The sequence below is a fragment of the Emys orbicularis genome, chromosome 6 (assembly GCF_028017835.1).
Source record: "Emys orbicularis isolate rEmyOrb1 chromosome 6, rEmyOrb1.hap1, whole genome shotgun sequence".
Taxonomy (NCBI): domain Eukaryota; kingdom Metazoa; phylum Chordata; order Testudines; family Emydidae; genus Emys; species Emys orbicularis.
The window spans coordinates 78,462,429-78,750,786 of NC_088688.1; the positions used below are offsets into that span (position 1 = coordinate 78,462,429).

General features: G+C 41.5%; 1 protein-coding gene across 1 annotated transcript; it reads right to left on the reverse strand.

Annotated features, from left to right (window-relative positions):
• Nucleotides 1-115,807: 115,807 nt before the first annotated feature.
• Nucleotides 115,808-231,397, reverse strand: ZNF608 (zinc finger protein 608). Its single transcript, XM_065406742.1, has 8 exons — nucleotides 230,510-231,397; nucleotides 175,602-175,857; nucleotides 124,026-124,113; nucleotides 121,077-123,528; nucleotides 118,960-119,377; nucleotides 118,245-118,417; nucleotides 117,155-117,308; nucleotides 115,808-115,893 (listed from the first exon to the last, which is right to left on the reverse strand). The coding sequence occupies exons 1-8, from the start codon at nucleotides 231,395-231,397 to the stop codon at nucleotides 115,808-115,810; spliced, it is 4,515 nt and encodes a 1,504-aa protein (XP_065262814.1).
• Between the last annotated feature and the right edge of the window lie 56,961 nt (nucleotides 231,398-288,358).

A 288,358-nucleotide genomic window follows, 5' to 3' on the forward strand; every position in this document is an offset into this window, starting at 1 on the left:
GCAAATTGAGAGATGAGGAAAGCCACAGAAAGAAACAAGCAGTGGTGGGGTTAACAGGGGTGCCCTGTTTTATGAATAAAGACAAAGGATTGGTCTGGTATATCTTGGAGTACAAAGAGACACACTGAATCCTTCACCTAGGAGACAAAGTGGCAACAGCCTGTCTCATGAAAGAAGGGTCACAGTCAGCCTGGCTGTAAAAATGCTGCAAGGATTTTGGGTGAGTAACACTTCATTAGACATGAGAATATCTTGTTAATTAAATTTAGGCTCTAGAATGCATGTTATGATTCTATTTGTATGTAACCATTTCTTTCCGACACTACTTCTGGCTACTACTTGAATCTCTATGCTCTGTAAAATAAACTTAGACTTGGTTTCACAATAAACATATCTAAGTACTGTGTGTTAAGTGGAGCAGTGATCTGAAATGAAACCAGTAACCTGGGGTGCACTGTTTCTTTGGAAGCAGTGGATTGGTGAATACTGCAGGCATCCAGTGGACCTGGGATTGTACACTCCAGGGAGACAGTCAGAGGGCTCTAAGGTTGGAGTGTGCCTATCGCTAACCTATAGAATGACAGCAGGGCCTGCAAGACCTAAAGGGGAGTGCTTGTGTTGTCCATGGCCAATGGAGTTAAGGAGATGACCCCTGACTTCCTCATGCTAAGGATAGGTGGTAGTGAAGTGCCTCACAACCCTGGTGCCCCTGGGAAGCATTACAGATATCTATGATCATGAGCTAAGTTCTCCTTGTACTTTGCCACGGTCCAGATTTATGGATACCACTTTATTCTATCTTCCCACTGAAAGCAGAAAGGACCGGAAAAATATGCAATGACAAACCTTGGTCACACTATTAGTCCTTCACTGATTGTGCTGTCCTAGACAAACTAATAATACAAAATGGCTCATTGGGTCTTCCTGATTTCCAGAATCTGAAGCTTCCCATCTAGAACCTTACTGAGCATTTACTCCTTGGACTTATATGGTACGTCTGTGCTTCAGCTGAAAATGTAATTTCCAGCTTGGGCAGGTATTCATGCGCTAGCTTGGATCCAGCTAGTGTACTAAAAATAGTAGTGTAGCAGTGGCATCATGGGCAGGGGGTTGAGCTAGCTGCCTAAGTACAATCCTGTCTGAGAGCCCAGGTACATACTCGGACAGCTAGCCTAAGCCACAGCTATACTGCTACTTTCAGCATGTTTGCTTGATCAAGGCTAGTGCAGTGAATATATGTCTACCAAGCTGAAAATTACACCTCTAGCTGCAGTGTAGACATTCCTACAGAGTCCTTCAACAATTCAGACCTTAATGGGAACATAACTAAAACATTATTTCTCTTCTTTTATTAAAGTTATCCTAGCGTTTCCTTTAAAAGTTTTTTTTATAAGGTCTGAGAAGGAGCATACTAGGTTCAAGTCTCAGTGTGTGCCATGTACCTTATCCTCTCTTACTGCAATATTTGGCTGTATCACTGTATTTCCCACTCCTTTGTAATTGTATCTCATGATCCTCCACTTTAAGGCAACCTGGGGTTTGACAGTTTCCTAATGTGATGTTTTAAGCTCTTGTTATAGCTACTTTCATATAGCAAATTGTGGTGTCCCGTTTTTCTGTATCTTTCTTGTCCTGGTTTTCACTTCAGTGGGAAGGTTAAACAAGCAGAGATTCTCTTATTGCATTTTTAGGCTCTTATTTTCAGTTCTCTAGAGAAGATGATTAACAGAGCAGCCATTGAGAGCTTTCAGTTAGAATGCTGGTAGTTTTTTCAGGTATAAGTTATGACAACATTGAAATACATTTTCATTCTTGGGAAGTAGTCTGAACACTAGCTTCTATATACCCCATTCTAAAACTTGGGAGGAAGTCTGGTGCCTTTCTAATGTTGTTTAGCTGTCTCATGAAAAGTCTGTTAATTATCCTCCAAGTCCTACTATGCCAGATGGATCAGAGGATCCCATTTTCTAGGCAGATTAATCAGATATCTGGTATCTTACTTAGAGATTTTGGGCCTCATTCTGCTGGAAATATAAATATATTGGGTGGAGAGCAATCAGCCCTTTTCAGAGACTATAAGGCTGTTACTGCATCATCCGTACATTCTTTTTCTAAACACTACAAAACTCAGTTGCTGTTGTCTTTGGATTCAATTTCAGGCAACAGATATATCAATCAGTTGTCAATACCTTAAAGAAGATATGTATAAATTAAAGAAATAGTTGAATATATTAGGGCTTAAACTTTCAAAAGTGACTTACAATTTTGGGTGCTCAAATTGAGACACCTTAAGGTGGTTGCTCAGTACTGAAAAGTTAAGGTGCCTAAAATCACTAGTCACTTCCAGAAAATTTGGTGGGGGAGGGGGGATTATCCCTTCTATTTAATAGTGACTTTTTAAGTCTAAATTAATTGATTACCCTTTACCATACCTATGCTAAATTTAGCTTCATTGATAGTTTATACAGTAATTGATTTTGATTGAACCACCGTCACTTATTTATTTCCTTTGTTTTTAATGACTTTTTTGGCATTTATTCACTTTCTATTACCGTGTAGTGAATGAGATTGTTTGTAGAGCTCCTGCCTCATTGTTGCAGAAGATGAAAAGTTTGTAGTGAATGATGCAGGAGATGCAGGAAGAGGGCTGGGAAAGGAAGGTCTCATGGCTAAGGCAGTTGAACAACTTCCTGGATGATTGGATTCTACCCCTGTTTCTGCCACAGAGTTCCTATATGATGCTAGGCAACTTACTTAAAGCAAAATTTTCATAAGTGGCTATTGCAAGTTCCTCATTTTCTAGGGTCCGGGCTTGAGACCTTTGGGGTCTGACTTGCAGAAGAGCTGAGAACTCATAACAGCATTTGAAGTCAAAGGGAGCTGTGTTTGGAACTTACAGAATGCTATAAACCAAAGCTAAATAATCTGAAAAATCAGGTCTGATAGATCCTAAATTGGGAATACAAAATTAGTGGGCACACCTAACAATTTTGGTCTTAATTTCTGTGTCTCAGTTCTGTAAAATGGAGACAATAATACCCCCTCATCTCACATAGGTGTTGTGAAAATAAGGTCATTAATATTTGTGAAGCACCCAGATACTATAGTAATGAGTGCTACAGAAAAGCCCATGAGTAAATGAATAATTCTGTATTCACAGTAGGGTTTGAATAGTGTGTAATTCAGGGTCAGACCCTGAACAATGAAGAAAAAATATACTGAAATAACAAAATATTAAAATCCTGAATAGCTGTTCATACGGTGAGCACCATACACCCTGTGCATTGAATGAGAAAGGTATCCTGTGGAAAAAATAGCATGTAATTAGAGACTATCATAGTGCGTACATATAAGAGGATCCAGTATGTTTGGTTTTGCTCCTCTGTTTTTGTTCAAGTCAGCACAAGAGGGTAATGGGGCAAAAATGGCATCTATACAATGATTATATTTGTTTCTTCTGTTCCTAATGGTAATAACTGTTCTAGTTATGGTTTTAAATAAATAATAATATATGGAGATATCCTAGAACTGGAAAGGACCTCAAAGGGTCACTGAATCCAGCCCCCTGCCTTCACTAGGCAGGACCAAGTACTGATTTTGCCCCAGATTCCTAAGTGGTCCCCTCAAGGATTGAACTCACAACCCTGGGTTTAACAGGCCAACGCTCAAACCACTGACCTATCCCTCCCCCCAAGTTTTCTTTAAGTGTTTGCCTGTGAATGACAATCTCTTCAGCAAATATGCCAAATGGAGGGCTTTTTTTTGTTTAAAAAAAAAATTCTGCTTCCATTCAGCCAGATCAGGCAGGATTTAGCCCTAAATCCCAACTGTAGTCCAGAACAATGAATCCCTACTAGGAGAAATCAAGATTACAGGTTAGAAAACTAACTCTGCCTTTTGTTAGATATGAAATTTAGGGTAGAATTTAATGGGAGTCACTTTATCAACCTGTAATTTGGTAGTGAACAGTGTCAGGAAGAAATCTGTTTCACCTGCTTCACCCTCCACACCTGTCTTGTCATATACTGGCAAGCCCTTTGGGATTTGAGCAAAAAATCACCTTTATTATACAGTTTCCCTTGTAAAATCTTATACAGCTTCCCTGAGCAAAGGCATGAGGCAGATGTGGATTATTTCTTTTGCCATCTGCCTTGGTATAACTTTTCATAGCCATGGAGGATGGGAACAGTTGTTTAAGTTGACCTCTATTAGACTTTTAGAGCATTTGCTTAAAGCAGCTATCATTAAAATTCTTTGTAATTTTTTTTGTAGATGTAAGATCTTGACCTTGGGTTCTCCTATCATTCTAGGTGTTTGATCCCTTCTAAACCTACCATTTTATGAAGCTTCAATAGTTACCCATAACATGCTGTTCCTTAATTAGCCGAGAGCACTTTCTGGACTGAAATTTGGGACTGATATATTTTAGTAGAAACATTTCATCAAAAGCACATCTGTGTCATGTAATTTTCACAAAGTGCCACCGGGAATTTTTTTTCAATTATCGCATACAAATAATGGCTGACGCTCTTTTTTAACAGCAAGTGAAAGTACATAGGGTATTTTTGAGAGAATATGCTTTCTCTATTGGAAATCCAAAAAAAGGCCACAGAAACAGAACAAAGCATTAGTTTCAGTGAGATTCTTGGTAATGATAAATTCACCATTTTCCCCCTAACAGGATATCATACCCCTTATGATGGCACTGCCTGTGTTTTTCTAGAACAAATTTATTTACTATGTACATCTTCCTTATTTCTTAGGATAGTATAAGTAAAAGGCTATGACTGCATGAGAGATTTCAAGTTTCCAGGAAATAAACCTCCCCTCATACTGTAATTCCTCTTCTACAATAGCATATGAAGAATTTTACTTTTCTTTATTTACAAACCTTTATTCTGGCATTGTCATTTACAGGCCTTTACTCATAGACTCTTTATATCTCTTTAATATGTACAGTATTATTACATACATTTTTGTAGCCCAAACAATGTTATGTTATTACCAGACCCTAAATATATATTTTGTAAGGCATCCTCTGGGTATGATTGGAAATAACTCTTGACTTTAGTTTTCTGTTGTCTTGTCTCTGTAACACAGCTATTTTTCTTCTCCGCTGATATAAAGTTAAGGGGGGATTCTAATTTTACTTTGCTGGTGTATAAATGTGTCATTTCATACAACTAGCTGTTTTTCTTTGTTGTTACCTCTTTCTCTCTGTTTTAGCCTGAGGCTCCCCTTTTTATTTGATCAGTATAGTTTATATCATATTCCAGGCAGCATTTCTTCCCAAGAGAAAAACAGGATTTCAAATTGCTACTCATGATTCCTGAGGCGAACTGAAAGGGTGACGACTGAATTAATGTTTCCTTTACTGTTTTGGGGACTTATTGGTTTTATTTCCATTAGCTTATGGATACATTCTTTTTCTATCTTTAATAATGTTCTTATCTGACTATTGACAATTTTTTCTCTGTTGTTTACAGCGCACTACAATACAAATTTAAGCAGAAAATTAATCAGTTGGATTATTTAGTGACAAAAGAAAGGAGTTCAAAAAATTCACAAAGATTAGAAATATTCCTTCTTTGGTAAGAAAGTTATATAGCTTGGTTTTCAGAATATATATACTTATCCAGTAACCCCAGAACTATTCTGCAGGAAATAGGTGTGCTGCTATAGGTATTTTAACATTCTAATATCTCTAAATGATGTATTTGGCTGGTTAATATGGCTCACAACAACACAATGCAGCAGCCACACTTGATAACATAGTTAGGAGAGTCTTCATTATAACAACTAATCCTATTTCTATAAGTGTGTCTAGAGTGTGGTTTTAAAGTTCACTTAGTGCCATTATTACAAATATTCATGTTTTATTTTTTTTCTTCCCCATTGAACACAAATGGATTTATTGGTCCATGTCCATAATACCTTCCACTCAAAAATCTCAAAGCACCTTAGAAGAGTTGATGAATTGAGCATCATAATACACTATTTTGCAGATCAAGAAATTGAGGTACAGAGAGGTTACATGATTTTATTCTAAAGAAAATCTCAGATCACCTGACTCCCAATCTTGTGCTTTTACCACAAAGACCATGATTCTTTAATAATTATTAGATATCTAACACTTTTCTCTATTACACAACAAACGAACAATTCCACCCAATCGCAGGCCAAAAAACACTGAACATCAGTCTTTCACAAATGACATTGACATCCTTATTGATGTCCAAACCACACATATTCATTGATACCATGTTTGTCATTTCTATGCTGGCTGGCTATTCTCTTTCAAACACTTATTCACTTTCTGATGCCTCTCTGGAAAGGTTTTTCATGTAAGCCCTGACCCAAAGAAAGATCAATAGAAAATCAACAAAAGCAGTAATGCGGAAATTCAGATCCTGATACTTTTTCTTTGTTATGTTGTGGGATGATGTATTTTCTTTTTCTTATTGGCTAATAAGGCTATTGTTTATGGATAGCACAGAACAAATTATTTACACCAAACAGTTCATTCAGTGTATTTCACCCTTATTCCTGTTCATAAATAGACTGTGATTTAACTTAAATGTCTGTTCATAGTTGTTTGACAGCTGCTTAATATGAATAAGTTTCTGCCTATGGATTGCTCTTAAATTATGCTTGACACTTATCTGAGGTTAAATCCTGGCTCCATTGAAATCAATGGCAAAATTCCCATAATAATAATTTTTGTGTTTTCTGACTAAATGAATGCATTTATAGTAAAGAGGTGAAAGGCATGATCAACTCATTTGATCTCTGAATATCTCAGGGTGGGTGGGGGCAGTTTGCATAACTTGGAGGGGATAGGGTAATTATTATAGAAGTTTAAATCTGTTATTTTATGAGCCACTTGAGTTTAGTTTGACTGATAAGTTGTTGCTTAAAAAACTATGCTATTTGCAATATTATAGGCTATGGTTAATATTCTTTCAACACATTGACACAAAGTAATTGTGTGGCATGGTCATACATGGTTCCTGTAGAATTTTGTCTTGCTTATTTAGCTGCCTCTGTAACAAGGCTCTGGCCAGGGGTTTTGTGAATCCTTAGCTGTGAAGGGCACGGTCCAGTTGTCTTGTTTAACTATGTCCACATCAGGGTGGCCTGGCCTGGGCTTTTGGGAATACAATCTGTCTCCATGGTGCTGTACTGTTATGAACCAGAGTTCAACAATATTTCATATATCTACCAAGTTAATTTACTGAATTTCCTGGTCTCCAGTTTTCTGTAACTTAACAATATTGTCAGTCATTGTCAGAGAAAAATTAGTAATTGTGGTACACAGGTATGTATTTTCCACTACGTTGGAAGGCTGTATGTCTGCAATTGCCACCAAATCAGAGGTCTGGTCAAGCTGACTGGGGAACAAATCCATCCCCATAGTGCCGTGTTGTTGTTGTTAAGTGGTGGCCCATATAGAACATTTCATATATAACATACCATGGTCAGTGTCTGAATGTCCTGGCATCTACTTTTGTGTCATCTACCACAGTTCACCATAGTTGCTGCTGTGCAGTAATTACGGGATTCATGCATGTGCATGGCCCCACTTATGTAGGGTATGTCAGGAGCCCCACAACAGCCTCCTTATCTAACCAGGGGAACAATTCAATAAGTCCATCATTGGTTGTGTTAGTTAAACATTTTTCTCTTTGTAACTGTCCTTGTTGATCATCAATACGCACAATGAGCAACAAAGGTATCGGCCAAGGGAGAAATGGGTCTGTCAAAAACACATTTAGGCACTATGCAAATACCAGGAGAGACTCATAAAATGGGCATCAACAGCATAGCTTTGTCCTCACAACCTGTACTTTTACTGGATGTAGACCACAGCAATCTGCTGCTCCCATCAGAAGCCATTTTTATTTACGGTAATCACAAAATGAGTGTTGGCAACAGTTCAGACATTTATTTTCTGTGAACTTATATATAAACAAAGTTCCTTCATCCAAATGTTAATGAAAATTGAACACAGAAAGGGTGTGAATGTGGCACATGGTTTCTGATTTGTCAGAATGGCTATTACAGCTGTTGAAGACTTCATCTTCATCTTTGTCCATTGTCTCACATATACCTTCCTCATTAATGTTATCTGTGTCATTATGACTTCAGAAGCAAGGAACTACATAGCTGCATTGTACTAAGACAAGGATCATTGCATCAACTTTTTCCCCTTGACTCCACAATAAGACAATGTCAGAGTAACAGCCGCCAGCATCTCCTGGCCTTCCTGGTTGTAATTCTATTGAATATCAATGGCAAAAGCATTTTGCAGCTGACTGTTTTTCCTCTGACACTACAGTATGTAAAACTTTACCTTGGGATGCACAGCAAAGCTGAGAAAAGTGCTGGTGCAGCCAAAATAGTGCTGTATAATGGTGTTGTGGCATTAAGGGATCTATTGTTTTGTATCATAGTGCACCTTATAATAGGAGATGTGTTGCTTTATAGTATAAACCTACTTCAAAACATATTTAAAAGCACAACATTGATTTTCTGCACTCTACGCTCTTAAATACTGTTGTACTCTGTGAAAATGTATTCTTTGTTCTTCATGGGATATGGAGCCTTTCACTTTTAGGCGAGCTTTTCACTTCTGGGAGGCAACATAGTCTATTGGCTAGAATATAAAACTGAGAACCATGAACTCCTGAATTTCAATCTGTGTTTGGCCACTGACTCACTGTGTGATCTTGGAAAGTCACTTTACCTCTCTGCTTCTTCACCTGTTGAATAGGAAATAATAATGCCCACTTACCTACCTCCTGGGAAGCATTGTGAGGATTAATTGGCTGATGTTCCTACTGTAGTATAAAAATGTAAAGCCCTATTTAAGCACTAAGCATTATTGTTAGGGTGAATTTCTAGATCAGCCCATTATATAGCAAAGCCCCTCATCATGACATTCTGATCTGGATCTGGATTTCAAACCAGCCCTACAAAGTTTGGGGTTCCTGAGATCCAGCACTCCAGTTCTCTTCAGTAGTGACTAGAGTTGACTCTTTCACATACACCATGGGAGTGGTAAGAGAAAGCCAGAGAATCTATAACTTTTTTGGTTTGCTTTGTTTTTAGTTTTCTGATTGGGAAGCATCCTACCAGATTTTTGGCTGTACTGATTGTACATGCCTCTCAGCATCAAGGAACATTTCTCTATCATGAGGGAAATGATGGTTGATGTGGCCAAGCACTTGATGGAGCCTTTTGTGACTGGCAAATACCAAGTACTGTATTGTCTATCTCCACTTTGTCCTGCCTCCTGAAATTGGAAAATCCAGTTGAGGAGTGTTCATCCAGCTAAGGACACAGACTCCTTATGTCAAGAAACATAGTTGATGATTACGTTGCTCTTATTTGGAGAGAGATGATGTCAATGTGGCACTTGGACTTCTTTGAAAGATGAGTTGTGTTCACAAAGAATGTTTGTGTATAGGGGGAAAATGGGCTCCTTAAGAATATTTAAAAGCTCTCCAAGGAAGGTTTAAGAAATCCTGTCAGAAATAGGCAAATCACCCTAATCTTCCATTCAGTATGGTGGCAGAATTTGTACAAAGTGCTTCTGCAAGTCTCTGAGAACATCATTGTTCATGTTTATCTATTGCAGCAGCTTTCCCTGTCTAGGAGTAAGTGTACTTAAATCTTCCTATTAAATTGTTAGCTAAAGAAGTCTGGTTTTGGCACAGCAATGGCGCCTTGCCATCTGACAATACATCCTCCTGACCAAACTCTAAAGTGGTAGACACCTGTTTTTCAATAGAATTAGGTATCTGATTTAGTGTGGATACTTTTTTATATTTAGTTTTCTAGCATTCATAGCTGTTCAGAAGATGTTATTTACATTTCGGCTTTTCCTAAGACATCTTAAAAAAAATAGCATACTTCTGGAGCCCTCTTGATTGCAAATTATAAAAATTAAGACTGTCAAATGTCATTCCAGTGTATATTTTATTGCCATGGCAACATACAGGTAACTGGGTAGGTTAAGCTACAAATTATGTATTCGGCTATTAAAAGACCTCAATGAAATAAAGTCACTTAATCAAGCTTATCATTGCCTGTGCTATGTAATCAAGACAACCCTATTAAAGTCAAAACACTGGATGTTTCTCTGTTGTCTTTGTTCAAACAATGTCCTGTATACTGTATTGTATCAAACACAGCCAATCAATGCACATTACTCATTTTGCAACCATGATAAAAAAAATAGCCAGCTTTCTTCTGCAAATACTCCTCATTGCAATTTTTTGCAGCATAATTTATAGTATGTTGAAGCTTACTCTGTTCAGATACATTCTCTCTCTTCAAATTGCTCTCCAAATGCACACATTTTAAGCAACAACAAAAACAGATGCACTGAAAAAGTATGCTCCTGGGTTTTCTAACACAGAATTATATACATGGAATACCATTTTAAGCCATGGCTGTTGCCAAGCAAAACTGCATTATATCAAAAGCCCACAGAACAAGGGCAGAAATAAAAAGTCTTTTTAGATTAATTTAGAAGCTATACCAGGATAATATAAAATCTTTATTCGGGGAAAAAAACAGCAGAACACTCACTTGGATTTGTTCTCCCAGGGTGACATTAGAGATTTACCTGGGTAAATCCCATTAATGCCAATACAACACCTTTCATGTTGAAGCATCCCAAAGTGCTCTACAGACTGTGTATAGGGATCACATAGCTTACTCCAGAAATAGAACCACCACAGGGTGGAATTCTGCAGTCTCATAAGAGCAATGGTTGCAGCAATTTTGCACCAATATTACACAGCAAGAAATTAAAAATTGTTGACCCAAAAGCAGTTGCTGATGGAATTTAGAGAGGCAGTGTATTAGCCAAGTGGAATCTAGCCAGGATACAGTAAACTGTTCAGTAAGAACTCAGGAGCTCAGGTGGTTGGAAGGAAGACACAGCACTTTTATTTAATGAATAAGCATCCACTCTAGTTAGGCTTCTGGGAACATCTAGTTTCTACAGGACTGGCTCATAGGCTTAACACTAGAGCTATATTTTATTAGCATAAGCATGCCACACTAACATTATAACATCTAATTAACAAAGTAACTTTCTAGGTAGTAATATGATCCCTATCCTGACACACAGGTGCTAACTACCCTACAGTTGCAAAGTGTGCCATGGGTCTTAGAATGACTACAAGTTCTGCCTCACTCAGAGGACTACAGCAGTAGTAGTGTTCCTCTCAAGCACCCACGCCCCGATCCAGCAAACACATGTTTAACCTTGGGAGTACAGTGGAATTCTCAGAGTTATGAACACCTTGGGAATGATGGTTGTTTGTAACTCTGAACGCAACTGTTAACCTGAAACTCAGAGTAAATAGCCAGCTACAATTCTGGTTTCAGCAGCAGGATCTTTTTACCACTCAAGGTCTATCACCTGGAGTTAGATAAAAGTTGGTGTGCCTCCCACCTCACTTGTGTAGCGTAGTGGACAAAAGAGATAGAAAGAGGATTTTTCCAAAACAACAACAACAGATTTATTTAAGGGAAGTAACAACAGGAACAGGGAAAAATCATGAACTATAACCAAATAACAAGTGAGTTGTTTAACAGAGGTGAATATAAAACTCAGGCCCCAACTAACCCAAACCTTGGCAACAGCTAAACAAAATAGAACAAACGAATACCCCAAGATACTTTACTGTCTCTAGGGGTACGTCTTCACTCAAGGGGGGGGTCGATTTAAGATACGCAAATTCAGCTACGCGAATAGCGTAGCTGAATTCGACGTATCGCAGCCGACTTACCCTGCTGTAGGGACGGCGGCAAAATTGACCTCTGCGGCTTCCCGTCGACGGCGCTTACTCCCACCTTCGCTGGTGGAGTAAGAGCGTCGATTCGGGGATTGATTGTCGCGTCCCGACGGGACGCGATAAATCGATCCCCGAGAGGTCGATTTCTACCCACCGATTCAGGCGGGTAGTGTAGACCTAGCCTAGGTTTTCTTAACCGGCAGGAATGAGGTTAAGATGCATTTGTCTTCACAGGTAATCCACGGGCTCATAGGATCTGAAGTAATGGAACCTGAAGGTGAGAGCCCTCAAGATTCTGGCAACTGGTCCCAAAGGTAAGATGTTGGAACTCAGGAACACCACGATATTTAAAGTAAGTGACTAGCTGTTAACAGTCTTTAATGTCTTTACAGCTGCTGGTGATCTTGATCTGAGCCAGTGGTCTTGATCCAAAGATCCGATGCCGTGCAAAAAGACTGCACCTTGACTCATAGGCGCTGACTCTGTGGGTGCTCCGGGGCTGGAGCACTCACAGAAAAAAATTGGTGGGTGCTCAGCACCCACCGGCAGCTCCCTGCCCCACCCCGCCCCCCCGCTCCAGCTTACCTCCGCCTTCGCCTCCTCCGCGAGCGCACCACCGCGTCCTGCTTCTCCCCCCTCCCTCCCAGCACTTGTGCCGTGAAACAGCTGATTCGCAGGGCAGGGAGAGAGGGGGGATGAGGGGGGGAATGCGGCACGCTGGGGGAAGAGGCGGGACTGGGGTGGGGAACTGAGGAAGGGAGGTGGCAGAGTTAGGGAGGGGACTTTGGGGATGGGGTTGGAATGGGGGCGGGGCCAGGGGAGGGGAAAGGGTGGAGTCGGGGTGAGGAAAGGGGTGGGGGGCGTGGGCACCCACCGTCGCCGGAGAAAGTTGGCACCTATCCCTTGACTGTCTCTATAACGGACAGCCCCCGAGCAATGGGTGCTCAGACTAATTTAATTTTTATTAAAGATGCACATGCCAAAGTTCTGAGGTATGTAGCTCTACAGGAACCAGTTGGAACTAATTGCAAATGTCCGTTGGCTTCTTTCCTGCCAAAGTTCGTAAAGAAGCTTCCCCAATATGGAGTCTGAGTTATCCTTTGCCTCAGACGCTGTGATGGACACCTAAACTCCATTTTGGAAAATGGGGTAACCTGTCTAACATGTACTAATAACAGTAAATGTAATAACAAACAGCTAAAAGTGCTTAGAACATTGTGAGAAACATCATAAGGACTATATTGAGCATGAAATGAAAAAAAACATGCAACACAATGTTATGGTTGTTCTTTCAAAAGTTTACAAATGAACAATGAATTAATACAGCTTGGAAACTTTACTATGCAGAAGAAAAATGCTGTTTTTAACCATCTTAATTTAAATGAAACAAGCACAGAAACAGTTTCCTTACCTTGTCACATCTTTTTTTAAACGGTCCCTTTATTTTTTTTAGTAGTTTACATTTAACACAATACTGTACTGTATTTGCTGCTTTTTGTTGTTGTTGTTTTTTGTTTTAGTCTCTGATGCTGCCTGATTGCGTACTTCTGGTTCCAAATGAGGTATGTGGTTGATCAGGCACTTCATAACTCTGGTGTTCGGAACTCCGAGGTTCTACTTTATAGGGACTACTCATGCTTAAATTTCAGCATGTGCGTAAATGCTTTGCTGATGAGGGCCTAAATTGGAGCATTAATTTAAGCCATACTTACAGAGAAGCATGCCACCTACAGGTTTATCAGCATCCTGTTCTACAGCACCTGGATTTTCCTTGGAAACCTTCCATCTAATTAAGAGTCAGACCCAAGACAGATTAGCTTGTAAAATCTTGGTAGTTTAAGGTGGACTGACTGCATACAAATAGGCAAAAGGGTTTTGTGCCAGGAAAACTAAGGAAAAACAGACACACACACTGATTTTTTTTCAAAATTAGCTATTTTTTCCCACTGAATTTTCATTCACATTGAGGTAAATTATTAGGGGGTAATTCCAATTTATTCACCTTTATCAGACATGTACAATTTTGTCACTATTTTCATGTTATTGGAATAGCCTTCAATCCTGCCCTGCACTGACTTCAGTGAGAATAGGATAGGCGCATAGTACATCAAATATCTTTCAACAACATATTTTTACAAAATCATCTACCAACATGAATAATTTTACAATATTTATACATGAACAGTAAATATTTCACATTTGTTTTCCTCTACTGAAGTGAATGAAGGACTAGTAATTAACCTTGGCTTCCCAGACTGATCCTAGCCAAGTTAATGCATCTGTTGTCATTAGCGGTCACAATGGGTATGTCTACACTGCAGCTGGGAATAAGCCTCCCACCTTGGGTCCACAGACTCATGCTTGCAAGGCTCATGCTAGTGCTCTAAAACGAACTGTGTAGATGGAGCTTTGGAACTATTACTTGGGACGGAGCTCAGGGTCTCAAGTTCCCCCACCCCTAACTTCAGAGCCTGAGCTCCAGCCCACACAGCTCATAGGCGCCGACTCTGTGGGTGCTCCAGGGCTGGAGCGCCAATGGAAAAAAATAGTGGGTGCTCAGCACCCACCAGCCACGGCTATTTGGCAACGCTCCCTAATTAGCTGATCAGGGCACTTCCAAACAGCTGATTGGAGGCACTGCCAAACAGCTGTTTGTTGGCTGGGTGGGGTCAGGGTGGTGAGCAGGGAGCGGGTGGGGGCCTCGGGAGGGGCGGAGCGAGGGCAGGGCCTTGGGGAAGAGGGTAGAGTGAGGGCGGGCCTCAGGGGAGGGGGTGTCGTGGGGGCAGGGCCTCAGGGCAGAGCAGGGGGTGGAGCAATCCCCTGGGTAAAGAAAAACTCAATGCCTATGACACAGTTATTTTTAAAAAGCTTACATGAGCCTCACCAGCACAAGTCTGTGGCCCAGGACTGGGAGGCTCACTCCCAGATGCAGTGTAGATTTACGCTATCAGCTCTCATCCCAGTGCAACACTATGGGAGACATCCCAACTACACTTTTTAAACCGAGAATGGACATTGTGTACCTGCGTGAGGTGGTGGGCCACAGCGAGCTGAACAGTCATACAGTGCTGGCTCCTTCTCCTTGAGTCCAGTATTTACAGAGGCAGAGGGGGACCAAGAGGCAGGGAAGCATGTATGGAAGAAGGAGAGCAGGGGGACAGTAGATATGGGAGAGGAAGCTGAAATGATGATTAGAGAGAGAGTGTGTAATTATCTTTTTCTTACTGTAAAGGCAACTGAAATACATTAAATACTTTTCTAACGTTACTTTTCCATGTAAGAAAGTTCTATAGTTGCACAATTGTAAACAGGAAGGGAAGAGGTATTTGTGACACTCTCTCTCAGTTCATACTATGAAAAAGTCTGAAAACCCCTGAATCATGAGGTAAATCTTTAATCATTCAATAATAGACAATCTGACTTCCTCTACAATACACTTAGGCCACATCTATGCTATGAGAGTGATTTCCAGCTTCCATAGACATACTTGTGCTACCACAGCAACACTAGTATTTTTAATGAGCTAGTTCAGATGAGAGCTAGCACACATATGTCTATGGGACCTGGGAATCACATGCCTAACTTGCAGTGTAGACACAGCCTTATACATAGAATACAAGGGTTGGAAGGGACCTCAGGAGGTCATCTAGTCCTTTCCCCTGCTCAAAGCAGGACCAATCCCCAGAGAGATTTTTGCCCCAAATGGCCCCCTCAAGGATTGAATTCACAACCCTGGGTTTAGCAGGCTAATGCTCAAACCACTGAGCTATCCCTCCCCCCACAACAGGTGGAGGAACTTTTTGAGACAATCCAGAAAGGAATTTCTGGTACTAGAATTCATAGAAGATTTATGTATTTCATTAAACAGAGAATCAGCTTTATGCAGTATGACTATGATTAACAGTGCCATTTAAACTTTAGTGGTCATCTTCCATCCATGATCACTGCAAGAGCCATCCTACCAATATAGCTCTCGGGGCTCTGCTTGATATGCCTATACCAACATAGCCTAGTCTCTCTCATCTTGCCTTTAACTGGAGCAACCTGCTTTGGGCCCCTTATAACCTCATTTCATTTCCTGTCATAGTGTATCCAACCATTCACTATCTCAACATCTTCATTTCCATGGTGGAGACTATTGCGTAGCCTAATCACTATTTAATGATTTAGCCACAGTGGAACAGTCATTGCAGGAGGCAGTAGAGGGGGAAGGCACTCTGTAGTCCAGGGGTTAGGGCACACACACACCCCCCCAGGAGGTAGGAGACCCTAGGTCCTGATGTCCTGATTTTATAGGGACAGTCCCGATTTTTGGAGCTTTTTCTTACACAGGCACCTATTATCCCCCACCCACTGTCCCAGTTTTTCACACTTGCTATCTGGTCACCCTACCCTGGGTCCAGTCCCCTGCTTTAATCATGCCTTCATTATTTAATACACAATGGAACAGCTGCACCAGGAGAGACTGAGGAAGCCTCCACATCAGAATGTCCCAAAGATCAGTGGTTAGAGCACTCTTGGCAGGTAGGTGGCCCCCTGTTCAAATCCTTTCTTGCCCCTTCAGCAGAGTGGGGAACTGAACCTGGGTCTCCCACATCCCAGGTTCTCTAAACACTGGGCGAAAAATTATAAGGTGGGCCACACCCCCGCCTGGTGCTGCCATTTTGTGTGGAGAGAGGCAGGTGCCTAATCATTCCTGAAAGAAACATCTGAGACATTTCAGCCTCCTGACTCCAGGCGGCGGCTTCCCATTTGTGGATCGCTAAGCAGAGGTAGTCATCTCCCTGCAGGCCCGATTTGAGTGCCTATCTCTGAGGGAATTGTGGGGCATACTACATATCCCTTTCCTCAGCGTTTCCCACTGGCTAGTTTATCTGGCTCCCTTCCTTGTGTGCTGGCTTTTGTTAATCATATTCTTAGATGCTTATCTCTTCCCATTCATTGTATAGGCAGCCCAAGTGCCTAACTCAACTTTGTGGATCACTGCGGTATTCCTGTGATTTTTCTAGGTCTTTAAAAGTTAGGCTTTTTTTTCAACTCTGACAGTCATGGCACTTAAGTCCCTTCATGGATCCTATCCTAAGCCTCTAGAGCTGTCACTCTCATCTTTCTCCACAACTTTAAGTGCCTTTCTTTTCTCCCTCCACCTAGTACCTCTGTTCACATGCTACATTGTCTGAGGGTTGGCAAAAGAGACCTCAGTCCTTTTTTACTTCCATGGCTGGGCAGATGGGTATATATTTGTGTGGCTTCTATGACCTGATATTGGGTCACTGCAGGGAGGCAATAAGCTGATTAAAGAGTGGGGGCTTCAAGGGTGCTTCTAGCTGCATTTTGCAGCTCCAATAGCAGTAAGAGCTTGCTGACGTTAGGGTGACTATTTGGCATTCATGGAATACCAAGCTTTGGAGACATTGGGGTGAGATTTTATGCCCATAAATAAAACTCTTTGTTTGGATGCACACACTGAGCTCTTATTACTTTCAGGAGAGACCTCTCATGTGCATCTGTACTCAGAATTTGGCTCCCAGAATGTCTGCTGTGACTTTATAATAAATCACTTGTTCGGCTTCTTTTAAAAATACATCTTTTTTTCCCCTCTACTGGTCCTGTGCTGGAGATGAGCAAGGCAAAACAGAGTTATGGAAAGAGAAAAGGGAGCTTGGAAGGGAGCCGTACTCGGAATATAAATTCCATCTGAACTCAGTATGTCCTGGAAAGGCCTGTGATTCATGGGTGACAATAATATAATCCCATGAATTACATATTTTCCAAAAATGCATATCTATAATTAATTTGCCAATTACACACCATTAATTTATCTCCCCTTCCCTGGTAGCCCCCTCCAGTGAATTAACCATAGTAATCCTAGTTAATGAATTGGGAAACATGAATGATCCTAATAACCATAGGCCACCTTAGTTTTCCCCTTTTGTCGAAAATTGTATGGAAGCTCAATAATTGTATTTGCAATGTGATGGCTACCTACAGAAACAAAAATGAATCATAATCTGGCTCTAAAGCAACTTCATAATTTGACTTTATAGGCAGCTTATTAAATATTAAATAGGACAGAAATATTAAATAGGACACTTCAGTGGACTCTAGAAAGTTTCTTACCATGTTAATCAGTAAGCTCTCTGACAAAGTCTTTAAAATGTTTCTCTGCAGCCTCACTGATCAAAAGCAGATGGCTGTCATTAGGCATTTTAAATCTGACTCTACTACAGTGCAGTACAAGAGCTCAGACCTTGGTTCTTTGTGTATCTATGTTTATGACCATGACCTCTTCACTACTTAATCTAAATCTGTAGTCCCCTGTAGGCTTATGATACCATATTGCTGATGTACACAAATACACAGTGTATATGTTTACAAAAGAGCTGTTCCAAATACACACTGTCAGGGACTTATCCATGGCAATTGAATCTCAGCTGAATGATGTGCATAGTATTCTATTTCATACTAAATTAGATCTTCACCAACTACAGTGTTATTCTTGCTATTTCTGTAAACAATGCTAAACCCAGCTAAATCCAGAAAATTACATATCTGAGACTGAATCTGAGCAGAATGTTCTCAATCCACTAACATACAAACACCATCAGAGATAAAGTATGACACCTCATTCACTGTAATTAGAGCTCATTAGAACCTGCCTTGATTCTAACAAAGGTGAATCCAAAGCTCTTATTTGACAGGTTAATGAGGATCTGAAATGAATAGTATTGCTAATGAGAATTTGAAATTAATCAGTTATTATTATTAACAACTCCAAAAAAATAAAATACTAAAAATTAGATTATATAGGATAATTTACAAAAATGGGAACAGTCAAAGTGAAATGTTAAAGTAACAGACCATTTTCAGGCCAAAAACATTGACTATATTTTTAATAGAGAGAATTCAGACATTTGTAAATAAGAGGAATTTTCCTCATCCATTCAGAGGTTTCCTTCTATTTAAAATTTATAGAAAAGATATCTCAAAAAAATGCTGTGACAAGAAATAAATGTAAGATAAATAAAAAGCTTTTTACTTTACTGCGAGGGGAAACTATGATAAATAAATAGAACCTGATTCTGCACCCCTGGTGAGTGAGGTTTACAGGATTGGGCCCCTAAACAACAGTAATGTCTGCTCTATTAGTTATTAAGCTCTAATTTAAGAACCCACTCTGCTTTTCCTTCACTTCAGCCTTTCTCATTGGTCCAAGCTATTCAGAAACATGGACTGCAAACTGTGAAGATTGCTGCAGTGCTGATTCGAAATTTAATCCTTTGGTAAGCAGAGAATTGGGGAGAAGCATTGCACGTTTAACAAAGGCTGTTGTTTTGAATAACACATCTTCAAATCTTTTAAAGAGTTGCCTCCTCTGGAAACATTGTGCTGGAAAGGAGACAGCTGAGAGAAGAGAATAGCATATGCTGGTCTGATAATACGCTCCTGATTCAGTATGTGATTTTTATCACCTTCCTTCCTTCCTCTGCCTGCACATATGGTGGATTTGAATCAGGTGGGTTTAGCTACTCTAGAAGGCAAAATAACCCTTCCTAGCAATTTGTCTGAGTTTAGAATTGATCAGTAACAATTTATTCTCCGTTTTTTGGTAAAGTGGAGTAGCCAACTGACCTCTCTGTGCTATTTAATTTGTGATATATCCCTATCGTGTCAGCTCTTATTCATCTCCTTCCTGCTCTAAATAGTCCTACTCTTTTAAAAACCTCCTCCAATGGCCATTTTCTGTATCTATAATCATTTTCATTGCCCTGTACTATATCATCTGATATTTTCCCATTTGAGATGGATTGGCAATAAAATATTGTATTCAAAGTGAGAGCATTCCAGTGATTTGCTTTATAAAATGACATTATAACATTATTAGTGCTATAGTCTGTACTGTGCCTAAAACAATCTTAACATTTTGTTTTCTTTTTGGCTAGTGCAGCATATGGACAAGATATTTTTATTGAATTACTGACTGTGATAAATTGGACTTCTTGCTGAGTGGTTTCCCATTAATTTACATGGGTATTTTAAACAGTTCTTTCCAATTTACAAATATCTGAGATTCCATTTTATTGCCTACTGTTCTTAGGGTGTTAAGAAATCCCTCACTATCCTCTTTAATCAGAAGTAATCAAAAAATGTTGTCATTTTTGCCAGTGTTCACCCCTGTCCTACATCATTAATAAATGTAGCACATAACACATGTCCTAGTACAAATTCTTGGGGCAACCCGCTATTATCCTCATTCCATGTTGAAAATTTACCATTTATTTCATAGACTCATAGACTTTAAGGTCAGAAGGGACCATTGTGGTCATCTAGTCTGACCTCCTGCATGATGCAGGCCACAAAAGCTGACCCACCCACTTTCCCTTAACTCAGCTGTTGAAGTCTCCAGATCGTGATTTAAAGACTTCAAGTCGCAGAGAATCCTCCAGCTTGCGACCCCTGCCCTATGCTGCAGAGGAAGGCGAAAAACCTCCAGGGCCTCTGCCAATCTACCCTGGAGGAAAATTCCTTCCCGACCCCAAATATGGCGATCAGTAGAACCCCGAGCATACAGGCAAGAATCTCCAGCCGGACCCTCATTTTACCAGCGATGGCACGTTATTGCCTAATTGACTAAAATCACGTTATCCCATCAAACCATTCCCTCCATGAACTTATCTAGCCTAATTTTGAAGCCAGGGAGGTCTTTTGCCCCCACCGTTTCCCTCAGAAGGCTGTTCGAAAATTTCACCCCTCTGACGGTTAGAAACCTTCGTCTAATTTCAAGCCTAAACTTCCCCACGGCCAGTTTATATCCATTTGTTCTCGTGTCCACATTAGTACTGAGCTGAAATAATTCCTCTCCCTCCCTGGTATTTATCCCTCTGATATATTTAAAGAGAGCAATCATATCCCCCCTCAGCCTTCTTTTGGTTAGGCTAAACAAACCGAGCTCCTCCAGTCTCCTTTCATAGGAAAGGTTTTCCATTCCTCGGATCATCCTAGTGGCCCTTCTCTGTACCCGTTCCAGTTTGAGTTCGTCCTTTTTAAACATAGGAGACCAGAACTGCACACAGTACTCCAAATGAGGTCTCACCAGCGCCTTGTATAACGGAAGCAGCACCTCCTTGTCCCTACTAGAAATACCTCGCCTAATGCATCCCAAGATCGCATTAGCTTTTTTCACAGCCACGTCACATTGCCGACTCATAGTCATCCTGCGATCAACCAGGACTCCGAGGTCCTTCTCCTCCTCCGTCACTTCCAACCTATGCGTCCCCAGCTTATAACTAAAATTCTTGTTAGTCATCCCTAAATGCATCACCTTACACTTCTCACTATTAAATCTCATCCTATTATTATTACTCCAATTTACAAGGTCATCCAAGTCTCCCTGCAGAATATCCCGATCCTTCTCCGAATTGGCAATACCTCCCAACTTTGTGTCATCCGCAAACTTTATCAGCCCACTCCTACATTCGGTTCCGAGGTCAGTAATAAATAGATTAAATAAAATCGGACCCAAAACCGAACCTTGAGGAACCCCACTGGTGACCTCCCTCCAACCTGACAGTTCACCTTTCAGTACTACCCGCTGCAGTCTACCCTTTAACCAGTTCTTTATCCACCTCTGGATTTTCATATCGATCCCCATTTTTTCCAATTTAACCAATAATTCCTCATGCGGTACAGTATCAAATGCTTTACTAAAATCGAGGTATATTAGATCCACCGCATTTCCTTTATCTAGAAGGTCTGTTACTTTCTCAAAGAAGGAGATCAGGTTGGTTTGGCACGATCTGCCTTTCGTAAACCCATGTTGTAATTTGTCCCAATTGCCATTCGCCTCAAGGTCCTTAACTACTTTCTCCTTCAAAAATTTTTCCAAGACCTTGCATACTACAGATGTTAAACTAACAGGCCTGTAGTTACCCGGGTCACTTTTTTTCCCCTTCTTGAAAATAGGAACCACATTAGCTATTTTCCAGTCCAACGGTACCACCCCCGAGTTTACAGATTCATTAAAAATTATCATTAAGGGGCTTGCAATTTCTTGTGCCAGTTCCTTCAGTATTCTAGGATGAAGATCATCCGGTCCGCCTGATTTAGTCCCGTTTAGCTGGTCAAGTTTGGCTTCCACCTCTGATGCTGTAATGTCAATCCCCCCTCCTTTATTCCCCTCTGTCCTGCTCACTCTATTTCTAAGCCCTTCATTAGCCTTATTAAAGACCGATGCAAAATATTCATTTAGATATTGTGCCATGCCTAGATTATCCTTAATCTCCACTCCATCTACTCTTCGTTTTCTACTCTGGGCCAGTGTCTGATCCATGGCAGTACTTTGTCTCTCACCCCATTACTACTTAGTTTCCTTAAGTGCCTGATGTGATGCACATAATCAAATGATTTTTTAAAGTTCAAATACATATATGCCAGTTTTCCTTTATCTACTATTCAGTTGAGTCCCAGGTGTCATCAAAGCTTATGGGCCATCACCTATCAAGTGTCCATTCTTTAGCAAGGAAAAGGGGCAGGAACAAACAGATCAGCAGCTTAGCAAACAATTTAGCAAATTTCTCTCCCCCACCCCCCCACTCCCCCAGTCTCCTTGCTCTCAGATGAAAAGAACTTTATCTAGGGGTTGCTCTCAGGGAAAGGCATTTCAAAGGGTAACTGAACTATAAAAGTGAAGGAAAAAACACCCTAAATTATCTCTCCCTATCCATCTTTTTCTTTTCCACCTAACACAACAAAGGAATCCAGCTCTTTAACTTTGGGAGGGATCCTGACCTGAAGATCGGTCTGTAATTCAGTTGGAAGCAAGTGGTAAGAATTTTACCTTAAAACAAGCCCAGTTTGTAAAGTTTTAGTACTAGGAAGAATTTTATCTTTATATTTCTTGTAACCATCTCTGACTTTAATGCTTTTAATACTTGTACTCACTTAAAACCTGTCTCTGTAGTTAAATAATTTTTTTTGTTCTTTAATCAAAATTAATCTGGTGTTGTGAACTGTGTGGGTAACTCCATTTAAGGTGGCAAGGTACTGTTTATTGTTCCTTTACAAGGACTGTGTGTCTATCAACTTACAATTGTTATCTGAACTGTCCAGGAGAGGGCTGGACAGTGCAGTACAGAATATACATTTTGGGAGAAGTGTCTTGGAGTCACCCTGCATGTGGTAACCAAGGCTGGTAACCAAGGCTGGCAGAAGCCAGAGTGTGATTGCAGTGTGCTGGCAGGCTGCAGTTATGCACAGACATTGAGGATGTGACTTGCATGCTGGAAGGCTGTTTGTGAATGACCCAGGTGGGAGCTACCGCAGGAAGGCATCCAAGGTTGCAAGGAAGCCACGACAGCCCCTCACTTGTCTGGATTGCACCCCAAAAGGTCATTGGCAGTCTAACAGGTTAGCCTCACAGAATGAAATCTTGGCCGCATTGAAATCAGTGGTAAAACTCTCGTTGATTTCACTGGGGAATTTTCACACACAGAGGATTTCACACACAGACCTTGCTCTAGGGAGAAGGTAGCTGAATAAAGAATTCATATGTCTGAAATCAGCTTTAGGCAACTGTCTCAGAGAGGGAAGACCCTCCTAAGTAGGGGAAACAGCCTCCATAACTACTGAGCAAGGGAGCTTCCACAACCTCTACTGCTGTTAGATAACTTGGGCTTAATCCCATAAGAATGAAACATATAAAAATGTTTGCAAAATACAGGTCATTTGGTTTTTCTTTTATTTTTGCTTCCTGAAATTTTTGTCACACTTTGATCAGCTTCTAACATATTTCCACAAATCAATACAACAGACAACATTTTAAACATCCCTCTGAGTATTTTCTGAGGCAGAAACACACAAATTAATGCCTGCACAGCAAGGGTTCTGTGTATTGCACATAACTGAGTCTGCTGTTGGCCTCCCTCCAATGATCTTTTGAAACCAGTTATAAGAAATAAGAAATCTAATGGGATATGAAAAGCTGGGCCCTCCCCTTCCATATAGAACTATAAGTGAAACAACAACACAAGAAACTGGCAGTTGGCTCTTAAGGTGTCACACAAGCAAGTGAAGCATTACCAGAGAACTCGTTCACTGAACCTAACTGACACAAACAACAACAAACCAAAATTAGTCAAAGCATATGCCTAGGGCAATCTATTGCTGTTTTTTATTTATGTTTTTCTAAAGCATCCTTCTCTTTAGGTTTCTCTGATGGGTTCGGTGATACAAAAATCCTGCTGTAACTAAATGCTATATTCTGAGGGCACAATCGATAACGATACAGTACACTTTTTTTTTTTTTAATCTTCCACTGTGATTGCACAAACACTACTTTTCCCTCATGGCCCTTTCACTGGGTTTCTGTATTAGAAGCAAAAAAGATAATGGACTTTCCAAGGAATGAGTTTGGTGAATAGGAGGAGGAGGAAATTTTTCTGCTGCCAATGTCACATCTTCCTCTGCTTTATGATCTATTCCTTTTTCATCTAAAAATCTTCAGAGGCTTATTAAAACATTTATATTTTCTCCCTTTGTTAGTCTCTCTCTTCTTTCCCTCAAAAGTCCTCTCTTTTCATTTCTGCAGAATTTTTTCCCCTATTTCCCTATTTATTTGATATCTCTTCTATAACCTTCCAGCCCACAACGCTTCATCAATTTTTTCTCTTGCAGTTTCTTACTTACCCATCTCTCTCACATGAACCATATTTGCTACGTTTTTCCAAACAGCATAGAAGCCAATAACAGGACGTATTGCCCAAATTGTGGTCTCAAGTCATGTTTACACTATGGGCACTACAGCAGTGTGGCTATGGCACTATAGGTATGCCATTGTAACATTGTAATGTAGAAACAGACTACAGCGATAGAAGGGGTTTTTCCATTGCTGTGGGAACACCACCTCCCCAAGCAACAGTAGCTAGGCTAACAGAAGTATTCTTCTGTTGACCTAATTGCATCTACACCATGGGTTAGGTCAGTATAGCTACAGTATTTGGGGGTGTGCATTTTTCATACCTCTGAGTGCTGTAGCTTTGTCAACCTAAGACTATGCATATGGCATGTAGAGACCTACACTGCACGCCCCCATAGCCTGGATATAAATAGCAGTGTAGACAGTGAGGCTCTGCTTAGGTGAGTTTATACTCTATATGGCTCTCTACACAGCAGTCCTTCTTCGCCTGTCTATACTGCTGTTCATAGGTGCTGACTCTGTGGGTGCTCCAGAGCATCCTCTGGGTAGAGAGGAAGTCAGCGCTTATACTGCTGTTTTTAGCAGTGTAGTGTCCCACTGCCGGAGCCTTCCCCTGCCATAGCGAAAGGCTCCAGCAGCAGGGAAAGGATCTGGAAGCAGGGAGACAGCAGGGAAAGACTCTGGCTGCTCGTGGCTGCCAGAGCCTTTCCCTTCTGTCTCACCCACTTGCCAGAGCCTTTCACTGCCATATGTAACCGCACTCCTCAGTGTTGATGCAGACTGCTTTTCACTGCAGCATGTAGCTACAGATACCCTACATACTGCCACCAGTGTAGACAAGACCTAAGTTTAAATCTCAGGTCCCAGGATAAGTCCAGAGGAAGTCCATGAATTTCTGCTACCAATTTCCATTTTACATTGGTGAAACAGAATTTGGTTCCTTGAAGTAGAGCCAAGGGGAGAATTTGGCTAGTATATGTAGTGACATATTCACAGCATAAACCAATTACCACATCTAGTATAGAAAATTGTTTTTAAGCAATAAAAAAGCATTAACAGCTCCATAGGAGCAATTTCAGTGCCTTCTGTGAGTGCACATTAAGAGTAAAGCACAAATCTCATTTCAGTCCAAATGAGTTCATTGACATGATACCAGATCTGGAGGTGGAAGAATTTAGAAGACTTTGGCCCTCTCTGTGCTAAGGAAATGATGATGTAAGTACACCAGTGCAAACACCCAGCGGCAGATCTTCAGCTAGTGTAAATTATCATCACTCCATTCACCTCAATGGAATTTGACACTTTACACCAGTAGAGGATTGCCCACCAATGTTAATGTAGTGAATGCACCAGCATAGAGCAGGGTTTACTCCTTACTCCACCGTATTGGATTAAGCTGCACTAGTCTAGTGTAAGACCAGTTAAAAACATCTGCATTAGGGGTTTACACCAATATTAGCCCACTGTGAATTCACTTAATGTAGGTCCAGATTTTTCCCTCAGTGCAACATCCATTGAAGAACAATGGGAGTAGTATGATCTTAAATGGGAGCATCATTTGGCACCGAAGCCTCAGACTAATCCAATGAAAGGGTCTTGTCTGTCATTTGTGGTGGAAGTACCAGATATGAACTCTTATCTTTCCCCTCCCCTTTATAAAAGGCATCCTGGAGGGTGGGAGGTACGAGAGAGAGTCTCAAGGAAAGATTTAACATAATACAACCTGCAAAGAATATCTGTAAATCCTCTGATTCCACTTAGGTTGTTTCATTTGGAAATCATTGTTTCTCATGCAGACTGCATGTCAATTACTGAAGGTATGCATCTGGCTTTAGAATCTGCCTTATTTATTACACTTATTATGGCATGGATATGGAGGACACTAACCATAATATGTGAAATCAGATTCTTTCACTGCTGCATTACAAATCTCATTGGAAGCAATGAATTTGCTTTATTTAGACCTATTCCACATTAACAGGTAGGGGAATATAGATTTTTTCATCCTTATAAACAAGAAAGACTTGTTAGTGATTTACCTCTGATGTTTATGGATTTCTTTTTAGCGCATACAGTATACGGCAAATTGTTTTTAGGCAATAAACAATAATTGTATTTTAGGATACAGAGGTGTTACTGCCATATTATATTCAGAACTCTGGTAAATGTCTCTGATCTATTTTTCTTGTGCAGACATAAAAATACAAAGACAAACAATGCTCCTAGGCTACCTTTCTCTCTCTCTCTCTCTCTATTTTGTGATCCGTGGTACTTACTAAAATGTGCTAAATATAAATATGCCACAAATGAATGTCTGCAATTATGCCAGTTGCTACCCTTCAAGGACTCAGTGAAAAGAGAGAGGGTTTTAATCTAAAGCAGCTTTACAAGGCAACAGAGCTAAAAGTTAATTAGAAATTAATTCCATATTCTGCGTAAATTATTTATGTTAAATCATGTGTAACTGTATAAATAATATACATTTAAACTGACTATTGTAAACATAAAATAATTAACAATAAAGGGAAAATATTATTCAGTAATAGAATCCTTTTGCCAAGTCCAATTTAATTTTCTCACTCATAACGCTAAATGATAATCTTACATTTGTACTTTATATGCAAGTCACAACAGTTCTGTTCATATCTATACTCTCTCTCTCTCTCTCTCTTGCATATATTCAGGCTATTTGCAAAATTCCCATTGTCTGAGGCTGTATAACAAAAAACATACATTACAGTCAGTTCAGTGTATTTTTTTTTCAAAATTAATGCAACTTAATTCTGTTAGAAAATGAACTGAGGTGTAAAGTAGGCAAAATTTAGGAACAAATCCTCAAGATTCTCCTTGCTTGAGGTTCTCAGAATCTAACCCAAATGCTGAAAATAGATGTCACACAACACTATTATATTTTGGTAACCATTCTTTTCTGATCAGGCTATTGATGCTTGTATAATGCTATATGAACAGTTTGTATTAAATACATTCTAATGAAGAGCCTGTGCCTAATATGTAGATACCTGAGAACTCCTCTCACAAAACATTAATTGATTTTTTTTTTCATTCATGTCTGGCAGCAACAAATACTGAGCAGCTTTCGCTTTGTTAGTGTAGGTGTTGTTAATGCACTTTCCGCATCCATTTAAATGCAAATCCTCTTGCAAATAATCACTTGGAGGGGAAAAGAAAAAAATATGCTCAGCTGAAGACAAAGCTGGAGGGATAATAGAAAGCATGAATAGTGTGCACAACAAAACAAAAACTTTGGATCTCCAAATGAAAAACACATTAACTATGGCATAGAAAAATTTTCAGTAGATTATTACAGTATAGTTGCATGCAAACATGATTCCCAAAAGGTGAAACAAAATGAATTAATTTTAATGATATAGCTATATGAATGTGCTTGTGTGTGTGTAATACACTACTGGTATTCATGTTGGACCCATAAACTACACCCAAAATATTGGCTTCATCAAACATTTGTTCTTACACAATGAATTGAAAGCTTTGGAATCATTTCACTCATTCGTATTACTGTATGGTTATATAATGCTTTGGGGATGGCATTTTTCAGGAGAATAGGAAATGAACTGGGACTCAATAAACATAATTACACTTGAGAACAACAACCCTGAGCCAACACACTCTGGGGAGATTTAGTACTATGCTCATGGCAAAATTTACACCCTTCTCAAGGCACATTTATGTGGAAAAGCACTCTAGAAAGTAAAAACAAAACAAAAAAATGTTCCCATCTCACTATAATATGCAAAAAAGTAGCCCTACTGGCTCAGATTCTGAAATAAAATAGCCTATCTGACATGTAGTGTGTTACCATGGTTATATAAAGCACTTTAATTTTGCTGTATTGCAAATTTCATGGTTACCATTTGATAGTCCCAACATAAAAACAAAATTTACAAGAATTATTTAAGACATGCAATGGAAGAGATACAACACTATTTAGGCAGCATTATTCAGTATGCACACCAGTTTGTGGAGGCATCATGTTTCTTGAAGACAGTGATTGGCTGGGAATTGATTTCCTTGGCTACTCAGAAACCTGAGAGCCAAAGAAAATTAATCAATGTATTTTGTGATGATATGCCTAGATTGTGCTTTGAGGGCACAGCCATTCACTAGGAGCAATGGGGAATTGCATCACCTCAAATGCAGCTTGAGGAGTGATTTTTGCCTTTAAAATGGCATGAGTTTCTCCCCTGTTATGCCTGCCCGTTCCCTAGACCTCAGAAACTGTGTTTCTCCTGGCCCTTGTATATCTGCAAATATCGTGTGAGCAAAACCATTACATCTCACATTTGCATAATTTGAAAAAAAAATGGTACAGATTGCCAGTGGGAGAGCCGGAGCATGGAGAGAGCTCCAGAAAGGGGGATGTAAAGAAGGCAGGTGTGAGAGAGGGAAATCTGGGGTGGGCTGGGAGCAGCACTAATTCAGAGAAATGAAGAAAAGAGGGAGAAGTGATTCATTGTGGGCGGGGAGAAGCCAGAACTCATTGGAGTGTCTGTCTGTGTGTTTGGGGGAGAGGTGTATAGAGAGAGCTGATTGAAGGAGTTGTTGCTCCTCCCTGCCAGGAGAGTGCAAGAGGCTCTCACACTCCCTAGTACATGCATCACTCTCTCTCTCTCTCTCTCCAGCCCCAGCATTTTACTCTGACCTACCCATGCATCCCCTGTTCCGGTTGGATTTCTAGGGAAGAAGCTAGCCCTTCACCCCTCAAAGGCCTGGCTGGATCAGAAGCTCTTCTCCCTCCCCCATCCTTCACAGACCTGAAGAGGGTGGTAGCTCCAGTGGAAACTTCTTTCCTCCACACAGGCCTGGGAGGGTAGATACCTAAACAGGTTTCTCGCCCTCCTCCAAGCCCTGAGGTTACAGGGGTAGAGAGGAAAGGGGGGGGGGGGGGAGGAGCAGTGAAGACCCACCCATTTTTACACAGGAGGGAAGGAGGAAGAGGTGTGGGAAAGAACCCAAGCAGCTCATGGCTGATCCTGAAAAGCAGACAATCAGATGGGGAGTTCCCCATAGCCTAACCGTTTTCCACCACAGCAGGATGTGGAAAAAACCATATTCTATGGGGAACACCCATATAAGGTGACCACCTTTTCGAAAGGCAAAAGCAGGACACATGTAGGAGCCCTGCTGCCCTCTGTGGCCCTGCCCCCTGCTCCTCCTCTTCCCCAGAGGGCCCCACCCCCAGCCAGGCTGGAAGCTGGACCTGGGCCATGGTAAGTGCAGCCCAGGGAGCCTGGACTTCTGTGGGGAGCCCTGGACCCTCCACTTGCTCTGAGCGGGAGGCTAGGGGAGGGGCTGAGAGAAGCCCCCAGCCTGTGTCCCTGCCCCCTGAGGCACACCAACCAGGGCAGGTAATGTGTCTGGGGCTCTCCACAGCAGCCTGGACTCTCTGGGCAGCTCTTCCTGCCCGGCTTCAGCTTCATGGCAAGGTGGGGCTAAGGCCCACCTCAGTCCCTACCCCACCCCCACCAGGAAGAGACTGGCACTGCCCCTGAGTCTCGGGCAGGCAGAGAGTGGTGCCACAGGGAAGCCAGGACCAATGCTGTCCCGGAATCATTCAACCAGGGACTGGGACTTGAACTTTGCATTTCAAGACTGACCTGCCCAATCTGGAATGGGTGGTCACCCTACATCCATAGAGTTGGCATGCCTGCTCTTGTGTGGGGTGCACAAGGGACAGTCACACTCTGGCCATGTTGGTAGTTATTTATTTTCATTCACATAGGTAGCAATAGTACTTCTTTTCACTTCCTGCCTCATCATGTCTATTGCCTTGACTTTTTGCTGTTCTTCTAGATCAGATGAGTAATAATAAACATAATTAGAGCTAAGCGAATAATTTGCAATGAATAATTTATCAGATTAATTTAGCCTCTTTCTGCTTGTGGAATATCTGTGAGCAGATCGTGATTTATTTTAATGTATTCATTATTCTAATTTATTCCAAAATGTACACTGTGAAGTTTGCTGTGTGTATTCAATACTGAAAATTCCATCTGTATTGCCCAACTGTGATCAATCAGATAAATCACATGATATTGATTCTGTCCCCTGATTGGATGACCACTTGGGCACAAGTGAATACTTGCACGTGCTAATTAAAATTCAGTTTTGTTACAGGACTATGCCCACTGCCTACGTAAGAACCTTACCTACTTTCTAAGGTTGGTTTAACAGTTTTGGCCCCATCCACTGTGAACTGAAGCAGCCTGAATGATTTTAAACCACACTTTAAATTGCTTCAGGTAACAGTTTTAGTCCTACTGTACACAAGGCCTCAAGTGAATTATAGCAGCTGACCTCTGTGCAAGCTGTGTGAAGTTAATCCAGACTCACACACACACAAACAACCCAAACTATTTTACTGCCAGAACTCCAGCAGCTTACTTCACATTCTGTAACAGCATATACTCTACTGACTGATCTCACAGGCATGGGATTTGCAGGTTACAGCTGTATGGTGGCCTAAAAGGGACACTGTAAACAGCTGCAATGTTATAGGTCAAAGGATATATGGTAAAGAAAGCGCACCAAAGGAAAAACAGGAAGGTTTGTCTAGGACCTGAACTTTCCCACACCCTCTGTAGCAATATTTTGCCAGGTGTAGGAGGTGTGGTTTTCTGTTCTGACACAACCAAATGAGTTAAACAAATTCCTCCAGGGTCACTAACAAAAGTTTGCAAACAAATTGCCATTATCTCATTTTGGCTCAGGATGATTATGAAAAGTCAGAGCTACCAGAATGTTTCTATATTTCAGTCAGTTGCTTCAGGTGTCTGAGAGCAGTATCAGTCAGAGAACTAGAAAAACCTAGTGATCCTGGAACATAAATATCACACTTATGCAGCGCTCCACTGCTTCATTGCTTTATTGGACCTTTTTCCAGTGACTTTATGTATTGGGTGAGCTTGGTACAAGAATTCTTTAAATGATTTTAAAGAAACTGTTTGCCTACAGGCAGGAGGGAGAGGTAGTCCAAGCGCTCACAGCTTCAATTAAACATTCTTCTTTAGTGGCCCTGGGTGTGGCCTGAACACCATAAACACGGCTTTATTTAATACTACTCTACTAATTACATTTTCTTTTTTACATCAGGGTGACATTTTGAGTTGGCTGCTTGGTACTCTTTAACTAGATTTTTATATTTTTAAAAATGAGCTAGCTGGCCCATAAAATACGTGCCTCTCAGCTGTGATGTCAGTCAGATGAATTACAAGGATTTCCTTGTTCACTCTTGGAGTTATGGCATTTTTTTAATATTCTATTAATCAGTTACTTAAATATCAGCTCTTACTTTTTTTGGAAAGTAAGTTTCTTTAAAATATATTAACAGAATAAAAAATAACTATGGCTGCATTTTTTTTCAATGGCAAATGTGCGTACTTCTTACATCATAGTCCTTCCAATAGTGCCAATAAAATTTCACAACCATAACCACTCAGATTATCAAATTGCAATTCACACTGTGTTACAGTTTCCCTTTAATATGTTTTTATCCATCCTCTCCTCCATTTTTTCACTGATCCAGGGACAGTGTTAACACACATCAAAAGGGATATATTACATTCTGTATTGAACAGATGGCAGATAGAGGTGTGTGAGAGTAAAACAGACTATAGCTTGGGGGGGGGAGTGCTCACTGATATTAGCTGTGCTAACAGTTCTTGGGTTCCATTATGTGTTTGTGTTCTTGTGAATGCTGCTTTATGAGAATTCTATAGTTCAGCAGCTCATTGAGTTGTAAAGTGCCTAAAATGAATTCCTCCTTTTCACCTGGATGCTAAAATTAAAAGGTGATTGTTGTAGTTCAAATGTAATTTTGCTTTCATCAGCTTCACCTGCTCTCACCTTGATGATTCTTGCAATACATGCACAGACTAAAATATTTCAAAGGGAAATCTTTCTTGCTGCTTTGAGTAGAACTTCGTTTCTCAACCAATAACTGTTCTCCCGTGCCCCAAGCACTTTGTGGTTTTCCTTGTGCTAACATGGCCCACAATTCACACAGAAACTTGAAGGATTATGAAATCAGTTTTGAGGCAATCTCTATGATCTATGATAGTATTTGCCGCCATTCTGTCTTTGTTAAATTGCATGAGCAAAAGAAGCAACTACTATAATCATAACAAATAAATAGACGCAACTTGAAATGTGAAAAGTAAGGGAGGGATTGAGAAACTCACAATACTTTTAAATATATCCATATTATACTGTACATCTTATTTTACATCTTAGCCTTAAATACTGCAACCCTATTAATTTATATGCAGTGTTGTTGTAGCCACATTGGTCCCAGGATATTAGAGAGACAAAGTTGGTGAAATAATATCTTTTATTGGACCCACTTCTGTTGATAAGTGAGAGAAGCTTTTGAGCTTACACAGAGCTCCTGAAGAAGAGATCTCTGTAAGCTAGAAAGCTTGTCTCTCGCACCAACAAAGTTGGTCCAAGAAGATATTACCTCACCCACCTTGTCACCATATTACTTGGCATACAAAAGTTGCAAAAGGTTTTCTGTTATTCTTAGTTAGTGATGAGAGGAAATCATAGCTCCTTTTTAAACTAATAGCTAATTGTGATACAATTCATGAAGACAGAAGAGAATTGTATTAGTAGTTGTCGATTGTCTGCAGGAATATAATAACGCCACAATTATCTGGTAATTACATGGTAATGTTAGCATGAGTTGTCATGTAATTACCAGTGTAGTTACCCTGCTGTTAACATGAAATTATGTGCATTATTTTACTTTGCCCCATGGCACCATTGTACTGCTGTATCATTTTCATGGGGAAAATGTCATAAGTAAATTTGTGGCTCTGAGAATTCAAACTAAAATAAAGATCTTTAGTCCTTTCATTTTCTAGGAGTAAGCACAACAGAATTTAATTTCCTTTAGATCTTATTCTGACCACACCCATCACAAACATCTACAGTTGGCAGATGCAAAGGTAATCTGGAAAAAAAGGAATATAGGTGTTGCAATGTTAGGTCCCGATCCTCCAATTAGATCAGTGTGACCAGACCTGTGTGTGTGTGTGCAATCCCATTGACTTCAGGGGAATTCTGCATGGACAAAAGAATCTGCATGCATGGATCTGAATGCAGAATCAGGTCCTTATATCAGACTGTCACAGACCCAGTTGAGTTCCCCCTTCTGGGCACTCTCAGGCTATGTGCTTTAAGCTTACTGACGCACAGTCCAGGCACTGCCTCTGGCTCTGGGTTTCTTCTTCTTTCCCAGAGCTCCAACCTTGTGGGTACTCTGGTTTACAGTTTACCACTCCAGGGATATGTGAAAGTTGAAGCACATAAAAAACACTTTGCAAAAGTTTCCAAAACCAAATCACTTTTTACTTTAGACAGCAAGAGAAAGATACATATCTAGGCAAAACAATTGTCATAACTATAAAGGGAAGGGTAACAGCTCTCCTGTGTACAATACTATAAAATCCCTCCTGGCCATAGACTCCAAAATCCTTTTACCTGTAAAGGGTTAAGAAGCTCAGGTAACCTGGCTGACACCTGACCGAAAGGACCAATAAGGGGACAAGATACTTTCAAATCTTGGGGGGGGGGAGGCTTTTGTTTGTGCTCTTTGTTTTGGTGGGAGTTCGCTCTTGGGACTGAGAGGGACCAGACATCAATCCATGCTCTCCAAGTCTTTCTGAACAAGTCTCTCATATTTCAAACTTGTAAGTAAACAGCCAGGCAAGGCGTGTTAGTTTTATCTTTGTTTTCTCAACTTGTAAATGTACCTTTTACTAGGGTGTTTACCTCTGTTTGCTGTAACTGTTTGCTGTAACTTTGAACCTAAGGCTAGAGGGGGGTCCTCTGGGCTCTTTAAGTTTGATTACCCTGTAAAGTTATTTTCCATCCCGATTTTACAGAGATGATTTTTACCTTTTTCTTTAATTAAAAGCCTTATTTTTAAGAACCTGATTGATTGTCCTTGTTTTTAGATCCAAGGGGGTTGGATCTTGATCCCCCAGGAGTTGGTGGGAGAAAGGAGGGGGGATGGTTAATTTCTCCTTGTTCTAAGATCCAAGGGGTTTGGATCTGTATTCACCAGGGAATTGGTGAAGAGTCTCTCAAGGCTACCCAGGGAAGGGAATTAGCACATTGGGAGTGGTGGCAGCGGACCAAATCTAAGCTGGTAGTTAAGCTTAGAAGTTTTCATGCAGGCCCCCACATCTGTACCCTAAAGTTCACATCTGTACCCAATTGTCACATAGACCATCAGTCCATCTTGTCCAGTATCCTGTCTCTGGCAGTTGCTACTACTTATACCTCAGAGGAAAGACAAAATCCCTCATAATGCACCTCCTTATTGTGCAATGCTGTACATAACAAAAGATAAACATACCCACTAATGAATTTGTTTTCATAGCTTATGATCTACCCACTTGTGGTAAACCACACAGAAGACTAATACTTCAGGTTAAACAATTTTCCTTCTAATATGCTGCACAGCAATAAAACCTCCCTTGATTTCCAACTAGTATTTTCAACATATTCACTCTGTTATTTTAGTGATCATTCCCTGTGTGCAATGACCTAGAAATGGCATTTAGTACCTTTGCATTGACTTTCATCTTCTCCCTTTCCACTTAATTTTGTTCCTCTTTATTTTGAGTTTCCTTGACATTTACATGTCAAAATCTCAAACTGTACAGAATATTTTATCTAAAAAGGTAAGTAGTGTTAACTTGTAAGTCAATAAGCCATTTTCTTATGGATGGGATAGGAGCCTATGACACATTCAGCTAGAATCTAATGTGCTTTAGAATATAAACCTATAGTGTGAATATAACATTCAAGATAATGAAATCTGCCTGCTACTCTAGCTGAGATTAGAGAAGATAGATTTAAATGCTAGCTTCTGTCATTCTTTCCTTTTTTAAAAAGGCTCTGTCTATACCCTATAATAAAGATAATCTTATAATCCCACTTGGAAAATGTAATATACTTCATGGGATAAATAATGTATTAATTGTTATTACTATTATTAAGATTTTATTTATCATTGATATTGTGGTGGGATCTAGTTGCCTCAATCAAGTTGAGGCCCAATTGTGCTCTACAAATATAATACATGACAGTCCCTGTCCTAAAAATTGCTTTAGCAAGCAACCCTTGAGATCAAAGAGGCATCTGGACAATAAGTTTAGGGATATCTTTGTATTTTTGGTTTGGTTGAGGCAGAAATCACTCATCTTCACCTCACTGTTGTTTTGGCCTCATCTGCCAGCACATCTCACTCACTGACATTTTGTAATGGAAAGAGATATTGGGGGATGCTTGTGATAATAGATATTGTGAAAGAGAATAATAATATATGAGTACTAAAAGGATTTCAGCAGAATGATGCAGCCTCGAAAATTCAATGCCTAAAATGAGATACATGTGAAAACTATACTGAATGGTTGAGTGTTGAGTGTATCTTTGGCAGTTGTATATATCACTAGCCATGCAAAGCATTTTATAATGATTCTATTCAAATTTGTATAACCATAGATGTCAACAGACCTTAACTAGTTTGGATAATTTAATCCTTTTTGCTCCATTGTCAAGAACTCTGTTCATACCTGTGTGCTATTTGTTTAGAAAATTAATCTAATCAGGGTCTTCGAATATCTGTTCAAGTATGCTCAACTTTTGCTTATTTCAGCCTATTTGAAATGTTTCATTGTACATTTATATAAACCTTAACATTTAACTTTCCTACTTCTCAAAAACAAATGAATGTTGAAACAAAAATAACGGGTCAAATTATGCTCTCAAAGGTTACTGGGGTTACTCCAGATTTACATTGGTGGCAGGGCAACAGTTGGTCCAAAATCTTTTCTTCAGATTCCACCCACTTGTTCAATTATTGTTGGCAACAAAAGTACAGTAATGTAAACTTCAAAACTTCATAATAAGACTTCCCACTAGCATGGAGAAGGAAATCAAACTAGCATTATTTGGTCTTAAAATACAGTCAGATCTTACATATACAGATGCTACATTTTCTGTAGGCTTGATCATTTAATCTTTAATTTCTGCACCCACACAGCTATATCTGGTTGATTTTGCTACACATAAAACAGCAACTCATGTGTTAGGCAATGATACAAATACCTCTTATAAGGTTAAGACTTACTGTATGGATTTTTTTTTTTATGGCTGAAAAAATCTCATTTTTAATGTTTCTATTTGTAAAAATATTGCTAAACTTGGCCTGAAACCACTTGGTTAAAGGGTGAAATCTTGTTTTTTTATTTGAATTGCTATTATCATACATAGTTTTCTTTTTTTAAATGACAAAAGGTTTTAAACTTTTATCCTGAAAACTTCACTTTACTACGTTCCCCATCAATGTAGTATCTAAACTCTCTACAGCCATGAATGAATGTATCCTCGCAATTCCCTGGAGAGCTATAAAGTATTAATATCCCTACAGAGGGGGAAGTGAGGCAGATTAAGTGAGTCACCCAATGACACACAGGAAATCTGTGTCAAGATGAGACCAAATCACAGATGTCTTGAGACCCCTTTCAGTGCCTTACCCACAGGCCCATTCTTTCACTCCACTTATGCTTTTGTACTAAATACAAAACATATTCTTCCATGTGTTCCCTGCAGGTAAAGCATTCTTCCTCCCTTTTCCAGAGAATCCAGACACCATTGTCTCATTTTGCTGGAAGACAGCTTTTACTTGTATTTGGAGCACCTCTGCTTTCCTTCCCTCCATCTCCCTCCAGGGGTGGGGAATGAGTCATGGGGGCAAAGGGATTAGTGAAATATTGCAGGGGCTGAGCTTTGTTTCTGCCCCCACTTTGGCTGCACTTCCCTCTGCCCCCACCCAGCTCCAGTTACTGCCTCCCCATAGGCTGACTGTTTGGGAGCTGAGAGCCAATCAGGTTCTGGCCAGGGCCTCCCCAGCAGTTGGGTGGGGGCAGGGCACACCTCCGCCAATGGGGAGACAATAACTGCAAGGATATGGGATGGGGCGGGGGGAACAAAGGCGAGAGTGGGATGCAGAGGGACTGGAGGGGCCAGGGAGCAGGTAGGATCCATGGTGATCACTCTCCCGCCTATCCCTCTGCCCCCAACAATTATTCAAAGTGCATTCCTATCAGCTCTGTCTCCTTCCCACACTTAACAGCTACAATGTAAAGCATTTATGGATGCTCATGTAGGCCTCAACTCAGGAAAGTATTTAAGCACCTGCTTAAATCAATCTATATTCATTAAAGCAATTAAGCACATGCTTAACTTTAGTCAATGGGATTAAGCAGATGTCTAAAGCACACAATTTAGTGTTTTGCTGAATAAGGACTGACTGCTGAATCAGGGTGCCAAGCAAGTTTCTCAATTCACTGAGCATTCTGAACCTTGCAGTGTTGCAAAGGGAACTTCATGATGTGACAGCTACTGTTCAGAGACAGTTAACTTTTACCCATTGGACTGTTCCATTTTAAGATTACACTGCGGGAGAAATAATTTCTTGATTCTCTCGCTCACTGGCAGTGGTAACTAATGCATTCAAAGACACCCTATGGCTACCTTTTTTATAACAGATTTAAAACATTTTTATTAAAGCTAATGTTAAAATTATAGAATATTAAAATTATAGGTTGCTGGCATCCCACTTGCACACCACCTCGAAAGCCCTTCCCTCGTCCAGTTTCCATCTCAGGTTTTCCACATACTGGCAGCAGATGGCATCCTTCAGGGTCATCGCCAGCATAGTTCTAGCTCTCAGAGTGATGACTGTGTGCTCCGTATTCTTCACCTCTGGCACCAGGACTCTCAGCTCCTGACATTCCTTGCATCATGTACAGTGGCAGCCGATACGCTTCTCCAGTCGTCGTGTAGCGCTGAGGGCATGAGTCCAGAGGAAGCAAAGTTCCCCCCATATCTTCAAAATTCACCTTCCACGTAGCCACTCATGTAGATGGTGACATTTTGGTTGGAGGGTCCTGGCGATTCACTTTCTAATTATATCCTGCATAGCAGTTTCCGTGATGTTTCTCACCATGGTGTACGGGCACGTCAGAAGGCAGAAGACGTGAGTGTGATCACCACAACATCACACAGATCACCCATTCGAGGAACATTGGCACTGCCCTGCCTGTGCGAGATGTATACCAATTCATTTCTGGCCCTCTGGGGAAGAAACATCCACTTCTTTACTAGCTGCCGGATGTTGTCCGCCCTGTTAAGAGGTACCTTTGCCACGGCAGATCCCCTCAGGACGAATGAGATATGGGGGATCAGGAAGGTGTTCAAGGCGTTGATCTTCTGCCATGGTGCTAGTAGGGAGGAGTCGATCCTGGCCACATCTCGAAGGATCCCCGCGATGGTATCGTCAGATGTGGATGTGGAATCAGCATTTTCCACCATAACTCTGTTTCATCTGAAAATTTTCAACCAGCTCTAATCTCACTAAAAAAAAAAAAAAAAAAAAAAAAAAAAAAAAACAGCTTTATGTCAGTGAAGAAGAAGCATAAAATCCCCTTTGGGAAGCTATTGAAAGTTTCTGTGTTTTTTTTAAAAGGTGCAAGCATTATGTGTTTGTGGGGGGGGGTCGTCTATGTCTTGATGTGTTGCTGTTACTTAGCAATAAGGGAGAAACTCCACTTTGCTACCTACTGGGAGATTATATATTTTCTGAGAGTTGTAGCAATTCTTAAGTCACTCATTTATGATGGTCACATCCTTTCCTTGTTGCTGTTGCTGCTAAAAATGAGAAAGAGAAATGAAATCACAGAATCTACACAGAACCCTTTAAACTCGTCTCAGACTGCAGCAGTAGTTTTTTTTCCAAGCATCTTAATTATACTTTTCAAAGACTGGATTCTTTCTGAAATTTATTATATAATGTTACTTTAAAAGACCCTTTGAAAAACTTATCTGTTGGCCAAAAGGCTTCTCTTTTCTGGTTCTAGTGGAATGGTCTGACTTCATCAGGAACTTCTCTAAGAACTACAGCTAGTAAACAGAACCCTAATTACATGTTAACAGCGAATAAAATTGTTCTGACTAGTATAATAGTGATTGTTATATGTTGTTGCAGCCTTGTTTGTGCTGTAGTTTTGTAGTTGCTCTCTACATATCTGCTGCTGGGGTCCCTGGCTACATTTGCAAGTAACTAGTTATTCGCAAAGGTGTTAGTTACCTTTGTTCAGTTATCTCTGCTGATATTAATTGCAATCCCCATTTACACACTCTCCACCTCATTGTCATCATCAAACTATTGTCAAAAAGTGATGTTATATGAAAGGCAGAGAATCCTTTCTGTTTCTCTCCTGAATCTTTTTCTTATAGATACTGAGAACTGTGCATTGGTTTAGTGATCAGCAATGTGCAAACATCAGTTTTGAATTTGTTTTGGCTCAGCTAAGCACCAAGGCCTAGATTCGCAAATGGCACTTAGGTTTCATTGCAAAGCCTAACTTCAGGTGCCCTGCCTCCCAATGGAGTCCACAGCTCTGAGTTAGACTCCCTATAGCCTAGGGATAGCTGGGCACCTCAGAATGAGATTCACAGACATCAGCATGCTAGGCAGGAAGCTACCTAAGCTAGCCAGTAGGAAATGTCAAGGCAAGGTATTTGTATGAAATACTAAAATATTCATTGGGACAGAAAGAGCGAGAGAATGACACTATAGTCCATGATTAGGGCACTCATCTGGGAGACCCAGGTTCCAATCTCTGCACCAATTGATATTTAAGTATTTTATACAGCAAGTGAGACACCCACCCCAGAATACCCAGTAGCCCAGTGGTTAAGTCACTCAGTTGAGAGACTTAGGTTCAACTCAGGCAAAGTAGGGACAGGGTATCTCTAATCCTGATCGAGTGCTCTAATCTCGGGTTTATGATGGGGACACTGTCACTTGTTATATGCAAGACCTTATCCAGCAGGTGTCCTCTTAGGTGCCACTGAGAACACCTGTTGGACTGGGCCTCACAAATGAGATAGGCCTGGGAACACCTAGTTAGAGGATCTCCAGGTTTAGATGCTGAGCTGCTTGGCTATGTCAGAATTTAGAAGCTTTGCACACACCCACCAGCAGAAATCTAGGTGCCTAGGTAACTTTATCCATGGAAATAGGCTCCTAGGGAATTTAGGTACCTACAGGTTTAGCCAGCAACTGAGCAGGGGTTTTAAGGATCTAAATTTTTTACTTAGATGCCTAAAGCAGCAGTTAAGTAGCTAAATCCCTTTATGGATCTAGCCCCAAATAAATGTTTATCTAGGATTGATTTAAAAACCATCCAAATCTCTTGATTCTGGAAAATTGGACTGGAAATCTCACAGGAATAGGCTCTCTTGTGAGATTTCTATCTATGATATTCCTAGGGTGCCCATCATTATAGTATCTTTGGTAGGAGATAGGGCATTCTTGGGCACTGGTTCAAAAATGTGGAACTTAATACCTTTAAAAATCTGGCCTTGAGATACCTGAAGATTCAGATAGATGCCTTATGAGATTTTCAAATGCATCCAAGTACCTAACTTCCATCTAATTCCCAGCATGGGCCCCCTTTAACCTGTCTTGCTGAGCCAGACTCTTAAGCCTCCTCTAACACACACACAGGCAGGGCCACACACTGCTGCAGAAAGACACAGACACTGAGATCAGCTCTGGGAAGACTCATCTTAAGGGACTTGCCCCAGAACTCAGATGTTCACCTCCCTTGGAGTGCAGAACAAAAGGTATATTGTTTTGCGCTGTAGAGAAATCTATACAATGTTAGCTCATAGATTCGCCCCCTCCCTCAATGTAGAGGAAGATATGCACACGTTTCCCCCCCACACACACACACACACACTGCCAGTTAGAAATTACAGAAACTAGGTTTAATAATAAACAAAACAAATTTTATTAACTATAAAAGGAAGATTTTAATTGATTAACGGGGTAGCAAACAGAACAAAGCAGATTACTGAGCAAATAAAACAAACCTCGCAAACTAAGCTTGATTCACTAAAGAAACAGGTTACAAAATGTAATTTCTCACCCTAAATGTTGAATTAGGCAGGATGTAGCATTTCTGTAGCTCAGAGTTCTTCTTATTTCTTCTTAAAGATTAGACCCCCGTCTCAGTCTGGACTCCACCCCTGCCTTTCTCTTCAGGTTAGTCTCTTTTGTCCCTTCCAGCCATGCCAAACCCATGAATAAAAACACAGAAATTGGGCTTGTTTTTGGCTGAATTGGCTTGTGAGTTGCTTGTTGGCTAGTTTTTGGCTGTAGCTTGTTGCTTGTTTGGCTTGTAGCTTCTTTTATTTTATTATCAGCTCCCAGCAAGCAGGGGCGAGGAGGGGAGAGAGTCAGGGGTGCACAGTGGGACCACCACAGTCCCAGACTGCACGCTGGGGGTATCTAGTCACTTAGAGTGTTGGAGTTCTTAGGTATTGGCTTGTTTTGGCCTTGTTTTGAAATGGGATTAGCTTGATTTTTGGCTTACTGTGAAAGTCAGGGTGCTTATTTACTGTGTGAAAGTTGGCAACTGTGGTCCCTTCAGGTTCTTTCAGCAGTCCTTCTTCTTGGGTAGTCCATGGAGGAGAGACCTGTTTGCCTTCCTCCCCACCCTTAAATAAGATTTACATAAGGCGGGAATCCTTTGTTTCCCAAACTTGAGACTCCCCCCCCCCTTTCCTTTTAGTGGAAAGTTACAAGAAGTCCAAGATAATGTTTAGTATCAGGTGACAAGACCACCTGACCTATTAGTGTCACAGTTACCTCCCAGGATGCCTCCCAGGAGGGAGAGAGATTAGTATCTTCACAGTCTTGTTGTTTCTTCCTAATGGCCCATCAAATGTGATGGCCTATCGTCTGATGGTGTCTTCCCAATATACACCCAGTTGTAATTGTTACATAGTCCATATTCCTAACTTTAGATACAGAAATGCTACATGCATACTAATTGGATAATCAAATTCAGTAAATCATAACCTTTCCAATGATATCTTACATGAGCCATCTTGCATAAAGTATATCTCAGTTATGTCATATCCATATCATAAGCATATTTTCATAAAGAATATGGAGTGTAAGTCAGAGTTGGTACAAGAGATCTCAGAGTGACTGATAAAACTGTGTGCCATGCCTGTGTTTCTCCAGCAGTGAGGCTGGAAGTGAGATTCAACATTAGAGACAGAAATTGCATTTCTATCTTTGCTGTTCTTTTCTCTTCCTTCTAGTGTGTGTTTGTCTTGTTTTGTCTTTTAGAAAATGGAATTGGAGTGTAACAGCAGCAGCAGCTCATCTCAACTAACTTCAGTCTTCTCCAAAGAGGACATCTTTAATATCATCTAAAAGAATGTCAAATGTGTGTTGGGATGGGGGATGAGGGGTCTTTCCTTCTAAAAACTCCTCAGCTAAAGGGAAAGGCAAAAGGAATGTTGTTAAAATGAAAGCCAAACTTAAAACTTTATATTTCAAAAGATTTAACTGTTTTTCCTTCTTTTCTGTATCTTTAATAAAAGATTACAATATTTTTAATTAGTTATTTGCAAAGGTACTAAGCAGGCTGAGGTTTTGGTACACCAAACCCTGAATTTGGTTTAAAACTGTTTAGTGTTGGACACTTTCAGGCCCCTGTTAACACCTTTGACTCTTTGAGCCTATATATTCCATCTAAATTAATACAACACACATCATTAAAAATTCCTATCAAAATAAAACCATCATTTGCAAAAGGATGGAGAAGGAACCTCAATTAATAATTATTAAGTGTATCACAGTATGCAACACTGAATGACACTTATGGCACGTCTTCACTTGCAACATGGCAGCACTTTAATGTGGCTTGTGTAGTCACGGCATAGCTATAAAAAAAGCGCTATAAAAAAACCCCCACCTCCACAAGGGGAGTAGCTGGGAGCGCTGCTGGTGCACTGTCTACACTGGCACTTTACAGTGCTGAAACTTGCAGTGCTCAGGGGGGTGTTTTTTCCCCACCTGGAGCGAGAAAGTTGCAGCACTATAAAGTGCCAGTGTAAACAAGCCCTTAGATAGGCAGAAGAACTGTAGGAAGATAGAATTTGATGTTTTAAGTGAAAGGCACTTATCTGGCCTCCCAAATATTGATAGCAGATCCAGATATTCTAGGTCCTTTCACCATACAGCTACAGAACTAGTGTTTTATAAAACTACAACTTTTGCTGAAACAGTTACTAGCCGTTCTGCTTCCTCGGCCTGTCTCCTTTCATTTTCTGACTGGACCTTCTTTGAATTCTGAAAGTGCCATAAACTAAAATGAAATTGTAATATTAATGATCTTCTGAACTGTGATATAGAGTACCCACTTCTTATTCAGCAGAATAATCTGGAACAAGAAATAATTTTAAGTAAAACTGATGATCTAAGTAAGAGAAGAGCACCATATTTGAGTATTATTGATTTTTCTTCCTTAGTCATGTCAGTGAGGCAATCTTGATCACAGTGACCACTGACAGTAAATAATTTCCAGCAAGGCACTCAATTTTTAGTTCCTGCTTCTCGCAAAAATTCAACAAATCAGGTGGAAATAAGTGGCACATCAAGTTAGCAGCAGTAGCAGTGGTGTGTGATTGGAGAACTACATTTTGGGGCAATTTTTTTATCATTATTACTGTAATGTAACCAATAACTGGAATCACAAAAGAAAATGATACAGTAGTGTGAAAAGGTCACTGCTGCCTTTTTAGACCATTCAGGATTTGAGAACAGAATTAAAGTAAAGCTACAATAAACTATTTACCCCATCGGGAAACACATGCAAACAAACTTTTAACCAGCTGCTAGGTTGGTTCACTATACTTCAGAAGCCTAGCCATAACCAACTAAGTGATCAAGGGAACCAGTGGAGCTACTGAAACGCAAGACCCTATTTAGAAAATAATTTCAGTGTACTAATCTCATTCTGAACAAGATTTCAGGGGGGTAGAAAATGATCTTGCAGCTGGACACGGAAAATACATTAGGGAGAGTGAAAAATGCAGAAAGAGGAGGAAGCAGGGAATCAGCATGACAGCAGTAACCCATATTTGATCTCTGGGGACAGGGGAATCCTGAAAACTTTTCATGGCTCCTGAGGCTCACTGCTATTTGCCCCACTTTTGGCTCTGGATTACCCATCCTATGTCCCAAAACGGACCAAATGCAGGAATTAGTTCACGAGGTCTGGGCTAGAAGAGAGAGGGGAAAATTGGAGAAATCCTCAAGTTTCTCCAAACCCATACAGGAAAATTATGGGCCATAATAAGATTAAGGGGGTGAACACATGATCCCTTTTTGTACTTCACTGCAATTCTTCTAGGGTATTCCTGACTTGATACAGGTCACTTTCCATCCCCGATATAAATAATTACTGGCATCATTATCATTACTTTAGCTAAGTTCACATCATATCACTATTTTGATATAATGTCAGCATGGTGGGAAACAAAGTGAACATTTCTTTTAGTGGATGTTTGCCTTAAATTCTTGCCAGTTTTGCCAAACAGTTTAAATTGCCTCTGGCTTCACTGTGATTACCTCTGTAACAGTGATAGTACAGATTAAGTCAGCAGACAACACTCACAATTTGTAAACCTTGCTGTGCCTAACACGGGAATAAAGCATATAATTTTATATTGAAGCAAATATAAATTACAAATTCAGCCTGAGATTTAGCTGAATGATTAACTTTTTCCTGGTATAATGGGGTGGCTGCCTCCTGAGCATTCCTTGTAGCCTGGTGTGGCTCGATGGAACCCTGCCTCCGTTTCCCCCTCTCTCAGGTTCCTGAAAGACTCCATCACAAGTTCTCTTGAATCTAATATTGCCCCTACCCAGGGCCAGTTTATTGTCTCACAGTGCAAAAAGTCCTTGAAAGCCCCAGATACAGTCCATCTATCCCAAACACTGTGCACGTAGTCCATCATCCTGAAACAAATTCCAACAATACGCCTCAATACCAACAATACCCCAGCTCCAGCATCTTCTGTAAACACCTGGGCTTTCCTTCAGTCTCCACCTTTTCTTTTATCGCAATAACCACCTCTCACCCTTCCAGCTGGCGACCTACCTGGGTTCTTCCTGGCTTCCAATCCTCTGCCAAGGAAAGGTCAGCAAGCTAACCCCTTCACTGGTCTCCTAACCTTCAGTCCTCTTCAGCCTCCTAGCCCTGGCTCTCCAGCTCAGGAAGGTATGCAGGCTAGCCCCTCCACTGGTCTCCCAGCCTTTCTGGTTTCTTTCCCAGCTCCTGCCTCTTGAACAAGACAATGGCCAAAGAGGGAGGGGTTGGGAGTAGCATTCCCTTGGGCCTTCCTCTGGCTCTGGAGTCTACACCTTCCTGCTTTATATCTCTCTAGGGTGACCAGATGTCCCGATTTTATAGGGACAGTCCCGATTTTGGGGTCTTTTTCTTATATAAGCTCCTATTACCTCCCACCCACCCCCGGCCTGATTTTTCACATTTGCTGTCGGGTCACCCTATAACTCTCTCTCTCAATCTCTCTCCTTTCCTCAGCCTTCCACAGGGAACTCCTGCAGGTCCTTCTGGGCACCTCCTTCCCAGTCACAGCTGTCTTCCTCTCATTTATCAACCCCAGATGCTGCCTCACCTTCTTAATCAGGTCAAACTGAGATGCACCTGTGCTGGCACAGAGCGGCTACACCCACTTCACCTAAAGGCGCCAGCCATCGTGTGACAAAGTATCTAGCCTGTGATATACTGCAAAGCTCTCTGTCTGCCAAGTCCTGTATGTGGGATACTGACCCCAAAATTAAGGAAATGGCAACAAAATAAATAAAAGCCAAAATCTACAACAATGACTTAATGGGCATTGAAACAAATGACATGGCATGAACATGTCAGGGACTTTTCCTTTGTAATATAGCATTTCTGATCTCAGTGATTTACAGTAACAAATACTAGGAAGAGACAAACTCTATGCAGTGGAAATAAATTCTAGGTCTTTATACTGGATATCTCAAGAATAAAGGACAGCTGAGAATGACATTCAATGACACAATCAATAGACTGGCTCCTCTTTATATTTCTTGTAACTGTTGTCTAACTGCTTGCTTAGGCTTTCCCTCTGGCCTTAACTGCATGCTGAGATTTCACCTGTGAACGCTGCTCTGTTAATTTTAATAGTAAACAACAAACTGCCCCCAAAATACTTCTTCTCCTTTTCTCTCTATTCTATCAAAACTGAGCCAATGTCTCCATGATGTGCTGCCTGACTTAGGTACAACCCCCTATCAAAGCTGGTACAGACACTAAGTAAAAATTCAGAGGTTTTTTAACTGGCAAGGTCTGCCAAGAAGTACCAGCACTAACTATTATAAGCAATCACATACATTTATCTGGTACAGAATTGTGATAAATACGCCTGTGTGTGCATGCGCGCACAAACACACACACACACACACACACACACGCCTTGTGGGATAAGAGGTCTTCCTGGTTTAACAGCAAGTTTTGCAGAATTTGTTTTCAATTTTTTTTTTAATTTATTTTTAGGTTACCTGAAGGCCTTAAGAATTAATGTTGCACCACTAAGGTCCTTCAACTTGGTCTAATATGAATCAAGAACAGATCTTTCTATCCACTGGGTAACATTTACATTTATTCCTTTGTATGGCATATAGGGGCATTAATCATTCTAGCAGCCTCTCTACCTCATAAGAGATGTGGGGAAATGATAATGTTTTATGTTAGTAATTAATCCTGTGGCAGATGTGTAGTTTCCAAGACTACTGCCATTAGAATATTGACAGGCTTTGGAACAAATATTCAGGCACTGGGTTAGTAATGATTTTAATATAATATTCAGTTACTCATAAACAAGTAACATTCAGACCTTAAGTTTTACATAAGTGTGGTTATTTGTAAAGGCTTTCACGGAGAATTACGTGATGAGATTTTTGTATTTGTAATCTTGCTGTTGAATAAACTGCACATAATTAACATACCAGCTGGAAGTGTATAATTCCTTAATTCTTCTCCATTCTGTAATAGTCACTGTTTGTAAAGTGAGGAAGGTAATTCATAATGAAACTAAAGGTCATTCAGGGGAAACAAATAATACCAAGCAAGCAGTCTACACCTTTAAAGATTTATTTTTAAAATTATGCTCTCATACATTCCTGCTAAAATGGCCTCTTTAATTGTATTCGTGGCAAAGTGACAAATTCAACTATACATGATGACAAGATTAGAAAACAGTTTTCTATAACAATATGTAGCGTCTTAAGGTTTTGTAAAGTGCATACTAGCCTTGAATTGTGAATATGCAGGGCTGCTACATTCCCACGTGTCTGGATTCCACTGTCAACTTGTTCTTTAGTTGTTGGCGCATTAGTCCTTGCTCTGTCGATAGGTGCATGTGATGGGGAGCCCAAGGTATTCAAAGGATATGCTCCATATAGTTCCAGTTGATTAGCCTTTTTTAAAACAATTGTAATCTTTGTAAAATACACAAGTGTATTGGTAGCTAGGCTTCTTCATAATTCTGTATGATATAGGACTGTACCACTGACATGGTCAGGCATCCTTTGGAATTGGAAAAACATATTCTACCTTAAGCATGGGCCAAGTCTTGATCTTCTTTTCTGTGGGAGCAATAAACATATTCATGCATTACTCCTGTGTCTAGTGGCACCACACCAGCCTGGCAAGTGCTGAGGATGGTCAAGCTAATTCAGAAGGGACACAGACTTTAAGTGCAGCAGCGCCATAATGTGGACTGTCACAACTGCTGGTGGGAGCAACCCTATCCATATCCTGACCCTGCTTCATCTGACAGGGCATCCCATAAAGGCTACTATAGTGGGGGGGTGAGAAGCAAACTTTGGAGGACCTATGGGCCAGATGTGTGGAAAGAGGATGGGCGTCAACGCTGTTCCATCTGAGGGGCAGGGCTGTCCTTAGGCAAACACAGCATATGTGGCTGCGTAGGGCACCCGAAAATTTGGGGCACCACCCTCGCTGGCTGCGGCGCGGACTCCGCTCTGGCCCGTCCCCCGTGCTGGTCTGGCAGGCTTCTCCCCGACCCAACCCTGTGGCCCCGCCCCTCCACCCACTCACTCCTCAGACAGCCGGCTGAGGGCTCGGGCAGGGCCTCACGGGGCCAGGAGTGAAAGTTTGCATGTGAGTAAGCAGGGGGAGCAGGGCCAGGTTGGGGGGGATGCGCAAGGCTGGGAACAGAGTGGGGGGGATACCCAGAGGCTGGGAAGAAAGGGGGGGAGCTGAGCTCAGGTGTAGAGCCAGGCACAGGACTTTGAGGAGTGCTGGGGAGCCGAGGAGGAACCGGCTGGGGATGGCTGGGGGGAGCCGGGCTGGGAAGGGAAAAGAGCGGAGGGGTGTCTTTGTCTGGCTCAGTGAGCAAGCAGCGAACGCGCTAGGGCCTCCTGGGGAGCAGGCTGGTGGCCCCGGGGGAGAGCAGCCGTTCTGAGCAGCCCCACACTGTACCTGCACCTCTCCCCTCTTCTGCCCACGTACCCTGCCTTGCGGGCAATTCCCTGCAATCTTTCTCCTACTCTCCTTTTCACTCCACCTCCCTCTCCCTTTTGGACCGTCACTTTTTCTTCCCCTCCCCTCCCCAACAGGGATCATCATCAGCAGGCTGGTAGGAGGGAGCGGCACACCCACAACCTGGCTGGGGATGAGGGAAAGTTAAAGGAAAATAAAAGAAGGTGGCGTTTGCTTTTCCTGTCTATTCACAATATTCCGGTGTCAACAGGAGGAAACTGACACTAAAACAAAAGGAGAACTGGGATGTATCTGGAGCAGAAAAGCAGCAATCGGCTGCAGAATGCAAGGGAAGGAGCGACCTTTAGCTGGGGAGGAAGATGGACTCGCACTTGACAAGGCTGGAGTAGCTGAAAACTTTTATTTAGGGAAAAGGGACATGATTGTTTTTCTTGTGGATCCAAGTATCTCCAGGGCTGTCTCTCAAGCTGGCAGCATTTTGAATGAGGGAGAGTTCTAAACAGTGCAGCGTCGAGTGGGATTTTAAAGGTCCCTTCAAGAATGCAGCACCTTCTTCCTCACCCATGGGAAAGACCTTTAAAAACTGCCTTAAATAATCCAAAACAAGAGCCACTGTTCAAATGAGACTTGGCTGGTTATGGCTTCAGCCCCACTATTGAAGCATTGTTGAAACTGCATGCTGAGTTATACGCAGTACAATCCCACTGAGCCAGGTGTGGCAACCAGGGCAGAATTGGTGCCTGAATGTAATTCCTTTTCTTATTAAACTGCACATCCCAAGCACCTCTTTACTTTTCAGGATTAGAGGGAAATGCTCTGTTTTAGGTTTCAGAGTAGCAGCCGTGTTAGTCTGTATCCGCAAAAAGAACAGGAGTACTTGTGGCACCTTAGACACTAACAAATTTATTAGAGCATAAGCTTTCGTGGGCTACAGCCCAAAGGCCATTTGGGAGTTGATGGCCCAGAGCAGTGGCAGGCAAGGGCCTGGATGAGGGTTGGACTCAGCCATTGGTATCAGCTATTTCTTTTTTGTCATTCAAATAGATTTTGGGGCATAGCTGACATCCCAGCCATCATGTAAAATGCTTCCCTGTGGCCTTTTGACATGCACACAGAAGTATCTCACTGCCAAGTCCCTATCCGGGGAGGGGAGGGGAGGGGAGGGAAAGGGGAAGGCTGCAGGGTGATCTCCCACCTCTATGTAGCCAGTGGCCTATGCTTGCCATGCTGCCATGCTGGAGCCTCCACATTTATTTATTGACAACATTTGCAGAATTTTAAAATATTGTGCACAGAATTTAATTTTTTGGTGCTGAATTCCCTCAGGAATATGGGGTGCTGGGCAGTGGGGGGGGGGGGAGAGATCGCTGAGCATAGGGATCTGTGGTGGAGATCTCTGGGTGAGGGGCTACTGGGCATGGGGGTTGCTGGGCATAAGGGGGTCGGAGGTACTGGGCGGGGCGGGGGGTGGCGGCGCACGCTGGCAGCACAGGGTTGGGGGCACAGGTGGGAGGGAAGTGCAGAGGTTAGGGGTGAAGGCAGCACAATTAAAATGTTTTTAATAAAGTGCATGTGGCAAGTTTTCCAATACTGTAAGCTTATGTTTGTGTTGCTAAGAGCAAGTCGGGCATGGGGGCACCAGTTTAATAATACTGCGTAGGGCCCCATAAATCCTAAGGATGGTCCTGGTGAGCGCTTTACACCAATATTCCACATGAGGATGGATTACAAGCTGTCAGGAACAATATCCCTGATGAGGCCACAGCACGCCTGGTGGCTGAGCTTTGTGACTTTGTCCTCACCCACAACCATTTCAGATTTGGGGACAACTTATACCTTCAAGTCAGTGGCACTACTATGGGTACCCGCATGGCCCCACAGTATGCCAACATTTTTATGGCTGACTTAGAACAACGCTTCCTCAGCTCTCGTCCCCTAGCTCCCCTCCTCTACTTGCGCTACATTGATGACATCTTCATCATATGGACCCACGGAAAGGAGGCCCTTGAAGATTTCCACCTGGATTTCAACAATTTCCACCCCACCATCAACCTCAGCCTGAACCAGTCCACACAAGAGATCCACTTCCTGGACCCTACAGTGCAAATAAGTGATGGTCACATAAACACCACCCTATACCGGAAACCTACTGCCCGCTATACTTACCTACATGCCTCCAGCTTCCATCCAGGACACATCACACGATCCATTGTCTACAGCCAAGCCCTAAGATACAACCGAATTTGCTCCAATCCCTCAGACAGAGACAAACACCTACAAGATCTTTATCAAGCATTCTTAAAACTACAATACCCACCTGGGGAAGTGAGGAAACAGACTGACAGAGCGAGACAGGTACCCAGAAATCACCTACTACAGGACAGGCCCAACAAGGAAAATAACACAACACCACTGGCCATCACATACAGCCCCCAGCTAAAACCTCTCCAGCACATCATCAACGCTCTACAACCTATCCTGGAAAACAATCCCTCACTCTCACAGACCTTGGGAGGCAGGCCAGTCCTCGCTTAAAGACAACCCCCCCAAACTGAAGCAAATACTCACCAGCAACTACACACCACACCACAGAAACACCGAACCAGGAACCAATCCCTGTAGCAAACTTCGTTGCCAACTCTGTCCCCATATCAACTCTAGCGACACCGTCAGAAGACCCAACCACATCAGCCACACCATCAAGGGCTCATTCACCTGCACGTCTACTAATGTGATATATGCCACCATGTGCCAGCAATGCCCCTCTGTCATGTACATTGGCCAAACCAGACCGTCTCTAAGTAAAAGAATAAATGGATACAAATCGGACATCAGGAATGGTAACATACAAAAGCCAGTAGGTGAACACTTCAACCTCCCTGGACATTCTCTAACAGATTTTAAAGTAACTATTCTTGAACAAAAAAACTGCAGAAACAGACTTCAAAGAGAAACAGCGGAACTGAAATTCATTTGCAAATTTAACACCATTAATCTGGGCTTGAATAGGGACTGGGAGTGGCTGGCTCATTACAAAAGCAGCTTTGCCTCTCCTGGAATTGACACCTCCTCATCTATTATTGGGAGTGGACTACATCCACCCTGATCGAATTGGCCCTGTCAACGCTGGTTCTCCACTTGTGAGGTAACTCCCTTCTCTTGTCATTATATAATGCCTGCATCTGTAACTTTCACTCCATGCATCTGAAGAAGTTGGGAAAAGTTGGCGCCTATGGCAGCATCTGTATTGGTTCTCCCTTCAGGATTACCTCTTTCCTTGGGGACTGCAGATATGAGCTGCAAAAGAGACCAGAGTCAGCTATTGGTTCTATTTGTGCAAAGCTCTCATTAACCTCTATGGAAACTCTATGCATGGGACAAGGGAGGCCTATGTCCCTAAGTATTGTTCAGTGGGCTTAAGATTTGTTTTTTTTAAACATATCTTGATGTTAACTAAGTAATTAAGTAAATCCAATTATTCATGCATGGATATCAGTGACATCATAGCAAAATTTTCAGAAGGCTTCAAAACCCATTGCTAATTTTGAGCACTAAGCAGCTGACTTTCCAGTGATCTGCCTCACACTATTCCCCCCTGCTTTTGTTGGTTGTGTCATCGTACATGCATTTTGGTTTTATCACATTCAGTAATAATCCGCATTCCTCACTAACTGTTTTATACAGAGTCCACTGCACTTGGACTTGGTCTGAATCAATTAGAATTATACAACTTCTATCCAGGTGAAAGAGGAGACTCCCCCCTCACCCCGCAATGAACTTTGAAATAAAATGAAAACTATTGTGCTTGATACCGCCAAAGCACACATTCTGAAAAGTCAATGTTGGATAACACCATGGTTAACTGAGAAGGTGTTTGAGCTGGCAATAAAGTAATTCAGAGTGAAAGAGAATGGCTTGGAGATGGAGAGAATATAAGGAACTGAGCAGATAGTATGGAACTTGAGAATTATAAAGAGAGTAATAATATAAAAAGTATTTTCATAGTGGTGAGACTTCTCACTCACGAAAAGATTTTCCCTGCAATCAAACATAATAAAAGATCAAGATGCCAGAGTCCTCACTGAGGGGATGATATTAAATGCAGATGGAGAGATTACTGTGCCAATCTGTATGCCTCAGTAAAGCCAGTCATATAACAGGACAACAGAAAAGAAAGTACAAAGCCCAAGCCATCAATCCTGCAAGAAAAAGTGGTAAATGCTATTATGAAAATGAAACCTGGAAAAGCACCAGGGGAAGAGAATGTGTCTGCAGAACTTAAAAAAGCGATTGATGAGCATGATGCTGATCTTAAGTGGAAAATTTGTAATGATGTATGGATAACTAGAAATTGGCTGGAGGACTGTACAAAGAGAATATTTCTGTCCTTACCGAAGAAGGGAGACACAACGGAGTTTAGTATAGACTCTGCATATGAGCAAAGTTCTGCTCTACATCATCCAGGATTGCATGGAACAAAGGATAGAAGCAGAACTACCTCCCCAATAAGTTGGTTTGTTAGAAGAGCCAAGGCACGTGTGACCAAATCACAAATATCCAACCATCCATTGATCATGTGCTTCATTGACTACTCAGAATCATTTGATACCTTCCCACACGTCTGTCTTTGGTGGATAATGGCAGACATGGGGGTTCCAAAGCATCTCATTGAACTTATCGTAAGTCTTGACCACCAACAACCTTCACATTATTTAGGATAAAATGTGAGATCAAAGTGAACCTTGTTATTTATGGTTCCCATCATGGAGAAATTTGCCTCATTAACCTGATAAGATGCAAAGGAACAGGGTAGATAATAATTGCATTGTTTATAACAAAGAACTTCTCTTTTCACATTTTAATCAGAAAAAATTGGCAACCAGCTACTCACAGATTCACTGATATTAATGACAGAATTCAGCCTTTTCAAACATTTCTGACATGTTTATTAAAATTCTTTTCATCATTTTAATAGCTAAAATATTCCCTATAGTTAATTAAGTTGCAAGCAGCAGCATAAAGTAGCATATTGAACTCATCTATTGTTGCAGACTGGGGGAAAGAATGAAAATATGTAATCAAACTACAGTTTGTATAAACTAAAGATAATCATACATTAACAAAAGACATATTGTTGTATATAATGTGTACACATACTAATATAATCATTGGTTAACTTTTTTGCTCAATTAAAATTCCTCAGTTCAACATTTATTGAAACCATTCTGAACTCATCCCTTTTATTTTAGTGTATGTGGGATCCTAAAGGATCTAACTGCCAACTAATATCTGACCCTGTGCACAAAAGAGGAGAGTGGTAAGAACTTCCTTTGCTGCATTCCCCTGTGAATGAGGCAAATATCAGAGGAGAAGAAGGGAACAAGGCCTGCTGTTGTGGGCATGTATTCCGGAGTGTATCCCTGAAACATAAAGCTTCCTCAAGCTCCCTTTGGGGGTGGGGAGGCTCCACAGTATCCCCAATCTAGGCCTGTATGTAATGGGCACCATCTGGCCCGAAGTACAGGTGAAATGGAGCATTTACAAGATGCACCCGCCCCTCTCAAATTACACGTGTGAGTTGTTCCATTGGTTAGTAGTTGTATGGCATGGTTTTTCTTCTCTGGGTCAGAGTGCAACCACTTTTTGCATGAGCACTTGGGTGTGCCAATGTAAATGCTGTTTTTTCCAAAATTCATGCAAGTGTCTCTGAAATTCTTTTTCTACAAATATTTGTGGACATACAACTCAATTGCATGAATGCGCATGAAAAGGAAAACAAATGGAGTGGAACATGGCCAGAGTTAAATCATTTAAACAACTTGAGTGAATACTCACAGAACATGTTTTTCAGTATTTGCTCAAGGGTGTTATTGAGTGGTACCAGGGTGCATTGCTGCTCTTCATCCGCTTTAGAGCAATCTCAGAATTACATTGAAGTATGACCCGCACACCTGATTTTCAAAGAGAACATATTATTTACTGAGAGTCAGATTCTGCTTGGCCGTTATGAAGAGGCCCAGTAGGTGTAGAGAGTGTAGGAGCCCTTCCTCTCCTTGTCTCGCCTGCATAAAGGCTAGACTGGAGACCACAGGAGCTGAGCCATCCCTGCTTCCATGGTGGAGCATGGAACTCCAAAGGGGTCCTGGATAGTTAGACAGAAGGCAAGGCCATGGCTCCGCCGACTCTAATGTGATAGGTTCTGACTGATCTGGGAAGGAATAAGCTACCTCCCACAAAAGGTGTAAGGGCAGGCACCCATACAGTCTGTGTGCCCTGGGGCTCCAGTAGACACACTGTCTCCTGGTCAGTGCTTAATTTGTACTGAAAGGTACCGGGGCTCAAGAAATTGTTTTACTTTCATAATTGACGCGGCAAGTCCAGAGGTGCCGAGACTATGAACTGCCAAGCCTAGAGGTGCCGGGGCTGAGCACTGCTCCTAGTGTTGTCCCTGAGGCTGTGCAGCTCCACACAGCCCCTTATTGTGGGATGTGCCTAACACCGCGTTTCTCAAATGCAGCTACCACGGCCGCATGCGGCCACCAGAGGCTTTTCTTGTGGCCACAGCCCCCTGGGCAGTGATGGGGGAGGGAAGCAGTGGCCCCTCCCGGGGCTGCCAGCAGTGGTTGGGCTCTGCCCTCCTCTGGAGCCACAAATGCCAGAGGAGCAGGCAGCTGGTGAGTTCCCCACCTTCCCAGGAATGGTGGAGCTCAAGCTTCCAGCTTCAGCCCTGGGGTGGCAGGCACCAACCCCCAGCAGCAGCACTTCAGGTGCCATCTCCCAGCCGGGGGGCTTTTAGCTCCAGCCCCAGGCTCCCCCACACACCCATTGCCTGTGGCCCCCCACTGCCTCCCTACACACTTCTCCATCCACAGCTTAATTTGTCCCCTGGCTTGCTAGGGCTGTGTAAGTCTGCTGTGAAATGCGATATTTGTATGTTTTGTTTTCCCTAAAGTTAATAAAGTATTTTAGGAAAAATTGTCAGAGCGGCCACCAGCAAGAATTGGTGCCCGCACTCTAAGGCCACCAAAAAATTTCTTGTGAGAACCCCTGGCCTAGCATGTATGATCATGCCTCAGTGGTCAGTTACCGATTACTAGGATAATATGTGCAGTAGCTCCTTTTCAAAACCCAATTTCTTGTCCCGTTTTTAGGTTTGTTTGGGTTTTTAATGCCCAAACCTCACAATGTGGGATAACAGACTACAAAAAATACAGTCTACAAAAGTAACAGCAACACAAGAAATCACGTGAAACCACATAACATATTTGTATTTTGTTATACTTTCTCTGACAAAATAGCTTATAAAATGTAATAGTTTAAAAAACATCATTCATTGGCAGAAATCTAGTCTTTTATACTAAGCTTTAGCCTGGAGGGAATTTTTAAAGACAAGTTACTACCCCTTTAAAAATAGTGTTTACAAAGAAAGGCACTATAATAATGGAATAATGTAACAGGATACATATTAGCCAGTTCAGCTTTAGAAATATTTGAAATATATAAATCTTTCAAGCACATACTGATATAACATATTTCTAAATAATGTCCTAGTGTACAACAAAGGGTGGTTTAAAGCTAACTGCATGGCATAGTTTATTTGGAATTTAGTCTGAGATTGCTACAATGCACTTTTGCCTATCCCAGGAAAGTTGCATATGCTGTCCATATTACGAACTGTAAGCATATACCACACCTGAGCTTACCCTAAGAACCATACAACACAATATGTTGCTTCTTATTGGCAGTTTTTTTTAGGAGGCGATGAACTGGTGTAATTTCTGTAAATTGATTTAATGTTCTTTTAAAATGTGCTTTGTGTAGTGTTTGTTTATGATCTCTCACTAGCATACACTGCACATCCTTTAGTAGCACCTTCCAAAGAAAAAATGTTGGGTTCTAGAGCACCTCAGGATGTAAAATGGAGCCAAGGCCCCCTTATTCCAGGAGTGTTAAGACAAAGAGCTACCTAAGATATTTCATATTACATTGATTTCAGATTTGCTGTTTGTGGAGATCCCTGTTAGCCACTAAAATCTGAATTAAATAAACTGTTACTGAAAATTAGCTTTCGCTATGTTCTTGAGCTTCTATCTGACCTCACTAAAATACGTGGGGTCAGGCACAGCATTGAATCAAAGTGACTGCCTCTTCACTAAGACTTTTAGGAAAATCTCCCAAGCAGCAATGGGAGGGGTAGTATAGTCCAGCAGCCTGCTTTTTTATCATTGTGTTATCTAATATTGGTTACAACACATGCTTTTCAGTTCCTATCAAGCTAAGCTAATTTCAAACCAATGACTTTCAGGTGACCCTTGCCTGACCTATTGTATCATCCACTCCCTGTTTTCAGATGTTTTGAAGACTGTGATTACATGTGAGAGTAAAATATTAGGTCTTAGTGCTTTAACAACAACAAATCTAATTAAAAACACTAACATAAAATGGCAATCCCTGGAGGATTATATCATTTATGATCAAGCTGCAGAATCTGTTTATCACAATGAGAACTGTGCTTTAGGAGCAATACTAATATAATATTAATGTAGAGTAGCCTTTATCCAGCTAATACACACCTGTTAATGTAAGCGGGGGAATGGTCCCGCTATTGTGGGGAACTTTCCTGGCTTCTGCACTACCCCGGTGAAGTGGGCTAGCGAAAGGATTTTAGTCCTCACTCCCACTCCCTTTACCCAGAGGCCTCCCTGCCCTTGAGGGCTCCCTTCCACTCTTCTGTCTGGCAGAGTCCTCGTAACCCCAACAAGGCTGGGCCCAGGATTCCGGGGGGGCTCGATCCCCAACCCTGCTGTGGTCACCTAGGACAGGGGCTAGGGTGTCCCCACTCCGGGGTACCCTCTCTGCACTGGGCACCTCCCTGACCCACTGATTATTCCATACAATTTAAAGCAAATACAAGTTGTTTAATTAACAATTAATCTAAAGAAAAGAATAAGGAAAAATGGGAAAGGTTAAAGGAAAATACATCACCCCGCTCTGTGGCAGGGAACATCACAAACAGTGTCTCTGGACATCAGGGCACTTCACAGTCTGTTCCTTGTAGGTCCCAGGTTTCCTTCTCAGGCCCTGGCTGTGCTGCAGGTATGCTGCGGGTTGGACACTTGCAATGGTGGTGGCCACACACCTCCGGGCTTTGAGTGGTGGGATCCTTCTTCCCAGCGTCAGCCCCCCGTCAGGTTAAGGTCCCCCTCCCAGTCTGACCTGCAAGGACCCTTGGCTAGGGGTGTCTTTCTGTGCTGGGCCCTTTGCCCAAGGTCCCCCTTTGGCTGGCCCCACTTGCTCACCACACCTGGCTGTGTGGCTGCAGCTCTGCTCCCAGCACAGGATCTGCTCTCCCTGGGCTGCGTCTCTGGCTCTGTGGCTGCAGCTCTGCTCCCGGCACAGGATCTGCTCTCCCTGGGCTGCGTCTCTGACTCTGTGGCGGCGGCTCTGGCCCCTCTGGATCTGGCACAACTCTGCTCTCCAGCTCAGCTTGGGCCCCTGCTTTCTCCTTAGCTCAGCCCCACTCAGTCTGACCCAGCCAATTCCAACTCACACAGAGGACGGGACCCATCCTGGCCTCCTGTCATGCTGATTAGCCTGCCCGCCCTGTTAATCAGGCTGATCTGGAGCATTGGCCTCTCGCCATTGTTCCTGGGGACTGTCAGTCTCAAGGTCCTGATTTCCCATCGACCCCTCCCCCTTTAGTGCTGGGAGCTAGCCAACCAAAACACCCCCACTGAATGTTAGTAAGGGGCAACAGTCCCCTTACATTAACATTAAAAGAAGTTAAATATGCTCATTGATTAGGGAATACATTCTTTACAGTGTAATAGTGTAATTTCCTTCATCTCCAACTTTATAGTTTCCAAATGCATCTGACTCAATTAGAAAGGAATTTCATATAGCAAATAAAAACATCAACTTTATACCTGATACAAATGCTTAAAATATGTCATTTGGGCCCTGATCCAAATCCCTTTGAAGTTAATGGAAGGACTTCCATTTACGCGAGTGGGCTTTGAATCAGGATCTTGAAGGACTAGACAAAAAAAAAATGATAGAAAAAAGGGTTAAGGCAAAAAGGTAGATAAGAAAAGATGAAAGAAGGAAGAAGTGTTAAACTCTCTCAATTTCATACCACTTACTGTGACTCCATCAGGACCTTTAACCAATTAAACTAATTAAAAGTAAGAGTTTCTCTTGATCATGAGCCATTAAATGACAGAAAGAATCTGTGAATGCTGACCAAGAGTTTCAATAAAGTTCAGCTTCTAAATCCAGTTGTCTAATACTCAAAAGTGTTTAGCACTCAGATGCTCCCGTTGACTTTAGTCAGTAACATGTATGAGGTGCCTATTAGCTTCTAGGACTGTACCAAGGAGTGCAATGCTGAAGAACTATAAGAAGTCACAACTGCAAAGAAGAGTTAAACACTTTTTCAAATGTTATACCATTCTTTAGTTGAGTCTCTTTTTACTGATCACTTTCTCCTTCCAACTATTATCATTTAAATACATTTTAAATGGTTCTTCAATAGCAATAGTTATAGTAGCATTTCATTTTCTCATCAGCTTTCTTCCCTTCTTCACTACATACTAAGACACCTATTACATTAAACTTCACTCATTTTTTTTAAGCCCCACAATTTGAAATGTCAAAGAATATGTGCTCCACATGGAGAATAAACTGTGTAATGAATCTGAAAATAAAACTTTTAATTACAACTGGCCTTTTTGAATATAGTACTAGTAGGAGACATCTTACTAAGACTAGGATGCCTTTTGTGATGCTGGTTGGGTAGGGGCATTACTAAATGTAAGAGGTTGTAAGTAAGTGCTAATCTATGTAAAAACTGGTAACAAAATTAGATTAATGGTTAGGCCACTATTTTCAAAGCAAAGTATATTTAGCAGCATGAATACATTTGTATGGCCCTTTCTGAAATGCCTCCATGTAGAAAGCTTGGTGATCGCCTGTCTTGGTGCCTTTCCAAATACGTGATTTGTACACATCTATCAATTTATGCTCAAAACTTAGGCTTCTGCAAAACATATGTGACCAACTGTGTGCATCTAACCTTGACATTCTGACCCATTAAAATGTATTCACTCCTCATTGCAGTTCCAATTTCAAAGTTTTAATTAGTTTCCTAGATACTTCTCTCTTTCCCAGTTCTCTGACTGCTATGTACCAATTCTATCTCTGGGCTCCATGTAGGAGTAGGATTTTATATTTGTATTAGAGGTTATAATGATTGACGGTTATAATAATATAGTATGTATTAAATGTATTAATGTATGATTTGATTTCATCCTGCCAGCCTCCCTTTTTGATTTCAAGGCAGGAATAGACCAGAATAGTCCTTATGGCTGATTATGGTCACCTTTTGTTTTAGGATAAGATTTCATTACAGTATTTGCTGTAAGGTCTTGCTTCTTGTATGCATTGCAAACTAAGGTGTAAGGTTCTTGTGTAAGGTTTTTGTAATCCCTTTAGTAACCATATAATCCTTTCCAAAATGTTATCTTATCTGAAGATCTCTGTAAAAGACTGTTTATGTGAATGAGGAATGTATGCATCAGGAAAAGATATGGTTTGAAGGCCATTGTTATAGGGAGATGGTCAAGGAAGAAGGAGTGAAGAGACTTAACGACACCAGAGAACCATCAACGCGCATCCATAATGAAGGAAGGGCAGATTGACAACCCTGAGGTGGAGGCTAGCACCCCTAAAGACAAGACAATTGATTAAATTGAAACCAGGACAGGATGACCCTCTCCGGGGTGTTTTGGAATCTTAACATCAAAAGGTAACACCAATTAAGGAGTAACCGATCACAAACTGACACAGCAAAATCTATAGACTTCAACAGAGAAAAAAGACTACAAGAATAGGGTGCTTGGCCATGGGACTTTGGGTTCATTTTGCCACAACTCCAGGAGCATCGGATCGCGACCGACAGAGCCCGGACCAATCTGGCTGGCCACTAGATTGATCCAGACTCTGGACTGGCAACTATAAACATCAATTGGCAGGACTGTGTGCATGGTGTGTGTGTGTGTGTGTGACTGAAAAGCATATGCTAACTGCTGTATTCTCAATAAATGCGACGTATTGCTTTTTTCCCTGAAAAAGATCCCATGTGCTTCTTATAAGCATAACATGCAGATATTTAAATTTTTGTATCTTGACTGTGATTTTTTCTTGAGCTCTTTCAAAATATGTTGAAGAATTTTCATCCTGCATTATAAATAATAAAATACACCCAACCGTGTATGTACACCCAGCTGTAATTTGATTTCAAGCTTCTTTGAGGGGTAACTCCCTCAAAACTGTACTCCCATGATTTATCATGTCTAAGCTCATGAAACTCATTAATAGACCTAGGATTATATTGTTTTATATGCTGTGTACATGCAAGACTGAATTAATTGGGCAAATCAGGATTTTGCTTAAATGGTACTTAAGCAGTTACAAAGATTTAATAATTAGATACATTGCTTTATTTAGTGTGATTTCTTAGTTGGCTAGATTAACCTATCACTCTATGTCTTTGCTTGCAGAGAAATCATTTGACAGGGTGGAATGGAAATATTATTTCAGATTTTGAAACAGTTCAATTTTTGTCCATCCTTTATTAAGGGCTTGATTCAAAGTAATCAAAGTCAATGGAAAGACTCTTATTTGGATCAGATCCTAAATGAGCTGATTTGTTTTACTGCAGCGTATCTGCTAAAACTATCTGTAATGGTAAAATAACTCTGAGCAATAAAGTTGGCACATGGAACATAATAGAACTGTGTATTGTCTCCTTGGGTCTCTATTATGGCTATTGCAATAAAATTGAATCCAGCTATCAAAGGAGAGTAACATAAAAAGATGTATTAAGTAGATGACATATTGTTACTAATGAATGATCCAGGGTAATCTGTCAAAGATTTGATGAAAATTGTAGAAGATTTTGGACCACTCTAAGGCTACAAAATAAACTGGACCAAAAGTAAGATGTTCTCATTCTCATAGTATTGCCTCAGTGCAATAATGAATGCATATAAATGTTGTTAGCTCCACAAGAGAATGATGTATGTATATACTGTTCAGTAAAAGACTGCAAAATATTTTATCAAACAAATATATCTACTTTTCACAAAAACTTACCTATGTGCAGGAACTATAGATATATTTATGGGAGAAAACTCAAATAATAAAAATGGTAGTAGAACTGTGAATTTATTAAGTTCTTGCTATGTTACCCTTAATATTTTCATATTCACATTCTAAAGCAATAAATAATATTGTATGAATATTCTTACTGGATTGTAAGAAACCCTAGTAGACGTTAAAAGCTGCTAGATATTCGGTGCCTGGATCCTGTGATTATTGGTATGGTATAAGAACCTGAAAAAAACCTGCATCTTATAATTCAGCGGACCTGGGCTCCCATTTTGAAAATATATTACTTAACACTAGGTAAAGGGTACATATCATATTAACAGTGTGCAAAAATGAAAATACAATAAGATGAGAGACAGCAGAATCACAATGAGCTTATACTTTTTCTATATTACCATTATCTGTAAGGGCTTCACAAATAGATCAAAACTTGGGCCTGGTCTACACTACAAAGTTAGGTCAACATAAGTCATCTTGCATCGACCTAGTTGTGCAAGTGTCTACATTCAAATTTGTCTTCTGCCGATGTAAGCACCCCACTATGGTGACACAGTAACACCACCTTCTCAAATGGAGTTAAGCCATGGTAAAGGTACTGTGATCAGTGCAGTGCAAGTGTAGTTACTGCGCAACCTATATTGACCCTAAAAAAACAAGGTGGGTGAGGTAATACCTTTTACTGGATCATCTTCTCTTGGTGGGAGACACAAGGTTTCAAGCTGAGGGCTGGTCTACACTGGGAATTTACATGGGCAGAGCTACATCTCTCAGGAGTGAAAAATACACACCCGGAGAGACATAGCTATGCCAACCTAACCCCCGGTGTAGACAGTACTAGGTTAACAGAAGAATTCTCAGGGACGTGAATTATCTACTCTGATGGGAAAACCCCCAGTGTAATGTATATACTGAGGTCCTACAGCTGCGCTGCTGTAAGAGTTTAAGTGTAGACATACCCTTACATAGAGCTCTTCTTCAGGTCTGGGAAGTGTCATGGCTAAATATAAGGTGGAACAGATTGTTTTGCATAAGTAGTTAACATATCTAAAAGAACCATTTAAGGTGAAATGGCCAGTTAACACCTCTCCAGTCATATGAGAGAAATCGTGGAAGCATGACTCACCATATGAATACTACACAACACCCCGACATCATCAATTTATCAAGACTGCCCCTACCCAGAGCGGAATTATCTGTACTCTCCAAGGGACAGAATTTCTGCCCCACCACAGAACCTGACACTATATTAATATGTGGAGATCTAAAAGAATTCTTCCACTGACTTCCCCTCAAATAATTTTTTCACAACAATGATACATCACCCACATTTACCATGTCCCCACAGACAATCACAAGAAAAAAGAATCATCTGACTGGATACCCCACAATGGACAATACTATACTTTTGATCATTGCACTGATTGCTTCAGGAAAAAAATTGACTGTGAAATCCTTAACAAACATCACTTCCACCACAGTCTCTCTAACACCAAGAGGACATCTATACATTCCCTGAAATCCAACCACAATCCAGTAGTGATCAATCCAGCAAAGGGGGCACCATCACAGTCCTCATCCAAGACTATGTTAACAAGGCCAACTGACAACTCTCCAACACCACCTACTATAAAGCTCAAAGAAGACCCCATGCCACAATTTAACCTGGAATTTAAGGATATCATCTTCTTCCCCAAACAACTCCAAGAGAAACTCTCCATCTCATCCCACATGAACCCACCCCAGATACCTTCTACATGCTTCTCAAAATACACAAACCAAGGAACATATCTATCTATGCAACTCTTAATGAGGAAATAGTAGGACTCATAGAAACCATCCTCAAACCACTCTGTATCCACAAAAACAATGACGAGTCCGGTGGCACCTTAGAGACTAACAGATTTGTTTGGGCATAAGCTTTTGTGGGTAAAAAACCCACTTCTTCAGATGCAAGGAGTGAAAATTACAGATTATTATACTGACACATGAAGAGAAGGGACTTACCTAACAAGCTGAGAACCAGTGTTGACAGGGCCAATTCAGTCAGGGTGGATGTAGTCCACTCCCAATAATTGATGAGGAGATGTCAATGCCAGGAGAGGGAAAGTTGCTTTTGTAGTGAGCCAGCCACTCCCAGTCCCTATTCAAGCCCAAACTAATGGTGTTAAATTTGCAAATTAATTTTAGTTCTGCAGTTTTTCTTTGAAGCCTGTTTTTGAAGTTTTTTTGTTCAAGAATAGTTACTTTTAAATCTGTTATAGAATGTCCAGGGAGATTGAAGTGTTCTACTGGCTTTTGTATGTTACTATTCCTGATGTCCGATTTGTGTCCATTTATCCTTTTACGTAGAGACTGTCTGGTTTGGCCAATGTACATGACAGAGGGGCATTGCTGGCACATGATGGCATATATCACATTAGTAGATGTGCAGGTGAATGAGTCCCTGATGGTGTGGCTGATGTGGTTGGGTCCTCTGATGGTGTCGCTAGAATAGATATGGGAACAGAGTAGGGACTCTCAGGATTGTCTACAATATAGAGACTACACAGGCTTAGCTACTTCAGGATAGCTATGCTGGCATAACCCCACAGCATAGGCACAGTCTACACTGATAGAAGGGGTTTTTCCATCAGTGCAGGAACATCACCTCCCTGAAGCATTCTTCCATCAACATAGCTGCATCTATACCAAGGGTTAGGTCGACATAGCTATGGAGCTCAGGTGACCAATGTACACCTTCACCAATGTAACTACATCAGCCTAACTTTTAAGTCTACACCAAACATCAGTCCCAAACATTTGGCTCTGTGAGTGAACTTGTACATGACCCCAGTGGTCTGTGGCTCTTTAGATGGGTTTCTAAGGGCATGCATCCCAAACTAGGGATTTCGTCAGCTTCATGTCAAAGGAGAACACATTTTTTTCAAAGCAGTTTTAAAATGTTTTCACCCAGTCCACACCGGCTACTAAAGTTTAAGCACAGTTTCTTTATTCAGTTTGAATCCCAGGGCAGGCAGGCTTTTCCCCTGCCCGTTCCCTGTTTCCCAACCCAGCTTCCGAAAGTCCCTCACCAGCACATACAATGGAGATATCACACCATGCTTGTTTGAGTTTCTGACAACTTTGAAAAAGTCATAGACAGACACTTTTATTTTCCTGATCAATGATACTGTACCTCAGAACAAGCCGTGCTGCACTATGAGCTGATCTGTGCCATAAAAATGCATGCATGATATATATATTTATTTATATTCTGAGCACAGAGGATGAAATAATTCTGCACCATGTCCCATTTTTGTGGTCTTAAGGCATACTGTTGTTTTGCAAGCAAAACAGTAGATCTTTCATTTGCCAGTGACATTCCACAAAGTGTTTATAATTCAGTGTTAGCTTATCAGCCGTCCAATCTCCCACTCTAGGGAATGTGTCAACCATCAAAAGGAGTGGAGGAGGTGAGCTGAATGCTAATGGCTTCCATTTCATCAGACTCACTTTCTTAAGGGCATTTAATCAATGAGGACAAGCAGTAGGCAGATTTTTAAATAAATGTGTCACTTTAGGTTAATCCACAGTATTTGTTTATGCGATTCCCCAAATATGTTCCTCTGCTGCTCAACTGAATTTATAATCTGTAAATCAAAACATGTTACAAGTAGATTTAAACTACCTCCCCCCCGAGCAATAATTTTATTTGACCTACTAGTATCTAAAACATCCAGAAGCTTCAGGTCCAAGGGTGTTTAATGTCAATGAGGCATACGTAGAATGGTTTCAAGCAAACTCTTTCCCAAGTGAGTAACATTGTTTTCTGGCCAGCTTATTTTTAAGAGACAATTTTTAATTTAAAAAAGATATCAAAACATTAACCAGATGTTGAAATACTGTAAGCATTGCATATAAGTGTAATTTATTATATATTATTTAAGAATTAAGGTAACTGTGTGATAGCACAATGTACCAAACTAAAATGCTTTGTTCTTTTGACACTACAAACACACTTGCCTACATATACATATGTATTTTTATATACGTATATGGGCAATGTTTGGAGACAAGTTAATTGTCTCCAAATTAAAATATATGATTTGTTTTGCCTTCTGGCTAATAAATATATTAATTAGAGGCTATCATGGTGAGAATGTAATTTATGCAAAGCTGATTATAAAACAAAGTTTCTTTTGTCATGTATAAGTATATACAGGACTTTGTTTACTCCATGGGAAGCGGGACCTAAATTAACTGCAGGTGCTGTTACTCTGATGTAGCTGTACTGGTGTTGCACTGAGGAAAACCACTGTACCAGTGACTTACGCTTGTTTACACTAGAGATTTGCACTGGGGTGCAAATATTACACTGGGGTGCAATATTGGTGTAGCAATTTCTGCTATCCAGATCAGTGTGTGTGACACAGCAAAGAGCACTTATGAAAGGCTGCTTGTGTTACCTAATATAAACCATTTGAGCGAAGGCAACCAACCAGAATATAGCTATCCCGCTCATGTGAAAAGTTCTTATTGATTGCTGAGAGTGCTTCACACAGAGAGAACAGTAACCAAAATACCCTGCATATACTATATATAAAACCAACAAAAATAGACGATTTTAGGATATGTTCACAGGTACACTATGGAGCATTGTTAGGGTTGTAAGGTCGACTTCTGGTGCAATCCTTCAGGGCCAGAATTGCTCTGTTTCAGAGCTATTCAGCACATGAATACACAAGTCATAGGTGAACCTATAAACATACATAATGGGTGCTTTCAAATGTATATTCATGTGCTAATTTGCAGTACAATTCAGCTCTTTCCAGTTCAAGGACAAATTAAATTATTCTTGTGCAGCCTGTTGGTAATTAGCTTCCTGAAACGGCAATCTATTTTTTTCCTCCTAATATGCAGGAGTCTTTGAAAATAGTAGGTAAAACCTCCATAGTCCCTTTAAGAAGGGTCTTTAATATGGATCTCAAAAGTCACGTAAATCAAACCATTTTGTAAACTATGTCTCAACCTTTTTAAACATATCTCCATGTTAGCTTTAACATCATTATGTCCCATTGTGATGAAAATGGACTTTCTGTATCCTGTGATAATGAAAATAGCCACTTTATGCAGTTTCTGCCTGCAATTATCCAGGCTTTTCTCAGACTCTAGAGAAATCTAAGCTAATTGCTTTGGGACTTTTGCTACATTTCCATAAATTCTTTGTTAATTTTTTATGAGAAACTGTTATTTCAGTTGGCCTTAAAGTTCCCATTGTATTCAATAATGTAAAGAAGTCATTATGAAAACATAACCAATTCACCAGTGCTTCCATCAAAGCTGCACTCTTTTATCTACATGTATTCTCAGGTGAGGCTGAATGTGACTCATCCAAACCCTTCAATGTCTCTTTTTTATTGTGATGCAAGCTTTTCTTCATCTGAGCTTACTCAAAGCAAATCTAAAAGTGGTTCTATGTGGTGCTCGACCTTGTCATTATAAGACATGAAATGAGTTTGCTTTATCTGACAGTTTGCTTTGGAATTGCTTTTATACCTACTCATCAAGCCAAAGACAAAGAACTCAGTTTTAAATGACATGGTAGAAACAACAATGAGGCACATTTCCCAGGGAATGCTCTGCAACTTGTGATGTTGTATTTGATTTATTGATTGTTTCAAACTGAAAGCCAGAGTTTCCATGGACTCTGAACAACAACAAAAATGAATCTGAATCCATTTTAGAGTATTTTGTTTTATTTTGTTTGCTTTTTTCAGAAGATTTGTAATACAAACCAAGGACCCAATCCTTCAAGGTGCTGAGTACTTCTGGGAGATGCCATTTACTTTATATTGCAGGATCGGACAGGACACTTCTGTAGGTATTTCTATGTCATGTTTCTTTCAAAAGTACAACAGTAATTAATCTGTTTTTTTCTAGTCTTTTACTATTAAATTATTAATATGTAAACTCCCATCAGACAATAAGAAATGCTTTATTTTGAAAGGGTTTAATAGTGATATGCCGTTTGTCGTAAACCCCTGCAATATGAACAGCTTTGAATATCAATAAACTGGCTGCAATCAATCAAGCACTTCCCTTTAAAACAATTTATGAATTAGAAAATGAGAACTGTCTAGGTCATTTTACTATGCAAATAGCTGTCAATATCTTCCTCTGAGAGGTGCAGTATAGCAGGTTTTGAATGAATTCCAAGGACAAGATCTTCTATTGGCATCAATCAGCATATTTCCATTGACTTTAATGGCGCTATGGCAATCTACATGAGCCATAGATCTGGGTCTTACTAAGTCTATAAGTGATCTGTGGACTGCTCTGATATCATTGGGACTCTATTTTAAAAATCCCCAGGCCAACAACTGTACTTGGCCTCCCTCCCCAGCAGTCCCAAAAGACAACAAATTATGACAACAACAAAAAATTTAAAAAAACAACCCAACCATAGGCATACAATATATATTAAAAATAAGATAATTATTCTCCCATTAAAACAGAATCCCTGCATCTTTCATACAGTATCACAGATATTCATCTCCATATAGAGCTTTTTATTCTGATCACAAAATATTGGCCTTTGGTAATATATCTACCCTCTCCAACCTTTAAGCAATGTCTGCAATTAGTAAATGCAAGAGCTACTTATCCAATGATTGTTTTCCTGCAAGCTGCAATAGTAGAAAACTACACTTTTAAGATCTAAAGAGGGTTTTTAAAAAACAGGGGGGAAAGAGTGTTCTCGCCAATTAGGTAATATGATTTATGAATCCCTAAAACACATTTTCAGCTGATATTAATATTAGCTTTTCTAATTTAGCATTGAATCATTTAGTAGCTTCTCTTCCCCCAAAGCACTGTCAATTTATGAGTTGCTGAAAGGACCAAGATATTCCTATTAGCTGTGAGCAAACCTCAAAAGGCTTGAAGGTTTGACTCAGAGAAGCACTCAAAAAATCCCAATGCTTATCTTAAGCTTTTCTGAACCTCTTTGGTCTAGAAATGAGATTGGAAATCATGTGTGATCAGGCCTCTCTTATGCACATTCTAGTTCTTCCTAATTTTGATGGGCAAGAAATACCAAAAGTACAACATTTTTTGTGGTATTTTGGTGCCTCAGATTGGTTTTCTGAGCAAAGTCAGGAAGCATAAGGTCATGGAGAAATTAAAAAAAATATATGTTAACCAGAATTTTCTAGAACTTCAAAAAAAGTGTAATGCTGGGCCTGGTTTCAGTTTAATGAAAAGACTCAGGTTTCCTTTTGTTTTATTGTTACTTGTTTTCCTATCCTGATTACTGTTCATTTACGGCCCTACTTTGACACCCTTCTCAGGATCAGTATTACCTTACTCCCCAAGGAATCCCACTGAAGTTAATGGAGCGTTTATTTGCAGAGTATAGCATTATTCAGCATGTGTGAGGGCGGCAGAATCTGGTCCCTGAAATGAGATGCACTCCTTTTTGCTCTAATTGCCATCTGCATTACAGACAGGAATAGATTCAGGATCTCTATGAGATAGTGACTGCATTAGCTTTGCTTTCCTAAAATTTCCCACCATTGCCGGTGCAGTTCCACTATTGGTAACAAGGGCAGAAGCAATATTGTAGACTGGATGCTATTGTTTTAACTACAAAGTTGTTTAACTCTGGACTGGAAAAGTCTATAGTAGATATGACTGCATTATCTCAATAACTGAAAACATCATATCAGCACTTTATCCCTGGTGGGAAAATGATGACTCTACAGCTGGGCCAAGTTTCTCCTACATCATGTCTTCCCTTCAAAATCTGTTTCAAATGGTAAACTCAGCTTAATTTGTGGGAAAGGTGAAGTGGAGTTCTTGGACAGGGATATGAAATTCATGGCAATAGGCCTGGACTGTCATATATGAGGCAGGACCTTTGAACTCATATCAGGGATCAGAAGTAAGTCATGTGGAGTGAGAAAATGGACTGAATAGTTATCTACAGGTTCTGGGGGCAATGAGATTTGAGGGGATGGAATTGTATTTAGGAGGTGCTGAAGGAGAGGGGTGGAAATTGAATTTGGTGTAAGAGGTGAGGGATGTGAAATGCTGGCAGCCAGGATACCCATGTAGGGAAGATTTGTGTGTGTGTGTAGGATTTATGGTAGGAACAAGTGTGGGGGTTGGCAGGTACTGAAAAAGGAATCAGAAGGTGCAAGGGTAAGGTGTGTGTGAAAGTCTTCATGTCTGGGTTAAGTACTAACACCCATTTTTTCTAATATGAACACTGCTTAAAATAACATATGAAAGTTGACTTTGAACTTCTGGGAACTTACTGAATGGTTTGATTATGCTTGCGGAAGCAATCAGTTCTGTTTTGTTTGCTTTGTAAGTGATAATTGCAGAAGGCTTTATCACTATTAGCCTCCTTACCTTAATGAAAAATTCTATTCATACCCCTTCACATCCACCAGACCAGGTTTGTTTTACCAATCCATATGCTCACAACTACACAAATGGGCTAAATAAATCCTACTCAGTTTAAAGATGCTGATGAGAGAGCGTTCTATACGAGTTCTAAAGCAAAGTGGGATGTTCATTTGCATTTCAATGCTTTTCCAGCTTCTAGGTATTTCATAGCCAATCTTGTGATTTTGGGGAGTCTGACTCATGATTTTCCAATGGTGAGGGTGGCAACACTGAGAAGTTAAGGATTATTATTTAGCATTTACATTACAGTAGGTTTGGGGTGGGGGTGGGAATCAGAATTGGGACCCCTGTGTGCCGGGTGCAGCACGACACCTAATGCCTTGTCTTGATCTTACAAACCAAGATACATGGAACGTAGGCTGGGTGGGGAGAAGTCTATGTAACTCATGCAGTTGTTGATATATGTGTGACCTCAAATATTACCAACCTTCCTCCCCCCAAAAACAAACAATCAAACAAAACACCCACCCCCGAAGAGACCCACAGTCTGGAAAGCATTTGTTCCTCAGACTGTTGAAAAGACTCACAGCAGAAAGAAGGCTCCCAGCTTCTTAAACTACTGTCTGAGCTCTAGGAACAAAATAAAATGTTTGTGTAGGCTACTGAATGCACTCTGTTCTTTTTCCTTTTCTTTGCTACAATATCTAACTCAAGTAAGCTAGAGCTAGACAAATAATTCCCTGAACTTTTCAAAGGAATAAATGCACCTACATACACAAATAATAATAAAAAAGGCAGACTTGGATTTTCTGCTCAAGATCAGAATCACAGGTGTTTGGATGCAGTTCCTTTGAACATAAATCCAGAAGCTTCTTCAGGGAATACATGTCAAAGAAGAGCATTTGGGCTATTCTTTGAATGGTTAGCGGGCCCTAAACCTGACCACCAAAATAAATGCAAAAAGACCTTTTATTTCCTGAAGGTTCATTCTTTCCTGATTGGCTAAGTGCATGGAAAAATCCCTTGCCACACACAGAGTACCTACTGTTCTATAAGTGTAGTGTTATCACATTCCAAATCTGTTAGTGCTCTGGGAAGACAACTGGGTCACTGAAAGCTATTGGGAAGATAAACGTCATGTGCCGTAAAAAAAAAGAAAGAAAACAGACAGTGAAGGTTTGACTATTAAAGTTCATTACGCATTATGCAGGTCTTTACTTCGAGAGAGAATCTCACAGAAAAGCTAAGTTACAATAACAATGCATAACATTGCTTTATATGGTGCTTCTTTTGTGAATACCCTGTGGCTAGTGCATTTGAGTCCCAGACTACATAGAAATGAAGTGCATGTGTATCAGCTTGTTCTTCATTGCTCACGTTCTTCTTTGTGTTGACTAGAAATTTTCAGTACTACCATGCAAGAGGGTGCTTTACTCAAAGATACTCCGTTATGTTAAACAGACAGTATTGTCATTACTTAGCTGCCATGGTCGACCGTGGATGCAGCCCTGTTGATTTTATTAAAGGGGCTGTCAGGATCTATAATTCACACATCATTAACCACTTCATTAAGACTACAGCTGCCCCGTGAGCCCTAAACTTGTAGCCGTTTCAAGACAATACAAGTAAATGCTCACTAGCTGAGACATGCAGGTATATCCAGTGACTTGTTCACTCCATAGTTTAAAGGAAGTACTGTTTTCTAGGAAATGCTTTTCCAAACTATTGAGCTTAAATGTGTAAAACATGTTCACTTGAAATTGATTTGATTTAAGTTAAAAGCATTACTTTGCAATGAGGTGTGCACTCTCACATCATCAATCAAAACAAAAAGGCAATAACAAACCTAAATGTACAATTATTTAAGTATTTTCATATGTCTTAGACTTTCTTTTCTGCAATATGAAGCAGTCTGTACCACTGAAACATGATGAAGGTGAATTCTAAAGGACACAAACAATTATACTCCTTTAAAAAGAATTTTAGATGAAGTATGACTTATACAGAAATATTTTCTTTCTCCCATATCTGCTTCTTTTCCCAAAATTCCTGCTCCTATTTTCACCTATTATTTCATGTTTTTTTCCTCTTTTCCCCTCTATACATCTTTTCCTAGTGTCTTCTAAGCAAGACATGAACCCCATAACATTTGTGTTCAGATTGAGTTTTGAACTCACAATATTTGCATGAAATTGAAAGAAAGCAAAATTGCTTTTTACCCCCTTCTCCAATTATTTAAGGTCTGGTTATGAAACCTTTGCATCAGTGAGCCCTGACAGGAAAAGATCCTCTGACTTTAAGGGGGCTCTTGGTAGGAATGAGTGCCCATCATTATGAATAATGGTTCCATAATCAGGCGTAATTTTTATGAAGTAACTGTATATCTTATGATTAATGTCAAATGACATATTAAAACATAACCAGACACTGGCTTTTGGGTTAAACCTCTTTATTTCTGATTCTCGCAAATATAAACCTGAACCAAACATACTACTGGACAAAATACTGCTTCGTCACTGTTAGCATCCTATTTAGCTTCAGAGGCTCTTTGGTTTTCAAAATGGCCCTTATAAAATTATTCTAGCTTTATTGTTTTGAACACAATGTCTTACCATTGATTCACTATGGTTTTGGGAACCATTACTGTAGAATAGTGCAGTGTTTCAGTGGTTCTATAAGGGTGTCCATGCCCTTACTCCCTGTGACGTTGTGCAGTCTATATGGTTTTATAAAAACATGATAACAAGTGAATATAATGTAACTGGGATAGTTTTATAAAAATTTGATAATAAGTGACTATAATGCAAATGGGATATGCTTCGTGCAAAAGGTCTCTTGTAAGGTATCATTACAAAGCTCATAATCTACTGAGTGTGATCATCCTATTTGTAGAAATGTACCACTCTTGTATCTAAAACTAGAAATATAAAACATAACTCTGAGGGCCTATTGTAATTATGTAAAGTGTGGGCCATTAATGATGGTTTGGAATCTTGATGACTCCCATTAACAGGACCATTATCCGCAGATGACTGTGTTGTTTACCTGTGAGTCTTCCTGTATATGTGTGTGCTGGCAAGTGAGTAATGAAGTCTTGCAGTGACATGTGATCATGTCACCTGAACTGGAATCCATCTTTAACCTGGTGCTTTTCCAGTGAGGGGGGTGGAAACCCAGAGGGACAAAGGGTTCCTGCCTTATGCAAAAGATATATAAAGGGGTGGAACAGAACAAAGGGGAGAGAGGAGCCATCATGAAGAATCCCCTAGCTACCGCCTGAGCTGGAACAAGAGCTGTACCAGGGGAAAGAATTGTGCCCAGGCCTGGAAGGTGTCCAGTCTGAGAAAAACTTACTGAAGCATCTCTGAGGGTGAGATTATCTGTATTCAGTTTGATTAGACATAGATTTGCGCATTTTATTTTATTTTGCTTGGTGACTTACTTTGTTCTGTCTGTTACTACTTGGAATCACTTAAATCCTACTGTCTGTATTTAATAAAATCACTTTTTATTTAGTAATTTACTCAGAGTATGTATTAATACCTGGGGGAGCAAACAACTGTGCATATCTCTCTATCAGTGTTATAGAGGGCGAACAATTTATGAGTTTGCCCTGCATAAGCTTTATGCAGGGTAAAACGGATTTATCTGGGTTTAAACCCCATTGGGAGATGGGCATCTGAGTGCTAAAGACAAGCACATTTCTGGGAGCTGTTTTCAGGTAAACTTGCAGCTTTGGGACAAGTGATTCAGACCCTGGGTCTGTGTTAGAGCAGACTGGAGTGTCTGACTCAGCAAGACAGGGTGCTGGAGTCCTGAGCTGGCAGGGAAAACAGGAGCAGAGGTAGTCTTTGCACATTAGGTGGCAGCTCCCAAGGGGGTTTCTGTGATCTAACCCGTCACACTCCCATCTATCGCTTTGTCTGCACTACAAATACAGGTATGGTTGTGTCTCCACCTTGTAATAACATGGTTTGATTTTGCTTGTGTAGATCAGACTAACTCATGTTACAATCATTATTAGTATTAATTATTATTATTTGTATTACCATAGTGCCTAGGAGCCCTAGTGATGGACCAGGACTCCACTGTGCTATAATAAAAGTAATATATTACAACACAGACTGTAGACATGGTCTGAAACTAGTTTACTGTCTGCTCCACAGTATTCTTCATATCCAGCCTTGGCAACCTCATTGTCCCTTCTTTGTGAACTTTCACAGATGGGGGTTGCTCTGTCTTTTGTGCTGCCCCATCTGTGTGAACCTCTCTCCTTCTTTGGAGTTAGAGAGTCACTTCCCCCCATTAAATGTTACCTGGGAGTCACTTTCTCTGCAAAGTGTTTTATGATACTCTGTTTGAAGGATGCTAAATAAAATGAATAGTACTGTACTGTATTCTTTTATATTAACCTAGGAGCACCATGAAAAGTGTAATTGATTGATGTTATGCCAAAAGTCCATTTGAATTGTGCTAAGTTAATTCATTGTAGCTTTGCTGGCAATTTGAATAGTATATTTGTTATCATAAAGCAGGTCTCTGGTAGTAAATGTACTATCAGCAAAGATACGGTATATTCCTTTGAGCTAAGAAGAGAATCTCTCTATTGACATTTTGGTAGCAAAGTAAGTCAAAATTTTATTTTAAAAAGGTGTTTTTTTTCCTTTTCTGCATTTACCTAGAGATATGTTCAGATGTACAGATAGCTATCTTCTCAATCATGTTAGATTCTTTCAAGGTTAAATCCCAAGTCTCCATGGGAATGTATTATTCTCTCTGTTAGAAAATGTCAGTCTTTAGCAGAATGCTCTAATCAGGAAAAAATCTTTTCTGACAGCACAATGCTGATAACTAGTTTCGCTGGGGGTGGCAGTTTGCATATAGGTTGCCAATTACAATATATTTTTCCTATGATTCATTGGATGGTGGTGCTAAAAATTGTGGTTGGTGCAAAGATATTATTAACCTTCATTTACTACTGCAGTTTTCCAGCCTTTGTCCTGTACAATCACATTTTAAACAACACAGGACAACGCTGGCCTTTGTGAAAGAGAAATGAATGAAGAACTCCGTGTTTTTTTCTATAATCACCTTTTGGTGAGTATTTGTGTTCTCGACAGTAAACGTGCTGGTCATAAAGGGAACTGGACAGTCATGTACAAACTGAGTGGATTGTCATTGTGCAACCAGTTAGAGGCCAGTGACCTGTCAGTTACCCCATCCTTGAGGAAGAGTGTTCTTGTCTAGAAGTGAAACACTAGGTGTTTCTATCCTGGACAGAATGGTGGCTTTTGCTTACATTCCTGTTTTTTTCTGGGAAATTAGCCTGACTTGTCCATGTTCATTTCATTTACAAAACTTGTGCTTCAAACTGTGAACTCTAAAAGAAAGGACAAACCAATCTGAGCAAATGGGGTTCCTACACATCACAGCACAGTTAACACATACTGTTTAAGTTCAAAATTTACTCCCTTCCTTTATTCACAAGCTAACAAAAAATTAATATAAATTCCAGCCCAACCATTTTCCTCAGGTTTGGTTGTTATTTTGTTTCCCCCTTTAGGATGTTCAGGTCCAGAACCTAAAAGTCAAAAGGATGATATCCATGGTGAATTAATGAGCTACACCTGCCACATGAAATGAGCAGAGCTTAATTACATATATCTGCAGGGTACCAACACCAGCTACCTGGGTGGGTCAACAGTAAAATATTCATTAAAAATCCATTCTGTTTTCTGACTGGCCGTACTGAAGATCCTGCAACCCTTACTACATCTCTAACAGCCTCATATTCATATTGGAAAAAAAAGGAAAGACAAAATGAATACCTCTGGAACTCAGAAGATTTATTATCTCCGTGGACATTAAAATTTCTGAGTACAATTAGCCTCAGTAAGTCCAACTCCATAGCAGTGAGGAAATGCAGTAACTCATGTAGGGACTTTGTAATGCATTGGGGTTATCAGTACATAAAAAATAGTCCCCGTCTCATGTTATCCTGTGACTCATATCCACAATGAACATACTTTATTTGATCCAAGTTATGGATGGAAGACCTGCTGAACTTAATATATAATGGAAATAGCACCAACATATCTCCATTATCATATCCCACTGGTTCATGACAAACAGAATATCTGTCTGGCAGCACTTGTAGTATTAGAGGTCCAGTAGTATTATACAATAAGGTTTCTGGTTTCAGAGTGGTAGCCGTATTAGTCTGTATCAGCAAAAAGAATGAGGAGTACTTGTGGCACTTTAGAGACTAACAAATTTATTTGGGCATAAGCTTTCGTGGGCTAAAAGCCACTTCATCAGATGCATGCAGTGGAATATACAGAAGGAAGATATATATAGAGAGAGAACATGAAAAAATTCCTTCACAAAAAAGGGCCCCATTCTCAGGTAAATCATAAATAGTGGATCCTTGTAGTAGCCTAACCTTCTGAGAAATAGTTACAGGCAAATGTAGGAACTGAGGGACCCAAAATCTCACAATGCTTATGCCCAGCAGGTACAATTAATCCTTCCCTGTCCTTATCTATTACACAGGAATTGAGGGATCCAAAATCTCAAAACACTTACTCACAGCAACTTAACATTTCAAAAGCACTAATGGGACCCAGGCGTCTACATCTCATTTTCAAAAGTGACCTAGGAACACATGAAAATTTTCACTTTATGAAAATTTTACTCAGCCTCTATAGTACCATGCACAGCTGACCGAAGGGTGACAACTCTGTCTTGTAGCACCTTTCAAGTTTTCCAATTTTTTCCCCTCATTGGTGGCAGATTGACTACACCTTTTCTAAACTCAATCTGGATTCCTTTTTGTGAACCTGGTGCATTATAAGTTTTGGGGTGAAGTTGATGATGGTGATGCCTTGGTGATCCATGTGTAATAATTGTTTGGGATGTGTTTCTTTCTTTCTGTGTGTATATTATAATGTATACTATATAGTATTTTATAACACTGTTCATATGTTTTAAATGTGATTTTATGGTGAATAGAGGTGATTTTTATGTCTCTCCTTCTCTCTCCACCCCAGACCCAAAACCTTTTCCAATAAAACTTTCATGGAAACCAATATGTCTCATCAAAAATATTCTGACCAGCTCTAGTAGAGTCTCGGCTAGTCACATATGCTAGTCAACATCCAGACACAATGTGAGTAAAAGATAGAGGGTCAGATCCTCACTGCCTCTTGAGTCCACTTTGTTCCACTCCAGCACTTCAAAGGGACTTAAAACTTCTAAGGCAGCAACTGAAGATTCTCCTAATGCAGGGAAAATCTTCAGATGGTGTGGGGCTGGCATATTTCCTCTGCTTCACCTTCAATCCCAAAGCAGAGGGGACACTGGTTGGGGATGTATCAGTCATGGGGCAGGAACACACTATGCACAGACGGTCTTGATTACTGGATCATTTCCTTTTGGTGGCAGATACCAGTCCTCAGGTTAGAGTATCCCTGAAGGTCAGAGTGGCGGAAACCATTCTTGGGTGCATAGATTGCAGGTCTTTTGCACTTGGATTCTAATACATTGTGGCCCAAATTTGGATTTGTGAGTATACAGAATTTGCATATGCACAATGTATGCATGAATACCGATCAGAGATTTACATATGCATAATGCACTGCACACACATGTATATATCTGAAAATAGTTTGGAGTACTCACTTTTTAAAATGTTGTCCTCTATCATAAGACCGACCTTACTGGGTCATACCAATGGTCCACCTGGCTCCGTATCCTGTCTTCCAACAGTGGCTAATGCCAGGTGCTTCAGAGGGAATGAACAGAACAGGCAATCACACAGTGATCCATCCCCTGTCATCCACTCCCATCTTCTAGCAAGTCAGAGGCTAGGGACCCCAGTGCAGGGAGTTACATCCCTCACCATCTTGGCTATGAACCATTGATGGACCTATCCTTCATGAACTTATCTAATTGTTTTTTAACCCAGTTATACTTTTGGCCTTCACAACATCCCCTGGTAACGAGTTCCACTGTGCTTTGCATGAAGAAGTACTTCCTTTTGTTTGTTTTAAACCTGCTGCATATTAATTTCATTGAGTGACCCCTGATTCTTGTGTTATGTGAAGGGGTAAATAACACTTCCTTATTTACTTTCTCCACACCAGTCATGATTTTATAGACCTCTATCATATCCCTCCTTAGTCGTCTCTTTTCCAAGCTGAAAAGTCCCAGCATTATTAAATTCTCCTCATATGGAAGCTGTTCCATACCCCTAATCATTTTTGTTGCCCTTTTCTGAACCTTTTCAAATTTCAATACACATATTTTTGAGATGGGGTGACCACATCTGCACGCAGTATTCAAGAGGTGGGCGTACCATGGATTTATATAGAGGCAATATGATATTTTCTGTCTTATTATCTATCCCTTTCTTAATGATTCCCAACGTTCTGTTTGCTTTTTTGACTGCCGCTGCAAATTGAGTGGATGTTTTCAGAGAACTATCCACAATGACTCCAAGATCTCTTTCTTGGGTGGTAACAGCTAATTTAGATCCCATCTTTTTGTATATATAGTTGGGATTAAGTTTTCCAATGCCCATTACTTTGCATTTATCAACCTTAACTTGTGGCTTAACCTTATTGGAGTGCGATTAAATATTAAAATTTCTAATTAATAACAAAAAATGCTGAGCAAAACTCCATATAATACTAGGTAGACTTTAGAGAAGGGAAGTTGCCATTGGCTTAAAAAGTGTTTTTTTGTCTTGGAAGTAATGTCAAGGCAACTAATCCAATATGATGATAATAAAGAAAGCTGATAATGTATTGTAGCAGAGTGCTGTATGGACTTATCAAACCAAGTATGCCTTGTAAATTGTGTAGAAAGTGATCATTTCAGAATTATGTAAGCATTTCTTTTTATCAGGAGGTGATCTACATCTCTAAGGCTGTAATATGTCTGCAAAAGAACTTCAGGGCAGACTTTTAAAGGTATTTAAGCATTGCTGCACTCAGTGTTTCAATGCCTAACTGACTTAGGAGCTAGTCTTGTCTTCAAAAGTGACTTAGGTCCAGATCCTCAAACGAATTTAGGCACCTAACTTCCACTGATTTAAAATGGGAGTTAGGCCTTGGCTACACTTGCAGATGTACAGCGCTGTGAGTTAAACCTGACTTCGTGCAGCTGAGTAGGGAAAGCGCTGCAGTCTGTTCACACTGACAGCTGCCCAGCGCACTGTCGTGGCCACATTTGTGGCAATTGCAGCGCTATTGGGAGCAGTGCATTATGGGCAGCTATCCCACAGAGCACCTTTTCCCATTCTGGCACCGTGGGTTGTGGGAAGGGGGCGTGGGTGCGGGGGATTCTGGGTCCTGTCCCAATGCCCCGTGATGCATCGCTTCGCATCCCAGAAATCCCTTTGTTTCCGTCCACCTTTGGCGCCATCTTTCAACGGTTTCTGTGCAGCGCGATCTGTCTGCGGGAAATGGAGTCCGAACTGCTGAGGCGTATGCTGACGAGTCTCGCCAGCACGTCACGTTTGGCTGTCGAACTATTCCTTAAGATCCAAAGTGACAGTGAGAGTGAGGGTGAGGAGTCCGACGATGCTATCGAGCCGCATAACGCGTACGACACGAAATTGCTTGTGGCATTCACGGACATGCTCAGCACCATGGAATGCCGCTTTTGGGCTCGGGAAACAAGCACCGAGTGGTGGGATCACATCGTCATGGAAGTCTGGGATGACGAGCAGTGGCTGCAGAACTTTTGGATGAGAAAAGCCACTTTCATGGGACTGTGTGAGGAGCTTGCCCCCACCCTGCGGCGCAAGGACATGAGATTGAGAGCTGCCCTGCCAGTGGAGAAGCAGATGTTGTGATGGGCTGGATCACAGAAACCCCCTTGGGAGCTGCCACCTGATGTGCAAAGACTACCTCTGCTCCTGTTTTCCCTGCCAGCTCAGGACTCCAGCACCCTGTCTTGCTGAGCCAGACACTCCCGTCTACTCCAACACAGACCCAGGGTCTGAATCACTTGTCCCAGAGCTGCAAGTTTACCTGAAAACAGCTCACAGAAGTGTGCTTGTCTTTAGCACTCAGACGCCCAACTCCCAATGGGGTCTAAAACCAGATAAATCCGTTTTACCCTGCATAAAGCTTATGCAGAGTAAACTCATAAATTGTTCGCCCTCTATAACACCGATAGAGAGATATGCACAGTTGTTTGCTCCCCCAGGTATTAATACATACTCTGAGTAAATTACTAAATAAAAAGTGATTTTATTAAATACAGACAGTAGGATTTAAGTGGTTCCAAGTAGTAACAGACAGAACAAAGTAAGTCACCAAGTAAAATAAAATAAAATGCGCAAATCTATGTCTAATCAAACTAAATACAGATAAGTTCCTCACCAGTTCCAGAATGCTCCCTTTTACAGGCTAATCTCCTTTTAGCCTGGGTCCAGCAATCACTCACACCCCCTGTAGTTACTGTCGTTTGTTCCAGTTCCCTTCAAGTATCCTGGGGGGGTGGAGAGGCTCCTTCCTTAGCCAGCTGAAGACAAAATGGAGGGGTCTCCCACGGGTTTAAGTAGATTCTCTCTTGTGGGTGGAGACCCCCCTCCTCCCTCCTATGCAAAGTCCAGCTCCAAGATGGAGTTCTGGAGTCACCTGGGCAAGTCACATGCCCCTGCATGACTCAGTCTTTACAGGCCGAAGCCATTGTCCACATGGTATCTTGCATGTCTCCAGGAAGACTTCTTATGTGGATTGGAGCATTCCAAGATGCATTGTTCCCCAAGTGTTTCCTGATCAGGTACTTAACCTGGCAAATTCCTTCCTAAAGAAGCTGACCAAATGCCTCACAAAGCTTACTTAGGCCTGGTCCACACTAACCCCCCACTTCGAACTAAGATACGCAACTTCGGCTATGTTATTAACATAGCTGAAGTCGAAGTACCTTAGTTCGAACTTACCGCGGGTCCAGACGCGGCAGGCAGGCTCCCCCGTTGACTCCGCGTACTCCTCTTGCGGAGCAGGAGTACCGGCGTCGACGGCGAGCACTTCCGGGATCGATTTATCACATCTAGACAAAACGCGATAAATCGATCCCAGAAGATCGATTGCTTACCGCCGGACCCAGAGGTAAGTATAGACGTACCCTTAGAAACCAAGCAAGCATACAGCCCATATTCTTAACCTCAAGTAGAAAATGATATATATGTACAAATAGGATGAATAGATATAGTAGACCATAACCTTTACAGAGATATCTTACATGGCACAGGCAGCACAAAACATATTCCAGTTATATCATACATACATTTATAAACACCCCCCCATAAAGCCTTATGGGGTACGCTGTCACAGGTGGCTATTGCAATCTGGAAACTGGCAACTCCAGACAACTACCGGTCGGTCACAAACAAGTTTGGAGTGGGAAAGTCGACCGTTGGAATCGTGTTGATGCAAGTTTGCAAGGCCATTAATCGCATCCTACTCAGAAGAACCGTGACTCTGGATAACGTGCAGGAAATAGTGTATGGCTTTGCACAAATGGGGTTTCCTAACTGTGGAGGGGCGATAGATGGAACGCACATTCCTATTCTGGCACCACCCCACCTAGGATCCGAGTACGTTAATCGGAAGGGGTATTTCTCTGTGGTTCTCCAGGCGCTTGTGGATCACCGTGGGCATTTCATTGACATTAACACAGGCTGGCCTGGAAAGGTGCATGACGCACGCATCTTTCGGAACACTTGGCTGTTCAGGAAGATGCAGGCTGGGACTTTTTCCCCAGAGCAGAAGATCACGGTAGGGGATGTTGAAATGCTCATTGTGATCCTTGGAGATCCCGCTTACCCATTAATGCCGTGGCTCATGAAACCCTACAAAGGGAGCCTTGACAGCAGCAAGGAACGGTTCAACTACAGGCTGAGCCGGTGCCAAATGACTGTGGAGTGTGCCTGTGGCCGTTTAAAGGGCCGCTGGCGATCTCTGTATGGGAAGCTGGACTTGGCCAAAAACAGCATCCCCGCGGTTATATCCGCATGCTGTGCCCTCCATAATATTTGTGAAGGGAAGGGTGAAAGCTTCACTCAGGCATGGACCTCCGAGGTTCAACACCTGGAGGCTGAATATGCACAGCCAGAGAGCAGGGCTATTACAGGGGCCCAGCGCAGGGCTGCAAGGATTAGGGATGCCTTGAGGGAGCAATTTGAGGCTGGAAACCAGCAGTGATATCTGGTGCCCTGCACGGGAGTGAAGTGCTGTAGTTCCAATCTTTAGAAATCAGTGTCTGCTAAGCAGACAAGCAGACTTGCAGTGCCTGTTTATTTCCTGGGCTAAGGAGTCTTTTACTTTATGCAATAATAAAGAACGTTTTCAAAGCCAAAGAATCCATTTATTGAAAAGAAACAAGGGGGTGGAGTGGGGAACAGTACAATCACAGATTCGCGTATGTCCTGTCTGGTGTGCTGTGCAGTGAGTGCTGCCCTTCAGGACAGCTATACTGCATGGTGATGGGGGTTGAGTGCAGAGGGTAAGGGTCGTGGTTTTCAGGGCTGGGTGGTGAAGATACTGGTGTTGGAGGCAGCAGGTGGCGTGAAGAACACGGAAGTTGGGGAAAGTGGGTTGGAGGTGACAGTGGGGCACAACGGAAAGAGTTTTGGGACAAGGGCTGTAGGGGGGGGTGGCGTTTGCATTTGCGGTACTGCTCCTCTTTCTGCATGGCTACCATCTCCTGGATAGCATCTGCTTGGCGCTCCAGGATGCTTATGAGCCTATCAGTGCTTTGCTGCCGGTGCGCAGTACTTTGCCGCCGGTGCGCTGTGTTTTCCTGGCAGATCCTGCTTTCTCTCTCCCTCCAGTTCTGTGCTTTCTCATTCTCTTTAATAGATTGCCGCATCACTTCTTGCAGCATGTCTTCTTTGCTTTTTCGCGGTCTCTTCCTGAGTCTTTGCAGTCTCTGAGCAGGCGATAAGAGGGACGGCTGAGGTCTCAAGGTTGATGCAGCTGTATAGGCAAAATGCAACATTTAACAGAGGCAGCATTGTTTATACCAGACAGAGTAATGATTCCCCCCGCACTTAAGGAGTAGAAAACACACAGGGTCTACACAATAGCATAATTTTCCGGTCTGAAACAGAGCACACATATCTCACGGGAGCCTCAAAATGGTGAGTAAGGGGGACTGATTGTTTCAGGGCTGCACTGTCCTCTGGGTTTCTGTGCCTTGGGGAGAGCCAACAGCTTCAGGGGGCACCTACACTGAACACTGTCCCAACATTTTCCACAGGAGTTCGTCCTGGACGATATCTCGCTGCTGAGCGTGACCTGGGAAGCAAGGGAGGGTCTTCTACTGCAATGCGGCTTCCGCCCTGGCCCATATGCAGGTTGCCTGTGTGCAGCAATGGTCTCCCCGCCGCTCGCGACACAGTGGCGCGGACACGTTAGCCTGGCTGGGACAAGGACCACGGTGGCTCTTCCGATAAACCTGCGCAAGCGCATTGCACACGTTCTGGATGAGACATTCGAGGAGATTACCGAGGCCGATTACCGCGATGTGATAAACCACATCAATGCACTATTCCGCATCTAGGTATGCATGTCTAACCTTCCTCTCCCAAAGAGCCCACACCGAAAAAATTCCTCCCCCCAAAAAAACCGCTTACCGGGAACCTGCTCTTCCGTTTGTCCTCCACCAAGTACCGGCCGCTGCGACTGGCTACCTTCCTCCTGGCTCGAGAAGAGCTCCTGGCTGCATGGCTCCAGGGATTCCGGGGTATCTCCATCCGGCCCACCACCATCACTCCCGTTTTCCTCCTCCTCCTCCTCTCCCCCCCCCACACCGGCTCTGAAGTGTCCATGGTGGTGCTCAGAGTGGAGGTGTGGTTAACCCCAAGTATCGCATCCAGCTCTTTGTAGAATCGGCAGGTCGCGGGGGGAGCACCCGAGCGGCCGTTTGCATCGCGGGCTTTGCGGTAGGCACTCCGCAGCTCCTTCACTTTAATCCTGCACTGCAGAGCGTCCCGGTCATGGCCTCTTTCCATCATGTCCTTTGATACCTTCCCGAAGGTATCGTAATTCCTACGGCTGGAGCGCAGCTGGGACTGGACAGCTTCCTCCCCCCAAACACTGATGAGGTCCAGCAGCTCGCCATTGCTCCATGCTGGGGCTCGCTTGGCGCGTGGAGGCATGGTCACCTGGAAAGATTCACTGATAGCACTCCAAGCCATGCCAGGCTGAGCAAACAGGAAGGGGATTTTTAAAATTCCCAGGGAATGTAAAGGGTGGGTCACATGGTTGGTTACCTGAGGCCAGGGCAGTAGAGTTTGAACTGATGACCAGAGTGGCTAGAACAGGCATTGTGGGATACTGCCAAATAATTCTGGAGGCCATTCACAGCGCATTGGGCGGCCACACTGGCGCCGCAGCGCTGCAGCGGCAGCGCAATACTCGCTATTCCTCTCGGAGAGGTGGAGTACATGCAGCGCTGCAACCACGGAGATACAGCGCTGCAAATGCCTTGCCAGTGTGGACAGGGAGTGAGTTACAGCGCTGTAACTCGCAAATGTAGCCAAGGCCTTAGACTCCTAAATACCTTTGAGGATTTGGGCCCAAGTGCCATGGACTTTCAATGAGACTTAGGCTCATAATTGCCTCATTGAAAAGCCAGTGGCCAATGGGACCAGAATGTGGGTCCTTCTCCCTCCATTTCCACATGTTCCACCACTGAATGAAAGGAGAAGCACTGCTAAATAATCTCAGGAACCTCTGAAGAGCTTTGCTTAGATTTCTGCACAATACAGTCTCTCAAATATGATAAGAAATTACTTCTTAGCAAGGTCTTTAAGATACTGAAAGAAATGTATCTTGTATTCCATTAGTTTAATTATGACACAGTTAAACAGACTCTAAGGATTTCAGTCCTGTAAACATTTGCCCACAAGAGACATGTAAACCCTGGCAGTAGCTCTTAATCACATTCCTCAGTCAGGTGTCAAACAGAGCCAAGGCACAAACACACATGCAAGTTTTGTTTAGAGTACCTCAGAAAACCAGCCAAGTGGCAAATTTGGACATCTGTGCTAGACTGTGGCCGTACTGTTTTTTCAGTCTAATCTGTCAAGATAACCATTTCCCCATTCTCTTAAACAAACACAGACTTCCTTGTTTAAACACCATAACAGGTCTAACACAACACACAGCTTTTAATCATTCTGTGTTAAGTACACTAGTGAGAGACTGAGAAAGGAATGAAAATATCTTAAATGTAAACTGGCTGATTTTGCTCCATTGTAAATCACTGGGAATAGAGGAGACAAACCTAAAATTCTAGATGGACTGTAAATAATCTTTGTAAGAGAAAAAGGACTTTAAAAATTGGTGTCTGAGAAGACATCAGCTTTTTTATGTCTTCTAACTGGAAGAGCAACTGAACTCAGTTCAACTCCCAAAGAATAATTAAAGTAATGAGTGTGGTTTTCTCATTTTTCATTCAGTAAAGAGTATCTTTTCCTATAGTTTTAGTAGAAGATTCCTTACAAGCATAAGAAAAAAAGAATGGTGATACTGGATCAGACCAGTGATTCCTCTAGTGCTGACAGTGGTCAATGCTAGATGCTTCAGAGGGAATGAACAGAACAGGGCAATTTCAAGTAATCCATAGCAGTAGGAGGTTTAGGGACTCCCAGTGCATGGGGTTGCATCCCTGACCATCTTGGCCTCTAGCCATTGATGGACCTATCATCCATGACCTTATCTAGTTCCTTTTTGAGCCCAGTATTACTTTTGGCCTTCACAGCATCCTATGGCAGTAAGTTCCACAGGTTGTGCATCGTGTGAAAAAAATACTTCCTTTTGTTTTAAACCTGCTGCCTATTAATTTAATCAGGTGAACTCTAATGTGATGCTGTATGATTGAAACATGACCATTTATGTAATTAATATTGCCACTGTTAGACAATTGCAACAAATCTTGTACAAAGTAGATCATGGTAGGTATCAATGGAAAAGTTAGAATCTATCAAATATGATTATCCTGTTTGTATGCATGTATCATCTTTGTATCTAAAGTTATGAATATTGACGACGTACCAGTATTTCAAATGTGTTTGCTCCTGGGATAACACCCACAAGGTAGTTTACATCCAGTCTAGCCAGCACATTGTGGATTGACCATTCAAGTTGATGACACATTAAAGAACATAATGAGCTATAGAAGAAGCTTGCCCCTGCCCAGTGAGTCTTCCTGTGGATGCTTTAGCCAGAATATGGGTAATGGCTGCTCCTATGAGTCATCAAACCATGCAAGGGCATGTGACTAGTTCATGTGACCCTGGACTCCATCTTGTGTCTGTAATTTTCCACAAACTAAGACTGAGAGCATTCCCTCCACATGGGAGAAGGTATAAAAGACTCTGGAAGCATCTCTATTTTACCTCTTTCCTGCTCTGATCTTTGGACTATGAACTTATACTAAAAGGAGCATTCCAACCAATGGACTGAGGACCTTCCAATCTTTTGGATATTACCAGAGATTTTACAAGCCAGTGGACTGTATATCGCTGATACAAACCTGTTTCAAGAACTTTGCAAGGATTGTATGTATATGATTTTTTTTAACCATTTTAATGCTCTTCACATTCTCTTCTCTTATAAATAAACCTTTAGATATTAGATACTAAAGTATTGTCAACAGCATAATTATGGGTAAGATCCGAGTTATATATTCACCTGGCTATGTGGCTGATCTCTTGGGATTAGAAGGACTCTTTGTTTAAATTGGTTTTAAATAACCACTCATCATTAAGTCTAGTGTCTGAGTGGTAAAACAAGGCCTGGGGTGCCTTAAGAGATTGTAGTTTGGACTTCTTGTTAACCAGTGTGGTAAGACAGAAGTTTACTTTTGATTCTGGCTTTGTATATCTAATAATAGAATAACCACCAGTTTGGGATAAGTATTTCTCAGCAGTTCATCCTGAATTTGGCATCCTCAGCTGTGACCCACTGAGGCACAGTGAGACCTAGTACTTGTATTATTTGGAAAGGGTAAATAACATTCCCCAATTCACCTTCTCCTTACCATTTATGATTTCATAGACCTTTATCGTATCCCCCCTTTGTCGTCTCTTGTCTAAACTGAACAGTCCCAGTATTTTTAATCTCTCATCATATCGAAGCTGTTCCATACCCCTAATAATTTGTGTTGGCCTTCTCTGGATCTTTTCTAACTGTGATATGTCTTCTTTGAGATAGGGTGACCACAGCTTTCAGCTTCCAAGACAACTGGGTCTGAGCAGCGGCCAGACACACTCTTTAGTTCTGACCTCTCAGGCCACTCCCAGAGTGAAGACACCCTGTCTGACACCCCCTTCTTGGGATGTGGAACCCTGCAGTCCAGGTGTCCTAAACCCTAAGACCTATACTGAACCCCCAAAATCTCCCAAGTAGTTTATGCATGTTCCCCCAGAGCTCTACTCTCAGGGACACTTCCATTTAGATTTTAACTCTTTAGAGACCATGTGACAGCTAAAGCAAAGAAACTTCTTAAACATATACACACACTTTACTCTTAGTCCTTGTCTTCATGGTGAATCAGTGCACAGCAAACCAGGGTGTGAATTTATAGTGCACCAGCTTGCTGCTCACTAATTTGCTGTGTGTACCCTGTTATGTGCAATAAAAGTCCCAGAGTGCAGCTTAGCACCCACATGGCGAATTAGTGTGTGGCAAGCTGGACTGCTGTAGATCCACAACCTGGCTTGACACACACTAACTCACCATATAGACAAGACATGCAAATCTATGCAAAACCAACAAACACCTATATACTGTCCTCCTGAATCTATGCTCACCTTCTCTGTGAGTGCTCAGGCCTAGCCTATGTGTGAAGCAGATAGGCCTCTCCTCTCCTTTTCTTCCTGCAGTCCTCCTGCTTCCTGGCAATGTTTAGCCAGTCAGAGACAGCAGGTCTGGTTTCAAATCCCATGTCAGGTGACTAATGTCCCAGACACCTGGAGAGAAACTGAGAGAACCAGCTTCCTTTAGCCTGGCCCTTCTTCTTTAGCACGTCCATGGTTCTCATAGGGAAGATTTGTTCAAAGTTGATGAGTCCTTGATGTTGCTAACATTTAAGATCTGATACCTAAGCACCCCTCCTCCTAATAGAAAAGTAAGATGCAGTCCAACACAACAGTTACAGTTTATGGGAAGGACATAATTAAGGTTACACTCAAAATGGAGGCTGAACTACAATATGTCCCAGGAAATCTGTAAGGGTGCTCAGTACACATTGCCAGATGTCCAGTGTGGTGGACTCAGGATCATCCAAAATGTCCATTTTTGTTGTACCTCACAGGTGGCAACAGCAACCCTACTTGGGTGTTGGGACTGAAAAGTGGGCTGGGAAGCAGCTCATTACTGGCAATGAGGCCAGTGGTTAGTCATGGCGGGCAGGAGCAAACAGATCAGAACAAGATGGATAAAGAACTGAACTCTGGCTAGGGGATCTGAGGAAGCAGCAGGCCAGTACTGAGGAAAGCCCACCTTTGTACTACTGGACTGGATTGCCCTTAGTAGCTGAGTGACGAACTGTTGCTTATCTTTAGCTTGTAATCAAAAGTAATCTTGCCTGAGGTATTGCAAATATTATTTCTAGCAGCCCTTGTAAAGAAAACCTATCTGTTGCTGAAGTGTGTGAGCATTCTTGGGGACCCATCAAGGGCTAAAGCTTGAAGAGCCCACTGCTGGAAGCACTGAAGGCTACACCCAGAATATTACCAAACAACACCTAGAGATTGGTGTACCACAACACCAGTAGCAACACCCTGCAGTGAGGTCAGTTACATTATAGAGAGCCTGGGTTGCCTCTTCTGCCCTCATGTTGGCTTTCTTAATTTGAGCTCCCATTGTGTTTCCTGTTTTGTGAACAGAGGCAACAGTGCCAGCCCTGAAAATGATGAGAGGATTGGCTTTGTTGGCCCTAAAGGCCAGGCTGGGTGGCTGTAGTTAGGACCAAATGAATATGCTGTTATTTTTTAAAAGAAAAAACATCATGACCCACTTTACTTTCTAGTCATCAGTTATATTTTGAAAGTTTTCTTTACAGTGAACTGGGCTTTTCCTTTAATAAAACACTTGGGCCTTGAAATTTAAAATGGCCCAATACTGGGGGGAACCTCAGTCTGGGGAAGAGCAACCTGGGAAAAAATAAAATAGGGTAACCATCAACACTAATTATATCAACTCCTTTCTATTGTTCAATATGCCAAGTAATCTCAACTACTGTCTGTCTGTCTGTGTAGAAGGTCCAATAATACAAATGTTGGGGTGCAGGGATCATTATTTCTAATCTAAAGGGTAATGAGATTTTAGAGAAAATTCACTCTTTAGGAGCTGCAGACCTCTGGATATTGGCGTGTTTTTCAGGCTTTGGCTACATGTCATCAAAGCAAATTCTATAGGCTGGGAGAAAAAAATTAAATAAATATAATTCTTATACTTTCCTCTTTTAAACAGAATGAATCACAACATATATGTTCCAATGTTACCCCATGTGTACCCAGGTCCTTTCTGGCTGTGACTCTATTAATTACATAAAGCTATATAGTTTAGCATATCTTTAAAAAATATACTGTATTTGCAATTTCCCTACCCATCTTTGGGTCTTTTATAGACCCCATCATCATAGTGTCTTCCAAAATAAATTAGATCTGTACTGAGAAGTCTCTGGGGGATTTCATTGAGTCTTCTGTTGTTCTTTCTTCCTTGGTTCTAGAAGCTCTGATTGGGGCATATATATTTATACAGCATTTCAAAATGCCTTTTAATCATTTGTAATGAATCTTGTGCATTGCAAAAACCAGGTTCAGATTGGCTTCAATACTTGTCCCCATATATTGGGCAATGAGCGGTTTAGTTAACAATTTTATAAACTACAAATACTGAGATGGTTTATTAGCCACAGTTTGGAGGAATTACAATTTTGGGAATGGGTTAGAGATTCCAGAATCCAGAAATTAGTAAAGATTGAGGTTATAGGATTAAAGGATTTCGTCACAAAGAGAATATTGTCCAGGAGATTTAAATGTCAGCCATTTATTAGGGAGAATAGATGTGGCCATCCCCAGCATTTATAATAAAGGAAGCTTTGTTAAAGTTATGTTTAAAGGGGTTATGCTGAGGAGGAGTTCAGGGGAAGAGAAAATGGATGAGATGATTCTGCAACCAAAAATGGACAGGGACAGAGGCAGGAGGCATCAGACCAGACCAAGCAGGCATGAAGGTAGGATCATGAGGAAGTATGACTAAGAAGGAATGAGATTGCGGAGAACTTGGAAGCTAATTTTCTGGGAAATATCCAGAAAAACAGAAAGTTGTCTGAGGGCATAAAAAGGCAATTTTGACTTCAATGGGAATTGGATTGGGACCATTCTACATGGCCATTCATTAGAATTAAACAACTTCTTACTTTTTACAAGATAGGAAAAAGGAGATGAGTTCAGGGAGAGACATTATTCTTTACATAACTAAAAACAAACAAACAAAAATCATCGTTAGAACCAAATCTTCACCTTAAGCTCCTTAGTGCTGTGTATACTGGCTCAGTGCTGAACTGACCAATCATGGCTGGGTTGAAAGGAGCACAGAAGGATTCCCTGCACAGTTCGTGTTTGGAACCTATGAAGAGCTGAGGCAAATAAGTACAGTGGGGGTGGAAAGCTAAGGCAAGTAAGTTCTTCAGTTCCTAGGTAGCTCACTGCAAGTCTGATCAGAGGCTACTGCATACCTAAGGCTGCAGCAGGAATCCTCATGGAGCTATCTGGAAGAGGAAGGCAGGAAACCCAAGCTGGGAATTATAAATATTTTTTTAATGTACTTACCTGCTCAAAGGCAACTGAGGGTCTGATGGTGCCACTCTGTCCTTTCCCCAGTGTTCTTTTATATTTGTTTCCATTCTAATTGAGTTTGTATATGGTGTATACCATCACATGGTATCTTAGTGCCTTCCAATGCATTAAGCAATGTGACTAGCATCTGTCATGTGTGGTTCTTGCTCTACTTTGGTTCCCCAGGGGGCAGAGAGAGAGAGAGAGAGAGAGAGTGTGTGTGTGTGTGTGTGTACCAGGATGAAGAAGTGCTTTGACCTTATACCTTAAGATCTTTGTCTTGATGGGCACTGTCCCTTACCAGAGCCCCTTTAAAACAACATATTTCCAGTGCACTAAAACACAAAATGTAACAGAATGTTCATTTGATAAACTCCATAGATTTGATACCTGGATACATTTTCTGTGAAGCAAACTAAATGTCTCGTAAAACAACTGAACCTTATAATGAATATTTGTTGAAGGAAGAGTAGATTGTGTAGAAGAAAACTATTGTGAAAGCATAAGGTTATTTCTTGACTGTATTTCTAGTGTAGTACATTTCTCCTCTTATTGAGAGGCATGACAGTTCCATCTTTAAGCACTGCTTACCAGTCTACAGAGTGTAAATTTGTGCCAGGCCTTGCCAGGGCTGAGCCCCGCAGGGCACCTCTAGGCTTGCTGTATCAGTTATGAATATAAGAAAATTGTTTAAGCCCCAGCAGCTAATTGCTTGAGCCCCAACACCTCCTTCATTACAAATTAAGCACTGTTGGTAAGACAAAAGTCAAGGAAAGGGTTGCAATGCTTTTGGGGTTTTTTGAGAAATGTCAGCTGAAGATATGGGCATATGATACTGATTCAAGTGACATGCTGGCAGGATCAATATAGTTTTCTGAATACTTAGTTTATCAGAGTCGTAAATAATTAATTCAAAACAGGTCCTTTTAAAAGACAATTTGCTAAGCCATCAAGTGAAACAGCTACAACACACCAGTTAAATCTTTAGTGAGGGGCATGATAGAAAGAGATTTATTTTATTAATTGTTAAATAAAAAATACAGTAACAAAATCATTTTTCAGTTCATTTGCATAATTCTCTTTGCAAATATTTGTGACTATGGAAAACAAAGGAGGACTAAGAGTTGTTTTTTTTCCAAAAATAGTTATTTGTTTTTTAAAAAGAAAAGAGATATTTCCTATCTAAAAAAAGATGGTAAATTAATGTATTACTCATTTCACAATGATTTACATATTGTTCAATAATTAATGTGCTGCTTGTGCTAAAGTGGTAATATAGAGAAAAACGGATTCAAAGGCAATTAGTAGCATTAGTTGAAAGTTTTGCTTTGGGGACTTTTATTATTTAGAAGCTATCTTTTATCATTAATTTAAACTAGATAACTTAGGTTTAAGCTAATGCTGCTGCAGCTGGGCCCTGAATTTCAAACTGCAATCTATTCTTTTAACCAGTTTTACAAATCACATATAATAATTCCAAAATGGTCGTGTGCACTCAAGGTACGCTCTGGGTGTTCACACATTTTTAACCTCACCCCACCTCGCTATTGTAACTAAGATATAAAGGAAGAATGCAAAGCCTTGGCATTGTCTCACATGTCAATCCAAGGAAGAGGCAAAGGTTAAGACTGAGGAAAATGAGACAGACTACCCTGTGTGGGCAAGAGAAAGATGTGCTGTTCTGTGGGGACCAACTCCCCTCACATAAATGGAAGAAAGGCCCATGAATGAGATCATTTTTACTTCCTTTGCTCACATGCTAATGGGGGCATTCTTTCCTTTAGTTAAAGCAGGTCATCCATGCACCAGGGTTCAGTGCTGCATTGTACAGTGTTTCCGAACTCCTGGTGACTGTGCTGTGACTCAGGTCTGAAGTACGTGACACAAGCATGCTTTTCCTTGCTTTGCAGTGACTGTATAAGGGCCTGGTAGACAGAACCCGCCTTTTGTTTCCAGTGAAATCTTAAGTTAAAACTTGGCAACCAATGTGGTAGATAGCAAACATGGTAAGTGGATTTGATTTTAAAACAGAATACTTCTCCAGGGCTTATTAAAATGGTATTTGTGTGTGCTCTGGCCTCACTGATAGCAAATCAAATTTTAATGGGGAGTAGTTCTGGCTTTCAGGAGTGCCAGCTGTTGCATACCAGCCCCAGTGATAAGATTTCACAGCGACATTCTTTCTGTTTGTCTATCTTATTAAAAGGCAAAGTCAGCTCTGCCATAAGTGGGAGCAACTCCTGTTAAGTTTATGGGAATGGCACCAGGCCTGAATTTGATTCATTTGGCCAAATTCATCACTCCCATAGGCCTCGTCTACACTTAAAAGTTAGTCAGCTATATGTTCAGGGGTGTGAAAAAAATCTACAACCATGACAAAAATAACTATGCTGACCTAACCCCCAGTGTAGATGCAGCTATGGCAATGGAAGGATGCTTTTTTCAGCATAGCTATCATCACTTGGGGAAGTGGTTTCCCTTCAGTGATGAACCCACTATTTTCCCCCTCCCCACATCGGTGTAGGCTGCATCTACACTACAGAATTACGCTGGCATAGCTATGGTGACGTAGCTATGCTGCTATAGTCTCGGTAGTGTAGACATACCCTTACACCAGTGTATTTGTATTGACTTACCTGCCATTACTCAGGATTTGAACTGATTAAGTGAGGGCAGAGCCTCTGGCACTGTGAGTGTAAATCTGTGTAATTTACATGCTTGGAGGACAGATGGGATGGGTGGGGTTGTAATAGAAAGGGGTAAGAAAGTACAAAATAAAGTAGGACAATTTACAGTTTTATCCTACATCTTCTTACAACTTCCTTCTGGTCATATCTCCTTCTACAACCCCCCTCTTCCACCTTCTCACTGTGTGTGATACATTAACATAGTCATTTTAATTTCATTAACGTAAGGGTCTGCACGGGTAGCAGGTGTGCCTGAAGGGAGATTAGAGTGGATGCAAAAAACATACAACCACCAGTCCCAAGGAGCCCTTCATTCACACCAAACTGAGCAATGCTAACTGGGGAGAGGGAGACTTGTCAGGGTAATGTGCTGGAGACTTAGACCACGTCTACTTTAGGATAAAAGGTGTATTTTAACATAGATTAACTAACCCATGCTAACATCCTTATTGTAGACAAGGCAATAATAGTTTTAACATCTCGAGGTAAACCCTAAGTGGGGAGCCTAGGGCTCACCTTGAAAAGCTATAACTTCCTTTGTCTACAATAGGCTTTTAACAGGTTAGTTAACTAATGTGTGTTAAAAACACACCTTTTGGTCTAGCGAGACAAGGCCCTATTGCAAAGCTGGCCTCCCCCGATGGAATCCCCAATAGCAATTGCAAGTTACACAGTACCTGCTCTCAAATGGAGGTGATCCCTTATTCTACTGCAGCAGTCCCTGCTGGCTAAGGGGGATCATTACACCAATGGTGATGGATCCAGTCCATTGAATCAAATTCTACCCTGGCAGAAGTGTGACTCCAACTGAAGCCTGTGGAACCTGGGTTTGTTTGTACTGGGGCTTACTTTAGTCCATTGATTTATATGAATGTTCTTCCACATCTAAAAAAATTGTATCTGGTAATGAGATTCTTTAATCCCCACCAATACAACACCAAAAAAAAATCCATCAGCCTCCACATGAGTGAAAAAGTAAATTACTACAACATGTGCCTCTTGAAAATGTAACTTGAAATTCAGCTGTGTGAAAATATCCAAAACATGATGACAGTTTAGAAATAAACTATGCAGACTTACACACAAATCTGAAAATAGTATTTTTAAAAGTACTGAAATATCCCTAACCATGAAATTAAATCTAACCTTAAGCTTTTTAATGAGACTTCATTCAAGCAAACTTGCCTCAGATATAATTTTCTCCTCATTTTCAAAAGAAGCCTTTACAGACACAGTATCATATAACAAAAACAGTGTGAGAGACTTAAATCCTGGTGAAATGAATACATTAGTCAGGCTAGGTCAGGTTTAGCAATAACACTGTCAAGGACAGCCTGTGCTTGTCTTATTTTTCTCATTGTCCAGATTTGCTTGAAGTTGTCTTGTATTAATAGTACTGATATCTATACAAACGGGATAAGACATTACACAGGAGTCTTATTAGGATCTCTGAAATGTATAAATCCAAAGGTAAATATTCAGCTGCATGGCTAAATTATTACATGTGACTTTTGGAATTTTTATTAGTTAATGGACCAAATTCTGGTGAGTGCCTTTAGACAGACATGATTTCTTGCCACACAGGAGGAACACATGCTACAAATGCAGCACTAATGTGAACCAGGATGAAACCAGCTATGTGCACACATGCACAAGACTCTCCTGTGATCTATTCCTCCTAGGAATAGGGAAAATTTGCATGGGGAAAAAAATATTGCTAGGCGACAGAATCTGTGTATAAAGATGCAGACCATCCTCCCAAATTTTATGCCACAGGCAGTCATGTTCTTCCACATTTCCTGTAATTAAGTGAAACTTGTGTTTTTTTAAGAATGTCACCATAGGGTTGGCCAGCATCCACTCAGTGTTTGTCTACACTGTAATGTAAGCAGCGGCGGCACCAGGCACCAGCGCTGCAAGCATGTTCCTGGGGCGGCAAGCCGCGGGGGGCGCCCTTCCGGTCCCTGTGAGGGCGGCAGTCAGGCAGCCTTCGGCGGCATGCCTGCGGGAGGTCCGCCGGTCCTGTGGATTCGGCGGCAATTTGGCAGCAGGTACGCTGAAGCTACGGGACCGGCGGACCTCCCACAGGCATGCCGCCGAATCCGCGGGACTGGGGACCTCCTGCAGGCATGCCGCCGAAGGCAGCCTGCCTGCCGTGCTTGGGGCAGCAAAAAAGCTAGAGCCGCCCCTGAATGTAAGTGCAGGGTTAGTGGGACTTGAGTCAGCTGACCCTGGGTTAGAAAACCCAGAGCTTGAGCATTTACACTCATTGTTAACCCTATCTTAAGAATTTTCTACCCAAACCTGGGGCTCTGGTGGCTACACTACAGTAAACAGATTCGAGTCAAACCAGCCATATCCCAGACTCCCTACTGCCCTCCCGAAATGTGGCCACTCCAGTGGAAAAATTGACTGTCCACCCTGCACAACACAGGAAGTTTGAACAGCCCACCAACACATCCTGCTGAGCAGTCATTTTGGTCTGTGCACTCTCAGCTACTGGAGCCAGCAACCTAGAGGAGGTGCCTTTTGAAGAACTCTTGCTTGTGCTTTCACTCCTGTATCAAGAAATGGGCAGAGCTTCCATGAACCACTGATGGCCATTTCAGTGGCATTTTCTGACCCACCAAAGGCACCTGACAGAGTTTATGAAGGAGCAGAGGGAGGAATAAGAGTACACAGGCATGGCTGGCTTGAACTGGCTAATGCTGCTCAAGACAATCGGTATAGCCTCTGATGCCCCCTATGTAGGCCAACACTTCCGATGCAGGGTCACAAGCAGACTGGTGGGATCACATCATCATACGGTCCTGGAATGGGTCCAGAACTTTTGCATGAAGAAAGTTAAATTTCTGGAGCTTTGTGTGCAGCTTGCCCCGACCCTCCAGCCGTAAAGATACACACATGAAGGCGCCATTGCTGGTCCAAAAATGGGTTGCTATAACAGTTTGGAAGCTCGCTACCGCAGACTGCTACGGGTCCATTGCCAAGCAGTTTGGTGTTGGAAAGTTGACTGTTGGTAAAGTGGTGGCAGAGGTTTCTGAGGCAATCAAGCATGTGATTTACCCCAAGTGGTGGGCACAAAAGAAATTCCTGAAGGCTGGCTTTGAGAGAATGAAGTTTTTGAACTGTGTTAGGTCATTGATAGGACTCGTGCCCATAGTTTGCCCTACTTAAGGAGCACATGAGAACTTAAACCACAAAGGGTATTAACTCCATTGCTATGAAGGCCCTCCTGGACCACAGAGACCGATTTATGAATATCAGTGTGAGTTGCATGATGCCAGGTTTTTTCACTGATTGGAAGTCTACATTCACGGACAGGCTGGGTCACTATTCCCACCAAAAGACATTGTCATAAATGGAGTTACAGTCCCCACCATCAATCTGGGGGGCCCTGTGTACTCCCTTTTGCCTTGTTTTATGAAACTGTACCCTGATCTATGAGGCCCTGGCAATAAATTGTATAATTACACTCACAGCACGTGTGGAATGGTTGTTGAATGTGTTTTTGGCAGCTTGAAATCCAGCTGGTGATGTATACAGACCTATTTGGATGCCAATGTCATCAAAGCTGTGTGCATTAATGTGGCTTGCTATGCTATTCACAATCTCTGTGAAGCTGGAGGTGAGCCATTTCCCCCTGAATGGACCTATGACAGTGAGGGGCTGGTGAATCGGAACATTCAGCCAGAAAGTGCACCTACCATGGCTGGAGCTGGATGCACCTGGCATCAGAAGACAGGGATGCCTTGCACATTATGGACTTGCATGACCCAGTGGAAGAGGGGGGATAATACTTTGGAGAATGTGCTTGTGGGGTTGGTGATGGGGCTCATTGATTGTGGGGGTTTTCAGTGTCTGGGCAGGGTTGGGGAATAGATTGCCATGCAATGTACTTATGAATGACGTGACCACTTGTGAATGGGGTGGGAGAGGGTTAGAGTGATTTAGGGTATGGACTGATGTAACTAAATGTAGAGAGGAATAGTGTTTGCTTACTAATTCCTAATTGTCTCTGGCCCATCTGTTTACCTTTATTATTTTAAATATACATTGTATGATGCGATGCAGTGATAGCAATAAACTTTCTTGATTAAAATAAAAAGCTTTATTTATAAACATGTATTACAAAAGTACAACATTCACCCATTGCTAGGCAGGCGCCCTGCCATTGCCAAAACACCAGTAACAACAGAACCTTACAGAAAAATAAATAAATACATAAATGAAAAGGTGCATGAACAAGTGCAAATAGTGAAATCATGTGCAGGACAGAAACCCCCAACTGTTGCACGTCCCCTGCCCCACCTCCTCCATTCTCTTCTTTCCCCATTTGATGAGCTTTTGATGCTGAGGCAGGCCGGTGCAGGCATCCACAGAGGAGGGGGGTCAGTATGGAGGTTTTCAAGGGGCAAAGTTGCCCTGCCTAGCTGCTCATGGGCCCTAATTGTATGGGCCATCCAGCCATGGAATTTTCCAGGCTATTGCTGACAACATCACAGGGTACTGTGCAGGGGACTCAGGCCATGATGTGGATGATGCAGCAGGAGCTGGTACTCTAGTCGCCATTAGTGATATAAGCCACTCAAACAGTTCTTTCTGCTGACTCCATTCTCTTCCCTCAGCAGCTGTTCCTGTTCCAGGAACTGTGAAGCAAGTGCCTCTCCCGTGCTGAAACCCTGTCCTCAAGCTATGCAGCCAGGCTGAACCTTTCCTTTTGGCTGCAAACATGCCTTTCCTCTAGCCTTAAATCCCTCTGTCTTTGATACTGGATGTGCTTGTTGGCCTTATTCAGAACCTCAACCATAAGTTCATCCTTGGAAACACTTCCTCTTGGAACAGTCCATGAAGGTACGTTGGCCCAGGCTTTTGGGGGGGGGGGGGGCTGTGGAGGTGCTGTAGAGGCTGAGGGGCCTGGAATAGGATGAGACACAGACTGCTATTGTCTCAAATAGCTCATGGCAAGAGCACTGAAAAAATCCTTGTGGAATTTCAAGGGCATAAAATGATACTTCAGTATATTGTGAGAGGGATGCTTCAGTCCACAGAAGCTACTTGGACAAAGCCTGGTTAATTGAAGTGAAAGCAGTGCAGAGACAATGGTAAGTTAAAAATTCAGAGCTGTTTTTTGATTTCTAAAAACTGCAGAACTACGTGGTGGCGGAGTGTCATCAGGGACTGTGCTACAAAAACTTTTTTCTATCATTTCAGGACTTCCACATTTTAGAGGACATAACAAAGGATGCCCCAGTGGCAAAGGGAGATGTTATTCCAAACTGACGGTGAGAAACCAACAGTGTATGCAACCAAAGTATTCAAATGTGTAGTTACTGAACAGCGCATCTATGAGTGGAATGGACTGGTCAGCTACCGACGTAGCCCTGGAAAATACGCCCTTCCCCGAATCAACAGAATGGTGCATTAGCTGCCTCATGGCTTAGACTGTTATGGCTGCATGCAAACACTCAGAACTCCACAGCCTTCCTCCTCCACTGTCCCCTCCAGCACATTTCTCGACAAAATTTCAAAGCCCAGTCATATTTGGGACGAATGATTTTGTCACCTTTGGACTACATGGATTACCTCTAATTGAAATGGACTAGATTTGTAAATAAAACACATTTCCACCTTCCTCCCATCCCACAGTTTGCGGTTTCCAAGCATCCCAATAGACCATTGAGTGGCTACAGAGTGGCATATTTACAAGCATGGCAATATAAGGTTATTATTTTTAAGAAACAGGAATGGCCCTAGCAAAAATCTGCACCTTTCCAGTCAAAATTCACTTTCAAGGCAATTTTTACTGTTTGCATTTCCTGGTCGGCATTTTGAACTCCACATGGTGCGGGAGGAAGCCCAGTCACTGGCATACCATCTGCCTTTTTGGATAAACGCTGCTAGTCAGGGCTTTTAATAACTTTTGCATTGGTTCATAGAGCAGGAATCCCACCCATTACTGTATCAAAAACCATTAAAATGGAGTCAGAAACTTACCAGGTTCCATGGTGGGTTGTTCCTTAGGGAAGGATCAAACAGCTCCTCAGAGTATGGCCCCAGGATGTGCTTCTTCTGAGCTTGCTCCAAAGTGTCCTCTGGGACCCCTTTAAATAACTGTCACTTCATTGTCCTCACTTGGGACCTGCTGCTGGATTATGGGGCCAGCAAGTCACCATCCTGAACTGACCAGGTTATCGTGCACCACCATCAGCTTCATGCTCAGTACAGTGCCCAGAACTTGGTCAAACTCCTCATAAAATGGGTATGATGTCGGGAAGCTGCCTGAGGTGTGGTTCTGGTCCCTGGTTTTCCTGTACTCAGTCTTAATCCACTCCCTGCACTGATCACTGGTCTGGAAAATTTGCAACTTGATCATTCCTGATAGTAGACACAAGAAGTAATTCTTCCGCTCTACTCTGCGCTGATTAGGCCTCAGCTGGAGTATTGTGTCCAGTACTGAGCGCCACATTTCAGGAAGGACGTGGACAAATTAGAGAAAGTTCAAAGAAGAGCAACAAAAATGATTAAAGGTCTAGAAAACATGACCTATGAGGGAAGACTGAAAAAATTGGGTTTGTTTAGTCTGGAAAAGAAAAGACTAAGAGGGGACATGAGAACAGTTTTCAAGTACATAAAAGGTTGTTACAAGGAGAAGGGAGGTAAATTGTTCTTGTTAACCTCTGAGGATAGGACAAGCAGCAATGAGTTTAAATTGCAGCAAAGGGGGATTCAGTTGGACATTAGGAAAAACTTCCTAACTGTCAGAGTGGTTAAGCACTAGAAAAAATGGACTAGGGAGGTTGTGAAATCACTATCATTGGAGATTTTTAAGAGCAGGTTAGACAAACACCTTTTAGGAATGGTCTAGATAATACTTAGTCCTGCCATGAGTTCAGGGGACTGAACTAGATGACCTCTCAAGGTCTATTCCAAGGCTATTATTCTATGATTTTATATATATATATATATATATATATATAATCATTATGTGATCTTATATATACAGTAGAACTTCAGTGTTATGAACACCTCGGGAATGGAGGTTGTTCATAACTCTGAAATGTTCATAACTCTGAACAAAAAGTTATGGTTGTTCTTTCAAAAATTTACAAATGAACATTTACTTCATACAGCTTTTAAACTTTAGTATGCAGAAGAAAAATGCCACTTTCCCTTTTTTTTAGTAGTTTATGTTTAAAACTACTGTACTGTATTTGCTTTTTTTAAAATTTTTATTTATTTATTTTAAATTTTTTTGGTCTCTGACGCCGTCTGATTGTGTACATCCAGTTCCAAATGCGGTAAATGGTTGACTGGTCAATTCATAGTATATATAAAACAAGATATGGTTTCTATTAATATTTTTTGTTATTGGAAGTTAATTTTGCTCTTAAAAGTATATGTGCATGTACTAATTCGTGGTATATGTGTGTATTTTCAGATTTTTTTCATGTCTGATCTCTTTTCTTTTGTTTTTTTTCATTGCAAGGTCAGAAGCTGTAAGCACATTTTTCTGTTCCTGATTAGGTAGGGGTGGCATTTTGCCTAATTCAAGGATGTATTCCTTTACACTTTGAAAGCAGATTATTAGTTGCCAAACTCTTATCAAAGTCAGTGGGAGTTGTATGACTAAAACCTTGTGCTACTCTTTGAAAATATATTCTTCTTCTTCTTTACTGACGGGGCTAACCGGTTTGATGTCACAGCCTGCCATAGCTTCTGAGCTGCTGTGCAATGCACCAGTTTCAAAATTGCATACCCCGTATTTGGAGCAGTACCTGAAATGCTGTTTGTCATATCCACCAATTACATTGCCTTTCATTCAACATCAATCAAAATGGTTAATTTGATAGCCAAGAATCTGATCCTGCTGAGCGCTCTCTGAGCCTGCAAAATGCCTCCTCAGTTCCCATTGACTTCAGTTGGAGCTGGGAACTCCTTACCTTGCAGAAGGTGCTGGTCACATCATAGGATTGAGCATTAGAATCTAAGGCCAAGATTATGGTTGTGAAGGAGGAGATGTCAGAGAGATTCTCATGGTCATGCTAATATCTCCAGCCTTGGCAGAAGCAGACTGTTTACAGTATCCTTAAACATCTTCCTTGTGTTAGAGTAACATCAGCTCAATATTTTGAATAACTCAAACCAAAATGAAAGTGTAAAAAAGAGATCTTCAACAACATGGCAAAGAGGATGGCAGAAATGGGTTAGACCAAAGCGCTGGGACCAGACTTTGGAAAAGTTTAGATACAAGCTTAGTTGCTGAGTGCCAGCTCTAGTTAGAAGGTTTTGTTATATCTTGCTAATTAAATTGAATTGAAGTAACTCTCTTATGCCCATGCACTTTCAAGCAAGGGTTGGATATTTCTCTCCTCTCTGTTTTAACTGAAGGATCAAACCAGAAGAACAAATAACTTGTGCCTAAAATTAGATAAATTAACAAAATGGCCCATGTCAATGGGAGCTGTGAGAGTTCAGCATCACTTATGTAGCAGGTCACTTATTTAGGTGCTTTAATATGAACGTAAGTGCATAGAATCATAGAATATTAGGGTTGGAAGAGACCTCAGGAGGTCATCTAGTGCAATCCCCTGCTCAAAGCAGGACCAACACCAACTAAATGATCCCAGCCAGGGCTTTGTCAAGCCAGGCCTTAAAAACCTCTAAGGATGGAGATTCCACCACCTCCCTAGGTAACCCATTCCAGTGCTTCACCACCCTCCTAGTGAAATAGTGTTTCCTAATATCCAACCTAGACCTCTTGCATTACAACTTGAGACCATTGCTTCTTGTTCTGTCATCTGCCACCACTGAGAACAGCCGAGCTCCATCCTCTTTGGAACCCCCCTTCAGGTAGTTGAAAGCAGCTATCAAATCCCCCCTCACTCTTCTCTTCTGCAGACTAAATAACCCCAGTTCCCTCAGCCTCTCTCATAAGTCATGTGCCCCAGCCCCCTAGTCATTTTCGTTGCATAGCTTTAGGCCCCTACATTTGAAAATATGGGCCTAAATTTCTGGATTGATCTCTTATATGCCATGATTCAGTTTATATCAGATTTTTGCAGCACAATTTTAAAATCCTAAAAAGAGATGTTTAGTGTAAAATCCACTGGCACAGCCTCAATTACAGCTATGTAAACTCAGCAGTGTAATACAGATATGTTCTCCAGCTGATGTTTCTTAACACTGAATGGACCTGTGCATAAAAGGAAAAAAAGATCCCAGCAGCCTCACCAACCTCATCTGAACATTAGATTATTCACGTTCCCAACTAATCAATAATTGTTATAATTAAAATTGATAGCTGCAAAGAACATGATAAAAGGCTGCTGCCAGAATACTGATTGTGTATTTGGCTTGAAAAGATAGGTAGTAGTGTGAAACACTTATTTTCCAATTTGCTTTTAGCTGTGTGCAAATTGCTTTAGCTGTATACAGCTGATTTAGACCTTGCCTGGAGGTACACTAGATTAATTGGGAGCCACACATTCATTGCTTACAGAATAGACATGGTAATGGGTGAAATTTGTTAGTGCCAGTTATAAAATAACTATGTAATTCTGTTTTTTTAAGTTGTCCTTTCATTATTCTTTCAGGATGGGGGGAAAAAAACAATTAGAACCTTTCAGACAATTGAGATTGCTTTCAAGTCTTTATGTAAAACCCAATGTGACTTTGGTCAATATTTTATGCAAGCAAACATTAGTGTGAATATGGTATTGATTTTTTTTCAAAAACGAAAAGCACTTCAGTGTACATAAGAGGGATTTTTTTGTCCTTGTTGTGACTGAACTTTAGATAATGAAACCATTATGTTGTAACTACCATTGTCTTTTGAAAATAACTCTTTGTTCTCTTTTGTATCTTAACTACCTTATTATTAAACAGTAGACAAATTCATCATTGCTTGTGGGCAACCGAAAGTTTTTTTAAAAAGTATAGTTGTAGATTTTCTTAAATGCAGTCTCTCCCTTATCCGTGTGTATATGTAACAAAGACACCTAAATCCCACAGCAAAATACATTTGCAATATGCACGACTGAAACCCCAGGGAATATGTGAGCCATTTTAATTGGAAGGCACTTTACATTATGGAGCCCCAGAACAAACATGTAAGGCTAAATTTGCATATATGCTTGCCTGAATGGCACCTGCAAAATTTGCGTCTGTACCAGCTGCAGCCACGTAATCCAATTTTACATGCAAAATATTAAATTGTGTCAAACTGGGCACACAGTTACCTCTCTCTATAATAGGCTGATCCAAAATTATGGATCAAAATGTCCTGAACTCTGGGGGATTTAGGAGTCAAAAACCAGATTTTCACCTAATGACCCAACTTTATTCCCCTTGTTATTCACATGTGCACACTAAAAGTATATTAATAGCACTGATTATATTAGTTCAAAGCAACAGAGAGTCCTGTGGCACCTTTAAGACTAACAGATGTATTGGAGCGTAAGCTTCGTCGGATGCATGCATCCGACGAAGCTTACGCTCCAATACATCTGTTAGTCTTAAAGGTGCCACAGGACTCTCTGTTGCTTTTTACAGATCCAGACTAACATGGCTACCCCTCTGATACTATCTTAGTTCAGTGAGCCAAATTCATATCTAAGGGCATGTCTACACTTACAGCTAAATTGTCACTGCTGCAATCGATGCAGCAGTGTCGATTTAGCACAGGGGTCAGCAACCTTTCAGAAGTGGTGTCCGGAGTCTCCATTTATTCACTCTAATTTAAGGTTTCGTGTGCCAGTAATACATTTTAACGTTTTTAGAAGGTCTCTTTCCATAAGTCTATAATATATAACTAAACTATTGTTGTATGTAAAGTAAATAAGGTTTATAAAATGTTTAAGAAGCTTCATTTAAAATTAAATTAAAATGCAGAGCCTCCCAGACCGGTGGCCAGGACCCGGGCAGTGTGAGTGCCACTGAAAATCAGCTCGTGTGCTGCCTTCGGCACACGTGCCATAGGTTGCCTACCCCTGATTTAGCAGGTATGGTGAAGACCCGCTAAGTCGATGGCAGAGCAATCTCCTGTTGACTTCTGTACTCCAGCTCCCCGAGAAGCGTAAGGTAAGTTGGCAGGAGAGCATCTCCGTTAACACAGCGTGGTGTAGACACGGCGACAAGTCAACCTAAGTAACTGAAGTAGCGTAACTTAGGTCGACTTACAGCTTTAGTGTAGACCAGCCCTTAGTTACACCAGTGTAATCCCATCTTTCTTAAAGGAGTTTTTCCTACTATAATAAACCGCAGAGTTTGACCTATTATTTTCAGTGACTTCCAACTGATTATGTTAACTCCTGCTGAACCTTCCTTACCCTTTGGAGCAATGAATTACTACTCCAAACATTGGATTAGGTCCTTAGCTGACATAAATGGAACTATGGCCATTTACACAAGCTGAGGATCCAACAAACAAATACCTGTCTCTGATAAAGAAAACCGTAGAACTAGGCAACTCATTTTGAAGCGGGATGATTCTGAATTAGCATAGCAGAAACTGGAGGCAAGAATAAGCATCAAATTAATATGTTACAATAAACGGAGGGGAGAGGCCTATCACGCCATTGATTGCTAAGCAATCTTTTCATTGGGGAGTTCTGTTTAAAAATCAATGGCATGATATGGCCCAGCATTACTTAAAGATTTACTCATTTAGGTTCAGCTGCAGGAGAGACAGGCAGGGCAAGGATACAAAAAGCCTCCCTCCTCCACCCCCGTGCAATGAATAAGTACAGCCACAATCCCTGCTTTCACCCCCTCCCCCCGAGCCCAGGATCTGCTATATCCTACTGCACCCTGGGAAACAAAGCACCCAAAAGGGAGCAGAGAGGAGGTAGGGCCAAGCCCCCATAACCAGCTGGTTAAGAAGCAGGTTAACCAGAATGCTGTATTCTCTTAGTGAGCTGCCCCTAGAGCAGTGAGGTTTCACGATGCTCTCAGTGTGATCCAGTACCTAAAAGGCACAACTGAGCCCACAGAGCATGATCCAGCTCCCATGAAAGTCAATTACAAAACTTCTCTGATTTTCAGTGCTCCATACAAAAAGGAAATAATTTGGCCCCAAAAGATACTTCTACCCTTAGTAAGATGATCTTTTTGTAGCTGGGCATGCTAACCATCAAATCCAAGTAAACCATAGTATCTAGACCAGTGGTTCTCAAACTTTTTTTTCGTGGACCACTTGAAAATTGCTGAGGGTCTCAGTGGACCCTTAAAGATCTTTCCAAATGTTGTTTGTACTGTTAGCTAACTATCGTAAAGCACTTTGGATAAAAGCACTATATAGAAAAAAAAACGTAATTAACTTTTTTTGTTCTACAAATAAAAGCACACAGCTCATATTTTAATATCAGTAGTCTTACCTTTCTAATGAGATGGATGTGTCCTCTCTCCTCTGCCGCGGTAGCCCTCAAGCTGGGGCTGGGAAGGAAGGGGGTCTTTCCCCTGCCACAGCAGCCCCCGAGCTGGGGCTGGGAAGGAGGGCCGTCTCTCCTTGGCAGCCGCAGCCCTGAAGCTGGGGCAAGTTGCCTCTTTCTCTGGCCGCCGCAGCCCTGCACATCCCAAATTCGCCCCACCCCCTCTTCTCATCACACTGCCCCCTCCCAACTACCCCTTATTTCCCCCCAAGGCCACCATCTTACCTTACATGTGCGTCTTCTCCAGGGTCCAGGCACCTAATTAGTGGAGCCCCGTCTACGCGACTCCACTAATTAGGTGGGTGGCCCTTCATTCTCTTGTGTGCAGCCACCCAGGCGTGCACCTTATAGGGAACTATCTGTGGACCACCTGAATGGAGCTCGCGGACCAATGGTGGTCCACGGACCACAGTTTGAGAACCTCTGATCTAGACACCTACATACAGTATCACACTAGTGAGAGGTGGAAAATAAGCAGAAAACTCTGAATTTATACAGCAGCTCCTTAACAGTTGGGCAGATTTTTCAACCAGAGAATTCCAGGACGTTTTTATACAGCACTTCATGTTTATTATCCAAGCAGAGTTTTATTTAAAGTACATAAAGACAAAATCACTTTTCCCCCTTTACACTTAGCTAATGCTACTCAAGGAAGTGTGTTGCTGAAGAATATAACCTGCAGTGAATTTATAGAGATTAGCAATACATACATCCTTCTATTAGAAAGGTAGCCTGAAAATAGACCCATGCTAAAAGAATCCGTACAACTCTGCTCACAAATCAAAAAAGAAAAGCAGAAATCACTTACTGTATATTTCACAAAAACAATGTTTAAAACTTTCCCCCCCCCAGGATTTAGATTGGCTTTCAAAGAGTCTTTATTTCCTTATGTTTAACTGGAATTGCTATGCCATTTACTTTCATGAACAAATAATGTAACACTACACTGGAAAAAATAAATAAGCACTATTCTAGCATCAGCAAACTCAAATAATGGAAATCATATAATTAAGGTACCATGTTATATAATTCAAAATGCTTGGAAATGGTGTTGAAAGGACTATATACATGAATCCACTGATATAGAACTGCATGTATTAGCTCGGTGTTTAAAGGTTCATTCACCTGTAATAAAAACTGCTTCTGAAAGTCCGCAATGCACATTTATATAGTAGTATGGTGGAAATAAGTTTTCTGAGTGATTAACACCTTTAGTCTGTAAGTAATAATTATCTTTGCTAAATCCTAAAGATTGCTAATGTATCAGAACATTTAAGAAGTTTCAGAGTTGCCACTGATGTTGAAAGAATAACTTAGCGCATTCTGCATAAAAATTACTAACAACCATCATGAGGATTTTAATGGGGTCTAGCATCCCATCACTGCACATGTTAATGGCTTTCTGTGCGCATCAATGGTCCTTAAAGAGTCAAATAAGAAAGTGAAACATTCACTATCTTTGTAGTTTTTCCATAATGAAGCAGATTCAACTTGTAAAGATTGTATACACAAAAAGGGGTCATTTGCTGCTCTCACTGGGGCCAATGAGAGTTGCAAAGTGAATCAAGGGAATGGTCCAAAGTTGGAATGAGCAATTAGTGCACGAACAGGTAATAGGGTACCCCATTTTCCCAAAGCTTAGTGAAAATACGTATCTGCAATATTTTTCATTTCCTGTATTGAAAGAAAATGAAAAAGGATGAAGTAAAAGTACAATGAAATGCATAGGCTTTCTCGATGTTAAACTAACACAGATAGTTTACTGTACTTACCTAGAGTCGTACCTCTCTGCTGTCTGATGCAGTCATCTTAGGTTGCTGGTTAACAAGTAACAGAAACATAGAAAGGCTCCAACAAACAAAACAAAACAAACAAACAAAAACTATGTTAACTTAGAATTACAGCTGTTCTAGTGCATTTCGTAGCAATGGAGACACTAAAATCAAAGAAATATAGTCAAGGCGACATTAACATCCAATCCAACCTCAGTTCATATGCTTTGCCACCTAGACATCATGCTATCCAAATACAGGCAGTCCTCAATTGTATGATATTCGAGTTACGACGAACAGCACTTATGACGTTTATAAATTGACATCCTGTTTCGACTTTCTGCCGTCGGTTTCGACTTTACGATGCTCGAGCCGACATTATTCCTATGGGAAAATCAAGTTACGACACTTCGACTTAAGACGTGATTTTCAGGAACCAATTGTGTTGTAAGTCCGAGGACTGCCTGTATACCCAGATTCTCCTCCAATCTACATTTCCTTTCGATTCCACTATACAACAACCCTCAGCATTCAAACAATTCCTCCAGATCACGTGCAGCTGCACAACCATAATTCTTATCTCAGCAAGATATTATGCCTTACCAACACACATCTTTACTTAAAAAGATGGGTTATTAATACTTATGGAAATCCAAGGTAGGAGTTCAGGTTGTACATTTGAATGAAATTTTGAGGAATCTAGCAAATGCTGACCTATCTAAAGAGAAATTATCAGGTATGGGGAAAATGTAGTTAAGAGTTATTGCATCAGATTGGTTAATACAGAATGCTGAGTTTACCAAGGGATGAAATTGGGGCAAATTGAGAACAGCCTTCTTTTTGTAAAAACTAAAGAAAGATGGATCACAGATCAATAAATCATGACTAAGTCTCCAATTCTCCTGGCCAAGAAAACAAAGACTAAATGATACTCCTTTAAAATTCCAGTACAGAAGTGATTTCGTCCCCAAGTTTTGAAGGGGGCAAGGCAGATTCAACAAGTCTTTTAACCTTTTTTTTTTTTTTTTTTGGAAGTATCGAGGCCTCATAAAGAAGTAGTTAGTAATTGTTCTATTCAATATATTCATAAACATATTGTGTTATCTAGTGAAAAGATAAAAGCATGAGTTATTTTAAAAATCATTCGTATAGTGCTATAAATGTGCAGAGTGCTACATAAACATAAAGTGAGACATGTTCCCTGTCCCAAAGATCTGAGCCTAAAGACAAATACACACAGCACGATACAGAACATCAGTGCAGGGAAAGGAGAGTGAGGAGACCAAGGAAGATGGAATCCTGGAAGAAAGGAGTTTTAAAGGAAAGAGAGGAGACTTAGTGGCCAGTTAACAGGAAACTGGTTCAGGCGTAAAGGCCATTGGAATAAACGCTGTGCAGCCAAGATGGCAATGAAAACAAGAGATGGGTAGAGCAAGGTGATAAGACAAAGCAGAGAGAGAGAGAGAGAGAGAGAAAGGAGGAATTGGGGGAAAATCTATGCCTGGTTGAAATACTCTAGAGTCTTGAAGATGATGATAGGAAACTTAAATTTGATGCAGTAGAAGACAGGAAATCAATGAAAAATGTGGGAGACATGCGGTCAGTGTGGCAGAAGAGGAAGTTATGGATAGCTTGGAAAGCAGAGGTAACAATAGGAGAGGCCAGAAAGGAGAAAGTTGAAGTAATCAAAGGGAGAAATAACCAAGCATACATATACAGTTTTAGCAGTGAGGATAGTGAGAAAAGGGTGGGTTTTGGTAAATATTAAAGAGGAAGAAGCTGGAGGACTTATTGTCTGAAGATGGGAGTAGGAGAGAAGAGGGGGAAAAAAGGTGAAGATTACACCGAGATTTTGAGTCAGGCAGATGAAAAGCAGTAGACATCAATAGTGATAGAGAAAAGACAGGAAGGAGAGGAATAATGAAGGCAAGCAGTTAGATTCTCTGCTACACCCAGTTTCCATTGGGTGCACCTGAAGTAGGGAGTCATGAAAGAGGTCTGTGCTGCTCCCCAATCGTGGGTCTAGTACTATGCCATTCCCATCCCTGGCATATTTTAACACAGATTCAGGGTGGCCCTAATTTATAGTGTCTGGCTATGGTCCCCAGGGGCTGATATGCCACCTAGGAATTTCCAGAGTAGTGATTCTCCAGGCTTATCTTCAACCAAACCACTATATCAAGTACCTGGAGGGACTGGCATAGAACCAGCTATACTAGTTCTAAGGATTCCCCGACACAAGGCAGAATTTCCAATAAATTGGTTCTGCTGGCTTTACAGTCCCTTTGTACTGGTGGGACCAGCAAAAAAGGGACCAGATGAAAGAAGGGAATCTGGTCTCATATATACATTTTTTTAAGTGTTGATTTCGAGATGACAGTAGGACCTCCAACAGGAGACAGATGAGAGATGTTCTGGAGGTGTAGAAGGTAGGGAGATACATATGGTAACCTCACACAAAGATGTTGTAGTTGAAAATAGGTTAGTTAAAAAAAGTTGAAAAGGTTAAAGTAGGTTGAAACAAGAGGAAATTCTCACTTCAGCAGCTAGGGAGCAGGTATTGTTTCCCCAAGCCAGCGAGAGGAGGGAGTTTCTCTAGCAGAGGAGGGAGAGCGTCCCATAATTTAATCTCTGGTTGAAACCCTGGGAATGGATGTTAGCAGAAGAGTCTCCATTTAGAAAAAAGAGGGGAACCAAGGATGGAAGTCTGTGGTCCTTCAACAGATTGACGGAAAGGCTAAGAGACAATAAAGAATTAGAGTTAGATGCTGAAATTGTCAGTACATCTGTAGTGGTACTAATAGCACCTCTTCTGGGACTTTCTGTGCCTTTGTGGACTCTCCCACAGAGCACCTGGGAGCACGAAGAAACAAATTGGGAAGCCTTGGCTTATTGCTTTACTCCCTCCACAGGTTCATGAAGAGGTTGCCAGGTCCAAGCATGTACTGGGATGCAAATCATACCGAAGAGCAAAGGCAGCACCTACTTCTGGGTACATCAGTCACCCTGGAGGAAGATGGAGATGGAATAGAGCAAGTGCTTGTTGCTGCTGGAGCGAGCAGAGCGGGATGCATTTCACTAGAGGCAACAAGGGCAGGACTATCCCTGTATCTGTACACCACACTGCCTGAGATGCCACTCTGCAGCATCAGGGGAGTCATGTTAGACTAGCTCACAGGGCTCGGGCTGCAGGGCTGTTTCATTGCTGTGTAGACTTCTGGGTCCAGGGTGCAGCCCAGGCTCTGGGACCCTCCTACCTTGCAGGGTCCTAGAGCCCGGGCTCCAGCCTGAGCCCAGAAGTCTACACTGCAATTAAATAGCCCCTTAGCCCAAGTCAGCTGGCACAGGCCAGCCGGGGGGGGGGGGGGGGGGGAGGGGTTTCTTTGCTGTGTAGACATAGCCTGAGAGATAAAGCCCCCGGTGAGGAGATGGCTTAGCAGGGAGGGCCAACTTCTCTTGCATTCAGACAGGTTCTGGGCTGGTGAGTGTTTCCCCCACATTATCTCCTCTCTTCATTAATTCTTTGGAATCTCAGCCTTCACATAGCTGAGACAGAAGTGTATATTGTGCCTGACTGTTGATGCTTGGCAGCATGGCCACTTCCTGGCTTTGGAAGATGTCAGCCATGCTGTACTCCACTCCTTCTAGCGGTTCACAGTTGCAAAGCATGCAAGATGTTAGTCCCTCAAAGTGTTAAAGCCAAAGGAAGGCCACAGAGAAGGAAGAACAGATTAATCGTCAGTGGAGGGAAAAAAATGAATGACTTTGGCTGCTAGCCTCTCTTACAGCCTAAAGACTATAATGAAACCCTGTCATTAATCATCTTTTAAACAGCTGCTTACCCTATATCAATCAGTGTAATTCATTCTGGTTACTTACGGACACTCATTCTTAAGTCACGCTAAATCAGAATCACCAATAGTGTGAATGTATGAGATCTATTTTGCTGTAGAAGAGTTAAAGGCGAAGGCTGCAAATCAATGGCACATTTCAATACAAAACCAATTGAAATTTTAATGTAGAAGTAATACAACACTTATTCAAGTGATCAAGAATTCTGTATTTGAAGGACACCGCCCTCCCCAAGGAACCCTTTTCCCCCCATTTCTCGATTAAGTTAATTTGAACTATGTCAGCACTACAAGCTTTCCACATGCGTTTAGGACCAGACGATAAGAGCAGCCCAAAGATGAATAATGTGTAGTAAAATCAATAAACCTTATTACTAGCCACTAAGGGGGGTGATTTTATGTCCATAAAAGTAAAACAATTATAGCAACATTAATGGCAGATTCATCAAAGTAATATAACAAATTCAAGTATGCTTCTCTGTTGGGAATTTTTAATCCACCCTTGTGCATTTAGTATCCACTAAGCAAGAAAAATGGTACCCACTTCATATACAAGCTCTGACCTCTGGCAGTGCAAGTTGTCATCAGAATAAAGAATGAGAGTTCAAACACCCCTGTATTTGCTGATGAATGTTTCAGTGGTATGCAATCAAGGATAAAGTTGACACCCAAAATAACCTGGCTAACCATCTGTTTCTTTCATGCATTAATTAGTGTCCTTTTATTATCATCTTGTATGCTACTTACTGAGGTGGAACAAAACTATCGGACAATCATAGAATCATGGAATTGGAAGGGATCTCGAGAGATCATCTAGTCCAATCCCCTGAATTCATGTATTATCTAAGTATTATCTAGACCATTCGTGACAGCTGTTTGTCTAATCTGCTCTTAAAAATCTCCAGTGATGGAGATTCCACAACCTCCCTAGGCAATTTATTCCAGTGCTTAACCTCTCTGTCAGGAAGTTTTTCCTAATGTCCAACCTAAACCTCCGTTGCTGCAATTTAAGCCCATTGCTTCTTGTTAATGCAATAACATGTACAACATGTTCTTGGGTAGTATGGGTAGGAACATTTAAAATAAAGGTGGGCTAGTTCTGTCCACAGGTACACACAATCAACTCCACACAGTGGGGCTGCACAGGTTAAATCCAAGGCAAAGTTTGGCTAGTGTTTCTAGTGCACACAGGCAGTCATTTCTCAGCTGAAGGTATTAGTGGCTTAAGTATCAGAAAGATCACTCATGGGTACTAGGGATCTGATCCAAAGCCTACTGAAGTCAATGGAAAGACCTCCTTTAACTGCAGTTTTGGCTCAGGCCCTATGTGCCCAAAAGGAAGAAGGGGTAAGGTGAAAATGGAACAGGCTGGGCATGGAGGGTGTGGATTCATGCTTCACTTTATTCAAGGATAGCATAGCTGCCAAACTGGTGAGTACTGCCTGGGAACCAAGCCAAAAGTCCTTCTGGGGACACTGGCAGCTGTATAGTGCCTCCAGAGTCTGTCAAACATACCTATTGGTAACTAGGACACAATCTCTCTCTAAGCTGGGCAGAGGAAAGCAAGGTGAGACAGACGCCAAAAAGTACAAAAACAACTTTTTTTTTTTATTCTGATTGCCAAATTATTTAAGGCAGGTATAAAAATGAAAGCATTCAATATACATTTTACATAAAATAAACTAGATTACAGCATAAAACAAGTAACCAGGCAATGGCATTAAAGTCTCTCTTCTAAAACTGGATAATTGTAAACATTAAAAAAAAGACTGCAGGACTATTCAAGTAATAGAACAATCACAGATGTCTTCTGGTATGCAGGCTATTGGGTTATTTGCCATTCAAGATTATCAAAAAAAGACATTTCATTATTCACAGATACTCATTATTTCCCCATTTAAAATCTATACATTATGTACAACACAGTTTTTGTGGTACTGGCAACCCCATGCCTTCCAAATGTATATTTTTCACAATACACAATTACAATGAAACAGTGAGTACAGTAACATTTTACACTGATGCATCTTAACAGGAGCCACCAAATAGACATCTAAATTGTACCAAAGTGTCATCATCACAGTTAGCCTCTCTGAGGGCTTGTGGGCAATATTAGAAGGGTATGCAAGGATCAGGCACACTGATACATAATATTATTTATTTACAATTAAAAAGCAAAAAGAAAAGAAAAACGGTCTTTTGTGGTTAACATTTTTCTAAACAAGACAAATACATTTTTCCTTTATTGTGTGGTTTGCAACTTAGCAGCAGACCCTGTGTGCGAGCCTGGTTACCGATACAAAAAAAGTAAAGAATATATATATATTTATATATATATATACGCGCATATATATATATATATATAAAAAAAACAGAAGTCTAATTACAGCAACATTTGTTACTCTGTGATAAAATCTGCAATTTACAAAAATGAAATGACTGGTTTTTGCCTGCCATTAAGGCATTTCAAAATAACACCATGGAACTGATGTCTGTAATAAAGCGCTTCCTCATGTGATCCAGTCACATGACAATGTACATTTCCAAACTCCTCATTCTCTAAAAAAAAAAAAAAAAAAAAAAGAGGTTTTAGTATGATATCCTTTTCCATCATTTAACTCTGAACTCTTGAAATGCACAAAAACTATGAAACTAAACACATCTAATTAGTATTGCCAACCCCAGCCCCTTGCTCCAAATCATGAGATTTTAATAAATTGAGAGGGGGAGAGGAATAGTGTGTCTCTTCTAGTTTCTGAACCTTTAGGGTGCACTCGGGTCACGTGCTCAGGCATTTCTCTGCAACACTGAGTGCTAAAAACTTGCTTTTTATTCAGATGAAAGCTGAGATTCTCATGTAATCACTTGCCTCTGTGGGGCTGCGACTTTAAGAAAAACAGCATATATCACGGGACTTGTGATAAAATCATGGAAGTTGTTAATTTTACTGCATAAGATTTATCCTGGAGGTGTTGGTGGAGACTCCCCTGTTAAGGCAGAGTTGAGCTTTTCACTTAAGACAGAATTTTTATTATATATAAGGTTTTCATTTCCTTTAGAGGTTGAAAAGTAAATTCTATTTAAAAGCAAGTAAATAGTTTAAAGGCAAATACATTTGATTCCTAGGTAACTTTAAAATAATATAATCTTTAATGTACCTTCTAAAAATATTTTATTTCCAATAAAAGTATCTGCAAATCAGGAAGCCAGATATACTTGTACTTATACATAAGAGCAGAAGTTTACTCAACTTTAGATGGATCTACTCCAAAATTAATCCCTTACTTGCCTTTTATGAAAACATTTTGAATCCTAATTATATACTTCATAATAGATTGTTTTACTTTAATAGTACCAAGAGGTAAAGGATAGTCTCTGAAAATCTCAGACGACAGGCAGTCTATTTCATTGATTAATTATCTACATTATGATTATAGTATAAGCGTCAAAGACAAGTGTCTTGTTAGGAAGAATAGAGCTACAATTAACTAAAAAAACCCTATAACCCCTCCCCTCTCAATAAAAGCTGCTGTCTATAGGGATGCAGACCTCTAGTCTTAGAAACCTATAATTTGCTTCCTCCCTCCCTATTAAGATGTCTATGTAAGTATAATTCAAGGTTTACAAGATATTTACCTTCTTTGTGCAGGAAACATACCAGATGCAGATGCCTGAGCAGCCACCTGCTGAGTGGCAACAAGGGCAGCAGAGGTCAACCCTGAAGGAAAGAAGAAACAAAAGACTGTGGATATACTTCTGGATTTTATGGTGTTCAGAGAGACAAGTATAGTCGTCAGTGCAAAAACCATACTTAGCAGCCAATCACTTTTTGCAGGATGCATATATCAAATATTTCGGGCAAGAGGGGTAAGACAATTTGCCTGGTCTGATCAATGTGCCTTAATAGAATGTACTGAATTCTCCTTAATAGGCATTTTACAAGAAAATATGGCATTCTACCTTATTGTGTTTCTTTCCAAGCACTACACTGCATGGTGCTAAACGGTTTATATGAATTCCTGAATAGGAAGCTCAGTCGAAATAATGGGTACCAGGAAACAACAAGAATCAAAAGTCACAGTGAATTACAGAAACGAATACTAGGCTGCTTGGAATACAATACTTCCATAGTAAACTTATTTTTAAATTTCTCCCACTGAATGAGCATAATGCATCCCATAAGGCGTATGGAATCACTGAATCAAATTTAGAAATATTTAAGACTTTTGCATAGGAAAATGACTCTAAGGCACTGAGAGAACACAATGAATTAATGTCATTTTAGCTACAAACTGTACTAGTGTGTACTTCACTGCAGGGAGGAAATCTTTTAATTCTGCTAGAACAGTGTCAGAAAAGGAAGAAAAACTGGTGTAAATCAAGGGGAAATTAATAATCTTTCATGCATCTCTTCTTGTGGTTCTTTTTCCTTGACTGCAACAATATGTGCTGTATTCACCTAAATAAAAACAGATCATGTGCTATTTGAGAAGCTGTAGCTGTGACAATCTCAAGGTTGACTGCAGGGTCTCTGCTGTACATAAAATTGGTTCAAAATTAAAAGCTTTCTCTTTGCCATGCTCTCTCCATTGTTTACACAAGACTAATTGTGTAAAAAGGTTTATTTTTTTACCTCTTTTGGGTCTTTCTAATCAGTTACTGTCAGTTTTTATTATGGTTGAAAATACTCATGTGAATGATATCCTAGCTGACAAGTAAAAATTTAATAATTTACTGGCAATCAGTGGTGAGTTCTAAAACAGTATTACTCAAGCATGAAGCTGTAGTTATAGTGTAATTTGGTGTTACCAGCTTAGTCCTTGCTGCGTGTTTTCAAGCTTTCTCCCTAGATGTAAACTATTTTTTCTGGTTTCCGTAAAACACGGGTTTCTATTAAAATAGCTTCACATCATACTTGTAACATCAATTAAACAACTTTAAAAGACACGTAGATCCTACAGTCAGAAGCCACAGCTCACCTTGAAATGGGTCATATTGCCCGGGTATAAGTGGGTAGCCCATTCCAACGTGTGTGTGGTGGTGTGTATGAAGGTGCCGCTGGCTAAAGGGGGAGTGACGATCTCGCTCCCTCTCTGCTTCCCGCTCACGCTCAGCTGTAGATTTTTCCACAGGCTGACAATAAAAAGGTAAAAGAAATTGTATATAATATTTTTTAAATTGAGAATATCACAACCAATACACTGACTCTGTGTATTTAGTAATGGACATTTAAACACAAATTATGAGACTGATTCTCCAGTACACTGGAGTGGATTTGCCTTGCTCCCCAGAATACAAAGCTGCCCTAAAACTGGTGTAGCCATACTCTCAGGATAAAGGAATCCTCAGGCATCACATAGCAGCCACAAACCACCTCTTCTCCCACCAAATCTTCAGGGGGGGATGGCCTAGGCTCCCTTATGCCAGGCTGGTTCCCGGCTGCTCTAACAGCCTATTTGAGCTGGTGGCAGCTGGTGTAAATCAGTCCTTGGATTTCTTTCATTTGCACTGGGAACTGAACCAACTCTCAGGATCAGAGAGCTATTTCAAAACTATCTTTAGGGTCAGCAACTTGCTTTCATCAATTAAAACTTTTACCCTCTTATCTGAAGGCAAAGTAACACTGTTTACTCTGACATGGAAGTCTCCAAAACAGGATTTTAGTAATTTGCTATTCAGAAGATAACAGCTCTGCAGCAAATATATTGAAGGGATATTATCAAATCCCATAGTTCAACTTTTTAATCTCATTATCTGTTTTCAAACAGGAGCTTCTTGGTAAACTGTAATAAAGCATACCATGTACCAAAAGCTATCTATGAATCTGGATTTCCATATGAATCTACTACTTCTATTAGAAAGTATATTAGCAAGAAACCTGTTATACTTGTCACTTCCAGTATATGCCAGGGAAGCACCCTGATTTTAAATTACTTTTGGTTTAAATGCTGATATAAAAAACATCTTGAATTCATAGCTTGACTATGCACATTTTTGGATGATGTTCTCTGCCCTTTCTCTACCCAACCCCAAATGTATTGCTGTTCAAGAACAACAGATAAGCCTTACGGCAGGGGACTTGCTGCGGTACTGGTTGGCATGCTGCTGGAGCAAATCCAGTGCTTTAGATTCAGTGGTTGATTTTGCGTTGATGCTAGGGCTGGTATTGACTTTCTCCGCCTCTTCTCTCCCTGACATCTTCCCATAAACAGGATAATGAAATCCTGGCGAGAGATAGGCCCCTGCAGATAAACAATAAATGCCACGTCAAGTTACTGTTTTTACATTTGGTTATACCAATGTAGGGTGGAGAGATTCCTATACAGGGGATTACATCAAAAATGGATCATGTGACTATAAAATTGTATCTTTGTTCTTCCATTTTTTCAGCTAATTCACCCTGATGAATGGAGGTTATAAAGAGGGTTGAGCTTACAGACATTTCAGACATTTATGGGTCCTCTTAAGTGAAAGGAATAGTAACTATAATGGTTCTGACAGTAAGTGCTTAGAATATTTTTATAGGCAATAAACTATCTGTCAGTCTAACAGCAACAGCAGCCTGTCAGGGGTTGTGGAAACTGTAGCTGGGAACTCTGACAGTTCATAAAAGGAACATCTTGTATTAAATCAGTTTAATCTGCAGAACTTTCCCTAGCATAAGAACAAGCAAAACAAATGTCATTTGTGAAGCTGCTAACAGCCAATATTAAAATGTAGGTTTTACTGCACTGTTAGCGTGTAAATCTTTACTAGTGTACAATGCCAGTTACAGAACACGTACCAGGATAGCTGTGCATTAGAACAGGAGAGACTGCACGGTATGCAGGATGGTTGGGATCATACATCTGTGGGTAAGGATAAGCGTGCAAGTACTGTATATATGACTGATGCTGACTCATTGGTGAGGAAACGGCCACTCTAGCACCCCGAGAGTCCTTCCAATTTACAGGAGTCTTTCGATCATCGGTTTTGATCTTGCTCTCCTCCAATGACTGGGAATCAGAACGCTTGACCTCTTTCGGTTCCTCTTTAATGCTTGTTAATGAGACAGGGAGGTTGGATATGGAACCTTCCTTATTAGGTGTTTTTCGAGGGCTGTCTTCTTTTAGTTTTTTCTCCCGATCAAGTTCTTCTGATTTTTGCTGATCAAGGTATTTGGGCTGGTAGACATAATGATGCCATGTTCTTGAATCTGCGTCCTGATATGAGGGAGAAATACATTTTGTTCTAAATGCACATTATGAAAAAAGATAGTTATTGATATTTGTCATACTTCTGTAGATGTCTTTTTTTATAGAAGTGTTAACAACACACCCAGATTATGTATATTATAGGACAGACATGCTTCTTATAGGTTCACTATACTTTTAAGCTCAAACTCCAGCCAACATTACAATGTAATAGCAATAAACGTCTATCATAATCTGATTGAATTATTTCATTTTATATCCTTTCCCATGCCTTTAACTTGTTTAATCACAAATTACATACATATTAGGTGTTAAAATTATGTGATCATACTATATATATATTTTGATTAATGGCCATAGAGAGATTTTCTTATCTGTGAACTACAACATTGCTAATGCTATGTCAAAGGACTTCGATAACCTGGAACGATGAACCTGAAAAATGGATCTTGCTGGAAAGGTGCTTACCTTGGCCTTGATCCTGCCAACATTTGTATACTTGAGTAACTCTATGCATTACAGTCCCACTCAACTCAGTGGGACTGTTCACATGGGTAAAGTTATAAAATCACTGTTCACAGGATTGAGGTCAGGGTTTGAGAAATGTGTGTAGAATATGTCTAACTATTATAAAACAGTTTATAAACATGTTAAAGAGTGGGTATGTGGTTTCTTTGCAGGGTTACATAAAACAGCACTATCTTTACTGAATAACAAAAGAACATTATTTTTTATGAGATGTACAAGGGCTAATTACTATTATTTTACTTTAATGGTCAATGTTCACAGCATAAGAAATAGTAATAGGTAAACTGGATTAGCTTTGGTTCAGATACTCATCATTGTCCATAGAAATCTTCTCCTATCCAGACTTGAACTATCCCACTTTCCTTCTCATTCCATGACCCTCAGCCTTACTTTGAAAGATGGCTTATTAAGATGAAATCTGGGATGTGTCAAATGCCAGAGCATGAGGATATTCAGTGTGGGAGCATTGGATCACAGCAAAGAAACAATAACATGTCTTGGCGTATGGATTGGAAGGCTGTCTAAGATGTGGGAAGGCCAGGAGGAGCCAGAGTGGTAAAACCATCATTGACTTCAGTGGGGCCAGGATTTTACCCATTGTGTGGGTCCACAGAGGTCAGGAGCTTACTGAGGACAGATAGGGAAGGATGTCCCCTTAACAATTTTGAAAAGGTCACGCTGGATTAGGATAAAGAGTTGAGCATTAAAGAATCTGCTCGCCCTTCTTTAGTAAATGTCAGCTGTCATTAAAAAACAAAACAAAACCAAAAAAAACCCCAAGCCATTTTTCAAATCTACTTTGCACTTCATTCATAGTGAAAGGTGCTATTTCTTGAAATTTCACTCTGCTGCACTAAGCAGAATGACTGAAATTTACATTTAAGAGTTTTAATTTTACTTGTTTCTATATGAAAACATGAATTCTGATAATTAAGATTAAAATTTTTCTAATTAATTTCTTAAACCTGGATTCTGTCACCTCTACTCATGCTCGGTTTCCCCTCTTTCAAAAGCCCCACTGAAAGCAATAGATCTACTCAAGGAATAAGGTACTACTCAACGTCAGAAAGGGTGGCAGAATTTGGCCCTTTAGGTAAGATAGAAAAATACAACAAAATCGTGTCAGTAAAACCTTAAGAATAATTCAAGATTATCCGTGTTCAAGTTCCAGTGGCCTCACCTGTTTAAATCTTGTGGTAGGATCTACTCCTGTCTGTTTCATTGAGTCCATAACAGATTTCATTTCCACAGCCTCCTTTATAAGCTGATGGTTTTCCATTTGTTTGGCTTTGAAGCTATCAGACTGAAGCTGCTGCTGGTGATTGGAAAGAATCTGTGATTTGCTTGTCTCTTCAGCTTTGCTGGGGACTGATAACCCTATTTTAGTGTTATTTTTGCTTGTCTCTGGAACTGAAGGAGCCTTTGAGATAGTAGCAGAGGGGATATTTTTCTGCTTGTTGTCATCCTTTCCTAGTTCCTTCAGTGAAGGTTCGCTCTTCCTTTCACAGTCTCTCCCAGTTTGTGCCATTTTCTGCTCTGCCAGTCTCTGGTCCTCATAATATTTTTCATACTGCTGCCTATAGGCAGGGTTAGAGGCCATTAAGGACTTTTGGTCCATGTAAAGCCCATAGGCATACTGTCCATAATAAAGTGACTGGGCAAGTGCAGGATGTCTCTGAGTTATTACTGACTGATGCTGAGGCTGTAAATTAGTGGAATTAGTATCATTTTTCTTGGAATCTGATGCTTCTGTCTTGTCTTTCTTTTCAGCCTCTTCCTCGGCCTCCTTTTTGATCTTCAGTCCCTGTGAGGTACTGCTGTTCCCAGCTGCAGGGGTGCTGACTTGTCCAGAGTGCATGTAACTTGGAGAATAATAAGGATCGTAGCCATGGTAATAGGGAGAATGGGACTCTTTTACTTGTGATGATTGTGCTGTGATTGAAGAATGTCCTTTTACAACACTTTCCTTATTAGAAATAATATCTGAAGGAGAGCTGGCCTTTGACCTCATGTCCTCTGACCTGCTGTCAGAACCACCATCATCTGCAGCATCAGAAATATCAGAGTAAGCTGGGCTGTTGGTTTTAGCAGCTGCACTATCTGCACCATTTTGTGTCAACACATGCAGTGGCGCCAAAGAAGATTGTCCATTCACCAAAGTGCTGCATTCCATTCTGGAGGCACTCCCTATAGAAGGGCTGGGTGCATTGTCTGTGAAAGTGTAAACCTTATCCGCTTCAGCTTTAATACTTGCCATCCTGCTCTCTTGAGACTCTGACAGTCCATTAGCTAACACTTCATTCTTGTTGAGATGGTCCTTTAAAAAATGTCCAGATAAATCTTTCCCAGACCCTTTTGAATCCTCTAGCTTTCCCAGCTTAGAATCCATTTTAGGACTTCCAGTCTCTTTGCTTTCTTTGTCCTTCAGCTTTCTCTTCTCCTTTTTCTTTTTGTCTTTGAGTGATGTGAGAGCTGGGTTTACAGTGCTTGGCTCTCCCATAATTGTGGGCTTTGGTTGAATAGGTTTTAACGGAGGGCTCTTTGGTGTAGCCTGAACAACAGTGGTTGTGAGTGAGGGCAATCCTGGTATTGTCCCTGTAGTGGTCGTTGTAAAGGCTGTAGTGGGTATAGCTATTAATTGGGGAGGAGTAGGAGCTGGAGCTGGGGCAATGGGCCTGGCTGTTTTAAGTTTTGACAGATTTTTATCCACTTTGCAAGTATTGGCTTTTTTGCCCTTGTCTTTATCTCCCACATTTTTCTTGTCTACTAATCCTTCAGCTTCCAGTTTGGGCATTTCAGAGGCCAAACTGCCATCTGCTACTGAGCAATTGTCCAGCGTGGCTGCCATATTAGAAATTACAGGAAGGCTGTTCAATTCACTGTTTGGGCCCTTCTTTTTACCAGAATTCTTGCCAGTTTTAGAACTGATGACTGAAGTTGGGCCATTATTGGTCAAGTCCCTTTTCCCCTTGGGTGTCCCAGGGGTATTAAGAGGGCAAGGAGATGTTGGTGCTTTTAGCTGATCAAAACTTGATATACTTGTGCTTGGCTCACTGCATTCAAGTGCCACATTACTTAATGCTTCCTCACAGTCTGAAATTTTATCTTCACTGTCAGGCTCAAACTCCAGTTTGTTTTCTGGATCTAAATGTGCATGAGCCTGGTGGTAACGCAGTCCATTAATGTGCTTGTACTTTTTGTTGCAATTGGGGTGAGGGCAATCAATCAATACTGGAGAAGAGCAGCCTTGGTCCAAAAAAGTAGTCTCAAGTTTCCCCTGTGGGGTGGTTGGAGTGCTTCTAGAATTGGTGCGAATGCGCTTTCCAGATTTATTGTCCTCTGAACTGGAGTTCAAGTCTAGCTCCATTGGAGGCTTATTTTTCCTCTTATTCGTGGATGAGGGGCTGGCTTTGACATCGTCCACTGCACAATTTGGGGGTGTCCTGCGTCCACTTGAATTAAGGCTGCCTCGCCTCCCCTTCCCATTGGCACCACCCCTGTTCTTGTTCTGCAGTCCTCTTGACTCTGTAAAGCTAACATCATTTCCAGGTGCAGCTGCAGCAGACCTTGCTCGCTTTCCTCTCCCCCGACCTCCTCGCATTTCCAGGTCACTTGTTGGCGATTCACAAAACCTAAGTTAAGAGCAGATATTAGAACAGAGACTAAAACATCACCACCAGACACCATCAGCTATTTCAACCATTAACTGATATTTCAAATATCAGAACGACACGGCTTCATGTAACAGAATCTGCAATGCTGTTAGAGGAAAGGTGCTCTTTCAAATAGGAACATCATGAAAGAAAAAACATTTGCTTCAGGAATATTACTGACAAAGAGAAAAAAAGTATTTCTTAGTATCCAAGAAAATATTTTAAAATAAACTCAATTTCAGTTTAATTTCAGAGATATTTTTTCAGTAACATAACAATTAGGAAATACAAATTGCCAGCTCAACGTCTGCATTTTGTAGTGTGTAAGAGAATTACTCATTCCTCTTCTGAATGGTTTCAATTATATACAGTTGTTCTTTATTAATCTCTGTACAGTTTCTTGCCAAAGATTTTGGGGGGGGGGGGAGGAGGAGGGGAAAGAGTAGAGAAAAAACAGTCCCAGAATGACTGCCTACCTGGGAGGGGCCCAATCATGCTTTGTACAATCCAGCAGGGTCCCGACATAAGTCTTGTTCCGCCATGTAACATTTACCACTAGGACACCTGTAGGAGGAAGAGAAACAAAATATTATCACAGTTACAACAACTTTAAAAAAAAAAAAAAAAAAACGAACAGAGCCCCATTCTTATTTGCTTTCAAAAGCTGTGGTCTACACTCTTCCTCTTTTCTGGTTTCAGTGACCTCAAGTTAAAACCCACAGGAAAGAGTGTGTGCGCGCGTGTGTGATCAAGATACAGCTGACAGAAGGAAATGGTTTTTGCCATGTCCTGCTGTAAAACGGCAACATTCACCTCTTAATTTTGCTATTACTGCACATAATTGCTTTCATTTGGCAGGCAGCCAGCATAAACTGAGCACCAGTTACCAGTGCTTAAATCAGTAGGTGACTCAGAAGAATGTGCTTTGTTTTCAACAATACTATAGTAGTGATATTATTTATTTGAAATTACCAATATCCAAATCACCACACACACAAGTTTTGTTAGATAGGGATATCTACAAACCCTCCATATTATTTGCATTCTCTTTCTCATTGTGAGCCTTCCATTAACCTGGCCTCCAACCTAAATTGAGGCATTTAGGAAGACAAATAATAATAATAAAAAAAAACCAATGTGCTGTTTCAATGTTAATGTCTTCATCATTTAAAGCTTTGCTTTAAAAATACTTCTGTTAACATTTAAATAAATCTGCACAATAAATGCAGGCTTAAAATTTTGTTTTATCTGAAAAATCAATGTATTATTAAGTATGCACTGTAGGGGCTTCTTTTAAAAAAAATTAATGGAGGGTGTCATTCAAACCCATTCAGATTTCTCTCAAACACTTTTTCACAGAGACAATTTATAATCATGTTTGTGGACTAGTCAACATAATTACCCCTTTAATTCATTAGATACTGTAGATAAACATAAGGTAATATTCTGAATCAGTTATCATTTCTCTTTAGAATGCATGCTGAAAAGATTAATTTCACCTAGGCAGAAGAAGAGGCATGGTGCAAAATGTTAGCAGATTCACAGAAATTCATTCTAAAGAACTAATATTTTAACTAAAACTACACACACAAATCTTATGGTTTGTATTTCTCTACACTCTCCTTGTTCTAGCTAGCTCTAGCTTTCCTACAATGGAAAGAATAATGGCACTGTGCCAAATACGTTTCTAGCCTGTCTGCTTGCTTTGTGTTACCAGAGTGATTTCTAATTTTACACTAAAACTATCCCACTCTGCAGCACCAATGTAAAGTAAACATGTAACCTCCAGCTTATTTCCTTAGGGCCCTTTTAACAGCAGGAAAATATTTGAAGTGCTGTTAGCTAAAGTACTAGGGAAGAAGGGATTTCCTTGAAAATTCTCAATAGCAGATTTGAAAATGGTTCCCCATATGGTTTTAAGTTGCTATTATTATAAGTTGACAGTAGAATACCATATATTGTGGTAACATGGTCTAAAAGACAAAAAATAAATCACTCTTCAACCAAGGTTAAAAACAGGCTCCCAGGGTATAAAAAGATCAGGCTAAAATTCCTATTTCGACAATCAGTTAAATTAAATTTATTTTTTATCATCTATGCTTTGATATTAACAAAATGGAATAGCTGGGGACATACATTTTATCCCAACCCCCTTAAAATAAAAAAACAAACACCTGACAAAGCTAAGGGGGTGTGTGTGTGTGTATGTGATGTTTTTCTCATCATTTGCTCTCTAGGGCATCGTGTGTGGTGTCAGAGACCTTTCCAGCTGCTTAAAATTCTTCAGCATGTCAGCTATATTTACAGCACTGGAATATATTTGTATTGCCAGAAGGTTACTGCATTTTAGCTTTAGATGCAATAGGCTGAATCACTGTGTTTCAAAGTCTCTGATGTAGCACAAATGTATAATTAAAATTGCTTGAAAGGAAACATGAAAGAAACAACAAACCCTCCATTCTTAGAGTAATAAAATTAAAACCAGGAAAAGTCTGCACAGACACTTAACATTTGTCTGCAGTGAAAGGCTTTTGTTATTGCATTCCCCTAAGGGTTTCACGTTTCTAGCAAAAGCAGGCTTTGGATTGGCCAACTCCTGCTGCGAACATTACTATCTGATTGGCTGGGCTAAGCACTGCAGCACAGACCACAAAAAGCAAGTGCCTCAGATAAATGAGCTTCAAAGGGGAAAAATGATGCAACACCACAGAACAGAGCAGTGAGTAAGTGAGAGGGTGACTGACTGAGTGAGAGAGACTGTATATGCAGAAACTGTTTTATCGGGCAGGAATAATCCCAACAATGAGAGAGGCTTGCCTAATACTTCTTGACTCTGTAAATCAAACACTGGTTTGTTTGCACTAACTAGGCTTGTCAATGTGACGAAAAGGTTACTGTCTGCTAAACTGCGTTGTGTTTATACACTGAGACTCATGTCATTGAACTGTTTAAGATAGCATTCAAACCTATTCAAAACTGTAAGAACTAAATTTGCTCACAGGAAAACAGGATTAAGGAAAGGATTATTTAAAAAAAAGTAATTAATCATTAATCATCTGTGGCACTGTTTAAGGCAGGGTAAGATTTTATAAATAATGGCCTAAATAAAGCTGATACCTCCAAATAGTAAACCATTCCAATCTGTTATCATTTATAGAAGCTTTAGTTGAGTGGTCAATAAAACCAGAGCAATATTATATTGTGATTGATAAAAAACAAATAAATGAGGTAGTGTCATCTTCAAGAAGGAGGAGGGGAGAGAGTAGTTATACCCTTTGAGGAATCTCATCCATCTACAATGCTCCTCTGCATAGGAGCTTTATAGTTGCAGACTGATATTCCTCTATAAAAATATCTATTTATAACTGTGTCTGTAAAAATTGAGCAAACATATCCAGAGTTGCTTTCATATAAATCCCGGTGTGGATTGCTCTCATATAGGGAAGTGTACATTCAGACCATATATGCCACTAGAGCCAAATGAGAATGGCAAGTTTTGGCTTTGGGAAAATAAATGGTATAGCATTTTACTCAAGTGCTGAAATCATTTAATGTTTTGTGATCCCTGGACCTACCCAAGTGAATGGGCAAAAACTTAAAAGAAGGAAGAAAGTGCCAGTGAAGACATATGATGAAAATTAATGATTTTCACTGGAAAATTTGGTTTCTGCAAACTAGAAGCTCCAAACTAAATGTCAACTCTAAATTTCTGAACAATGGGGATACATTAAAATACTATTTCAGTGGTAATGTTAATGCTTTCATCTAATTTTGTTCTAACGACCATAACCCTGAGAGTGGAAATCATAGATCTTTCCCATCTTTAAAATTCTATTATGCTATCTAGCCCATCTCTCTCTGCTACTACAGAATTGTTCCCTAAAGTACATTTTCAGTATGTTGTCCAGTCTTGTTCTAAATGTACAAAGCAACTGGGCTTCTACGTCTTCTCTTGGGAGATTATGCCAAAGCATTAGAACTCTCTCTGTATTTTCCTAATATTCTGTCTAAATTTAACCTTAGTTAAATTCATTTTGTTACTTCTTGGTAAAACCACATGTATCATCCTAAATGATTCTTCTTCCTCTTTGGTGTTTATATACTTGTATACCATTATATTTCCCTATACTTAATAATGTTAAATATATATAGTTTTTATATTGTGTATATATAGAGTATATGTATGTTACATGTTAAAAAAAAAAAAAAGCACAGAGACAGGCATCAGAAGTAGGCACAAGCACAGAATAATTGAAATCAATAAGTAATTCAATAATTCTTAGAAGACATTCAAATGACCTTCCAGTATAAGAAAGTCAATACTGTATATTTAAAATAAAAATGTGTCAAGCAAATAGGAATAAGTTCTTTCCTTATAAATCAGTTCTACTAACATCCTACTCATTTTTGTTGGTCATTTCTAAGGCATCAATCCTTAACTTTAAGCATGTGTATAGTCCCACTTCAATGGGACTGCTCACATGCTTAAGTTAACGATGTGCTTATGTTTTTTTGCTGGAATTGGGTCTAAAGTTCCTTTTAATTTGACAATATCTTTTTGGTAACAACATGCCCAGAATGAAACAGAATGATCTAGGTCACCTCTGAGACATATCTGTAGAAAGGAAGCCTTCGCTCTCTACTCTTTTAAGAAAGGTTATGGAAGAGGATGAATTCTCATTCCTTCATGTACAGAATACAGAATCTCTTTAGCCACAGGGAAGTCCTCTAAGAATGTGCAGTGAAGGAAGCACTTTTAATCAACTAAAATTATAACAGACATGGTTTGAGTGAACAGAAACATGGGATTTTAGGAATGCCTCATAAGGAGACATACAACTGGAAGGCCCACTGCAGCAGAGCTCTGGAAGATGAACATGGATGTGATCAAAACACTGGATAGCTAGAAAAAAAATGACTTGTTGACTCTAGTTAAGATGTATTATAATTGGCTCCTTTAGTCCAAATCTTTATCCTGGCACACAACTCAAGTAACAGAGCTACATAACCGGGAATTCGCTGGGGATTGAGGGGGAAGGGATCTTCTTGCCAGGTTTCAGAAGCATTACATGGCCAGTAACCTCTAATCTTGCTGCATCTGAATCCACATGGAGCGTACCTGCAGATCCACTGGCCCTTCCCTGATCTCACCCACAAAACTTCCCCGTATGCTGAGAGCCCATGTGCTTTAGTGTTTACAGACTCTTGTGTGGTTCTTCACATCCTGACAGATGCTGCTTCCTGTTCAGAAGAAACTCAATTAACAGAGATGAAAAAAATGTCTGTGTGCACATCTCATGAGTCATAGCACTACTACAAATTATGCCACTCTGTGAATGCTTTCGCTAGGTATTATCAGAGAAATGGTTTGGCCTGTCTGGGAATTGTGGATGGAAAGCTAGTGAAGACAAACTCTTAGAGGTGTGTCACAGTATCTCACCTTAGGTGTGTTCCAAGGTATAGGAAACAGCTGTAAAAAATGGTTACCTACCTTTCCATAACTGTTGTTCTTCAAGATGTGTTGCACATGTCCATTTCATTTTAGGTATGTGCATGCCTCGTGCACAGTTGTCGGAGATTTATCCCCCAGCAGTACCTGTCGGGACAGCATGAGTGTCCTCTGGTGCCTTGCATCATTGCAAGCAGATATAAAGGGCCCTGCTGCCCCTGAACCCACTCAGTTCCTTACCTACCAGAAATACTCCGATAGAGAGGGGAAGGAGGACAGGTTGTGGAATGGACACGTGCAACAGTATCTTTTAAGAACCACAGTTACAGAAAGGTAGGTAACTGTTTATAGTTCTTCGAGTGATAAGCACATGTCCACTCCACTGTAGATGACTCACAAGCAGTTCGAACTGAAGATGGGCGTGAAGTCTATTTGAACAGGGATTGCAGCACCACCTGTCCAAATCTGGCATCATATCTAGATTAATGTGAGATGTCATAGTGAAAGGACATGGACTGATGTATGGACTGATGACCAGGTTACCACCCAACAAATGTCCAGTATGGGTACACAAGCCAGAAAGGCTATGGAAGTTGCCTGTGACCTGACTGAGTGAGCCACTTTGGCTGATATTGCCCCTCAGGGTAATCAGTAGCTTAAATGCATACAGCTGGAAATCCAGGAAGAGATCCTCTGGGTGAATACTGCATGGCTCTTTACTCTTCTGAAACAGCAACAAAGAGCTGAGACAAAGACTTAAAAGGCCTAGTCCGATCAAAGTAAAAAAACCAAGGTTCTTCTAACATATGAAGTATGGAACTTTTCTTTATTCAAATGAAGCTTTGGAAAGAAAGTCAGTAAATAAACTGCTTGATTAATGTGAAAATCGGAAATCATTTAATTTTGGGTGAGGTCGAAGGAAAATGGTGTCCCTAAAGAAAATTGTATAGGGAGGCTCCTGTACTCTCCTAACTGAGGTTATAGCAAACAAGAAAGCCACCTTCATAGACAGGTGCAACAGAGAACAAGTCACTAGTGGCTCAAAGGGTGAACCCGTCAACCTTCGTAGAACTAAATTTAAACTCCAATGTGGAGGGTATAATCTGAGCAAACATTTTAGAAATCTGAGGGACACTGGGGTTTGAAAAAATTGATCAGTTATACACGGGAGGGTAGAAGGTTGAGTTAGTTCCATTAGAGTCCGTTTGGTGGCTAAGTGCTAACCCTTGTTTCAGAAACAAAAAATAGTCCAAGATATAGCAAACTGGAGCCTGAGCTGAAGGGATGCTTCTTAAAAAGGAACAAATGGACAATCTCTTCCATTTAGCACGATAAGGAGACCCAGCTGAAAGCTTCCTATTATTTAGAAGAACTTTCTGCATCGCCTTAGAGAAAAACTCATTCTGAGGTTGTCAGCCATGAAACTTCCACACTGTCAGGAGGAGGTCCTGAATTTGTAATGAAGGAGACAGCTGTGGAGCTCTGACGGATAGGGCTAGTAGAGTTGAAAACTAATGCTGATGGGGCCATGCTGGGACTATTAGAATAAGGTAAGCAGAATATTTCTTGACTTTGGACATGACTTTGGGAAGGAGTGGAACTGGAGAGAAAGCATACAGCAGACCTTGTGACCAGGGTAGGAGGAAAGCATCGGTCAGTGAACCTGGGCTGTGATCCCCTTGCGAACAAAAAAGATAACATTTTTGTTTGCTATTGTTGCAAACAGGTCCACTTGGGAACTTCCTCACCACTGGAAAATGGATGTGAACACATCTGGATGAAGAGACCACTTGTGGTGACCTGTGAATGACCTGATCAGGTGGTCTGCCAGAGTATTTTGAACTCTCAGAAGGTAAACAGCTCTCAGGTTGATGGGATTGGTGATGCATAAATTGCAGAGGAAGACCACCTCCTGGCATAACTTTATCAAAGGGATGCCCCTTGTTTGTTTACACTGATCATGACCACTATGTTGTCTACAAATTTTGCCCCTTGATATGTGGAAAGAACTCCACACAAGTTAAACAGGTGGCCCAAAGCTCCCTTGATATTCATATGTAGACACAGATCCTGAGGCGACCAAAGGCCATGAGTCTGAAGGGGACTGAAGGGAGCCCCCAACCTAGATCTGATGCATCTGTGACTAGAGTGAGTGACTGTTCTTGAGGGTAAAAGGTATCTCCCTCACAAAAATGTGCAGGTTCTAACCACCAGTCTTGGCAGGATAAGACTTGTGCAGGTACTTGAACCACCATGTCCATATGATGATGGGCCAGTGAATACACCAAGGCCAGCCAACCATGTCGTTCTCTGGGTTGTAGACTGGCATGCTACACCACACAAGTGCATGCCACTACCATGTGTCCTAGAATGTTGAGACAATTCCAAACTAAAGTGACAGGGTGCACTTTTAGATCTACAGCAGTGACCTGCACTGTTTGGAACCTCTGTTCTGGTAGCAAAGCCCCGGCCTTTGTAGATCCAGAGCTGCCCTAATGAATTCTATTCTTTGAAAGGCATAAGGATAGATTTCTTTGTATTGATTAGGAGCCCCAGAGAGTGTCAAAAGTGGACTGAATAGTGGCTAGGGTTGAATAGTACCAGAGACCTGGCGCAGCCTCTTAGTAGCCAGTCATCCAAGTAGGGGAACACATGGACACCCAACTTTTGCAGGAATGCCACTACTACAGCCATGCATTTTGTGAATAGGCTAGGGCAGGAATCGGCAACCTTTGGCACGTGGCCCGTCAGGGAAATCCGCTGGCAGGCCGGGACGGTTTGTTTACCTGCAGCGTACAGAGGTTCGGTCAGTCGCAGCTCCCATTGGCCGTGGTTCGCCGTTCCAGGCCAATGGGGGCTGCGGGAAGCGGCGTGGGCCGAGGGATGTGTTGGCCGCCGCTTCCCGCTGAAAGGCAATACTGCAGATTGGTTGTGGAATCTGTTGATCACGAATCTGAGAAACTTTCTGTTAATCTCCATGTGAGAAGAAGCACCCCTTTAAGTTAAGAGCAACGTACCAGTCCCCAGGATCTAAAGAAGGGGTAATAGACACTAGAGCAGGGGTAGGCAACCTATGGCACTCGTGCCAAAGGCGGCACGTGAGTGGATTTTCAGTGGCACTCACACTGCCCGGGTCCTGGCCACCAGTCCGGGGGGCTCTGCATTTTAATTTAATTTTAAATGAAGCTTCTTAAACATTTTAAAAACCTTATTTACTTTACATACAACAATAGTTTAGTTATATATTATAGACTTATAGAAAAAGACCTTCTAAAAACGTTAAAATGTATTACTGGCACACAAAACCTTAAATTAGAGTGAATAAATGAAGACTCAGCACACCACTTCTGAAAGGTTGCTGACCTCAGCACTAGAGTAATCATACAGCCTTTTGTTTTCCTTGTTTAGCTGCCTTAGATCTAAAATAGGCCTCAGAGCGCCCCTCCCCCCCCCCCACGCTTTGCCTTCAGAATTAGGAAGTAACAGGAATAAAATCCCTTCCACTGAATGACATGGGAGCTTCTTGTATGGCCCCCATGAGGAGGCGAGACTGGATCTCCTGATGTAGGATGCTCTCATGAGAGTGATCCCTGAAAAAAGACAGGGAAGGAGGTAGAAAGGGGGGACAGAAATAAATTGAAGCGTGTATTCCAGTTCCACCGTGCTTAAGACTCACTGACCCATGGCAATGCGGGTCAGAACACTTAGGAAGTGGGATAGACAATTGGCAAAAATTGGGGTGGGAAGAGATGGTTCTCTGGTGAGTGGTAGACTGCTCTCAATCAACAGGTCAAAATGATTGTTTATAGAGGACCCAGTTTGCCTATAAGAACTGGTAGCTGCAGAAGAGGAGGAAGGAGGAGGATGCCTCTTGTAACTTCTGCTCCTTTTTTTGGACAGGTCTTGGGAATGCGGCATGAAGGACTGAAACCATTGGGACTCCTGTGGGAGCAACAGCTTTCTTTTTGTTGCTGGTGTATAGATCTCCAGAGACTTAAGGGTCTCCCTTGAATCCTTAAGACTATGAAGCCTCTCATTGGTCTTATTGGAAAAGAGCAAGGGACCGTCAAATGGGAGGGCTTGGATGGTTTGTTGCTTCTCTGGGGGAAGACCTGATGACTGCAGCCAAGATGAACATCACATAATGATGGCGAAAGCCATAGCTCGAGCCACAGAGTCCGCTGCATCCAGGCTTGCTTGCAATGATGTTTTGGAAATTAATTTCCCCATCTCCCCCATAGCACTGAACTCCTGCTTTGCCTCATCAGGGGGCTTGTCTTTGAACGTCACGATACTATCCTACAGGCTGAAATCGTAAAGACCCAGCAGAGACTCTGGGTTCAGGATCCTCAACTATAAAATTCCTCTGGAATAAAGCTTTCCGCTTTATCAAATGGGTCCCCCTTGTTTGTTTACACAGACCATTGCTGCCATTGTCTATGAATACCAACAAACGTTGCCCCTTGATATGCGGAAGGAACTCCACCCAAGCTAAACAGATGGTTCAATGCTCCCTTGATATTTATATGGAGACATAGATCCTGAGGCAACCAAGGTCTAGCTTTTTTGCTTCTTTTCTTTTCAGGGTAGAGGCCTGGTATCTCCGCCTCTCCTTCTGTTAGCAGCAGCAACCACCAGGGACCCTGGATGAGGTTGGTTATAGAAGTGCTCAAATCCCTTTTCCATCCTTTTAGCAGTGGGAGGCAGGGAAGATGGGGTTTGCCATAAAACCTTGACAGGTTCCAGCTTAGCCTCATTAATAGGGACAGCTAACCTAAACAGTCCTGCAGAGGCTAAAATGTCCATGGGCCTGAATGACCTTTGCTGCACCTCATATGGGTGGAAATACAGAGCTACAGCCACCTCCTCAACGAGTCTTGATGAGCTACTTGCTGTCTGGTCTACATGCGCCTTTCACAGATACCACTCATTGGATACCAAATAGCAGGCCTGAAATTCATTGGCTACTGAATATAAATCTAGATAAATCTAGATAAGGTATGTAACACAATTTTGGTGGGGGAAAAGTCTATGTTATTTCAGCAGTGATTTAAAAACAAAATCAGTAAAAGTAAATATCATAGCAGTGCTATATATGCTAAGCATTACAATACATATACACTAAATTCTTTCTTAGTGTTAACTACACTGTATACAACTCAGGAGACCAGTTGTGACATTAGTAAAAGAGAGAAAGCATAAATACTGTCTACACTGTTCACCACAAGGATCTCAACTGGGCACTGGGGATCGCCAAGGTAATGGTGGCAGTAGGGAGGGAGTAATTCTTCTCCCCCAGACTGTAGATTAGGAATGGGGCCACCTCAAGCCTAATGCTCTGAGTAGCTTCAGAAACCCTTGCAGTCACCCCAACAACCCTGCAATGGAAAGGACTAGACCGGGGTAGGCAACCTATGGCACGTGTGCCGAAGGTGGCACGTGAGCTGATTTTCAGTGGCACTCACACTGCCCGGGTCCTGGCCACCGGTCCGGGGGGCTCTGCGTTTTAATTTAATTTTAAATGAAGCTTCTTAAACATTTTAAAAACCTTATTTACTTTACATACAACAATAGTTTAGTTATATATACACCTCTACCCCATATAACGCTGTCCTCGGGAGCCAAATTTTTTTACCGCGTTATAGGTGAAACCGCGTTATATTGAACTTGCTTTGATCCACCGGAGTGCGCAGCCCTGCCCCCCCCCCCCCGGAGCGCTGCTTTACCGCGTTATATCCGAATTCATGTTATATCGGGTCGCGTTATATCGGGGTAGAAGTGTATTATAGACTTATAGAAAGAGACCTTCTAAAAACGTTAAAATGTATTACTGGCATGCGAAACCTTAAATTAGAGTGAATAAATGAAGACTCAGCACACCACTTCTGAAAGGTTGCCGACCCCTGGACTAGACAATACACCTCTACCCCGATATAACGCGACCTGATATAACACGAATTTGGATATAACGTGGTAAAGCAGTGCTGGGGGGTGGGGGGGGGCCCGCGGGCTGCGCACTCTGTCGGACCAAAGCAAGTTCGATATAATGCAGTTTCACCTATAACGCGGTAAAGATTTTTTGGCTCCCGAGGACAGTGTTATATCGGGGTAGAGGTGTACATGTAAGGTTACGAGAATACATTATTTGCTTTCATAGTTCTGTTAATAAATCATAATAAACTTAAGCCAAGATTTGTTGATGCCAGTGCTCAAAACTTTGAAAATGAGGTCACTTATTTAGGTTCAGAGTTAACAATTTAGGAGCCTAACTTTAGGCCCCAATTATTGAAAATCATGACTTTATAAAATATGTCATACTTTCAAAGCACTGCACAAGTAGCCACTAAATCAATTATAATAGGAGAGCAATTAAATGCTCACCGGGGATATAGATCACAGCAACTTGGGGCGGAGGGATAGCTCAGTGGTTTGAGCATTGGCCAGTTAAACCCAGGGTTGTGAATTCAATTCTTGAGAGGGCCATTTAGGGAACTGGGGTAAAAATCTGTCTGGGGATTGGTCCTGCTTTGAGCAGGGGGTTGGACTACATGGCCTCCTGAGGTCCCTTCCAACCCTGATATTCTATGATTCTAACTACCAGAGAAATGCTAGTTTACTTATGAGATCAACTCTACCTATCTTCCGAAATAACTCAAGGGCTGGATTATAGGGCCAAATTCTCTGCTGGTGTGAATGGGTGCAGCATTGATGCCACTAGTGCTGTTTACTTCGGCAGAGAATTTGGCCAGTAAAATGAAGTCAGGAGGTTTACACAAATATCTTCCAAATGATCTTCCAAAGGTGAGAACCATTTTTTTCAATCAAATGCCTAAACATGGGTTAAGTGGAGTTCTACTTGCTTAAAATATCTATCTGAATGATAATCAAGCCTAATTGCTTTGGCATGCTGGTGTACCATGGAGACTTTTCCACTTTCAGATAGTTTTTGCTCACTCGAAGCCACAGAGAAAAACTCCCAGACAGCAAGTACTGCACTTCTTTTTTTGTCATTGTGTCCCAAACAAAGTCAAATAGGAGAGACTTTTATACCAAAGCTTTTCTGATTTAGCAGCTCTTGACTGTCGAGAGACCAATCGCAGGACTTCGAAATGGCATATCACCACATTGTCACTTGACGCACACACACACAATCATACAAAATCAATTCTGAATATCTTCACTATCGGTGAATTTGTAAATGTGTACACAAATCAAATTCAAATTGGTATTTGGCCCCTCTCTGATGAATATACATAACACAGATACACCTAAGATAGCCCAAATTATGGCAAACTGTCAGCCATGAAATAAATTGCTGCCCAAGGATTAAACTAGCTTTATTCTACACTTGTGACCATCAAGTAAGTTCCGCTCATACCTATTTGATTTCAAGTGTCAAAAAGTATGGGAAGGAGAGGAGAAGGAAAAGCCATAATTTAGGTTTCAGAGTAGCAGCCGTGTTAGTCTGTATCCGCAAAAATAACAGGAGTACTTGTGGCACCTTAGAGACTAACAAATTTATTAGAGCATAAGCATCCGAAGAAGTGGGTTGTAGCCCACGAAAGCTTATGCTCTAATAAATTTGTTAGTCTCTAAGGTGCCACAAGTACTCCTGTTATTTTTCCATAATTTAGGAGACTAAGACTCATATATGGTCTGAACTTTTTATTGTCACTCATTTCGGAGGACCAGTATAACTCCTGTGCTCTATAACAGTCAACCCAGACTGGTATTAAAATTTTTATACCACAGCATCATCCATCATATAACCCTCCATCTATCCATCCATGTACAACAAAAACAAAAACCCTTAAACATTTTCATATTATACTTTCAAAGCTAATTGTACACTATTTTTTTCCTGTTCCATGACTTCCAAGTATTTTTTCAATAGCCTAAAAGCCACAGGAAATGCTTATAAACTACACTGAAGAGTGAATTTGTGTTATAGTGATCCAGAAACTTATATTTTTCACTAGTTTTATCATGTAATACACGTAACACCACTTAAGAATCTCACCAGCTACAGCAGGTACATATGTTGCAGAAATCAAGATCAACAAGTTTGGAACTGTAATGATTGTCAGGTGACAGAAAATGCAAGATGGGGGATTTCCCCCCCCAGAGAGCCCTACTGCTGGGTCTAATGTTTGAAGAGTCACTTTACTCACATCCTGTAATCAAACCATCTGGAACACAGATCTGTGATTAGTCACCCTGAACATTGGGCTTTATCTGAACAAATGTACAGCAATGGAGCAGAGGAGATAGGGCAGCATTAACAAAGAGAACCGTAATGAAACACTTTATGCCTTAGTGCGCTGCTGCTACAGTCATAAACCTTTGAAACACATCACTCTAGTGTTAATGTACTACTTTATGAAAGCACAGTGATCTTAAAGATTAAAGGTCTGAAGAAGGACTAAACATTTCTGGTTTAGATAGTGTTGCCCTGTCGATGGCTAGGGTAGATTGGCATTACTCTATCCACATTAATTTATAGCCTCATCAACAAGGTACCAGACTCAATTCATTTTCATGTGATTTCCAGTAGGTTTTAAATAATGTCAGTTTACATTTGCCAGGTGTTTAATCCAAATACTGTGCCTTTTTTATTTCTCCCTTAACTATGAAGTCATCACCACAAGTTACTTAAAACAACAAGCATCTTGACTTGAAATGATTTGTTATTCATTTGGCTAGTTGCAACATTTACACAACAAAGATTATTTCTTGTAGCTATTGTTTCTGGCCATCAAGAAGACAACCTTTTTATGCCATGTAAAAAAAAACTCACAAAAAACTAAAGATTTCTCCCAAAGCGCACAGAACAAGCATTGAAAACCATAACTGAAGAAAGCCCGTTTCCCCATGGGCCCGCATGCTTTAATTCACAAAAGAACACACAGCCACTTCCATCACTGTCACATCCCCTGCAGCCTTTGTTCTGAAGCCTGATGAGCTGTATTGATTTGGGAAAATCGTTGAGCTTCTTGGAAAACTAGACTCTAGCTTATTCACCACCATCTATTTCTTTCTCATGAAGACAGTTGGTCAATATTCAGTTGACTGGTCAGCCAAAAGAAGCTCTTGCTGCTTTTCTTTTTCTTGCCTCCCTAGTAACATTATCCTTTCCCAGCTCTAGAATAAAATACAACAGCATGTTAGAAAGGCTTGTTGCTAAGGGTGATATGAAATGGTAATGTCTGTGTGCACAAAGCATCCACCTAAATGCTAATGTTAGTGTAGTTTTAGAAGCTAGTACAGTGTAAAAGCCAAGCCCTAGTATACCTTATCGACTTTTCTGTATTATATTTTCACTGTAGGTTTCCGTTAAATAATTTTTAAAATATGCCTTGCTTAAAGTATAAGTGAACTCTATTATTCTATTTCCACCATCTACATGTGAGTAGATAATTAGGAACTTCTGCATTATCAGTTAATTAAGGGCAAAATCCTGCATTCTTTTCTTAGGCAGCAAAAGACTTAATGAAGAGTGAGAGTTACCCGCAACAGGCACTGCAGATTGGCCCAAAATGACTGGTAGACTTAATGCAAACTGAATAACTCCACGAAAATATGAGCCACTTGGAAGAATGGTTTCCAAAACTATGAAGCCACAGCCACCAACATAGATAGTTCTTTCTTCTGTCAAACTGACCTGAAAATGGTTAGATCTTCCCAGAATTAGGAAAGATTTTGATCAATTGCTGCTACGCTCTTGCATTTGTTTACAAACATTAGTCCGCCCTTTGCATAGTTTACAGGGAAAAGTGCAATTAACATCACTGTAAACTAACTACTATTATCTGACCTCCAGAGTACAACTTGAGATTTATTGTTTTTAATCTCTATCTTTTCCTTGGTCAGAGCAACTGACCCACTTCACTGTTCTTCTAAAGTTTGAAAACAAAGCTGCAGACATAAGGTTTCGGTGCCAACTGAAATATAGTTAGTTGAAAAATCTTTTAATATCTGCATATTCTGAACAGGATCAAATCTGTTTCAGAAAAAAAGTTAATTATTTTTTCTCCAGCAGTACTTTTTGTTCTTTAACTACAGTAATCACAATTTGTTATTCATATTCTCTAACATTAAAAAAAAGTCATATGGTAACAATTTTGATATAGAAAAGGAAACGCTCTTTTGTAATCTCCCAAATATACCACTCGTTTCTCAAGGAGAGTTATTTTGGTCAACGGCTTTCCACACGATGTTATTGCTTTGTGGAACACATGGCCAGTCTTCTGCATTATAGTACAGAGGAAAGAAAAAAAATCCACTGTCTTTGCTTATACTCCCAGCACCACATGTCACTTGAGATAAGCAACAGAATGCAAGGCCTTTCAACTCATCTGTCACACTCACTTCCTGCAGTCTATATTAATTACAGGAGCTCTTCAGCTAGTTACTCCTCCCTCAAACTCTTTCACCTTAAAAACCAAGTAAACAGAAAAGCAAAACAAGATTAGAGGAAAAATAGCAATAGTGTTTAAATCAAAATAATGTAAGACACACACTGTCAGGCACTCAGGAGTCCTTTAACAATTCTGCCTCCTTCCTATTCTCTCTCAGATGTCAGATCACAATAGTGCTGTTTTCAGCAGTAAACTATTAAGAAACAGCTGAAGAAATAGGGAAGCTCATTATTTAAAAAAAAATTGCCAAAAGAGCTCATAGTAATAAATAAATAAACAAATAGCTAGCTAGCATTAACACACATCAACAGAACTTTATTTTCTGGCTCTAAGTTGTGCCTCTGTAGGAAAAACGCACTGGAAGTGTAAATGCAAAAAAACACCAAACAACAATAAACCTTCAAGTGTCATCAGTGATTAGTCCCCTATTGCTATCTATGGTGATAAAGGGTTGCCATGTGTGAACACTGGCACAATTATTTGTCGAAAGTGTGGAACAATTAATGAAACATAAGCCAGCAGGGAACAGGAGTGAAGGAAGCGGAGTTTGGGGGGGGAAGACAGGAGTAAGGATACAAACAAACAAAACCCCCACAAAAACCAAATCTGTGGACTGCAGATACCAAAATACAGTGGGAACAGGCTGACAGTTCAGCTCAACCTCAAAAAGCTGCTGCTGATCCATGTATCTCGTTGGGACCAAAAAACAGAGCCTGATATAAATTATGATGCTTTATTTAAAGTCAAAACGTTTATTTGCTTTTGTGCCAGCTTTGGAGCCTTTTCATCTCTAGATACCAGGCCCGAGAGAACACATTCTGTAGCTCTGTTTGCAGCCAGCTGTGGCTTCACTAAATCATAAAGCCTCCTAACAAGCCATTCTTTACAAAGGCCAACAGCAGTTACTAGACATGATCACTTCTCTATTATTTCACTCACTGGAATTTAAAACAGCAGCTGAAAATACTGAAAGTCACTGAACTGCATTCTACCAGCGTGTGTGTCTGCATTAAGTTTCACATATCGTTTAAAGGCTTCATTGTCCTCAGTCTGGGGAAAGGGTAAGTAATGGGGAAAAACACCTGACCCAGATGCTCTCAAGACAAACGGGGATAGAGTTTGTATGGGATTTCTTTTACATGAGTCTCTAAGGAGTTCCTATTACAGTTAATAAAAGACCAGTTCCCTATTTTTATTTGTCATGAGGCTTTGGCCCACATCTTACATGTCTGTGTGGGTGAAATCTTTCAAGCGCTTCAGGCAGTAACATCACATAATGAAATGTCACAGTAAAATAACCAAAGCTAGGAAATGATGAACTCTAGCTAAGAACAGTCAACAATAAAATGTACACTAGAATTACCTTAATAATTTCCAGTTACAATGGTTCCAGTATTACAATGATTCACAGTGTTAGCCTCCTAACACTGCGAATCATTGTAACTGGAAATTATTAAGGTTACTCATCTTCCAGTTTGCTGTTTTACTCCCCCAACACCACTCCCCCACACCCTCTTCAGATTTATTAATTCAGATTAGTACAAGATAAACATCTCTCACCAAGAACCTACTAAGCTTGATCTGTTCCATCTCCTGGACTATCTAGAAAAAGGGGAGTGGGAGGCTTGTGAATTTGAGGACATCCCTTATGTAAAATTCCTTACAACCACCAGCTCAGTTTGGAATTTGAAGCAGTTATTGCAAGCCTAATGATGCAACAGCCAGCAGTTGAACACCACACAAAAGCTTTGCCTGAAATCTATTTCTCCACGTTCTAGACTACCAAAAAAAAAAAAAAAAAACAAGCAAACAAACAACTAAAAAAAAACACACCCACACAAACTAAATATTACGGACTACCATGAATCCAGTAACCAAGGTCTCAAGAAGGGCTCTAGGAAAAAATAAAGATAGTTAAATGCTAAATAATCTTTACAGTTCCCCTCTGACAAACCAGTTTTTCTAGAAAATAATAGTGGTTTTCTTGCCACCCTCCCCTGCTGTCCACATTCCAAAATTCTTGTCTTTTAGTAGGGGAAAAGAAGCCCAACACACTTACAAGTATTTCAATAACATGCTTAGAGACCAGCTCTTTTCTGTAAACAAGCCTAATGAAGTGTGACTAATAGTGTTCTCCTTGAGCAGAGGAAAGGCAAAAAGGGCCTTTGTTAGCATTTACTGAAGCAAAGTAGGCATTTTGCTGGGGCAGAACAAAAGTTAGCTAGTTATTGACTGACCAACCTCAGTAGGTGTCATAATCCAGTTCAACTTTTTTCTTTAAATTACCCCACAAGTGGGTGAAACTGGTACTCTCTGATTAACCAGTTGGCTTATCCCAGTTGTTCATCAATATTGATGGAATGCAGTGGGAAGCTACCAGAAAAACGATTTCCCCTTAGTGATCAGTACACTTCGAGGTAGCTATCTCTTCTTTTGACTGTGATTGCATGGACAGTTTTCTTAACACTCCCCTTTGTGCAGAGTATCCCAATTTCTCCATTTATTAGTAAGAGACAGGCTAGCTTTCCTTGACCTGTTGTGATCCATACAGCTACTACAGTCTTACTCTGCTTGTAAAGCTGATCCACCTTTGACTTTCATAGATTTAGAAACAAAACTGTGTTAGACACTGAGCACAGGACAATCATACCCAAAATTTCAGCAGAATTTTATAGTTTATGTGTTAGTAGCCCTAATATAATCAGCTGAAAAACTCCACAGACCATGTGAGCTGGGAAGCTTTGCCCAGATGACCCTACATTTCTCTCGCTCTCTCTCCTGTGAAAATGTCACTGACACTATGATAGAAGCATGTTTCAGCATTAATGAAAACTTGCCTGTCTTCAGCAAGAGCAGAAAGAGGCTGAACTCTCAGCCATGACTTAATTCTCACCTTGGTCAGACAAACAAAGTCAAGATAAAACTTGCCTTACTTGAGAATCTATGCACAAATTTCTGTATAAATTATTGGCTGAACTTTGGCCTCATCTGAAACACTGGCCCCTCAGGCTGATAAGCTATGACCCCAGGTGGCACATCAAGTCCTCTCAGTTGAGGCAGGAACATTATTGCTTTGCACAGGGGACTGCAGCGTGAGAGCCAATCAATCAAGCTCCTTGACAGTTTTTACAGCCTCCTAACGTTAGGCCTAAGTCAAACTCCACAGCTCCGATTGTTCACATTATTATCTTTTTTTCTCTGCTCGGATGAAGTTAGGGCAAGTCCAAGGCTTCAATGAGAAAGAAGGCTATTATGAGCAGCTCAGAGTTTATTGACTCTGATCTGTGGAACAATGGCCAGGAAAGTAACACATTCTTAATTGCTAATAATAGTCAGTAAAAATAATCTCTTAGATACATCCTCTCATGAAGGGATGGTAATATAAACAGTCAGACATTTCTTCTGATAAGTCTCCATTTATTACACAGCACATTCCATACACTAACCATGCACACAAATAAAGACTATAAGCTTTCAATCAGCTACACTGACTTGCTATAAAAATACTGAATGTTTAACAGAATATACCTAACACACCAAAAAAAAACCCTGTAGAGACTAAAAATAGAATATGACTAAAAAAGCAAATGCATGTCACATTATGCTAGGTAAACAACAGACAAAAGGATATTTTTTTCTGTTAAGACTTGTGCATTTTAAGTTCGATTCTATCCTTTGCTCAAAATGATGTGGGAAAAAACAGTTTAGGAATGATTTGATGGTGTTGTTATTTCCTTCTAACATTCTTCATGAAGGTCTAGATGTCTTTTTCAGATTAAACACTTTCAACTCTTATATGGAAGTAACTGAATTTGTAGTTTAAGCACATTATGCACTAATATTCATTATTTTTGAGTACCAGTCTGTCACTCTAGCTGTATGTACAAATCTTATTACCAACAGGCTGTAGTCATGATGCACCACAGTTAAAACCTGTATGTGACCCCCTTTTCTGTAAGGATTTCAGTCTTCCTTTACAAAACTCTAATTTCTAATGCTGGGGAGGATTCATCTGTAAATGAAAAATTGGAAATATACTTTCTTTTCTTCTCATCAAATTTAGAGCTGGAACTCCAAAAATAATAATAAAAAAGGGTTGTTCTGGTACGAATGGAACTCTTGATCATAAGGACAGAAATCAGATGAAGTAATTCTATGAATCAATTCTGCTGGATGCTGAAGAAATAGAAGAAACAGAATGGCTCATTTTTATCTTAACTGTAGCATTAGATGATTCTACCGTAAAATCTCCAGACTTTAGGAAAGGATTATGTCATTTTAAATTCTAAAATAGAACTTGATAGCAGTACATGAATATTTACTTACTTTCTTAAACCTGAATACCAGTACAAAGCCACTGAAGGACATTTCATCCACGTATGTTAGGGTACTGACTTCAAAATGTGAATGGAACCAGTAAACTACTCAGTGAGCTTTCTGGAGAGGTGCTAGTTGAGAGAACAGCAGTTTCTTTCTGCTAACTCCTCTCGATACAGCAGCTTGCCCTTTCAGCTGTCATTCAGCCCAACAGAGCTTCTCATACAAAACAAGAGAATATTGCGTACTTGTTTCAAATTAAGGATTCCCCCCTTTCATCTTGCCTAATTTACACCCTGAAGAATGAAAAGAATTCATATTGTATAATACATCCAATAATGTGTTTTCAGACAGTGCCAAACACAGAATTTAACAATTATTTAGAAAAACATCCGAATAAACTGACCACGGTCAATGAAGCCCTAGCCTTTTTAAAAGAAGCATAACAGAAATCGGAATAAGGAAGGCCTTTCTAATTACTGATGTAATTATTGTAAATATAAACAGTTTTTACGTTTATACCTATTCTGTTATTCTGTCCCAAAACAACAACTAAATGCCCCATGATAGATCACGTTTCTAGTCCTTTAAGACTAAACTCCATCTTCTTACTTTTATATACATTTTAAAAGATACTGGAAATCAGCAGTTAGGTGGAGTAGAGACTGAACAGCTCTCTCATCACTAGAGTGGCTGAGGCACATTGGAGGCAGAGTGAAGAGGCTTGCAGTGGTGTAGCCTTAACTGTATTTGTTCTGAAGGTATATAGTGGATTCCAGTTTCCAGCACTGTCAATCACTATTCACAAGTACTACATTCATTATGATGTTGTTTTGCGTGTGTGTGTTTTTAAAGAGAAATAAGAGTGTTAAAAAAAAAAACCACACATCAAGAAGGAAGCTTCTCTTATCAATTTTCAGCTGAGGGATAAAGCATTCAATGTGAGTGCTATGTTTTAATGGATGCTCCATAAAGCGAGTAACATACAAGTTAGAGGAATGAGAACATTTTTGCTGATCTTTCCAAAATAAAAACCTATTTTAGTTTAACAAAACAAAAAGACTGTTGAGGTGCATTTGTCTCTCACCTGATGTATATGCACTAAGTACAGCCCACAACCCACCTACCCACAGCAGCTCCAGACAGTTAGCCTCACCCACAGCTCCTTGCAATTTAATGAACAGTCATATCCAACAAATCTCTTTCCAACAGCCTGACAGTAGTTATTCTCTTAGACTCTGGGCCCAAAAGAGAGATTTGTCATTGCTTAAATAAATTTTACAGATGTAATAGATAAAGGCAATAAAGAAAACAGGGCTTTTATAAAACAAAGTCGACAGAGCAGAAAGCTATTCCTCTATAATGTGCATGTCTGTGTGTGTGTGCGCACACGTGTGCTTGTGTGTACCAAAGGAAAATAGACAATGAAGGTTAGGAAGCATGAAATGACAGCATTCTTTGCCTTTCAGGGAACGTAAATTTTATTTGCAGAATGTAAATCTTGAAGCCATGGTTTTCAATCTGCATGTGTGATCACCAGAAATTGATTTCAAGGAGATTTTAAAGTATGTAACTTATTGTTCAGAGATGCAAATCCCATCCAACACATTCATTACTGTAAAACAGAAAAATCTAGGTGACATTTGAGGACTCTGTTTACATATTGCAGTTTTTCAGGCACACACAGGTTATCAAGCTTTCAGTTTAAATTAAGCCTGTCTACACTAAGGGACAAAATGTATATGTTCAGTCAGGTTTAAGTCAGTTTAATTCTGCTAAAGGATAATACAGTTAAATTCAACCAGCTTTAGAACACATTTTTAAAAACACTATTTAAACATGGTTATGCCCCATCCACAATGACCAGCAGAACATAGTTTAAAACTGCTTCAGCAAACATGGTAGTACACCCTAGTGAGGATGAGACCCTGAAGTGCTATTGGAAATGTGTAAATATAGCTCTTGTCTTCAACATGTGACTTCTGAGTCTCCACAGTGACATTCTTAGTACAAACTGTAATGTAAAAAAATATATTTTTTTTGATACTTCAAAGTTTACTACTAATCCCAGAAGCTAGAAGAAGGAATTAACTTCAGAAATCCAAAACAATGTGTTCCTTTAACATAGTAGGTCTGCCTGGTATTAAATATCTCTGATGCTAATTGCTGCTTCTTCCAACAGGAGAAAAAAAAAAAAAATCTACTCTGGAACACAGATGAGCTTCTTGATTTGCCTGCACTTAAAACACAAAGAAAACGGGTTCATTTTGATCTCTATAATTTTTACAAAGCAATACAAAACTTTGTAGTACATGCTGAGTGTTTTGTTTCACTTCCTTGTCACATAAATTGACAAAAAGAGTTTTCTTCCCCGAAATTCTTTCTCCAAACTAACTCAATTTTACACTAAAAAGCAGGGCCGGCTCCAGGCACCAGCTTAACAAGCAGGTGCTTGTGGCGGCCAAGGGAGGGGGCGGCAGGTCCCTCACTCCCTCTAGGAGCGAAGGACCTGCCGCTGAACTGCCGCCGCCGATCACGGCTTTTTTTTTTTCTTTTCCCCAATTGCAGCCGCCGATCGCGATCGCGGCTTTTTTTTTTGTGCTTGGGGCCGCAGAAATGCTGGAGCCGGCCCTGCTAAAAAGTACCTTTGCTGAATACATAAAAAACTGAAATCAACAGCCCTCAAAGACTAAATTCTCATTTCCATTCCCCATTCTCAAAGATTTTTAAAGTATGGTGAGTTAGTATCTACACTTCTTCTTATACTTGGCCATATTTCTGAATGAATTTCTGAATTAATAGTAGTTCAGTCTAATTATCTTTAAAAGACTGAAATCATGTTTTTTAAACTGACTAAGTTTAGGAAGATCATGCCAGCACAATCTCTATTTCTAGACAACTGTTTGGAATCCTGAAAGTTCTGCCTATATTTTCAATTTTTGAGATTCTAGGATAGGAGCATAAGAAAAAAAAAGTATTGTTATATGTTTGGGTAGGTACAAGGAATGGTAAACACTTCAGACAGATTAATTATATGTCTTTATTGCATGTTTTATTGTCATTTAAGTTTTCCCTGACCACACGAGGAAAGCTGCTTTTGACAAACCATGATTTGTTCCCTCACGGCAAATCCCATGATGCATTCATTTTCTGACCTCTCTCCAAATATAAAATTGCAGCTCACTCCCTACATGATCATCTTTGTCAGAACAACTTCCACTCAGACAGCAGCTAATCCACTGCAGCTAATGGTTTCTGTCAGGAAGGAAGCCAAGGAGATGATGCCATCATTATGCTATATAGAATCTTCCACATATCTCCTGGGTAGCTCTCCTTTCATCGAACGCAGGGTGATAGATCAAGCGCATAAGGAAACTATTTTTCTTAACAATAAAATGAGCAAACATTTCTCCCTACTTGTCAATATATTTACACATGGTAGCTAATCGCAAGAAGAGCATTTTGCACCCCTCTCCTTCATCTTGGTCCTCCTATTATGGCTGCCAAAAAATCCTAAAGCGATATGCCTATCATGTCTACCTTGCCTTATAGAAAGCAGCCTCTGTGAGTGTTTCAGCAAACAAGACCCCTTAGGTGGCTTTTCTGAAGCTACAGAAGCATAGAAGAAGAAGAAGAATTAGCCAGTAAGAAAATACAGTAACTTGTTTTCTCTGTAATTTAGTTGCTTAGGAAGGATGGTGATCCTGGGCAACTGGTATGTAGAGACAAGAAGCCTTCAAACCAATAGGTGGTAGGTGGTTTTCTCAGGCATGTAGCCTTCAAGGTAGTGCAGAATGTCTCCATCCCAAATTTTAGTGATTTCACTGATTTTACCATTTCAAGTGCAATATTGAGCCTTGCTAACCCACTCTAATAATTTTGGGAATCACAAAACAGTAGGAGTCTCATTCTCGGGATACCATTCTTTAGGAGAACAATGAGGAGCCCGGGGGCACCTTAAAGACTAACAGATTTATTTGGGCTCTGTTAGTCTTTAAGGTGCCACCGGACTCCTTGTTGTTTTTGTGGATACAGACTAACACAGCTACCCCTCTCATTCTTTAAGAGAAGAATGTGAGAAATGGCCACTTTTGCTGCAGGAGGGAATTCAGAGACCTCCACATGTCTTTTGCTTTGCACAGAAAGAGCCAGCTTGTTTGTAGCAATTTCCTGAAAAGCCTGGAGTCTCTGAAAAGGAATACGGTCATTCTCAGCTCTAACAAAGTCATCCCATTGGCCAGATCTAGGGGCTTTGAGAGTCATAACAGAGTTTCCTGCATTAGAGGCCCTGATTCCAAGAGGACTTGATACAGTCAACAGTGGGCTGTGTTACTGAGGTTACTGATGGCAAAGACATTTGACAGAACCCTCCAAATTCCTTTGGATTTCAGACATCCATTCAATAGCTGCTATGACATGCGTTGAAAATTGACCTGCCCCAAACTCAACATTTTTTCTAACTGTACCGCCCTCTCTTTCCCGTCTAGTGGATGCATTAGAAGCATAGTTGAATCCAAGGGTAAGTCAGGCTGTCATTACTTGAGGATCTCTTTTCTTCGGGGCTTTTGGATTAATAAATTATTCATATTCTAAAAGGAAACACTTCTAGAGGGATTTGGGGTTTCTGTACTGACTCTGAGCAAATTTGCCCTTTCCGTTGACAGAGATTCTGAAGAGAGAAAGAAATAGAATCCTTTACAGTGAGGCCTGGTCTACACTACGAGTTTAGGTCGACTTTAGCTGCGTTAAGTCGACTTAAGCCTGGACACGTTTACACGACGAAGCCCTTTCTTTCGACTTAAAGGGCCCTTTAAACCGGTTTCTTTACACCACCTCGACGAGGGGATTAGCGATAAAATCGGCCTTATGGGGGTCGGAATTGGGTAGTGAGGACGGAATTCGACATTAGTGGCCTCCGGGAGCTATCCCACAGTGCTTCATTGTGACCGCTCTGGACAGCACTCTCATCTCAGATGCACTGGCCAGGTAGACAGGAAAAGCCCCGCGAACGTTTGAATTTCATTTCCTGTTTGCTCAGTGTGGAGAGCACAGGTGACCATGCAGAGCTCATCAGCACAGGTAACCGTGATGGAGTCCCAGTCCCAGTCTCAGGATCGCAAAAGAGCTCCAGCCTGGACCGAACGGGAGGTACGGGATCTGATCGCCATCTGGGGAGATGAAGCAGTGCTGGCCGAACTCCGAAACAGTAAAAGAAATGGCAAAACATTAGAAAAGATCTCCAAGGCCATGAAGGACAGAGGCCATAACAGGGACGCACAGCAGTGCCGCGTGAAAATTAAGGAGCTAAGGCAAGCCTACAACAAAGCCAGAGACGCAAACGGAAGGTCCGGGGCTGAGCCGCAAACATGCCGCTACTACGAGGAGCTGCATGCCATTCTAGGGGGTGCAGCCACCAGTAGCCCAAGCGTGTGCTATGAGTCCCTCACTGGAGACAGGGAAGCGGGTTCGGCGGACGAGGAAGATGAGGATGGAGAGAACATCATAGATAGCTCACAGCAGCAAGGAAGCGGAGAAACCAGTTTCCCCAACAGCCAGGATATGTTTGTCACCCTGGACCTGGTACCAGTAACCCCCGAACTCACCCAAGACCCTGTGGGCACACAGGGGACCTCTGGTGAGTGTACCTTTGTAAATATTACACATGGTTTAAAAACAAGCGTGTTTAATGATTGAAATGGGGCGATTTTATTAAGGGGACATTCAGAGGTGCCCCTTCCTGCTCTGCTGAACAGAAATATTCCCCGCTGCTAACCACGCGGTGGGGGGGAGGGGTGAAGTGACCATCCCAGAGAATTGGGTGTGTGGGGGAGGGGAGTTAGTTGGGTTTGTGCTGCATGTTAAACCTGAAACCGCAGCCCCTCCTTTTACATTGCAAACCCATTTTAAATGGCCAACCCAACGGGTGCTTGGTATGGTTAATGAGAGCAGTACTGTTTTAAACCATCCCCACTTGTTAACAAGGTTAAAAAAGCCCAAAGACTGTGTCTTACCATGGCTGCCTGCAAGCTGAAATCTGTGGCCTGGCACTGCGTGAGTGATCTCTCACACCAAACCGGCAGTCCCTCAATATAAGAGGAAAAATGCGACCTTGTAACGAAAGCACATGTGCTGTGTGATGTGAACAGCAAAATCTAACGTGAAAGAGTGTACCCATTGTTCTCAAAAATGTATCTTTTTTAAACAACTCTCCCTTCTCCTCCACCAGCTGCAAATGTTTCTCCTTCGCAGAGGCTAGTGAATATTCGAAGAAGGAAGCGAAGGACACGTGACGAAATGTTCACTGAACTACAGACTGCCTCCCACGCTGACAGAGCACAGCAGAATGCGTGGAGGCAGTCAATGACTGATTTTAAAAAAGCCCAATATGAGCGAGAGGAGAGGTGGCGGGCTGAAGAGCAGAGTTTGCGTGCTGAAACGCGGGCTGAAGAGGAGAAGTGGCGTCAGCTTGTACTCAGAAAGCAAGAGTCGATGCTCCGGCTGCTGGAGCATCAAAGTGATATGCTCCTGCGTATGGTTGAGCTGCAGGAAAGGCAGCAGGAGCAGAGACCGCCGCTACAGCCCCTCTGTAACCAACAGCAGGAGCAGAGACCGCCGCTACAGCCCCTCTGTCAGCAGGAGCAGAGACCGCCGCTACAGCCCCTCTGTAACCAACAGCAGGAGCAGAGACCGCCGCTACAGCCCCTCTGTAACCACCAGCCCTCCTCCCCAAGTCCCATTGCCTCCTCACCCAGACGCCCAAGAACACGGTGGGGGGGCCTCCGGCCACCCAATCACTCCACCCTAGATGATTTCCACAGCAATAAGTTTTAAAGTTTTAAAGTGCAGTGTGTCCTTTTCCTTCCCTCCTCCCCCACCCATCCCGGGCTACCTTTGCAATTATCCCCCTAGTTGTGTGCTCAATTAATAAAGAATGCATGAATGTGAAGTAACAATGACTTTATTGCCTCTGCAAGTGGTGCTTGAAGAGGGGAGGGTAGGGGAGGTTGGGGTGCTTGGTTTACAGGGTAGTAGAGTTAACCGGGTGCGTGGGGGGGGGCTGCGATTTCATCAAGGAGAAACAAACAGAAGTTTCACACCATATCCTGCCCAGTCACAAAACTAGTTTTCAAAGCCTCTCTGATGCGCACCGCGCCCTGCTGTGCTGCTCTAACCGACCTGGTGTCTGGCTGCGCGTAATCAGCGGCCAGGCGATTTGCCTCTACCTCCCACCCCGCCATAAATGTCTCCCCCTTACTCTCACAGATATTGTGGAGCGCACAGCAAGTAGCAATAACAATGGGGATATTCTTTTCGCTGAGGTCACAGCGAGTCAGTAAGCTGCGCCAGCGCGCTTTTAAACGCCCAAATGCACATTCCACCACCATTCGGCACTTGCTCAGCCTGTAGTTGAACAGGTCCTGACTCCTGTCCAGGCTGCCTGTGTATGGCTTCATGAGCCATGGCATTAAGGGGTAGGCTGGGTCCCCAAGGATCACGATAGGCATTTCAACATCCCCAATGGTTATTTTCTGGTCCGGGAAGAAAGTCCCTTCCTCCAGCTTTCGAAACAGAAGAGAGTGCCTGAAGACGCGAGCATCATGTACCCTTCCCGGCCAGCCCACGTTGATGTCGGTGAAACGTCCCTTGTGATCCACCAGGGCTTGCAGCAGCATTGAAAAGTACCCCTTGCGGTTTATGTACTCGGTGGCTTGGTGCGCCGGTGCCAAGATAGGGATATGGGTTCCGTCTATCGCCCCACCACAGTTTGGGAATCCCATTGCAGCAAAGCCATCCACTATGTCCTGCACGTTTCCCAGAGTCACTACCCTTGATATCACCAGGCCTCTCATTGCCCTGGCAACTTGGATCACAGCAGCCCCCACAGTAGATTTGCCCACTCCAAATTGATTCCCGACTGACCGGTAGCTGTCTGGCGTTGCAAGCTTCCACAGGGCTATTGCCACTCGCTTCTCAACTGTGAGGGCTGCTCTCATCTTGGTATTCTGGCGCTTCAGGGCAGGGGAAAGCAAGTCACAAAGTTCCATGAAAGTGCCCTTACGCATGCGAAAGTTTCGCAGCCACTGGGCATCGTCCCAGACCTGCAACACGATGCGGTCCCACCAGTCTGTGCTTGTTTCCCGGGCCCAGAATCGGCGTTCCATGGCATGAACCTGCCCCAGTAACACCATGATTTCCACATTGCTGGGGCCTGTGCCTTGTGAGAGGTCCATGTCAATTTCCTCATCACTATCGTCGCCGCGCTGCAATCGCCTCCTCCTCCTCAGCTGGTCCTCCTGGTTTTGCTTTGGCATGTCCAGGCTCTGCATATACTCCAGGACAATGCGCGTGGTGTTCATAGTGCTCATAATTGCCGCGGTGATCTGAGCGGGCTCCATGATCCCAGTGCTAGCTATGGCGTCTGGTCTGAAAAAAGGCGCGAAACTAGTATCTAAAGACCAGGGGAAGAAGGAAGGGAGGGAGGGAGGGAGGGAGGGAGGGGCGGGCGACTGACGACATGGCGTACAGGTACAGGGAATTAAAATCAAGAAAGGTGGCTGTGCATCAGGGAGAAATACAAACAACTGTCACACAGAATGCCCCCCCCCCCAGAGATTGAACTCCTAAGACTGGGTTTAGCGGGCCGTTGATTTGACGGAGGGAGGGGGGAAGGAAATGAATAAAACACAAATCTATTTTTTACATCTTAAGACGACAGTGCAGCATGACTGATAGCCCTCGGCATTTTCTGGGTGCTTGGCAGCCAATACTTGGCAGCAAATAGTATACTACGACTGGTAACCATCATTGTCCAACGAGGACGGTTAAAGGCAAGGGGTTGCTGCTGTGTAGCAATGTAGCCCCACGTGTGCCAGCCACATGTCTGCCAGCACCCAGATCGCCCTCGGCCTTTTCTGGGTGCTTAGCAGACAATACTTGGCAGCAAATAGTATACTACGACTGGTAACCATCATTGTCCAACGAGGACGGTTAAAGGCAAGGGGTTGCTGCTGTACAGTAGCCAGAAGGCTCGGTAAAGGCGCTCAGGCTACAATAATCTATGAGCATTTCAGGCAACCTCTAAATTTACTTGCTTTCAGACCTGAGGAAAGCTCTTCTTTCAGATCTGCTGAGCACCCAGATTGCCCTCGGCCTCTTCTGGATGCTCAGCAGACAATACTGACAGGACGGTTACCAGTCGTAATAAACTATCTACTGCCAAAAGGCAAGGGGCTGGTGCAATGCAGCCCTACGGCTGCCAGCCCCACAGCTACCAGCATCCCGAGCGCCGATGAAGGCTACTACTCATGCTGCACCGTCTACCGCCAAAAGGCAGTAATCTGCTGCTGCTGTTTAGCAATGCAGTCCCACGTTTGCCGGCACCCGGAAGACATATGGTGACGGTGAGCTGAGCTGAGCGGGCTCCATGCTTGGCGTGGTATGTTGTCTGCACAGGTAACCCAGGTAAAAAGGCGCGAATCTATTGTCTGCCGTTGCTGTGACGGCGGGGGAGGTGCGTGACGCAATGTACCCAGAACCCCCCGCGGCACTGCTTTGCATCATTCGGACATTGCGATCTCAACCCATAATTCCAATGGGCGCCGGAGACTCCGGGAACTGTGGGATAGGTACCCATAGGCAGCCATAGTGCAATGCGCCGGAAGTCGACGCTAGCCTCGGTACTGTGGACGCGGTCCGCCGACTTCATGCACTTAGAGCATTTTATGTGGGGACACACACAGTCGGCTGCATAAAACCGGCTTCTATAAATCCGGCTTCTATAAATCCGACCTAATTTTGTAGTGTAGACAAGCCCTGAGTTTGCATCTAAGTTTCTTGGGGTGGCAGAGGAAGCAAATATGCACGGAGCCCACTCCCTGGCCAGCTGTGGATCAGTTTCAGGATGGGAGATTATGTGGTGTACCAACCCATAAAGTCATGTGAACAATTTAAACCTGACTAACCCAGACAATGGACATCAGTGGCCCAGGGCTGTCATACTTTATGAATAAAGGAATTCTTCTTGTCATTAATTCTTGGTGCTTAGATACCAAAGTTCTTCATGCCTCAGAAATACTACAGATTTACAGACAGACTAATGCTGGTTTTTAAGGTACCTGGAAGGATGTTTGCCTCATGATTTGCATTTGGGATAGGTCTGCCAGAAATGACTACTCAGTATAGCTATATGTGCTGCTTCTTTGATCCTGATAGTGGATGTAATAAATGACTGCAGAAGGAACCAAAGGATTCCATGATGAAAAGGAAGAGTTTTGCTGCACTGAGCATGTTTCATTCCTCTCTCTCTCCATGGTGCTGGAACTTGGAGAAAGTAATACTAAGAGAAAACAAGATGGTGACTGAGACCCACCATGAGCTGCCTTGACATGAGACAGGAAATAACTGGGAAGGAACAAGAGGCATGGAAAGAGCTGGAGTACATAAAAACCTCATCATATGATTGACTGCCACTTGCCTTACTGATGTAGAGAGATAACACCTATTGGCCTCAGTAAAACATACTAGGTTACGTCTGAGAGACCTTGGAGGGAAATGTTTTCTCTGGTCCAATCAAGACTCAAAATGCAGCCAACACAACTAAAAGAACAGACAAACACCAATAAATACTTACTACTGGTGCTTTCCAAAAATATCCAGTTGGAGATAGTCTGACGAGCTAAAGGAGAACAATAAATTACACTCATCCTGCCAAATGAAAACTAACAGCCATCTTCACTGAGCCTAGATTAGTATTATTTATGTGCTTTGCTCAGAATCAGCAGTTCATTTCTTAGATATTAATATGGGCTGCCATGTTTACAGCTCTGCCTTCTTCTACCATTTATAACATAACTCGAAAAGGTTATTTTACTTTATTGAGAAGGGTGGATAACTGGGGAAGAGTCCTTCAAAATTTATGAGACACGTACTAACTTGATGCTGGCATGAAAGATGATGGCCCGATCAGGGGCCAGGCGCAGCATTCTAGTAGAATTACCAGCACCCTCTCCCTTCCCAACAGCCATAGGGAAAGGACAGCTGGGCTGTTCATCAGTGTGTTGCCCACAGAAAGCGGGGTCTTATTTTACCTATCAGCCACTGGCTAGTAGAGTAGATATTCTGACTGGTAGGTATCTAGTATAATTTTCATGCTCTGACTTTTAGCAGTCTTTACACCTAGCCTTTAAGTATTACACTGCTCTACAGCCAAAATGCTTCTGAAATAAATGTAGTCAAACTTTATTAATTCTGGGTCACTGAGAACAAAAATGATGCTTTAAATTGTTGATTGGCTCTAGTTTTCAAGATATGCTATTGGGTCAGTATATACGACCCTTGACTTGGGAATGGCGGAGGATAAGTGAGTTATAAAGGGAAGGGATCTCAATTTAAACCAGAAATGACTAAAATACATCTTTGACTGGATCTATGAATAAATCTATGACTGGGTTTGGACAGTACTTGCTTTTTAGGCAAAACAATGACTGATGCAATCTGAAGCTGGTATTGCATCATACATGATATGAATTGCATCATATTATTCCTAGAAGGCATGGATGATGCAATCATAACGAAGCTTACATCACTCTGCTTAACAAATTGCCCTATATCAGCTCTAGAAATCATACAGTGTCGTGCTCTCTTATTTGTCAGTGTTTGATTTTGCAAAGGGACACATTTCTGTTTAGCCAAAGTGAGCAGAGATGCCTCGTACTTGTGTGAACAGTGCAGATAACTTCTGCTATGTTTGTGGTGAAGTGACTTTTGCATCACAAAAGCGCAGTATAACCACTATGGTTAAGAAAGCCTATCACCTTTATTTTGGCTGCAAAATTGGAGATCAGGACAAGAGGTGGGCCCCACACATATGCTGCAACACTTGTGCAACAAATCTTCGCCAGTGGTTGAACAGGAAGAGGAAATCTATGCCTTTTGCAGTGCCAATGATTTGGAGAGAGCCAACAGATCAAACCAGCAATTGTTACTTCTGCATGGAGCCTCCAGTTGGGAAAGGTGTGTCAAAGAAGAAAAAGTGGACTGTGCATTATCCAAACATTCCATCAGCTATACGCCCAGTACCCCACGGAGAAGGACTGCCGGTTCCTGATGCACCAGAATCATTCTCACTTGAGTCAGACGAGGAAGAGGATGAAACTTCTGGTCCTGAACCATCAATGTCACAGGACCCACATTTTCTCCCATCCTCCTCCTCTGAACCACACCTCATAACACAAGGTGAACTGAATGACCTTGTCAGGGATTTGGAACTACCCAAGAGTAAGGCAGAGCTGTTGGGCTCCAGACTACAGCAGTGGAATCTCCTGGCAGGTGATGTTAGGGTTTCCATGTTCTGTGACCGTCAAAAGGACCTTGTCCCATTCTTCTTCATGGAAGGTGATCTTGTAGCCTGCAACAACATCGATGGTGTGATGGCAGCCCTCAACATCGTTCACGATCCAGATGAGTGGAGACTGTTCATTGATTCATCGAAGACGAGTCTTAAAGCTGTTTTACTGCATAATGGCAATGTTTTGCCATCAATTCCAGTTGGTCATGCAGTCCATATGAAGGAAACCTATGACAACATGAAACAACTTTTGAAGTGCATAATCTATGACCAACATCAGTGGCAGCTTTGTGGCGATTTGAAGGTTGTTGCTCTCTTGCTTGGTCTGAAGACTGGATACACAAAGTACTGCTGTTTTCTCTGCGAATGGGATAGTCGTGCAAGAGATTCCCACTACATCAAGAAAGATTGGCCACTCCGACACTCATTGGAGCCTGGGAGGAAAAGTGTTCAGCATCCACCACTTGTTGAATCAAGGAAGATTTTGTTACCACCCTTACACATCAAGCTGGGTCTGATGAAGAACTTTGTCAAGGCCATTGACAAAACACAAGCAGCTTTCAAGTACCTCCGTGGAAAATTTCCAAGGTTAAGTGAAGCTAAGATAAAGGAAGGTGTCTTTGTTGGTCCTCAGATTCGTGAACTTCTTCGAGATGATGCATTTGACCATGCACTGCGTGGCAAGGAAAAGACGGCATGGAAAGCCTTCCAGTTAGTGGCAATAAATTTTCTCGGAAACAACAAGGCAGACAACTACAGGTTGTTGGTGGAAAACCTCCTCAAGGCATACAAAAGCCTTGGTTGCAACATGTCACTAAAGATACATTTTTTGCACTCTCATCTAGATTTTTTTCCACCGAACTGCGGAGCAGTGAGCGACAAGCACGGCGAGCGATTTCACCAGGACATTGCAACAATGGAGAAACGCTATCAGGGCAAATGGAGCCCATCAATGCTTGCAGACTATTGCTGGACAGTGACAAGAGATGCTCCATTTAATGAATACAAGAGACAAGCCAAGAAGCGCCGAGTAGATACTGAATAGGACTAAATTATGTACATAATAGTTTTTTGCCTTTTGTTTCATAATAAATTTTATTTATATAACCCTTTTGCTGATTTTTAAAGTCTTACATAAACAGGACAGGTGAAATATTATCATGTAAAGCAACCATAAACACATGAAAAGACCTAGGTTTACAATTTATGATTAAAACTCTACTATCTACACAATATACATAGACATAAAATGTAAAAACTTAAATATCTTAGAAACAGTAGCCAATCAGTTGTTTTAATTGTCATATTTGAATTCAGCACATCAAAATACATAATAAATAGCACATTTTATCTCTGAAGCAGACGACTTCTCAAAAATTGTAGACCAGTGTTATAAGCCACACTTGTCACACCCTCTAGGAGGGTTACTGAATGTCAGGCCAACAGCAGACTAGTATTCAGCAAAACAACATGCTTATACCTAACATAAAACAGATCACTCCATTTGGATTCTGCTGGGGTTTACAGAAGAAGAGGGAAGTGATGGAGAAAAGCACACATTACATCTTTTAGATTTTTTTTTGGTAAGCACACTGGACAAAATGCTGGCCCTCAGAAAGAAGTCACCATGGCAAATAGTGTGGGGCCAAAGTCGAGTAAACACATTTATTACCTTCTATCAGTGTGACTAATGTAAGAATGAGAAATCCTTTGTTGTAATTTGTGGTCCACATTAATCTATTAAGAATTTTTAGCCATATCTTTCCCATTCTATTTAATTCACAATAGTGTCATTCTTACATGCATGCAACCTCCCCTCCATCAATGTTGTTTTAAATGTGACTAGTTTTAGGTCTAAAAAAAATAATAATTAAGGATTACGTACTAACTTCACAGCAATTCCTTGTATGACAAAGGAAAGTGGAATAAACCAACTTCAGTTTATCACAGGGCCTTCTTAGTTCAGAAAATTCATCTAGATCTAAATGAACTTTATTTTTGTTTATTGCAGTCACATGGTAATGAATGCTTTGCAAAAGAAATCTATGAAAAGCAGATTTACAACTTCACATTTTAACATGCACTTTAAATATTGTGATAATTCTTGATACTCTTCTACCACTGTACTTTCCTTCATCTTGTTTGATTACAGAAGACAAGGGTCTAAACAGATCATGGGGCAATATGATGATTAATTAATTAAGCCCTACTAGAGGCAGGGAGATTTATTAGTCACCTCTCCACTAAAGTATGTTTCCTGCAGGTGTGCATCTCTGGCTGAGCCTGAGTACAACTTCTGTCTTCACCATAATCACCCCATATTAGAACTGCAGTTAACCCTTTTTGACTGAGTTTATCAAAGAGCTTTTCCTTTAAAGGACTGAAGGGGAAAGACTGTTGGCTTTACTGCACTGCTTAACCACAAAACCCTCTTGTGAGGTCTTCAAAAATAACAATTCAGCAAAAAGTGAGAGTGTTGCAGCCACTGAGTCAGCCCCTATAAGCCCTTTTCTAAAAGGCAGCTTTCAATGAATCCGTTTTCAATGTTTTTTCAGTTATTCTTATATAGAAACTTCCCTCCCACACCCGCTTTCTCTTTGGAAATTTGGTAACCATAGTTTCTGTATCCTGCTGAGACTTGATATGTAGAGCTGTATTCTACCTGCTATTAAGCTGCTGATAGCAGTGTTTCTGTTGCAATTTATGAGAAATGTCAGTTGAAGGCAGAGAGTATTGTACACACTATATTTTCCCAGCTGGATACCTCCGTGAATGGAAAGCAAAAACATGAGTACACATGCACTGTAGATTTGAGGGGGGAAACGAACAAAAATGCTGCAGGTTAGATCTGCTGGGTGGTCTAAACCCACCATAGGGTAAACACATGAATGGGAAGATGCAACTAAGATTATCAAGAAACAGTGGAGACATCCAACACATTGATGCAAAATCACCTCTTCTAGGATCCATAATCACCCCCCATCCTTTCACACATTCAGCTTATCTGTTTGAATTTACAACATAAATTTGTTTGTCTGGCTGACCTAATCTTCAGGGTTTTGTTTAACGTTTTAGTATGAAGACAGACATTTTAATCCTAAATGCAGGAATCTGTTTCCATATTAATCTCACTTTTTTATAAAACGAGTACTGAGTTGCTAGACCCAGGAAACATGACCACTTTTCTATTCCCCCTTCAAGATCAATTTTGCCTACTTTCATTTTGTCAATCTGTTTGCTAACAAAAATATTTTAGCCTTTCCTGGCAAACAAATATCCCCTGTAAAAGCTCTTGGTTTCCTCATCACACAAAGGAGGCAGTTGAAGGTAATAGTCCTGACAGCACAGTGAGATGGAAGCCCAATTCAACAAAGACTGGATGAAGAAATAATGAGTCAATGTCTGTTATATCTGTCTTCTGAAAATATGGACCTATAATCTTTTCCCCCATAAGTATTGGGGATTACAGTAGAAAACACTGACAAATGATTATTATCTAAACATTGTCAATCTGAACCAGATTCAAAGTTCTGTGGTCCAGGTTTTGCCTCTCCAGAGATTATTATATTAGACTAAATGTTTTAAGGCAAATGAATTGATCAAGTTCCGTGGTTTGTGCTTACTGTACAGTCCACAATATATGAAAACATTCAGTTGTCTGAGAGAAAACTACTCCAGATGTGAAACTTTATAGTAAAGGAGAGACAGATGATTACAATAGCAGAATCATTTACTTAAAAACACTTGTGTGCCTTACCAAAAAGCTGTCAATTCCTACCACAAGTAACTGGCTCCAAATTTGCAATTAGTCTTTGTCAGTTCCCAAATCACCCTCTCTATCAGAAACACAAAACTGAAATAATGAAAGTCCAAAAGCTGCTAAACTTAAAATGCTCATAGCCAAACTGAGGATAGAGCCAATTACCATTTAAATAACAATATGAAACCCTTTGAAGGAAGGGCCTTCTGATCTCAAAGATTCAAATGCTGAACGGTGAGAATCTGCATGCTTTAGATTTCCAGGGGAAAAACTATAGAAAGGAACTATAACCCAAGCTGTCTGTCATATGCTAAATTCCTAGCATATTTTAGTGTTGAAACGTAGGGCTCTTGGCTTGTTCTTAATGGCAATTTCATTGTCAATACCCTAGTTATCAAATGTTTATTGCTTTTTAAACAGGTTTTGGGAGGAGGGGAATTAGCAAATATTAAGGGTGAATAAAGTTAGATTCATTAACATCTTCTTGCTCACCCCAAAGTTTCATGAGGGACTCACTCTTGCTTTTTGTGCCAATTTTACACATTTAATGTTTTGTTTTATTTCATATTCATAAAATACGGATGGTCAAATAGAATTACAAGTTTATGGCAGAAACAATGCTCCCAATCCTTTTGAGGAGGAGGAGAATCAAACAATAAAACTGTGATGTACTGTAGCTCTGAATACTGTCATTTTTGTATTTCTTTTCTGAAAAAAAACATGAACAGTTGATGCCCTTGAAAACTACTCTAGCCTTTGACAGCTTATGGAGTTTGCTGATGTCATGCCTGGTAATTGACACAATGCAAGGTCTGCATGGCACATTGCTACAACATTTGTTTTACAAGTGCACATTTCACAGGAAACCAAGGATTAATTTTCCCAAGACTTACAGACATACACTTCCAAAAAGAGAAAAATAAAACTGTTACATATCCATACAAATCAAAAGTCATAGAATGGTGGCAGGCAGCCAACCAAACTATTTCAGGTCTGCTTTCCCATCTGCTTGGCCTGTTAACTATTGTAAAATACAAGCAAATTGCTTTTTCTCCAACTAATTCTCAGAAGGACTCCTTAGAAAGCAGATTTCATGATACAACTTTAATAAAACAGGATGCCTTATGATGATCAATAAACCTTCTAGCACTGAATAGGTTAGGAAAACCATCTCAACAATGAATAGCAAGAAAAACTGTTCCCTTCCTCCGTCATTAAAAAGGCATTGTGCCAAGAAGCTACCGCAGACCAGGAAACAGTTTTATCTTGATCCCTCTGCTAGCAAACTGAAAGTTATTATCAATTCATAGTAAATTACGGCACCAATATACATTATTTAATTTACTACAAGTTTTTAATTTATAGATTAAAAATAAAGTCTTGCATAGCTGTAGGCAACTTAGCACTGCACCAATATACAGTAATTAATTTACTACAGGTTCTTAATTCATAGATTAAAAAATAATTTGCCTAGAAGCATTTTCAACAGCTGCCCATAAATCAGCCCCTTCTGCTTGTAAAGTTGAACTCTAGAGTTATTGTGTCTATTGTGCATTTTAAGGTTCAAAGCAAGAATTATTATTGCATTCATTTATAGCCAAGAATGTATCCCAGCAATGAAATTTACTCTTCAAGGCTGACCCAAGCTTTACCATTGGACTGACTAAACAAATTAATTGCTCAATAATATGCTATCTCCCTTTTCTAAAGACCATTTTTGGTGAGTATATCTAGGATTATGACCAATGGTATGTAATAGCACAAATTCTAAAAATGTAAACACTTGCTATCTACAAACAATGCCAAATTGTGAATAATGGAGTATGAACAAACCTCCCAGGATACAGTTGGGTTCTAAAAAGTGTTTGAATTATAGGGTTATAAAATGAGTTTGTGGAAATGGGGGACAGAAAATGCACTGTAGACTAAAGCAAAGGTATTATTTGCAGAATGCCCCTATGTGAAATATGCAAGGTATAAATAATGTCGCCAACACAAGGTGATAGTTCTGTCGCCTCTCCCTACCCAGGAACTGAATTTTCCCCTCTTTCTGTGTGAGGTTTTGTTATTAGACACAAGCTAAGTGTGTTTTCATAATATACCATCAAGTCAGAATAGTCCTTATACAACTTCTCCGTGTCCTTCAGAATGAGGACTCTGGTACAGCAAATTCAGTAAACATTTCAGTCTTGCCTAGCTACATTAATCCAATGCAACTAGACTGACGATTAAGGAGCAGGGAAACAATTACACTGTGTGCTACTGCCAAGGATGCAAAACTCTAAATCTCCTTGAAGCCGAAAACAAATTAGCAGTTTTCCTTGTATCAAGCTGTCTGTCCAAATGGAGGCTGCTTTTCACAACGACATTACTAACTGTGCTCCTCTCAGATAACGCTTTAGGGATACAAAAACATTTTCTCTAGCTTATTTCCTGTCATTTCTTGTCTAGACCAACAGAACAGTTTGTAACCCAATCATCACCTTCACCCCTGGAGCAACACCAGGCTGGGAATTCCTACCTCCTCTGAAAAAGCCCCCCACTTAGTTTCTACTAATCTAATAAGGACACTTGGTCGGGCAGAATTAAGATAAGAATGAAGAAATGGGTTAACTTAGCTTCCTGTTTCATAAAAATACACCATCAATGGAAAAATCCAGACCTCTGAGAGTAATCATTTGTCACCTTTTACTTTAATCTCTATCTCAAGAAGAGACTGTCTACCTATTATTGTGGGAAAACCTCCGGGCTGAAATCAGGAAATAAATGACTGAAATGTTTCACTAACTCATTTCTGTTGTTAATAGAGAAGAGTTAGCAGTAAGATAGCACAGTCATTCAAAACATGGGTTAGACGTCATGCTGGAGCCCACTGCTTCATCATGCTGGAGCTCACTGCTTCTCTAGTCAGCAGTTTGAAACATATCTCAGTTTAACAAAACAGAACCTTCGTCTGCCGGGGAAAGAAAAAGTTAAAGATACCAACTGGAGCAGCTCCTCAGATGGAATAATAGGCCTCTGAAACACTACTGTCAAGTGAGATATGAGAGTTTTGCTGCAGATGTCCATAGTAAATTTGTGAATGGGCTAGTTTGTTGGAAAGTGCCCCGTGCAGTGTGGAAGGCTCATATTGGATTGGGAAAAGCAGGGTGGGGATGCTTTCGGACTTGTGGTGGTGGCGGCGTTTGTGCGGAGAACTATTTTGCTCTCTTTGGCTTTTTCCACACTGGAACGAATTAAGGACCAGTGTTTCAGCTTTGTTCCAGTTAATATGGTTTCGAACAAATCTTGGCTAGCCAGCATGGTTTCAAAGAAACTGGTGAAAAACGTATTGAAAAACCATGATGTTTATCTCCCATCTTAACTAGCTTCTTGCTACAAAAGAAGTGAAGCCCAGTTGCATAGTTGTCAACTTTCAGCAAGTTTAGCAAGGGACAGTTACCCAAATAAGTTACATTTCTGAGGCTGTGACTGGAAAGTTCAGCGATTGGAAGGTTACATGGCCATTTTGATGTGCTTACAAACATTAAATTCTAATAGTCACAACACTCCTGGGAGGCTGGGTGGATCCCCTTTATACACTAAAGAAAAAACAGGCAAAGAGAGGTTTAAGCAAATACTTCCAAGCTTGGATGTACACAGTTAAGTATGCAGGTCTATATTTTAGCACCAAGTCAATGGAAGCTTCTGGTTCTCAACATCTCAGTATTTAGATGCCTAACATCAAGGACCCAAGTTTGGAAATACTGACCTATGTGATAAGTCTTTTGTTCTCAGCATCATGTAGCACACTGCCCATGGTGTCTCTTACTCTACTGATTTGCCCCTTCTTATGCTCATATGCAGGCAGAGGAAGGTTGTAGAGGCTCCAGTGCCACCAGCAGTAGCTTGGGCACAAATGCTCCCTGCAGATGTGAACTGATCTGGAGTTTTCATTAAAAAAATGCAAGGGCCCAGATCCATGATTCTTCTAGACTCCAGAGACCAGTCCTGGAAAATAATTTGTGAACCAACTTGTGAACTTTATGAAAAAAATCAATGACAAGCTTTCAAACCTCCCAAGGAAAAGAGTTTGGAAAACACACTCGTTTAATTAAATCTGAGATTCTCCTTTATATTTCTAGGTCCTCCAAATGGAGGTTGCACAGATGCACTGAAAAGGCTAGCTCTATTTGAATGGAAGCTCCCTTTACACAAAAGCATATGAACAAGTCTGGCGGTAAAGTCAATCTCAGCAAGGGAAAGCAAGCAGTAAACCCTAATAAAACATTGTCCTATCTAAGGGCAGAAATTTTAAAGTAAAATTTTAAGCACCAGATTAATTGAAGATTTTTCTGGAATTGTCTTTGCTTGTAACCATTGTTTCAATGTTAAGCACAAGATACGGAATCACTATCTATTGACAATTAGCTTCAGCTCAGTTTTATGAATGGAGATCTTCATGCTACTGATAAAGTCTCCCTTTTTTGTACAGCTTGACCTACTTCTGCTGAAATGGAAACAAACAAAATACATCCTAAGCTGCTTTTGAATTAGTCAAACCACTTAAATACAGAAAAACATAATGCAATGCATTCTGTCATTATCTCTCTCTGACCTTCCCTGAAAAGCGACTATTTAGCAAATAAGTCACACACATTAAAAAGAATGGCAGCTACAAACTGTATGGGAAAAGAGATTTTAAAAATACTTTTTTTCCCTTTATTAAAAAATGGAAACATGAGGACAACTTCCTCATTTCTGTATTTACATTCACTTAAAAAAAATCTATATGAGATTCAAAAGTCTGCATCAAGGTAAAAGTTAAAAGAAAATACAAACAAACCCTCTGAGTTTTGATGTAAATAAAAAATCTTCAAAGCTGGTTAATGCTTTTTTAGAACAAAGGATTAGAAAGAATTTTAGTCATACTGGAAAGAACTGTGGATTAATCAGATTTTATGTTGTGTTTTTTTTCACAAATCTAGAGGAGTTTAGGACAACAGACTTGATGAACCTTGACTGAAGTTTCCATTGCAACGTTAATTTTATGAGTAAAATTGTAGGATGGGTTGCTTGTGACAGTAGGGGACAGGGCTCAACAGCCCTGGGGCTCACTTCCAGTGTATGTCTTTTGTTTGTAAAGGTCATGCTTCAGGGTTTCAGCCAGCCACTGGCTGGGCTCAGGAAGGGATTCCACCCTCTTATCCCTCAGGTAATCTGGGAAAGTTATTTTTATCTCCTTCTGAAGCATCACGGATGGCCACAGCTGGAGATGAGACATGGGTGGGGTGGGTCGGGCTTTGAGGCGGCACCCGAGTATTCTCCCTCTCTCTCTCTCAGGTGCTTGGCTGGCTGGTTTCTGCTCACATGCTCAGGATCTAATTAGGTGGGGTGAGGAAGGAATTTCCCCCCAGGTCATATTGACAGTGACCTTGGGAGTTTTTCACCTTCCTCTGCAGTGTATGGGTATGGGTCACTTGCCAGGATTGTCTGGGTATATCTCACTGAGTCATTCCTCTGCTATTGTAGGGGCAACTAGGGGTCCCTTCCACTTCTCTGCCTGTGTCACTTAATGCTCTAGTCTCCTGTGGGCTGTAATACTTTGGTCTCATTTCAGTTGTTGGGTTTAGTGTGCAGGTGCAGGGTGATGTTGGTGTCCTGCGATATACAGGAGGTGAGACTGGATGATCTAATGGTCCTTCTGGCCTTAAACTCTATGACTGACTAATAAAACTAGACCCAGTTTTTCAATCCAAATCAAAGCAAGCCGTTTCCCTTGATATTTTCTTCAGTTGATATTCTTTCTTTCTCCTCCCCATTCGCCTTTTTCACACTCCCTCTTTCAGAACAAAAACATAATCTGAAGGCCAAAGATTCATCATTATTTTAAAATTCTGAACGGAGTTGTCCCTCGTGGTCTTTGGATATTCTTTTGTCAGCAGCAGCGGCTCCTGCCAAGTAGCAGTTACTACCAGATTCATTATTAATATGCCCTAAAGCTTAAAAAAAATTCAGTAGCTAGTTGCCGCGAATTCTAAAATATTAGGGGCCAAACTCTGTTCACTTCACCGCATGCAAAGCAGTCGCTATCCTGACAGCAGGTTTTGGCTACGTGGCAACAACAACAACAACAACAACAAAAAAGGGGGGGGGGAGGAGAAAAGAACAACAAAAGGAAAAGTTCCTATTCTCTAGTGCAGAGGTTCTTAAACTGTGGTCCACGGACCACCAATGGGCCACGAGTTCCATTCAGGTGGTCCACGGATAGTTCCCTCTAAGGTGCACACCTGGGCGGCTGCACACAAGAAAATGAAGGGCCACCCACCTAATTAGTGAAGGCGCACAAGCGGGGCTCCACTAATTAGATGCCTGGACCCTGGAGAAGACGCACATGTAAGGTAAGATGGTGGCCTTGGGGGGGAAATAGGGGGTAGTTGGGAGGGGGCAGTGGGGTGAGAAGAGGGAGTGGGGGAAATTTGGGACGTGCAGGGCTGCGGTGGCCAGAAAAAAAGGCGATTTTCCACAGCTCCAGGTCTGTGGCTGCTGGGGAGAGACGACTCTCCTTCCCAGCCTCATCTCTGTAGCTGCTGTGGTAGGGGAGACCCCCCTCCTTCCCAGCCCCAGCTCGAGGGCTGCCGCGGCAGGAGAGAGGGCACATCCATCACATTAGAAAGGTAAGACTACTGATATTAAAATATGAGTTGTGCACTTTTATTTGTAGAACAAACAAACAAAAATGTATGAAGGTTTTTTTTTATATGGTGCTTTTATCCAAAGTGCTTTACAATAGTTAGCTAACGGTACAAACAACATTTGGAAAGATCATTAAGTGATCTACCGAGACCCTCAGCAATTTTCAAGTGGTCCGCAAAAAAAAAAAAAAAAAGTTTGAGAACCACTGTCTGTATGATCTACATACTAATTCATATTAGTGTAGACGTACACCTCAAGCAATAAGGGGAACCAAATTTGTTTCTCCCTCCCCCATTGCCTACTGTAACCCAACACCGACAGCATAACATGCATTTCAGAAGAGATTAAACATTCCTAAAGGTAGCCGAGATAGTTGAAACACTTGCAAAAAATACTGTATAGTAGTGGTGATAATAAGTAATTTTTAAAGAAGTTGTTTAATCTCTGTAACAAGTTAGGTGCATATGGTACTTCAGCTATGTTTCATTCCTCTCTTTGATGATATTCATTAGTTTAAAAAATACCCCTGCACGTTAAAAATATATTCTTGCTTTGCAGTCACTCTGCCCTGATGGCCTGCTATAAGCATGAGTAGAACATGCAGTGAGTACTTTATAATGAAATGGTGTCAGTCGTAAAAAACTGCTGCTGTGTGATTTTGCTTTAGAATACTGACTGGCTTCTTGGTCTTAAAGGAACTGCTGTGTTCATAACCTCATTGGTGGAGCAGGCTCAGTTTCATGCTCAAATAGCTCCAAGCCAATGTTTCCAATCTCAATCATCCTCCTTCCTCTTTCTAGGCACCCTCCCCACCCCCATATGTTTGTTTGAACAAGGAATAATTTTCTATGTATGTATGAGCAGAGCAGGGAGTCTTGCATTGCAGCAGTCTTGCAAGAAGCAGGTTTTTAATGTAACTATTGTCTGCAATTTGCTAGCTTTTCACATTCTGTGCCTTGGGTTATACCCATTTAGCTGCACTTAATCTTTTCACTGAGCTGTGAAAAGTGGCATTTGCTGGTTCCCTTTAAAGAAGCTGGCCTTTACTGCCCTTGCTAAATAAGACACCTTAGATATTCTTGGTCAGCTATTTCAAATACAGTCAGTAAAAACTGCGGCTATGCTCTGCTTAGCGTTACATCTGCATCAGTCAATATGAATCATATGAATATGAATCAGTATGGATACACAACCTGCATATAAAACAATGTCATATGGATTTCTTTCTCTAGTATAAATTGGCTGAAGGAGAATGAGAATGCTAATGAGAAGCAATATTTTGAAGTTGAATTTAATGTATTTTGCAATAATGTGGCTATGCACGTTTCTTAAATACTTTTCCCTTAAAGGTGACTAGTCAAGTTTAAAAAAAAAAAAAAAAAGCCACTGCACTTGTGTGCGGTTGGGTTTTTGGGGAGGTGTGGGAGTGAGGAGGGATTTTTTTTTTTTTAATATAGCACAAGAAGAAAGCATGAAAGGTTTTTTCCTTTTAAAAAATTTTTCATTAGGTATTCAGGTCTTGTCTAACATGTACAATCGTATAGAAACTAGAAAAATAGCCGTGTGATGATATTACAAGACTCAACAGACTGAAACCTGGGCAACCGAGAGGAGAAAGGAATTTTAACTGGCTGCTTAAAATTTGTATTGACTTTTTTGTTTTTAACACTAATTTAATTTTAATGACTAGGTATTTTAGAAAAGGACATCTTTGTTAGAGACTCAACACCCATAATGAAATTATGAGAGGTCAAAATACACAGTTCTGGTACACACAGAAGGGCACTTCCTGCTACTTCAGGGAAAACCAACTTGACATTTCAGCCATTTCTATGGTTAAAAAAACTCAAGCAGAAAAAACAAATTTAGAAAGGGAATTTTAAAGAAAAATATACACCACCACACATAAGAAAAAAGGGCACAAACACAGTTTTTAAAAAATGGAGGTCATCTTTAACAAAGAAAGAAAGAGAAGGGGAAAAAAAGTAATTTAAGGAAAACCATGCATTTTTATAACAACCCATCAAGTGGTTCAGCTTGGAAAACATTGTACTATGTTACTGAAACACCTTAAACTATGCTGTTAATTCAATTTATTTACACCCATGATGTGCACTAATTTTTAGTCAATAACAAATACCAGCAGTGGGGGCAATGCTAATGACCGCATTAACCAGATGTCACACAACAGAAACCAATTTTGGCTTTATAAATGGCCAGGATGGCTCTCAATTTTGGCAGGCAAAGTTATATCATCACACACGGGCTCTACAGTTAGTCCTGTTTCAAATCTCTGGTGGGGGAATTAAATTGCTGGCCATATGCGGTGTGGCCAAAGTGTACGGCACCACCACTATTCTCTGCTTCCTAGGCAATATTGTCTCATTCTTTCCATTTGTTTGTATCCATCCGTTGTCTGTCTTATATTTAGATTGTAAACTCTTAGGGACAAGGACTGTCTTTTTGTTCTGTGTTTGTACAGCACCTGGCACAATGGGATCCTGGTCCAATGCTGTGGCTTTTAGGCGCTACAATAATACATATAATAAATAACAAAATTATCCCTCTCTAACAGATCTTCCAGGCTTTGCCTTTAAACATCAGAACACTCCACATCTATCTCCCACTGAATTAATAATTTTATACTGAAAATTGGGAATAAGCATCACAGTACTGATGAGGAAGAGCAAGGAAAGCTTGGGGTATTCAGTAACTTGGCATTGTGCATCACTGAGAAATGACTGCAGTTAAAGAGACACTGTACTGGGCTATCTTGATTATCACTTCAAAAGTTTTTTCTCTTACTTAATTGGCCTCTCAGAGTTGGTAAGACAACTCCCACCTTTTCATGCTCTCTGTATGTGTATATATATATCTCCTCAATATATGTTCCATTCTATGCATCCGAAGAAGTGGGCTGTAGCCCACGAAAGCTTATGCTCAAATAAATTTGTTAGTCTCTAAGGTGCCACAAATACTCCTGTTCTTTTCACTGTTGACTTAATTGCCCTTCTGGTCTATTGTTCTTACATGGAACACCTAAGCAGGGCCGTCCCTACCCATACGCAAAGTATGCACCTTCATAGGGCACGAGGAAATTTAGGGCACCAAATTTCCTGGTGCCCTACGCAGTTGCGTGCTGCTCCAGCCTCTGCTCTGCCTCTTCCACATGGCCTCTGCCCCAGCCCCGCCTCTTCCCACCCCTGGTCCGCCCCAGCCCTGCCCCCACTCCACCCTTTCCCCAAAGCCCCTGCCCCTGTTCCACGTCTTCCTGCCCCTGCTCCACCCCCACTCCAGCCAGCCCTTCCCTGAGGACTGCAGGAGGCGTCGGGCTCCCTGCACTCACCAGCGGCAGGAAGTAGAGCAACCCTACCCCAGCCTGCTCTGCTCCCCTGGCCGGCGAGGAGCCAGGGGAGCAGAGCAGGCTGGGGGCGGGTCACTCCACTTGGGGGCCAGCCCCTCCCCCACCCCACCCCCAGAGGCCTGGGACCAGCTCCCCCCCTGCATGGGGGCCTGGGGCCCCACACAGCCCCACCCGCGCGGGGGGGCGGGGCTGTGTAGGGCACCAAAATGGCTAGGGACGGCCCTGCACCTAAGATTCCTCTAACAAAGAGATCAGAGAAACAAAAACTTATTTTTCTTTATTGTTTGCATTTGATTACTTGGGCATACGACAGTACTTTCAGTATCGTGAGTTTCACTGTTCCACTGTAGTCAAGTTTCCTCTGTATTTGTGAGTTTTTCACATGTGGGTCTTGCACACAGAAAATAAGAGAAAACAATTTTTGGAAATTGCTAAGGGGATTCAGGGGCAGGTAAACAACTTTTACATTATATATATATTTCAACTGAATAGATTTCAAATTGATTGTGTCCCTTTAAATACGGTTGTAAAACCAAAGCCATGTGGGAACGGAATTCTCAATCTCAGTTCTGTATAGTAACTGTATTTTCAAAACTGTACCTACAATCAAAAGAGTTGGATGGGGAAGTTGGAAAAGCCTTCTATAATAGATTTGGGAATGCCTATGTGTGAATGAAGGTGTTTTCTTTTGTTTTCTTATGTGCTCTTCTGCAAAGTTATGGCAGAACTGGCTGCAGAATAAACATGGAAAAATATTTAGCCCAATTCCCTATTCGCAGACCCCATTTCATCTCTAATAAGAACCAACATAATGAAATAAAAACAAACCTCAGATTCCTAGGGTTTAAATTTGAGAACAAATCTCAATTATAAAGAGAGCATGCCAACGCTGACAACAGAACTCTTTTCAAAAATACAATTCATTTCTCCATTATTTATTATATAATGACCAAAACAAATTGTACCCAAATTCCACAAAGAGGAAGACTGTCAATCCAGCAATGTGAGAACTTGAACACCACATGTCGACAGCTTGTTCTGTACACAAAGGCAGCAAGGTGACTGATGGTTGTTTCCTGATCCATTTTCAGGCAAACAAGTAATCATCAGTATAAGTACTTCTCACAGCAAAGGGCTGACTCCACTACTAGATGCAGGACCAAAAGCAGGACATAACCCAGGGCAACTGACTGTGAGAAACAAAATAATAAAAACAACCTCTAAGCAGTTTAGAAAGTTGGTAAGTGGTTTTCCCTTTCTCTAGATGATTTTTATTTCCTCCAAGCAGTATGAACCAAGAAGCCCACTGCCTTTTTGCACTCTTTAGAAGCATTTTAACAGAAGTCAATTAAAGCTTTCAAGGTTAACCTTATTTCCAAATTTAAAAATACGCCCTCTTAACAGTTGTTTCCAAGAGAAAATGTCCAATGTTAGATACAAACAAAACAAAACCACATTGCTGTTTATCAGTGATTCTTAATGTTCCTATAATTGTAGTTTATAGTATTATAGTATCAAATATCCACATCAGCGGCCAAGTTTCAGGTTGACTTGCCTATAAATTATTCCTCATACCACTACTAGAAAGTAGCCCCACCAGTTCCTCCTCTTTTCTTTTTCCTCCACAACAATTAAAAACACATTGAAAACATTCCAAGTCCCAGCCAAACAATGAGATTATGCAGATGGGAACAGTAAATGCCTACAGTACACATGTGTGCAAACTGAACACCCTTAGACCACTTAAGAAATACCCATATGATAATCATCATTTGGTAAAAATTATATTTGGTGAAATCACAGCCACATTTAGTTACAAAGCCCCATTATAAAATGTGACAGATTTCAATTGTCTGCTTCCCACATCCTAAAATTGAAACAGTCAGAGGAAAAAAATGTCTTATGTATGAAATCTTCTTATCAGACTGACTGGATTGATTGGCCTGGGATAAATTAAAAATAGGATAATAACTCTCTCTTTGTATCAGCCACAATATTGCTTGAAATCCGATGTGGTTTTTTGCTTTGGACTGGCTACCCTAAAAACTAGACTAATAAAACCACAGCCGTCTTATGACCTAGACAAAGAACAAATGCAGTAGTACATGCAGAATGTGACATTTTGTGTAATGATCCTAAAAGGGAACCAGTTATTTCAAATATTAGCCATCTTCAAAATATTAATTCCGAAGTATACTTCCCCTTGTCTAGAAAAGTATGTATTAGACTTAGCAAAGAACTCCAAATAAAATATCAACTCATCTCCTTTACCAACTGTAACTGTTCTCATTATAGCTGTAACCGCCACATCCTCTCTGTATTTGCATTCCCACAGCTAGTGTTTGAAAGCTCCTCAGCGAGCACATTTGGTTCATAGTTCCCACATGCAGAAGGATGTAGGATGTGCAGACATCCTACAAGCACATGCTGATCATTAAACAACTCATTTTACCAAATGGCTAGATCACACACAAAATTATTCAAATTTCTCATAATTTCTGACCTTTGCCAAGTTCTTACATCTTAGTCTGTTACAACTCTTTCATCGTGCCCTGAAAAAGCCACATTGTAGGTTTTTATTTTTTGTAATGGGCTTTGAAGCAAAGGGGAAAGAAAGATGAAAAAACATAAGAGGCCAGGGCGACAAAAGAAACCCAAAATTCAACTGTGCATTATAAACAATGGACCAGAGTCTGATCTCAGTTATACTGGTGAAAATTCAGAATAACTTCATTGACTTCAGTGGAGTTCCTCTAGATTTAAAGCAGTAGTGCAAAAGGTCAGGCTTTGACCTAATTAAAAGTCAAAATCATAACTAGAGAAAATAGATACCTGATAATAAATCCAACGTTAAAATTAAATAAAAGGCCCATGTGCACCCTGCATTCATAAAAGGATTATGACAAATTTCAGCACACATGGAGTCATGCAAACTATAATATAGACCTTCTATGAAAATGTGAAATTTGAGCAAATTTGAAAACGGCTAAATACATGCGTGCACCTGTGCTCCAAATGTCAAAACTAAAATATAAAGGAAAGTTAATCATCTGTAGGCAATTTTTCATAATACACTGTTGTGCTGGTACACTGTTTTGGGAAAGGGTAAGAGAATAACCAAACATCCAGATATAGTAATCATATATTCCATTAAGCAGGGTCTGATTTTCTTTTCTTTTTTTTTTCCCTAGAGCAAACCATACAAATTATCTTACTCCTTTCACGCAATTTAGGCTCAAGCTACACTACCATTGTTGAGTTGCTAGTATTATATAGGGCATAACATTATTATTAATTATCATTATTCTAGCAGTATCCACAATCTGTTAGGCACTAACATGAAGATACAGCCTCTGCCCTGGAGAATTTACATGTAAGAGCCTGATTCTCTACTTCCTTGCACTGCATGTAGTCATTTACCCCTGCAACCCTACCACATAATATCCGTAAACCCATATTAAGATTCATAGGCATTCAAAACTATTTCACAATTTCATTGCTTCCTCAATTGTTTTAGAAGAGTGTTTTATGCAGGATGAAGAGAGGTTAATGATATTTGGGCATTAATTTTTAATAAACAACAAGTGCTTTAAACTGGTAGAGCACTGAGAGAATGCAGATGGAATGTCATCCTTGCAAGTGTGCTTGAACTTTATAAAATACCATATTTCTGGCCCTAGACCTTTAACAAGGAGGGCTTCTTAAAGTCAGTGGGGGTCAGAAGTTTAGTTTATTCAGCAAGAATAACACTATTAAGAGCTACTGCTCTTTCATGTCACCACAGTTAACACCCACACATTTCAACACTGGTTAATGCAGACCAGTAAAGGGAAGATTGGAGCTGCTAAGGACAGCCATCTCTGCTGGAATATTCTAAAACAGAATTTATACTGTGCTTTACAAACAATCTAAAAGGATCAATCTGCCTTATGAATCTGTTGTAGACATACACAGAGAGAAAGATGGATGGATGAGAGCATATAAAAGCAGGTAAATCTGACTCGCTATATTGATTTTTCAGAGGACACTGTAGAGCACTTTAGTGAGGTCTTATATATCATTGCAAAGGACCAAATGCCATTGTGCATATATCTCAAGGATGTCAGGATATATTCTCAACTGACGCACTGTTGTATTCTTTCATTATGTACTTTTATAAATAATCTGGTTTTCATTGCAGAGGAAGTTAAACCACTACAGACTGAATACACCTCAAAACAAACAGGAGACAATACTCACAATAGGATCTTTTAGTAGCTTTTAGCCATAATTTGGGAAATACCTTATTATTAGTTATTATATCAAAACTTGCAATGGTTTGAAGTACACATACAGTATTTCTATACAGAAGCTTCCCGACTTACGCAAGCATTCCGTTCCAGAACGCCTTGCGCAAGTCAAATTTTGTGTAAGTCGGGAACATATCTCCGACAATTACCGCCCCCCCCCCAAAAAAAAGCTTACAGAACTTTTTCCATAAGTCGGGTTTGCGTAACCCAGGGAGCGTCTGTAATTAACAACAGGAAGCTCAAATTTTAATAATGAGCTTTTAGAAATCAAAATGGAAAAATCTGCATATCGCAGCATAATCCTCTCTCTATTTACTTTATTCTAAATCACCAGCCAATCAACATCTCATATTCCCCAAAGCTCTACAGCACTCCTATATGACCAAGTGCCATCTAAGGATATTGGAGAAATCAGACTGGGTTAGCTAGCACTTCTGCAACCAATGGAACATTCCTTTTAAAACAAAAATATTTTCTCCTTAAAACATGTTTCAAACAAGCAAAATGCAAATAATTGATAACATAACATAGGAATAATTTTAATACAGGTCTTTGGAATAGCTTTTATTATATAAACATGCAGTATTGATCAAGGTGCCTGGGTGCCAGAATTGCTCCGTTTTATAGTTTTCACTTGTACCACTCATAGGAGCACACTCATAATATACATACCCCTCAAGAAAGACACATAATAAAACTCTATTTTGCTAATGATTTCTTAATATTATGATTAACTACATCATTAATTGAATATTCAGTCTTATACAAAGTCAGTTAACACAACTGGGGAGGGATAGCTCACTGGTTTGAGCATTGGCCTGCTAAACCCAGGGTTGTGAGTTCAATCCTTGAGGGGGCCACTTAGGGATCTGGGGCAAAATCAGTACTTGGTCCTGCTAGTGAAGGCAGGGGGCTGGACTTGATGACCTTTCAAGGTCCCTTCCAGTTCTAGGAGATGGGATATCTCCACTAATTTATTTTATTTTTTTTTTAACACTTTAACAATAATGTTTTTAAGGATATGAACAGGCTCAGGGCATGGCTACACTGGAAACTTCAAAGCGCTGTCGCGGGAACACTCCCGCAGCAGCGTTTTGAAGTGCGAGTGTGGTCGTGCACATGGTAATCCACCTCCACAAGGGGATTAGCTCCCAGCGCTCAGAGCCTGTTTACACTAGTGCCTTTAAAGCGCTCAGACTTGCTGCGCTCGGGAGGATGATTTTTCACCCCCCTGAGCCAGCAAGTTAGAGCGCTATAAAATGTAAGTCTAGACAAGCCCTCAGTAACATTTATAAAACTGTGACAGACACTGCAGGTGATGGGAGTTGAATAGTCTTGAACCACCTCAGACAGGTACCACAGGGTAAGTCCCCTAATATACCTATCTAATATACAAGCCTAATGAAAAAAACAAAACAAACAAACACAATTTACCTTCTTCGGTTTCATGCCACACAATCCCTTCCAAGTTCACACTGGTCCCAGGCTCACAGGGTCCAAGGCATTCGGGTTCTGTTACTACTCCAACCTCGCAAGTATTTACACCCACTGAACGAGTCCGTACCAAAAGCTGTTCAACTGGTGCAGCAATATTGGATGAAGAGGAGGAAAAGTAGGAAGGCAGAATCTGAGGCGTGATACTGCTGGAAATCGGAGGTGGAGGTGCAGGCACTGTAAACAGGGGGTCAACCTGAAAACAACAGACAAACTTACTATAATGGTGCTGAGAGATTTTTTTTTTTTTTAAACCAGTTTGCTTAGAATTGTATCAACTTTAGAGTACATAGGTATTTAGTATATCATAGGATGATTTCAGTCTTGCACTCTCCATTTTTTTTTACACGGATCCCACATGCTGCATATGAAAAAATTATAGAAAATCTGTCTTGCTAAACAAGACAAAACACTAAAGTTCTAAAAGAATATTCCCTGCAGCCTTAGACTACTAGAATGAAATAAAAAAAGAATTAAAGCCACTGTTTTTCTTGCCTCTGGCAGAAGACTGATTTGTGGATGGAAATTAGTTTTGCAAAATGGGAACAGCATTTTTCTTCCTTAAGAAAAACATTTATGAAGACAGTACAAAGACATAGAAATGCCATGTTCTTCTGTACACCATACAGCACTGATGTACATTGAACAACTCAAATGCCCTATGCCATGAAACATGATCTCTTGTCATTCAAGCTTTTAAAACACATTAGGCTCATCCAGCTGATAACACTCGGACACAATTCTATCTACTATCTACGCACTTACAATGTCAGAGATTATGACTTTTTAAACAATCACAACTATCCCGCTAATTTATAAGGCTTATCAACACATACATTTTAGAAGAATAAAATTAGTTAGACAGTTACGCTATATGCGGATTTAAAAACAGCACCACATTTTTGCAGTTAATTATACCTGTGCAACAGGAGATTTTTCTGCATGTGGGGCTTGATCCTGCAAGGTGCTGAGCATTTTGGTCTAACCTAGCAAAGTCCTTAGTCATGTGATAGGAATTTGTTTTAGTTTTCCATTCTGCATGCTCAGTCATATATTCACCCTTAAGCATTTCAGAAGCTCAGTACTTTACTATGGACATAATGTTCTCTTCGTCACATAAAAACGGAAATAAAAGAGGAGGAAATGAGCTCCCAGTTAAACAGCTGAACCAGGCATCCTGTCAGCTTTTTGTTTATGTCAATTAAACAATCCTGTATACAGTTGTACATTAAAAGGATAAACTAATGTTCATTTGGTACATCTGAGCCAAGACTCAGCCAAGAAACACTTCACCCATTTGAATGTTAAAAGTTTCTGCTTTCAAACCTGTAATAAAATTTCTTTACCTCTATGTTCCTTTACTGTTCTGCATCCCTGATAATAAAGGCATTTAGAAGTTACATCCCTATATGTTTTGATTTATGTTTTATGTAAATGCAGCTTAAAGCAGATCAAAGTTAACATTGATGGTTACTCTTTTAAAGCCAAGTTGACAAATGTACAGAGAGGGAGGGAGATTACAGAGCACATGCTAATATCTATATTCTTTATATCCCAGAATTTTCATGATGAGAAAAATCTAATGAAAATATGAAATGACAAAAAACTTCTCAAAATTGTAATTTGTTCCACTCTAACAACAAAGACAGCCAATTTCTCGTTTAAGCACCATTCATACAATTGAAAATTGACACTCTCTAGCTATGCACACAACTCTGAATATATATGTAAGGACTGAAATTATTTCCTTAAAAATCACTTATTCTTCATCTTAATTGTTCATAAACAAATAGGAAGGAAATTATGATTGCAAGGGCACGAACAAGATGAAATGTAAAGATAACTGGTTGGATTCTCATCTCAGTTACACTGGGGTAAGTGATGTAATTGAGATCAGATTCTTGTCCAACATACTTATGACATTAGGACTAACAGCATTTCTGAGCTAAAAATAATGGACCAAACTTCCAAAAAGCACAGTCTAAATTTTTACCCACAATTCTGCATGAATAAATTTTTTGCATGTAATTGCATTTCTCAACATGTGTTAGTTATGTATATGTAAAATGCATTTGCAGGTACAAGCAGGATATGTAATGGTCTGACCTACATGCACAAAAGCAATTTGCACACACTTTTTTTTTTTTTTTTTTTTTTAATATTATACACTATTTAGTTTCTTGCAGTAATGGTTTAAAAATTAATTTTGTTTCATACAAGATAACACTACACATGGAGAAAAAAAAATCAAAGAATGCAAATATTACAGCAATTTGTAAAACTGAAGGCCTGATTCTCCATTTCATTACGCCATGTTTACACCAGGGTGAGTCTACTGACTTGGATGGAGTTATTGTGGCATAAAAATGATGTGATACAGTACAGAATCAGAGCCTAGCATCCTTACACTTATCTTTCTGCCATCAAAGTTGCAGAGGTAGGCAATAATAAAAGAAAGCTTTGCAGCATGGTCTGAAGCAGGCAGCTGAAATACCAGCTGACTCCCCAACAGCTGATCATTGCAAGATTTCCCTGAACTAAATATGAAATAAAAGAATACCTATGTATGAACAGCATTCAAAAGACACTGATTCTGTGCTACACAGATCCTGACAGTAGCTTGCCAGCAGAGAATTCCCTGGTGGTGGGGAACTACTAGCTGAGATAGAGCACATGGAACTGGCTCCTGTCATGGCAACCCTTGCCATCCGAGTGTAGCTCTGCATGGTAAATCTCCACTCCTAGTATAAGATGCCTTAGGGATCATATTCCATTGACATAAAGTAGAGGAGCTCCTAAGATGCTCTAACTCACGCTGGCACAGAACCAGGAAGTCATAACTGGCACAGACAAGCCTCTACTTATTTCCCTCCTAAGCTGTGTGCTGCAGAGGAGAATTTGAGCCCTGTGCCTTTATAAAATTGAAAAAATGCTAAATGAATTGCCATACTGATGATTTGCAGCTGGGAAAATTCCTGTGTCATAGATGACATCATTCTTCTATAGGATGTACTCATCACAAAGAGAGGAGAAACACTAAATATTTGCTTCTGCAGAGCTAGAAAAAAAAGGACATATTTTAAATGGACAAAGACAATATGGCAGACTTTGTAATACTTTGGAAATGGGAAAAACAAATAATTGAAAGGGGGAAAAGTGCATATTTGATACTGTACCCCTTTAGCTATTGTTATAAATAGTTTTATTCAGTTCTAGTTTCTCTCCACTTACTAATAAATATTTAGATTTTATTGTTACAAATACAATACAGCCATAAGGAACCAGGAGGGGGGAAAAGCTGCAATGTGAATATTACAGTAAAAGGGAAAAGATTGCTCTGTGGAATTAATATACAAAAAAATCATTAGTAGAGAGAAAGATTTTACTGTCCTTCTGAGTTTGTGCCTGAAGTGAACATTTCCTCACTCATAATAAAAGTTGTGTGTAGCTTCAATAGTGCTCCAGTTTCCAATATTTTAAAATTATTTTAAAAGATTGCTTGATAATCATAAAGTGATAGTTCTCAGTGATCATTGTGGTGTCACAAGGGTTTTTTTATGAATGCTCAAAAGGGAACTGATGTAATCTATTAGAGTTAAAAAGAGAGAGGCAGGAAGGCCGCCATCTTCAGTGGAAAAAAGGCACATAAGTTTAACATCTGGTGGTGGCAGTCTGTCAACCTGAGGAAAGTTAATGTCAAGAACAGACGCTCTGCCGTTTCTCATTGTTATTTTTGCATGATTATTCCCAGGTGCTGGTACATGCTGAGCAGTAGCCTTGCTATTTATCACACAAGAGATTCCAAGGGGCGGGGGGAGTTGAAACACAGGAAGGTTATTTACACAGATCGTAGCTCTTAATGTAAATAATCAAAGGGCTTAAAAAAAAAAATCTACAGAAATATTGAAGCAATATTTTCTACATTCACCTTATTTCAAGGGCTTTTGAGAGCTGATTAATAATGAAGGCTACAAAACTGGAGTGTTGTTTGTGGCAGCTTTCCATTGCAGAAAGTTTGATTGTATCAAGCAGTGGTGATTCTCAGGACTAGAAAGCTGACTGCAAATGAAGAATGTCTGCCAATGAAGGGATAGTAAGTGCTCCAGTGAGCACATCTCCATCTGAAGATGACAAAAAGATGGCTGCACTATGGATGCATTGGTGACTGTATTTGGGTGGGAGAGTTTTAAGAGAGAAGAAATGTCATCTTAAGTGGAAACATGTGAGGATCTTAATGTATGCAGATTTCCTTCAATTTCTCATTAGTTTTATTTTAGATACTGAAATTAAGCTCTGTGCATGACAGCCAGTCTTTCTGATGCAGTCACTAATCTCTAAAAGTACAGTCTTGGAACTTCAAAATCCTGCCTCTCCTACAGGTGGGTTTCCTGCCCTGCAGGGTGGATTCCATTGAACAACACTGAGTTCCTGTAAAAAAAGATAAGGCCTTCTGTCCTGTAGGAAGGAAGCATGTCTCCAAGGGCCTCACTACACCTGTGGAAAACCCATGCTGATGAAAAACATGATAAGGCCTTCTGTCCTGTAGGAAGGAAGCATGTCTCCAAGGGCCTCACTACACCTGTGGAAAACCCATGCTGTACTGTACACAAACCTATGGATCCTGGGGTTGTGGTGACTGAAAAGTGATTTAGAATTTTGTTCTAATAAAAACGTTCTGACCTTTTCAGAGACTGTAAATAGATTACTTTAAATTATTAAATATGTCTTTGCTGTTACCTGGATATTTAGTTTATTTATTTAAACGTATTAAATATTTTTTTAAAGTATCTTGCTGAAACTCTAGATGTTCTTGACACAAATTGCAAAAGCACAATAAATTATTAGCAGCCATAAAATAGCCAACAAACCTTCAACTATCAGCCCTGGTCCAGCAAAACACATAAGCAGGTTCATACTATAAGTATTTAAATAGTCTCACTGAAGTCATGACAACCGTCTTGCTGAATTAGGATCCACAGATCATGGTCCCCCCCCCCCCCCCTTTTGAAAAAAGCTGAGTGAATAGATGTCCCTTGGAGAATGCTCTGAAGATCAACAGAACTGAACTATTTCGGACCAAGGTAGAGAAGCAGGTTCCAAGCTGAAAGCCCTTTACGGAGAACACTCTGCCACCAAACCTCCTCTTCTAAATCATAATGAATCTAGCTTGAGCACTTCTAGTGATAACTGCGGCAGCATGGCGGGGGGAAAGAGACAATTTTTTCAGGCAGGAAAGGTTCCAAGACATTTTATGGGTCATTTTATGGCATGCCTGGAAATGAAAGCATCACCCTTCCCAAAACACACCCTTCATTTAAAAAAAAAAAAAAAAGGCCCGTAAGGAGGACTGCAATGTACAAGAAAATGCCAACTATTAATACTGGCAGCGGCATTCACCTTTTTTTATGGATTTATGAGCTCACGTTTAATGAAACCACTGCTTCTCAAGTAGGGCTGGGGGAGCTCGAAAAATCTGTCCTTCAAGCAAGTCCTCCTTTTCTCCAAGTGGCTTTCCAAGATTCCAAGGCCAAGCAGAGATTAACTTGGTTTTACTTTAAAGTATGCCTGTCCTCCCTCAACGGAGCCCTGAAACAACAATGGCCCCAGAAGGCCTGATTCTAATCCCATTTACGGCGTGTAAATCAGGAACTATTCTATTGAAATTAATGGAATTAAATTATGGGAAAACAAGTGTGAGAGGAGAAACTGACCGAGAATTTATAGATACAGATCTAAAAACCATTGCTCTCCTTATTCTCCCACTTCTTCACAGAAGAATAATCTCAGGCTCATCTGAAAAATCTCAATTTAATTTCAGTTCACATATCTCATACTTAAATAACTATCAGCCTTGTAACTCTCAATAATCCACCCAAACTAACTGGTCTGACACAATAGCTCAACAGAATTGGGTACCAAATAACCAAATGTAAAGTGCAGCTGCTTTTTCAATCATTTTGAAAGCTTTGGTCACTACTCAACTGCAGTGCTATCTAAAGACAATATAAAACAAACCAATATTCTTCTCAACATTGAGAAAAATGTCAGTGCAGCATGAAATATGAAATACTTAGGATGGAAGAATCCCATGCACTGCTACAGACTAGGGACCGAGCGGCTAGGCAGCAGTTCTGCAGAAAAGGACCTAGGGGTTACAGTGGACCAGAAGCTGGATATGAGTCAACAGTGTGCCCTTGTTGCCAAGAAGGCTAATGGTATTTTGGGCTGTATAAGTAGGAGCATTGCCAGCAGATCTAGGGACGTGAGCATTCCCCTCTATTCGGCACTGGTGAGACCTCATCTGCAGTTTTGGGCCCCACACTATATGAAGGATGTGGAAAATTGGAAAGAGTCCAGCGGAGGGCAACAAAAATGATTAGGGAGCTGGAGTGCATGGTTTATGAGGAGAGGCTGAGGGAACTGGGATTATTTAGTCTGCAGAAGAGAAGAATGAGGGGGGATTTGATAGCTGCTTTCAGTTACCTGAAAGGGGGTTCCAAAGAGGATGGATCTAGACCAGGGGTCAGCAACCTTTCAGAAGTGGTGTGCCAAGTCTTCATTTATTCACTCTAATTTAAGGTTTTGCGTGCCAATAATACATTTTAACCTTTTTAGAAGGTCTCTTTCTATAAGTCTATAATATAACTAAACTATTGTTGTATGTAAAGTAAATAAGGTTTTTAAAATGTTTAAGAAACTTCATTTAAAATTAAATTAAAATGCAGAGCTCCCCGGCCTGGTGGCCAAGGCCCAGGCAGTGTGAGTGCCACTGAAAATCAGTTCGCGTGCCGCCTTCGTGCCATAGGTTGCCTACCCCTGATCTAGACTGTTATCAGTGGTACCAGATGACAAAACAAGGAGTAATGGTATCAAGTTGCAGTGGGGAGGTTTAGGTTGGATATTAGGAAAAACCTTTTCACTAGGAGGGTGGTGAAACACTGGAATGGCTTACCTAGGGAGGTGGTGGAATCTCCTTCCTTAGAGGTTTTTAAGGTCAGGCTTAACAAAGCCCTGGCTGGGATGATTTAGTTGGGGATTAGGTCCTGCTTTGAGCCGGGGGTTGGATTAGATGACCTCCTGAGGTCCCTTCCAACCCTGATATTCTATGATTCTATGTATGGGAAATATAAAGAAATCTTTTGTAAGCAACATATGCTGCTTAAAATCCTCAGTGCTGTACAAGTTTGATATTGTACAAAAAGGGTCAATTTCCCCTATCTTAAAGATTTACTGTAACAGTCCAACAGCTGGGTTATAGTTCCTCCCAGGTGGCAAATAGATACAATACACAAAAGTATTTTGATGATAACATATCCTCATATACATATAAGGCTCTAACTGTCTCTCAGATTTGAGATGAACACTTCAAAAGTTGTTCCATAGAAACTGGACTGAAACCACAGGAAACCAACTATGTTAATGATAATTCACAACACTAACTAAAACCTTTCAATAAATTCTAATGCAGAAATGAACTTGAATAATAGATGCTAATCTACAACACTGCAAGACCTGTAGAGAAGATCTTGGGGGTGGGGGGTGGGGGGGGGGAGAGATGAAGAAAGAAAAGAAAAATTAACAGGCAATGGTAAAAAAATCCTCTTCTTTCTTTGATCTTCTATACAAGTCCAGATGCTTGGGCTTCCCAAAGCAGCTCACTCCTTTTTAGGATGGGACAGATTAGCATTTGACAGCTGCCTGCAATATTCTGCTGCCAAAGACTGCATCTGCAGAAGCCTGTTTGTCAACTCCAATGTTTGGCAGAGGCATGGGATGATGGCCAGATGGCCACCTTGCCAATTTCTAATAAAGATACTTCTCCTGTCCCAACCAAAGAAAATCCCGTTGATTGGGATGAGTATCTCTTAAAAGTCTCTGTCACAAGCTTTCTCCACGGTAACATAAGCTTTCCTGATCCACTTCAAAATAGTCACCTCAGGCTGCCTGACTCTTCTTTAGACCTTAGTACAAAATAAACAGTCTCTGAAACTCCCTAAATCTAAGGGTATGTCTTCACTACCAACGTTAAAGCACTGCCGCAGCAGCGCTTTAACATGGCTACGTAGTCACGGCACCAGCGCTGGGAGAGCCATAAAAAAAAAAAATCCACCCCCACCAGGGGACTGGCTCCCAGCACCAGTGCACTGTCTACACTGCCACTTTACAGCGCTGAAACTTGCATCGCTCGGAGGGTGTGTGTGTGTTTTTTCACACCCCTGAGCGAGAAAGTTTCAGCGCTGTGAAGTGCCAGTGTAGACAAGCCCTCTGTAGATTCACAGCACTCTAGAGACAGCAAGACAATGAGTCTACCTTTCTTTTTACTGTTTGGGTTTGGGTGTATAAAATAAACTCCCGTTTCATATGGAAGTCTGATGATATCTTGAGTCTGAATTATGGAGAGTTCTAAGCACAAGCTTGTCCCAGTGAAGGATCAGTTATGGTTCTTTGCCAGAAGGTGCCTGGAGTTCTGTAATCACTCCAGATAAGCATTCCACAACAAGGAAAATAAATGTACATAGATATTTTCCTCAGAAGTCTGAAGGAGGAGCCTTCAGGATGCTAATCGCCAAGTTCAAGTGCCATTCAGGGACCAGGCAATGCACTACTAGATTCAGTTTATGGAAAGTCTTCAGAAAGCTGGAATAAATCAGGGTCCCTGCCTATGGAAATGCTGCTGTCCAGCCACTGAAAGCTGCTACTGCTGATGATTGAACCTTGAAGCAGCTGGTACTTAACTCCATGTCCAGCCTAGCTTGTAAAAACTCCAGATCTCTGGTACTGTGACATGGAGTGAATACGTCCTTGCTCTGTCACATTACCAAGATAAGGTTTTCCAATCTCAGGTACATATGTGAAGATGATGGCACCATGATAGTAATAACCTTACCTGATAAGCTTGTCTTCTTCAGGTTTTCACTCTCAATATCCAGGGTTACAGAGCAAATCACCAGAGATCTTCAAGGCAAATAGGCCGTTGGCACACTAGTTCTCTTACTGGAAGTCAAATCCAGCTAGTCACTGACATGATTGCTGTATCCTGGGACATAGGTCTCTTCAGCCAGTACAGAGCCAGTGAAGATGCTCTATGACTCAGTAATCTCTCATAGATTCATAGACTTTAAGGCCATAAGGAACCATTATGATCATCTAGTGACCTCCTGAATATTGCAGGCCACAGAACCTCACCCACCCACTCCTATAATAGACCCCCTAACCTCTGGCTGAGTTACTGAAGTCCTCAAATCATGATTTAAAAAGACTTCAAGTTACAGAAAATCCACAATTTACACTAGTTTAAACCTACAATGACCTGCGCCCCGTGCCACAGAGGAAGGCGATCCTCCCCGCCCTCACATCCACCCCACCCCGGGTGTCTGCCAATCTGATCCAGGGGGAAATTCCTTTCCAACCCCAAATATGGCTATCAGTTAGACCCTGAGCATGTGGGCAAGACCCACCAGCCAGACACCTGGGAAAGAATTCTCTGCAGTCACTCAGAGCCCTTCCCATTAGCAGCTGATGGAGATATTTGCTGCTAGCAGTAGCAGATTGCCTACAATGGCATGTAGCCAGTCTCATCATACCATCTCTCTACAGGATCCTTTACTGGGGTAATGATGTAAGTGAGGCTGAAGCCTCATAGGATAGCTACAGAATCTATTTTAAATCTGCTCTGGCCTCCTTAGCATCCACTAAATGCTTCTGTACTTTTCTGTTCTTTCTGGGCATCATCGGGTCAACTTGTGGTCTGTGCCCCACTTTTTTCCACATTCAGTCAAACACTGTGATTTAGCTCCCAGTCTCCTCACTTCAGATGTGTAGTCAATTCAGGTGCATCGTGTTATTTTTATTTCCTGCAATGTGGATTGCCAAGACGAGGGTTCTATACCGTTGGACATTTCATGACTCCATGTGCTCCCCCGATGTATGCCACAAACTTCGCATTGTCTGACTAGATCCTTACAGATGAGACTTTCAATATGTTCTGAAAATGCTATGTCTTGTTGTCTGGTGTATTTATGGATCACTTACTTTCTTTTCATGCCCATTGGCAGTGTCCTAATTAAAAGCTAGATATTATTATTATATATTATTATAAAAGCTAGATATTAGTATTGTCATTATGTAAATCATGACACATACTCATAAAACCACCACATGACAAAATAAAGTACAACAAAAAATGTCCTCTCTGTTTTCTTTCACAATCTGGTAGTTCTAATCCTGAAAAGGGATTTGTATAATTACTATTCAACTATAAACTTGAATAACCATAGTTGAAAACACATAGATAACAAAATACTCTTTTTTCCCCCCCAATACAGTTTGCAGTATTTAAGGAACCTTAAATTATCGTAATGATCAAATTCTGCTTTCAGTTACACTGGTGTAGATCCATAGTAACTCCACTGAGGTACAACAGAAAGCAGAATTTGGCCCAGTGTGTTTGTTTTAATTGGCAGGGAGGAAGTTAGCTTTTCAAGAGATTTTTAAGGGGCATAAAAAACTTTTGAAAATAATCCAAGTGCAGTGAAGATTTTGAACTGGAAAATAATACATGTGAGAAAGAAACTGCTAATAACTATTCCTCTCCAAGATGTTTATTTTCTCCCTCTTTCTAAATTGTATTTTGTGCTGATGAAAAGTGCCAGACTGATAGCCCTAAACCACAAAGATAGATACACACATCAGTGAAAGCTTCCCCACATTTACCTATCAGTATGCCTCAACTCTGAGCTAGAAGAACTTTTTTTTTTTGGGGGGGGGGGGGGATACCTGAGATTCTGTGCCCTTTTAATTCTTTTTCTCTCTGATGTAAATACCAATAAGGCTGTCAATTAATGCCAATTGTAATTATAGTTTTATATAAAGACCATCTGTCCACTAGTAATTAAGATCACCAGATCATTTGTTTATAGGTCACTGAACAGACATCTGATCGCCAAAGCTTTTCCTCACTATGCTGAATTCAAAGCAGTGGCCTGTCCTAGAGTAAAGGCATTGGAACCCATTAACCCGGTAGTTCTCAACCTGAAGCCCAATCAGCAAATAGCTGCAGCCCAATCATGTGACCTCCTCATGGCCATACGGCTAGTATATATATTGTGTGGACATGGCCCACATAACACACCGAGAGCTGCATATGTGGCGCACAGTGGTAATTAGGTTGAGAAACACTGCATTAACCCATGCCACCCAGTCTCTTTCTCAAACATGTTCCATATTTCTAATGTTTTGCTTTTTCACTGATACTGTCAAGGTGCTTATACAACCTCATCCCTATAATATCTAAGCATCCAAGTATTTCTGGAGTTTATGCTTGCAACATTCCTGTTAGGGCATTATTATCTCCACTTTACAGATGCAGAACTGAGGCACAGGAAGCCTGTGGTAGAGCCAGAAATTTAACCCAGATCTCCTAAAGCTCAATCCAGTAATTTAACCACACAAAAAATCCGTCCTCCTTTCTTGCATTACTTCATGGACTATTTTTATCAAACAGTGTGATAAAAACTAATGCAACTGTAACACCCATCTTCCCCACATAAGAAAACGTAAGAAAAGTCCTATTTTGGGTAATTAATTATATTGTAAATTTCTTGTACAATACGCCATCATCCCATGCACCTTTTATTTCCTACTCTCCCTTTTTCTATTTAGATCACTCTGTGATCAATCCATTACAAGAACAACAACAAAAACACTTATTTACACTTGGTAGAAATTCAAATACTTTGCCCAAGTGAAATGAAAAATAAACATAATCTTAAATGTCATAAAATCATGAAATGCCTCTGGCAGTTCTATCAAAGTATGTAGACCTCCAGACCCTTTGAAGAAATGAAACTGCAGTTTATCAAGTGTGATTTATAAGCAACACTGATTTAGCTAGGAGATAACACTGCTGTCTAATCATTAGTAGTCAGACAACAGCCATGTGAACACATCAATTATGGGCCACTGCCAAAAGCCCTTGAGATCCTGGAGATTAACAGCCAATCCTCTGTTTTACAAGCTCACATCAAAAAGAATATTAATAAGAGGAGGGGCAATGTGAAAGCTTGTCAGAGTAATTCAGCCACTAAAACAAGGCTTTTTTTTCTTTTTCTTTTTTGCTCTGCCTTGAACAGGTCCATGAAAGAAGCTGGCATAAGCTACAAAGTGTGGAGCTGTCAATTTCTCAGAAAATGTTTTTCATTAACATATGAGAAGTTGTAAATGGCCACAAAAGCTCTGTTTGGTGTATAATGACGACAACTTCTAAGTCCCTATCTTTAATGCATCAGTTATACAAGAGCAATCATCATTCAAATATTTGCAAATTAACATCCATACACAGAAGCACTCACTGGCTTTTCCCTTCCCTCAAAATCAGAGATACTTGTAATCATAAACAAATTAGTCAGTCTCAAAGACATCCATCTAATAGACCTGACAAGTGAATTAAAATAACTACGAGTGCTAATAAATAGTCATCTCCATATTCATTTTTTTTCTTCAAATGAAACAAAACATGGCACTTGGCTACTTGTGGAAAAATCCCATGATTGTTCCTTTCTTATTGAATTTTCTCTTATCCAGGGGTGGCTGAGGAAGCCCGACTAGATGTCTATTCTCATTATCATGTAAGGGAGGTGCATCGAGACAAGAATACACCTCCAAAGGGAGAAGTAATACAATATTTATTCTTTCACAAAAATGTAAACATTCCCTGTGAGACAAGTTTCAACTGCACATTACTGGCACTTAAATAAAATAACAGCAACAATAATACTGTAATAGGCACACACTTACAGCTTGATCCACTGAAGTCAGTCGGACCTTGTCTAGACTAGGATAAAAGGTGTTGTTTTAAATAAAATGTGTTAGCTAAACCCTAAGGTTCATTTCAACCAGCTAATCCATTTTAGGCTTTGTCTTCACTATGGAAAAAAGGTGTGTTCTTAACTCAAGCTAGCTAGAGTTACATGAGTTAGTGGGTTTCAGAGTAGCAGCTGCGTTAGTCTGTATTCGCAAAAAGAATAGGAGTACTTGTGGCATCTTAGAGACTAACAAATTTATTTGAGCATAATCAATTGAGATGATCTATCATCAGCAGGATGAAAAGCTGATGATAGCTCATCTCAATTGATTGGCTTCTTACAGTTGGTATGGCTACTCCCGCCTTTTCATGTTCTCTGTATGTATAAATACTGTATCTTCTTTCTGTGTGTTCCATTCTATGCATCCGATGAAGTGGGCTGTAGCCCACGAAAGCTTATGCTCAAATAAATTTGTTAGTCTCTAAGGTGCCACAAGTACTCCTGTTCTTTATGAGTTAGCGGGTCAACTTAAACTCAACCTGCTAACTCACGTGTAAAACTACAAACTGGCTTTTCACTAGAATTGTATCCTAATTTAATTAATCTGAGTTAGCAAACTCAAATAAGATTTATTTATTTTTTTGCAGTAAGGACAAGACCTTAAAATACAACTTGCCCACCTACACTCAGATTTTACAGTGTGTTAGTTAAAATGTGCTAGCCAACTTTATTTATTTATTTATTTATTTTAATACCTGTTATCCCGGTCTAGACAATGCCTGGGAATATTTCCATGGGAACTGGATTGGGCTCTAGTGCTAGGAGTTCTCTTACACCCCTTCCAAAAGTCATCAGGATCCCTCCAAAAAATAATACATTTTTACTTCAGAAAGTTTATTGTTGCCTTTGTTTTCTATATAAGCCACCCATTTTAATATTTAGCTGTTTATTTTAAAGACAATATCTTTGGGAGAATATCTTTAAGTCAGTTATATTTAGAGTGGCAACTCTGCTTGTGTTACTTCTGCTCAGATAAAAATCAGAAGTGGTTCAAGCATCATGCACCTGCTAATGACAAAAATGCCTTCTCATAGTGGTCAGAAATAATTTTTTTTTTTTAATTTATGCTTGTTTCAAACTTGTAATTTAACAACAATCTGCCTCAAAGGATAAAGTCACCCGAAATCTGAAAATAATTGTTAATAAATGAAAAAAAAAAAACCTTAATATTGAACCAATAAAGTTTCCTATATAGCTGGTGTGGCTATGTAATTGACATCATAACATCATATTAGGGTCCATGACACTTAAATTGTACAGTATTAGAGCTTATTTTATCAATTAACAAGCAAAATTGGGTCCAGAATACAATAGCCAAACTATAGAATGACTGCTGGTTTTCTCCAAATCTCCATAAATTCAGCCTCTGTTTAGCAGATACTCTGCTAGAACCAAAACAAGTTACACGTTAAGAGCCAGATAATAGCTGGCCCTTGCATGGATTTGGGAGGGTACAAGAAGCCTTCCCTCCCTCACATGGTGAACCCAGTACAGGGGTCAACCACAGTTGCAATCCCTGCGATCTCTTCAGCCAGTATCACTTGGGGTGCAGGGCTGGTATTACTTGGGATACAAAAGGGATGGGAAGATGGTATTGCCTCATAACTCCCTCTCCTGCACCTTCAAGGAGCAGTGGGAGCTGTCCAGGGTTCTCTGCTCGGTGTCCCCGTCAGATTCCCTTCGTTTAGTCCTGTGATCTCACTCCCGTTCCTGTTATATCTTTAGTTGTCCCCCGCAATCATTTGGAATCCTGGACCTGTGGATCCTCCCCTTAGGCTGGGGGGAGGTCTTTTAGCAGTGGGCGGGCTCTGCCTGCCCACTTCCTGGATCCCAACACGACTGCTTTACTATAGCCATCTGGCCTTACCCCATCACAGTATAGACATCTGAGAGGTTAAGCAGATTCCTCCACTGATTTCCCTCTTGTTGCCCCTATTACCCAATTGTAACTCCCTCTCCTGAGCAGGAGAGCTGACTGGCTGAAGAGGGGAGTGCATGCCATTTATTTCTAAGGGGTAACACAGGGCCCATGCCACTCCTGAGCAACAGGGAGAGTTCCTGACCTCAAGCTGGGCAATGCACCTTCACCCCACCCCGAACACAGGGTAATTATGACCCTAAAACTAACTGATTGAACAATTGATAAACGGTTAATACTACCCATAACTCTGTCACCCATTGTGTCCAAGAAGATTTCTAGAACAGGATACATTCATCTGCCATCTGGTTTTTGTTTAGTTGCTTGGGACAAGAAAACCAACTTCTTTACTTTCTCTAATGATAACTGTTTTCAAGTTTGAATGAACTAATCCAAATGAAAAAAAAAATACTGAATATTTAAAAATTGATCTCAATGGGTGTATTCATTTGAATTAGTTTAGCAGAATTGAGCTCTCAATGTATAGCAAATCAGAAATAGAATATTTATCCATTTTTACAATGTTAAAATTAGGAAGGAGATTTTCCAATAGTGACCAATAATTTTGGGTTCTTCAATTTTTGTGTGCCCAGCCTTCTGATATTTAGAAAGTGTTGAGCACTCACCCTCAGCTGTCTCAAGTTGGGCAACCAAAAGCTGAAGTCCCTTAAATCGTTAATCACTACTGAAAAACTTGGTCTAAGAACATGAAAAATGAATTTAGGACCTAGTCCTTTGGAGTCAATGGAAAGACTCTCATTGACTTCAGTGGGCTTTGGATCAATCCCTTTTATGCTCCACCAACTCCATTCTTTAACAAATTTAGGCTCTCATACCAACCAATAAAAATGAAGTCTTTATCAAAGTAACTAGGGGTGAAAAAAGACTAAAATCAGTCATTTCAATCAATCCACTGCAATTCTTCATAGGGTGTATGTATGTATATATAACTCTTTTAGAGGTAAATGCATTTTATGTATAATGAAGAATCAAAGTTATGTAAAAATTCACTGTATTGTAAAACTGAAGTACATTATAAATCAAATGAAAATCATAATGAGAAGCTAATGAAATTATATGGTCCCAAAACACAGAGACCATGATGGTGCATAGTTTCAGAATCCTTGTCTCTGACAATCCCAGTTACTCCTTTTCAAATTCTCTATTAGCAAGTAGCTGATATGTAGGTTTTCAGCACCAATTGTGCTAGGCATTTAACACTTACTTGATTTAAGTCAGTGTTAATGCCTTCGCCAGTCACACTTTTTTATAGTTCTACAAAATACTGTGCTGTAAAAATTAAACTGCTGTTTATTATACCTCTGCTTCCTTATACTTGCCTACTTATTGCATGGACTCTTCAATTAGTTAAAGCAAATACTGTACTACAATAAAGCATATACAAATGTACACTGGGTCTGACAGCACTTCTGAAGATATAAGGCAGAGAGTATATTATTTCAAAAACAGCTGTGCTGTTTTCAGATAATAAAAAGAATGATACATTTATTATTCTATTTGGAGGAGAGGGGGTAATTAGGTATAAGACCTGGATACCGTCAAGCTTAAAATCAAACAGCCTTGCTTATATTATTATTAGCATCTTAGATTATTTAAACTGGAAGAATTTTTAAACAGGGTGGATAAAAATCAATGATTTAAAAAAAAATTAAAAATGGATTTTTATTTAAATTGGGTTTTTTTGATAAAATGCTTTTTGACAGAAAAAAACTATCAAAGAGTTTTAATTAAGATACATTATAGCTCAAAGATATCTCATCATAGAATAAGTATTATAAACTCTAATTCTATAGTATGAGACACTATATTCATATAATGTTTAAGAAAAGTTTTGTAAATGAGTTCCAATAGTTCATGGATTAGGGACCCAATCTTAGGCCTGGTCTACACTAGGAGTTTATGTCAAATTTAGCACCGTTACATCGAATTAACTCTGCACCCGGCCACACCACGAAGCTATTTAGTTCGACATAGAGGTCTCTTAAATTTGACTTCTGTACTTCTCCCCAACGAGGGGAGTAGCGCTAAATTCGACATGGCCATGTCGAATTAGGCTAGGTGTGGATGGAAATCGACGGTAATAGCTCCGGGAGCTATCCCACAGTGCACCACTCTGTTGACGCTCTGGACAGCAGTCCGAGCTCGGATGCTCTGACCAGCCACACAGGAAAAGCCCCGGGAAAATTTGAATTCCTTTTCCTGTCTGGGCAGTTTGAATCTCATTTCCTGTTTGGACATCGTGGCGAGCTCAGCAGCACTGGCAACGATGCAGAGCTCTCCAGCAGAGATGGCCATGCAATCTCAGAATAGAAAGAGGGCCCCAGCATGGACTTATTGGGAAGTCTTGGATCTGATCGCTGTGTGGGGCGATGAGTCCGTGCTTTCCGAGCTGCGATCGAAAAGATGGAATGCAAAGATCTACGAGAAGATCTCTAAAGCCATGGCAGAGAGAGGATATAGCCGGGATGCAACGCAGTGCCGCGTGAAAATCAAGGAGCTGAGACAAGGCTACCAGAAGACCAAAGAGGCAAACGGACGCTCCAGATCCCAGCCCCAGACATCCCGTTTCTACGAGGCACTGCATTCCATCCTAGGTGCGGCCACCACCACTACCCCACCACTGACCGTGGACTCTGAGGATGGGATATTGTCGACGGCCGGTTCCTCGGACATGTTAGCGGATGGGGAAGATGAGGAAGGAGATGAGGAGGACGAGGCAGTCGACAGCGCTTACAACGCTGATTTCCCCGACAGCCAGGAGCTCTTCATCACCCTTACAGAGATCCCCTACCAACCGTCCCCAGGCGTTAACCCGGACACAGAATCAGGGGAAGGATCAGTCAGTAAGTGTTTTAAACATGTAAACATTTATTTTTAACAGAACAGGAATATTAACAATATTAACAATGGGTTTTTCATGATTAGTTTGCCCTAGGCGCTTAACGTTTCAGTCCTTGGCAGTGCAACTACTGAAAAAAAAATCTAACAATGTCCGGTTTAGCATGATTGGTTTGCCCTAGGCGCTCTACTGTTTAGTCCCTGCCAGTGCAGCTACAGTAAAATCCGGTCTATATGTCCGGGGATAGAGCAGAAATCCTCCATGGACATCTCCACGAAGCTCTCCTGGAGGTAATTGGAAAGCCTTTGCATCAGGTTCCTGGGGAGAGCGGCCTTATTGGGTCCTCCGTGGTAGGAAACGTTTCCGCGCCAGGAGACAATCAAGTACTCGGGGATCATTGCCTTGCAGAGCATGGCGGCATACGGCCCTGGTCTTTGCAGGCTTTCCCGAAGCATCCTTTCTTTCTCGGTCTCTGAAATCCTCATCAGAGTGATGTCGCTCATGGTGACCTGCTTTGAATTAGGTAGGGGAATGTTAGTATTGGGACTGCTTGCCTGTTCCTTTACAGAACTGTAACCGGCGGTTTAGAGCCACGCTGTGGAGGCGGGAGAGGAGCAGCATACAGGGATCTTTCCCTGGGACAGCCGCGAGGGGGTGGGACAGGGGCAGAGTTCATGCTTGCTGGATTGCTGGCAGCAGGGACTGGCATTGCTTTGAACGTGAAAGGAGGCCAGTGCTATTATTAAAGTTTTAAGCAGCCACAAGTCTACGGCTTACCATGTCAGCCTGTTACCCAAATTCCGCTGTCCTGTCCCACTTGTCTGATCTGCACTGCAAGACCCCAGGCACTGAATGCGAAGGCCGAAAATTCGACCTTGTCCTGAGTGCGCATGTGATAGGTGCTGTGCATGGTCTTGTTCACAGAGAAAGACTATGTTCTTTGTTCACCAAAAAATTTATCTTTCTGAGGAATTCACTCCCTTTTTCCCATCCCACAGCTGCGACTGTCTCCCGAACTACCCTGGCATCACACTCCCAGAGGCTAGCGCAGATTAGGCGTAGGAAGAAGAGGACACGGGAGGACATGTTCTCGGAACTTATGGGCTGCTCCCGAGCCCAGGCAGCCCAGCAGACCCAGTGGAGGGAGAACTTGTCCCAAATGCACCGATCACACATGGAACGGGAGGAGAGGTGGCGGCAGGAAGACCAGCAGGCGACTCAAACGCTGCTTGGACTAATGAGGGAGCAAACGGACACGCTCCGGCGCTTTGTGGATGTTCTGCAGGACCGGAGGCAGGAGGACAGAGCCCCGCTGCAGTCTATCTCTAACCGCCCTCCCCCGTCACAAAGTCCCATACCCCCCTCACCCAAAGTCCCAAGAAGGAGGGGCGGCAGAGTCCGTGAAAACTCTCACTCCACCCCTGCAGACTGCTCAAGTACCAGAAGGCTCTCATTCCCCAAAATTTGATAAGTCCTTTCCTTCCCGCCTCACCCAAGCCCCCGTCCCAGTTTCATCCCCCAGTTTCATGTGTAGTTGCTAATAAAAAATACGTTTCTGTTAATTACTGTTTCCATCATGTTCTTTTAGAGGAGAGTCTGTCTGAAGGGGGGGAAGGGGGTTGGTAATTGGACAGGACAGTCACCTTTACCAGGGTACAGACGCGGGGGCAGGTTCAGCAGCAGGGCACACACACATTGCATTCACTAGTTACCCTGGTCAGTCTGGGAGGTGGTTTTCATGTTCTGGGGGGGGGGGGGGGGCTATGTGACTTTGTGGCGGGGGAGGGCGGTTAGAGATCTTATGCAGCGGTCCTTATCCTGGATCACAGAGCCACGCAGCAGGGGATCTGTAACCGTCCTCCCCCTGCCACAAAGTCACATAGCCCCCACACACAGAGTCCCGAACAGGAGGGGTGGCAGGCTCCGTTGAAACAACCAGTCCACCAGTGCGGAGCCTGTCATTCCTGGAGTTTAGAAGCGTCCTTTGCATCGCTACACTACACCCGCTCCCCACCACAGTCTGCGTCATGAACTTTGCCTGGCCATCCGACGTTGATGTTTGTAAAACGTCCCCTATGGTCCACCAGTGCTTGCAGCACCATTGAAAAGTAGCCCTTTCGGTTAATGTACTGGCTGGCCTGGTGGTCCGGTCCCAGGATAGGGATGTGAGTTCCATCTATAGCCCCACCGCAGTTTGGGAATCCCATCGCGGCGAAGCCATCTATGATGACCTCCACGTTTCCCAGGGTCACTACCTTTGAGAGCAGTAGCTCAACGATTGCGTTGGCTACTTGCATCACAACAATCCCCACGGTAGATTTGCCCACGCCAAAGTGGTTCGCGACTGACCGGTAGCTGTCCGGCGTTGCAAGCTTCCAGAGGGCTATGGCCACTCGCTACTGGACAGTCAGGGCTGCTCGCATCCGGGTGTCCTTGCGCTTCAGGGCAGGGGACAGCAGCTCACAAAGTTCAAGGAAAGTTCCCGTACGCGAAAGTTTCGCAGCCACTGTGATTCATCCCAGACCTGCAGCACTATGCGGTCCCACCAGTCCGTGCTTGTTTCCCGGGCCCAGAATCGCCATTCCACAACATCAACATGACCCATTGCCACCATGATGTCCTCGGCGCGGGGTCCCGTGCTTTGTGACAGGTCTGTGCCACTCTCAGACTTCAGGTCCTCACCGCGCTGCCGTAGCCTCCTCGCCCGATTTCTCAGCATCTGCCTCTGGGAAAGGTGGATGATAAGGTGCGAGGTGTTGACAACGGCCATAACTGCAGCGATGGTCGCAGCGGGCTCCATGCTCGCAGTGCTGTGGCGTCCGCGCTGTCACTGACCAGAAAAGTGCGCGAACTGATTTCCCGCCGGCGTTTTCAGGGAGGGAGGGCGGGAGTGACGGTTGTATGACGACAGTTACCCAAAACCACCCTCGACACATTTTTTTCCCCAGAAGGCATTGGCGGCTCGACCCAGAATTCCAATGGGCAGCGGGGACTGCGGGAACTGTGGGATAGCTGCCCACAGTGCACCGCTTCCAATGTCGACGCTTGCCCCGTTAGTGTGGACTCACAAAGTCGAATTACTGTCCTTAGTGTGGGCACATACGTTTGACTTTATAATATCGATTCCACATATTCAATTTAAGTAAAACCGAACTACTCTCGTAGTGTAGACATACCCTTATGGGGTTCCAGGGACTTCTGTATAGATTATTTAGGTTAATCTTTCTATCTATCCAATGGGACTCAGTGTTCAGTCTAGAAGATACCATCAAAGATGTTTAGGCCTTGGCTACACTTACGAGTTACAGCGCTGTAAAGCCGCCCCCAGCACTGTAACTCACTCCCCGTCCACACTGGCAAGGCATTTGCAGCGCTGTATCTCCGTGGTTTCAGCGCTGCATGTACTCCACCCCCCCGAGAGGAATAGCGAGGATTGCGCTGCCGCTGCAGCACTGTGGCGCCAGTGTGGCCGCCCAATACGCTGTGAATGGCCTCCAGAATTATCCGGCAGTATCTCACAATGCCTGTTCTAGCCACTCTGGTCATCAGTTCAAACTCTACTGCCCTGGCCTCAGGTAACCAACCATGTGACCCACCCTTTACATTCCCTGGGAATTTTAAAAATCCCCTTCCTGTTTGCTCAGCCCGGCATGGCTTGGAGTGCTATCAGCGAATCTTTCCAGGTGACCATGCCTCCACGCGCCAAGCGAGCCCCAGCATGGAGCAATGGCGAGTTGCTGGACCTCATCAGTGTTTGGGGGGAGGAAGCTGTGCAGTCCCAGCTGCGCGCCAGCCATAGGAATTACAATACCTTCGGGAAGGTATCAAAGGACATGATGGAAAGGGGCCATGACTGGGATGCCCTGCAGTGCAGGATTAAAGTGAAGGAGCTGCGGAGTGCCTACCGCAAAGCCCGCGACGCAAACAGCCGCTCGGGTGCTCCCCCCGCGACCTGCCGATTCTACAAAGAGCTGGATGCGATACTTGGGGTTAACCCCACCTCCACTACGAGCACCACCATGGACACTTCAGAGCCGGTGTGGGGGGGGGGAGGAGGAAGAGGAAAACGGGAGTGATGGTGGTGGGCCGGATGGAGACACCCCAGAATCCCTGGAGCCATGCAGCCAGGAGCTCTTCTCGAGCCAGGAGGAAGGTAGCCAGCTGCAGCGGCCGGTACTTGGTGGAGGACAAACAGAAGAGCAGGTTCCCGGTAAGCGGTTTTTTTTTCGGGAAGAAATTTTCAGTGCGGGCTCTTTTGGAGAGGAGGGTTAGGCATGCATGCCTAGATGCAGAATAGTGCATTGATGTGGTTTATCACATCGCGGTAATCGACCTCGGTAATCTCCTCGAATGTCTCATCTAGAACGTGTGCAATGCGCTTGTGCAGGTTTATCGGAAGAGCCACCGTGGTCCTTGTCCCAGCCAGGCTAACGTGTCCGCGCCACTGTGTCGCGAGGGGCGGGGGGACCATTGCTGCACACAGGCAACCTGCATATGGGCCAGGGCGGAAGCCGCATTGCAGTAGAAGATCCTCCCTAGCTTCCCAGGTCACCCTCAGCAGCGAGATATCGTCCAGGACGAACTCCTGTGGAAAATGTTGGGACAGTGTTCAATGTAGGTGCCCCCTGAAGCTGTTGGCTCTCCCCAAGGCACAGAAACCCAGAGGACAGTGCAGCCCTGAAACAATCAGTCCCCCTTACTCACCATTTTGAGGCTCCCGTGGGATGTGTGTGCTCTGTTTCAGATGGGAAAATTATGCTATTGTGAAGACCCTGTGTGTTTTCTACTCCTTAAGTGCGGGAGGAATCATTACTCTGTCTGGTATAAACAATGCTGCCTCTGTTAAATGTTGCATTTTGCCTATAAAGCTGCATCAACCTTGAGACCTCAGCCATCCCTCTTATCGCCTGCTCAGAGACTGCAAAGACTCAGGAAGAGACCGCGAAAAAGCAAAGAAGACATGCTGCAATAAGTGATGCGGCAATCTATTAAAGAGAATGAGAAAGCACAGAACTGGAGGGAGAGAGAAAGCAGAATCCGCCAGGAAAACACAGCGCACCGGCGGCAAAGTACCGCGCACCGGCAGCAAAGCACTGATAGGCTCATAAGCATCCTGGAGCGCCAAGCAGATGCTATCCAGGAGCTGGTGGCCATGCAGAAAGAGGAGCAGTACCGCAAACGCAAACGCCACCCCCCCCCCAACAGCCCTTGTCCCAAAACTCTTTCCGTTGTGCCCCACTGTCACCTCCAACCCACTTTCCCCAACTTCCGTGTTCTTCACGCCACCCGCTGCCTTCAACACCAGTATCTTCACCACCCAGCCCTGAAAACCACGACCCTTACCCTCTGCACTCAACCCCCATCACCATGCAGTATAGCTATCCTGAAGGGCAGCACTCACTGCACAGCACAACAGACAGGACATAAGCGAATCTGTGATTGTACTGTTCCCCACTCCACCCCCTTGTTTCTTTTCAATAAATAATTTTTTTTTCCCTTTTCAATAAATGGATTTTTTGGCTTTGAAAACATTCTTTATTATTGCATAAAGTAAAAGACTCCTTAGCCCAGGAAATAAACAGGCACTGCAAGTCTGCTTGTCTGCTTAGCAAACACTGATTCCTAAAAATTGGAACTACTGCACTTCACTGCCGTGCAGGGCACCAGATATCACTGCTGGTTTTCAGCCTCAAATTGCTCTCTCAAGGCATCCCTAATCCTTGCAGCCCTGCGCTGGGCCCCTGTAACAGCCCTGCTCTCTGGCTGTGCAAATTCAGCCTCCAGGTGTTGAACCTCGGAGGTCCATGCCTGAGTGAAGCTTTCACCTTCCCTTCACAAATATTATGGAGGGCACAGCACGCGGATATAACCGCGGGGATGCTGTTTTCGGCCAAGTCCAGCTTCCCATACAGAGATCGCCAGCGGCCCTTTAAACGGCCAAAGGCACACTCCACAGTCATTCGGCACTGGCTCAGCCTGTAGTTGAACCGTTCCTTGCTGCTGTCAAGGCTCCCTGTGTAGGGTTTCATGAGCCACGGCATTAACGGGTAAGCGGGATCTCCAAGGATCACAATGGGCATTTCAACTTCCCCTACCGTGATCTTCCACTCTGGGAAAAAAGTCCCGGCCTGCATCTTCCTGAACAGCCAAGTGTTCTGAAAGATGCATACGTCATACAGCTTTCCGGGCCAGCCTGTGTTAATGTCAATGAAACGCCCACGGTGATCCAGAAGCGCCTGGAGAACCATAGAGAAATACCCCTTCCGATTAACGTACTCGGATCCTAGGTGGGGTGGTGCCAGAATAGGAATGTGTGTCCCATCTATCGCCCCTCCACAGTTAGGGAACCCCATTTGTGCAAAGCCATCCACTATTTCCTGCACGTTACCCAGAGTCACGGTTCTTCTGAGTAGGATGCGATTAATGGCCTTGCAAACTTGCATCAACACGATTCCAACGGTCAACTTGCCCACTCCAAACTGGTTTTCGACCGACCGGTAGCTGTCTGGAGTTGCCAGGTTCCAGATTGCAATAGCCACCGGCTTCTCCACTGGCAGGGCAGCTCTCAATCTCGTGTCCTTGCGCCACAGGGTGGGGGCGAGCTCCTCACACAGTCCCATGAAAGTGGCATTTCTCATCCAAAAGTTCTGCAGCCACTGCTCGTCATCCCAGACTTCCATGACGATGTGATCCCACCACTCGGTGCTTGTTTCCCGAGCCCAAAAGCGGCGTTCCATGGTGCCGAGCACGTCCATGAATGCCACAAGCAATTTCGTGTCGTACGCGTTACGCGGCTCGATAGCATCGTCGGACTCCTCACTCTCACTGTCACTTTGGATCTTAAGGAATAGTTCGACAACCAAACGTGACGTGCTGGCGAGACTCGTCAGCATACGCCTCAGCAGTTCGGGCTCCATTTCCCGCAGACAGATCACGCTGCACAGAAACCGTTGAAAGATGGCGCCAAAGGTGAACGGAAACAAAGGGATTTCTGGGATGCGAAGCAATGCATCACGGGGCGTTGGGACAGGACCCAGAATGCCCCACACCCATGCCCCCTTCCCACAACCCACAGCGCCAGAATGGGAAAAGGTGCTCTGTGGGATAGCTGCCCATAATGCACCGCTCCCAATAGCGCTGCAATTGCCGCAAATGTGGCCACGACAGTGCGCTGGGCAGCTGTCAGTGTGGACAGACTGCAGCGCTTTCCCTACTCAGCTGCACGAAGTCAGGTTTAACTCACAGCGCTGTACATCTGCAAGTGTAGCCAAGGCCTTAGTTTTGCAGTTCTCAAACTGTGGATTTGTGTCTCCAGAGATAACATGATTGTTAACAGCAAAAATGTTTTTAAATAAATAAATAAATAAATATATAGAGGTGAGAAACAACAGATCTCAACCCTATTGTCCCTCTGCAAATTTGTGTACACAGAGTCAATCCCTCACCCATCTCTAAAAGTGCAAAGTTTCAAAAAGTTCAATGAATAGAAGATTGTTGGGGGCGGAATAGATCTGGACAAAGAGAAGAAGTCTGGAGACAAATGTGAGAAGGGAGGGACAGGCAGTAGAAACAAAGGTGAAACTGTTGAGCAGCATATTCCAGAAGTCTTGAGGTCTTTCTGAGCATAGCCTTCATTGATTTGAGTTCTACCATACCATTCTCTCACTAAAAGGGAAAACCTATAATTGTAGCAGGCCGTAAGAGAGACCCAGTTTGGGAATATTTTAATGAAGTTCCTCTACCTGTGAGTAAGACAGGCATGTGTGCAAAATGCAAACAGTGCAACAAAGAAATGCAAGGCCTGGTTGCCTGAATGAAACATCATGAGAAGTGTTCCTTCTCAGGAGGAAGCTGCGTTGAAGACGATGAAAGGAACATGTCTGAACATGTAGGATTTTCAGGTTGGTAAACTTTTTTATTTCATACTTCTTTCTTAAGGATTGCCTGTCTTCCTTCTGGACTATTCTTGAATTCTCATGTTTGAGCAAAAAATATTCTCTATGGTTGTTACTCTATGGTACTATCATTTTAGATGCAGTTGTGATAAAAAATAAATAGCTGAAATAGGCAGATCTTCCTTTTAAAATTTCACCTTTAAAGTAGTACTGAGTGTCAGTGAATGCAATGAGTAATACTAAATGAGCAGTATGGTAATAATTAAATAACTGCATTGATTTATTTTGTTTAGGAGAATCTATCCTCAACATACAGGATTCTGAAGACTATCCACCGTCAAGATCACCATCATTTTCTACAGCTTCGAAGTTATCTGCCAATGATAGTGTTTCAGTCACATCATGTATGTCACATAGCCACAGTATATCACCTGTAGCAAAAAGGAAAAAAAAAAAAAAATCTCCATCACCCAGAAACAACCACAGATAAGTTTGTGATAAGAACCAGCAGATTACAAAAAGAGGTAATTGATGAAAAAATTGCCTGGTTTGTTTATGCAACAAACTCTCCTTTCTGTGTGATTGAGAACCCATACTTCATTAACATGGTTCAGTCATTAAGACCAGGATACAGTCCATCCAACAGAGCAGATGTCGCAGGCAAATTGCTGAATAAAGTGTATGAAAGAGAAATTGAGCAGTGTGGAAAAGGTCTAGAGGATGAAATTGTTAACCTGAGTCTTGATGGGTGGAGCAATGTCCACAATGATCCTGTTGTATGTGCTTGTGTGACAACAGAAGAAGGGAATGTCTTCCTTTACAGAAACAATTGATACATCAGGAAACGCACACACAACAGAATACTTACAAGAAGTAGCAGTAAAAGCTTTAACAAACTGTGAAAAAAAAATCAAATGGCTAGTATGCAGCTTGGTCACAGACAGTGCTGCAAATTTAGAAGAGAGTCCCAAGCAAATAACATACGGTTGCAGTGCTCATTTGATGCACCTCCTAGCCAAAGACTTCAGTGTTCTAGAAATAAAGGCTAAAGTTGTTGAAATTGCAAAATACTTCCGTAACAGCCACTTTGCAGCAGCTGCTCTGAAAAAAAGTGGGAGGAACCAAGCTAACTCTCCCACAAGACGTGCAGTGGAACTCAGAAGTGGACTGTTTTGATCACTATATCAAGAACTGGCCTAATCTGATGACAGTTTGTGAACAAAATCGTGAAAAAATAGATGGCACTGTCACAGCCAAAATTCTCAACATTGGGCTTAAGAGAAATGTTGAAGACATGCTGAGTACCCTGAAGCCTATTTCTGTGGCCTTGAACAAAAGGCAGGGAAATAGCTGTTTTATTGCTGACACTGTTGAAATTTGGAAGGAACTGAGTGAGATCTTAAAAAGAGAAATATGCAATGACAGAGTTAAATGACAAGCATTAAAAAAAAACACATGGGACAAGCATTATCTCCAGCTCATTTTCTTGCAAATATTCTCAATACTCGGTACCAGGGTCAAACCTTAACTGCTGAAGAAGAGGAGTTGGCTATGACATGGACATCCAGCAATCATCCCTCCATAATGCCAACTATAATAAACTTCAGAGTTAAGGGTGAACCATTCAAGAAATATATGTTTGCTAATGATGTTTTAAAGAAAGTCACACCAGTGAACTGGAGGAAGTCACTTAAGCACTTGGATTCAGAGACTGTTGAATTGATAATCTCACTTTTAACAGCAGTAGCTTCTTCTGCCGGTGTAGAAAGAATATTTTCTTCCTTTGGACTAATTCATTCCAAATTGAGAAATCGTTTGGGACCTGAAAAAGCAGGAAAGCTTGTTTTTCTTTTCCAGATTATGAACGAACAGGAAAATGAAGGTGAAGACGACTGAGTTAGCTGCAGAAGCCAATATTTTAAGTTTCTCATGTTGACCTGGCTGACATAGTCCATTTTTTTAAAATATTTCATTTAACTAATTTAGTTAACAATTTTAACAACAACAAAAAATCTATTTTAAAAAACTTGAATGTTTAACTAAATTCAAAAATTCATATGCTTGTTTTGTTAAAATATTATAGGTTTGCTGTCTACGAAAAAAATCCAGAATACAGAACGTCAGGGCCGCCCTTGCCCTGCGCAGCTGCGTGCTGCTCCTGTCCCTGCTCTGCCCCAGCCCCGCCCCCATTCCCCTGAGCGCTGCAGCAGGGCCGGGCCTGCACTCACCAGCGGCGGGAAGTGCAGCAACCCAGCCCCACCGCCAGTGAATGCTGGGGCCCCACACAACCCTCCCCCCCCTCCCCCACGGGGGGACTGCGTAGGGCCCCAGAATTGCTAGGGACGTTCCTGCATAACATTGTTTTTAGTTAAATAAAACAATTTAAATGTCTGTCTGGTGATGTTCTCCTCCTAATACAACATAGCAAGAAATCCTCCAAATATTAATGATTAACCTGTTGAATTGGATATATTTATGAAGTCATTGGGAGGTGAACTATCTGCTTCAATTACCTTTGGCAAATGAAATAACCAAACAATCATTCATTTTCTGATATAGCTGTAAAACTAATCTGAAAAGTTTTCAAAATAAAGCACTTTAAAATGTATAGTGTGTACCTTCTAAAAATGAAACCTACATCTATCTCTGAGTTGTGAAGAATATGTATTAAGGTTATAACAACCAACAAGAATGCACTTTGATGTAGAAATCCATGATTAAATCGAGTCTTCCTGACTAGTGATTTAAATCATTATTTAAATCAACTTGATTTAAATCAAATCCCCCTGATTTTTAAAGTTGAATTTGCTTTTTATTATTATTTACTTTTTGTATTTTATTCAATTTGGACTCTAAAAATAGACTAGTCCATTTAATTTGTGTGTGTGATCTTTGACTATAGCTAGTACTGGATATATAATTTTATACAATGCTCCTAAACCTTAATGTAATTTCCACATGAATAAATCCTGCTAGTGCTTTTGGCGGAAAATATAAGCTTTACCGACTTCTTTTTTCCAATTTTTTTTCACCACTGTTGCCAACATTGGTTCAACTCCACCAGTATTACCCATTTTAGGAGCCCTAACAGAGATAGGCTACTCGCTGCTGCCAGTCATCTAGCACCATGTCATCTAATCCCACTTGGAGCAAGTATGTTAGGGGTCAGTGTTGCTAACACCAGTGGGACTGAATCAATGTTAATATTGGAAAAGTTCTGAAACATTTCCTAGGTGCAGACAAGGTTTGTTTATCTAATATGGCCTTATGTGTACTGTCATAGCTGTATTGGGAACAAAGGCCCTTCTTAAAAATGTTAATCGAGAATCATTACAATTAATGGTTGTGCAGACAAGACTGGAAGGGGAACCTCTATGAAGCATAATGCTTACTATCCATGCCTATTGAGGACTGCGAAATTGGGTAAGGCAGACCCAAAATGGTTGGGGGAGATGGGTAAATAGACTTCTGGAATATGGTGTAGGGGGTGATGGGGCTTTTCATAAACAAAAGGAACCTAATAACAATACTTAGCTCTTATACAGTAACCTAGTTTTCCTATAACAAAAAAACACTTTGGAAAACTCTGGTTTACAGAGACCTCTTGGATCTGGATACACACACCGTGCTGGGATACTGAATGGCAGAGATAATAAACAGCCAGCTATTCTCCACTAGGCAAAGTTTTCGTTTTCTTTCCAATATACTAAGTAACTCAGTTGAGAGAGTCCAGTTAGCTATACTTTTTACAACAATTAGTCTTGCTGCATTAGTATTTCTGAAAAACATTTGTTTTTCTCCTATTCAGGAATGAAATAACAGGTTGTACACTTTGCTTAGGGTGACCGGATCACCCAAGGCAAATATCGGGACGCGTGGGGGGGGGGGGGCGGGCATGGCGGGGGGGGGAGGGGAAACACCCTTCCTCCGCAAGCTCTGGGAGGGAGGCCCCATAGACGCAGGGGGAGCGTGGGGCCAGGGTGAGTGAGAGAGTTCGGCCTGGCCCCGAGCAGGCAGGACTCAGTCGGGCGGTAGGGAGAGTAGGGGGGCGGCCCACGGGGCCAGGCGGCAGCTGTTCTCCCCCCCTGGGCAGCGGGACTCGGGAGCAGCCGCTGCTGCAGCTCCCACTGCCGCGGGGGGAGGAAGCGGCTGATGGCCAAGCTAGGCGGCTGCGGCTCGGACGCCCGGGCCCGAACCCGGGCCTGCTGCGGGGATCTAGCCGCGGGACCCGAGCGGGACGGGGGGGCTGGGGCCTGCTGCCCCCACTCCGGGGCCGCCGCGGGATAGCACCAGCTGGGCAGCAGCCCAGACGCGACTGGCCAGGGGCTGGGCGCAGCGTGCGCGCTGCTAGATCCCCGCAGCAGGCCCGGGCTCGGGGGGTTCGGGCCCGGGCGCCAGAGCCGCAGCCGCTGAGCTTGGCCATCGGCCGCTTCCTCCCCCCGCGGCAGTGGGAGCTGCAGCAGCGGCTGCTCCCAAGTCCCGCTGCCCAGGGGGGGGGGAGAACAGCCGCCGCCTGGCCCCGCGGGCCGCCCCCCTACTCTCCCTACCGCCCGACTGAGTCCTGCCTGCTCGGGGCCAGGCCGGACTCTCACTCACCCCGGCCCAGCGCTTCCCCTGCGTCTCTGGGGCCTCCCTCCAGAGCTTGTGGAGGAAGGAGGAATGGTGAGCCTGGGGAAGAGGCGGGGATTCGGGGAGGGAGCCAATGGGGGGAGGAGCACTTCCGGGCTCCGGAGCATTTCCTTGTTTGTCCAGTGTCCCGACCGCACATCGGTCGGGACGCGGGACAAACAAGGAAATATCGGGACAGTCCCGATAAAATCGGGATGTCTGGTCACCCTAACTTTGCTTGACATCCACAAATCAAACTCTGTGGAAATGTTTCTACTGTGTCCTGGAAATATATCTGTTGGTCTTAATTTTGGACCTAAATTAATCTAACAGTACTCCTTTAACCACAAGAACTCTCTACCTCAATTTTTCTGTCTGTAAAATGGGTGGTGTGTGATTTAAAACAGACTTTCAAAAGAGCTCAAAAACCACAACTGAGGCCAGAATTTCAAAATAGCTCAGTTCCTACATAAGTACCAAATCAAGTAGCCAGATTTTCAAAAGAGCAAAGCCTATTTACTGCTAGGGTCTTTTGCAAATCTGCCCATAAATCTGGTTGCCATTGTGTGTATTAAGCACTTAAAAATCCAGCCCTGAGCTCTTCCGCAAATCTACTCCTTTATGTTTATGAAGTGCTTTGGGATTATTGGAAGAAATGAACTAAACAAGTGAACAGAGTTATTTTAAAATAACATTTTTATGGCCGAGTCCTATAGTCCTAATTCAGACAAAAACCTGTTGACTTCAATGAAAGTTTTGCTCGAATAAGGACAGACAAAGGAATCTGGAATTTAGCCCTTCATTTGTATTTCAGTAAATTCCTCCCACTTTGCACAGAGACCATTTCTTGGCTTGCCTCTTCCCTTCCCTGTCAACAAAGGTAAATCTTTCACTGTTCTCTTGGTTCTGAAATGAAACCAAAAACAGAGCTGGAGATTCATGTCACTGCATAAAGTGGGGCAAATTAAGCTATGTTTCCTTCTTCTCCAGAACAAGGACTCAGCTCAGTTACATACAGCACAACAGAGCAGAATGTATTGGCTTTTTCTATTACGCTCACATTTGCATGAAAAGGAGCAGTCAAACAAAAATTAAGCACTTAAACAGCTTTAAAAGCACTCGTTCAGAATACTGTACTTCAGCAAAACGTTCATTGTTATTCAGTGCTTGGCAAATGACATTGCCATCAAATACCAGCGGAAGAACCGTGAAGAGTAAATGCTATCTGAAAAAGAGGCTTGTACTTATGCAGTGTTAATGACCATCTAAAAGAGCGATTCTGCATGGTTACATCCTCTTTTAGATTCACAGCTGCAGTTTCACAAGAGCAGCCATACATCATAATCTGCAGCCATTTTAGGCTATCCTTGTGCTTTAAAGAACAATATGGGCAGTAAAGAACTGCTAAACTGTGAACTAAAGTTCCCAGTCAATACCAAGTCTATTTTAATAGAAATGATTGGGGAGGAAATATGTAAATGTTATTACAAACAACAGATAGCAGGAACAAATGAAGCTTTGCTAATATACTCCTTTATTAGGTTTTAATTTCTAGTTAAGTATAGCACAAACACAGAGTAGTGTATTAATCGTATGAGGTCAGATAGTTATATTAAAATATATAATACACATTTTAATTAATGTCATGATTTTGATTATTTAATCACATGCTTATCTATCTAAAATGATGCCATTTATTAACTGATATACAGTGACTTTTTCAGAGGTTAAAATTTTGGAAACGGAACATTATTTCATTGTACTTTGAAACAGTTCCACAATCAAAGCCAAACATATGGGCAAAAATCTTAACATTCACTAAATCAGTCACAGACTTTGTGGGCAAGCTGAAAAAGTAACTGCTATATTCAGTGCTGAGATTTACAGCCACACCCACCACAGCAAATAATCTCAATTATGTACACACATTCAAGCCCAAGTAAAATGGAGGCAACTATAGCTCACCGCACAACAGATTTTTATGGCTTATTATTACATTTCTTTAGTTCTTGAACTGGGTTAAGACAATAAAACAGCCTGACAGTTCTTTCAACATTTACTCTCCAGGTGAATGACTACAGGAAAGATCACATGTCAGTCCAGGTCACTTAAACTAGCTGTGGTTTCCACAGTCCTAAAAATGACATCAGTCGTCACTGTGGTAACTTTCAGGATACCTTTTTGTATACATTTGGAAGAGGACGTTCTAGAAAAGAGAGATGGGCTGGTGCCAGTTTAAACTGTCAGAGTTCAGCTGGAGGTTAACTATAACCAGGGAAAGAATGTGTTTTGCTTTTGGCTCATAGTTCTAAAGAGAGTCATTGGTGATATGCATAGCTAATGCTTCTTGTAAACCCCAGTGAGATGAAAGCAGCTTGGAGTCCAGGTTACTAGAGGCACAATCATCTATATGAAAGTGTTGAAGTACTGAAGAGAAACGAACTCTTCTGTAATTAGTTCATACCATATGTTCCTCTCCAGTGTGAAAACACACTGAGGGAAACAAATTAATTCAAAGTGTCCCTGGGCTTGAAAGGGCAGCTGTGATGCTGCATCCTTAGTCTGCAGGAGTGGCAACAGCATGTTGGGGTAGGGTCAGAAAAAGCCACAGAATTAGACAGTCACAAGAAGGACCATTGTACAGTGTCCCCTGTCCTGCCCCCAGCAATTAGCCACCGTCTGCATTCTATGGCTTAAATGGTCTTCGTTCCCAAAGGATGTGTTCCTACTTTGGAATATCTAAAGTGTGTTAGCTACAGTGCTGTAAAATCCTAGTGGAGACAAGGCACATAGTGAAGACCTAGCCTATGGCAGCTCTGAAGAAGCTCAGATGAGGAGTTAATGCTGCTCTAAGCAGTATTTACTCATATCTCATACAGATTTTAGTTTGTGAAGGAAGGAAACAAGCTGCTTAAAGTGGCTCATTCCTCCCCCTGACAGTACCCCTTTCTCCATACGGCCCATTGTGGAAGGGACAGAGAAAGCAGTATGGAAAGAGAAAAGAGAATATCTCACATTATCTCCCTTTTCCTTCCACACGCCCCACCATAACTATTTTGACAGTTGTGTCCCACCCAAATCCTCATCTGATGAAAGTCTGCTATAGATGGATGATGTAGGGAATGTACTCTCCTTGATTCTCTGAAGAACACAGCCTGTGCTGCAAAGTGTCACCAGCGTAGGGTTGCCAGGTTAATCAGTCACATAATGGATTGCTATACACTGTTGGTACTTATATGGTCCCCATTATCATCCTATGTAAGTGGCTCACAACCTTTAATAGATCTATCCTCACAACACACCTGTGAAGTAGGGAAGTACTATTATTTCCATTTTAAAGATAGGAAAAAGAGTCACACTCAGACTTGCCTGAGATCACACAGGAAGTTTGTGGCAGAGCAGGGAATTAAAAGGGACATCCTGAGATCTCGACTAGCACCCTAACTATTGGACAAACCAACCTTCCTCTCCTTGTTGCTAACTCAATTAGGGTACACTTACACTGAACCTGGATGTGAGCCTCCCAGCCTGAGGAGACAGACTCACACTTGCGGTGCTTGAGCTAGCATACTAACGATATTAGCATGGTCATTGCTGAATTGGTGGAGGCTCAGGCTAGCCACCCAAGCTCGGATTGATCCAACCCCATAGTTAATGTGAGCAAGAGATATATTTAAATTACACATTTGTAAAACTGTAATTTAGAAGAGAGAGTTTCAATTAATCTCAAAACAACAAAGATCTCCTCTCCTGTTCATAACTTGACTTCTCAGAGAAACATCATTACGCATTTAGCCATAACTAAAATAAAACAGCCTATTTATGCAAAAAAGGATTTCTGTACAAGAAACTGTTGGCACTCAGTTTTACGCTTCAGTGGACTTTCTCAAGGTCAAAAATGGAAAATATGAGAATGAATAAATTTAGCGTTGCAACCTTATTCACAGAAGTTGTCTCTCCTCATATGAGTAACCCCAGCGTCATTACTTGTGTGTGGGCAACTTTCTCTTTTTCACTCACACACACAGAGCTCTCATGCACTCTGAGGCTAGGTCTACACTACCCGCCTGAATCGGCGGGTAGAAATCGACCTCTCGGGGATCGAATTATCGCGTCTCTTCGGGACGCGACAATCGATCCCCGAATCGACGCTCTTACTCCACCAGCAGAGGTAGGAGTAAGCGCCGTCGACGGGAAGCCGCGGAGGTCGATTTTGCCACCGTCCTTACAGCGGGTTAAGTCGGCTGTGATACATCGAATTCAGCTACGCTATTCGCATAGCTGAATTTGCGTATCTTAAATCGACCCCCCGCTGTAGTGAAGACCTGCCCTCACACACACACACACACACACACACAGTTCTCTCTCTCACACATGTTTTGCTATAGTCGTACCTTAAACTCAGCAATTGAAAATCACCAAAGCTTCATCGCCTATGTGATATTTACCGTGTGGGTTATTTTGGTGGTTTAAATCACTCCTTTCAACTTCTGGAGGTAATGCTATATTCACAAGGGTTTTCTTGGAAGGACTAAAATTTGTTAATGACAGTTTCAAGACAACAAAAAAACACTTTAAAGCTGCCATAATTATCATCATCATCCATTTTTATCTTAATGAATTGGTTCTATGTCAGCAACTTCCTCTGTTTTTCTCAGCTATTTTGCCAGCCCTTTGGCTCCCACAGTAAACCAAAGCTGAGTACATAATGAATTTCCAAAAATCCGTAGGTCAAGTAACTTAAAAGGGCTAAAACCTGCTGCCATTGAAATCAAGAGCAAAACTTCCTTTGACTTCACTAGGCCCTATATCCAAGGGAATATTTCTTATTTTTCCTCTTTGTCTCTCCCAGACAGAAATATACAAGATTGATGATACATAAAAGTTAGTCTCTTAGACACATGGTATTATTAATAAAACAAACATACATTTGTACATACTTTATTTGTTAGAAATTAAAGGACATGCTTGCAAAAACAAACTGAAAAAATCCCCATCCAGTCACAGGCTATCATGGTAACTTGCCAGAAATATCATACACGTTTAAAAGTACAATGTGAACAAGATCACAATACCAGAACATAAAGTAAGGTAAGGTTCCTTAAGGGTCACTTAGAACACTGCTTTCAATCATTTAACATATGATGTCAACGCTCCTTGTAGCGAGTACATATCAGATAACAGACTGTAGTTTTAATGTTCCAGAAGAAAATATCCCTTCCATTGCCAAGGAAAAAAACCTAGGATTTATACCCATATACAAATATGCATATAATTATGCCACACATAACAGATCATTTCTCAGATTACATTTAGGGCTCAATTCTGCTCCTAGTGAGTCAGTGGTTGTGTTGCGAATGCTTCCAAGATCAATCCCTAAATGCAATTTGAAAAATGGCCTGTGATTTGGAGTATAACTTTATGTCTTTTGGGGTATGTCGGCTCTTAATTTTATATATATGAAATAGTATATTATAATATACTATTAAGATGGTGTTTTCAATATTAGCTTCCACCTAGATAGATAGATAGATAGATAGATAGATAGATAGATAGATAGATAGATAGATAGATAGATAGAAGCTAATATTGAAAACACCATCTTAATAGGAAGCCTCTTGCTCACACCTTAATCCTGTAGTAGACTAAAATTTTGTTAAGTACAAATATTTCTTTAATAACACACATCACTGACTATTTCCCTTATGTGTTTATTTGTAACAGAATTGAGAGGGAAAATATTTAAAATTATAACAATAGACAGTATTCCATTAAGAAGATTATGTTAAGTGAAAGTTAAGGTTGCATAACTAAGCTCTCAAAAGTCAGGAAATGCCACAATTAAGGTCACATGCAACTTTTTCTCCTGGCAAGTATATATTACAATAAATATTTCAATTATATCTCAAATGCAACAGACTATGATACATTTTTTCTATATGTTAGACCTTGTCGGCACACAAACTTGCACTGGTTTAATTAACACAGTTTAACTAAACTCATGCAAACCCCCGCATGGACACTATTTCAGTTTAAAAGGTTGTATTTAAAATTAACTTAAGATAAATCGGAATCAGGTTTAAACAGAAATAAGAGTTCCCATACAACCTTTTGCACCAGTTAAAGTCAACTGGTTTAAAATCACCCCTTAAGTTAAACCAGTGCGACTCTGCATGTAAACAAGCCCTTATGTGTAACATCTTCTAGTACTGAATACCACACAGAGTTTGGTGGACAAACAGAATCCATAAAACTGATTTTTATGGAACAGTGACACCAGCTAAGGCTTCAGCACAGTTTTATTAAGGTTGAAATTTTCAAAGCTGTATGAGAGATCTGAATGCCCAATTCAATTCCCTTAGAGGTAGCTTTGAAAATCCCACCCTAAAAGTACACAGTAAAATGTATTTACACAACATGCTACAGATTAAGAACAACAACTGAGAGTACCAGTCAAAATTTGCTGAAATATTTGGATCAACTAAGGCCCTAATCCTGTAAACAGGCCTGAACAGAGAGCCCCAGTGAAGCTGTCTGGCTGCAAGGATCATGACCATGCAGATCTGATTGCTGGACTGGGGCTTAAATTATCTGAAAAGTCAATTGTTTCATCCTCCAAATTGTAGCCAAGGAATTGTGCACTGTGGGTACACATGAAGGCAAATTAGTTTACTGCCTCCCTAATTCAATGCCTACCTCAGGCAACATCTTCACTGTTAAAGAAGAGGTATTATTTACTTCAGCTTAACTACATCCCTGCCAGCAGGTCACCAGACTACTGTGAAGGAATCAACCCCTTTGTCCTCAGGTGTTTTAAGCTTCCCTGGGTCTCAGCAGGCTGCAGAATGTCAGCTCTCTTGCGGTAAAAACACAATGAAGAAAAAGCACTTGAGTTTTACTGTGAGGGTAGGCAAGGTGTATAGCGCTGACCTTGCCTAGTTTACTGCTTGGTAAAACTAAAACCACCTTATCTTCACTGTGTTTTTACCTCAGCATAGCTCACACATGCTAATTACTCCAAGGTTTAAAAAAAAAAAAATCCTTCTTAAATGGTGGAGACATCGCTTTATAAAACTCTTAATGAAAGAGGTATTAACTACACACCTTTAGTAAAAGTTTCATTATGCAGCTAAATTAGCCATGCTCACATGTGCAACACTGCTTCCCTTCATTCTGAATGTTGCTAAAAAAATTCATACCACCTACTCTACACATGCCCAAAGTGTGTTTTTCAAAAGGCTCATAAGTCAGTCAAATCAGAACAATTTTCATTGAAACACTCAGTGATATTTTTCAATAAGGGCTAGCCTACTGAGCTGATTTATCACTAGGGCTGTTTTAAAAAAGGATGCTTAAAAAAGTGGAAGGGATCTTTTTTTCTAATCCACTCTCCTCATACTCAAAAGTAGCTAACTCATTTTTTTGCTGAAAGTATCCATGGTGGTGGTGCTGAGGATGGAGAAAATCATCTTTAAACCACCAGGAAAATTTCAGCTCAAAAGGTGAAAGTTTTGTAACTGAAAAAACAGGTGTTTAGAATGGAAACATTAAGCAATCTTTAATATAGAGGTTAATACCACTTTTGTTATAATGCTTTCTTGCTTTTGATCTTTAAACCAATGAGTCATGAAAATGATATCCTGAAATTCACAAGCCACCAGTCAACTGGTCTTTTTTTTTTAAAATGTATAGCAATAAAGCAATAACCACAGGCCTTTCTGACCACTAGCACTGGCCACTAATGAATTACGATATTGAAACAAAGACCCATTTACACAAATCTTTTTTTTTTTTTTTAAGCTTCTGTGAGCAGGCCAAATTGCATTTCAGGCAGACAGGTTAAAGAGAATGTATTATGTTTGTTCAGATTAGCAAAGGCATTTCTCTCTCTCTCTCTCCCCCCCCCCCCCCCGCCTTTTTAAATTCAGGGAAACAAAAGAGGCAAGCTCTTCTTGCCAACAACTGGTGCCCCTTAGCTGGAAGTAGCTCGAGTTGTCAGGTTCCTGTCAGACTGCAAAGGCATACCGACACTTCCCTTCCCCCACCCTTTTGTTGTTTTTAAATATGTGCACTTTGCTCAGCAGTCCTCACCATTAAACAATTCATTTTTTCCTTGCCTTTTCTAGTTTAAGAGGGGGTAAAAATAGCAGATCATGGTCACAAAATATAAAGCCAGACATTCATTTCCTGTACCTCAGTGTCTCATTCTTTCACCTCCTTGTCCATAGGATTTGGCTACCAAATAGGTCTTAATCTGTAAACAAATGATTTGCTCTACAATTAAACCATTCATTTCTTTTTCCTTTCTGTGGCTGCTTGGCTGCTGTCCAATGCGGAGGTTCATAGGTTCTTCTGTTATTTAGTGCTCATGATGGTTAAAAGGCAATAAGCTCATTTAGAGTTTATAAAACTATAAGCCATCAACAAAAGCATTTAATGCTCCTCAGAAGCACCGTGGCTTTTGCCTGCAAAATTAATAATATTTTGAAATGTGCTGGCCCTGATTATTCACTTTGGATTTCTTTAAGTCAGTTATTGTATATTGTAAATACATGCATTCCACTTGAATTTTAATTGTCTGTGCACTTTCTTCTTAACAACTGACAAATCATAGTAAATGCAATTCATCCTGGAATTAGTATTGAAGCTCAGAGACTTTGGATGTTTCATTTTAAAAAAAATGTTGCTGAGCATTTCACAATGTGTGTAAATATTGTTGCCTCATAAAAAGGTGATGTGCATCATTGGAGGTTACTGGAGTAAACAAAATAAAAAAAAATTATGTTAGGTTTCCAATCTTTATATCAGGAGTCTCATATCAGAGCTTTATGATCCAAGAGAAACTGACTAATATCAAGGTCATCTTCCTTTGCCTCTATTTTAACCATTTCCTGGTGAATGAAAATCAGTTCTCCAAAGATTTTGCATGAGCCCAAAGATATTGCATATATGTGTGTATCTACATTCATGTTTATATGAACGGACAGAAAAGAGAGTGTGACGGTTATATGCTACTACAGAAGCATAAGGTAGCTAATGAAATGTAATTATTTTTTACATTTTCCTGTCCATAAATAATAGAATTGTTGATAGTGTACCAATAGCTAAATTTACAGGTGCAAATCTCATTTAGAAATGACAGGTACTTAGCAATATCAACTTCGGCAATTTACTTTCAATGAAATTCTGCAAGCCTATTTAAAGTCTATTACAGCTGCTGACATCAATCTGCCAAGCTGTAGAGTGCTAAGCTCTACTAAAGATTTGCACCTATAAATTTAGCTACCGGTATACTTGAGTTAAATACACAGCATTTCTCCAGATATGCTACTAGAGATATAATACAGTGAGGTGGAAATGCAATATGGTGGGAACGTCAATGGGAGTTTTGCCTAAACAAGGTCTGCACGTTCAGGTCCTCTAGAGTTTTAGGTTCCTGTGTTTCCCCCAATCCCAAATGCCACACAAATTAAGGTCTAGTTCTGTAAGTCTTTATGGCATTATTTCCTACTCATCCAAGTGGTCCTATTATAATGGTAGTAGGCCTAACTGAACTACTCACATGAGTATAAGTACTGCTGTCAGAAAAGTTTGCAGGATCACGTCCTATCCATTACAATATACATTTAAAAGGAACACACTCACATTTTAATTAGCCATATCTATTCTAATCTTGCCAACACCAGGAAATAAGATGAATCTAAAACTCTTCCTCCACCAATCAAATAATTACTCTTAGTTGACAGATGGAAGAAGAGTAGAAAATAAGCATTTTCTTTTTCCTGCACAATATCTTAAATCAGCAGAAAAAAGATTTCTGTGGTGTTGATCCCCCACAGGATCGGAATTCTTATATTTTGAATTGGCAAGATAATTATAAATGAGGAGATAAAACTAGAGCAATTTATTTTTTTATCTTCTCCATATGTACTACATTTTCAATAATCTCAGAAAGCTGGGAAGGTTTATGGGTAGGTTTTTTAAAAAATTCAGAGGGCATCTTTAAATCTATGCAAAATATTAGAGTTTGAGGAAAAACGTAAACCTTGAAAGTCACTTGAAAACAGTTGGCAACTTTTCCTCCGAAAGTAAATCCAAGGGCTCAAAAAATAAATATTCAAGAGCATTAATTTGTTTCTAGATGTGTGCGTGCAAGTAAAACAGCAGTCATAATGTGGAAATTTCAGTCACATTTTGCAACTAATTGGAAGCAGATTAGAATTCTGCCTCAGGGGAACATTGTCAAACTAGAAGCTGGAGCAAATGAAGAAAGAGGTGAAAGCATCCTGAAGAGCTGACAGATTTACAGTGCTCAAGGCAATAAACGGGTACTAGATGAAAATGAATGTGCTTCACTGTACTGCATGCAGTTCTCTCAGTCATATCTCAGCAATAACAGCATAGAGCTATGAAACTATTATTTTCAGTGGAGTGGGTAGAAAAGGAAAGTGTAAGAGTGCAAAGTATATATTCAGACAATGTAAAAATCACACAACAGTTGTCAGAGACATAAATCAAATTATTAACTTAAGGTCCTATTCTGCAATTTATATGCATGTTGAGTAGTATTTACTAATGCAAGTAATCCCAGGGACAACTAATGCGGGAAACTGCTACTCAACGTGAGTAAGGATTGCAGACTCAACATGATCAAGAGTTGCAGAATCAGGCTCTTCATGGAAAAAAATAAGAGCAGATTTTTTTCAAAAAAATACTAGCAATGACAAGATAACCTGGGGACAGATAAATCAGAGTTCCCAAATGTCAGTGGGAAAAAATGTATTTAAAAGTGAGGGGAATAGAGGGGAAGAAAAAAAAAGAAATACACCAATTATGGTGGATAGTATAGCAATGGTGTAATGGAAACAGCTGCATGCCTTCTACTTCAGTGTCTGGCATCTGCTGAAGCATCATGGGAAAGGCTGATGAAGGATTTGGACAAAGAATGTAAGTGTACACAACTGGCCAAAAGTAGCTGGATTCTGAAAAGCTTAGTTGCTATATATTTTTTTAAACAATAGCATGTTTTTATATTTTGTTTTATTTTTTAACAGCAACAAGCAATATTATCCTAGTTATATCAAATTATACCTTCATGCCAGCTAAAAGAGTAGGGAATCTGAATTTCTTTTTCTATAGTAATTGATGATGTGAAGCAATAACATATATGTTATGTTCAAATTATGACCGAAATGAAATAATTTTTCTCAAAGTCCAGATCTCAGCACAATTTAATCTTCATGTGTACATCACATAACATTTGATCAAGGGAGAATTAGTAAATTAATACTCAAATATACTCCAGGTGTATCTTTCATATATCTTCAGGGAAAAAAATAAACTAACAACTTCTTAGATATTTGGCCAATCTTATGTAAAACTTCCAACATCACCACTGACTCCCGTTGAGAAAAGGGGTCAATTTCTGATTTGTGTATCTAATTTTCACTCTTTGTTGCTAAGATATAGATCTAATTTCGTTTCCCTCCTCCAAAAAGAAAAACAGACAAAGACATGAAACCCAGAAACACACAACTACTGCTGATGCTCTACAGTTATAAGCTTATAATAAAGCCCAGATTTGATAGTATTATCCATGTACTGTGGCAAACCACACACAAATAAACAGTTCTCCATGAAGAATAAAAACCCAAAGACCAAACCCTTCCAATTCAAACATTATTGTTGCTTTTAACATGAGCCATCCATAAAAATCAGCCAAGGAGTTGACAGGAAATCCAAAAATAATTTGGTCTGGCCCTCTACACTGCGTGAAAGGAGGTTACAAGTTGCTTTTGACTCTTCCAAATGGTTGAGGTGGAAGAAACAGCAAAAAACTATAAAATCTAAGTTTATTTAGCAAACACCTATCGTAGTACTGCTCTGACAGACTCAGAACATTTTCTAGCATAGGTAATTATAGCATAGCTGAAATATCACTGAAGGTAGTTTTTGAGTGGATTGTGCTTTTGGATAGGAAAGAACTTAAACAAAACCTCTGAATTAAGTCAATGGCTAATGTGAAAGACTAACAGTGTGCAAAATTAAACTGTATAGTGTGAACAGCTAAAGAGGCCAGATGTGCGTCAAGCTTTCCTGGGAAACTGATCCTAAACTTGGGAGCTTTCTTTAATCAAAAGGATGAAAGAAGGTGACTTCTAGGAGTTTACAAAAGTGTGACCAATTGGAGCTTAGTCTTCTGTTGCTAATTGAAGCATAAAAAAGAGCCAGTTTCTTAGAACCAACTACAAACATATACGTTTTATATTCCATTGCCACATGATAAAAACCAGAATCAAGCTAACTAGTAGAAAGTTGACTGGCAACCAAAGCCCAAGCTATTATTTCAAACTGTCATGGGAAGGCAATAAAATTGCTACCAGCTCTCCTCAAGTTACCCTTCAATAAAAAGAAGCCATCAGGGAAATAAGAGGAAAAGAAAACACATCAAAATCTTTAAAGTTCCTTTAAGTAAAATTATACTTCTGTGGCACAATGCCATCTACTTCCTGGTTAACATAATGAGACAATACCACAACCTGAACATCAGCTTTTTAAAATTACTAATCAAAATACAAAATATAATCAATACTGTATATTTTCATCTGTTCTTTTAACTGTAAAAGCTGCATTCACATGGTGTGATTGGAATATACTTAAAATGTCCCTGTGGGCACATATTTCTTATGTTACTAGTTGACTGTGAAGGTTCCCAGGAGGCAGAAAGCGCAGTTGTCAAGCAGGGATAGTTCCTGTGAATAATATTCAGACTGAGATGACATAAAAATTAGAAAAAAGTTAAATGAAAAATTTAATCAAGAACAATTTCATTGTTTGCAATAATTATTTTTTCCACACAACTGTCTGTAGCCATGAGTCAGAAAGGATTTCTTGTAAAGGATTCAAAATTCACTTAAAGCATTGCTTTTTTTGTTTTTAAAATTTACTAGGAAAAATAACCTCAAATTTAAATGGACACTAGCTTTGGTTTGTAGGGTCTCTGAAGACATGTATGCAAAGTGCTGGAAAAGGTGACATCTTTCTTTTCAGGTTTAGTAGTATTTGCCTACCTAGATTAAATAAGAATACTAATATTATTAAACTTCTCTCACACTAAAGCATAATGTATTTTTAATCACAGTGTTGACCCAGGATTTTAGCACTTATAAGGGACACAGACACCAAGACTGTACAGCCTGAAGTGTAAATCCAAGCAAGACAGACATCACAATTCACCACATGCGTCCATAAGTTAACTGATCTATTCCCAAAGGTATTTTAATCAAAATTCAACAGCCACAGGAGAAAAGTGCCAATCTCCCCAAAAAAAAAATAAAAAAAAAATACAAACAACTCAATTGTCAGTCACGCCACTCTGAATAGTTTTACAACCTTTCTTTCAAGTGTAAATGCTTTGTACCAATTGCCAAGACCATTTAGTCTGAATTAAAGAGAAACTGCAACAGAGTGATTAGTGCAACCTCAGCTATAGCACAGAGCAGTTCTAGGCTAGTCTTTATAGTTCAAATAGCAATTCATTGCTTGCACTCAACTGCTGATTTTTCATAGGTAAGATTGAAGAATACATCTGATTTAAAATTTGAATGCTTCAGATGAAGATTTACACTGGCATGTTCTGAAACTACCAATAGGACACATTTATCAACTATTTTGTTCTAAATGTATTTTTCAATGTAGTGAAAATGGCTTAGAAGTTTGACAAGCCCTGAAAAAAGGAACTATGGCTTCTGTAATAAAAACCAAAAGTAGTCATTTCTAAATTCTAAACAGCCATTTATACTGCGTATTCAGATAATCCTCTAAAAGTAATGAAGAGGAAACAAAACACGAGTTTGCAATCCTCAGCTATACAGAAATATTCTGTTTTTCCTATCTGTGTATAAATACAATTGCTAAATTATGCTTATTATTTAAAAACCTTAACAAGTAAATATAACAATGCTGACCTGAGATTTTGACCATAAATAGGCCAAATCCTCAACTGGTGTAAGGGAATCAATAGAGCTACACTATCTAAGGATCTGGCCTGATGTTTCTAATTCAATGGGAAAAGGCATAAATAAGAACCTGGACAATCTCACCAACCCTTCACAGAAATGTAGTGATGTGTTGAGAATTCTGGCTAGCATAACTGTATGTTATGACATTATATAAGTATTGTGTAAAGCTTGTATTGTGCTTAATGGATTAAGTACAGAATATCCTGACACTCCCATTTGATAAATCTCTCTACAGACTTTGTCCAACAGGAATTATCCCAGCTAGAGGGCAAGAGATAATCTGAAGTACTACAAAAACTTGATTATACTCATGGAGACCAATTGAGTACCATGGAACAAGTAAGGAAGATGCATTATTGCCTACTGCTTGAGCTATGCAAGGGAGTAAAACAGAGCAATAGAGATTATTCAATAACTTTATTTAGAGGGCCAGTATGCAGCTGCCTAAATAGCTGTGAAAGAAATCTAGCCTGCCCGTGGGATGGTGGAAACTCCTGCATGTATACAGAGTTGTTGTGTCAGTCCCAGGACCTGAAGAAGAGCTCTGTTTAAACTCGAAAGCTTGTCTCCCTCACCAACAGAGCTTGGTCCAATAAAAGATATTACCTCCCCCACTTTGTCTAACTCCTGCATGTTGTTTTGCTCAAACCAATCATTTGTCCAAGTGTGAGCCTTGATGGGTTGGGTCAGAGTCTGGTAGGAATCTTGAGTAAGGTCAGATAAGCATCAGTATAGTGCAGGCCTGCACAACACGCGGCCCGCGGGCCGCATGCGGCCTGCGTGGGCCCACTGTGCGGCCCGCGGGCAAGCGGTGGGGGGCGGTTTCCGGGTTCACCCCCTGCCCGGGGGGCCCGACCTCACAGCCCCGCGCGCCGCGCTCTGACTGCCCTGACAGTCAGAAGCGCGGCTGCCGGGTTCGCCCTCTGCCGGCGGGGGGGGATGGGGGGGACGGGGGACACCTCAGCCCCGCGCGCCGCGCTCTGACTGCCCTGACAGTCAGAAGCGCGGCTGCCGGGTTTGCCCCCTGCCCCGCGCTTCTGACTGTCAGGGCAGTCAGAGCGCGGCGCGCAGGGCTGAGGTCGCCCCCCCCCCTCCGCCGGCAGGGGGCGAACCCGGCAGCCGCGCTTCTCACTGTCAGGACAGTCAGAGCGCGGCGCGCGGGGCTGTGAGGTCGGGCCCCCCGGGCAGGGGGTGAACTCGGAAACTGCCCCCCACCGCGGGCTGTGAGGTCGGCCCTCCCCCGCACACGCGTCGCCATCTCCCGCGCCTCCTGCCTGGCGTCCAGCGTCACTTCCGGGGCTGCTGAGGCGGGAAGCGCTGGCTGGGCACGAGGCAGACCTGGTAAGTCCGAGCGAGGGGGGAGGCATCCGGCCTGGGCTCTAGCCGCAGCTCACGGGGGCTGGGGTCAGGGGGATGTCCGGGTCAGGGGGATGTCCAGCTCAGAGGGGCTGGGCTCAGAGCTAGGGGTCAGGGCTGCGGGGGGATGGGGTCGGGGGGGGTGTCTGGCTCAGAGGGGCTGTGCTCGGAGCTGGGGGTCAGGGCTGCTGGGGGATGGGGTCGGGGGGTGCTTAGCTCAGAGGGGCTGGGCTCAGAGCTAGGGGTCAGGGCCGGGGGGGGCTGGGGTCAGGGGGTGTCCGGCTCAGAGGGGCTGTGCTCGGAGCTGGGGGTCAGGGCTGCTGGGGGATGGGGTCGGGGGCTGCTCAGCTCACAGGGGCTGTGCTCGGAGCTGGGGGTCAGGGCTGGGGGGGGATGCCCAGCTCAGAGAGCCTTACCATGCTGCTAACCCCCGCCTCCCCCGTCTCCCAGAGCCTCAGCGCGCTGCGTCCAGGAGCGGCCCTGGACAGCGCTGCAGCGGCCTGGCTCCAGCGGGACGTGAGCTCCCGCTGCTCGGCTGCAGCTCGCAGCCCCGCCCTCTTACCACACGGCTCTGAGCGGGAGGAGCTCAGGCCTCTCTGGAGCAGCGCCGCTGCAGCGCTGTCCAGGGCTGCTCCTGGACGCGGCGCTAGGATGACCAGACGTCCCGATTTTATCGGGACTGTCCTGATATTTGCTTGTTTGTCCCGCATGCTGAACGATGTTCGGTCGGGACACTGGACAAACAAACAATTTTGCCCTCTGCTCCGGCGCACAGGCGGAGCCCGGAGGGGCTCTCACCCCCCCCCCGCCCCACTCCGCCTCCTCCTTCCCCCATTGGATCCCTCCCCAAATCCCTGCCCCCAGCCCCGCCCCCTCACTGCCCCATTGGATCCCGAGCCGGGCCTGGGGAGGAGATGCCCCTGTGCAGCAGCCTGGGCACACGGGCCATGGCCGGCCGGGGCCGGGAGCGCTGCAGTGCAGCGCGGCGGCTGCTCCAGCCCTGCAGCCCACGGGGCAGCACGGTGCGTCCGGGGGCAGCGCGGAGCGGGCAGGGCCCGGGTGGGCGGCGCGGCCCGGGGGTGTGGGCCACCCATCAGAGACACGCGGCGGAGAGGGGCTGCCGGGGCGAGACTTGTCCCAGGCGGGGCGGCCGGCGTACAGGGGCGAGGAGCCGGTCAGGGTCCCCCAAACCGATAAACTTCCCCGCCGCTGCCAGGGAGCCCCGCACCTCTCCCGCTCGGCTGCGCTCCAGCGGGCCGGGGGGCCAGAGGCTCCGCGGGGAAGGCAGCTAATGCCCCCGGACCCTCCAACGGCTGGATGAGCTAATTCCCGAGAAGACCAGCAGGAGGCGCCGCCGGGGTGAGTCCTGCTTGCTTACACGGGGGCTGGGCGGCGCTGGGGGGGGGGGGGGAGATGGGGTTCGGCGGGGCTGGGTGGCGCGGGGGGGGGGCGTTTCAGTACAGCCGGGGGGTTTCGGCACTCGGCTATTTTCTTTGGAGTAATATGGCCCTCGCCGCTTTACGAGTTGTGCAGGCCTGGTATAGTGCATGCTTAGATGCCACATGCACCAGTAACACCACGCCAAACACAGTATGCAAGATGAAAAATTATATACAGTTAGGGCTTGAGTTATAAAGAACGTACATGCACAGTGTATCTAGGCATTACTTACACAATACGCATATTTTTAGCTGCACTCTGCCTAATTTCATATGTGCAGCCTCTTATCTCCATATTTCTTTATAGTATTCACTCTAACCTTCTGATGTAACCCTTCCTGGGTCAATTCCTGCAACTTTTACTCACACATGTAGTCCCTACTTATATTCATAGCCTCAGTGGCTTCAAGGGAAATAAAGATTACATGATAGATAGGGTTACCATATTTCCACAATCAAAAAAGAGGACACGGGGGGGGAGCCCCGCCCTAGCCCCACCCCCGCCCCGCCCCACCCCCGCCCCATCCACTCCCTCCCATTTCCCATCCCCTGACTGCCCCCCTCAGAACCCCAACCCCCCCTGCTTCTTGTCCCCCTGACTGCCCCTTGCTGAGAACCCCCCACCCTAACTGTCCCCCCTAGGACCCTACCTGTCCCCTGACTGCCCGACCCTTATCCACTCGCATGGGTGGCAGGGTTGTAGAAATTTTGGTGGTGCCCAGAACCCCCCCCCCCACCTGCCTAAGGCTCTGGGAGGGGGGTTGGGTAGGGGGAGGAGGTCTGGGGTGCAGGTCCTGGGCTGGGGATTAGCGTGCAGGAGGGGTGTAGGGTGCAGGTTCTGGGATAGAGTTTGGGTGCTGGATGCAGGCTCCGGGCTGGGGCAGGGGGTGGGTGTGCAGGAGGGGGTGAGGGGTGCAGGCTCCGGGCTGGAGTTTGGGGGTGGGAGGCGTTGCAAAGGGAGGGGTGCAGGCTTTGGGAGGGAGTTTGAGGGCAGGAGAGGGTGTGTGGGAAGGGGGAGGGGGTTTGGGAGGGAGTTTGGGGATAGGAGGGGATGCAGGGGTGAGGGCTGTGGGTCTGAGGATGAGGGGTTCATGATGCAGGAGGGGGCTCAGGGATGGAGCAGAGGATTAGAGTGTGGGGGGATGAGGGCTGGGGCTGAGGGGTTTGGGGCATTGGAGAGGCTCAGGGCTAGGGTGGAAGGGCAGGGTAAGGGCAGCCTGTCTTCCCATTAGTGGATGGGGGCACTAGGACCGGGGGGCAGCAGACAGCAGTTGCTGCTGGCTCTGGCAGTACAAACAGACAAGGGAGAGCCAGGGAGGGGGCGCCCACGGGGGGGGGGGGGGGGAACAGACGCGCGGAGGGGGTGTGGCAGGTGGAGGCCGGGGACCCATCCAACACTTCCCCGCTCCCTGACTGCCCCCCCCCCGGACTCCCCTTACCATTCTGGCTCCACGTGTTTGCAAAACACGCTGCCCAGTGGGTCGGTTTGTGTGTTACACAGGGCTGCAGACAGAGGGAGGGGGGGAGCAGGGGAGGGCTCTGGCTGCTGGAGGCCAATGGGAGTGGGTCAATCGGCCCAGCCACCCAATCAACAGCCGCACTCTGCATGGAAGGGAGGGAGGGAGGCGAGGGAGAAAAAAACCCCGGACATTTTAACCTTGTTAGCAATTCCTCCCGGACGGCTATTTAGAGACGCAAAAGCCGGACATGTCCGGGGAAATACAGACGGATGGTAACCCTATGATAGAGCACTATATTTGGATCACTTCCATCCTTGCTCAAGCATGGGCACCAGAAAAATGACGGCTTGTGTCTTCTGATTTCCCACCTCTACTTCTCATAGTATTTTGCGGAGTGCTCCTGGAGCACAGTGCATACTTCATCTCTCAACTCGATCTCCAAATGACTGAGATTTCTGTGTAACAATTTAAATAAGTATAGTATACGTTCTGTGACCTGCCAACCTGCAGCATGCTCTCTTTTTGGTCTCAGAAACTGAAGCAAGTTGGAAGTGCACAGGAGATGCATTAGAACCAGCCAGGCACTGTAAACTTTCAAATAGAATAGATTTGCCTTTGCTTCACAGAACACACTTACCTTCTCAATGGAAGTGGTGAGCAAGAGGCCTGCTCCTAGAGATAAGGAGCAGACCTATCCATTCTTGAGTGACATCAAGCTCGCAGCTTTCTAACAGGTACTATTAAGTTCCATCACCCCATAAACACCTTTCAAGTCTTTTCCTTTTTCATAGAGAAATGCAGTTTATACCAACCTAATAAATATATATGTTTTACAAAACACAGAATAAATCCTGCTCCCACTGAAGTCAATGTAACTTTTTGCCTGAATAAAAGAAGCAGCATTTGGCCTCATATCTACTTTTACAAATACAAATCACAAGGATAACACAGTCCAAATGCAGAACATAATGCTTAACATCCAAAAGACATGTTCAATTAATGGAAAGCAGGCCACAGATTCTCATATAGATGTCAATATTATACAGCCTAGAGCTGGCATCTTTTAAAAACTAGATCACACATTTCTTAACAAAAAAACACACTAGTTTTAGCATGCAAAGAAACTAGGAGTTTCAGATTTATGATTTAAGTGCTTGTTGATAAAATACTTTCCAATTATCATGGCCCTCATAGGAAAAGCAGGAATGCATTACGTGTTAATGATCACAACCAGGGGTCCATGCTTTACTCTTTTGTCAGAGCTATAGCAGATCCTCCCCGCAGCTTCACCATTAACATGTCTGTTTCCTGTCAGCCCACTCAGAGATAATGTCATTTATCTCAGGGCGGCACAAGACCAGTCATTAGCTTCAATAAAAGACCTCAAACAAAAGCCGGATGATGTTTTATCTGGGGCTCATAGTCTGCGGCCAAGAATCTTATTGCCTAACAGTTCAGAACTTAAAGGTATCTTTAAAAAAAAAAAAAATCCAGCTATCAACAATTTTAGGACACTTATTTGAACAGCAAAGTCTCTGCATGGAAATTTTTAGTTAATGGTTTTATCACATACAATTAGGTAACTGATAGGAGCTTACTAAATTTACCGTTCGGAAGGATTTTCCCCTCATTGGAGAAAATTGATAGAATAATTCAGGTTCTAGCTAAACAATAAGATCTTTGAAAAAATGGCCATCATTGTGTTTGCCTGCGGGAGCTGATTCAGTATACTAAATTCTTCAGTGACTGAACTTCTGGAAATGTCTTTAAATAAAGGTGGAACTGGTTAAAATATACATACGAACATGTGTTTTCGCAGTCTTGCTTGTATTATTGCAATTCAGAAAGTTTCTATAAAGTTCCAGGTGAACTTTTTAAAATAATTTTTAAAAAGCAAGAGTCAAAATATGAGTAAATCTCAGCTATTCAATTCTTGTCTTTATGTTGAAAACTAGGAACAGATGGTACTTTCCATGTTACTTGACTCTGGTTATTGAACACCTCTGTGGTTACGGGAGAATTTTGCTTAGCACTTTTAACATACATTTCATTTATTGGACTATAAAATGCTACTTTGGAAAAACAAAGTCTTTATATAACTCTAATTAAAACAATCTTGCAGCGAAACCATTTAACGTGGAGAACATGCTTAACCTCATGACATCTGGACAATCAATCCTTTCCTTTTTAATGGGTATTTATGAAGTTATTAAAATTGTAAAATTACTGATGTCCTAAGTGAAATATAATTTGCCTGTAGTTCAGAATAACCTCATCACCTTCAATATTTTGTGATATAAACATTCTAAACCACCTTCAATTGTTCTAATGCTACTTTAGCCTTGCACAGGAATTCAATAGCAAAGCGGGTCATACATATTCTCAAAGGTCAGCAAGTTCACACAGAAAGCTTTCCTCAGCCAAAGGGCAACACCTCTTCACCCAGCTTAGAAAGCACTGTCACACTACTAGACAGCACTACAGCACATTAGAACCTTGAGCTGTGCTTATTGTTAGACACCCATAGTCATCAATGATTTTAACAGCTAAATCCCTTATGTAGCTTTCAAAACAGTTTGCTATCAAACAACAATGGACTTTGTTCTTTAATTACAGCAAGTGACCTTTCTGCCCTTTTATTTCACAGTGAATAGACTACATCCAAGAAGTAGTGTTTGTAAGGCGCAAAATATATGGAAAGCATATCTCTATAAACTCATTAATCAGAACATGTTCTTCAGCAATTTACAAGCACTTATAAAATGTGCATAGAATTCCCTGATTAAGTGTAAAACCAACAGCTATACGAGAAGAATAAAATAAATGATACCAGTCACATGTGGGTTAATTCACTGAAGACAACGTTCAGATGTGAAATACCATTTTAATGAAAGCCAATAAACCAATACAGGAGAAGTAAATTCCATTCTGGAATATTACCAGATTTATTAATTTTAAAGATGGAAGACAGCTAAAACGTTGCTGTAGACTTTCTGTATTTCTTCCCCCCTCCCTAAACAAACAGAAGGTTTTCATAATCCATGCTTAGTATTCCCATGTTTTAGGGTCTGTTGTGAGCCCACACACACAATAAACAAAATCTAGGACATAATACTACTGATAATCTGAACATTTCTCAGTGTAAGAGCAATTAAAATTACAAAAGTGTAATATGGGTGAAGAGTACATGTTGACCAACATTTACGGAATAATTGTGCTTAAAAAAAATTAAAGGGTGGAGAAAGGGGCAGGTTTTAACACCAAAAATCTTAGGAGTGGTTAGCCTACCTGTCAAATCTACCTATTCAGACATGTCACTGGTGGCTTAACCACAAAATGGGCTTCATGAATATAGCTCAAACATCTTAGAATTATAGCATACTTTGACTTTATCCACATATTAGGGGAGTGGCGACTTTTACAACATACTTGTGGTTTCTGCATAAAAGAGCCAGCAGAACACAGTCATTGATTTAATTAGACTTCATGAAATCCAATTTATCATGTTTTACATGACTTTCTGCAGTAAGGGAACAGAATAAACAGACCAAAAATAGACATTTGAGCATACTGTGAAAATTAAACAGTGACTGCAACTCTTGGGAATCTGCTCCAAGCTTTTAACAAAGAGTAAACAAACACAATAAAATATCCTCCAACACTATACAAATTTAAAACCTGAGTTTCTTTGTGGGCATTAACTAATTTGTATCTGACAAGACATTATTCAAATTTACGAGACAACTCATTCATAAACATTAAAACACCTGGAAATTGATTTTAACAGCCAGGCTTGAAAATTATAAGTTATCTACGGTCACAATGGTGCTTTTTGGGCATGTCACATCTATAGATACACGTGTGTATAGCCAAAGCAGAAAAAAAGATTCAATCTTAAATCCTTAAAAAAATTCTCTTGAATGATTTGCAAGTCTTTTTTAAAACTGAAGGTTCATTGATAGCATTACAGGCTGGATCTAAAATTGCAACCAATGTCTGCAGTGAGTTCTATTTTCAGATGCCAAGTAGGAGACGTTCTTTAAAGAAATTGCTCTCTGGAGTGAAACACTAAGGGATGTTGTTTAAAACAGTAAGCCAGCACACCAGCGTGATAGACAATGGCCAGCACTGCAGGACTCTAACGTGTGAAGCCTATATTAAAGTCACTGTGTGCCAACAGCAGTGGGTGTTAGTGGAATTGCAAGCTCCGAGAATTCTATAAAGCCAAGAGCTGGAAAATAAGGTGTACCTTTGGCTCAAAACTACTCCTAACATGTTTGTTCTTAATTTACCTATTATCCCATTTACATTACACTGACTGAAGAATGAATTCATATACATGCAAGTAATCTTCATACAATTTCCTGTGAGACTAGAGTGAAAAGAACACAAAAACTGAGAAACCACACTACTCTCTAATCTCTGTTGCCATGACAGCAAGCCTTTGAGATACTGAAATGTTCAGATTGCCAGCTAAACAAAATTGTTGAATGTGAACATTTGGCTGAAAGATTAAAAGGCTAAGGGGGTTGCAAAAGGGCAGTACCTCCCACATTCCAGGCAGCCACTGAATCCAATCAAATGGCTCTGACTCTTTAACCACAACCATTGTGAAGACTGGATTAGGGCAATTTATCTAGATAGTTAAAGCAGATTAGAGAACTGCAATTTGAAGACTACTGGTAACAAAAGTAAATGCCTACTGTATGTACTAAATTAGTAAAAAGACCATGGGATTTTAGCACACCTTTCAGAGTGAACAGAGTGAATCAGAGTGCAAATTTACACCTGTGAATTAATTAAAGCAACCTACTTTCTCTCATCTGTATTTAGAAAAGTAAAACAAACAGATTCAAGAGTCTTGTATGAGGAGCAAATTTGAATTTCACATTTGTAGGTATTTTTTCACTTTTAGGATAATATATCTAGAGGTCAATTTGAATTATCTATCTTTACATTTTCTTAACATATTTAATGTCACAACCCCCAAAATCTAATCCTATCAATAGCCCAAGAGTTTGTTGAAGCATTACACAATCTTAAACATCAGCAATGACACAGAAAAAGAGGCTTATAATGCATTGTAAATAGCATAAATTTTCCCAAGGACTTCAATCCATCTGGACTCTGGTAAACAATTCTGTATACTTAATACTAGCCAGAAAGTTTTCCCATCGCTTAGAAGTCAGCCAGGGAAGTTGTAAAGGCAGGTAATTTAAGACCAATTCCAGAAAATCATACCACAAGCTAACACCCTTAAGGTTTTTTTTGGAGGGGGGAGGTGTCTTTGAGAAGGTGTCTTTGTTTAACCCAACCTGTAGAATTCATTTGACTCTTAATTATGGGCCAACAATAGCCCCCTAGATCCTAGAGAAGAAACCTTCTGCCCTCTGGATAGAACAATTGCTGCAGACACTAGAACCTGCCTGAATGAGCAATAACAATAGCCAAGAAAACCAGCTCTCTCCCCACCCTCCCCTAACAATACAAGGCCATTTATTCTTAGAGAGAGCATCCTTTATGCATTAACAGAAAGGAAGGGGAGGAAAACACACACACACCACTTGATTTCTTTCACACATTTCAACCACTCAGCAAACAAGAAGTTCACAGCCAAGAACCTATAGGGCTCAGATAAGAAAGACTGCCCTGACAGGAGAAAACTGTTCCCCCACATATGAGAGAAAGATATTTTGTACATATATCACAGTACAAGGTGAACTCCCCTCCCCCAACTCCCTTCCTCCAGGCCGATTATTACAGGCACTGAGTGTCTTCTGGCTCAGTGCTCCACATTCCCCACGCCAGCTTCCGAGGCCTCTTGGCTGCTGTAAACACAAGAGCCCCCCAATACCAAAAAGACCCCAGACTAGAGTGGATGGAAGAGCCAAAGTATCTGCGGATACATCTCTCCTCCCTGTCTCAATCTAAAGAGAAGGGTGGAGAGAAAGGATGTGAATTTCCTTCCACCTTGGCAGAAGGAACATCCGCTTTTATACTAGAGTGCACAATAAAAAGGATAGTAAACAAAACCCAGGCAGCTAGGTCTGAGCCACACAAACAAGCCTCCGGTCTGCAAACACGTGTCCTCGGGGGTTGCAAACATCACTTCGGAATGTTACACTAATAACAGCCCCATCAGGGTGGGTCACTTGGAATTCTCCTTTAAAATAAACAAAGGAGGAGACACGACAACACGAAACACACGTTTGGCCACATTTGGGAGATAGTGGGGGGGGGGGGGGAAGAGAAATTAAAGACAAGACGAAAATAAGGCTCCAACGTAGCAATTTCTGTCCGGGAGTGGGGTTTGTACACACAGTTTATATGTATATCACAAACGCATAACACGAGCTAGGAACACAGCTGCGGGAAGTTTGTAATAAACACAGGGGGGAGATAGCTGGGGGAAGAAGAGCTTGTCCTACCTTTTCTGTTTTCAATTTCTTGATTCGCCTGTGGTTCTCCTCCTCCTCCTCTTCCTTCTTTACCAAAATAGAGTTCCCCATTAACCCTGAATCCGGGGTGCTTTTGCTCACCTCCCCCACCGTGGAGGAGGCGCAGTGGAAGGGGCTGTTGCTCCCACCACCGCCTCCCTTGGCCCCGAAGCCATACAGGTGCCCAGAGGGAGCTTGGCTGCTGCCACCCCCACCGTTGGGGTGGCCCTGCTGCAGGTCATGCTGCTTGTCCTTCCTGGATTTCCCCGCATCCTTATCCCGCTTGGAGCCTCTGCTGCCCTGGGTTTTACCTGGTTTCTCCTCTTTGTTTTTCCCGCAAGAGGCAATAGGGTTGTTGTTGCTGGTGTTGTTATTATTGCCGTTTGGGTTGCTGCTCACACTTTGACCCAGTGCTGAATTCATGCCAGTTGCCTCTCCAGGGCGCCCTTGGACTTCCTGCCTCTTGCCAGCACTGCTGATCTCAGGAATCCCATACAAGGCAGCAGAAGGCAGAGATTTATTAGCATCCTTAGAAGTTTTACTCCTTTTCACTTTTGATTTGCTAGTCTCTTTGTGAGAGGAATTCCCCTGGGGGGCAGGGGGCTGAACAGAAGCAAATTTTAGGCCATCAGCTAAGGCTGAGGTAGCATTAGCCCCACTGGAAGCCAGACCCCCACAATCCTTGGAGCTGGTGCTGCTGCTGCTGGTGGTGGTATTGGTGGAATTATTCATCTCAAATTTCTGTCTGTCCTTCTCCAAATCGGCGTCCAAATCGATTATTAAATTTCCAACCCCGATTTCCCAATCATCGCCACTGTCATAAGTATCAACCGCGTTTGGATCCACACCTTTGCATGCAGTGGAAGTGTTCACTGACATCCTGAAGATGAGATCTCTAGAATAAAAATCCGATGAACTTTCCTTTGGAGATGAGGGGACATTCGTTTATCTCCGTTGGGCTTTTCTTTTTAAATTATTATTTTATTTAACTCTTCTTATCTTCCTCCCCCTGGTATGTCTAGGTTTATACCCTGAAGTCCAGGTCCACCTTTTCCTGTGAGGAGGGGAAAAGTGGAATATTTCTTGTCTGGATATTACCAGAATATAATACGATTAATATAGGGGGCAAAAGAGAGGGGGAGCAAGAACATTCAATATTTCCACGTTTTATTTTGTTTTAAAAGTTGTTAAATAGGAGGCAATTGCTTGTGATTATTTTATAGTGAACAGCTTGAATCTAGTTGTACCCCAACATCCATGATCACTCTTAAAAAGTCATGTATCCAAAAAAAAAAAAAAAAAAACCACCCCACCCTAACTACATGATTTAAATCCACAAAGTCAGGGACATACAGAGTTAGGGCTGGTGACTAGCTGTTGGAGCACATGTGTAATGTAAGCTCCTGGACCACCACTTAGACACAAAAGCGAGAAAGGAAGGACACAGCTTCACTCCTCACTGCATTCCTTGGATTTTGTGGCTTTAAACCAGACCCTTGAAGTTTTGTGACTTTTCTATACTATCTTTTACCCCAATTTTACTTAACCTTTGGGGGGGGGGCATGAAGCCTGTTTTTCATGAACACAGGATAGTTTCCATTAAAAATCAACAACCTATACTTTAAATGGTGCATTTACTTAAGAAATATCCAACTCCATGGGTAAAAAGTGTCTTTTCTTTTTAAAATATACCCAAGATAATTCTAAAAGCAGTTTTAATGCACTCCTAGGTTACACAATTGCTCAGTCTGTTAAATATGGTATTACTGACTGTACAGGAAACTGATTAAGACATACACTTTAAGTGATCTGCACCAAGGTGGCCTCAATGACCGCAAATGAGTGTGTGTTTGACAAAGCTTAGTTAAAACAATTTTTAAAGGGATCTATTCCTTTTACAGTTGACTTTCTCAATATTTATACATATATAGGCATATTGCTTACCTTTAATCCTTTATCATTTTTAATTAAGCCAGCAAATCAAAATGCTGTTCCCATTCGACTCAGCAACAACTGTGTGCCTCATTTTACTTAAAGAGCAAAGTGATCAAGAAGTAGAAAACAAATAACATCTCAGCCAGTATAATCGCTCAAAAATATATCTCCCCCCATTTTGGCACACGGATCAGGAGTCCTTTATTTGTGTTGGTTTTCCTCCTTTCTTAAAAATGTTGTTCCTCAACTTTACAAGCTGGAAGATAATATTTCACATTCAAAACAGGAGCATCAAGGACCAGGGATTTTTGTTTGTTTTTTTTCTTAACAAGCACCGAGATGTAATAATAATAATAATTTTAAAATGTTTTCCAACTTCACATTCCGTCTTCAACTCCAGACTTCAGAGCCATCCTGATCAGTAAGTAATGATCCCATGAAACAAACCTACAGGCGTCCGGTTGTTACAAGACAGAATGTGCTAACATCGGGATAAATTAGTGAAAGGGAGGAAGGAAAAAAAGAAGAAAGGACTGAAAATCTGGGCTGGATTCCGCCTGTTAGTCGGGAAGTGGCATTTTTTTCGCCGGTCCTGACAGATCTGATTTCTTGAACTAACTTAAGGGGGAAAAGGAAGGGGGGTGGAGGATGAGGAGGGAAGGGGGGGGCGGAGAAGAGGGAGGGGGAAATCAGTGTTCTGATAATCCAGTTATCAGAACATTTCGTGGGAGTGGAGGAAAGAGTGTGTTTTAAAATTAAGTAAATCTTCCCAAGGGTATGATCTGGGGATTTCCCCCCCTTTTTCTTTTGTATGTTGTAAGAAAATAACATCTAAACTACGGGGGGAGGGAGGGAGGCTAATCAGTCATGTTGCAAGTAATTCAGTAATTAGAGACCAAAAAGATAAAATAGACTTTTGTTTTTTGCAGGACAGATTTTTTTCCTTATTGTTTCAGCAAACGTGGCATCGTCTTTTTATTTATTACCCCTAATGCCTTCATCCCCTTTTTGCCTTTAAGTCAGATTGTCTCGGAGCTTGGCTTAGTATTTTTAATTAGCTGGCGTTTGGAAGCTAAAAGCTGTAATGAATTGTTGATGGATTGGAAAGGAGAGTTGGTTTGCTGGAAATGTTAGGACAGGAGGGGGGATGGGCGAGTTACCAACAACCAACCATCTAAAAGGAGCGATTTTGTTACAGTTCAAGCCTTTCTCATCACGTGACGATCAAGGGCTCAATTGGTTGTCGTGAGAACAAAAATGGGTGACAAGCGTATCAAGAAAATACTGATCTGGTCTTTAGGAAAAAAAACTTAAGGTCTGTTTCTCTCCCTCCCCCTTCTGCTGCTGGCATAGCTACAAGTTATGAATGTGAAACATTTATCTCTGCGAACTGGGTCTCTGAAGTTAGGAATGAGTGAAATGTACTGAACACCATGGCAAAGCATATGTTTTAGAGAAACACCTTATAAAACCTTTCCTCGAGTTATCTGCAATTTGTAGTAGTTTAGAGACACGGGATGGGGAGGTTATTACAAGGTTTTAATGTCTTCGTATATAAAACATAACTAAACATTTGATAGCTTCCAAGTTAATCTCCATTCTAAACCCACGGTAGATTCTGTTTGGGGGATGGCTGGCTTGGGGGGGGGGGGGGAAACGGTCGCTGCACCACAACATATGGGCGTCACTATCCCCTAATTTAGCATTACATTATTGGTATTAACATGTGACAGAAGCAAAAAAAAAAAAAAAAAACCTCCTGCTCCATTAAGCTATTTTTGTACCCCTAAAGTCCTATTAACAAGTTGTTTGCTCATTTTTAGGGCGATTAGGTGGAGAGAGAGAAAAAATATGCTGGCTGGCCTGTAATTGTGTCACTTTGATTTTCCCCTCTTGGTTAGTTTAAAAAAACCCAAAAAGGTAAAAACGCCCCCCTCCCCCAGCCGAGTGCACCGTCAAGTATGATTTGTGTGAGAGGCTACAATGCTTTCACCCTCACCTTCATATCCCTTAGATAACTCAGCCTACTCGTGGTTTTTTGTTTGTTGTTTTAAAACACAAATAACTAGTTCCTTATTTCAATGCACAAAACTCATAATACTCCCCTCTGCATGAAAAAAATCCCCTCTAAGTGCTATAGACACACCACGCAACCGTACTTACGATCTGTATTGGATCGAGTTGACCTTTTCCTTCTAACTGCATTGAGTGTGTTTTTGTTGCAGCCGCTTTTTATTTTTGGAAAAAAAATCTAATTTCTTCAACAGATTTATTGTGTTTGGAAGAAAAGAGCACCAGATTTCATTAACCTTCCTTTTTAAAACAAAATTAAAAAAATAAAAATCCCCCTACACACATATATACACACACACACACACACACTACACAACAAGCTGGCTTTACTGCAATAGTGAGCAGCAGAAATCAGAACTGGAGAAGGGAGAGTGTGAAGCAAGCACAGACTCTGTACCTGAAAGGGACTTTTCTTTGTTCCCAATGCCCTTTCCCATCTGCCCAATCAAAGACCAGCTTTTATGAAACCGGGCTCTCTGATTGGCTAGCTGCTCCTCTCGGCTTCCGAAGGGGGTGAAAGGGAGAAACACACACGCATACATACATAGAAGCCTTGTATTTTGCAATCCTCAAACTACATTTAGTGCTACAGCAGGCAGCCTCCTGCTGCAGCAAGATACAAATCATGTTTCCCATTTCAATTACAGCATTATCCTATATAACATTTTATGTCAAGACAACCAAATAGGGAGGCGAGCAGCCCAGCCAAGCCTCACACAGTGGGAGGAGGATTTCCTCATTTTCTTTTTAATTTAATTTCAAGGCAGTTTTCAAAGCAATGATGGATGATTTTTCTGTTTCAAAGAGGCAAATTAAAATCTCACTCCGTTTTTAAATGCCCCCTCATTCAAAATTGTAAGAGTTTGACACGAAACCGAGAGAGAGAGGCTGTTACATGAGTGCGATCATTTTCATGTTTAGTGAAGGAGAAAAGCAAACAATGTCTTAAGAAGGGGAGGCTCAGCAAAGAACAGAACTGGATTCCATTCCTCCCCCTCACCCACCCCTGCGTTAGAGAGACACTCAAGGTACTGCAGCGTGTTCGGTTTGTCCTTATTCCTCAGCCTAACGCTTGTCCCTTCCTCAGAGTTTATTTCATTTTTACAATATGACTTACAGGAGACAGTGCGGTTTCTCTGTTGTTGAAAAAACACGTAACGCTTTTGTTTCTAGTTTCCTGATTTACTGCTGCAAGCACTGAACTGTGAATGCAAGCGACCATATAACTACCACGTGAACAACACCCTTTCACAAGAATCAGTAACACAAATCTTTTCTAGCCGGCTTTGTCTTGCGTCAAAAAAGAGAAAAAAATCTTAATCAGTTCTTTTGTTTAGGCTTAGATCCAAATGTGCTTTAAAATGTATTTGAATTTATTAAAAAAAACTTGAGTACGTTCCTTATGCTGCTTAAATTGATCGGCTTGCCAGGCATAGCCCCTCCCCCACCCACTCTGTACAGAACAATTTCTACATTGAAGGGACCCAACAAACATGAATATCTTGTCGAGAATTGAATTAACTATAGGACGAAAGGCTGATAACCCAGATAATGTGTCTCTGCGGTCACATATCATGAGGTTCATGGGGTCTAGCATGAAAATAATAGTTTGTATGGGTAATTTAATATTAAAGTCTATTAACTACCATGGAGTCTGGCTAACTGTGCGCTTTTATTTTTCATTTATGTCTCATTTCAAATCCTCTGTGTGTGTATTTGTGTGTGTAAAGTATCTCACTCTGAAAATCAATATTGGACTTTTCTGTTGAATAGCTAATTGAAAATTTTGTCCAAATCATAGTTTCCGGGAAGAAGTTAAAGCACGACATTTGTAAAACTGCATACAAATGACAATGTGACAAGATACGCTTTTGGACTTTGGCCAGCTGAGCAAATTATGTGCATTAGTGCTTATATGGTCGACACTTAACATCAAAAGGATGTTTAATAGAGTATTTTCGGATGAGTAAACATTTTAGAACCTGCTCATTTCAGAAGTAACAGTTAAAGAAACATTTGGTTGAATAAAAATCACTTCTGATTTAGTTGTCTTACCAAAACACTAGACAGCCTCTGTCTGTTCTTTAAAGCCAAACTGGAGTTGATGCTGCAATAAACAACATTTTCCATTCTTCGCTGTGGCGAGTGCATACGTCTTTCCCCTCTGGCCGCATAGTGAATCACAACACGTCTGAATTATTGCTAATGTATCATATAAATGAGATCGTCTTTAAATGTAATGAAAACTATATATTTTAATGACCGTAAACTACAATAATGGGTCGTTTCTCCTGTTCTCCTTTCCCCAGCTATACTGAAATTTGTTGGGAGTAAAGAATACACATTACGCCATATGTTGTTTGGATAGCAACACTTAAAACTGCATGGAAGGAACGAGGTATGCTCCCCTGCCCTTTCTTTTAAAACATATCGCCTTTTGGTGCCGATAGAGACGGGTCTAATTTGCGCAGATAAGGTAATTGCCAGCAAGGCCCTTGATGGCATTAAACATTTTAAATTGTTTTTAAAAATACCAGTTTGTGTACACTGTAAGTAGGAAAAGGCATTTAAGGACAATGTCAAAGAATCAGTTGAGAATACTTTTTGGGGGTGAGAAGCGGGATTCTTGAGCATGGTTGTTATGTACGCAGGGTTTGCTGTGTGGACTCTTCTTTTTAGTCAGCCCTCCCACACAGGCAATCTCACGATACACAACACTGTGCCAACAAAGTAAGTGCTTGCAAAGAGCCTACTTCCAAAGAAGCAGTGCAATGCAAATCAGTATAAACACTGAAGAATACACAGCTACTCCTACCTTATAGGTCCTATAAATTGCTATGCACATCATAACTGTTGTGGATACTGTGGCATGGTTGTGAAATAGAGTGAGGAATGAAACTTTATTTTAATGATTTAACTTTGTGCTAGTGAAGCTTTTAAAATCAGCAACATCGAGGCTACTCCCCCCCCCCCCCCTACTTAACGCAGATCATTGTTGCTGGGTTTTTTACAATATGTGTTTTACAGATTTAGGTAATAGCTCTGATTTTTCAAAATCGACCTCTGTTTAGACACGTTTCACTTTGGGCTGTTTCTTGTCTGCAAAATTACAGTCATTTGCACGTTATTATTACAGTGAGTAGGAGACAGATTGTATTTAGCATTGGGTGGGGGAAGGGTTATTATGGGAAGTGATCTGCTACCGTCAGCACATAATTTCAGGCTGAAGAAAATTGCTTCTGAATGGCTGGTCTGTTAGGTAGCCAAGGAATGGTCACTGGGAAAGATTGCAAAAATGCGCCCACTGCTTTATCTGAATTAGTCAACCATTCTACATTTTTAAAAGGACGGTCTATTGAACAGATGTTTGTGCAACTGAAGCAGACATTATGTAGATGAAATAGCGTCACCTTACCCCGCAGTTCATATAACTGGGGGGTGGGGGGGAAAATACGTATAACTACATGGTTTGTGTCGTTTATAGACTGATTATTAAGAAGCTTTTTCGAAAGGAACAATTACACCGAGCCCATTGCCAGGGTTGCTGTATCTTCAGCACTCTCACATGATGAGTGGTTGCAGAAAGATTGCTCAAAACAACTCCATTCTGAAGGGGAAAATGTCCTTCATCCTAAAAGAATCTATCGCCCTCTGTATGAATGAACAGTCAGAGATTTTTCCACCTTCATTAATTTCTGCCTGCTCTCCCAATTGAATTACAATTTTGTATTCCTGCACATTTTAAAAGACCCGCACGAGGCCAATAAACTAGTGATGTTTGTCTGAAATAGCACAACCTTTTCTAATTAAAGCAATTGTAGACTGTTATGAATCTTGAAGAAAACCTCACTCTATTTAAGAGGCCAGGCATATGCATCAAATTTGCTAAGCAAATTTACCAGCAAAAATCTATTTTTAGCAAAAAGAATTATAGGCTATTTTGTGAAACCCTTTGGCTGTTTGAAACCTATTTCTTGTGAACAAATGTTTCCTTTTTTTCCCCAAAACAGCTTTTTAAGAAGATGAATTGGTACAATCAGAGAATATTTAACAAGCAACAGAAAGTTGTGTTGCCTATCTTCTCAGCAAAGCTCCTCTTTTTCTTTCCTTTAAAGGCTGAAGTGAGCCTGGAGTCCGGCAGCCAATCATCATTATGGAAATATGCTTTCAAGCCTTCTCATTGGCTGATACTCAGGCCAGTATATTCAGTTAGCAGCAATACAGCCGAGTCTGCACACCGACCGCAGCCTGGTTTATGCCTTTTGTGGAGGAGAGAGTCAGGTCATCTTATTTTTCACATTCCCTGCTCCACAAAGCATTCTTTGTAAACAAGCAGTTAACCATGGAGAAACATATTAGCTATGTGCAAATATATTCCCACTGGGAAGATGTTAGTGTTTTTGTAACACTAGTCCCTCTGAAATGTCTGATTTAAAAAAAATTGTATTTTTAAAAAATATTTTTTTAAAAAATGTTTGAACAAAATCTTAATTTCAGCTGGGTTTTTATTGTCTTATTTTATTGTTTAAAAATAAGAGAGTCCCCGGCTGTTGCTCTTTGTTTCTGATTTGTAAAAGGACTGTGCAGGATTTTTTTTAACTAAGGGAGCTGAGAGGTGTATATGTGGTGACAGTGTCAATGCTAAAAGTACCATAGCAGCAGTAACTAAACCAGCTGCTTTACCTGGCATCCATTTTCCTGTTAATTAATTTACTAGCTGAATTAGGTAAAAGTAGAATGCAATGTTGTTGTATATAGCACCTTTTATATACAAGACACACCATAGCACTTTTGAAAGCAATAAATTAGATACCTGTGGGGCAATGATTGTATAGACAACTAGAGTTAGCCATTATACACTTAGCAAATAGTTCATAAACAGACTTACACAGAGTATATTTTACTGAAAGAGAGTATTAGCTAGGTTATCCCCTATTCCTTTAGAACAGTCTTTAAATTTCACCTGAATAATCATAAGGTACCTCAGTTTAATGTCTAATCTAAAGGTCTAATTGTGCAGGATGCAGGTAGGTATTGCTGTGCATTGTATATGACCACAAATCACCTCAATGGAGTTTAGAGAGGGGCTATGCATCTGTGATAGACAAAAGTACAGTTAAGAGTCGGGGGCTGAAAATAATAGAGAAAAATTCAGCTGAAGATCAGGAAAAAAATCTGCCACTGAGATGTATTAATCTATGGAATCACGTCTCAAAGGAAGTTGTTAAATCCCATTGCTTGGGACTTTAAAACTAGGTTGGACAAAACACTAGAAAAATATTCTGTAGGGAGCAATCCCATGCTGGCAATGAAATGGACTGAATGATCTAATAAGCCTTTCTCATTTCTAACTTCTGTGATTCTATGAAATCCTGCAGTAGAATTTGAGCTACTGACCTTTTGACCCAGACATGAGTGATCCAGCGATATAGATACTCCCCTTTTCAAATAATTTTAAAACTATATTTGTAAGTATTCAGCTAATTTTAAAAATACATTCTATTTACCCAGTAGATTGTGCATGATAAAGAAAAAATTTAAAATGTACATTAGACTTTTCTTATAGATCTAATATATTATGTAAGCAATTTTTGTATAGCATCTTTCATACAAAACATCACAATGCTTCATAGTGAATTACAGTCTGTAATACACGTGACATATGAACATACAATATTTTATACAGGTAGTATTCATAGTTATTGTAGTGCTAAGGTGAAGGAGCATACAAAGGCCAATGGCTGAGTGCCACATTTTATATTTTCAGGGAGAACAAATGAGCATGGGGAAATGAAACTAAGGCGTAGGGAATAGGATTAGATTGTTTTATTAGAGGGAAGTCTAGAAGTCATAGGCCAGGGAGAGAGATGAGTCTTGAATTGGAATTTGCAGAGTGGTGGTCAATTAGGCATAGGGAATCTATACTAGAAAATGAGGGAGAGGGATGTGTTGTGCAATGTAAGAAGAGGGCAGACAGAAATCTGACACTGAGTGAACAGAAGGAATGGGACAGGCAATGGAAAGAGATACAATCTGATAGTACATATTCGGAATAAGATCACAGTGACTAGGAGGTAGAGTGTGTACTAAAATTTGAAATGAAGAGTAAATTGGTGAAAGTTTCTGAGTATGAGGGTAATGGGGTCTTACCACTGAGTAGGCGGGAGAAGACGAGCTGCTACATTTCAGACAGAACAAAGTTTGGAGAGTTGTGACAGTGGAATTTCAGCAAAGAAGTTATCAGAATGTGTTTAGAAAGTAACAACTGGCAGCCTGACAGGCCTAATAAGTGGGGGGGAAGTGGGGAGGGGGGAGGAGAGCAGCTCAGAATCAAGATGAATACCTGAGTTCCTGATAGCAGGGGTGAATGACATTAGAAGCAATCTACTAGAGGCTACTATATGAGCCTCGTGAACAGGCAACCATGCCTTCCTCTCTGCTCCACTCTTCTTACTGGTCATCTGCTGGCTCCCTTGCTACAATGGGTCAAGAAGTAGAGAGACACAGGGACAGAGGACTGTGGGAGAGAAATGGGAGAAGGGAGACTGGACCATTGCAAGAAGAGAACTGTCTGAAAAGGTGGGGAGAGAAAAGATAATATGGCAGACAATGCAGAGGGGGGAAAAACAACAAGAGATAGGAGAGATTGGAACCAAGAGAGGGAAAGGGAGGAAAGAAATGGCGCGGGTACAAAAAGAGGAAGAATGATCTTGTGGTTAATGCACAGCACTAGGAGTCAGAACTCCAGAAGGTTACTTTCCTATTTCTCCAACTGATTTGCTGTATGGTCTTGGGAACATCCTGTCACCTCCCCATGCCTCCCTGTTTTTAAAATGGGGACAAGACAATAATACTGACCTATATCAGTATTATTGTCAGCAGAGCTACGTCTCTTCTGGGGTTTTTGCCAGCATAGCTATGGGCTTGTCTACACTTACATTTTATAGCGCTCTAACTTGCTGGCTCAGGGGCGTGAAAAATCACCCCCCTGAGCGCAGCAAGTCTGAGCGCTTTAAACCGCTAGTGTAAACAGGCTCCAAGCGCTGGGAGCCAATCCCCTCGTGGAGGTGGATTACCAGGAGCGCTGGGAGACCTCTCTCCCAGCGCTCACGCGCGACCACACTCACACTTCACAGCGCTGCCGCAGGAGCATTCCTGCAACAGCGCTTTGAAGTTTCCAGTGTAGCCATGCCCTATGTCACTAGGGAATGTGCTTTTTTTTCCCCACACATCTGACTGACGTAGCTATGCCAGTATAAATTTTAAGTGTATACCAGGCCTTAGTTAGGGGAAGAAAGGCTGAATCTGAAAAAAGCTTGTTCACTCCATACACTCCTTACACCACTTAGAGTTTTGCAGCTATGCATTGATAAAGCTGGGGGGAAAAACCTAGCCTGGAGTATTGTGTCCAGTTCTGGGCATCAAATTTTAAGAAAGACCTTGAGAAATTGGAGAGAGTCCAGAGGAGAACAACAAAAATAATAAAAAAGTGTTAAGAAGCAGGACATAGGCAGTCTGGCCTAGTAGGCAGAACAGGAGTTAAGTACAATGTGCAGAACACGCGTCCAGGTCAGGGACTGGAAGTGACAGTCAGATCCAGAGTCAGCTGCCAAATACCAGAGCCAGGGGTTGAGCCAAAGTCAGAACCACGAATCAAAATTGATGATTGGGGCTGGGGTCAGCGACCAAATGCCAGAGCCAGTGGTCAGACCCAGGATTGGTAGCCAATGGTGAGGAGTGAGGCAAAAGGGCAGGAACTGGAGAAGAGGCAAGGATTAGGAGCAAGGAGCAGCAAGGGCAGAAGCAGAGCAGGAATAGGGTCAGATGTGGATTGCAGGAGGCAGACAAGACCAGGGTCAGATGCAGTGGCAGGCAGTCTATATAGTTGTTTAGATGGCCTACTGTGTTAGTTAGTGGCTGCAGGGGTTGGGGGCTCCAATAAGCCTGACCTTGCAGGACTGGCAAGATGCTACTTTGCCCATCTCCATTGCTGGTGACAAGGGAGTGTCAGAGAAACATAGGCCCCCCAGGTTCTAGACCTGCACCCTCAGATCTTCACAAAAAGGTTTAGAAAACCTGACCTATGAGGAAAGGCTAAGAAAACTGGGTATGCTTAACCTTGAGAAAAGAAGAAATATAATATATGGAGATATACCTATCTCATAGAACTGGAAGGGACTCTGAAAGGTCATTGAGTCCAGCTCCCTGTCTTCACTAGCAGGACCAAGTACTGATTTTTGCCCCAGATCCCTAAGTGGCCCCCTTAAGGATTGAACTCACAACCCTGGGTTTAGCAGGCCAATGCTCAAACCACTGAGCTATCCCTCCCCTGACTGAATGGGTCCTGATAATAGTTTCCAAAGATGTTAATGGCGGTTGTAAAGAGGATGGTGATCAGTTGTTCTCCATGTCTACTGAAGGTAGCACAAGTGGTGATCAGCTTACTGTAGAGCAGAGGTTCTCAAACTGTGGTCTGTGGACCACCATTGGGCCGCGAGCTCCATTCGGGTAGTCCACGGATAGTTCTCTCTAAGGTACGCACCTAGGTGGCCGCACACGAGAGAATGAAGGGCCACCCACCTAATTAGTGGAGCCGCGCCAGGCAGGGCTCCATTAATTAGGTGCCTGGACCCTGGAGAAGATGCACATATAAGGTGAGGTGGTGGCCTTGGGGGGAATAGGAGGTAGGTGGGAGGGGGCAGTGGGGTGAGAGGAATTTGGGACATGCAGGCTGCAGTGGCCAGAGAAAGGCGACTTTCCCCAGCTCCAGGGCTGTGGCTGCCGGGGAGAGACTCCCCTCCTTCCCAGCCTCAGCTCTGTGGCTGCTGTGGCAGGAGAGAGACCCCGCTCCTTCCCAGCCGCAACTTGGGGGCTGCCGCAGTGAGGGAGACGCCCCTCCTTCCCCGCCCCAGCTTGGGGGCTGCCCCGAAGAGAGAGCACATCCATCGCATTAGAAAGGTAAGAATACTGATATTAAAATATGAGTTGTGTGCTTTTATTTGTAGAACAAACAAAAAAATTTATTAGGGTTTTTTTTTATATTGTGCTTTTATCCAAAGCGCTTTACAATAGTTAGCTAACGGTACAAACAATATTTGGAAAGATCATTAAGTGGTCTGCCGAGACCCTCAGCAATTTTCAAGTGGTCTGTGAAAAAAAAAAGTTTGAGAACCATTGATCTACAGCAAGGAAGTTTTAGGTCAGATATTAGGAAAAATGTTCTAGCTATAAGGATAGTTATGTACTGGAATAGGTTACCAAGGGAGGTTGTGGAATATCAGTCACTGGAGGTTTTAAAGAACAGGTTAGACAAACACCTGTCAGGGATGGTCTAGGTATACATGGTCCTGCCTCAGTGCAGGGAAATGGACTAGATGACTACTTGAGTGACTACAGACCTCTATTTAATTGATTCTATGAAAACTAGAAGAAGAAGGTGTCTAAGACCCCAGCAAATTCTTCCTAGTGATGAAGGTAGCAGTGGTGATGGCTCTATTTCTCTTATTCTATCTCTGTTAATGTTTTTAGATTGTAAATTCTTTGGGGCAGGGATTGTCTTTTCATTATATATATATATATGGCACCTAGCACAATAGAGACCCAATCCTTAGTTAAAGCCTTTATACTCTACCACAATATAAATAATCAATCATCATAATTAATTATCATTTTTATGAGGAAAGAAGGATAGTCTTGAGTTAACTTTGGGTAAGTTATTTAGGCCCTCATTTTAAAACTGTATGTACTATTGTGTATGCATCCAATTTGCATAAACAGAACACCTGGTCTATTTACAATCTGATTTGCATACACATATTCCAGACTTGCATGCACATTTCTGCCATTGTGCATGCATGATCGGAAGCATTGGGGTGTGTGTGTGTGTGTGTGTGTGTGTGTGTGTGTATGCATCTTTACAGACATATTTTGAAAAATGTGGGTCTCACCATCTCAACTGCTGTCCTCTTCGGTAAATTGGGGTAATAATGATTTACCTACCTTATGGGGATGGTTTGAGGTTAGAGTTTATAAAGCATGTTGAGTTCAAGTATAATGTAGTTATGAATACCCAGCTACTACAGGGAAAGTGCCATAAAAATTGTGTTTTAAATAATAATATAGAGAATGGACCATTCCCTCAGGTATGGAAGGCAACTTCTGCAGGTGGATCTGCTGCCTTCCACATGGAAGAGAGATTCAGCTGCCTCAACAGCACCACCTCTGGAGTTGCATTAAGGAAGTGAGAGGGATGTAGCCAGGAGAATCATTCCCATGGGAAATCTGCACAAGCCCAGGCTGAATTACCTTTTGTATGAAACCCCTCTGTCCTGTGGAACTCTTTCACGGGGCAGGATCTCTGGGACAGCCACCTGTGTTTTCCCAGCAGCTGAAAGGATGCAGGAGAGGAACAAAGATCCCTATAACTGTTGACAGCCCTAGCTTAAATTTCTTATGCCAAGTTTTAGCCTGGAGCAAAGTTTTATGACCCCTAAACATTGTTGTGTTTTTGTTTTGTTTTGGTTGGTTGTTTTTAACGGTGATACCAAGAGATATCTTTAACTATAGTGGTATTATAGACTCATAGACTCATAGACTTTAAGGTCAGAAGGGAAGGAGGTACTAAAATAATTTAATTTTAAGAAATTACTACAGATGCAAATACGTCCTGTGTGAAATATGTCTAGCCATAAATCTAATTTCTTTGCTTAATATATACCTGTTTAGTAAAGGATCTGACAAAAAAAACAACAAAACAGATAATTGGTAAGCCTCAATTTGTTTTGTTGGTGAAAAACCATTCCTGTGGTGTCAAAATCAAGGTTGTATCAAATGCAGATTGGTATTCCAGTTCAAAATGGCAAATTATTTTCAAACTATTTAATGCAGTGGCCTTATACTAGCATAAATCATTTGTGCCTTTATATACATAGGTTAGGACATTTGGGGGGGAAATCTAAAATCCCCCCCCCCCCATTGCATTATATACTCACTATTCTTGTGTGTCCTATACATTAAAACTGGATTACAGTTCAGCTTTCTTGATACTTCTTTCTACCTGTTGGTTTGCAGAAATATGTCACAAATTTCTAAAAGGCAAAAAATAAATGAATGGCACGCCAATACATGATTGCTCTTCTAGATTCTGATAGCCAAGCTCGTGTTGAATAGTTCCTTACTTTGTCAGTAGTCCCCTTGACTTCAGTGCAAGGAACTGTGGCAGAATCTAACCCTAAGGGGAAAAAGATGAGGAACCAAATATTATTTGCATAACGTTTAAACATGTTCAAATAGTGGCCATAAAATTGCAAAGGCGTATTGCTATAAAAAAAAAAAAAGTTTATCATACATAACATCACAACAACTAATATTGCAGATGATTATTTCTATTTTTGTTTTCTAAAAGGTGCTTATGGAGAACCTGGGGAAGATGTGATTGTATTCCTTTTATTTCTCCCCATTTTCACCTTATTAAAAGGAGAAACTATGCATCTGAAAAGAAAAACATGAAGAGGAGACCCCAGTGCCATTACTTTGGAGTGCTGAGAGATGGAGAATGAAAAAGCCATTGGTCTCAGTTTTACTACCACAATGGCCTTTTATGAGAGGGATTAGATACGCCTAGAACTGGTGCAGCATTCATCGCTGCCCTGGACAACAATCTGGAAAAAAAGACAATAAAAATCAGTGTGTTGTAAGGTTAAATCACCACAGACGTGCTAGATTGGCTTTTCAGATTGTTTTTTGTTTGGGAAAGGAGAAAAAAAAGAAAAATATGTCTTAAAAGCTGATTTCTCTCTCTCTCTCTCTCTCTTCCCCCCTTCAAGATGTAGCATTCAGAAAACATGTTGAGCAAGTTGAGGCATTAAAAAGATCAGTCTTTGGCTGTTGAATGAAAGACTGTTGTGCGTGTGACTCACATACTAAATGAAAATCTGCCTTCAAAGCCTATTTTACTGCCTAATTATATATACACAAAATGTAGCTGTCTGTTTCAATCAAATCATAGGAAAAGGAATAAAACTCCTCTTAACATGCAATTTTCATGGTTTGTCATAACCTTAGAACACACACTGCTAATGCAAAAGGAGGAAGTACAGCTGCAAGGTCCAGATAAGGCTCCAGTAATTGTTTTTCTTTTAATTATTACTTTATAAATACATTATACCTCCTACTCAGAATAACGAAAATTAGTGTTCTCTGTTTTTTTTAAAGATTTTTCCTTTTTCAGAGATAGCTCGTTGATATGCATTTCAGGAGCAGCCAGCAGCCATAAAAACTAATTTTAAGTAACCTATGTAATAAAAAAGCCTTCAGGAGGACTTTAGGGATTCAAGCATCCCAAAATCTATGTATTGAATGGAATGCTCCTATCCATGGCACCAATTATAAAGGGGAAATGTTCTGCAAATATACAATAATAGTTTGCAATCATCTTTCTTGGAAAATTTCAAGCTGTAGAACATGTGCAAACCTTTTCTTTAAATAGTGACAAAAACATGTTAAATTTCATTAAATTATTTCAGTTCTTCTCATTCGTGTTTGAAAGGGATGTGGTTAAGTATATTAAAAAAGCTAATTATTTTTTTCATCCTCTAATATACACGTCTTTTTTAGAATAACCTAAACTGTAACATTTAATAGGCCATTACTAATTTACATCCTCTCACAGATACAAATCATTAAAATGAAATGATGTTTTAATGGCTTACTCAGTATATATCTAATTGCAGCTTAAAAGTTTCCAACTTCGAATATGGCATGGCACTTGATGTCTCACGAAGAGACTCTAAGGTTCTTATACTGAACTTGTTATTGACTTCAGAGGAGTACTCCTGAAAATAAGCAGTGGAAAATAATCAGGCCTTAAGTGTTCCATTCACAAACAAATAATTTTTTACTCTTGGCACCTGGCACTGGCATTATACACTGAAAAAGATGCATAAATTGAAAACTAGGTGGTGTCCGTTAATGACGGAATTAAATAATGGACCTAACATGTTCTAATGTGTAATATACTTGCATTCATCCAGAAAAACCTTTTTTGGCATCCTCTCCCACCATCCAATGAAAATGTAGCAGCTTGGGCTACAACATGGAGACTGGGAACATTTGGTATTTTAAAATGACTTACACGTTCTCTCTCTTTTTTAATTGGGTGTGCCCTCTTTCTGGACTCTCTTCTTTCAGGATTTTTTTTTTTTTTTTTTGGTCAGAAATAGTAGCATTGCCAACTCTGGCTTGGTAGGGCAGAGCTCAGAAGATGTACATTGTTAGATTTCACCTCTGAATTGAAGAGGTGAGGTGTGGAATTTTTAAACAAGCAGTCCCTCTCCCAGAACATTAATTAGTTATTTAAATTAAATTAAATAGGTGTTAACAAAAGAGCAACATTTCAAACCATTTGATTAGAAATTCCTTCCTTTCCCAGTTGCTCAACTTTCACTGTCTTGTGACATCATCATTTTGCTCTCTCTCCACTTGCCATTCTCCCATCACAGACAAAAACTGGAACAAACAGAATCTGAATTTCTAAGTAAAAATAAAGCAGATTTTTAAAATTTTATGAATTTATTTATTGTTAAAATAAAAATAAAATAAAATTGGCCCTCCTTATTGTAGTCAGACATTAGCACCATTGTAGTTAAGATATCCCTGATATCACCCAGGGATTTATCTCAGCTAGTGTCCAGTGCCCGTTAGGTCTTCGGGGAAAGAATACTTTAAAAGTTTTTCAAGATTAAAAAAAAAGTTGGATCTACATTATGACTCAAGCCCATTTGTCAAGCCAGAGAAAGTCATTGGCATATGTACAGCAAGATTGGAGCTGTCACAAGCCAGTATTTGGTGATATCTCAGAGTAAGTGGGTAGTAGCTCAAGGATACATGCTGTGGCTACTAAACTCAAACAGCTCCCAGGTACTGTAAGTTTGAGTCATGCCTTGGGAAGCTTTCTGAGAACGTGTGTTGTGCACATTAGTTGCATTCTGCAGGGGCTTCTTTGTAAGTTTTGCCCTGAGAGCAGAGTTTAATATTTCAGAGTACCCTAAAATTTGCATGCATACTCTGATTTTACTGTAGGGTATTATCAAGGAAAACAGCATTAATGAACTAGAGGGAAGATGAAAGACTCCAGTAAGTAGCAGCGCTAAAGTAATGTAAGCATGCTGCATGCTTTTCACCTATTTCCTGAATAGTGGTACCGAGCATGATCAAAGAAAGCAGGTAGCTTCAACTTTCATCAATGTGATCAAAGGGGTTACTGAATAGAGCTGGGCAGAAAGATTACAATTACAAACAGTTTTTTGTTTGAACTTTCTAATTAGTCAAAGTTAAGATGTATTGCACAGAAAGCTTGATTTTTGTCAAAGTTCCTCCAGAAACCAGGCAAGATTCCAACAGAAACCTGCGTTGTTCCCTGCCAACTCAACTACTGGCTCCTCAGCAGCCCATGGTTTGAGGATCTACAGCACCCCACCATGTGGATTATTTTGGGACTGGGGAACCCAGGGCTTTCAGGGTCTATGACTCTGGGATAGCCCACCAGATGGACTGCCTCAGAGTCATGGACCCCTTGACTTCCAGGGTCTGCAGCTCCAGGACAGCCCCTCCCATAAAACTGCCCTAAAGCCAGAGATCAATCCCCTTTCTCAGGGAATTTCAAATGGATGGCCTGTGGTAGATATTGACTAATGCAGCACCGAGATACTGTCACCAGTCAAAACAATACCTTATGTTATCATAAAAAATAAACAGAGAAAACAAATTTCAGTTTTCTACAATAATTCATCCAATCCAATTTATCAAACCCAGAGTTCATACCTATCAATTTTATCCATCAAAGTGCTGTAGTTCCTTGAAAAAAGGGGTGTGAAGGAGAGGTCAAACACTGTACACTGGAAAAAATGTCAGTCACATGGCCCTTTTTAAAAACAGACAGCAACCTCAAATGATATTTTCCTCTACAAACTTCTACAGAAAAATCAAACAGTGGACAAAATACAATACACATTTAAAAATGATACCATAATCCAAAAGAGTTTTTGTAGATCTTTTTCAACCCCATTAAAATGGAAATCTTGGTGTAACCTTAACTGTGGTGACACTGCTACCATAATATTACTATGCCACATTAGGCCAGGGATAGTGTTAGTGGTTCAAGTTGAGGTAATTGGGCAAGATAAAAGTCTCATTATATTTCATATTTTTTAGAGACTTAAATGTAGGTTCACTTGAAGGGTATGAGCCATTGCCAGTCAACTTTAACTCCATGTTAATTAACTTTTGGGGTAATGAATGAAGGGGGAGGAGGCCCATAGCTATTTTTCCCTCCCTTTGAAGCTCATCTTTAAGCTTTCTCAAAATATCATCAAAACATGCATAGTTTACTGCAGACCATTGTGCCAGCCACAGTGACCACAGTTGATGGCATCAGACCAGGCAAGTAGTGAAGTTCCCAGATCGGACTCAATCCCGTGAATCCACTAATCTCTGGGGCAGCCTTGTGGGCAGTGCCTACTGGGTCAAGGCATACGCCCCTTCACACATCAATGGAGAGTTTGAGAGCCCAGTCTGCAGGGGTGTTTTTGTGCATCCCAATGTCAGAGGACAAGGCGCTCCCTGATATCTAGCAGTGCGTTTCAGATGACCAAACCAGTTCAGTGTATCTCAACTCACTAATGTCATAACCTATATCCCATAGGTGTCATGTAAGGAATCATCATAAAAACTAACACACTGATCTTTATTCTTATATATACAGTAATTACTCAAAGGACTGTACAGTTGCACTGGAAATATGGGACTAAAATGGTCCACACCAAACAAGTCTGGGTGGTTGATAAACAGATTTTATTCAGAGGAAAGGAAAGGCCAATGCCTCCATCAAGGTGCAATTACAATCAATTCATTATTCATTTGTATATCAGAGATTGCAGGAACAGATCAATTGCATTGTAGCAATCACCAGCAAAGGGGGGGGGAGGGGCAGGGGATGAATCAGCATGGAGCCTTATCCTTCAGACCTCATGCTACTGTACTCAGGTACTCTTCAGACGAATACATTTCAAAGGTTCACTGGACTATAAAAGAGGGGCAAAGAACCCCTGGGTTCTCCTTCACCTTAGGAGGCAAAGAAGCAAGTGATTTGATCTCTGTGATAGATCCTGGCCAATAAAAGCTGGAAAGGACTCTGTGGGTAAAAGAAGCCATCTAGAAAAAAAGACTATCTTGCTAGATTAAGTTTTAGTGTTTTAGATGAGTGTTTTCACTTTCATGTCTTGAAACCATTTCTACCTTTATTTCTTTTAGTTGGTGTTACTTAACTTATCGCTTTTTGTTAATAAACTTTTTACTATATACCAACTCAGTACTGTATTTAAAGGGACGGGTATGTATACCCCAGTTAAGTTAAACTGTAATGTACCGACTCTTTAAAAGAGCAGTTAACTTAATGTCATGTCTGAATGCACACTGGTAGGGGCTGTGCATTGAAGAGAAACATCTCTGAGGAGTTCGGCGGGCTGGAGTTCACTGATTCTTACCTGCTAGGCGAGGTTCAGGCCAGGAGAGCCTTGAGAAGTTTGTTGGTGAGGAAGAGAGACTGGTGTGGCAAGAAGCTGACACAATTTAATCTCTAGCTAAGGCAGAGAAATAACACAGTGGTTTATAGCTCTGGGTGCTTCCAGCAGTGTATTACAGCTACTTTTGAATATAATGAGCAATTGAAAGAAGAACAGGTCCCTGCAAGATTGATATTTTGCATAAAGTCAAACCACTTCATGCTCAGGATTTAGCGTTGACAGTTCATATGGAATGCTTCTAGTCATTCCAAGTCTGCCTGCAAGAGGGTCCAGGTTTCTGACCCATATAGCAATACAAGTAGCACACAGGTTTGATAGATCCTGAACTTTGTCTCAGTGCAAAGACTTTTTTGCATTCATAACCGAGACATGGACTTAATGTAGGAGGCAGCAAGACCTGTTTGTTTGCTGCCACTGTTCAGATAATGCTTTCAGCATAGGAGATGAACTTGTCAATTCTCTCCCTGGTTCTCTACCCTACCTGCACCAAGGGTTCTGATGGCCCAACTCTGAGATTCTGAACCTTGGTCTGCTGTCATGAGATGTTCCACTCAATAGTGCAGGCAGTATATTGGAGACCTTGGAGAGTGGGGCTGAAATTCTCCACAAGCAAGACAGTGTCATCAGCGTAGTCTTGGTCAGCGAAGACTTCTTGACCAACCTTGATTCAGACATGTGGAAGGACAAGTCCTAATACCTAGTCGATAGCTCAACAGAATAGTGCCAGGGCGAGAATGCATCCCTGCGCACACTTGAGGCTGTGTAGAAATATGGCAAGAGCTCAAGGCAAGAGCCCAAGCTTTCCTCAAATAGAGTGCTGGAAAAACATGATGTACTTTTTTAAAATCTGGGATATTTAGCTATTAGGGTTAGAGTTAGTGTGGTTTCTTTTTGCATCATGGTTTTCATATAAAAGTCCTTAGTAATAAAACATGAGAAAAGAGAATACAATGTACTATGCATACAGATTTGTTCTAACATTCAATTACTGGAGTAAGCGTGAAAGGTTCTAAACTGGCAGCTCAGGAGATGAAATCCCTTTAGTACTTTATATTTCTTTTGCTCTTTCCATGAAGAGCTCAAAAGACTTCGCAAATAATTAGTCAATCCCCAGAATATCCCTGTGAAGTATGATGCAGCCCCTAGATGCCACAGACACAGGTACCTTTGATATAAACATGGAGATGATAATACCTAGCCATTGTTCAGCAGGGCAAGCTAAGGCAACTTGCTGTTAAGTCCACACAGGAAGTCTGGCAGAGCCATGAATGATCTTTGGACTCTGCCACTTTATATCAAAACAAGGAAAAGTAGAAGAAAAATAAATTTTGTGTATTGTATGCCTCTAGCTGAAATTTGTGTCCAAGATGAAGATTCAGATGATTAAAATTTAATTTCAAAATTTGAAACTTACTTTTAAATTAAACTTGCATTTAAAAAATAAAACAAGTCTGTAGCCCCTTTTCTTAGAGAGATAGATGTCAGAATGCATCCTGATCATAAGGGAGCCCTGTCAATGGGAAATCCCAGAACTTTTCTACCAACGGTTTGTGGGAAGATGTGGAGGACCAAGACAAGTCTCCTAAAGCTTGTAAATGGCATTGATGAACCTCCTGAAGCTTGCTAAGTTGTCTCTCCCCTACTCCCTGCAGACCTGAAGTGCCCAACGGGTAGTGTGTGTGTAGGGGCAGGGAGGGGGAAGAGAAGAGACTGCTCCCTATTCTCAGCCAGTTTGCTCTTCCTCAGTATCTCCTGAAATCCTCTGACATTTCTCACGGCAGCAGGACTGCCCTCTGACAAGCCACAGAACATTCATCAGGTGGAAAAGAAATGGAACCGCTAGTGTTTCCCCACAGCCTTCTACTGCACCAAGCTGCTCCACTTAGCCCTTTCAGATGCTTGCAGCCATTTCCAATGCACTGACAGTTTAGTGTGGTGAACATGGGGAGAAAAGGATCTCTGGTAGGAGAAATGGGGGCATGAGCCTATGTTCTTTGCCTAACAGGCATGAAGGCTACCAGGAGAGGTCCTAGTGCGGAGAATCCACTCAGTTGCACCTCAGGGGACGAACTACCACTTTTCTGCCTTCTCTACACAACAAATTTCCTGTGGTTCACGGTAACAGGCCTCCACTATAATGACTCACAGGAGGATCATTAGTTGCAAGAGCCAGGGCAGCACTAGTGCTTAACCCTGCTTTCTCCTGAAGCATTGAGTTGCTAGTAACCTCTCCCATTCTCCCCCACATAACCACCTGCCAAAAGCCCACTTCCCTCACCATGCACCTCATAGCTCCACTCCTTTCAAGCTACTAGGTTTCACAGGTGAGGCGATTACAAACATAAGGATCACTGAGCATTGGAGGAGCCTCAATATGTCTCCTAAAGCTTGTAGAGATTGGCGATGGTGATCCTGACAAGGCTTAGGAGACTCATGAGACTTGATGCACTTACCAAAGGTCTGCAGGAAATGGGCTTCTCTCCTAAGGACCTTAGGAAGTATGCATCAGTGAGGCACTTCTGCACACCTCAGGAAGTAAGGGGGAAAATACTTCATGTAGCACCTCGCGGCATAGGGCTCTTAATGAGGATGGAGGAATGATTCCCATCAGCAGGCTGGCTGCCTGATCAGGAATTTATAAAGTATGTGTACTGCATTTCACCATACGGTATGATGGTAAATATGTAGTGTATGTGACCTGTAAAGCAGGCCATAAAGTAGCAGAACCATTAGACAATGTAGAATAAGGCAGTTCTAGGTTTTGGGGTTACTGATGCAGAAGGCAATAAGAGTATCTGATTTTCTCAGGGCATTGCAAAGGGGCAGAATTAAGGTAGTTTGGTTACCTTAGCTTTATTTCCACAGTTAGTTTTCTTTTAAGTTTAATATTAACTCTATATTTTAAAAGAATTATAAACCCAGGAAATTCAATGTTCTTTAAATGTAATAAATTCTCATTGCAAAAATATATGCATGCAAATTTAGTGTCACTTTTGTTGGACTGAGATTCAGATGGGTCTAACAAATATTTATTAAGGCAAAACACTCATCAAGTAGTGATCACTTACTTACAAGTGGGAAGCTCATACAGGACAATCTCATCACACAGTTGTCTCCAGCACTGGACAATACAGCTTCAACCTCCCTTTGTTACAAACAAACAAACCCAACCTATTTATAACTCTTATTATCTTGTCTTGTACATAAGTATTAGTCTAATTTCCATGAGAACTCTCCTCCCCTGACAGTACAGGTTTAGTGTTAATTCAAACCAATCTTTTCCATTACTTTATTTATTTATTTATTTTTGTTCTCACAAATGATTATTCTGCAATTTCTTACACATACACAGTTCTTACACATACAGTGCTTACACTGTTAAATGTTATCAGAACAGACTCTTAAAATCCACAGCAGGCTTCTGTCAGGCCTAAATATGCCTTTGCTCTCAACAGCGTTAGCAATGTTTTGTTTTTGTTTGATTTTACTCTTTTATGAAAACCTAACACACTAAATATAAACAAACCTTTAATAGAGAATGGGCACAGAAATTGTTAGTCTATCATTTACAACATAAATATGTAGTTTAAAATGCATATTTTATGCATCAGTGAGACAACTACTCTGAATTATGTCTGTTTGAAATATGAAGTATTACATTGTTAATATGTGTGCATACAAAAAGAATAAAGAGTGTATAAGCAATAACTGATTTTTAAGTGTCCATTAGACAGTATTAGTGTTGGTATGTTTTAAAATATCATATGGTCCTAGTATCTGTTTTTATTTTCAAAACTCAACAACCTATTTTTGAATTACATAAAAAAGCACAACTGTGTTTTTAAAATGCATTTTATTTTTACTCATATATTCAAGTAGTAAGCAAAAGAAAAAAATCACTCTCAAAAACTAAGAATGTTTGTCTAAAGATTTTAGTTAAAAACTCAGAAATGGAAAACACTGCCAAACTCTTAAATATAGAGGAGCTGACACCAGCGTAGTAGAAAAATCCCAAATCATGCCAAGTGCTTGCTGTAGCAGTGCTAACATATTTTGTTACAGTGCTCTCAGTCTTTTACCAAATGTCTAATTTCAGATCCGTTTCACGTGCTTTCCTTGCAGGGTTTAATGTATGTGATTAATCTTGACTCGCCTTAATACTGCTAGCAATGTGGCAATGACCTCAGCTACACTGGCAAAGTGATTAATGTTACATGAACTGGGATATTTTTTACTCTGGATGCTGAATAAACACAGACATGCAGTATTCAGTTACAGACCTTTGCTCAATTGAAAATGTACCATGGTTTCAAAGAGTAATGTTTCAGATGCAATAAACAACGTTAGAGGAAACATGGTTCTTGTTAAAGAAAATGCTGTTTCAGGCTAAAGTCCCACTGATCATAAAAAATATATGATGCAATAAACAAAATGAACCACAGGCAAGACAGGTCCATCGATGACTAACCACTGATTGAATTTTCCAACACTCCTGGACATTCTGTGAGATAAACTATTCACAAAAGGTCCTTGTTAAATATAAGGTTGTCATTTCTTTTTTATTTTTATAGTGAGGTCCAAGAACTGTATGATTTTCCACTATTGGATGTTTGTGTTTTTGAATTTTTTATGATGTGGGAAGACAGGCAAACAGTTGCTATGATTGTCAAATGTCTTAAATCAAGTAGAGAAAATGCAATAAAACACAGTTTCCATGGCAATGCATTGTAACCTAGTACTTCTGGATTATGAGCCAGCCCAGCTCACATCTATGATCATTATTTGTTGACAGGCATAAATTGAGCCTAAAAGCATTAATTTCAGAGGTAAAATGGGAATGTTGAGCTAAGTTATAATAATGTTTAAATATATCCAAGGTAGTGGCAGCAAATCAACACTAGTTATGTAGCTATTTAAACAATGTTAATAAACTAAATGAAATCACTATTCTATTTACAAGCCTTTCAGGGAAGATGGTATTAAGGAATATATACATCTCCAAGACTGCAAACAGTAATTGACGTATTCTGTGCTACTAAAAGAAATACAATAGGAGCAGTTATACAGCGAAAATGTACAAGACATTTTCATCAAATAACGTAATTCTGATTTGTGATCGTTTGACAAAAACCTGGAAAGAAGAACAAATATAATATACACAAATGCATCTTCCTATTTTGTGCAACATCAACCACCATGCTTTTTAAGATACAAGACAATAAAAGAAAAAAAATAGATGATCTGCTTTAGCTTTGTTGGCAGCAACTGTATTACAGAAAATACACATGCACCTATCTACATCATTGCACAATTCATGATACAAGTGATTGATCTGATTTGTTTTCACAACTTGTTAATCATTTGCCACATCAATCAACAGCGATAAGTGATTTGTTTAGAAGTTGTTTCTCACTACTACTATCAATTATTCTAAAGAATTTTGTGTTTGTTGGAGTCTTTAAGTTTAGATCTTATGCCCCTCCTGTAAGAAGTGCAGTTGTTAAGTGAACCCCAACCCTCCCACTCCACCAGGCTCCAACCCAGGGCCCTAAGAGAGACAAGTATCAGGCACTCTGGAGTACCCCCCAGAACTGGGTCATTCTCTCTCATCACTCTCCCCCCACCATCCTCAAGTCCAATATAAAATAGCAAAAAGACTAGCCAACTAAACCTCCAGCCCCAACTGGGCTCAGCAGACAGTCTTCTTTCTCACAGGGAAGCTTCCTCCCCAACTTCTCTCTTCTAAGCTGAGTTGCTCCCCTTTAAGCTTCCAGATGGAGCATGGTCTGCAGGTCTGGAGGGGCAGGGCTACTTAGGCCCAGTATTGTCCTTTATATATGACTGTCTCTCATTCCAATGAAATGAAATTGGAAAGTCGCTTTTTGAAGTTCATGCACATTCCTAGTCATTTTTCTGGATACTTGAAGGGGAAAGTCTATGCAATAAGGAGTTTTGGAAAAGCTCAGATAAGCAAACAATTTACAGATATTTTTGAAATTATGGAAAAATTATGAGTTGGCTAAACATGCTTGCTAATAGTTTCAGCAACTCATTGAGTGATGAGCAGTTCTTGAACAATAGCTCCAATGTAGTAGGCACAAACTGACATTTAAACAGCAGAAGCATGCAGATCTTTTCATTCCACCAGTCCCCCAGCAGTAGCTCTCTGAGACAGGATGAGGGAGTTGAGATTAATTATCTTCATTCTAGTATATTAACATTCAGAACATGTTCTTATTGCACATTCTAGACAGGTAAGATAACAGCAATAGAAAACAATGCAGATGTAGCATCTTTACAGTCAAACTATGTTGCAGCATTTTTTACCACCTATTACTCTTTGTTCTAAATGCACTGTTCATTAATCAAAGCTGTCTCTTTCAGACAGAATTAGAATTGTTGGGAAATTTTTTGACAAAACATTTTTTTAGGGGGAGAGGCGGGGGAATGTTCAGAAAATGCAGATTTATCAAAACAGAAACGTTTTGCAGAAAGGTAATGAAAATGTCAGGAAAGTGGCTCATGTCCAGGATGAACGTGCTGGTAAAATAAGAGAGGGAGCCTCTAGAATAGCTAATGGCCAGTGGTTTGGGCCTTCACTGGTGGTGATATGAGAGACCTAAGTTCAAGTGCCTGCTCAAACTTAAACATGCATCTTCTTTGGCGCGTGCACTAACCATCAAGTTATAGAGTCAGTCTCTATCTCAATCTATCCTGTGGAAGCTGCTTCACTTTGTATAAAAAAGTAAATATTAATTGAACTAAGGAGACTGACTCCATAGTCTGGACATGGAAGATGCAGGTTCAAGTCCTTGCTCTGAATCAAGCAGAAAGGGTCTTGAACTTGGGTCTCCCATATCCTGGTGAGTGCCCTAACTGCTGGGATTTGGCTATTCTGGAGTCTCTTTCATGAAAAATTTCAAAGCAAAACAAATATCAAAACCTCAATTTTTTTGAGAAAGCCTAGACTGAATAAGCACACAACTTGGGTTGTTTCTCATATTTGATTAGCTGTCTATCTTAGGTATTAGGTAGCCTTTCAACTTGGTATATATGCACCAAACATAATGTAAAAAGCACAAAAACTTCTGAGGGATTTTTTCCTCTCTCCACTTTCCACAGCTGAGGTCCCCTTGCTCAGAAAGTTCTGCCGAAGGTCCGGCTTGTGGAGGGAAAGCCCCTGTCGGGCCGGGCTGGTATATTTACCTGCCCCGTCCACAGGTACGGCCGATCGTGGCTCCCAGTGGCCACGGTTCGCTGCTCCAGGCCAATGGGAGCTGCAGGAAGCAGTGCGGGCCGAGGGATGTGCTGGCCGCCGCTTGCAGCAGCTCCCATTGGTCTGGAGCAGCGAACCGCGGCCAGTGGGAGCCGCGATCGGCCAGACCTGTGGACGGGGCAGGTAAATAAACCAGCCCGGCCCGACAGGGGCTTTCCCTCCACAAGCGGCGTCCCAAGTTTGGGAAACACTGAGCTACACCATAACTGTGTAGGTCATTTGTTTGTAATAAGTTTGTTAATGAAAAGGTGGCCTTAGAGATAATCAAGTTCTGGTTCATTCAGGGCCAAGAGTTTGGGTTTCAATTTGGTTTGAAATTGACCTCTGTGTCATGTTCTTTTCTGAAACTTGGAATACTGGACAAAGACAGACACCACTGTAATTTACAAGACACTATTAGGTGCTCAGATACTATAATGAAGAACACAGTACAAAAACCTTGATAGATCTTCTCAATCATCTTGCCAAGAAAAGGGAGGCTGAACATAGGAGAGCCATAATTGGTGAATCTGTTGGCACCAAGGGTAGGCTTCTTCAAAACTGCTCAGACTCCTGTCATCTTTAGGGTGGTCAGTGGCTTTCATTGTTTGAAACAGGCACTTATGATTGCAGTTTTGCGGCTCAGGTGGTTTTTTTGCTGGTCTTCATCAGTCATGGCAGGAGCAGGGGGAGGGGTAGCTTCATTGTTGGTAGGTAGGATGTTCCTTGAGATTCTAGTGCTTCTTTCTGGATGACTGACCCAAATACCATCAGAAACAGAATGTTGGGTACTTTTCTTGATTCAAGACCCATTTTCCTTGTTCCATCAAGTCTCTGTTGATTTTGTCCACAAAATAGACATACAGGGCCTGATTCACTACTATTTTGCTCCAGTTTATCCATTAATGTAGTTCCTTCAAAATCAATAGAGTTTCACTAGTATAAAACTGGAATAACACAAAATTAAATCAGGTAAAGAAGGAACCACTCTTGCCCTTGTTTGAAATCCTCATTCAAATATATTAGTGGCACAGATCAGGTTCAGAGACCAGTGCAAGGTTGCATAATTTGTGTTACTTAGGCAAAATACCATATAGCTAGCATATCTATCCTGCTGGGCAAATGATATGTAGAAAGAAAATATGTTTATGTAAGTTTTAAAAAAAGAAAAAGCCAGAATAGACCCCATAGGGGAGTATTTAGACTGAAGGAGTTGTTACAATTTATCATGTAAATGTGTATTTAGGGACGTAAATGCTGATTATAGATGCAAAAGACTAACAGAGCCATTGATCTATCCTGTAAATCCTTCTTTTCTTTCAAATTATTTACACATGACTATGGACTTTAATGGCTCTGTGTTTTCCTGGCTCTATCTGCCATATGCATGCTCAAACTGGGCACTAAAAATAATTGTAAAATGTTTTAAAACAGAATTACTACACACATGAAGTATCCAATCTTCTGAACAAATTCTCTGCATGTATAAATGGATGCAGCTCTGTTGATTTAACAAAGCCCGTCAAAGTTGAATGGAAAGATTCCAAACACCAGGTTAAAATTTGACCTCCTGCATCCTGGTCATTAACATTTTTTTCTCCAATATAAAAATAATTGATCTGGATTATGAGAAAATTTTGGATTAAGGACTAATTTATGCTGAGTTACAGACGTACAAACAGAATATGACAACATTTAACTCTGGGTGTTTTCCCTTCCTTAACAATCTAAGACAGGGATGGACAAACTTTTTGGCCCGAGGGCCACATCTGGGTATGGAAATTGTATGCCGGGCCATGAATGCTCACAAAATTAGGGGTTGGGGTGTGGGAGCGGGTGAGGGCTCCAGCTGGGAGTTCTGAACTCTGGGGTAGGGCCAGAAATGAGGAGTTCAGGGTGCAGGAGGGTGCTCCAGGCTGTGACCAAGGGGTTTGGAGGGCGGGAGAGGGAACAGGGCTGGGGCATGGGGTTGGGGCGCAGGAGGGGATCAGGGGTGCAGGCTCTGGGTAGCGCTTACCTCAAGCAGCTTCCAAAAGGAGCAGCATGTCCCCCCGCTCAGGCTCCTAAGTGGAGGCACGGCCTGGTGGCTCTGTGCGCTGCCCTGTCCGCAGGCGCCGCCCCTGCAGCTCCCATTGGCCGCGGTTCCCGGCCAATGGGAGCTGCAGGGGCAGCACTTGGATTGGGGGCACCTTGTGTCGTACGCGTGGGAGCCAGAGGAGGGACATGCCGCTGCTTCCGGGGGTCGCGCGGAGTGGGGCAAGCCCCTGACCCCGGCAGGAGCTCGAGGGCCAGATTAAAACATCTGGAGAGCCAGATGTGGCCCCCGGGCTGTAGTTTGCCCACCCCTGATCTAAGAGAACACACAGAAGAAATTAATGGGTTGACACTCATTTTTTGTGTTTTTATTAAAATGCTCATAATGTCTGTTATGCTTATTTGCAGGGCTGGATTAACCTTTTGTGGTCCTGATGCCAAACATATTCGTGGGTCCCCATGGGATTGTGGGGAGTTGGTCCCCAAGCGAGGCAGGGGCTGGGGGCAAGAGCACAGCAGGATGGGGATTAGGGGCGTCAGTCCACAGAGCGAGGCAGGGGCCGGGGCAAGCACAGCGTGGCGGGAGTGGGGTCAGTCCCTGGAGTGAGGCAGGAAGTAGGGGCCAGGGGCAAGCACAGAAGGGTAGGTGGGGGGACAGGATCCAAAGGGAAAATGAGATACTGCATGGGGCTAGCTTGAGCCCTACCCCTCACCTAAGACCTGCCCCTCTCCCTGTGCGGGGCTAGCCTGAGCTGCTTGCCTGAGCCCTGTCTGCACCCCGCGCAAGGCTGGGGCTGGTGTCGCTGCCCGCCCAAGCCCTGCCTGAGCCCTGCAATCCCTCCCCCTGCCCCACACAGAGCTGGCATCGCTGCTCGCCCCCTCCGCACATTCCTCTGCACCCCACTTTTTTGGCCAAAGTGGGCATTTGTCCCATTCACTCTTGGACAGGACAAATGCCCACTTTTGTGAAAAAAGTCGTGATGTCCAGGACAGGGCTTAAAAAAGGGACTGTCCCAGCCAAAACAGAATGTATGGTCACCCTATCCTGGGGCAGCGCAGAGCCAGTACCTACCTCTCTCCACCGGAGCCGAGTCCTTGGGAGCCAGTTCGCTCTCTCTCCAGCTGAGCTGCAGCTCCTCCAGACACCAGCAACTGCTCTTCCCACCCTCCTGGTGGGCAGGCTGATTGCGGTTACTCCTGTAACCAGACTTTTTGGTCGAAAACCGGATACCTGGGCAACAGTGGCCCTGGAACAGATGGGCCAGGGGGCCATGGCCCCATCACTTTTAAAAGTGCCCTCTCACTTTTTTCCAGTGTTAAGGGTGAACAATGGGGTGAGGGGGTGGAGAGGAGCGAGCAGTGGTCAGGGCTTCGGGAAAAGAGGCAGAGCGGGGGTGGGAAGGGGTGGAGTGAGAGCAAGGCCTCAGTGGAAGAGGTGGAACAGGGCGGGAAGAGATGGAGCGGGTTCGTGGCCTTGAGGGAGGGGTGGAGCCGGGAGCAGGGCAACAGTCCAGACGCTGGTCACCCCCCCACTTCTAGAGAGCTTCCGGCACTCCTACCTGGCATCCATAATGGGCCCCTTCCAAGTGTGGGCCCGGTGCGATGGCACCATTGGCACCATTGTAGAAGCTGGTGCTGCTTATTTGTCTATTACTGTGTTCCCTACCCTTGTGTTTAAGAAAGAACCACAAATGCTTTGTTAAATAGTCTAAAACACTGTCCCCAGTTGCAACATTGCTTCAGAAATGGTGCTGTAACCTCCTGGGTGCGACCAACACCCTGCCTCCTGAACGAGTGCTGGAGGCCATCCCAAGAAAATCTGCTGACCACCCTCTCCCAAAGCCTAGAAAGCACAATGCCAGGTGACAGCCATTTGAACAATGCAACTGCTTCCTGTGCAGCTCTGCCTCATAAAAGACACAGTAAATAACCCTTAGATCTAATGGCATTTACTCTAATTCAAGTATAACTATTGACTTATGCATATTAAAATATGTTACAGCTTATGTTTTTATTAGTATTTTTTTTTTGTATTTTTTGCTCAGTGCTTGAGTATTTTTCACTCTGATATAATTAATTGGTTCTAGGATTGGGAAGGTAAGTTAACATATCTGCCCATCTGTTAGAGAGAACACTTTGTTCTTTAAATAGAGCTTTGTAGAATGCAGCAGAATCTGTCATATTCAACCCATGGTATTTAATTCTCCTATCCTAATTTTGAAAAAAATATCCCTACTACCACCTTGAAAAAGAAGTTAAGATTCTATTCAGATTAGTTGAGAGAAGGAAAGGCTGTATTGCTGTTGTGCCCTTGTTCAACCTCCTCTTATCATTAGTAATTCTATTCCATTCTTATCTGATTATGCAGGGATACATTAACTCACTGGCAAATGAATACACTATGGAAAAAACTCCCTCAAATGCAAATGGAGCAGGAGTTGCTGATATTGAACACAAGGAAGCTTCTTATACTCCTACTTGTCTGCTGACAGGGAGCCTCCAGCCCCTATAACAAAATCTGCCCTTCCCCCTCAAACAAAAACCCTGTTCCAACAAGTATTAAGGAAATTATGGCTTCCTCCTCTGTTAAAAAAGAAATTTGATACTCAGTAACCTCTTAACATTCAAATGTATTGCCTACCTGACATTACATTTTTAAAATGCCAAATTTCAACCTTTAAAATGAAGCAAAGAGCAAACATTGATAACATGTACACCTTGGGCCCAATGCTGTAAGCTGTAGGATTAAATTCAATGGGAGTTACAGGGTCTTCAGCATCTCTCAGAATTAGGCCCAATAAAAATTAAAGGCACTCTGCACCTTGTAGGATCAGGCTGTGTATTAGCAAAAAACAAAGGCTCCAAAATTTCTTCACTTGGTTATCTCAGAGTTTATACTGTGGTGATCTTTCCTGCACTAGCTATACAAAAGATAAAAAAGCACCTTATATGTTTAAAGTACAGATTGTGCTTGGCCTTTGTGAATAATTCTAGTCAAAACACAAAGTAATAGAAAGGGAAAGTCTAAAGAAACCTCACAAAAATGTGTGCATTAGAAAACTACCTCATATTTTTATCAATTTTGCTTTTATTCTAATCTTATTTTGGCCTAAACTAAGTCCTGACAAAGGCTTAATAGACAGCAACTGCAATGCTGTATAAGAACTAAGCTGAATCATCAAAGTAGCACTTTATTTTAGATACCATTGCTTTCATGGTGACCTCATCAGACCTTAGAAAAATGACCTTGATTGGTATTTTTAAACAGAACTAGGACCTACTTGAACAGAAAAGCATACTGCCAGGTGCAAATTTAAAGAAAAACACAGTTTTGCATATACCTAACTTACACACCCACAAGGCCTGATTCACATGCAAGTCAAGGATTAATCTTGTGTGCATCAGGTATTGCATGCAGACAAATTCATATGTAATGTTCAGTGTGCATGTATGTTTAGGTTTGCATGTACACACAGCTACGTATGCACTCCTGTGTATGTATCAGGTGCTTGAACTTTTGAAAATTTGCAACTAACAGTTTGATTTGCTGCACAAGTACCATACAGTGGGCAAAAAAACACCACATACACAGCAGGAAGCACACAAACACATGCCACACTATCATTCCAACACAAGACTTAAAAGAATGGGGCATAGGGGAGGAAGAAGAAGTTCAGAATGTAAATGTTTCAAGTTTCTTTCAAAGGTTTGTATAAGAAAACCTGTTTTACTGGTTTCTAGATGATGAGCTTTTTTACTGAAAACAATTATTTTCTATTTTACAGATGTTGTGTCAAGTTACTGATATGTTCTTTTATCTGACGTTGATTTACTTTACATCATCCTTTAGCTGAAGACGGTGAAAACTAAGAACTTACACAGTATGAACTTACAACTTATTTAATACTTTGACTCCACAGGGCTCAAATACCTTTGAGCCATTTGTCTCATGGGGTTAGTTGGCTTAACCTTTTTAGTTTTCTCCAAACAAACTAACTTGAGCTGCAGCAAGTTGTTTGCCAGAGATTTGAACTCTGGAGAAAAACACCCCCAAAACACCCCCCCCCCATACCACAGCACACAAAGGCTCTGTAGGTGTCTAAGAGAAAAACATGTTTTTACTCTTCTGTTTGCTTGTCATACTCATGTTCACCTTTCTTTCATTCTCATTATGCCAATGGCCTGTGCCAAATATGTGTTTGGACTATGATCCCATTCTAGTGTTATCTCAAGAGGCTCCAACATTAGATGTAGGGGACATAGTAAAAAGTAACTTAAAAAAAGAAAAGATCAAATTAAGGAGGTTCCTCAGTATTAGTTTCTATCTTAAAATAATGATTCCTGGTGAAACTATGCCTTTGAGCTGTGAAACAACTCTTAATGAATTCAATAGTAGCTGTATGAAGGGATCAAACACAGTATATGGCCCTGTATTTGGAACATTTAGGCTCTTTAGACCTGTTACTTTAAAATATGGCCTCTTTCACTTTGACACAGCACTAATGCTTTCATAGCAACAAAGAAACAGCAATGAGCTAACCATATTGTAAAGCCATACATCTAGGAACAAAGAAGGAAAGTCATCCTTGCGGGGGGGCGAGGGGATTCTATCCTGGGAAGCATTGACTCTGAAAAAGTCATGGCATTCATGGTAGATAATCAGCTGAACATGGGCACCCCGTGTAACACTGTGGCCAAAGGGCAATGCAATCCCTGGATGCATAAACCCAGCAATATAGAATAAGAGTAGGTTATATTACCTCTTGTGTTTGGCACTGGTGCAACTACTGCTGGAATGCTGTCTCCAGTTCTGAAGTCCACAATGCAAGCAGGATATTGATACGCTGGATAGGATTTGGAGAAGAGCCACAAGAAGGACTGGGAAACATGCCTTGTAATGAAAGGCTCAAGGAGCTGGATCTGTTTAGCTTAACAAAGAGAAGGTTAAAGGATGACTTGGTCACAGTCTATAAGTACCTATATGGGGAACAAAGATTGATAAAGGAGGGCTCTTCAATATAGCAAACAAAGTTGAAGCTAGACAAATTCTGATTAGAAATAAGGTGCACATTTTTAACAGAGAAGGTAATTAACCATTGGAATATTTTACAAGGGTTGAGTTGGATTCTTCATCACTGAAAATTTTTAAATTGGATGTCTTTCTAAAAGATGTGCTCTAATTCAAGCAAGAATTAATTTAGGGAAATCTTATGGCCTGTGATATTCAGAAAGTCAGAATAGATGATCACAGGGATCCCTTCTGACCTTATAATCTATTAATCTATGAATAGTGAAAGGTCTAATTTCTTCCTTCTTTTCTGAAAAAGATAATTTAATGCCCATGACACCTGGCTGGTTGCCACCTGTGACATAAGTATTTTATTTGTCTACAGAAGAAGTCCACCATGACAAACTTCCCTGTATAGCTGCCAAGTCTTGTGCAGTTCCAAATGTAACATTTATGCAAATTATGTAATAAACTAATCTGAAAACAATCATAGACTTCAGCTTTTGGCCTATATACTCTGCCCAAGCAGTGATGGGGATAGGACATGGAGCTGCATAAAACTTGGCAGTGATGGCTGGGGTTTGTGAGTAGGTGAAAATGAGGTTGATGGGGTGTCATAACTATAAAGGGAAGGGTGACAGCCATACTGTGTACAGTACTAAAGTCCCTCCTGGTCAGAGACTCTAAAATCCTTTTACCTGTAAAGGGTTAAGAAGCTCGGGTAACCTGGCTGACACCTGACCCAGAGGACCAATAAGGGGACAAGATACTTTCAAATCTTGGGGGGGGAAAGGCTTTTGTGTGTGTCTTTTGTTTAAGGGGTTGTTCGCTCTTGGGACTGAGAGGGACCAGACATCAATCCAGGTTCTCCCCATCTTTCTAAACAAGTCTCTCTTATTTCAAAATTGTAAGTAAAAGCCAGGCAAGGCGTCTTAGATTTACTTTGTTTTCTCAACTTGTAAATGTACCTTTTACCAGAGTGCTTATCTTGTTTGCTATACTTTGAACCTAAGACAGAGGGGATTCCTCTGAGCTCTTTAAGTTTGATTACCCTGTAAAGTTATTTTCCATACTGATTTTGCAGAGATGATTTTTACCTTTTGCTTTAATTAAAAGCCTTCTTTTTAAGAACCTGATTGATTTCTCCTTGTTTTAAGATCCAAAGGGGGTTTGGATCTGTATTCACCAGGAGTTGGTGAAAGGAAGGAGGGGGGAAGGATCAATTTCTCCTTGTTTAAGATCCAAGCAGTTTGGATCTGTATTCACCAGGGAATTGGTGAAAGGTTTCTCAAGGCTTCCCAGGGAGGGAATCCATCGAGAATGGTGGCAGCGGGACCAGAGCTAAGCTGGTAGATAAGCTTAGCAGTTTTCATGCAGGCCCCTACATTTGTACCCTAAAGTTCAAAGTAGGGATACAGCCTTGACATGGTGGCACAGCGGTGGGATCGTTTTAAACCCAAAAGCCAGTAAGAGATTTTTTTTTCCTTCTAGCTGCTTGGAGAGCAGAGCTGAAGGTAGATGCATATCTTATCTCTCCTTGCCTGAAGGCAGAGGTGTTAAGTTTTTTTTAACAAGGTCCTTTGTTAAGAGAACGGTTCAATCAGTGAGCAAACTTTGATCTGGTAAAGGTAATTTACAATCTGAATTGTGTTTTTTTTCTTTTTACATCCTCGGGAGTAGCTTGTTAGAAAGTCTCTGTTAACTCAGCAGCACTCAGCAGGAGCCTGAGCTAAATACATCCCAGTTTCAGTCAACTGCAGAGGGGTGTGGCCCAGCACAGGAAAGCAGGAAAATGACTACCAGTGAAGCAGCTAGCAAACTAGAACTGGCCAGACTAGAAGCAGAAGAAAATGAGAAAAAACATCAGAGACTACTTCAAATTAAAAAACTCGAGAAAGAAGCCAAAGAGGAGGCCCACAAGAGAGAGATGGAGCTGGAAAAAGCCAAACATGACAGAGAAGAGAAAGCCAAACAGGAGGCCCATGAAAGAGAAGAGAAAGCCAAACAGGAGGCCCATGAAAGAGAAGAGAAAGCCAAACAGGAGGCCCATGAAAGAGAAGAAAAAGCCAAACAGGAGACCCATAAAAGAGAGATGGAACTGGAAGCAGCAAGGACTAGGCAGGGTGCATCAGACCATCCTAACAACTCCTCTCCAGGTACCACTTCCCATCCCAGGAAATTCCCCACCTACAAGGCAGGCGATGATACTGAGGCCTTCTTAGAAAATTTTGAAAGGGCCTGCCTTGGATACGACATCCCTCCAACCCAGTACATGGTAGAGCTGAGGCCGCAGCTCAGTGGACCCTTAGCAGAGGTGGCGGCTGAAATGCCTAAGGAACACATGAACAGTTATGAACTTTTTAAAAACAAGGCCAGAATCAGAATGGGGCTAACACCTGAGCATGCCCGTCGGCGGTTCAGAGCCCTAAGGTGGAAACCTGATGTGTCATTTACCCGACATGCCTACCACATTGGGAAAAATTGGGATGCCTGGATATCAGGAGCAAATGTTAAATCTACGGAAGAGTTGCCCTTCCTATTGCAAATGGAGCAGTTTTTAGAGGGTGTTCCTGAGGAAATAGAAAGGTACATCCTAGATGGGAAGCCCAAAACTGTAACCGAGGCGGGGGAGATTGGAGCCAAATGGGTGGAGGTGACAGAAAAGAAAAAAGCTAGTAGCAGTTGGAGCGAATATCAGAAGGGGCAAGCCGAAACAAAACCTTATCACCGGGGACAACCCAAGACCCCACCCACATCCCAAGGGAAACCCCAGACGCCTTCTCACCCCACCACACCAGTCTCCAGCAACCAACATCGCCCCGGTGATACCTTAGCAGGGCGATGTTTTAAATGTAATGAACTGGGGCACATAAAGGCTCACTGCCCCAAGAACCCCAACCGATTACAGTTCATTACACCCCAATCACACCAAAGAACCCCAGACCCAGATGCCTCTCTCATACCCTCGGAGCGAAGGGAAACCTTGAGAGTGGGCGGAAAGAAGGTTATCGCTTGGAGGGACACTGGGGCACAAGTGTCAACTATCCACCAATCCCTAGTGGACCCCAAACTCATCAACCCTGAGGCTACAGTGACAATTCAACCCTTCGTGTCACAGTCTGTAACCTTGCCTACAGCCCAGTTGCATGTCCAGTACAAGGGCTGGTCAGGAATGTGGACTTTTGCAGTCTATGACAATTATCCCATTCCCATGCTGCTGGGGGAAGACTTGGCCAACCATGTGAAGCTAGCCAAGAGGGTGGGAATAGTCACCCGCAGCCAGGCTAAGCAAGCTTTCACCCCCATCCCTGTTCCTGAGCCGTTCACCAGGGCCCCGCCTGTGTTACCGGAGACCCAAAACCAGGTGGTGGAACCGGATCCCCTGCCAACGACTGCAACAGCCGTAGTGGATCCAATCCCAGAGACCCAGCCAAAGCCAGTCCCAGAACCGGAACTGGCAACGCAACCAGCACCAGAACCATTGCCAGCACTGAGTCCAGCGCTTGCAACCCCGTCTACAACTCCAATGCCAGAGGGCACCAGCGAGCCTAAACTGGCGGAAGCAGCAGATAACCCTACCCAAGAGGCTCAGCCAGAGCCTGAAATACCACATAGTGCACCAGCGGACAGCGGTTCACAGTCAATGGAAAAAGCCCCAGCACCTGCATCGCTTCCAGAGGGACCAAGCCCCAGTCCACAGCCCAAGGAGGAACTGATGTCTCCAGCATCAAGGGAACAGTTCCAGGCCGAGCAGGAAGCAGATGACAGCCTTCAAAAAGCTTGGGCAGCGGCACGGAGCACCCCACCGCCTCTCAGCTCTTCTAACCGATCCCGGTTTGTTGTAGAAAAAGGACTTTTATACAAGGAGACTCTTTCTGGTGGGCACCAAGAAGACTGGCATCCTCAAAGACAGCTGGTAGTTCCCACTAAGTATCGGGTAAAACTCTTGAGCTTAGCCCATGATCATCCCAGTGGCCATTCTGGGGTGAACAGAACCAAAGACCAGTTGGGGAAGTCCTTCCACTGGGAGGGAATGGGCAAGGATGTTGCTAATTATGTCCGGTCTTGTGAGGTGTGCCAACGAGTGGGAAAGCCCCAAGACCAGGTTAAAGCCCCTCTCCAGCCACTACCCATAATTGAGGTCCCATTTCAGCGAGTAGCTGTGGATATTCTGGGTCCTTTCCCAAAGAAGACACCCAGAGGAAAGCAGTACGTACTGACTTTCATGGATTTTGCTACCCGATGGCCGGAAGCTGTACCCTTAAGCAACACCAAGACTAAAAGTGTGTGCCAGGCATTAGCAGACATTTTTGCCAGGGTAGGGTGGCCCTCCGACATACTTACAGATTCGGGAACTAATTTCCTGGCAGGGAACATGAAAAACCTGTGGAAAGCTCATGGGGTGAATCACTTGGTTGCCACCCCTCATCACCATCAAACCAATGGTCTGGTGGAGAGGTTTAATGGAACTTTGGGGGCCATGATACGTAAATTCGTAAATGAACACTCCAATGATTGGGACCTAGTGTTGCAGCAGTTGCTTTTTGCCTACAGGGCTGTACCACATCCCAGTTTAGGGTTTTCACCATTTGAACTTGTGTATGGCCGCGAGGTTAAGGGGCCATTACAGTTGGTGAAGCAGCAATGGGAGGGGTTTACGCCTTCTCCAGGAACTAACATTCTAGACTTTGTAAGCAACCTACAAAACACCCTCCGACACTCTTTAGCCCTTGCTAAAGAAAACCTAAAGGATGCTCAGGAAGAGCAAAAGGCCTGGTATGATAAACATTCCAGAGAACGGTCCTTCAAAGTAGGAGACCAAGTCATGGTCTTAAAGGCGCTCCAGGCCCATAAAATGGAAGCGTCGTGGGAAGGACCATTCACGGTCCAGGAGCGCCTAGGAGCTGTTAACTATCTCATAGCCTCCCCCACCTCCAACATAAAGCCTAAGGTATACCATGTTAATTCTCTTAAGCCCTTTTATTCTAGAGAATTAAACGTTTGCCAGTTTACAGCCCAGGAAACTGATGACGCGGAGTGGCCTGCAGGTGTCTACTATGAAGGAAAAAGGAATGGTGGCGTGGAAGAGGTGAACCTCTCCACGACCCTGGGACGTCTGCAGCGACAGCAGATAAAGGAGCTGTGCACAAGCTTTGCACCGATTTTCTCAGCCACTCCAGGGCGGACCGAACGGGCATACCACTCCATTGACACAGGTAATGCTCACCCAATTAGAACCCCACCCTACCGGGAGTCACCTCATGCCCAAGCGGCTATACAAAGGGAGATCCAGGACATGCTACAGATGGGTATAATCCGCCCCTCTACCAGTGCATGGGCATCTCCAGTGGTTCTAGTTCCCAAACCAGATGGGGAAATACGCTTTTGCGTGGACTACCGTAAGCTAAATGCTGTAACTCGTCCTGACAACTATCCAATGCCACGCACAGATGAGCTATTGGAAAAATTGGGACATGCCCAATTCATCTCTACTTTAGACTTAACCAAAGGGTACTGGCAAGTACCACTAGATGAACCCGCTAAGGAAAGGTCAGCCTTCGTCACCCAGGCAGGGGTGTATGAATTCAATGTACTCCCTTTCGGGTTGCGAAATGCACCCGCCACCTTCCAAAGACTTGTAGATGGTCTCCTAGCAGGATTGGGAGAATCTGCAGTTGCCTACCTCGATGATGTGGCCATTTTTTCTGATTCATGGACAGAACACCTGGAGCACCTGAAAAAAGTCTTCGAGCGCATCCGGCAGGCAGGACTAACTGTTAAGGCTAAAAAGTGTCAAATAGGCCAAAACAGAGTGACGTACCTGGGGCACCAGGTGGGTCAAGGAACTATAAATCCCCTACAGGCCAAAGTGGATGCTATCCAAAAGTGGCCGGTTCCAAAGTCAAAGAAACAGGTCCAATCCTTCTTAGGCTTGGCCGGATATTATAGGCGATTTGTACCACACTACAGCCAAATCGCCGCCCCGCTGACAGACCTAACCAGAAAGAAACAGCCAAATGCAGTTCAGTGGACTGATAAGTGTCAAAAGGCCTTTAACCAGCTTAAGGCAACACTCATGTCTGACCCTGTGCTAAGGGCCCCAGACTTTGACAAACCGTTCCTAGTAACCACAGATGCTTCCGAGTGAGGCGTGGGAGCAGTTTTAATGCAGGAAGGACCAGATCAAGAATTCCATCCTGTCGTGTTTCTCAGCAAGAAACTGTCTGAGAGGGAAAGCCACTGGTCAATCAGCGAAAAGGAATGCTACGCCATTGTGTACGCGCTGGAAAAGCTACGCCCATATGTTTGGGGACGGCGCTTCCAACTACAAACAGACCATGCTGCGCTACAGTGGCTTCATACCGCCAAGGGGAATAACAAAAAACTTCTTCGGTGGAGTTTAGCTCTCCAAGATTTTGATTTTGAAATACAACACATTTCGGGAGCTTCTAACAAAGTGGCTGATGCACTCTCCCGGGAAAGTTTCCCAGAGTTAACTGGTTAACAATTGTTCTTGTAATGAAACATATTGTTAGTTTTTATATAATCAGTAGTATGTCTAAAGGTACATGTGTCTTGTTAACTCTGTTTTCTCCTAGAACTCCAGGAAGAAATCACAGCCAGTGTGGAACCGAACGTCCAACACTATCTGTGATTTGGGGGGCGTGTCATAACTATAAAGGGAAGGGTGACAGCCATACTGTGTACAGTACTAAAGTCCCTCCTGGTCAGAGACTCTAAAATCCTTTTACCTGTAAAGGGTTAAGAAGCTCGGGTAACCTGGCTGACACCTGACCCAGAGGACCAATAAGGGGACAAGATACTTTCAAATCTTGGGGGGGGGAAAGGCTTTTGTGTGTGTCTTTTGTTTAAGGGGTTGTTCGCTCTTGGGACTGAGAGGGACCAGACATCAATCCAGGTTCTCCCCATCTTTCTAAACAAGTCTCTCTTATTTCAAAATTGTAAGTAAAAGCCAGGCAAGGCGTCTTAGATTTACTTTGTTTTCTCAACTTGTAAATGTACCTTTTACCAGAGTGCTTATCTTGTTTGCTATACTTTGAACCTAAGACAGAGGGGATTCCTCTGAGCTCTTTAAGTTTGATTACCCTGTAAAGTTATTTTCCATACTGATTTTGCAGAGATGATTTTTACCTTTTGCTTTAATTAAAAGCCTTCTTTTTAAGAACCTGATTGATTTCTCCTTGTTTTAAGATCCAAAGGGGGTTTGGATCTGTATTCACCAGGAGTTGGTGAAAGGAAGGAGGGGGGAAGGATCAATTTCTCCTTGTTTAAGATCCAAGCAGTTTGGATCTGTATTCACCAGGGAATTGGTGAAAGGTTTCTCAAGGCTTCCCAGGGAGGGAATCCATCGAGAATGGTGGCAGCGGGACCAGAGCTAAGCTGGTAGATAAGCTTAGCAGTTTTCATGCAGGCCCCTACATTTGTACCCTAAAGTTCAAAGTAGGGATACAGCCTTGACATGGGGGTGCTGAGGTAGGTGATGGGTTTTGTCTGGGCATGTTTATGAGATCTCTGGGGGATGATGTTTCCCTGGGTGGCTGAATCTGGCTAGGGAGACTTGGGGGGCCTATTTTGAAACCCCTCATCTTCTGAACCTGTCACAGCTGCTGCCATTGCCAGCTCCTCCTTCCTTACTGTGATCAAGCAATGGGAGCAGCGAGAGGAGAGGCAGATCAGCCACATGGCTGCATGCATAGCAAGTACTCCTGAAGTCCCTTGGTGGCCTAGAGGAGCAACTACTGCTGCAGCCCAGCAGGATGCGTGTGGATCAAGCTGGTCTTGGAAATGCATGACAGGGCTGCCAGATACATGAGTGACACATGAGATATGAAGGTCTTGGCAGCGCCTCATTCCTGCCAATGTGTCAAGAAGCTTTCATCCCTAGTAGTGAGAGAATAGTTTAGTTTCCATAGCTCATCTGGTCCTGCTCAGTTGGAGGAAACTAGTAACATGGGTGTTTATTTGTCTAAATTTTGGTAGTGATTTTAATGATGTAGATACTTGCTACCAGGAACTGAATTGAGATCACCAACTCATTTTGTATGTGGCACAAGATAGCCATCAAACAGTAATGACTCTCAGATACTATCAACCTGGTAGGTTGGTACAGGTTAAATTTAAACATGAAGTCTCTGTGTTCTTATTTAAATCTTTATTTTGAAGGCTGAGCTTAAAAGGGAGATATTTTGCACAGTCAATGTCCTTCAACAAATTATTCCAAGTCTCCAAACCTGTTCTCAGGTCAAATTAGACATCTTACTCTTGGCTGGATCAGAGCAGGAAAAGTTATATTCACTGTACTAATAAATCATTTCAGATAATGAAACAAATGTCTATGGCTGCAAACTCAAGAGGGTTTAGGATTTAATTTAAATACACAGAGAGAGTATGTTCACCATGCAGTTCCCTCGCACCTCCAAAAATAATCTAGCAAGATTTTATGGTGTATATTTTCTGATTTAGCACAAATGCAGTAACTGAATAATTAACCCATTTTCTCTTAGAAAACTATTTTTAACTAATCCTTATACATAGACAATTTCTCCATTATTGGGAGAACTTTTTAATGACTGCCACATTCCACTGCAGGAAATTGGTTACTGTACTCCTCTTCTTTGTATGCTTCACAGTTACTTTTCAGTTCAGGTGTCTGATACAAAGCCTTATTAATGAAGCAGCAATCTGTGATCAGCATCTGAAAGCTCTTTATATGCTGTGCTAACAATGTTTTGATATACTCCCTGCCCCCCTCCTTTTCCTTAGCTGCCGAAGCTGTTTGGCCATGTCTGACTTCCTGATGATGAAGCCTTGCTGGCAGGTTGCCCAGATTGCTGCTCTCCTGTAGATTCCAGTCTCTCTCCAGGAGTTGCTTGCCTTCAGCATAATGGGCAACATTGAAAGCAGCAAGGCGTTCGGTCGACAAGGTCAGAGTGCCTTTCATTCCTGCAATAATCAACCAGTGTAGCTCTTCCTCAGACCTGGGGAGAGAGAAGATAGAGGTCAAAAGAGCAATTACATTTCACATTGACTCCAGGAAAGGCTTGGAACACAAAACTGGGGGGCCACACACACACACACACACACACACACACACACACACACACACACACACACACACACACACACACACACAGCTTCTCTCTTTCACATTTCTTTTCTGGTCATTATTAATAAAACAGTACAGCAACCATGTCCATTATGAACATTATAACAAGAAGAACCATTTTCGTCCAGTGGATGACATCTGTCTTCTCAGACATTTAGCACTGTCAGCATATTGCAAAGGCATGTAAATGAGATACAATGTATAGCCAGATACAGTGAGCAAAAGCTATTAATTATGTTAAAGAATGTTAACCCTAGCAGACTGTCGAACAAGCAATTGTGTTAATTTCAGTCTGTAATCAGTCCCTTAATTAGCATAACTTTATTTATTTAGCATTAAGACAACAATTTAGAGAATATAATTTAGTTGGAAATGTCAGTAATTTTCTGCTGGCATATTGTTGTTACAAAGTTACCTTTATTTGACCGTACAGCTGCCAGGCCTAATTACTTTAATGATATTAATTGTACTGACCATTCTGGTGGTGTGGTTTGTAATTGCTATTACTGCATAGTTGGGATCACTGCAAAATGTGTCATGTTCGCTCCAGTCACCTTCCATTGTTTCCTTGTATATCTTTTAAAGCAGAGCCTGCCAATGGTTTATAAAAAAAACCTCCCCATAAAGAATAAATTAGAGCCAGCCCTTTATACAGAAGAAGCTGTAAATTCTAATGGTAATATAGCTTGATATTAGAAAAATGTAATGATCTATTTACTCATTGCCCTTCCCTAGTTTTATGAAAGCTGAATTAGCTCAGTGTTGACAAAGGATTAAGAAACTTGGTAGTGACATTCTTTATAGTCAACAAAACCTCCCTCATTCCACATTTCACATTGAAGGCAGTCACTTCAAGAATATTCACTCTTTGTTTTCAGCTGTAAAATGCAAACAGCTTTATTCCATGGTTTTCAATTAAACAAAATGTGAATACAATGTCTCTATCCCCTGGAACATCTGGTATTAGGCACTACTCTGCTGAAAACACTATCTCACCAAAGAATTGAAAGAGATATTATTTTATCAGCCACAATGAGCAAACAAGGTTTCCCCCCTCCCCCGCACACAGTATTACTGCTAAAAGGCAGGAGGAAAAAATCTGCAGAATTTGGCTCAATCTCTTTTTAGAAACTATAGGAAATACAGTACAATTAGCACCCAAAGTTTAAGAATCACAAATAAATATGGTTTTAAAGGGCCAAAACCTAAAGTACTTACTGAGACAAAACTCACAGACACCAATTAAGGATGAGCCAAAACTGAATAAGGACTTCAGGATCTGGCACAGAGGCTGTGTACACAATGGGTAAAATTCCCACCAGTTTTAACACCGCTTCAGCCACTTTGGCATTTGCAATTGTGGGAACTATATTGAAGACTATATTCCAGCTGTGGTGACTGGAACTATTTTAGTGAATCTTGCTGAGACAGGAGTCTAATCAAATTGGTGGTATAAACTTTTCTAGCCACCGCTGCTTTATTTATGGGTCCCAGTGGTTCAAAGACTTATTTTGTTTGAACCAATGGGAATTTGGGGATAAATTTCACCAGTAAGGACAAAGCCTAGTGTAGTTTTCTGGTGTGTTATAATGAAAACTTAGATTCTTCCTGCTCTTTCTTTAAATACAAGCAGACCATATTGACATAAAGCACAGATCACATGAAAGAAAATATGCACTAAAAATATGGCACAGGAAATAATCCTACACTAATAAGGAGCTGGGTAAAATGGCCATATTGAAAGAGATAGAGATAATATAATATAATATAATTAATTAATTGTGTTTACTCTTATTTCTATTATAAAAAGATACCTGATCCGTTCGGGACTTCTGTCTACAAAATACATTGACTGTGTAAGATGCACAGGTGCTCAGATGCCCCAGTGATATGTTTAGTATGTAAGAACCTAGCTAGATAGAAACAAACAGAAATACTATTGGAAAACTTGCTGTTTCAAATAGATATATTGATTATTCACCCCATCTTTACTTTACTTGGGATAATCCTTGCAAAGGAAGAAATGCAGTCATAAATGATTTTGATTTTGTACGGATAGCCTTATTAAACTAGGTGACTAAGGCAGGTGCTGTTGCTGAGCTAAAAAGAGGCTATTGTATTAAAAGAGGGACTTAACCAAATGACCTCATCACATGCAAAGAGATGAGAAATAATACATAAAGGGAAATACATGTAACTATCACCTCTAGTGAATTATTTACAAATCAATATTAACTGGGCCCTTTCTCAACAGAGTTACAGAATTTGTATGTTAGGCTAAATTCATAAGACAAAAGAATCTATGGACTCCTATTGTGTCAGGTAAGACAACCATAACTTAGTGAAGATACTGACATACATCCATAATCTCCAGAATTTTCATTTCTAAATTAACGAATTAATGATAACCTATGCAAAACATGAATAAATGAATGCACTGAAGAGGTTTGATAAGGCACTATAACTGTCACATGGATGTATTTAGGCCAAGCTTTTCAAAGGTGACTTGTGACTGTGGATGTCTCAATTTTTGGTTGTCTAACCAGAGATGCCTTTAAAGGGCCTGATTTTCAGAAAGTGCTCAACACCAATTTCTAAAAATCAAGCTCCTTTAATATGTCTCAAGTTTCTGTCCCAGAATGACAAGTTACTTTTGTAAATTGTGGTCTTAATGTACAAAGACTCAACAGAGGCTATTGGTATGACGTACCTGATAAGGAACAAGTTCAGTGACCATTTTCCCCAGTAGTATTTTTGGAAGGCAAGAATTGCGCAAGATATGATGAGGAATTATTTTACAAAGGCAATTCCCTAATAATAATACCTTGCTATTGTATAATGCTTTTCACCATTAGATCCCAAAGCACTTTAACAAAGGAGGTAAGTCATTATTCTCATGTCATGGATGAGGCAAAATGACTTGCCACTAAGGAGGCCAGTAGCAGAGCCAGGAATAGGATCCAGGTCTCTTGAGCCCTAGTCCAGTGCTCTGTTCACAAGGCCACACTGCTGGACTTTGCTGGTGCATGGAGATTAGATAGAGCAATGAATAGCTGTATAACATAGAACTTTGCAGAGCGGAAAAATGTATTGTTCATTTTTATGCACCAGTCTCTATAGATTCTCTACAATGAAGCCCATTTAAATTGATATCTTCAACAATCACAAACTTCCCACATAGCACACAGAGAACAGTTAAAAATAATGGACCTGCTCCCACTGAAGTCAGGGACAAAACTCACATCAACTTCATTCGGAGTCAGATCAAGACCAATATTCTATAAGATGTGCTCTGTTTATGTATATATGGAAATATATGCAATATAGAATGTATGGAAATGCCAGAGAGTAAAATATGGCAAATAAATACTCGATAAAGGAATAAATCTGTCAAGATAAGCATTAGTAATGGAGTTCTTCAAAAAGTGCTAAACATTTTGACCCAAATCTGCATTAATTTTGCAACTCAATTTTTATTTTTCAAACATGTCTCTTTCATTTTTTTTCAGGTATCAACCCCAGTTCTGGGGGCCTCATAAAATGTCAAGCTAATCATTAGAAAATCTAACATTTTTCAGTAAAATACCTTGATTCTTCAAATTGCCAATTACACATTTTCCCAGCTAGTAGACTCTCCCACAAAACCCTGAAGGCACACTGCTTAACAATACCATGCCATAAAATCCAACCTAAATCATCCTTCCGTCTCCAGCTCCTTCAGCTATAAACTTCCAACCTCTCTAACCGACTGCAATATAAGGACTTTACAGCGTGCCAGAAGAGTAGTAATATTCAGTGGACAAAGAAAGAAGAGGATGACTACTTTACCCACAAGTTGGCCTTTGTGGCTGATTTTTATCAAACTATAACTAGCTATGGAACAATTACCAAATTAAATCCATTCAAAATGACTCCAGAAAGCAGTGCCTAAAATCTGCATGTGAATGATTCCTAAATTTCCAATGATATCTTTCCAACAACCTCCTAGTCTTTTTTAATTGCCAAGGAAATCTGCTTTAAAACAGCTGTCATCAATCCTGGCTCTCACGGTTGTAATTCAAAGAGACCCACTATGTCTGATCATTTAGAAAAGACTGTAACTTCTAAGAGCACACCTCAGGAAGCATTATAATAAACAACATAATCTCACACTGATCTGTCTCTGTCATCTCTAGAATACAGGATCAGCAGCCCAACTGCCATCAACAACACGTGGATTGAAATAGAAATGACCTATTCAGCAACATGCATACTTGAAAAAGTGCCAGACTGTTATTAGTTAGGAAGTGCATCAAAATTATTATTTTGGTGTTTAAATTCACAGTTTATTATCTCAGGATTTCCGCAATGAAATAAATACCAGAATCAAAAGACAGTGTGGGCAAGTCATTTCACCTCTCTGTGTCTCAGTTTCTCCATCTGTAAAATGGAGTTAATTATGTTTATACCGCCTTTTGAGATCTACTGATGAAAATGCTATATAAAACTAGATATTGTATTATCATCAGCAAAGGAGAGAAATTTCAGTATATATCCTGTGTAACTGCAGATTAGCATATAGCTAGATTAATCTACAAAGTCTGTGTTGATTTTAAGGTTGCTAAATTCATGAACTTTAAGGTTACTAATCTTTAATATTAAGATTATGTTACTTAAATTAAAATGTAGACATCTCAAGGAATGTTATTATTAAGACAGCTTTGTGTTGCTTAGCTACTTTAATGGAAAACGAAAATGAAAGTTTGTTAACGAATTTCCCTATTTTGCTTTGTTTTCAAAGAATAGCATATAGTTTCGTAAACACTGTTATAAAGGCAACAAGAGCTGCTAGTGATCTTAAGAAGTCAACAGGGAACAGTGCCCCAATTCTTGTCACCAAGTATACATAGCCCAAATATATGGAATTTAGAAAGTCCACAGAGGTTCTAATTTATCAGTAGCAGCAATGAAACAGGGGAGCCCAGAGGCAAAATGAGAAAGCTGGGGCATGACAGGGAGTTAAGATGGAGAAGGCCACAGATGCATAAGGAAAGGTATTCTTTTTTATTCCATATAAAACTAAAAACATAAATAGCCAAGAGTTGGGAAGCAAGGGATCTGAAAAGCTGAAGTGCCCAGTAGGATCCTCTGCTCTCTGCTCCCCTTCCTGATTCCTGCAACACAGCTCTTCCCCGCTTCACATCTTCTCCTTTGTCCTTACCGTAAGGACCTTACGCTCCCTTTCTTCATGCCTATTCACCCTAATAAGTAGCATTTGTGAAGACATTCTAAAGTATACATGACCTTAGCAACTATAAAACTTAAGAATTCTAGGAGCAATGTTCTAATACATACTTTATAAAGTGTGCATTGAAGCACTGTCCCTCTGGACTTCCTTATCACACAGTAGCTCCTGACAAATGTAGAAAGTTCACACTGGTTCGGGCCAAAGGAGCCAGGATCTTGCCTTCCTCTGATTTCCAATGCCCTGCAGAGCTAAAGGTGGAAATTTTCAAAGGCACAGTGGGAGTCAGACACCCAAAGTCAATAAAATAACTCCCTTTGTGTCTTTGGAAAAATCTCCCCCTAAAAGGGTCCCAGGATCCCTGCCTTCCATTAGAGACTAACAAATTTATTAGAGCATAAGCTTTCGTGGGCTACAACCCACTTCTTCGGATGCATATAGAGTGAACCATATTGTTCACTCTATATGCATCCGAAGAAGTGGGTTGTAGCCCACGAAAGCTTATGCTCTAATAAATTTGTTAGTCTCTAAGGTGCCACAAGTACTCCTGTTATTTTTGCGGATACAGACTAACACGGCTGCTACTCTGAAACCTGCCTTCCATTGACTCTCAATAAATTAAATAAATAAATTAAATTAAATTAAATGATGTCTCCTAAACCTTCCTCTCATGAAATGTAGTTTATTCTGCTGCTTTGGTTGGTTGTCATGCAGTGAAACTTATGACAATTATTCTATCACAATTTATTCTTCATTCTGTATTCTTGTATACATGGCTGTCAATGAGATGTGCTTCCAACAGTGAGTAAATTAATCCACCAACTTCAAACCTCCTCCACTGGGTGTGTGAAAGCAGGTGTCATTGAAACGTTTTATCTGATGGTGTGTAAGTTTCTGCATCAGCTTTAGTCTGCTTTAGTCTGCTCATTCAGTGTGTGCATGAGAAGATAGGTGTTACTAGAAAAGCTATCCAATGGCGTGATTCTCTCCCTTCCCTCAGTGACTTAAATGCTGGTTTCTTGTGCACTAGTTAGAATAATTTTACCTTTGAATTTACTTTTTTTTTCAGTAGCCTGTGCAAAAGTCTGTGACGGACACTATTTAACAAATAGTTATAGTTGAGTTATAATTTGACTCGGTTTTCAATATGTGTGGGACACAAAGAAATGTTCACACACTTCAGAAGAATTCCTTCAGATCAAGGTAATTTTGAAAAGTCTCCTACTGGAAAAGTATTTGCTCAGTTTCCTTCAGGGATTTACTTGTAACTTTCCAGTAAATTGAATCATTATCCTAAGAGTAAGTGATATAATTTTGGTTTGATCCACATTTGTTCTTTAGCCTAACAAATGGATGTAAACCTCACTTTAACTTAAAAAGTCAATCCAACTTTAACTGTGGAGGTACTATAATACTAATGCCTCCATAAATCTTTCTCCTTTCACTGTTCTTTCATTCCCTTTAGTTGGTCTCTGGATATTTTTAGCCTCTTCACTCTATAAGGCTTTGATGACCTCTTTAGCATCCCTTTAAGTTTCCTGCTTTGCTCCCTTAGCTCTTTCTTCTTGAGTAAATGTCTTGTGAAGCAGCCCTCATGAGTCTACAATTAATTTTGGCTCTGTCATTGCTTCCCTGGTTTGTTAGTACTCCTGTGATGGACTCGCGTACACTCTCACTCCTCTACTGCTCCTCTTATAGATGAGTGAGTCATGTGCTATTGGGTTACTAGGATGTATTGTTATCGCATTACTCCAAACTAGTCAAAACACATGAAATTATCACCACTATTTTACCCATCAGTATGGTCTTGGGTGTAATCACAATTTACTGAATTGCTTACATAGATCCTGATCCTATTCCCTAAATCTCCTTTTGATTTCAGTGAGAGCAGCATCAGGCCAGTATATTCTCAACACACTTTTCTGCACTATACTCACTTTACTTGTCTGTCCATAGCAGATCCGATACTGCAGCTCTTATATCACTTGAGGAAGTTCAGGTCAACACATCAGTAAGGGGCAGGCTACAGGATTAGACCCTATTTCTCTCTCTGTCTTGATGAATCTCTATCAGCAGTTGTAAATAAAAAAACTTGGGGTAGATTGAGCCCTGTTTTGGGCACAGGGCTCCTGGCAGCAGAAAGTCCATTGGGAAGGAACTGTGTCTACAGTGGTGCCACAAGTGTAGTGCAGTCCCAGAAGTAGTGGTGCTGGCCAAGGAGAAAGTGGGGTTAACGTGGCCAGAAGATGCTCTGTTTTAGTCTCTCGTCACTGTAGCTTCCCCACCAGGGACCTGGGGGAGACACCAATGGAAATTAAAAATTAGCCTCTAGTTGTGTAAGCCCCTAACAAGGGTGGCAGTGGGGCAGAGAAGTGCAACTCTAGGAAAATACCTTTGGCTAAAATGTTCAAAAAGTGCTTAAGTGACTTAGGAGCATAAGTCCCATTTACAAAATTGTCTTACGTGCTTAGGAACCTATGTCCCATTGAGTTTCAATGAGTCACTTAAGCACTTTTGAAAATGTTACCCTTTGACTACAAGAATACAATTATGGTGCTATTTATATGTCTAGTCCCACTCTGATTACTCCCATGTTATTGCAGGACGTTATCTTCCAGAATGAATGCTAGTATCACTCCTAATAAGTTCAGAAGGAAGAATCAGTTTTGTATGTAGACATGCTCTCTGCTAAGTATATGAAGAACTGTGGGCAAGCAGGTAAAAGTCTCTTTTGGACTCAGCTAGGACTGTTATCAGTTTGCTTATAAGCAGATAGAATATGCATAGGCATTCATATTGCTTATACCACTGGGAGACAGTAGGCTGCCACTATCAGCAAAGTTATTTCTTTGGCTCATGTGGAATTATCAAGAGCAACGGTCAATGGACAACAAATCATAATAAACACAAGGAGGCTTTATAGAATGATAATGTCCACCTTGTTCACAAACACTCACAGGCTTTTAAATTACCACCGTTTTTTTTTTTTAATACTTTTTGTGCCCATTGTGAAAGTTTCAAATATGAATGGTGAGAATCTGATAATGGTTTTAGTCATACCTTGTCTTCCGCACCTTTGAAACCAAGAAGAGGGGGCCTAAATCAATCTGCAGGGAAACGGAAATCTATACTAAATTATTATCCAATTTCAGTGGAGAATCTGTAGGCATTCTACATAACTAATCTATCTTTCCAGCTCATTACTAGCCAAACCATTTGTATGCTAAACAAAAAACGGTAGTGCCCAGAAGTCATGGTGCAAAAAGATTAAAGACAGAGATGGAGAAAGGAAGGACCTTTTTTCTTGTACCAATATGCAGACAGAAAAACACAACAAGGAAAACAGTGAACAGATGGAGAGGAGTAAACAAGGAAGCAAAAAACAATAAACAAAAAACCCTCCACAAGGCAGAGCCTGGTCTAGGTTTCAAGAACCAGTCTAAAAATATTTGATAGAAAATGGCTTACATAGGACATGTGTCTCATGGTTGTCTTGCGAGAAAGTAGTGCTGTTGAACTATGGGTTCCTGCCTAACAAGGGTCCTACTGCAATAGATTAACTGCATCTAATTTACAGTTATGCAAAAAGAAAAATGTGCGTGCTAGGCAAAACTAGCATGTCATACTGCAACCAGCAGTTCCTTTGGAGTCCTGGGGTTAACCACAGAGTAGTAGTAAAAACAGTTACAAAGCTAGAGTTTTATAACAAACAGTGTTCATTGACGTTTCAGGCCTGCGTTTGAAAAGGTCACATGTGAACTAGAGCATGAAAAATGTGCATTCAATTGCTTGTCTAATTTATTTGCCCAGTTACCATGATTGCATGTGTAAATTGGGTCTTTATGCATACACTTGGCCAGCTAGATGCATAATTCGCCATTTGCACCTGCAAATGCTTAGCTTACCTGCACAATGGCTTTAACTGAATACACATTTGCACATGCAATTGTGTGTCGGACTCTTTAAAGATCTGGAGCCAGAGCAACGGAGCTATCCCTATTTAGGCCAGTTGAGGATCTGACCTACAGTGAAAGAATAATTATTGTTAGTTTATAGAATTCATTGGTTTAGAGCTAGGAGTCTGAAGAAAAGGAGGCAGGAAAAGAGAAAGAAACTGGCAAGAGTGAGACAGCAGGAACTGGGAGCAGAGAGTCAATATGTTTTTCCTATAAATGTCAAACAACATTCTACTGAAATGGCTGTTTTATTAGAAGTGGAGTCTGTCTCTTCTTTCTGCACCAATAGTATCTTAGGTCTCAAATGCTACAGACACCAATAGACTATATGGTGAAAGCTTACACACACACGCGCATCTGCACACACGCACACCCCTCCCCAATATGATTGCAGTTGTACATATGACAAAATGAACCCTTTTGGTTGTCACAGCTATTTTATTCAGAGGATAACATTGTTTGGAACTTTTGGGGTGTGAGGTACGAAGATGGTTTAATGAAATTTTCAAAGCAGTATCTGCAAACCCAAGAAAAGTCTCACTTTTTACTAGCAACTCTTGGCAAATTTTGGGCCTGACCCTCAGAGGCTCCCACATAGTGCTCATTGCGCTTTTGATTGCAAAAACAGCTGTTTTATTTACTGAAACATTATAGCTTCTCTCTCTAAGCCTAGGCTTTCTTTAAAATTAAACAACGGGAGCCATGCTTTTTAGCAGATGCTTTGTGCATGTGCCAAATTTTTGTGCACACCTGTTTACAAATGCAAAACCTGAATTTGTGTGCCTAGCTTCACACTGCATATTCCTGCTTGTGTAGGCATATGTGAGTGTTCACATGCACCACTGGATTGTAGGTGTATGATATACAGGTGTACTAGTGGGAGCCCACTGAAAATTTGGGACTATGGGCGAGGTCAGTGGTGGGCAACCTGCGTCCGTGGGCCGCACGCCGCCAGTCAGGGTAATCCGCTGGCGGGCCGCAAGACAGTTTGTTTACATTGACCGTCCGCAGGCACGGCCGCCTGCAGCTCACAGTGGTCGCGGTTCGCTGTTCCCAGCCAATGGGAGCTGTAGGAAGCGGCGGCCACCACGTCCCTGCGGCCCACGGTGCTTCCCATAGCTCCCATTGGCCGGGAACGTCAAACCGTGACCACTGGGAGCTGTGGGCGGCCATGCCTGCGGACAGTCAATGTGAACAAACTGTCTCGTGGCCCGCCAGCGGATTACCCTGGTGGGCCGCAATTTGCCTGCCACTGGGCTAGATTCTGCCTCATGCTAAGACTGCTTAAGCAGTGTGATGAAGACTCAGCACTGGGCTAACAGACCAGCTGAGGATTCCACCATGTGGCGTAAAGCTGTTGTGCCTGGCTGTATGCCACCAACCCAATCCCGGGCCCTTGGCATAGGGAGCATATAAGGGCATGCATGGGATTATGTGCTCCAGTGATCCTCATAAGCATGACAGCTCTGTTAACAAATTGGCCCCGGCAGTCTGAGGGATCAATTTGGGTTGGGCGGGGGGACTAGACAAAGACGGCTCACAGCTATCTTTGTTCCCACCTTGAGTCCAGCACCATGTGGAGCTCAGCTGGGGGGGAGGGATAGCTCAGTGGTTTGAGCATTGGCCTGCTAAACCCAGGGTTGTGAGTTCAATCCTTGAGGGGGCCACTTGGGGATCTGGGGCAAAATCAGTACTTGGTCCTGCTAGTGAAGGCAGGGGGCTGGACTTGATGACCTTTCAAGATCCCTTCCAGTTCTAGGAGATGGGATATCTCCATTAATTATTTTTTTATTATTATTATAGCTGAATCCAAGACTTAAAATGGCTAGTAAATGACAGAAGGTGCTTAGCTTTTAATTTTTAAACATTTTAAATACTATTTTGCAGTTTGCAAAATAATTGTGTAAAATTCACAAAAACAGCTCTGGTCTTGGGATTTTCATGTTGCTTTTGTAAAGTGAGTTCCATGTGATGTTTTGTTAGAAATAGAAGCTCAGATCATGGCCATATGATTAAACAGCTTTTTTCCTCTCTCTAACAAAACATCACATGAGACTCATTTTACAAAAGTCACATTAAAAGCCCAGGTTTTGCTCCAGTAGATAAAAACACTTTGCAGGATTAACTGCTTACTGGGATGATCAACCAGTGCAGCAGAGAGGTGATCGAACAAGTGGAAATCAGTACAGTTATTTATTAATACCTTCCTTGGTCCAACCCTGTAGTGAAAGTGTACGGTGAGCATTAGTGGGTGGATCTAAGCCCTCAGACAAGCAGTGCAGGATTTAGGAGACACCACAATGAGGCAGGGGAGAACAATAAAAACTGGAAGAGCCCTAAGGAGCATAATACACTTAAAAATGTTTAAATGTTTTCTATAGATGCCTGGAGCCCCGAAGAAAATTTTCTCTCCCTTGGATTTTGCAAACATTTCAGCTGCTCCATATTTTTACCAGCTCTGAAACTTTCATCAAATTCCACTACAATGGCAAAATGTTTCTAGTTCTCCCTTGTCCCAATTTTGAGAACAGTACAGTGAAGGTTTTTTTCCACCTCTTAACTGGCCCTTGCTAGAGCCTTGGTGCAAAGCACCCTGAAATCCCAATGAGCTCCTGGAAGCACTCATCAGCTTTTGGCATTGGGTCAACAGTTAAAAAATACTCTGTAAAAACAACTGATATTAAACCAAGAAACATATAAAAACGCTAGAGAACATTCTTATAATTACGTTGTCTGAACCTGCAGTAAAGCCATAGAGTTGGTTGGGAATTTTTTGATAAAAAACTTTTTTTGGGGGGTCAGAAAATGCTGATTCATCAAAAAGTGTTCTCAGGCCCAGATGAACTTTCTGATCAAAGTCAGAGAGAGACACCCACGTTCATAAAAACCAATAGGCCAGAGGTTAGGGCACTCACCTGGAATATGGGAGACCCAGGTTCAAGTTCTTGTACAAAATTAGAGGGACTTGCAGCTGGGTGTCCCACCAGGTGAGTGGACTAACTAGTGTATTGTTGGCTCCTGTGGGTTTCTCGCGTGTTTTTTCATGAAAAGTTTTGAAAGGTCTCATTTTCATGTGGGATGAAACCAAATGTCGAAACCTTGACATTTTTCATGAAACAGAATTTTTGTTTTCCAGCCAGCCCTATAATGCCACATGCTTTATCTTAAAGTGGCTTTGATTTCCCTTTCATGTTATGGTTGATTCTGAATGGCACTCTCAAACACTGCCCACTGGGGCACAAGCTTCTACAGAGAACAAAAAACCACTCCTTTACCCCAGGCTTGATCTCTTGCCTTGGTGGGCCATTGTGAGACATTGAGAGGTACTCATTCCAATAAAGGTCACGTTGTTTGTGGGATAACTACGTGTTTAGCCTGCAAGACTGCATTTTAAACTTGGGAAGCTTAATTCCAAACTGCTAACAATCCAGATTTTCATACTCATTACCCACAGATGTTTTCTTTTGGCACAGCCATTAAGGATGTATGAGTAAATGTCATAATTTAATAATTTATACCATTTTAATTTCCACCCCCAACATTTCTGCAGAAAATGAGCACTGTGGCATCATCAACTGATGTGCCAGTTCCCTAAAATTCTGCCAAGCCAACATGTTCTGATATAAGAAAAGGCTGCTGAAATACCCAATTGAGAGGTGGTGTTTTTTTTAGTATAAGTAAACCAAAACAAAACCAATTTTAATATTTACTGTCTGTTCAGTCTTCCCATTCTTACCAAACCAGATGAATTGGCTAATTTACGTATAAACGTTTTAACTGTAACAAATCCATGGAGCCATGCTGGGCAGGGTAGTTAGAGTAAATGTACTCCCTATAAACATAAAGTAGCAGACATGTTTGTTGTGTAAATAACAAGGTCACTGGCTGTTCAGCTGTAGGAGAAAACTTGATTAAGACTGGTGATAATCTTTTGAAAGGTAGTAATTTATCTCCATTTGAAGAGTATTATCTTTGTTCTACAGCAATCACAGAGAGCAAGGTTAACAAATATTCCATGATGAATTTTTGAAAGCTTTAGTCAGATCTTGTTCTCTTAAACCCTTGCAAGGGACTGTCAAAGGCAACAAAATAAAGTGTCAGATTTGTACACGGTCTTACTTAATGGCCTTTATCTGAGAAAGTCACTACCTTTACTTAAGCAATTTCTCTTGTACTCCACAGTGAAGACAATCTTTTAGCATTGCTCATGTGGGAGAGATTAGCCTCAAAGACTGATCTTACTGAAACAAGAAGTTATGAGATTCAAAACATTCAGAGAGATGATGTAAACCACATGATGATTGTCTGTTACTACTAATTGCCTGTGAATTGCCAATATACTGTGTTTGTAAATAAATATTATAATTATAAGCACATGTTATATAGAAAGGGGTCCTGCTTACAAAACATATTTACACTCATATTTTGAATAAATGGTCATCTCAAATGATCATTTCATAAATCTGAGCCAAGGTGCATATTTTCTGTTGTTCATAAAAATCATACAGTAGTTCTATAAAAGTAAGTCCTTCACATGGTGTATATGCTCTGTGAGTCCATACTCTCAGAAAAAGCCATCTCTAGCTGTTATGCAAAGATCTTCAGTCTTGTAAAAAATATAGTAATTGTTCTGAAGGGCTGATGCATG

Excerpts from the sequence above, each read along its gene's own strand:
- ZNF608 (XM_065406742.1), bottom strand. The coding sequence starts at position 231,397 with ATGTCAGTGAACACTTCCACTGCATGCAAAGGTGTGGATCCAAACGCG. Across the intron at positions 118,418-118,959 it reads TCTAATGCACAGCTATCCTG|GGGCCTATCTCTCGCCAGGA; the intron begins GTACGTGTTCTG and ends GTTTATCTGCAG. Across the intron at positions 115,894-117,154 it reads GCAATATGACCCATTTCAAG|GGTTGACCTCTGCTGCCCTT; the intron begins GTGAGCTGTGGC and ends TCTTTCCTTCAG.